This window comes from Lissotriton vulgaris, chromosome 3_1, assembly GCF_964263255.1.
Source record: "Lissotriton vulgaris chromosome 3_1, aLisVul1.2, whole genome shotgun sequence".
Lineage (NCBI taxonomy): Eukaryota > Metazoa > Chordata > Amphibia > Caudata > Salamandridae > Lissotriton > Lissotriton vulgaris.
In genome coordinates this window covers 1070021810-1070310167 of record NC_141689.1, presented here as the reverse complement: position 1 = coordinate 1070310167, position 288358 = coordinate 1070021810, and the positions used below count along the sequence as shown (strand labels likewise).

Sequence of the window (288358 nt, the reverse complement as noted above, 5' to 3'; positions counted from 1 at the left end):
ATTTGTTTGCATTGCTAGTGGGGTCCAGGCAATAACAGGCGGAAGACAAGATTCTGGAATTGACCAATAATGGTCTTCATCATATATAGTGTCAGGTGCCAAACCTTTTAGGGGTTCGAATTGGGTATTAAAATCGGCACCAATGATCATCCTGGTGTTAGGGGGAATAGTTTCTAAAAAGGCAGACAATGCGTCCAAAGTTAAGGAGGTTGCACCTCTTGCAACAGGTCGGGAATAGATATTAATCAGGGCAACAGGTAGTTCGTTCGGCAAAGTGAGAACCACATACAAAATGTCCATGGACTGGGTATCTAATTCTTTAGCCTCTCACCCTACATGCGTGCCAATCCAGGTAGACAAACCTCCTGACGGTCGCCCCTTGCCCAAGTGGATAGCTGATTTGTCAAATATGGCGAAGCCCATACTGGCAGGCTTGGATCTAGCCCAAGTCTCTTGGAACATGCATACATCATACTGTTCAATAAATAAACACCACTCTGGATTATTCAATTTAGATGGGAGGCCCGCCACATTCCATGACAACACGCTAATGGCAGGGTTAGCTATGAGTCCCCCTCAATCCACAAGCTTGAAGGTTGAGTCACTAGGGCAACTGGTGGACAAATCCCATGGCTGGCAACAGGGGAATTTTCCTTTACTGGTGACTGTAAGCCAGTCAGTCAGTCATTTTGGTCTAGGGAACATAGTAACTCATACCTGTTACTTAAAGAAATGTGGCCAATGGGCTCGCTCGGGGGAGGGCGTTCAAGGTTTAAAGTAGTGCTAATATTAGGAGGGAGATAGAAGAACCTCAGTGGAAGGACATTGACGTTATCGTGATTAATTAGAACTGAACCAGTTTGCCTTAATATATGATTCACTAGTTTGGGGGAGCCAAAGTTAACCACCACACAATCACCAAACAATGTTTTCTTGGTTTTCCCTACCCAGGGAACCCTTCTCACTATTTTAAAATTATCAAACAGACGCTCACCCAGAACGGTTTTGTTGCTTAGAAAATGGAGCACCTTATTTTTCAGGGCGGACCAATGTTCAGCTTTTCCATCTTCTAATTTTGGAACATTTGCCAAGATGACGGTGTAGGGGCATGACTCTGGAGGAAGATGTAATGAAGAATCTGAGGGAGATGCCTGATCCGGGGGATATAATCTACCCACTGGGCCAACAGGGCCCGAGTTGGCTACTCGCTTAGATCTCATTGTGTTTTGAGCTATGGACGGGGCATTAATAGCTTTAGCCTGGGTGACGGTGGTTAAGGTGGTGGTTACCCGATCAGTTAAATTTGGCGGGATATTATTCGGACAAGGTACTTCGGGTGGTTTGGGGGTGGCTAATGATACTACCTGCTGCTGTAACTTGGTTTCGATAGTAGTAAGTCTATTACCTATTTCTTCAAGTTTAGTTAAAACAGGGGAAATAAGTGCCTTAAGTCTACCCTCAATGTAATCCATAAGGTCAGGCTTATTTCCCCCTGGGTTAGATGTGTTGAGCACTATCCCTCTTGCATTACTTGAAGTTTTACTAACCTCGAGATCCAGATTTACAACATTGTCTGAATTACCCAGATGGTGCTCCAGCCCAGGTGCAGATTTTTTATTCCTAGGCTGTTTGGCTTGATGTCTACTGCCCTTCGGTATGCCAGTAGCTTTTCTTTTCCCCCCTAGGATGTGGTTAGTGGCAGACGCTAATGCCCGCGAATGCCTAGTGCGGGCTGCTAAGGGAGAAGGGGATAAGGTAGGACCAGCGCATATGACCCCACCGGATGGAGGGCTTATAGGCAGGATTCCCCCCTGAATGGGATCAGTGGGATTGATGGATATGGGACAACCATTGGTCAAATCAGATGGGGTAGCAGTGGGGCTTAACTGCTCTGTGTTAGGTAATTGTGGAGATAGGTGGATTAGGGTGTCTAGTGATAATCTCCTTTGGACACTTGCAATCTCTTTTGCCACCTCATGCTCAGCCCTTCTGAGGTAGGCGTCCAGAGTCCCTACACCCCCAACCCCTGGGCAAACTTTAGATTTGAATTTGGCCATGTGTGGATCTAAAGTGGCCACAGTAACAGTACCAATAGGAAGCTAGTAAGGGGGAGTAACACTCAACAGTCACGAAAGAAAGGAAGGAATGGGCCAAAACAATAGCAGACACGGGGCAATGTCTTAGTTTCACCAGCAGCTAATACCAGTACCGTCCATCGGATCCTGTCCGACGTCAAAGAAGGTATGGCCCAGCCCGGCTTCTGCCGGCTCCGGACGGCCACAGACGGCCCGCCCTCTGCCCGGGCTCAGCCCGGCGTCGCCCGCGCACGTCCCGCGATGCGGGGGTTCAGCAGTGTTTTTATCTCCCCTCCTGGCGCAAGATTGGCGGCTGGTGACAATGCTGCTGAGGAGTCTGGGGAATGTAGTTCGCCCCCTCCGCTCGGCGGCCGCTCTGGTAGTGTGGCGGCAGCGGGAGGGAGAGCCAGTCAACCCAGCACAGGAACACAGGCAGGTAAGGGCAACAGCAACCCCCAAGCAGTGCAGGAGAGCCCCCGCTCCACCGGATCTCAACAGTGTTTTTATCTCGCCTCCTGGCGCGAGATTGGCGGCTGGTGACGATGCCGCTGAGGAGTCTGGGGAATGCAGTTCGCCCCCTCCGCTCGGCGGCCGCTCTGGTAGTGTGGCGGCAGCGGGAGGGAGAGCCAGTCAACCCAGCACAGGAACACAGGCAGGTAAGGGCAACAGCAACCCCCAAGCAGCGCAGGAGAGATAGTAATAATAAATACATATATACATCCCAACAGGAAATCTAACGACGCAAAGCAATTAGTCAACTTCGTAGAGTCTTGTATGAGTGAAGTTAATACTCCAGATATAATATTGACAGTAGACTTCAATTTACATCTACTGGGACCATCTAAAGCGGAGGAAGTCTCTTTTAATAACCAGCTATGGAACATCCCGCAACAGAGAACCACCTCAACAACAGTTCCATCAAAAGTTGGTCAACTTCTTATAGAGGATCTGGAACATCTTATGCTGTGTTCAGCAAATGGTAGAACCACAGGTGACACACCTCCTGCATTTACACATCAATCTCTAAAAAAAAAGCTCAACGCTGGACTACACTTTTGTATCCCTAACTCTTTTTAAAGAAATCTTCTCATTCAGTATGGGAGACAAAGTAGATAGCGATCATTGCCCCCAGGAATTTATATTGCGCACTAACATCTCAAGATCTAGAAAATGGAAAGGCCTACCAGGCACCACTGCTACTATCAACTTTAGGAAAATAAAATTCATGCTAGCAACACAAGACAACTTTCAGGAAGCTTCTAAACTTTTATTCGAATCACGGGAAGGGGACAACGAAATAGAGAAATGGACAAATTATACGTATGCCTTAGTAACATCGTTCTCTGCCCCAATTAATTCTAAACCAAAGAAGGGTCCTACCAACTTCACCATGCCGCAAAAGAGCAAGATAAAATCCATTAAAAAGAATATTAATTACTCTTTACGGCAAGTGCACCAGTACCCAACCGACATCATAAAACTAGCTGAACTGCGACGGCAGAAACTATATCTAAAGCAAGCAATCTGGGAAGTCAGGCATGACAACGAGGATACCTTATGGGCGAAATTGCATGCGGACTCTAAGCTAAAAAACAATGCAAGATTCTGGGAAACGATAAAAAGATTTACCCATCCGATGCATGAGGATTTGTCTTCAAATATATCTGAGGACGACTGGGCCACTTTCCTTGGAAATCATTTTCACCAAGGGAACAATGTATCGCAAGTTGAAACTAGTATGGATTACGTACTGCAGTCTAGGATTCAGAACCATCAACCGAATGAGGAAAATGTAATGCCGGAGGAACTGCATGAAGGAGATTCACCGGGACTTACTTCCTTAAACGATCATATAAAATCAATCAATAAATACATTAAGAAGGGAAGGCAAAAAGGGCCACCGGGGCCAAATGGAATCCCACCCGTGCATTATAAACAAGATGCACCAATTTTTTAATCAGGGACAAGACTCAACCTAAGAACTACCGATTAGTTGCCCTTCTGGACAACGAGTCAAAATATTTTGCCGGGACGCTGCTGGATGAACTACAACTCTGAGCGGAAGATAATTCAATCATCCCCCTAAACCAAACCGGCTTTTCCAAATCTGCTGGGACCATAACAAATATACCAACAATGGCTCTGCTAATCGATAAAGCTGAGACCACAAGAACACCATTACATTTGTGCTTCATTGATTATCGGGCAGCTTTTGACCATGTGAACCGACATAAACTTTGGTTGAAACTGGCAGGCTGGGGCATTCCCCAGGCTTTATTGAACCTGCTAATTAATTTGCACACTGAAACCTGGGTGCAAATAAAGCTCGGTGACAGGTCAAATCTATTGAGGAAAATTCCAACAACAAAAGGCCTCAAGCAAGGCTGCGTATTGGCCTCAACACTATTTAATTTGTTTTTAGCAGACTTGATCCCGTTATTAAATGCAAGCAACTCGCATTCTCCAAAAATTGGGAATCTAACGTTACCTTGCCTACTCTACGCTGACGATCTAGTATTGATCAGCCAAACAAAGGTGGGTCTACTGCGTCTTCTTGACATCAAGTTTCAATACTCTGAGGCTAATGACCTAAATATCAACTTGGAAAAAACAAAAACCATGACAATTAAAAAGAATTTTAAGAAAACACCTGTCTGGTTTTGGGATAAGATTCAAATAGATTCAGCCAATGAGTATAAATACTTGGGGGTGATCATTGACTAAGGCGGGCACTTTGTAACCCAGAGAGAAACAATTAAAAGGAAATGCATAATCTTGGCAACCTCAATGAGAAACCTTAATTCCAAACTGACGGGCCCCTCGCTCGCTCCTTTGGTCGAAGTTATACGGGCTCAACTTCTACCTACAATAACCTATGGGAGCGAGGCACAGAGGGGGAGGGACTCGAAACTTTTGGATGTTGTGGTTGCAAAAGTATACAGAATAATCTTCGGTTTACCAACACCAGTCTCTCTAGCGCAAGTCAGGCTTGAGTTTGGTGTGCAAAAACAGACCATTGCAAGGAAAGTTGCGACAGTCATCTTCTGGGACAAAGTAAGGAAATCTGAACCTGGTACCCTAAATTGGCACTTATGGACTGAGCTACAACAGAAAGGGTCGTCACCAGCAGCAAAATATTTAGCAACATGTGTGGCAACGCTGGCTCTTACTGAACTTTGGGCAACACCCACAAGTCATAACCTCCTTAAAAAACTAACAAAGAAAACAGTGCAAAATGAATCTTGGATTGAAGATAAGGCAGCCTTAACAAGGAGGTCGCATGGTTGGATGATTCTGAGCACCTATTCCTCTCTGGGGGCTCAGAAGTATCTAGCTTTGGGTTTTGCCAAACATACAAAAATGTTATTTTTGAAATACAGACTTGGCTTGTTGCCATGCACAAAGCACTTTGGGACAATGCAAGAAGATATGCTGCATCTCCTCTGCACATGTAAAGAACTAACTGAGGAAAGGAGTCTGTTTCTAAAACCACTTTTTAACCAGAGAGGCATTCGCACACGGAGACAAGCTGTGTTGGCATGTTTTGCGCCCGAGGACACGCAGCTTAATTGTCGCTTTGTAAAATTTTTAAGACAAGTGGAGAAGAAAATGACAAAGTCCGAACTATCACACAGCAGATAGGGAATAGGAAAAATGCTGCTATAATAATTGCTTGGTTTTTTAATGTACTGTAAATATAATTTGCTTATAATGTCTTTTAACTGGTTTTAATCTGCAATGAGATATTTTGTAGCAATGGTTTTAAGTAACTATGCTAAATAAAATAAACTGAAACTGAAACTGTGTGTGAAAGTTCTATGTGGATCCACAAATTTCCCAGCACCCAGCGTTCCCCCAGGTCTCCCAATAAAATTGGTACCTCACTTGTGTGGGTAGGCATAGTGGCTGCAACAGGAAATGGCCCAAATTGTACTGTGGAGACTTCAAAATTACCTATAACTAAACTATCTGGTTTTTGGGGGGGCACCTGGTGTTTTGGCCTCAGGCTCAGCGCCATCTAAGGAAATATACCAAACCCACACATTTCTGAAAACTAGACACCCTGAGGTATTGCTTGCGTGGATCTCCCAACGATTCCCTACCAAGAATCCCCTGCAAACCTCAAATTAAGCTAAAAAACTACCCTTTTCACATATTTTTGTGTGTAATCACCGTGCCGGCACAAATAACCTACCCCACAGCATTCTCCATAGTGTCTCGAGTCAAATAATACCTCACTTGCGTTGTGACTAATGCAGAATTGGCTAAAAACGTATTTTAAAAAAACATGTAGCGCTTAGAATTCTCAGTGTTAGACCCTTAATCCGTATGTTTTGGGCTCTTTCCAGTCACAGGCCCTTGCCCCACCCACAAAAGTGAGGTATCATTGTACTCAGGAGACTGAATGGAACACTGTGGGGTAGGTCATTTGAGCCGGCACAGTGTTTCCACCCAAAAATATGTGGAAAATGTGGGGAATTTCTGCTAAATTTTAGGTTTGCAGGGGATTCTGGGTAAAAAAACGTTGGGGGACCCATGCAAGCCATACCTCACTGGACTCCCCGGTGTCTAGTTTTCAGAAATGTGTGAGTTTTGGTAGGTTTCCCAAGATGGCCGCCGAGCCCGGGGCCAAGAACCCAGATGTCCCCGCCTTGCAAAACTAGGTAGTTTTGTAATAGGTAATTTTGATGTCCCCTCAATATGTTTTGGGCCCATGCCCGTAGCAGGTACTTGACCCATGTGAGAAGTTGGCCTGGCCCAAATATGGGGGCCTATGTTACATCACATGGATAAATCACTGTGAATAATATTTAACCTCTGGGATATCATGCAGTTCTTTCTTTTTTGTGATTATATGAAATATGTCTGCATAATGATTTATTGTATGCACAAACATGTTTTTTTAACTGAACAATAAAGATTTAAAAACAAAAAAAAGAGAAGTTTGCCTTGCATATGCTTTCCACTATTCTAGTGGGCACCTTGTCCCAGTCCAAACAACCCTTATTGATGGTAGGTTAAAAACAACCTTTAGAAAGCTATCCTAGTGGTAGCTGTAGAGAGCAGCCCTCAGGCTAAGTCTTGTCGAAATGTAAAACAGCTTGTTTTACCAGTCCATAATCTTGTGAATGACCAAATGAAAGGAGAACCACACCAGGTGTATATATAAAATATATGTATTTATTCTAAACACATCCCACTAGTCTCTTTATGAGGCTAAAGGCAAAAGTACATACTGTAAACTTAATAGCACACAGTAAATTAGCACAATATACGTTGAGCCCTAGGGGCGTACCAAACCATATATTAAGAAAGTGTTTTAAGAACCACCACTTGACTAGACACATGGCCTAGAGCCTGTAGAATTGCTAGGACCACAAGGAACCACCCAAGGTAGTGACACAGGGGACCCACGGAGGACCCGTGCAGTGCAAGAACACACCCGCGGGACACCGTTAGCTTCTATGGGGAAAGTCGCAGTTAGAAATTTAAAGATAAAGGACACTTAGGAGAGGACTTTGAGTAAACCCCTTTAGACTTAAGGGGTTCTAGGGCCAACACTCATGGGAGCACTGGAGTACTCAAGTTACCTCACCCAGGGAAGCCGGTGCATAGGTGCCTATTGGTTTTGGGATTCATTGTCGTTTTTAATGGCGATTTGCTGCTAAGTGCTGCTGCCATCCAAGTGGAAAGTGTCCAGTGTGATCCAAGCCTGGATCAAAGAGGAGAAGAACCTGAAAGCAGAGGGGACAGAGTCTGGGTCTCTTGCCAGTGACCAGGGGCACTATAGTCAAATGCCCACCGATGTCGGGTGATTTTAGGTGAAGAAGGTGAAGATAGACTCTTCAGCCACGAGGACCAGGGGGTGTCAATGACAACCAGGATCTGGAAACAAGCTCTCCCATGAAGGATGTCGAGTGCTGCAGTGTCGGTGCCCAGATTGGACCCAACAAGCCTTGGCAACAGCACCCCACGTAGGAGTCAAAGAAATGCTTTGGTGCAGACACGCAAGGTCTGAGAGACTCACAATGTGGTGGGGTGTCAGGGCACATCTGGAGCAACGAGAGAAGCCCAAGGAAAGTCAGAGTTGCCTTCAAAGGGACCCACCAGTCGAAGGACCAGGGATCCTAAAGGAGCCTTGAGCGGAAATACAAGGAGCGGGCTTACTCGTGGAGTGCAGGCCAAAACATTTTGGTGAAGATGGTGCTCGGGGATTGGGCTTCAAGTAACCCAAAGCACAACTTCAGGAGATGTTGAGAAGTTAATGCACTAGCAAATGTGCATGGTGTCCAGGAGTTTCAGTTCCACATCACTCACTAGGGCTGCGGGTCTCAGCTTTGCTCGGGACTCGGGTCAGCCTTGGAGAAGTCTGGAAATCCTCTTCCTGGGCTGCAAGTACTTCAGAGACTGTCAGGAGCTTCAGAGATACAGACTGGCAAATGCTTTGTTGGTGCCTGCCAAGCAGGGGAGTCACTCCATGACCCCAAGGAAGAGTCACCTCTAGTCTTTAGTAGAACGGAAAAGTTCCAGGATTCAGTTTCAAAGTTTCATCGAGGTGTAATCTAAAGTCCTGTTGCCAGGGGTTCCTTACTTGTACCTAAGAAAGGGGTTGGACATACTCTGGGGATCCACCTTTGGGAGGGTCTGGAGAGAGGGGTGGCTACACCCATTTCTTTGTCCAGTTTCACACCAGAGCAGGGGCTGGTAGCCCCTGCAACTGGTTTGAATTGGGCTATGCACAGGGACACCAAATGTGCCCCCATTGCAGACTTCAAAGTACTCTCAGAGTGCACACACCCAGCCCCAATACACTAAAGCCTGTCTGGGAGGTGGTTACCCCTCCCTGTGACAGGAAACCTATTGTCCAGGCCTCCTCTGCCGGAGTTTCGGTCAGCAGCAGGAGGCCAGACTCGTGACTGTGGCTGCACCATCCATTTTGTAATTCCAGGGCTCTTTTAAACTATTACCGGGAAGACCAGTGTGTACATGTCTCTCCCCTAGAAGGGTGGAATTCTACCCCGTGTGCCAGGACTGGTGGGGGGTAGGATTCCAAAGTGTTTGATACCAAACACAACATGTTTCCATGCAGCCATTCCAAAGTTAGCATTTACCACAAGGTTAAAATGCACTTAAGAGTATATGATCTGGCTGAATCACAGAACAGCCTCAGAGAATAGATTCCGAAAGCTGCAGAGGGGTCCAGCTCATGCATGGGCTCCCTCTCACATGAAACCAAGCACCCTACCTTCAGGATTGGTAAGGTATGCCATAGGGGTGACTGACAGGTTTCTATGTGCAGAGATTTAAGGTCGATCTGGGTAACCTTTATCTTAGTAAGGGGTGCATGCACCACCGTACACAGGCAGCAGTAGCAGTCCTGTGGTGTCATTTTGGAAGGCTTCCCAGGGGCAGCATAATACATGCTGCAGCCCCGGTAGGGATCTGGGGTACATATGCCCTTAGTACCTAGTGTACCATATACTAAGGACTCATAAGAGTACCCCAGTAACAACCTGGAGTGTACCTATAGTACAAGCAATCATTTTAGAGAGTAAGCACCTAGGCTGGGGTCCTGGTTAGCAGGGCCCCAGCCAGAATAAAGTCGAAAAACAGTGAAGCACCAGAAAAACATGGGGGTAACCATAGTAAGCAGATCCTACTCTCCTGCAACCCACCCACGTGAGTGAGGTATCATTTTAATCGAGAGATCTTGGGGAACGCTGGGTGGTAGGAAATTTGTGGATCCACGTAGATTCCAGAACTTTCCCACACGGAAATTTGAGAAAAATGGTAGGAAAACATTGGGGGACTCATGCAAGCCATACCTCGATGGACTCCCCGGGCGGTCTAGTTTTCAGAAATGTGTGGGTTTGGTAGGTTTCCCTAGATGGCCGCCAAGCCCGGGGCCAAAAACTCAGGTGACCCCCCCTTTTCAAAACTAGGTTGTTATGTGTTAGTCATTTTGATGTCAGTACGTTTTGGGCCCTTGCCTTTAGCGGGTACTTTACCCAACCACATGAGTGAGGTATCATTTTTATCGGGAGACCTGGGGGAACGCTGGTTGGTAGGGAATTTGTCGATCCACGTATATTACAGGACTTTCCCAAACACAAATTTGAGAAAAAGTGGGCTGGAACAAACAGTTTCAGGGTGGGGTCGGACTGTCTTTAACCTCCATCAGAACTGAACAGAAACTCAGGTGAGCTGAGCTTTGACAGAAGCACAAGCCTTTAAAATATTCAGTTCGGTTGGACGATGAAAGCCGGAGAAAAAACAGAGGGCATGGACGCCACGGATATGGCACAGGCCCTAAACGAGGGCTTGGCCCAAAATGAATCAGTGTCTGGCATCTTGCAACATATGCAACAGGAAATAGAGAAATTAGAGTTGGAAAACACCTTTTTAAAACAGGATTTAAGCAGGTATAAACCTAGGGAATCTCAGTGGAACACAGCTTTTACGCCTTTGTTTAAAACCTCCTCAGAGACAGGGGCGCAAGCAAAACATGCAACTTCCCCCCCCCCAGTTGAGGTTACTGTTTATGTACCTAATGCTGTGCCTTTAGCAGCACCTGAACGTTTTCATGGAGATAGTAACAAATTCCATGTTTTTATCAATCGATGTCAATTACACTTCGTTTGTAAACCACAACAGTTCCCTACTGATGCTACGAAAGTGGCATTCGTCTTGTCTTATTTGGGCAGTGCAGCAGCCAATTGGTCAATTCCTTTTGTGGATAGAGATGATCCCATCCTCCATAATTGGAATCAATTTAAACGTACTATGACCAGCCTTTTTGCAAAACACACTTTTATGCAGGCAAGCGATAATGAGCTTTTAAATCTTAAACAAGGTAACAAGGATTTATTGACCTATCTCACTAGTTTTAATTGTTTACTCACGAGACACGTTGGCCAGAAGAAAAGCGTGTCTCCCTTTTTTATAAAGGTTTGAGAGATGAGTTAAAAGGCGCGCTGGCTCATATCGTTGATTTGCCAGAAGACTATTCTGACTTTGTAGATTTAGTCGTGAAATTGGAACACAGACTAGGAGAAAGAAAGGGAGATAAATCCAAACTGGAATCGCGGTTAACTTTTATTAGACATGAGAAGAAAGACTCAGATAATAAACTCCCTGAACTTGAGCCTATGCAAATAGGGACACTCAGAGGTCCACTTATGTCAGAGGAAAAAGTAAGAAGGAGAAAACTTCAATTATGATTATATATTGTGGCAAGGCAGGACATTTTGCCAGAGAATGTCCAGTAAAACCAAAAACTTCACGAAAGGGTACTGTTTCCTCTATCTCCTCAACTGAGTCGGGAAACGATTAAGCTCGACAAGGGGAGAGGTTACTTGTTCGAGAAAACATCTTATCAAACCTCTAATTCTTCAGCCTTCATGGTACCGCACATACCTAGACATTTCATAATTCAGATCTTTTTAATTGTTACTACCCAGGTTAGACATTCTCTCCCTGTCCTACTGGACTCAGGAGCAACAGGAAATTTTGTGGATAATAAGTTAGCTAACACATTAGGTCTTCCTATTTGCCTAAAGCCTTGTACAGAAGCAGTATGTGCAGTGGATGGGTCAGAATTGACCTCTGGATTAATCACAAAACAAACAAGTCCCCTTGTCATGGTCTGTCAAAAAGGGCACACAGAGATGATTAGCTTTGATCTGATAGATACCCCTAATTTTGGCTTGATTCTCGGGGTACCCTGGTTAACAACTCATAACCCAAAAATTGATCGGGTGAACAGAACAGTTACTTTGGATTCCTCATTCTGTAGAACCAAATGCTATCAAGAAGCAGGTACAGAACAGAGCTCAGTAATACACTGTGCTAGTGTTATATAAGACGAACCAAGTCTCCCTCCTGAATATTCTGACTTTAAAGACGTTTTTGATCCAGTGAAGGCTAGTGTATTACCCCCACATCGGTCATATGCCTGCCATATAGATCTCATCCCAGGGGCCCCTTTACCTAATAACAAAGTATATGCTTTGACTGACGAAGAGACCAAATATTTAAGAACCTACCTAGACGACCTACTACAGTCTGGGTTTATCCGACATTCCACATCTCCGGTGTCATCTCCACTTTTTTTAATCCCGAAGCCGGATAAATCTCTGCGCCGTGTATCGACTATAGAGGACTAAATAAGCCTACAATAAAAAATAAATATCCTCTTCCTCTAATACCTGTGTTGTTGGATCAATTAAGACATTCTACTGTATGCACTAAACTAGATCCGCGGGGAGCTTACCACCTGGTCCGAATAAAAGAGGGGGATGAGTGGAAGACAGCTTTCAAGACAAAGTTTGGTCTATTTGTATTTGAGTACACAGTAATGCCCTTTGGGTTGTGTAATGCCCCTGCGGCCTTTCAATTCTTTATAAATGAGGTCCTACACGAATTCCTGGACGTTTGTGTCATAGTATACATAGACGACATCCTCATTTACTCTAAGAACCCGGAAGAACATACCCAACATTTTCGTGCAGTATTATCAAAGTTAAAAGAAAATCATCTCTTCGCTAAATTAGAAAAATGGACTTTTAATGTCAGCAAAGTGAACTTTTTAGGATACTGCCTGTCACCTCAAAGAATAATTATGGATGAAAAGAAAATTAGTGCTATTACTGATTGGCCAGAACCATCATCTGTGAAGGATGTTCAGAAATTTCTGGGTTTCGCCAATTTTTATAGGAGGTTTGTTTCTCATTTTGCAGACATTGCGGCCCCAATAACCACCTTGTTGCGGAAAGAGCATTGATTTATTTGGTCTGATGAGGCGGCTCACGCCTTTCAACTCCTGAAACAAAAGTTCACTTCAGCCCCAATTCTGAAACATCCTGATCCTGACTTGCCATTTTTTGTCGAAGCGGATGCTTCACAAGTAGCTTTAGGAGTTCTCTCTCAACGAGATGCAGTAGATGGCCAATTACATCCTTTGGCCTTCTATTCCAAAAAGTTATTACCAGCTGAACAAAATTACACTGTGGCTGAAAGAGAACTATTAGCTATCAAAGTAGCCTTTTCTGAATGGAAGCACCATTTAATGGGAGCCAAGTACCCCGTTACCATCTTTTCTGACCATAAGAACCTACAGTTCTTTGGATCACTAAAAGCATTGACTCCACGTCAGATGCACTGGGTAAATTTTTTTAGTACATTTGACTTCGTTATAACCTATAGACCAGGTGCACAACAAATTCAATCTGATGTGTTATCTAGATACGGACATACCTCAGACATGAAACAAGGCAAAATAGGAGAACCCATTATTCCTCCCCAAAAACATTTGGCACCAGTACAACAGGAGGATTTCATCACAGATCTATATAATGCACACATGCAAATGGCACCTCAAGATTGGTTAAAGGATTCCCATAACTCAATACAACGAGGTTTATTGTATCACAACAACATGCTGTTAGTGCCAACCACAGAATTACAAACACAGGTGATAATTTGGCATCACGCCTCACCGTTGGCAGGTCATCCTGGCTGGGTAAAAACCCTGGAAAATGTGCGAAAACACTTTTGGAGGGACAATATGAGTAAGGACATTAAGCAATTTGTCACTACCTGTCCAGTTTGTGCAAGACATAAATCTTCTCATAAGGCCCCTGACGGTTTGTTAATACCAATGCCATCACCCAAACAACCTTGGCACACTGTGAGTATAGACTTTATTGTAGGTTTACCACCAGTAAAATCCTTCACAACAGTATTAGTGATAGTGGATTTTTTGTCTAAAATGGCACATTGTGTACCATTACGGAAATTGCCAACTGCGGCAGAATTTGCCGATATTTTTATAAGAGAAATTGTGCGTTTACATGGTTTGCCAAGTAAAGTAGTGTCTGACCGAGGTAGCCAGTTCAACTCTAGATTTTGGAAAAAATTATGCGAAAAACTGAAAATAGATGTGGCATTATCCACTGCTTTCCATCCAGAAACAGATGGACAACCTGAACGACTGAACCAAACCTTACTTCAAACGCTACGTTGTTTATTGGCTGATTATTCTAGTGAATGGTTGGAAGCTCTCCCTGTAGCGGAGTTTGTTTATAATAATACTGAGCATGCAGCTCTACTTTGCTCACCATTCTATTTCATGCAGGGGTATCATCCGAGAGCTATACCCATTTTATTCGAAGATTCCCTGTTGCCTACAGTAACAGATAGACTAACAAGATTAGGTGGCATACAAGACAAGGCCAGGAAACATTTATTAAAGTACAAAGAAAGCATAAAAAGACAAGCAGACAAACACAGATCTGAGGCCCCAATGTATAAAATCGGTGACAAAGTATGGCTCTCCACAAAGAACCTAAATATAGAGGGATCCCGAAAGCTGCAACCACGTTTCATTGGACCCTTTAGTATAACTGCCATAGTAAACACAGTAACAGTAAAATTGGACTTACCAAAAGAATACCCAGTACATGCTACATTCCATGTGTCCTTGCTTAAGCCGTACAACCCAAATACCCGACCCGAACCACCGCCTCCACCCATACCAATTAAGGGAAATCTAGAATATGAAGTGAAAAGCATAAAAGACGCAAAAAGAATTCATGGACGTCTGTTTTATTTAGTAGAATGGAAAGGATATGACGAAACTGAGAATTCATGGGAACCAGCATCCTATGTACATGCCCCATGGTTGATTAGACAGTTTTATCTAAAAAATCGAGGGAAACCCGTCAAGTAGGAGGGCCTTTGAGGTGGGCGACTGTTAGGGTTTGTGCACAGCAAAGAGCATGTCCCCTCTCATTGCACTAGTGGTCTCTGTAATAGCTCTCTTTAAACATACTACTGAAAGCCTTTCTTGTTATCTCAGCCCCTCCCTAAGACTTCTGTGTATGTTGCTCAATGTATTCACAAGTTTGGACATTGCTGTCTTGTTTGCACATTGGACCTTGCTTTTACCAACGCTTATTTAGAAAACATTGGACCTTGCTTTTACCAAGGCTTATTTAGAACACTCCTCCCTAGGCCATGTGTTACTTCAACTCATTAGCATAATAACTGAAGCTCTGCACACCTGCTTGTGAGAACCACACCCAGTTCTTCGAACCACACCCAGCTCTTCGAACCACACCCATCCCTGTCTATAAAAGGCAGCCCCTGAGCCTCACCCACTGCTTGTGCTCGTCTACCTCCCACTTACCTGAGAACAGATCCTCCAGCGCTGGCACTCCTGCTCTCTTCAGACCTTCATTGACTTCAACGGGCGCGGCTTCTGGCTCTTCCTTCTTCTGGTTTCCGGCTACTTCTTGCCTCAGCCCCTCTTCTGTCCACTGCAATCGACCTGCAAAAGAGAAAGAGGTCAAGGTTAGACTGATTAGTATCCCTTTTCAGCAACAAGTAAGTGCAAAACCTTTTATTACCTGAAAGAACTTTATCGGCGATTTCTGGATTCATGTAAAGACAATTTGGAACAAGATATCTCCCACGAACTTTGTGGTTCAAACCCTTTGTTACAAGAATACTTTGTGGAACTTTGTGAAATAAACATTGTTTTACATGGAACTTTTTTAAGAATCGAACAGAGGAAATCATTGACAGCAAGGCAAACAGTAAATCAAGGACTTGCACAAATTACCTGCTGTATTTTGATGTAAAAGTACAGTATTTGTTTTATAAAAAGTCTGGAAATGTGTGAAAAGTGAGTTTGCTATTAAGAATTTAGGCTTTAGTTATATTAAGGTGAATCTTAGACGTTGGTAATTCTGATAATGATATTCGTTTGATTTTACAGAGGTTTTACAGTAATAGAAAGCACATCCCAGAACTGTACCACATTCCAAACCTGGAAGCTTGAGACCAGGATCCAAGAGGTACTTTTAGAGGAGAATTTCTAATAAGATTAAGGTTTAGTCAGGAACACATTTAGGGATAGGTTGCACTTATCTGTTCTTTGTTTATGTTTCATTAGGCACCAGTTTCTACAGAAGTCAGAGAGGGCCGCAGATTTTAGCAGCTCTTCTACAGTGAAAACGCAAGAACGGTGTTGTCTCTCTTTTTTAATTTTATCCACTTCCCCCCTTCATTTGAGCTTCTGGTTCTTAATGCACTGTTTTAAAACTAGTGTGCTGGAACAAGCAGTTTAAGGGTGGGGTCGGACTGTCTTCAACCTCCATCAGAACTGAACAGAAACTCAGGTGAACTGGGCTTTGACATACCCATGCAAGCCATACCTCGCTGGACTCACCCTGTTGTCTAGTTTTCAGAAATGTGTAGGTTTGGTAGGTTTCCCGAGTAAAATGATACCTCACTTGCGTGGGTGGGTGTTATGGCTGTCTTTTTGCCAGCTCTCTGGAGAAGGAGAATGATGGAGAGTGACTCCAGCCTATCACCCCCATAGCATAGGGATTAGGCCGATAGACAGGGACCCTGTCTTACAGATATAAGGGCATTTTCGTGCCATTTCCCTTAGAGTAAGGCTTATGAATTTAAGTGAGGGGTTAGATATATAAGTATTAGTCATGATTTACTCATTTGCTAACATGCCGATCTGTTTCTCATGGAGCTATGCATATTATGGGCTCCGTAGGCCTTAAGCGAGACAGACTCCATTTTGCTTTCTGCCTGGTAGCTCGAGAAGGCTTTCTAGGTTAAGAGTGATGTTTTAGTTTCAAGCTGTTGTTCGCTTGGAGAGAACCGGTTCAGGCTGACCCTTATCGAAGGAATGTATTTTTCTCCACTCCGAAGACACAACTTCAGGCCGGCCGGCTGGGAAAGTGTCCTTGGTACGGGGAGGTACAAGAATTTGGTGGGCGGCAGGTTACTGGCCGTGAATTTCCATGAAGGAACGGGCTTTGATATTAGCGAAGGTGTTAGTCTTTCAGTCAGTTAGTCCGTAGGCGGCATCTAGCCGTTAGCATCTCTGCTATTATTCACTTTCATGGTGGACAAGTCGCCATCTTTGAAGTCGGAGAAAGATTTAAGACCGAAACTCTCTGAGATAGACTGAACGAGAAGTGGCGCGGAGCGCACTGACACAGAGAGAGAGAGACGGTAGTTAATAAACAGCAAGGTTCCGAGGTCCTGAGGGGAGCAGACGAGGTTGAGCCTAGCGGTGCAGACGTGTACTTGTGACGGCTGAGGGTGACTGCAAGGCGAGCCAGGACCCAGAGACGAGACAGGAGCCTAGATGACTGCCGAGTCCCGATTTCCCATTAACCAGGTGAAGTCCGACCGATTCTTATAGTATGTGCACTCTAACCTTTATCTTTTATTCCCTTTGCAAATGTAATGCTGCATAGTAATGTGACTTATGTTTATTGTTAATAAATATCCTAATTCATATAGAATTAACGTGTACCTGGTGCTTGTGTTCGATCTTGGTAAATGGCACTTCTAGTTGGGCACTGTTTAGGCGAACGGATGAGAAATCCCGATCAGACGAATAGTAACCAAATAAAGAGGGAGTGAGTGGACCTTTGATGTCATGAGCACGGAGTACACTATACAATCTGAATCCATATCCAAAGTTATTATTTTAGTTTTATCCTAAGTAGATTGCTGAGATATCATCCCAATAATGTTTCATAGGAATGTGGTCGTCGTTGATATGCGGCGTTAATGAGAGCGACGGGAGGGACACCGTCGTGTAAATCCACCAGATTGTGGCTTAAAATAAGTGAGAGCGACGGGAGGGACACCGTCGTGTAGGTTTCGCAGGATCGCGAACGATTTGGAAAAGGGAGCATTGGGTTCTGCAGGCCCGTGTGTAGACACGCCGGATTGTGTGTCAGATCTGCCCTGGGGTAGAACGGTCTGGGTCAGAGTGACCGCGAGGCCAACCGATGTGAATAAGATATTGTAGAAAATCCATATATGTATATTGTCATTCCCCATTCTTAGGTGCAATCTGTATATTTATCTGTATAGCTACTCATTGTGAATACGATCTAAGAAGGGAAGGTGAGTACGTTTTGGCTGGGTCACAGGGGCCCCTGGGGGCTGATCCCATCTAAACAGAAAATCCAGCCATTACATCTGGCGTCACGAACTGTTTACGAAGCCTGTGTGCATTGTGTTGTTTTAATCTAGTTGGTTTGCGCTCGGCTTGTACGTATAAAATTTTGTTTATAATTTTGTATATAATTTTTTGCGTGTTATTATGTTTCCGAAAAAATCATCGTCGGTTTTTAAATTACCGATTCAGATTCCCGGCTGGGAGTCTACGCCTTACGAGGCTTTAGCCCGTGAGTGGGCTGATTCTACTGGTTTGAGTGAAAATTGGTCTTCATGCTTGGAGCAGGCGGAGCCTGCCGATGTGATTTCATGCTTACAGAAAGCGCCAATAGTGAAGGGTGATGAGCTTCCTATTTTAGGACGCAGAGGGTGGATTATTCTTAATGCATACAGAATATTGCATGAGAAGTTTGTTCAACTACAGAAACAATTTAAAGATCCGGAAGACAGTGTGTTGAGTTGCAAAATGCACATACTCTTTTGCGTTGTCAAAATAAACTGCTTGCCGACAAACTTGAAACATATCAGACCATTGCCGAAAGAGCTGCGGTCCGTATTGCACGATATAAGTATAAACATCGTCGTGGACGTGTGTCTTCACGCAAAGTGCGTATGATTGTAGCAAAAGCTGGAATGGATTGGAACCCTGATGAGTGGGACGGTAATATCTGGGATTCTCATACTTCTGACTCCTCGGCAGAGGAGGGTGACAAGCGCGAGTCTTCTCGCTCCGGACGTGATTGTAAATCTGCTTCATGCATTGATTTGACTCCTGATTCTGACCGTGCTCGTTCTTCCCGTGCGGATGACGTAGCTTGCCCTGATTGTTCTGTTAAATCTAAGATGCGGGCTTCTTCGGAAGCTCTTCCCGCAGTTTCTGCTCATCCGATCTTTCGACGGAAATTACAACAAGCCCCTGGTAATCCGGGTGGTATCCCTCTTGACTGTATTGAAGATTTTACTCAGCAGGAGATTAGTGACATCCTACAACGATTTAAACAACGGCCTGGTGAGGCCTTGCTTACCTGGATGGTGCGTCTTTATGAGCTTGGCGCTTCCGGTATTATGCTCGATGCTGTTGATTGCTTACGATTTTGCTCTTTGAGTTCTGATTCTACTATTCAGGACCATTTTCGGAATTTTAATGGTAATGTCCAAACTTCTTTGCTCCAGCTTGCGTCTGATGGCTGTAATCATAAATATCCAACAGAGTCTGATTGGCCCTCTGATGAAAAGCCGTGGTACACTCTGCGCGATGCGTCGCAACGTTTAAAGGAAGAAGTTATGAAAACGTGTATCTTCCTTAGTACTGCTGACAGGTTATTGGATGGTTTGTTAACATCTTCCGTGCGTAACCGCATTATACGTACTTCTCCTGTTGCTTACAAGCAGGTCATGATGACATTATTGATTAACCAAACTGGCAATCCTTTGTCTGCTGTGCTTGAGTCTGTTCGTCAGCTTGGTGAGCTGGGTGAATGGTTTAAACCTGAAAGACAATCCCGACCTGAGGGTCGTACTGGTGGGGACTATAAGTTCTCTAGACGTGACATGTTTCTTGCTCTCATTGCTGATGGTGTCAAAAGGGAAGAGATCGATGGTGAACCTAATAATATCCTATGGGATATGTTTCGTAAGCGTGGTTTGGATCGAAAGGAAGGTGCCCGTCGTGTGCGAAAGAATGATTATGATCGTGGTTCGGATGACAGTGGTGATGAGAGACGACGTGTGAATTCTGATCGCCGTGATGATCGGCGCCAAGAACGTGGTGGTTCCCCCCGTCGTAATGATGGGAGGGGGAGAGAGGATGATCGTGAAAGGGGAAGAGATGATCGTGGTTCTAGCAGACGTAGAGATGCAAGGAGTTTTTCCCCTGATATGAGACTGAGGGAGGATCGTAACAGATTATCTGACCGTAATTCACAACTTTTTGAACCTGACACTAATCCGTTTCGTACTGGAGACGGATATGAACAAGAAATTCTAATACCCAAGAAAACTGAGAGCATTTACCCTGATCTGTCTTGGTTGACGGAACGCAGGAAAAATGACTAGGAAATAGGTCAAGCTCCGGTACGCAGGTGGGCCCACAGAGATTACAGACCCTATGTAGATATTGAGATTTTTTGGAAACATCGTAATATCCAAAGGGCCCGAGCGTTAGTTGATACTGGGGCGGAGGCCACTTTAATTCATGGTAAGTCAAGAAAATTTCATGGACAGTCTTTCACAATTACCGGGCTGGGTGGTAAGGAAACACCCGCAGTTCAAACTGCACTTGAAATTAAAATTGGTAGGATTCCTCGTAGAGAATACTCTGTGTTGGTTGTGCCACTTTTGGAATACATTATTGGAATTGACATTTTGAAAGGTATGACTTTGCATTTGGATGATGGTTACTATCAGTTTGGTACTAGACAGTACATTTCGACCAGACCCGTACGGGTTGGCCGTTTACGCATGCCACCTATTAAGATCCCTTTAGCGACAAAAGTGATTTCTCAGAAACAATATCGCATCCCAGGTGGTCATGAGGAAATTACAGCTACGATTCAGGATTTGGTTGACGCAGGAGTCATTACTCCGGTCACATCCGCTTGGAATAATCCTGTTTGGCCCGTGCGCAAAAGTGACAACTCTTGGCGCATGACTGTTGATTATCGAGAATTGAACAAACATACACCTAAATTGACTGTGGCAGTGCCTGACATTGTTACACTGATTGAGAGAATTCAAAAGCATCCGGGTACATGGTATGCTTCTATCGATATTGCTAATGCATTCTTTTCGATTCCAATTGCCCCCGAATGCCAGGAACAATTCAGTTTTACATGGAATGGACGTCAAATGACGTTCCGGAGTCTTCCTCAAGGTTATGTACATAGTCCTACGACCTGTCACCGGCTGGTGGCGGAACATTTATCTGAAGTGCCTACGATTCCACAAGTTCAGATTTGTCATTATATTGACGACATTTTGATTCAAGGTGAAACGCAAGACCAAGTACAGTCTCATTTAGATCAGATCATTGACTGTTTGCGAGCAAAAGGTTGGGAAATCAATCCTGACAAATTACAAACTCCATCCCAAGCTGTGAAATTTCTAGGAATTAATTGGTATGAAGGTCACAGAGAGGTGATCCCACAAGTTAAACGTAAAATACTTGATTTTGCTGTTCCCAGAAATAGGAAAGAGGCGCAATCCTTCATTGGGTTGTTTGGATTTTGGCGTCAACATATTCCCCATTTGAGTCAAATCTTGGCTCCACTGTATCGAGTCACTCGTAAAAAGAATGCGTTTGAGTGGGGTGAACCTCAACAGACTGCTTTTGATTTGGCTAAAGAAGCTATTCAGTATGCTTTGGATTTGTGGCCCGTGAGTGACGGTGATGTGGATTTGAATGTGTCCGTGGAAGGTCTGTATGCCAATTGGAGTTTGTGGCAAAAGCAAGGCAGACAAAAAGTGCCATTAGGTTTTTGGACCAAAAAGTTGCCAGAGGCTGGTGAGCGTTACTCACCTTTTGAAAAACAGTTGCTTGCTTGTTACTGGGCTCTGGTGGATACCGAGCAATTGACTTTAGGCCATGCTGTGATTTTGAGGCCTGAAATTCCCATCATGCAGTGGGTTTTGAGTTCACCGAAGTCCCATCGAATTGGACATGCTCAGGAGGCTAGTGTGATTAAATGGAAATGGTACATTCAGGACAGGGCACGTGTGGGTCCGAAAGGTGTGGCGGTTTTACATGAGCGAGTGGCGCAGGCGCCCTCCAATGAGGCTGAAAGTGAGTGTTCGGTTCCCGTAGTGCAGGAGTCTCCCGTGAAGTGGGGTAAATCATTTGATGATCTGTCCGCGGAGGATAGAAAACATGTGTGGTTTACGGATGGTTCTGCGAAGTTCATTGGTGACAAGAGACATTGGAAAGCTGTCTCCTATAACCCGATTACAAAGAAATTATTGAGCACAACTGGAGACGGTAAGAGTAGTCAATATGCTGAACTCTATGCAGTTTACCAAGTTTTGAAACAGGAGTTACCAGGTACATGTCATATTTTTACTGATTCTTGGTCCACTGCAAATGGACTAGCGGTGTGGCTGCCTACATGGCACTCGCATAATTGGGAATTGCACTCCAAAGAGTTGTGGGGTAAAGAATTGTGGCAAGAAATTTGGGAACTGCTTCCGCAGAGTACTGTAACAATCTTTCACGTGGATGCTCATACTCCAATCGATTCCCTTGACAAATTTTTCCATAACATTGCAGATGAACAGTCTAAAATTTCTGAGGCAGTGGTTGACATGCAAGATTCTGATTTGGCGGGATTGGCGAAATGGGCCCATCAGAAAGCAGGACATTTTGGAGAGAAAGCCACTAACAGGTGGGCTGCTGATAGAGGAATTCATATTCCCTTTTCGTTAATTAAAGATGCCATTTTACATTGTCCCATTTGCCAGCATTCTAGAAAGAAAGAGGTGCCTCAAATTGTTCGAGGTCACTTACATCGAGGTAAATTGCCCGCCCAAATTTGGCAGATTGATTATATTGGTCCGCTCCCCATGAGCAGAAATTGTCAATACATTTGTACAGTGGTTGATACTTATAGTGGCCTTTTGGTCGCTTTCCCTTGCAAAAATGCTACCCAAGTGAATACAATTAAAACCCTGGAGTTAATTATTCTGTATTATGGTGTCCCATTCCAAATTCAATCCGACAATGCATCCCACTTTCGTGGAAGATTGGTGCAGGAATTCTGTATGGAAAATAATATCGACTGGGTGTTTCACATTCCATATTATCCACAAGCTTCAGGACTGATTGAGAGAATGAATGGCTTGTTGAAAGAACAGTTGCGCAAGTTGACTGATGACCGTTACAGCCAGTGGAGAGATGTCCTACTTCAAGCTTTATTGATTTTAAATAACCGTCCTTTGTTACATGCTGAATCTCCTTTGATGCGTTTGTTTCCTCCACATGTTGATGCGAAACCCAATTCTATTGCAACTACGGTCACATATTGGGAAATTACCCCCGGTGCTTTGGCTCCGTGTAGAGCAACCCCAGGTTCCGCAGGCCTCGACCTGCATGCTTTAAATGATGCACACTTCCCAGGAAAAGATCGAATAATTGTTGAAACTGGCATCGGTGTCTCTATACCTGCCGGTAGTTTTGGATTAATTGCCCCTAGATCTGGCCTGGCCCTGAAAGGTGTTCAAGTACTCGGAGGAGTGATCGACAGTGATTATCAGGGAGAGATTAAGGTTCTCTTGCTTAATAGCAGTGAGACGGATTTGTTTATCAAAAAGTCTGACCGTGTTGCTCAGTTATTGATTATGCCTGTCTTCAGTGGTGAGATCAAAAAAGGCTCTGCCCCAACGTTGCTAACTGTGCGAGGACAAAAAGGCTTCGGATCGTCTGATCTTCCTGGAGCTAAAATATGGGTGCAATCGCCTAAAAATCCTCCTGAACAGGCTGATATTATTGCGACCGGTCATGACAACACCGTTTTGGTGATGAAGCCAGGGAAAGATGGCTGGGAAGCTGTCCCAGCTGATAAATGTTACTTACGAGAATGATTAAGGCCTGTGTTTGTATTCTTTCAGATCATTCTCTGGACTGCTGCTGCAGGATGTGTCGGCGTTGGACTCCTTTTGGCCTGCTACGCCGGGAGAGGAGAGGATCTACCGACGCCGAGTGATGGGATAACAAGAGCTGCGCGATCTGCGTGGCAGACATCATCTAACTTTTGGATCACACTCGCTACACGAGTGACGAACTCTCCGCATTTTTGCCTTACCCCCATGAAGTCTGTCACTGATATTTTATCGACCTGTTTGGTTGCTGTCCCTGCATCTACTGAAACTCTGCACCATATATTCAATGTATCCAATGCCCGACCTAATGTTATTCTGGGCGACTTCTTGGCCCATGAATTTTGTCCTTCATGTACTCTTCTTCCAGACCAGGATGTCCTTATTAATTCCAGAATTACTACTTTTAATATTACCCCTGGTGACCTTTGTTTCATGATGACCTGTAATCCTAAGGCCATCTCTGAATGTTTGCGGTTGAAACTTCAAGCCGCTACTACTTTTTCATTTCATCAACGTTTGCTATGCTCAAAAAGACTTCCTAACTCATGCCTTTCAGTGAAGAACAATATGACTTGTAAAAGTTTAGTTGTAGCCACTAGCCATTATCGTTCAATGTTGTTACCAGCTGGATGGCTCTTTTCTTGCGGGAATTCATCTTGGCACTATATTCCTGCGAATATTTCTGGTGGCCCATGTGCCATCACTAGATTAAGTTTGCTAATGTTTTCTTCACATCCTCCTTCCCATTCCCGTATTGTTCGAGACTCAATGTCATTACATGAAGACTGTGATTCCTCTGTTCATCTTTATTCCAGATCAGAATATCTTGGTTTAGCTTTTTCTATTATTGGTGTTCCTGCATTGGCCGTTTATAATGCCAAAACAATCGGCAAGATGGCCTGCTGGATGGTCAAATCGATCAACCAAACTTCTACTGTTTTGTCAGATTTATTATTAGATTCCCAAGGTGAACGTAGAGCTATTTTGCAAAATCGTGCTGCAATTGATTATTTGTTGTTAAAACACGGGCATGAATGCTCTGAATTTGAAGGTCTGTGCTGTTTTAATTTGTCTGACCATTCTTAAGATATCCAGTCCCATATTAATAAACTCCACGACTTGACTGCAGAAATTAGAGAACATATAGATCAGGGTTTCTTTGACTGGCTTTTTAACTGGCTCCCTGACATGCATTTTTTACGACAAATTTGGGAGGGGTTATTGTTGCTGTTTGTATCCTTATAGCAATTTGTTGTTTTATTCAGTGTATTCCTTCCTTGCTACAATATTTTAGACTTACTAAGGGTCGTAGATCAGTTAGTTTTGTTTCATATTATTCGTCTACTGACGTTAGCTCCATTTAGTTACTGGTTAATAGACTGGAGTCAAGGGGTGTAATGTTATGGCTGTCTTTTTGCCAGCTCTCTGGAGAAGGAGAATGATGGAGAGTGACTCCAGCCTATCACCCCCATAGCATAGGGATTAGGCCGATAGACAGGGACCCTGTCTTACAGATATAAGGGCATTTTCGTGCCATTTCCCTTAGAGTAAGGCTTATGAATTTAAGTGAGGGGTTAGATATATAAGTATTAGTCATGATTTACTCATTTGCTAACATGCCGATCTGTTTCTCATGGAGCTATGCATATTATGGGCTCCGTAGGCCTTAAGCGAGACAGACTCCATTTTGCTTTCTGCCTGGTAGCTCGAGAAGGCTTTCTAGGTTAAGAGTGATGTTTTAGTTTCAAGCTGTTGTTCGCTTGGAGAGAACCGGTTCAGGCTGACCCTTATCGAAGGAATGTATTTTTCTCCACTCCGAAGACACAACTTCAGGCCGGCCGGCTGGGAAAGTGTCCTTGGTACGGGGAGGTACAAGAATTTGGTGGGCGGCAGGTTACTGGCCGTGAATTTCCATGAAGGAACGGGCTTTGATATTAGCGAAGGTGTTAGTCTTTCAGTCAGTTAGTCCGTAGGCGGCATCTAGCCGTTAGCATCTCTGCTATTATTCACTTTCATGGTGGACAAGTCGCCATCTTTGAAGTCGGAGAAAGATTTAAGACCGAAACTCTCTGAGATAGACTGAACGAGAAGTGGCGCGGAGCGCACTGACAGAGAGAGAGAGAGACGGTAGTTAATAAACAGCAAGGTTCCGAGGTCCTGAGGGGAGCAGACGAGGTTGAGCCTAGCGGTGCAGACGTGTACTTGTGACGGCTGAGGGTGACTGCAAGGCGAGCCAGGACCCAGAGACGAGACAGGAGCCTAGATGACTGCCGAGTCCCGATTTCCCATTAACCAGGTGAAGTCCGACCGATTCTTATAGTATGTGCACTCTAACCTTTATCTTTTATTCCCTTTGCAAATGTAATGCTGCATAGTAATGTGACTTATGTTTATTGTTAATAAATATCCTAATTCATATAGAATTAACGTGTACCTGGTGCTTGTGTTCGATCTTGGTAAATGGCACTTCTAGTTGGGCACTGTTTAGGCGAACGGATGAGAAATCCCGATCAGACGAATAGTAACCAAATAAAGAGGGAGTGAGTGGACCTTTGATGTCATGAGCACGGAGTACACTATACAATCTGAATCCATATCCAAAGTTATTATTTTAGTTTTATCCTAAGTAGATTGCTGAGATATCATCCCAATAATGTTTCATAGGAATGTGGTCGTCGTTGATATGCGGCGTTAATGAGAGCGACGGGAGGGACACCGTCGTGTAAATCCACCAGATTGTGGCTTAAAATAAGTGAGAGCGACGGGAGGGACACCGTCGTGTAGGTTTCGCAGGATCGCGAACGATTTGGAAAAGGGAGCATTGGGTTCTGCAGGCCCGTGTGTAGACACGCCGGATTGTGTGTCAGATCTGCCCTGGGGTAGAACGGTCTGGGTCAGAGTGACCGCGAGGCCAACCGATGTGAATAAGATATTGTAGAAAATCCATATATGTATATTGTCATTCCCCATTCTTAGGTGCAATCTGTATATTTATCTGTATAGCTACTCATTGTGAATACGATCTAAGAAGGGAAGGTGAGTACGTTTTGGCTGGGTCACAGGGGCCCCTGGGGGCTGATCCCATCTAAACAGAAAATCCAGCCATTACAGTGGGGCAAGGGCCTGTGACTGGGAAGAGCCCAAAACATAGGGAATTAGGGTACAGCACCGAGAATTCTAAGCGCTACATTGTTTTAAAAATAAGTTTTTAGCCAGTTCTGCATTGGACACCCACACAAGTGAGGTATCATTTTACTCGAGAAACTAATGAGAACGCTTTGGAATAGGACATTTGTTCCTCCACAGTGATTCCACACAAAAATATTGGGAACATTTTATTTTTGTCAGCTAAATGTGAGGTTTGAAAGGGATTGTGCGAAGGGAAACGTTGAGGGATCCACGCAATTCATACCTCATTGGACTCCCCAGGGTGTATAGTTTTCAGAAATGTGTGGGTTTGGTAGCTTTCCCTAGATGGCGTGGAGCCCGGGGCCAAAACCCCAGGTGTCCCCCCCAAAACCAAGTAGCTTTGTTAAAGACAATTTTGAAGTCCCAACAGTACAGTTTGGGCCATTTCCTGTTGCAGCCACTATGCCTACCTACACAAGTGAGGTACCTTTTTTATCAGGACACCTGGGGGAACGCTGGGTGGTAGGAAATTTGTGGATCCACGAAGATTCCATAACTTTCCCACATAGAAATTTTATTTAAAAAATTCAGCACACTTTGAGGTTTGCAGGGGATTCTGGGTAGGAGAATGTTGGGGGACCCACACAAGCCATACTTCGCTGGACTCCGCTGGGTGTCTAGGTTCCAGAAATGTGTGGGTTTAGTAGGTTTCTCTAGATGGCCACCTATCCCTGAGCCAAAAACCCATGGGACCCTCTTGCAAAACCAGGTTGTTTTGTGATAGGTAATTTTGATGTTGCCTCAATAGGTTTTGGGCCCTTGCCTGTTGCGAGTCCGTGACCCACCCACATGAGTGAGGTGCCATTTTTATCAGGAGACCTGGGGGAATGCTGGGTGGGAGGAAATTTGTGGATCTACGCAGATTCCAGAATTTTCCCACACAAATATTTGAGAAAAAAGTCATTTTTTTCAGTGAAATTTGAGGTTTGCAGGGGGTTCTGGGTAGGATAATGTTGGGGGATCCATGCAAGGCATATCTCTCTGGACTCCCCCGGGTGTCTAATTTCTATAAATGTGTGATTTTGGTAGGTTTCCCTAGATGGCCGCCGAGCCTCGGGCCAAAAACTCATGTGACCCCCCTTGAAAATCCAGGTTGGTTTCTGATAGGTAATTCTGATGTTGCTTCAATAGGTTTTGGGCCCTTGCCGGTAGCGGGTACTTGACCCACCCATGCAAGTGAGGTATCATTCTTCTCGGGAGACTTTGGGGAACGCGGGGTGGGTGGACATTAGTGGATCCATGCAGATTCCAGAACTTTCTACTACAGAAATATGGGGAATTTTTTTTCGACAATTTGTTAGGTTTGCAAGGGATTCTGGGTAACACAACCTGGTAAGAGCCAGTCAAGTCACACCATCCTGGATTTCTATGGGGGTCTATTTTTAAAAAATTTATAGGTTTCCCTAGGTGCCGGCAGAGCTAGGGTTAAAAAATTACAGCTAGGCACTTTGCAAACAAAAAGGGTCATTTTTCACTGTGAAATTGTGGTGTGTCCACGTTGCGTTTTGTGCCGTTTTCATGTTGTGCTCTCCTCCCCCTCTAAAGTTGCACTGCAAAACATGTCTCTGGCCTACCACTAAAATCTATAGTAACATGTTAAACTGCCATTTCAATCAGTCATTACAAACCTTTTTCTAGGCATCTTCCTGTTTATAACTTATAATTCACCCCTAATATATAGAAAAGAGAGCATTGTATTTAAAATGTAGGACATGTTTATTTTTAGTTTTACATACCCTGACAGTGAAAAACTCCTAAAGGAAGTTTTCAGTGTTGTAAAACTAACTTTCCCATAGACTAACACTGGGCTATCTTGTTATGCTTAAGAAGTCATAACTTCAATTTGGGACCATATCAAGAGACACTATTTCCTTTCACATAAATTGCAATTTGAAATCCTTTTGAATTGTGAGGACGGATTTTAAGTTGCTATTCTGAAAAAGCCAATTTTAGATAGTGTGCATTTTTCTGCATAAAGCAAGTGTGCATTTCTGCCAAGGTCGAGGATCACATGACTGTGAATGTGTGTGCTGTTGTGTTTTGTGTATCACTTCCAGATATGGGGACTAATAGGCCTGGGGTGTGGGGTGGGGTGTTCACCTCCTAACAAGGATGTCCTGGAAGGTTGTGCTTAGCCTTCCTAAACTTCAAAGCATAGCCTCAGGGCTTGCCCCCCCCCCCGACGTCTAAGGGTTGCCTGTTGTGTCACTGACAAATGCAGCTCATAAATAGGCCTATCTACACTTTGCTACCCTACACATTTTGGAGCCAAACAAAAATAAGAGGCAAGTTTATACAGAGGGGACATCCCTTACCTGCAGGCTGGCACTGAGGATAAAAGTGGCACCTTCAAAACCTCTGATCAGAACACGGCTGGTCCAGTGGAAGATTCAGGCAAAGGACTGCCCTGCTATCTGAAAAAGGAAGATTGGTCCTGCTTGCCTTGAGCTCAGGCTCCACATAAGTTATTCAAAGTGTCAGTTGACTCTCCTGTTAGAGCTACAGGGGAAAAAACAAGCTTCCAGATGTCTTCTTGCAACTGTCAAGCCGACGAGCATGCTTAGTCATGCATGGACCGGCCTGAGCCCTGATGATGGCCTCTGCTGGAGTAAGCGCTGATGCCTAAGAGTTGCATATCCAGGTCATGCCCCGAGTCTGGCATCAGAGTGTTCTCTTCTTGGCTGAAAACCACAAGTCCGGAGTCCCTGGTGAAAATTCTAAGGTTTTTGTCCCTGTGCAACTACAAATGTACTCCTCATAACGCCTGGCAACCATCTGCGATGTCCACTGACGTGAATCTCCTTCGACAACCTGTTCTTTGTGTCCTTTCCAAGAACCAGCAGCAGTAGCCTGTGATGACAGGGATCGTGCCTTAGTCCTACTTTGTTTAATGTTTATCTGTCCCCCCTGGCTAAACTCATCCAATCCTTTGGCTTTGAAACAATCTCTTACGCCGACGACACGCAACTGTTGTTTCCAATTGGTAACAACCCTCCGTATGAGAAACAACGTTTTACGGATGGGATGCTAGCGGTCGCAGATTGGATGAGGGAACAGTGCCTACAACTCAATCCGGAAAAAACAGAGCTAATGCTCTTGGGGAAATCCGCACACCTCTGGACTACCGATTGGTGGCCCTCCAAATTGGGTGAAGCACCAACACCATCTTCCTCCGTAAAAAGCCTGGGAATTCAATTAGACGCCAAACTAAATATGAAGGAAAATATAAAGAACATTACAAGCTCATGTTATTACAATCTACGGCTACTGCGGAGAATTATTCCATACTTACCCCTGGAACACCGGAGAACTGTAGTGCAGGCTATGATAGGAAGCAGGTTAGACTATGGCAATGCCTTGTTGGCAGAGATTGGAAACACAGCCCTTGCCAAATTACAAGTAATACAAAACACGGCCGCCAGAATGGTCTTAGCTAGCCCTCCCGGTACTCCATCTCTTCCTCTTCTCAAACAGCTACATTGGCTTCCAATCCAAAGGCGCTCTGTATTCAAAATCTGCTGTCTGACTTTCAAAGCGCTCAGAGGTGAGGGCCCAGCCTATCTTAGAAATAAACTTACCAAGCACTTAAACAAGCGTAACCTGAGATCCAACTCCCTAGCCCTTCTGATTGTCCCCAGGATCCGACTCACCCGCACAGGAGGCAGAGCATTCTCATTTGTAGCCCCAAAGTACTGGAACTCGCTTCCACTGACACTGCGGGAATCCACAACCTACGGGGCATATTATCAAGCCTGTGCGCTACAATTATCGCCGCTTTATCGGCCGAAAACGGCCGATAAAGCGGCGATAATGGGCTTGATAATATGCTCTATGGAATTCCAATCGAAGCACATGTTAGATGTCTTCACATCTAACATGTGCTTCGATTGGAATTCCATAGAGCATATTATCAAGCCCATTATCGCCGCTTTATCGGCCGTTTTCGGCCGATAAAGCGGCGATAATTTTAGCGCACAGGCTTGATAATATGCCCCCAGATGTCCTTTAGAAAACAACTAAAGACCTGGCTGTTTTAACACCCTGTACAACGCCAGTCCTTTCTTCCCCTTTGAGTCTCCTCTTTCAGGTACAGCGCTGAGATGCCCCTGGGTGATTCACGCGCGATACAAGAATCACTAACATAACATAACATAACATGACTGCCAACATGAAGCTCCAGCGATATAGAATGATTGGGGATCTTTCTTGTGTAGTGTTTTCACTCTATCACTTTATTTGTTGAGTGCCGCATAAGTACTATGCACATTACCACTAAGTTAAGCATGAGTCCTTTTGTGCTATGGTAAAAGAGGATAAGCACAGGCTTACTTAGTGACTTTTGTGGTTCACCCAGACAAGGAATGTGACCCAGACACATCATCTCTGAAAAAACAACATGACTCATAATGCAGGATAATAACAGAGAAATATATAAATATTCAAAACTAAACATTCAAATCAAATGTTATGAAGTCATACAAGCAATTGATAATACTCTGAGCAACGCTTGCCTAGTTCTCTGAATGATCAGCGCACAGCCAACTTTTGAACTACAATTATGAATGAGTGTTCCATCACCTCTTTCTGTGCGCTGTGATCATCTGAGAAATCAGTGCTTGCTCGCAGTGTGCCATTAGCCAGGCTGACTGTGCTGCAAGAGCCTTTGTGACTTGTGACACTTTGACAAATCGATACTTGATATTTAATCTCACTATGCGGATAAATGCTGCTTTAGCACCTCAGCAAATCCACTCCCTCCAAATAAACAGTGCTTAGGTATATCTCAAAATCCAAAGATTTGAGCCTATGACCTATATATTCTTATCACAGCTCATGGCATTTACACCAACTCAAAGTATTTGCTTCCTGCCAGTCCTGACCACACCACGTACATACCCTCACTAAATCACAACCCCTGTCTCTGCCAACCTACCCACACCGACTTTGCAATAAACCTCTGCCATGGACTTTCATCTCTCCTAGCAGTTAAACATCCAACAAACATTGACATACAAAGAAAACCAACTGATCTTCCTCCTCACTGTATTGTGCCACTGTAATAAGAGCTGCCCATTGTTAGACCTGGCAGAATTGGCGTGAGTCTCCCTTCCATTTTGACGGATTGCCTCCTCTGCTTTGATATGTTTTTGCTGATTTTATGCTTTGGGCACTGTGCCACTGCTAATCAGTGCCACAGTGCAAGTGCTCCCTATGTTAAATTAATGTACTAATTGGTGATTCCATGATTGGGTTATTTGATTTATCTGTCAGCCCCTAGTACAGTCACCATGTGTGCCCAAGGCTTGTAAATCAAATGCTGCTGGTGGACTTGCAGCACTGGTTGTACCACCCACAGAAGCAGCTTGTAAAGTGTGTCTCAGGCCTGCCATTGCAAGGCCTGTGTGCAGTCTAGCACTGCCATGTCGACGTGGCCGAGTGCACCCACTTGACAGTCTCTAAAGCTTCCCTTTACTTCATATTAGACACCCCTATGGTAGGCCCAAGGGCAGGGTGCATTGTAAGTATAAGGTAGGACACGCCCTGGTGTGTGTAGCATGTCCTAATAGTGAATTATAGCCATATTGTTTTTTCACTATTGAAGGTTTTCTGTTCTCCATAGGCCAGAATGTGCATTTGGATTATTACATTCTTATAATCCTAACTGACTCAGGGAACATGGTAAAATTCAAGTTTAGTATGCCTGAACTCAGAATAATAAAATACAACTTTTAGTAAAGTTAGTTTTAATATTCTGTGTTTGAAAATACCAATTTTAGAAAGTAGGTATTTTCTTGCCTAACTGTCCAGGCTTGCCTCTGCTAGGTTGTGTATTCCTTGTCTGGGTTCATGAGTGACAGGGCTGGGGGATTCCAGGACACAGGCTGTGGCAGTCTGGTGGTGAATAGAGAGATCTGCATCTAGATGGGAGGGAGGAGTTGCACCTGGGACCTGAATAGAGCTGGGCCTTCCCTCTACAATGCTTGCTCCACCTCCTGTGGCTTGTCTGATGTCTCTGCCCTGCACAGTGAAAGGAAGAAGAGAGTCATGTAAACAAAGTGCTCAGAAATTGGTTTGGACTAGGCAGTGGCCTCTCTGACTTCAGAGAAAAAGGGAGTTTGGAGTATAAATATTGGGACCCGGATTCCAAGAAATTAGATCACTTCTGGAACAAGAAACCTTTTGCTAAGGAGAAGAACCAAGGAAGCTGCACGAGATTTACTGCCCCTCTGCCGATGTGCTGTTTGCTGGGTTGGCCTGCAGTTGTGGCTTTATTGCTAAGGAAAGGGGAAGGAATTTTTCAAGGACTTTCATCATTTACAGAATATTCTCCAAGGGCTTGAACTGTGCTTGCCTCCTACTGAAGTCTCAGGGACAAAAGACTTCACCTCCAACTCCCCTCTGAAGTTCCTTGCTGGGAATTCTCAACTCCAGACATTTGCGTGTCGCTGGGAGCTGGAAGCGTGGCGCATCGAGAAGAAGCGTGTCGCCGCCGCATCTGAAATCATCACATCGCTGGAGAAGCGAGCCTTCGTTGCATCTCCCTGGAAGCATGTGTTCATCGAAGCTGCCTGCTGTCGCATCATGGGAGAAGCATGAAGCCATCGAGAGAGTCGCCATCGCATCACCGGAGAAGCGTGTCGCAGGGTCTGTCGCGGCTCCGAAGTACATAGTCATCGCAAGGCTGCCAGGGTGCCTACGCATCGTCATCGCATTGCCGCATCAAAGGCGCCATCTTCTCTCATCGCAACCGGATCCTCGCATCGCATCAAGGTGCCATCTCGCGCACCGCAACGGGCCCGCAGGCCAAGAATATACGCATCACCTCCACACCGGTAAGGATCACGACGCATCCCCTACTCTGTGCAAGCATTGAGGCACGACGCATCACCTCCCCCAGATCACGGAACTGAAGCATCTGCCCTTCTGCGAGCCTTTTGTTTACTTTGCGTTACGCATCCAGGTACTTTGTTGGGAACTTTGTCGCATTTATCATCAACTTGAACTAAGCAACTTTAATCATCTTTTAAGCAATCTTAAGTGTAGTATTGTGGATTTTTGTCGTTTGTGGTCTTGTATTAAGTCTATATAAAGAATACTTATTTTTATCAAACCGAAGTTGTGTCCCTCTGTAGTGTTTTCACTGTATTACTGTGTATATTCACAAATGCTTAACACACTGCCTCTGAGATAAGCCTGTCTAATCGTGACAAGCTACAAAGGAGGTGAGCGGGGGTTATTAAGGAGTGTAATCCCCTTATCCTGACTTAGAAGTAAGGGTCCCTATTAGGACAAAGGTGAATACCATTGCCAGCTAGAGACCCCCAGATCTAACACCCATCTAAATTGTATTAAAAGTATTTATTCAAGCACTCTTTTTGCATTATATATATATATATATATATATATATATATATATATATATATATATATATATATATATATATATATATATATATACACACACACACACACACACACACACAAACACACAAACACACAAAAAGTTACAGGGACATCATAAGAAGAGGCAGGTCTTCAGGTTCTTTAGGAACTTAGGGAGAATTGTGGTCTGCTGGAGGTGGAGAGAAAGGGAGTTCCATGCCTTGGCCACGAGGAGGGAGAAGGAGCTTGCTCTTGATCTGGTATTCTTGATCTGAGGTACTGTCGCGAGGGAGAGCTGGGCCGAGAGAAGAAAGCACTGGGGAGCATGGAACTAGAGGGGGTGGTTTAGGTAGGAGGGTCTGGTGTTGCGGAGGGCCTTGTGTGCATGGGTGAGAAAGAAGCCAGTGTAGAGTCCATAGGTGTTGGTTGATTTGGTGCAGTAGGTTGAGGACTAGTCTGACGCCAAATTCTGGATTTTATGGAGTTTGCGGGTGAGGTTCTTGTTGATACACACGTAGATTGTGTTGCTGTAGTCCAATCTGCTGCTGATGAGGGTGTATGTGATGGTTTTCCTGTGTTCGTTGGGGATCGAGTTGAATGTCTTTCATAGTAGGCGGAGGGTGCTATAGCAGAAGGAGGTGATGGTGTTGACCTGGCGGTCCATTTTGAGTTCAGAGTCCAGGATGATTCTGAGGTTGTGTGCATGGTCTGTGGGAGCAGGGTGTCCAGAGGGCGGGGGCCACCAGGTGTTGTTCTAGGCATCGGGGTGTGGGCCCATGAAGAGCACTTTGGTTTTGTCTGTGTTGCGTTGTAGGCAGCTGTTCTTCATCCATCTGGCGACTGCTTCCATTCCATCTTGAAAGTTGAGTCTGATGATGTTGGGTTGGTTGGAGAGGGAGAGGATGAGTTGGGTGTCGTCTGCGTTTGATATGATATTTAATCTGTGTCCTCTGATGATGGATGTTAGTGGGGCCATTTAGATGCTGAACAGGGTCAGGCTGATGGAGGATCCTTGTGGGACTCTGCAGGTGGTTGGAGTGGGTTCTGAGAGAAATGGAGGGAGCCTGACTCTTGGTTTCTGCTGGAGAGGAAGTAGACAATCAAGTGGAGGGCCTTATTCCGGATACCCGCTTCGTGGAGTCTGCGGGCTAGAGTGCAGTGAGAGACAGTGTTGAAGGTCACGGAGAGGTCCAGGAGGATGAGGGCCACTGTCTCTCCCCTGTCGAGAAGGGAGAGGATGTTGTCTATTGCCGCGAGGAGTGTGGTTCTGATGCTGTGGTTCTTCCTAAAGCCTAATTGGGAGGAGTTGAGGATGTTTTTTCCTTCTATGAAGGCGGCGAGTTGGCTATTTACAGCTTTTTTAGTGACTTTTGCCGGATACTTGAGCAGGGAGATCGGTCTGAAGTTGGTTTAAACAAAACCCTCATCCGCAAGCTACAGAACATCCAGAACGCCGCCGCAAGACTGGTCCTCAACCTGCCAAAACACTGCCACATCTCCCAGCACCTGCGCACACTCCACTGGCTCCCCGTCGAGGCGAGAATCACCTTTAAGATGCTCACCCACGCACACAAGGCCCTCCACGGCACCGGACCAGCATACCTGAACAGCCGGCTCAAATTCCACGCACCCCAAAGCACCCTACGATCAGCCCAGCTCTCCTACGCCGAGGTCCCCCGCACCAGAAAGACGAGATCGGGAGGCCGCTCCTTCTCCTTCCTCGCGGCCAAAGCATGGAACGCCCTTCCGCTCCACCTCAGACAGACAACATCGCTCCCCATCTTCGCAAGAAACCTCAAAACCTGGCTCTTCAACAGACCCCCTCCTTGATGGAATGGAACCTGTACCCCCCCCCGCCCCTAGCGCCTTGAGACCCTTACGGGTGAGTAGTTGCGCTTTAACAAACTCCTGATTGATTGATTGATGGTTTACAAAGTTTGAGGTTTGCAAGGGATTCTGGGTAACAGAACATGGTGAGGGCCACACAAGTCACCCCATCCTATATTTCCCTTAGTGTCTAGTTTTTAAAAATATATAGGTTTGCTGGGTTTCCTTAGTTGCCAGCTGAGCTAAGGTTCAAAATCTACAGCTAGGCACATTGCAAAAAAGGATCCATTTTCACTGGCAAAATGTGATGCGTCCATGTTGCGTTTTGGGCAGTTTTCGGTAGCAGGCACTAGGCCTACGTACACAAGTGAGTTACCAATTTTATTGGGAGACTTTGTTAAGTAGGGAATGGGTGGAACCCTCTGGATCCAGACAGATTCCAGAACTTTCCGTCACAGAAATGTGAGAAAAATGTGTTATTTTTTAGAAAGTTTGAGGTTTGCAAGGGATTCTGGGTAACAGAAACTGCTGAGAGCCACACAAATCACCCCATCCTGTATTCCACTGAGTGTCCAGTATTCATAAATGTGTAAGATTCTAGGCTTCCCTAGGTATTGGCTGAGCTAGGGTTCACAATCCACAGCAAGGCACATTGCAAAAAAAGTTTCAGTTTTCACTTAAAAAAGGTGATGAGTCCATGTTGCGTTTTGGGCCGTTTCCTGTCCTCGGCATTAGGCCTATGCACACAAGTGAGGTACCATTTTTATCAGGTGACTTTGTTGAGCGCTTGGTGAGTGGAAGTTTGTGGGTTCTTGCAGATTCCAGAACTTTCCATCACAGAAATGTGAGGAAAATGTAGTTTTTTTTGGCAAAGTTTGAGGTTTGCAAAGGATTCTGGGTAACATAACCTGGTGAGAGCCACACAGTCAGCCCAGCCTGGATTTCCCAGGGTGTCTAGTTTTTAAAAAATGTATTGGTTTGCTAGGTTTTCCTAGGTATCGGCTGAGCTAGGGTTCAAAATCCACAGCTAGGCACATTGCAAAAAATAGTTCCGTTTTCACTTGAAAAATGTGATGTGTCCATGTTCGGTGTTGAGCCATTTCATGTTGCAGGCACTAGGCCTAACCGCACAAGTGAGGTACCATTTCTATTGGTAGTGTTTTGGTATTTCTAGGTGTGTGGACATTTGTGGTTCTAGACAGATTCCATAACTTTCCATCACAGAAATGTGAGGAAAATATGTTTAAAAGTTTGAGGTTTGCAAGGGATTCTGAGTAACAGAACCTGGTGAGAGCCACACAAGTCCCCCATCCTCTATTTTCCTGGGTCTTTAATTTTCAAAAATGTATAGGTTTGCTAGGTTTTCCCTAAGTGCCAGCTGAGCTAGGGATCAAAATCTACAGATAGGCACATTGCAAAAGAAGGTTCAGTTTTCGCTGGAAAAAAGTGATGTCCACATTGTGAATTGGGCCTTTTCCTGTCCCGCACACTGGGCCTACCCACACAACTGAGGTACCATTTCTATTGGGAGACTTTAGGGAATGCTTATTGAGTGGAAGTTTGTGGATCCACACAGATTCTAGAACTTACCATCACAGAAATTTGAGGAAAATGTGTTACTTTTTTTTACAAAGTTTGAGGTTTGCAAGGGATTCTGGGTAACAGAACCTGGTGGGAGCCACACAGGTCACCTCATTCTGGATTTCCCTCAATGTGTAGTTTAAAATAATGTTATTATTTGGAAAGGTTTCCCTAGGTGCCGGCAGAGCTAGGGTTCAAAATCCACAGCTAGGCACATTGCATAAAAAGAGTAAATTTTTACTGGAAAAATGTGATGTGTCAACTTTGCGTCCACGTTGCCTGTTGGGCCGTTTCCTGTCGTAGGCACTAGGCCTACCCACAGAAGTGAGGTAGCATGTTTTATCAAGAGACTTAGGAAAACACAGAATAGTAGAACAAGTATTTTTACCAATTGATCTTCAATGGAATTTCTGCCTTCCAAATGTGAGACAATTTGTAGAAAAAAAGAAAACGGTATTTTGAAAAATGACCTCTAATTCACATGCTGATATGGGTGCCCACAATTTTGGAGATGTGCAAATAACCACTGCTTGTACATTCTTTATTTTGTTGCCATTTCAGAAATATATCGGTTTCTTTGGTACCTGTTTTTCCCTCTTTATATTTTACCAAATTAATTGCTATATACCAGGTACAGAAAGAAAAATCATTGCAAGATGCAGCTCAGTTATTGGCTCTGGATTCCTCGGATTCTTGGTGAACCTACAAGTCCTATATATCCCCACAACCAGAAGGGTTCAGCAGATGTAACAATGTTTTGCTTTAAAAAATATGTCCAACTTAGAAGAAGTTACAGGTGAAAACGTTGGCACCAATGGCTGTTTTTTTAACACAATTTCAATCTATTTTCAACTGTTAGTTTCTATAAAACAACACTGAAGAATATACACAAATTACCCCTTGCTGAATTCAGAATTTTGTCTACTTTTCAGAAATGTATAGTTTTCTGGGATCCATTATTGCTTTCACACCCATTTCTACCACTAACTGGAAGGAGGTTGAGGAGGGCGCTAGAGGGTGCACAGCAAAATGAGGGCACTCTAGTGAGGCTCTGTCCAGTTGAGCGCCAATCCGACTAATTTCTGCCTGTTAACTGCTGCATCCACACCACTAACGTGGCAGACCTGATTTGCAAGCCCCTCTGGGATATCCTGTGCCAATTTGGGGTGCAATAGAGCATGACAACACACTATACGCTGAGCGGATTAGTCCTGGCGGGGCTTCCACAACATGGCGGTCGTCGCTGGGCCCAGAGTGCGGAACTTGCCTGCTGCTGTTTCTGCGCTTGTGCCTGGAGGCCTATGGTTGCGGAGCTTGGGAGAAATGTAGAGCTGCCTAAATGTTGCCGGTGATGGCTGCAGAGTGGACTACTGCGCAGAGGTGTGCAATTTCCCGGAGGCCAGGGGAGCACCAACAAGGCCGTGGGATTCGGGCGTCTGCGAAGCTGGATGAACGGAGGTGGGTCACGAGTCGGCCTGGGAGAGTGGAGTGCCGCCTGTGCTGGCTGCAGTGAGTGGTGTGCGGCTCATACGTGGCTGGTGACTGTGGAGGCTGGTGCGGGCTAGGGAGCAAGCCGTGGCCTGCGAGCTGTGGCCGGGGCGGGTGGGCGCTCGTTGCTGCAGCCGTCTGGATTGTGCCGCCTTGTGAACACCTGCGGAACTGCTGAGTCTAGGCCGTCAGGGCTGAGGGGATCTGCGCAGCAGGCCCTAGAGTGCGCCTGCACCACCCGCCCTTCTACTGCCTGTCTTGTTGCTGGGGACCCGATCCTGCCGAAGCGCTTTCAGTATTCTGGGGGGCTCTGCTGCGGTGCCTGGCAGGCATATGCATTGTGGAGCTGCCCCCTGACTGAGATGGGTCTACACTGCCAGGTAATTAGGCCTTCTTTCCTTTTTTGAGCTGCACCTGTCTCGTTGAGATTTGACTGCTGGCCGCTGGCCTGTCTCCAGGAATTGCTGCACTTGCCCTGCATCTGCGTCTGTTGGGAGGTCCGGCAGATGTGCCTGGCCGATCAGAAGTACGTCTATCCTGTTCCTGAGGGGGTCGTGTGTCTGCCGTTTTATGTGGTGCTTCTCTCCATCGCATGTTGAGCTGTGGGCACTTGTTGCCTAACCTTGCTGTTTAACCCAGGAAGTGTACCTTGTGGGACATGTCACGCGGTGTGGGGCAGGCTCTAGCCTAAGTGTCCTAAGTGACCAGCTGTGTGGGGCGCTTGAGTGGCCCCTGGGGTTGCTGTCTCCCCTGCCAGGATCCTACCACATTGCATATCAGGAGCGCCCAATCTAACATCTCCACGGTGGTGAGACTCACTATGCTGACAGGATGGGGAGGACTGATAAATCTGAACCCCGCCTCACGTTTGAGGCGCTTGAGACATCTAAGACCCCACAAAAAGCTGCCTCTTACTCAGAGGCGGATGCCCAAGACGTGGGTCCCTCCATGCTAGAGACAACGCTACTAGCCATGCAACGCAGCCTCCAATCCATAGAAGGCAACATGGCTGCAGTTCATCAACGCCTCGACCACATGTTGTCACAACTGGAAAAACAGGGCACACGTGTGGGAGAAGCGGAACAATGTTTATCTGCGGCAGTGGATGGACTGAGTGAGGTGGTGGGAAAAACACTCAACATGGAGAAAGTTCTCTCCATCATTCAGGCCAGGAATGAGGATTTGGAGGCCTGCTCACGCAGGAATGACATTCTAATAACAGGGTTGCCTAGAATCAACGAACATGGGCAAAATAAAGACCTTTATTGAGAACTCTATTAAGGAAATTTTTGGCACTGAACTGCTCTCTGCCCTGTACATTGTTGAGCAGGCTCACTACTCCCTTGCGGCTCCGCCTGTCCAAGGGGCTCCGCCACGCCCTGTTATTTGCACGGGCTTTGATTTACAGGGACCGAGACACCATTCTGCGCATGGTCAGGGACAAGGGAACGATTGTACATCAAGGCAATACTCTCTCTTTCTTCCCTGATTTTACTGTGAATATACAAGCTGCCCATAGAGAGTTTGGAGTGGTGAGAAAGTTTTTACAATCTGAAGGTGTCCCTTATGCAATGTCATACCAGGCCCGTTTGAAGATTGGTCCAGATAGGGACTCCAAGATCTTCACCAACCCCAATGCGGCGATGGAGCATGCTAAACAACTTAAGAGATGGCGGCGTGAATCCCAGACTCTATCCAAAACTGATGAATAGCAGAGTTATTGTGAGCACATTGATAATTGGTTAGGACGTGTAGCTCTTCGGGCATCTTTATCTTTAACCTGTTATATGCTCTGCCCCTTACACATGTCAGGTTCCCCACCCCGGTGCAGATGGACACTCTAGAGTCCTTTTGGTTTCACTCAACGGTGCCACCTTATCACGGGGCTCTATACTGTGTTCTGATCGGAAAACAGCGTTTACAACAAATCTTTTACCCCGCAGGGAATTACAACCCGGTCGATAGAACGACCGTGTTGTGATTCCGCATACCATTACTCCGCAAGTCCGGACAACGACTTGCGGAGGGGGGAGGTGTTGGATGTAAAATCCAACACCTTCCCTAGTGTCCGCACAGACTGGAGTTGGAATAGTAAATTATACTATTCCAACTTCCAGCGCCCCCTCCGCAAGTCGTTGTTCCGACTTGCAGAGTATTGGTATGTGGAATCACAACACGGTCGTTATAACAACCGTGTTGTGATTCCCTGCGGGGTAAAAGAATGCTGGATTTAATGGTATATTCGTTCTGATCAGGCATATTTGGTGTTTATGCTCAGCCAACTCCTACTAGTTAGGAGGCTAGTGGCACTTTGTCACCCCTCATGGGAATACCCCTTTTACAAATTCTATTGGTTTTCTCTGGGTTGGGTTGGGACAGAGATGGTTGGGATGGCTTTAGTGAGTTGAGAACGCTGAAGTGGGTGGGGCGCCTGGGGTGGGGGAATGGGATGGGGGTTTGGCAAGCGGGAAATGTGGGTGAAGGGTTGGTCCGGCACCTTTAGTTTTTGGTGTACTACCCTTTTTTTTTGCAGGAGCATGCACAACTCTTTTTATTGTTCTCATTGATAGGTCGCACGAGATCCCTACAATATAATTAGTGGTAAAGTGCGACTGTTACCTTGGAATATCCGTGGTCTCAACACCACTAGAAAGATCAGCTCAATATTTGCTACCTTAGACAGGATGGATGTGCAGATAGCCTTTGTGCAGGAGACCCACCTCACAAAACTGTCTGAAAGAAATATTGGGAATCGGTGGGCGGGGGTGCGGGTGATATCCTCATATTCTAGTTGTGCAAGAGGGGTGATGATATTGATAAAACAAGGCATCCTATTTACCGTTCTCCGCACAGACACGGATGAATCTGGTCGGCTTGTGATATTACATAGCCAACTTGGTGGGGTGAGTGCATTGTTGTTGAATGTGTATGGCCCGAATACAGATGATCCAACCTTCTTTTCTGATGTGTGGCGCCGCATTACCAGCTTCCCGGAGGTTGAGATACTTTGGGGCGGCGACTTTAATGCGTGCATGTATATGACTGTAGACCGCATGGGTAGTGAGACTTCGCGACCCAAGCAGGCATCTGAGGTGTTGCGGGGACTGATGGCTGCTGGCCAGCTGTGGGATGTGTGGCACTTGCGACATCCTGGGGCGCATGTTTTCTCTGTTCATGGGACTTGGTCCCTCCTGAATTTCTTGCTGGTCACTGAGGCTGTGTGTACCTGGGCAGTGGATGCCCATCTATGGTTCGGTCATTCTCAGCCCATTCTCATGTGCTGTTGGAGCTGCAGGTTCCTGCTTGTCAGCGACCAACTTTCACTTGGCGTCTGCAGCCTTCCTTGCTATCAGACCCTGTCTTTAAACATGACATTGGGGAGGCTATACATAACTTTTTCAAGGAGAACGAGGGTTCTGTTGATAGCGCGGGCGTACTCTGGGAGACATTTAAGATGACTGTTAGGGGTGTGTGTATGGGGGCGCAGGTGGACGTTTTGCGAAATTTGAAGCACAAGATTCAAAAATTGGCTGCAGATACCTCCGCTCTGGAAAGATCTTATGACTCGGACCCTTCCCCTTCGACACTCTCGGCAATCCGGGAATTGGTTACCGAACACAACGAGACAGTAGATCAGGAGATGGCCCATAGGTCTAGACGTAGTAAAGCTTGTTATTATGGGGAAGGGCCAGACCTAGCCACTCCCTGGCTCAGAAGCTATCTGATCCTCGTAGCCAGGACCATATTAGGGAGATTCTTGATGAGGTGGGGGAGGCGCATTATACCACGGCGGACATTAGTGAGATCATCCTGGACTTTTATGCCAAGTTATATGCAAGCAGAGTAGACACACTGCAGGAAGAGATCCATGAATACCTCAACGATATTGCTCTGGGGTGGCTGTCTTTGGGTCACTGAGATTATCTTACGCAGCCTTTCGACGAGGAGGATGTCAAATTAGCTATCATGTCACTTCCTACCTGCAAGGCTGTGGGCTTATATGGGCTCCCTAGTGAATTTTATAAATCCTATGTGGATGCACTAGGCCCTAGACTGCTAGCGGTCTTTGTGGAGGCATATGACATGGGTCGTCTCCCAGCCTCCTTATGGGAAGCCCTTTTGGTGATGCTACTGAAACCTGACAAGGCTTCCAATTGCTGCAACCCTTATAGGCCTCTCTCCATTATTAATATTGACGCTAAGATTCTGGCCAAGATGATTGCTATGCGTTTACAGCCCTTGATCCCTCTGTTGGTTCTTCCCGACTAATCTGGGTTCATGCCAACATGGTCAACCATGCACAATTTACAAACTTTATTTGCCACCTTACACTACTTTGATTCCGACTTTCAGGCTGTTGCTGTGCTGCTCGATGCAGCAAAAGTGTTTGATTCGCTCTAAAGGGGCTTCATGTTCACGATCCTCTTGAAAATGTGATTTCCTACTTTTTTCTTCAGTGGAATAGAGTACTGTATACCGAACCGGCAGCCAGGGTTCATATTAGTGACTGGGTGTCATCCGATTTTTCCATCAGAAGGGGCACGCTGCAGGGTTGCCCCTTGTTGCCGCTGCTATTTGCTCTGGCTTTCGAGCCTCTCACCTGCAAGCTCCGCCAGTTGCATGCATCAGCAGCATTGAGCTTTGGCAGCACCCTCTTATAGTGGCGCTATATGCCGATGACATGCTCTTGTACGTCCGTGAACCTGCAGTCTATCTTTCAGAACTGCTCAGAGAATATGTGAAATTCGAGCGCTTCTCCGATGTAGGGATTAATTGGGCTAAATCAACTGTTTTCCCTCAGATGGCTGGCACCCAGGAAGTCGCACTGGACCCAGGACCCGATGAAATATCTGAGTATCTGGCTTCATAGGGACCCTCAGCAGGTGATATCTATGAATTATGGCCGCACCATCCTTACGGAAGGTCCTTGTTCTCCTTCCGATGTCCGCCCGGAGAACGCTGGTACATGCCCTCGTAACCTCACGCATGGACTACGGCAACTTACTGTACCTGGGAGCCACCTGCAAGGCAATAAACAGCCTCCAGGTACTACAAAATGCGGCAGCCCGCCTCATCCTAAAAACCCCAAAAAGATCGGATTCCAAAGCTGCCCTCCAGACCCTCCATTGGTTGCCAGTGAGAAGCAGAGTGGAATTTAAAGCCCTCTGTACCTGTCATCGCATTCTTGCAAAAAAAGCGCCAACACCACTTCAGAACTTAATCACCAAGTATGTTCCTTCACGCGCTCTACGCTCCTCTCACGGAGGCCTACTTAAGATCCCTAGGGTCAAAAGGGCCCGCATGGGTGGACGCTCTTTTCGCCATTTGGTGGCGAAGAGTTGGAACGCCCTGCCTCTTAATCTCCGACTAGACCCATCTGAATCCAGCTTCCGGAAGAACTTAAAAACACACCTATTTTCCAAATAGTTGGGCTCACTCTTTGTTACTGCTCTTAGTTTTTCAGTTGTAGCGCGGGGACATGCTTCCTAGCGTAACCAAGCGCTCTATAAACTTCCCTTAATATTAAAATAATAATAATCTCCCACGTTGTAGATAAAGCTGCGCGCTAGGCTCGGCTACCTCTTTCACATGCAGACCGCATAGCTGTGATCAAAATTACCATTTTACCTAAATTATTGTACTTATTTGTCAACATTCCTATCCGCTTGAATCTTACCCTTTTTAAAACGTGGCAGACTGCCCTGTTGTCGTTCGTCTGGGGGGGAGCCTAGATGTAGTTGGAATACTCTTGTGTTACCATTTGACTTCGGCGGCTTCGAGGCCCCAGATATGCATCTCTACTATCTATGCACCCAAGCTTAATTCACACACTATTGGTTCAATCCGCAGTGGTCCCTGCCCCACACAGCGATAGAGGTGGATGCTATCCTCCCACTTCTGCTTGCCGCGGCTACCCTTTCAGGTGGTGACGGAGGTCCTCAGGTAGAGATTATTCCAGTGCTATGTACCGCCAGGGCCTAGCGGGCCCTTGCCTGCAGAGCACAGCTAGATTACCTTTATGCCCCAAAGCTGCCTGTTGCGGCTCATGCGGATATCTCTGCAGCACAGGAGCGTTCTGCCCTACGTGTGCTACATGCGGTTGGGTTTGTGAAGATGAGTGACCTATACAAACATGGCCAGTTCCGCTCACTACAAGATATTCAGGCGGGCCAGGCTTCCACCCGATGCTGTGCTTCACATGTGTCAGTGTGCGACAGGCATTAGGGAAATCTACCCTGATTATCCAATAGAACCACAGCCGTAGTGCATGATGCAGACAGTGCTCTATGGGGACGAAAGTAAGCGTTTGATCACTAATCTATACACTGCATCTCAACGTGAGAAGGACCCGGAAAAACACACTTCATTTATTAAATTATTTATTAAATGGAACACTACCTTGGGGCAAACGTTCCCACTTGAACATTGGCAGTTCTGCTGTACATTGACGGGGCGTCTGTCCGCCAATTGTAATTTATGAATAATCCATTTCAAGTTCTTCCATCAGTGGTATTATACACCTCTGCAATTAAAGAAATATGACTTGCGTGACTCTGCCTGCTGTGTGAGGTTCATGCAAGCTGATGCCAATTTTCATTTAGCATGGCAGTGTGCAGGGGTGGCTGCCTTCTGGGTTAAAGTAGCGACTGTGTTGACCAAGGTGGTGATGGAGCGAGTGCGGTGTGTGGCAGAGGTGTGTCTGCTGGGAGATGTAACAGGCGTTTGGTTGCAGTAGCAATCTTAATAGCCAAGCGGGCTGTGGCACAATGCTGGGATGGAAAGAGTCTCCCTATAGTTCAAAAATGGGTTCGGGATCTAACTTATTGCAGGGAACAACTGGAGACCTATGCAGAGGATCTGGCTGAATCCTCTTGTCCCAAAGATTTCTGGGCCCCACTGACAATGTATCTTTTGAGTCATCCAGATTTGTGAAGCTTCCTCCTCCTAGCATTTTCTTTTCTTTTACTATGTTTAGGGTCTGTGTCTCGATGGGTTCTATTGTTGTTCACATTCAAGTGCTTGCTTCTTTGATACTGTTTTTCTTTAAGTGCTGGGGGAACAGGGTTGGGGGTGGGGATTGTTGGCTCTCTGAGCTGCTGTTATAGTTGCATCCTTCTCCACTATGAAGACACTTTATTTTAAAATGCTTGTGCTATTTCATGTTATGAAGTCGCTGATGGCTCCCTATTGAGCATTTGGATTGTAACTGCAAGCTTTCAATAAAAAAATGTAAAAAGAACACTGGAAGGAGGTTAAAAGCACAAAAAATTGCAAAAATAGGCTATGTCCCAATAAAATGCCACAACTGTGCAGAAAATGTTGTTTATCTAATAAAAGTCTGCCTGTCCCTGAATGATGGGAAAATGGTGATATCAGCACAACAAACCCTTTGTTGATACCACTTTCAGCGGAATACAAGCACTTTTTTCTACAGAAATGTTTCTAATTTGTTCCTCACAAAACCCAAAGTTTAGCAGTATTTTGGCTAATATCTGTATCGCCTTCATAGGAACACACAACCCATGAGTACCTTTCAAATCCACCTGATGTTGGAAGAAAAGGATGCAAATTTGGAATGGATACCTTGTGTGGGCAAAGTGTTAAAGATGTTGAAGCGCAACCTACCCCAAATAGCTCAAAATAAAGGCTTAGCATGGGGGGGGGGGGAGGGGGTGAAGCCTAGCAGTGAAAAGGTTAAAGTGTACAGAAAATTGATGGATGTAATGCTTGAATTAATCTCATCCTGATCCATCATTATTTTCCCTACCATGCCACCTCAGTTTGGGCCCAGTTAAAATCAAATCAGTCTTGACCCGAGACTGGTTTCACACTAGTAGGGCTCATCAGACAGGTATAGCTTGGTTCTTGTGACACACTGTATGTCCAGACGTAAGTACTGTGACACTGTGCCACAGAAACAAAGCTAAAGTGGATTGGAAAGCTTGCGGGCATTCCCTTCTTAAAGAACTGTGACATTTTCAGCATTTTCTTTAGGGGAAATCCTGCTTCAGTTGTTTGTTGGAATTTCCCTCACACCAGGATTCTCAACTCATCTTCCACCCTCTGCAGATTCTGTTTCTGTGACATCATCAGCATTGACAGGTAGCAAAAATAGAAACATAACAAGCAGATGCTTGTTGATAGTGTCATAATGGATCCATTAGTGCTGCCTAGGACACCGAGGCTGAGAGTTCTAGATCTCAGGCGCAGTGGTCACTTTCCTTGGAGACTTGGAAGGAGGAGGTTGAAGCTGTGTTAGCTCAGGAGAAGTGCAATTTCTTTAAACATTGACATTTATTAGTGAGCTTGACTACTGGTAAGTTAACGTATGTATTAGATTGCTTGTCTGAGGGTCTTTTTTCAGTATTATGGATGGGATACTCAATCAAAATGTGACATATACTTCTTCTGCCATATTACAAGTGCCTTAGACTACAAATACACTTGGAATAAGATGGATGGGATATCTCTTTTGTTTTGAATGTAAACCATTATGTTAATATTTAACTTAAATAGAATTTAGACATTGTTCTACCTCTAAAGGCCTATGTATTTTCGAAATACATGCACACTTATGTGGTAAGGAGACAGACTAGTGCTGTCTCATCGCAAAACAAAAGTTGTTTAAAAAACGATTTTCCCTTTCTGTGATTACTGTCTTTGCATGTGGTTGTTACAGTTTAAAATTGCAGTTTTAACCTGCCTGTGATTGCATATTTTATCACCTGTTTTGTGTTTTAAACTTGTGGCTTTCCCTGCCCATGATTGGTTGCATTTAACGTGTTGAATTGTGGGATTTGCAGTCCAACCTCTGTAGTTTGTCCCTCTTATTCCTTGGTGATGAATCTGTTTTCCCTCCAAATTTCTCCTTTGTTCTGTGCTAAGACCTGTGTGTTAAAACAGTGCACCCCCAGCCACCATTTTGTGTTCACAAGCCAGTGAGGCCAGCCCCCCTGCTCCCCCCCCCCCCAGCAACAGGGATATTCTACATCAGAGGGTGCTTCTGTGAGCTGTTTAAACTGTATTTACTGGGGCCTGTGCACTTAGTTTTTTGGCCAGCAGGGGGAGTAAAGTTGTATTCAAATAGTATTGTTAGATTTCGAGTTAGTGAAAACTTTTCCTGAAGAAGTCCAAAGTGTGGCTTGAGCCTGTCTGTCTCCTAGGAGATTCTGAACAGGAAAAGCAACTTCCAACTCCCTGGCCAGCAAACCTTGTCTGAGGTCGCTGGGACCAAATATGGGTGCTAGTGGTTGTCATATGTTTACACTGATTGGTGGTTGTATCTGGTGTTTCTATTGGGTTTGGGTTAATGTCCTCATTGGTTGGGTATTAGAGGGTTCTGATTGGTTTCTGGGTCTGTGATTCAATCATTGTAGGGTTGGGACTAGGGCTAGGATTTCTATTTGAAGTAGGAACTAGGACGACCTGTACCATTGGCTGCTTGGACTTGGGTTGGGACTACTGGTAGGGCTAAGGCCTTTATTGGACGTAGAGATCAGGGTGTTTGAACTGATTGGGTGCTTGGTCTAGGGCTAAGTTTGGCAGTAAGGTCCTGGTCTCCCATTGGTTCTAGATTTTAGGGCTAGTGTTGTGATTGGATAGTGTTAGGGCTAGGGTTCCCATTGGCTGAAGGGATCACCTGATTACTAGGGCTACACAAGGCCAGGGTTAGTGCGTCTCAGCCCGGGCATCGAGGCTAAGGGCGGAGAGGGCAAGGGTAGTTGCCTGTTTTAGCCTGTTCGAGACTGGTCGGGACTAGGGCCAGAAATGCTGCCCTTTTTCTCATTTCTCTTCCTACTGCTAAGACCTAAAAATAAAAAAATATATATTTCACTCTTTAATCCCTCCACTATCCTTTTCAATCAAAATTAACAGACTAACATGTTCACTTCTGAAATTCCAAATTAAAATATACTAATATACTGCCCAAATAACTGAATAACATATCTACTACTCAAATTACTTCATATTTATACTATACTAATTTTAAACACAAATCCTTTATGGGTTCAGGAGTGGCGTGCTACTCACCAGAAAAGCGCTTCAACACCCATCAGGGGTAACAAGTGCTATATGAATGCTAATATTTCTTCACCTTTTATCCCTCCGCTATCCTTCTCACTCCAAGTAAAAGACTAATATCCAACACTGAAATTACCTCATATTTCACCATATTAATTCACCACTAATCCTTTATAGGCTTCCAGAATAGCATGCATCAACAAGCGATAAATAAATACAAACCTTTGTCCTCCTCTATCCTTCTGCTATCATTCCATATCCAAATAACTGACTAACTTATCCACCACTTAAAATGTACTTGCATGTTTCACTATACTAATTCAACACTAATCCTCTATGGGTCCCAGAGTAGCGTGCTACCCGCCGAAAAAGCTCTTTGACGCCTCGTATGGGGTAGTAAGCGCTATATAAATGCAATTACAATACAATACAATACATACTGAGGACGAAGGATGAGACTTTACTGCTATGCTATGCTAATGAGTATCTTGGGAATTTTGAGCACATCTGTATGAAAAATATGCAGCTTCACTTTTCACTGTAAGATTGCACTCAATTTATTTCAATGGAACACACATGAATTTCCTGGAAATTCAGTTGGAAGTGTAGCAAAATAACTGGATCTATTTCTTAGTAAACAGTGTGAATTATCAAGGTAAGAAAATAAATAATCACACACACACACATTGGAGTATTTTATTTTATTGATATCTATAATGTTTTCTATGGCAAACATGTTCTTGGCTTTCAATTAAGTACCCAAAGATATTTGTGCACCATGTACCTGCTTAGATGATTTCTTGCGTATTAAAAAGTTTATTTTTATGTTAAGATTTTTAACTTTCTTTGGTGATTGATTTATGTTTAAAACATCTAGAAATGTAGTAATTGTGTGTGAAGTGTTTTAAGTGTTAGGAGCTCTAGTCTGTAAATGTTACGCCTTACCTAATTTGTGATTTTCTAAAATATTCTTTTTTGCGGTATTTTATTGTCCTCAAAATTCTATAGGCATCTCTATTTTTGTTTGCTATTGTGCACATTTAGGTTTTCTAGTACCTTTTTTTTTTTGCTGCTCATTTGGGCTAGAGATGTTGCTATTAAACACTGCTGTTCCTTCCATATTTTAATGTGGGTCTTGTGTTTGAGGGCTGTCAGGTTGCACATCTGTGTTATGAACCTGGGTAGTGGTACAAAACAAGAGGAAAACATACAGGCTGTGGTGAAAAGGAAGAAGGATTACCTGTCTTCTGTTCAAACACTATTCACCACCTAAAGATATCTGCCATATGTTTACATTTGGGCTAGGCTTGGCGACCTATCAAATAGTATTAAAGAATAAATGCTTATGAAATATATTTGCATTTAATCAATGTCAGTGGTGATGGTTTTAAATCTGTTGATCAGCCTTACAACCTAACAAAATATTACTAGTCAGTGAGCTGGTAATATGAGTCCTAGATGTTTGAAACAGGAACGGTATGAGGTGGTGTTCAACCTGGCCCTTTATGCAAGGTCCTCCACCATTTTTTTCTTCATTCGCTGAACTCGTTTTTTATGGCTTTTAGGGCTACTAAATAGTGGTAAACAAATTATGGTCTCCCGTGCAAACAGGATAAACATGGCGTTTGTCTGATTGGTTATATTTACTTTACTTGTAAGACCCTATTATGTGGTACTAAATATACCCACGGACTGGAAATTAAATGCTACTAGTGCTTTGCAGCACTCATTGTGCCCTCCTCCCCCACTAAAGTAGCACTGCAAAACATGTCTCAGGCCTACCACTAAAATCTGTAGTTATGTGTTAAACTGCCATTTCAACCAGTCATTACAAACCTTTTGCTAGACCTAAACCGTCCTGTTTAATACTAATAATTCACCCATAATATATAGGGCAGAGTGCATTGTATTTAAAATTCAGGACAAGTTTATTTCAGTTTTACATGTCCTGACAGTGAAAAACTCCTACAACAAGTTTTCAGGGTTGTTAAACGAACTCCCATAGATAAACAATGGGCTACCTTGTTACGCTTAAGAAGTCATGACTTCAATTTGAGACCATATCAAGAGACATTGTTTTCATTGAAATACATTTTAATTTGAAATCCTCTTTAATGATGAACCCGGATTTTAAGTTGTTATTCTGGAAAAGCCAATTTTAGAGAGTGTGCATTTTTCTGCATAAAGAAAGTTTGCATTTCTGCCAAGGTCCAGGATCACATGACTGTGAACGTGTGTGCTGTTGTGTTTTGTATATTACTTCCAGATATGGGGACGAACAGGCCTTGGGGTGGAGTGGGGTGTTCACCTCCTAACATGGATGTCCTTGAAAGTTGTACTTAGCCTTCCTGAACATCAAAGCATAGCCTCAGGTCTTGCCCCCCCCCCCAACGTCTAAGGGTTGCCTGTTGTGTCACTGACAAATGCAGCTCACAAATAGGCCTGTCTACCCTTTGTTACCCTACACATTTTGGAGCCAAATAAAAATAAGAGGCAAGTGTATACAGATGGGACACATCTCACCTGCAGGCTGGCACTGAGGATAAAAGTAGCACCTTCAAAACCTCTCATCAGAACACAGCTGGTCCTGTGGAAGATTCAGGAAAAGGACTGTCCTACTATCTGAAGAAAGAAGATTGGACCTGCTTGACTTGAGCTCAGGCTCCACATAAGTTATTCAAAGTGTCAGTTGACTCTCCAGTTAGAGCTACAGGGAAAAAATAAGCTTCCAGAGGTCTTCCTGCAACTGTCAAGCCGACCAGCACTGACTGGTCCTGCATGGACCGGCCTGAGCCCTGGTGCTGGCCTCTGCTGGATTGAGAGCTGATTCCTAAGAGGTGCATATCCAGGGTATGACCCTCAACTGCCATCAGAGTGTTCTCTTCTTGCCTGAAAACCACAAGTCCCGAGTTCCTGGTGAAGATAAGGTTTTTGTCCCTGTGCAACTATGAATGTACTCCTCATGTCGCCTGGCAACCATCTGCGATGCCCGCTGAAGTGAATCTCCTGTGACAACCTGCTCTTTGCGTCCCCTTCAGGAACCAGCATCAGCAGCAGTAGCCTATGATGACTGCCAACATGAAGCTCCAGTGACGTAGAAAGATTTGGGATCTTTCTTGTGTAGTGTTTTCACTTTATCACTTTATTTATTTGAGTGCAGCATAAGTGCTATCCACATTACCGCTAAGTTATGCATGAGTCCTTTTGTGTTAGGGTACTAGAGGACAAGCACAGGCTTACTTAGTGACTTTTTTGTGGTTCACCCAGACAAGGAATGTGTTTATTATTAGAGTGGTGCTTCCACTCCTCTCAACTAAGAACCCAGGGTCAGATGCATCAACAATCCATTTTTGCGATTTCTTAATTGCGAATTCTTATGATTCGCAGTAAGAAAATCAGAAAATAGAATGCATGAAATTGTGTTTAACACCTTCTGCGTTTCCTAGGGGATCGCAAATGACCTACCTCATGAATATTAATGGGGTAGATTGCAATATACAACCCCCTCGGAAGTGCAAAAATCACTTGAATGGTGGTCTGCTGGGCCCCTCTTTTTTTTGTAAATACAGGGAGGGGGCACCCCGGTCCCTGCCTGCTCCCCGCATCCTGCAGAAGCCTGCATTGATTTTGGACAGAGGTAGCTGCTAAACATGCAGCTCACTCTGTCCCAAAGAAATTCTGCTCTGCTTTCTGCAAGTGAGAGTATTTTTAATGTTCTTGCTTAATGAAAGCGGAGCAGCGTTTGCTAGAAGCCATGGCAAACATCAATGTCCCAGGAGGGGGCCTTCCTGTGACATTGCAAGAGCACCCAGGTCATCTTCGAATCCACAAGTAGGGCCACTTGGCCCCCTCTTTCAAGTATTTAGCCCAGGGAAGATGGTGGTCCCCGGGGCCAGGGGTCCACAATGGACACTTGGACACCCTCCCATTATTCTGTTCGTGCCCCAGGGAGGTAGCTGTACCCGGGGAAGCCACATGTCTCTACCACAAATATACTATTTCTGGCCTGGGGAAGTGGTTGTCACCGGGGCAGCAGTGGAGGCAGTAGGGCCACTCCAACATTCCTTCTTAAATAATGTAGGTGCTCCAGGGAGGTGGCGGACCCTGGGGCTGCCAGGGGGCTGGACGGGCTCCCCATGTTTATATTGTTCAGTACCCCTGGGAGAGGGTGGTCGCGGGGGTTGCGCAAGCCCCCTGCATTTGTGTGCTTAAGTGCCCCGGGTAGGCGGCAGTCCCCATGGCTTTTCAAAAGCCTAGGAGGGAGCCCCATGAACCTGCTACTTGATTGTAATATGCCCCTGGGATTTGGCCCACCTGGGGCCTTCATAAAAAAAAACAGTGGGAGCCCATGCATCTTTTTTATAAAAGATTTCTTGCGTCCCTAGATATCTAGATTTTTTAACTTTAATATCGCTGAAGCTACTTAACAGATTTACACCAGGTCATAAAAAGCTTGGTTTCTGAACCTACATCGAACTTTGTGCCAAATTTGCTGTAATTCCATTCAGCGGTTCAAGCGGAATCCCTTGCAAATCTCAAACTTTGTAAAACAAATAACACATTTTCCTTACATTTCTGTGATGGAAAGTTCTGGAATCTGTTTGGATCCACAAACTTCCACCCACCCAGCATTACCCAAAGACTCCCAATAGAAATGCTACCTCACTTTTGTGGGTAGGCCTGGTGCCCGTGACAGGAAAGGGCACAAACCGCAACATGCACATCAGAGCTTTCCAGTGAAAACTGACCCGTCTTTTGCTATGTGTCTAGCTGTGGAATTTGGACTCAAGCTCAGCCAGCACGTATGGAAACCTAGAAAACCTATACATTTTTAAATACTAGACATCCAGTGAAATGCAGGATGGGGTGACTTGTGTGGCTATCAGCAGGTTCTGTTACCCAGAATCCCTTGTAAACTTCAAACATTGTCAATTTTGGCTAATATCGGTGTCCCCTTCAGGGGAATTCACAAACCCTGGGTACCTCTAAAATAAACATAATGTTGGAAGAAAAAGACGCAAATTTGGCATGGATACCTTTTGTGTACATACAGTAACAGGGGCCTAAGCGCGAACTACCCCAAATAGCCAAAAATGGCTTAGCAGCGAGGGTGAAAGGTCTAGCTGCGAAAGGGTTAAAGTGTACAAAAAACTGATGGATGTCATGCTTGAATTAATCTCATCCTTTGGTAATTTCTCGAAGGCTCATCCAACCCATCATTATTTTCTATACTTTATCACCTCAGTTTGGGCCCAGTCAAATTCAAAATAGGTCTTAACTCTGCTCTAATGGGAAAAGGCCAGGTTCTTCCTGAACCGGAACACCAGCAACCTAGGACTGGTTTCACCCTAGTAGGGCTCATCAGATGGGTATAGCTTGGTTCCTGTGGCACACTGTATGTACAGACGTGGGTTCTGTGACACTGTGACACTGGAACACTGGAACAAAGCTAAAGTGGATTGGAAAGCTTGTGGGCATTCCCTTATTAAAGAACTGTGACATTTTCTGCTTTTTCTTTAAGGGAAATACTGCTTCAGTTGTTTGTTGTAATTTCCCACACACCAGGATTCTCAACTCATCCTCCACCCTCTGCAGATTCTATGTGTCTGTGACATCATCAGCATTGCCAGGTAGCAAAAATGGAAACATAACAAGCAGATGGTTGCTGATAGTGTCATAATGGCTCCATTAGTGCTGCCTAGGACACAGAGGCTGAGAGTTCTAGATCTCAGGCATAGTGGTCACTTTCCTTGGAGACTTGGAAGGAGGAGGTTGAAGCTGGGTTAGCTCAGGAGAAGTGCAATTTCTTTAAACATTGACATTTATTAGAGAGCTTGACTACTGGTAAGGTAATTTATGTATTAGATTTCTTGTCTGAGAGTCTTTTTTCAGTATGGTGGATGGGATACTCAATCAAAATGTGCCATATACTTCTTCTGCCATATTACAAGTGCCTTAGACTATAAATACACTTGGAATAAGATGGATGGGATATCTATTATGTTTTGAATCTAAACCATTATGTTAATATTTAACTTAAATTGAATTTAGACATTGTTCTACATCTAAAGGCCTATGTATTTTCCAAATCCATGCACACTTATGTGGCAAGGAGACAGGCTAGTACTGTCTCTTCGCAAAACAAAAGTTGTTTAAAAAACGATTTTCCCTTTCTGTGATCACTGTCTTTGCATTTGGTTGTAACAGTTTAAAATTGCAGTTTTAACCTGCCTGTGATTGCATATTTTATCACCTGTTTTGTGTTTTAAACTTGTGGTTTTCCCTGCCCATGATTGCTTGCATTTAACGTGTTGAATTGAGGGATTTGCAGTCCAACCTCTGTAGTTTGTCCCTCTCATTCCTTGGTGACGAATCTGTTTTCCCTCCAAATTTCTCCTTTGTTCTGTGCTAAGACATGTGTGTTAAAACAGTGCACCCCCAGCCACCATTTTGTGTTCACAAGCCAGTGAGGCCAGCCCCACTGCTCCCCTCCCCCCCCCCCCAGCAACAGGGATATTCTACATCAGAGGGTACTTCTGTGAGCTGTTTAAACTGTATTTACTGGGGCCTGTGCACTTAGTTTTTTGGCCAGCAGGGGGAGTAAAGTTGTATTCAAATAGTATTGTTAGATTTCGAGTTAGTGAAGCCTTTTCCTAAAGAAGTGCAAAGTGTGGATTGAGCATGTCTGTCTCCTAGGAGATTCTGAACAGGAAAAGCAACTTCCAACTCCCTGGCCAGCAAACCTTGTCTGAGGTCGCTGGGACCTTATATGGTCTGCTAGTGCTTGGCACATGTTTACACTGATTGGTGGTTGTATCTGGTGTTTCTATTGGGTTAGGGTTAATGTCCTCATTGGTTGGGTATTTGAGGGTTCTGATTGGTTTCTGGGTCTGTGATTCAATCATTGCAGGGTTTGGACTAGGGCTAGGGTTAGGATTTCTATTTGAAGTAGGAACTAGGGCGACCTGTACCATTGGCTGCTTGGACTTGGGTTGGGACTACTGGTAGGGCTAAGGCCTTTATTGGACTTAGAGATCAGGATTTTTTTAACTGATTGGTCACTTGCACTAGGGCTAAGATTGGCAGTAAGGTCCTGGTCTCTCATTGGTTCTAGATTTTAGGGCTAGTGTTGTGATTGGATCGTGTTAGGGCTAGGGGTCCCATTAGCTGAAGGGATCACCTGATTACTAGGGCTACACAAGGCCAGGGTTAGTGCGTCTCAGCCCGGGCATCGAGGATAAGGGCAGAGAGGAGATGGGTAGTTGCCTGTTTGAGCCTGTTCGAGACTGGTCGGGACTAGGGCCAGAAATGCTGCCCTTTTTCTAATTTCTCTTCCTACTGCTAAGACCTAAAAATAAAAAAATATATATTTCACTCTTTAATCCCTCCACTATCCTTTTCAATCAAAATTAACAGACTAACATGTTCACTTCTGAAATTCCAAATTCAACTATACTAATATACTGCCCAAATAACTGAATAACATATCTACTACTCAAATTACTTCATATTTATACTGTACTAATTTTAAACACAAATCCTTTATGGGTTCAGGAGTGGCGTGCTACTCACCAGAAAAGCACTTCAACACCCATCAGGGGTAACAAGTGCTATATGAATGCTAATATTTCTTCCCCTTTTATCCCTCCGCTATCCTTCTCACTCCAAGTAACAGACTAATATCCACCACTGAAATTACCTCATATTTCACCATATTAATTCACCACTAATCCTTTATAGGCTTCCGGAATAGCGTGCATCAACAAGCGATAAATAAATACAAACCTTTGTCCTCCTCTATCCTTCTGATTTTATTCCATATCCAAATAACCGACTAACCTATCCACCCCTTAAAACGTACTTGCATGTTTCACTATACTAATTCAACACTAATCCTCTATGGGTCCCAGAGTAGCGTGCTACCCGCCGAAAAAGCTCTTCGATGCCTCGTCAGGGGTAGTAAGAGCTATATAAATGCAATCACAATACAATACAATACATACTGAGGACAAAGGATGAGACTTTACTGCTATGCTATGCTAATGAGTGTCTTGGGAATTTTGAGCCCATCTGTATGAAAAATATGAAGCTTCACTTTTCACTGTAACATTGCACTCAATTTATTTCAATGGCACACACATGAATTTCCCGGAAATTCAGTTGGAAGTGTAGCAAAATAACTGGATCTATTTCTTAGTAAACAGTGTGAATTATCAAGGTAAGAAAATAAATAATCACACACACACACATTTGAGTATTTTATTTTATTGATATCTATAATGTTTTCTATGGCAAACATGTTCTTGGCTTTCAATTAAGTACCCAGAGATATTTGTGCACCATGTACCTGCTTAGATGATTTCTTGCTTAGTAAAAAAGTTATGTTTTATGTTTAGATTTTTAACTTTCTTTGGTGATTGATTTATTTTAAAACATCTAGAAATGTGGTAATTGAGTGTGAAGTGTTTTAAGTGTTAGGAGCTCTAGTCTGTAAATGTTACGCCTTACTAATTTGTGATTTTCTAATATATTTTTTTGCGGTATTTTATTGTCCTCAAAATTCTATAGGCATCTCTATTTTTGTTTGCCATTGTGTACATTTAGTTTTTCTAGTAACTTATGTTTTTTGCTGCTCATTTGGGCTAGAGATGTTGCTATTAAACACTGCTGTTCCTTCCATATTTTAATGTGGGTCTTGTGTTTGAGGGCCGTCAGGTTGCACACCCGTGTTATGAACCTGGGTAGTGGTACAGTACAAGAGGAAAACATACAGGCTGTGGTGAAAAGGAAGAAGGATTACTTGTCTTCTGTTCAAACACTATTCACCACCTAGAGATATCTACCATATGTTTACATTCAGGCTAGGCTTGTCGACCTATCAAATAGTATTAAAGAATAAATGCTTATGAAATATATTTGCATCTAATCAATGCCAGTGGTGATGGTTTTAAATCTGTTGATCAGCCTAACCACCTAACAAAATATTACTAGTCAGTGAGCTGGTAATATGAGTCCTAGATGTTTTAAACAGGAACGGACTGAGGTGTTGTTCAACCTGGCCCTTTATGCAAGGTCATCCACCATTTTTTTCTTCATTCGCTGAACTTGTTTTTATGGCTTTTAGGGCTGCTAAATAGTGGTAAACAAATTATGGTCTCCCTTGCAAACAGGGTAAAGATGGCTTTTGTCTGATTGGTGATATTTACTTTACTTGTAAGACCCTATTATGTGGTACTAAATATACCCACGGACTGGAAATTAAATGCTACTAGTGCTTTGCAGCATTCATTGTGCCCTCCTCCCCCACTAAAGTAGCACTGCAAAACATGTCTCAGGCCTACCACTAAAATCTGTATTTATGTGTTAAACTGCCATTTCAACAAGTCATTACAAACCTTCTGCTAGGCCTAAACCGTCCTATTTAATACTTATAATTCACCCATAATATATAGGGCAGAGTGCATTGTATTTAAAATTCAGGACAAGTTTATTTCAGTTTTACATGTCCTGACAGTGAAAAACTCCTAGAAGAAGTTTTCAGGGTTGTAAAACGAACTCCCATAGATAAACAAGTGCTACCTTGTTACGCTTAAGAAGTCATGACTTCAATTTTGGACCATATCAAGAGACACTGTTTCCATTGAAAAAAATTGTAATTTGAAATCCTCTTTAATGATAAACCCGGATTTTAAGTTGTTATTCTGGAAAAGCCAATTTTAGAAAGTGTGCATTTTTCTGCATAAAGAAAGTTTGCATTTCTGCCCAGGTTCAGGATCACATGACTGTGAACGTGTGTGCTGTTGTGTTTTGTATATTACTTCCCGATATGGGGACGAACAGGCCTTTGGGTGGAGTGGGGTGTTCACCTCCTAACAAGGATGTCCTTGAAGGTTGTACTTAGCCTTCCTGAACATCAAAGCATAGCCTCAGGGCTTACTCCCCCCCCCCCCAACGTCTAAGGGTTGCCTGTTGTGTCACTGACAAATGCAGCTCACAAATAGGCCTGTCTACCCTTTGTTACCCTACACATTTTGGAGACAAATAAAAAAAAGAGGCAATTGTATACAGAGGGGACATCCCTCACATGCAGGCTGGCACTGAGGATAAAAGTAACACCTTCAAAACCTCTCATCAGAACACTGCTGGTCCTGTGGAAGAATCAGGAAAGGAACTGTCCCACTATCTGAAGAAAGAAGATTGGACCTGCTTGACTTGAGCTCAGGCTCCACATAAGATATTCAAAGTGTCAGTTGACTCACCTGTTAGAGCTACAGGGAAAAACCAAGCTTCCAGAGGTCTTCCAGCAACTGTCAAGCCGACCAGCACTGACTGGTCCTGCATGGACCGGCCTGAGCCCTGGTGCTGGTCTCTGCTGGATTGAGTGCTGATCTCTAAGAGGTGCATATCCAGGTTGTGACCCTCAACTACCATGAGAGTGTTCTCTTCTTGCCTGAAAACCACACGTCCCGAGTTCCTGGTGAAGATAAGGTTTTTGTCCCTGTGCAACTACGAATGTACTCCTCATGTCGCCTGGCAACCATCGGCGATGCCCGCTGACGTGAATCTCCTGTGACAACCTGCTCTTTGCGTCCCCTTCAGGAACCAGCATCAGCAGCAGTAGCCTCAGATGACTGCCAACATGAAGCTCCAGTGACGTAGAAAGATTTGGGATCTTTCTTGTGTAGTGTTTTCACTTTATCACTTTATTTGTTTGAGTGCAGCATAAGTGCTATCCACATTACCACTAAGTTAAGCATGAGTCCTTTTGTGCTAGGGTACTAGAGGATAAGCACAGACTTACTTAGTGACTTTTGTGGTTCACCCAGACAAGGAATGTGTTTATTATTAGAGTGGTGCTTCCACTCCTCTCAACTAAGAACCCAGGTTCAGATGCATCAACAATCCAATTTTGCAATTTCTTAATTGCAAATTCTTATGATTCGCAATAAGAAAATCGGAAAATAGAATGCATGAAATTGTGTTTAACACCTTCTGCGATTCCTAGGGGATCGCAAATGACCTACCTCATGAATATTAATGGGGTACATCGCAATATACAACCCCTTTGGAAGTGCAAAAATCACTTGAATGGTGGTCTGCTGGGCCCCTCTTTTTTTTTGTAAATACAGGGAGGGGGCACCCCGGTCCCTGACTGCTCACTGCATCCTGCAGAAGCCTGCATTGATTTTGGACAGAGGTAGCTGCTAAACCTGCTGCTGCCTCTGTCCCAAAGCAATTCTGCTCTGCTTTCAGCAAGTGAGAGTATTTTTTATGTTCCCGCTTGATGAAAGCGGAGCAGCATTTGCTAGAAGCCATGGCAAACATCAATGTCCCAGGAGGGGACCTTCCTGTGACATTGCAAGAGCACCCAGGCCATCTAGTACGGATCCACAAGTAGGGCCACTTGGCCCCCCTCTTTCAAGTATTTAGCCCAGGGGAGATGGTGGTCCCTGGGGGAAGGGGTCCACAATGAACACCCTCCCATTATTCTGTTTGTGCCCCAGGGAGGTAGCTGTACCCGGGGAAGCCACATGGCTCCACCACAAATATACTATATCTGCCCTGGGGAAGTGGTTGTCACCGGGGCAGCAGGGGAGGCAGTAGGGCCACTCCAACATTCCTTCTTAAATAATGTATGTGCTCCAGGGAGGTGGCGGACCCTGTGGCTGCCAGGGGGCTGGACGGGCTCCCCATGTTTATATTGTTCAGTACCCCTGGGAGAGGGTGGTCCCTGGGGCTGCGGAGGCTGCGCAAGCCCCCTGCATTTGTGTGCTTAAGTGCCCCGGGTAGGCGGCAGTCCCCATGGCTTTTCAAAAGCCTAGGAGGGAGCCCCATGAACCTTCTCCTTGATTGTAATATGCCCCTGGGATTTGGCCCACCTGGGGCCTTCATAAAAAAAAAACAGTGGGAGCCCATGCATCTTTTTTATAAAAGATTTCTTGCGCCCCTAGATATCTAGATTTTTTAACTTTAATATCTCTGACGCTACTCAACAGATTTACACCAAGTCATAAAAAGCTTGGTTTCTGAACCTACATCGAACTTTGTGCCAAATTTGCTGTAATTCCATTCAGCGGTTCAAGCGGAATCCCTTGCAAATCTCAAACTTTGTAAAGCAAATAACACATTTTCCTCACATTTCTGTGATGGAAAGTTCTGGAATCTGGCATGCTAAACAACTTAAGAGATGGCGGCGTGAATCCCAGACTCTATCCAAAACGGATGAATAGCAGGGTTATTGTGAGCACATTGACAATTGGTTAGGACGTGTAGCTCTTCGGGCAGCTTTATCTTTAACCTGTTATATGCTCTGCCCCCTACGCATGTCAGGTTCCCCACCCCGGTGCAGATGGACACTCTAGAGTCCTTGTGGTTTCACTCAATGGTGCCACCTTATCACGGGGCTCTGTTCTGATCTGTAAACAGCGATTACAACAAATCTTTTACCCCGCAGGGAAACACAACCCGGTCGTTAGAATGACCGTGTTGTGATTCCGCATACCATTACTCCGCAAGTCGGAACAACGACTTGCAGAGGGGGGAGGTGTTGGATTTAAAATCCAACACCTTCCCTAGTGTCCGCACAGACTGGAGTTGGAATAGTAAATTATACTATTCCAACTTCCAGCGCCCCCCTCCGCAAGTCGTTGTTCCGAATTGCGGAATATTGATATGCCGAATCACAACACGGTCGTTGTACAACTGTGTTGTGATTCCCTGCGTGGTAAAAGAATGCTAGATTTAAAGGTATATTCATTCTGATCCGGCATATTTGGTGTTTATGCTCAACCAACTCCTACTAGTTAGGAGGCTAGTGGCACTTTGTCACCCCTCATGGGAGTACCCCTTTTACAAATTCGATTGGTTTTCTCTGGGTTGGGTTGGGACAGAGATGGTTGGGATGGCTTTAGTGAGTTGGGAACGCTGAAGTGGGTGGGGGGCCTGGGGTGGGGGGAGTGGGATGGGGGTTTGGCAAGCGGGAGATGTGGGTGAAGGTTTGCTCCGGCACCTTTAGTTTTTGGTGTACTACCCTTCTTTTTATTTATCTCATTGACAGGTCGCACAAGATCCCTACGATATAATTAGTGGTAAAGTGCGACTGTTACCTTGGAATATCCGTGGTCTCAACACCCCTAGAAAGATCCGCTCTATATTTGCTACTTTAGACAGGATGGATGTGCAGATAGCCTTTTTGCAGGAGACCCACCTCACAAAACTGTCTGAAAGAAATATAGGGAATCGGTGGGCGGGGGTGCGGGTGATGCACTGATATTGTAGTTGTGCAAGAGGGGTGATGATATTGATAAAACAAAGCGTCCCATTTACCGTTCTCCGCACAGACACGGATGAATCTGGCCGGCTTGTGATATTACAAGGGCAACTGGGTGGGGTGAGTGCATTGTTGTTGAATGTGTATGGCCAAAATATAGATGATCCAACCTTCTTTTCTGATGTGTGGCGCCGCATTACCAGCTTCCCGGAGGATGAGATACTTTGGGGCGGCAACTTTAATGCGTGCCTGTATATGACTGTAGACCACATGGGTAGTGAGACCTCGCGACCCAAGCAGGCATATGAGGTGTTGCGGGGACTGATGGATGCTGGCCAGCAATGGGATGTGTGGCGCTTGCGACATCCTGGGGCGCATGAGAGTACATTTGTTTTCTCGGTTCATGGGACTTTGTCCCTCCTGAATTTCTTGCTGGTCACTGAGGCTGTGTGTACCTGGGGAGTGGATGCCCATCATATGGTTCGGACATTCTCAGCCCATTCTCCTGTGCTGTTGGAGCTGCAGGTTCCTGCTTGTCAGCGACCAACTTTCACTTTGCGTCTGCAGCCTTCCTACTATCAGACCCTGTCTTTAAACATGACATTGGGGAGGCTATACATAACTTTTTCAAGGAGAACGAGGGTTTGGTTGATAGCGTGGGCGTACTCTCAGAGACATTTAAGGTGACTTATAGGGGAGTGTGTATGGGGGCGCAGGTGGACGTTTTGCAACATTTGAGGCACAGGATTCAAAAATTGGCTGCAGATATCTCCGCTCTGGAAAGATCTTATGACTCGGACCCTTCCCCCTTTGACACTCTCGGCAATCCGGGAATTGGTTACCGAACACAACGAGACAGTAGATCAGGAGATGGCCCATAGGTCTAGACGTAGTAAAGCTTGTTATTATGGGTAGGGGCAGACCTAGCCACTCCCTGGCTCAGAAGCTATCTGATCCTCGTAGCCAGGACCATATTAAGGAGATTCTCAATGAGGTGGGGGGGGCGCATTATACCACGGCGGACATTAGTGATATCATCCTGGACTTTTATGCCAAGTTATATGCAAGCAGAGCAGACACACTGCAGGAAGAGATCCATGAATACCTCAACAATATTGCTCTGGGGTGGCTGTCTTTGGGTCACTGAGAATATCTTACGCAGCCTTTCGACGAGGAGGATGTCAAATTAGCTATCATGTCACTTCCTACCTGCAAGGCTGCGGGCTTAGATGGGCTCCCTAGTGAATTTTATAAATCCTATGTGGATGCACTAGGCCCTAGACTGCTAGCGGTCTTTGTGGAGGCATATGACATGGGTCGTCTCCCAGCCTCCTTATGGGAAGCCCTTTTGGTGATGCTACTGAAACCTGACAAGGCTTCCAATTGCTGCGACCCTTATAGGCCTCTCTCCATGATTAATATTTACGCTAAGATTCTGGCCAAGATGATTGCTATGCGTTTACAGCCCTTGATCCCTCTGTTGGTTCTTCCCGACCAATCTGGGTTCATGCCAACATGGTCAACCATGCACAATTTACGAACTTTATTTGCCGCCTTACACTACTTTGATTCCGACTTTCAGGCTGTTGCTGTGCTGCTCGATGCAGCAAAAGCGTTTGATTCGCACTAATGAGGCTTCATGTTCACGGTCCTCTTGAGAATCAGATTTCCTACTTTTTTCTTCAGTGGAATAGAGTACTGTATACCGAACCGGCAGCCAGGGTTCATATTAGTGGCCTCTGGCTTTCGAGCCTCTCGCCTGCAAGCTCCGCCAGTTGCATGCATCAGCAGCATTGAGCTTCGGCAGCGCCCACTTATAGTGGGGCTATATGCCGATGACATGCTCTTGTACGTCCGTGAACCTGCAGTCTATCTTTCAGAACTGCTCAGAGACTATGTGAAATTCAAGCGTTTCTCCGGTGTAGGGATTAATTGGGCTAAATCAACTGTTTTCCCTCAGATGGCTGGCACCCAGGAAGTCGCACTGGACCCAGGACCCGATGAAATATCTGAGTATCTGGCTTCATAGGGACCCTGAGCAGGTGATATCTATGAATTATGGCCGCACCATCTACCACGTTGCAGATAAAGCTGCGCGCTAGGCTCGGCTACCTTTTTCACTAGCAGACCGCATAGCTGTGATCAAAATTACCATTTTACCTAAATTATTGTACTTATTTGTAAACATTCCTATCCGCTTGAATCTTACCCTTTTTAAAACGTTGCAGACTGCCCTGTTGTCGTTCGTCTGGGGGGGAGCCTAGATGTAGTTGGAATAGTCTTGTGTTACCATTTGACCGCGGCGGCTTCGAGGCCCCAGATATGCATCTCTACTATTTATGCACCCAAGCTCAATTCGCACACTATTGGTTCTATCCGCAGTGGTCCCTGCCCCACACAGCGATAGAGGTGGATGCTATCCTCCCACTTCTGCTTACCGCGGCTACCCTTTCAGGCGGTGACGGATGTCCTCAGGCAGAGATTATTCCAGTGCTATGTACCGCCAGGGCCTGGCGGGCCCTTGCCCGCAGAGCACAGCTAGATTACCTTTATGCCCCAAAGCTGCCTGTTGCAGCTCATCCGGATATCTCTGCGGCGCAGGAGCGTTCTGCCCTTCGTGTGCTACATGCGGTTGGGGTTGTGAAGATGGGTGACCTATACAAACATGGCCAGTTCCGCTCACTACAAGATATTCAGGCGGGTCAGGCTTCCACCCAATGCTGTGCTTCACATGTGTCAGTGTGCGACAGGCGTTAGGGCAATCTACCCTGATTATCCAATAGAACCTCAGCCATAGTGCATGATGCAGACAGTGCTCTCTGGGGACGAAATTAAGCGTTTGATCACTAATCTATACACTGCATCTCAACGTGAGAAGGACCCGGAAAAACACACTTCATTTCTTAAATGGAACACAACCTTGGGGCACACTTTCCCACTTGAACATTGGCAGGTCTGCTGCACATTGACGGGGCGTCTTACCGCCAATTGTAATTTATTAATTATCCATTTCAAGTTCTTACAACAGTGGTATTATACACCTCTGCAATTAAAGAAATATGACTTGCGTGACTCTGCCTGCTGTGTGAGGTGCGTGCAGGCTGATGCCAATTTTCTGCATTTAGCATGGCAGTGTGCAGGGGTGGCTGCCTTCTGGGTTAAAGTAGTGACTGTGTTCACAAAGGTGGTGATGGAGCGAGTGCGGTGTGTGGCAGAGGTGTGTCTGCTGGGAGATGTAACAGGCGTTTGGTTGCAGTAGCAACCTTAATGGCCAAGCGGGCTGTGGCACAATGCTGGGATGGAAAGAGTCTCCCTATAGTTCAAAAATGGGTTTGGGTTCTAACTTATTGCAGGGAACAACTGGAGACCTATGCAGAGGATCTGGCTGAATCCTCTTGTCCCAAAGATTTCTGGGCCTCACTGACAATGTATCTTTTGAGTCATCCAGATTTGTGAAGCTTCCTGCTCCTAGCATTTTATTTTCTTTTACTACGTTTAGGGTCTGTGTCTTGATGGGGGCTCTTGTTGTTCAATTCACATGCTGTGTCCCTAGATTTCCTTGACAATGACATTCAAGTGCCTTGCTTCTTTGATACTGTTTTTCTTTAAGTGCTGGGGGGACAGGGTTGGGGGGGGTGGGGATTGTTGGCTCTCTGAGCTGCTGTTATAGTTGCATCCTTCTCCACTATGAAGACACTTTATCTTTAAAATGCTTGTGCTATTTCATGGTATGAAGTCGCTGATGGCTCCCTATTGGAGCATTTGGATTGTAACTGCAAGCTTTCAATAAAAAAATAAAAAGAACACTGGAAGGAGGTTAAAAGCACAAAAAATTGCAAAAATAGGCTATGTCCCAATAAAATGCCACAACTGTGCAGAAAATGTTGTTTGTCTAATAAAAGTCTGCCTGTCCCTGAATGCTGGGAAGATGGTGATGTCAGCACAACAAACCCTTTGTTGATACCACTTTCAGGGGAATACAAGCACTTTTTTCCGCAGAAATTTTTCTCATTTGTTCCTCACAAAACCCAAAGTTTAGCTGTATTTTGGCTAATATCTGTGTCACCTTCATAGGAACACACAACCCATGGGTACCTTTCAAATCCACCTGATTTTGGAAGAAAAGGATGCAAATTTGGAATGGATACCTTGTGTGGACAAAGTGTTGAAGAGGTCGAAGCGCAACCTACCCCAAATAGCTCAAAATAAAGGCTTAGCATGGGGGGGGGAGGGGGTGAAGCCTAGCAGTGAAAAGGTTAAAGTGTACAGAGAATTGATGGATGTAATGCTTGAATTAATCTCATCCTGATCCATCATTATTTTCCCTACCATGCCACCTCAGTTTGGGCCCAGTCAAAATCAAATCAGTCTTGACCCAGGACTGGTTTCACACTAGTAGGGCTCATCAGACAGGTATAGCTTGGTTCTTGTGACACACTGTATGTCCAGACGTGAGTTCTGTGACACTGTACCACAGAAACAAAGCTAAAGTGGATTGGAAAGCTTGTGGGCATTCCCTTCTTAAAGAACTGTGACATTTTCTACATTTTCTTTAAGGGAAATCCTGCTTCAGTTGTTTGTTGGAATTTCCCTCACACCAGGATTCTCAACTCATCTTCCACCGTCTGCAGAATCTGTTTCTGTGACATCATCAGCATTGCCAGGTAGCAAAAATAGAAACATAACAAGCAGATGGTTGCTGATAGTGTCATAATGGCTCCATTAGTGCTGCCTAGGACACCGAGGCTGAGAGTTCTAGATCTCAGGCGCAGTGGTCACTTTCCTTGGAGACTTGGAAGGAGGAGGTTGAAGCTGTGTTAGCTCAGGAGAAGTGCAATTTCTTTAAACATTACATTTATTAGTGAGCTTGACTACTGGTAAGTTAATTTATGTATTAGATTGATTGTCTGAGGGTCTTTTTCAGTATGGTGGATGGGATACTCAATCAAAATGTGACATATACTTCTTCTTGCATATTACAAGTGCCTTAGACTATAAATACACTTGGAATAAGATGGATGGGATATCTCTTATGTTTTGAATCTACACCATTTTGTTAATATTTAACTTAAATGGAATTTAGACATTGTTCTACCTCTAAAGGTCTATGTATTTTCCAAATCCATGCACACTTATGTGGTAAGGAGACAGACTAGTGCTGTCTCTTCGCAAAACAAAAGTTGTTTAAAAAGCGATTTTCCCTTTCTGTGATTACTGTCTTTGCATGTGGTTGTTACAGTTTAAAATTGCAGTTTTCACCTGCCTGTGTTTGCATATTTTATCACCTGTTTTGTGTTTTAAACTTGCGGTTTTCCCTGCCCATGATTGCTTGCATTTAACGTGTTGAATTGTGGGATTTGCAGTCCAACCTCTGTAGTTTGTCCCTCTCATTCCTTGGAGACGAATCTGTTTTCCCTCCAAATTTCTCCTTTGTTCTGTGCTAAGACCTGTGTGTTAAAACAGTGCACCCCCAGCCACCATGTTGTGTTCACAAGCCAGTGAGGCCAGCCCCCTTCTCCCCCCCCCCCCCCAGCACCAGGGATATTCTACATCAGAGGGTGCTTCTGTGAGCTGTTTAAACTGTATTTACTGGGGCCTATGCACTTAGTTTTTTGGCCAGTAGGGGGAGTAAAGTTTTATTCAAATAGTATTGTTAGATTTCAAGTTAATGAAGTCTTTTCCTGAAGAAGTCCAAAGTGTGGATTGAGCCTGTCTGTCTCCTAGGAGATTCTGAACAGGAAAAGCAACTTCCAACTCCCTGGCCAGAAAACCTTGTCTGAGGTCGCTGGGACTTTATATGGTCTGCTAGTGGTTGGCACATGTTTACACTGAATGGTGGTTGTATCTGGTGTTTCTATTGCATTAGGGTTAATGTCCTCATTGGTTGGGTATTTGAGGGTTCTGATTGGTTTCTGGGTCTGTGATTCAATCATTGTAGGGTTGGGAGTAGGGCTAGGGTTAGGATTTCTATTTGAAGTAGGAACTAGGGCGACCTGTACCATTGGCTGCTTGGACTACGGTTGGGACTACTGGTAGGGCTAAGGCCTTTATTGGACGTAGAGATCAGGGTTTTTGAACTGATTGGGTGCTTGGACTAGGGCTAAGATTGGCAGTAAGGTCCTGGTCTCCCATTGGTTCTAGATTTTAGGGCTAGTGTTGTGATTGGATAGTGTTAGGGCTAGGGTTCCCATTGGCTGAAGGGATCACCTGATTACTAGGGCTGCACAAGGCCAGGGTTAGTGCGTCTGAGCCCTGGCATCGAGGCTAAGGGCGGAGAGGAGATGGGTAGTTGCCTGTTTGAGCCTGTTCGAGACTAGTCGGGACTAGGGCCAGAAATGCTGCCCTTTTTCTCATTTCTCTTCCTACTGCTAAGACCTAAAAATAAAAAATATATATATTTCACTCTTTAATCCCTCCACTATCCTTTTCAATCAAAATTAACAGACTAACATGTTCACTTCTCAAATTCCATATTCAACTATACTAATATACTGCCCAAATAACTGAATAACATATCTACTACTCAAATTACTTCATATTTATACTATACTAATTTTAAAAACAAATCCTTTATGGGTTCAGGAGTGTCGTGCTACTCGCCAGAAAAGCGCTTCAACACCCATCAGGGCTAACAAGTGCTATATGAATGCTAATCTTTCTTCCCCTTGTATCCCTCCGCTATCCTTCTCACTCCAAGTAACAGACTAATATCCACCACTGAAATTACCTCATATTTCACCATATTAATTCACCACTAATCCTTTATAGGCTTCCAGAGTCGCGTGCATAAACAAGCGATAAATTAATACAAACCTTTGTCCTCCTCTATCCTTCTGCTATCATTCCATATCCAAATAACTAACCTATGCACCATTTAAAATGTACTTGCATGTTTCACTATACTAATTCAACACTAATCATCTATGGGTCCCGGAGTAGCGTGCTTCCCGCCGAAAAAGCTCTTCGATGCCTCGTCAGGGGTAGTAAGAGCTATATAAATGCAATCACAATACAATACAATACATACTGAGGACAAAGGATGAGACTTTACTGCTATGCTATGCTAATCAGTCTCTTGGGAATGTTGAGCCCATCTGTATGAAAAATATGCAGCTTCACTTTGCACTGTAACATTGCACTCAAATTTATTTTAATGGAACACACATGACTTTCCTGGAAATTCAGTTGGAAGTGTAGCAAAATAACTGGATCTATTTCTTAGTAAACAGTGTGAATAATGAAGGTAAGAAAATAAATAATCACACACACACACATTTGAGTATGTTATTTTATTGATATCTATAATGTTTTCTATGGCAAACATGTTCTTGGCTTTCAATTAAGTACCCAAAGATATTTGTGCACCATGTACCTGCTTAGATGATTTCTTGCTTAGTAAAAAGGTTATGTTTTATGTTTACATTTTTAATTTTCTTTGGTGATTGATTTATGTTTAAAACATCTAGAAATGTGGTAATTGAGTGTGAAGTGTTTTAAGTGTTAGGAGCTCTAGTCTGTAAATGTTACGCCTTACCTAATTTGTGATTTTCTAAAATATTTTTTTTGCTGTATTTTATTGTCCTCAAAATTCTATAGGCATCTCTATTTTTGTTTGCTATTGTGCACATTTAGGTTTTCTAGTAACTTTTGTTTTTTGCTGCTCATTTGGGCTAGAGATGTTGTTATTCAACACAGCTGTTCCTTCCATATTTTAATGTGGGTCTTGTGTTTGAGGGCTGTCAGGTTGCACATCCATGTTATGAACCTGGGTAGTGGTACAGTACAAGAGGAAAACATACAGGCTGTGGTGAAAAGGAAGAAGGATTACTTGTCTTCTGTTCAAACACTATTCACCACCTAGAGATATCTACCATATGTTTACATTCGGGCTAGGCTTGTCGATCTATCAAATAGTATTAAAGAATAAATGCTTCTAAATATATTTGCATCTAATCAATGTCAGTGGTGATGGTTTTAAATCTGTTGATCAGCCTTACAACCTAACAACATATTACTAGTCAGTGAGCTGGTAATATGAGCCCTAAATGTTTTAAACAGGAACGGAATTAGGTGTTGTTCAACCTGGCCAATTATCCAAGGTCATCCACCATTTTTTTCTTCATTCGCTGAACTCGTTTTTGATGGCTTTTAGGACTGCTAAATAGTGGTAAACAAATTATGGTCTCCCTTGCAAACAGGGTAAAGATGGCTTTTGTCTGATTGGTGATATTTACTTTACTTGTAAGACCCTATTATATGGTACTAAATATACCCAGGGCCTGGAAATTAAATGCCACTAGTGCTTTGCAGCATTCATTGTGCCCTCCTCCCCCACTAAAGTAGCACTGCAAAACATGTCTCAGGTCTAACACTAAAATCTGTAGTTATGTGTTAAACCTCCATTTCAACAAGTCATTACAAACCTTCTGCTAGGTCTAAACCGTCCTGTTTAATACTTATAATTCACCCATAATATATAGGGCAGAGTGCATTGTATTTAAAATTCAGGACAAGTTTATTTCAGTTTTACATGTCCTGACAGTGAAAAACTCCTAGAAGACGTTTTCAGGGTTGTAAAACGAACTCCCATAAATAAACAATGGGCTACCTTGTTACGCTTAAGAAGGCATGACTTCAATTTGGGACCATATCAAGAGACACTGTTTCCATTGAAATAAATTGTAATTTAAAATCCTCTTTAATGATAAACCCGGATTTTAAGTTGTTATTCTGGAAAAGCCAATTTTAGAAAGTGTGCATTTTTCTGCATAAAGAAAGTTTGCATTTCTGCCAAGGTTCAGGATCACATGACTGTGAACGTGTGTGCTGTTGTGTTTTGTATATTACTTCCAGATATGGAGACGAACAGGCCTTGGGGTGTAGGGGGGTGTGCACCTCCTAACAAGGATGTCCTGAAGGTTGTATTTAGCCTTCCTGAACATCAAAGCATAGCCTCAGGGCTTGCCCCCCCCCCCCAACGTCTAAGGGTTGCCTGTTGTGTCACTGACAAATTCATCTCACAAATAGGCCTGTCTACCCTTTGTTACCCTACACATTTTGGAGCCAAATAAAAATAAGAGGCAAGTGTATACAGAGGGGACATCCCTCACCTGCAGGCTGGCACTGAGGATAAAAGTAACACCTTCAAAACCTCTCATCAGAACACTGCTGGTCCTGTGGAAGATTCAGGAAAAGGACTGTCCTACTATCTGAAGAAAGAAGATTGGACCTGCTTGACTTGAGCTCAGGCTCCACATAAGTTATTCAAATTGTCAGTTGACTCTCCTGTTAGAGCTACAGGGAAAAAACAAGCTTCCAGAGGTCTTCCTACAACTGTCAAGCCGACCAGCACTGACTGGTCCTGCATGGACCGGCCTGAGCCCTGGTGCTGGCCTCTGCTGGATTGAGTGATGATCCCTAAGAGGTGCATATCCAGGTTGTGACCCTCAACTGCCATCAGAGTGTTCTCTTCTTGCCTGAAAACCACAAGTCCCGAGTTCCTGGTGAAGATAAGGTTTTTGTCCCTGTGCAACTACGAATATACTCCTCATGTCGCCTGGCAACCATCTGCGATGCCCGCTGACGTGAATCTCCTGTGACAACCTGCTCTTTGCGTCCCCTTCAAGAACCAGCATCAGCAGCAGTAGCCTGTGATGACTTCCAACATGAAGCACCAGTGACGTAGAAAGATTTGGGATCTTTCTTGTGTAGTGTTTTCACGTTATCACTTTATTTGTTTCAGTGCAGCATAATGCTATCCACATTACCACTAAGTTAAGCATGAGTCCTTTTGTGCTAGAGTATTAGAGGACAAGCACAGGCTTACTTAGTGACTTTTGTGGTTCACCCAGACAAGGAATGTGTTTATTATTAGAGTGGTAGTTCCACTCCTCTCAACTAAGAACCCAGGGTCAGATGCATCAACAATCCATTTTTGCGATTTCTTAATTGCAAATTCTTATGATTCGCAATAAGAAAATCGGAAAATAGAATGCATGAAATTGTGTTTAACACCTTCTGCGATTCCTAGGGTATCGCAAATGACCTACCTCATGAATAATAATGGGGTAGATCGCAATATACAACCTCCTCGGAAGTGCAAAAATCAGTTGAATGGTGGTCTGCTGGGCCCCTCTTTTTTTTTTTTGTAAATACAGGGAGGGGGCACCCCGGTCCCTGCCTGCTCCCCGCATCCTGCAGAAGCCTGCATTGATTTTGGACAGAGGTAGCTGCTAAACATGCAGATCCCTCTGTCCCAAAGCAATTCTGCTCTTCTTTCAGCAAGTGAGAGTATTTTTTATGCTCTCGCTTGATGAAAGTGGAGCAGCATTTGCTAGAAGCCATGGCAAACATCAATGTCCCAGGAGGGGACCTTCCTGTGACATTACAAGAGCACCCAGGCCATCTACGGATCCACATGAAGGGTCACTTGGCCCCCTCTTTCAAGTATTTAGCCCAGGGGAGATGGTGGTCCCCGGGGCCAGGGGTCCACAATGGACACCCTCCCATTATTCTGTTTGTGCCCCAGGGAGGTAGCTGTACCCGGGGAAGCCACATGGCTCCACCACAAATATACTATATCTGCCCTGGGGAAGTGGTTGTCACCGGGGCAGCAGGGGAGGCAGTAGGGCCACTCCAACATTCCTTCTTAAATAATGTATGTGCTCCAGGGAGGTGGCGGACCCTGGGGCTGCCAGGGGGCTGGACGGGCTCCCCATGTTTATATTGTTCAGTACCCCTGGGAGAGGGTGGTCCCTGGGGCTGCGGAGGCTGCGCAAGCCCCCTGCATTTGTGTGCTTAAGTGCCCCGGATAGGTAGCAGTCCCCATGGCTTTTCAAAAGCCTAGGAGGGAGCCCAATGAACCTTCTCCTTGATTGTAATATGCCCCTGGCATTTGGCCCACCTGGGGCCTTCATAAAAAAAAAAACAGTGGAAGCCCATGCATCTTTTTTATAAAAGATTTCTTGCGTCCCTAGATATCTAGATTTTGTAACTTTAACATCTCTGAAGCTACTCAACAGATTTACACCAAGTCATAAAAAGCTTGGTTTCTGAACCTACATCGAACTTTGTGCCAAATTTGCTGTAATTCCATTCAGCGGTTCAAGCGGAATCCCTTGCAAATCTCAAACTTTGTAAAGCAAATAACACATTTTCCTCACATTTCTGTGATGGAAAGTTCTGGAATCTGTTTGGATCCACAACCTTCCACCCACCCAGCATTACCCAAAGACTCCCAATAGAAATGCTACCTCACTTGTGTGGGTAGGCCTGGTGCAAGTGACAGGAAATGGCACAAAGCGCAACGTGCACATCAGAGCTTTCCAGTGAAAACTGACCTGTCTTTTGCTATGTGTCTAGCTGTGGAATTTGGACTCTAGCTCAGCCAGCACGTATGGAAACCTAGAAAACCTATACATGTTTAAATACTAGACACCCAGTGGAATGCAGGATGGGGTGACTTGTGTGGCTATCAGCAGGTTCTGTTACCCATATTCCCTTGTAAACTTCAAACATTGTCAATGTTGGCTAATATCGGTGTCCCCTCAGGGGAATCCACAAACCCTGGGTACCTCTAAAATCCACATGATGTTGGAAGACAAAGACGCAAATTTGGCATGGATACCTTTTGTGTACATACAGTTACAGGGGCCTAAGCGCAAATTACCCCAAATAGCCAAAAATGGCTTAGCAGCGGGGGAGAAAGGTCTAGCTGCGAAAGGGTTAAAGTGTACAGAAAACTGATGGATGTCATGCTTGAATTAATCTCATCCTTTGGTAATTTCTCGAAGGCTCATCCAGACCCATCATTATTTTCCATACTTTATCACCTCAGTTTGGGCCCAGTCAAATTCAAAATAGGTCTTAACTCTGCTCTAATAGGAAAAGGCCAGGTTCTACCTGAACCAGAACACCAGCAACCTAGGACTGGTTTCACCCTAGTAGAGTTCATCAGACAGATATAGCTTGGTTCCTGTGGCACACTGTATGTACAGACGTGGGTTCTGTGACACTGTGACACTGGAACAAAGCTAAAGTGAATTGGAAAGCTAGTGGGCATTCCGTTATTAAAGAAATGTGACATTTTCTGCATTTTCTTTAAAGGAAATACTGCTTCAGTTGTTTGTTGTAATTTCTCACACACCAGGATTCTCAACTCATCCTCCACCCTCTGCAAATTCTGCGTCTGTGACATCATCAGCATTGCCAGGTAGCAAAAATGGAAACATAACAAGCAGATGGTTGCTGATAGTGTCATAATGGATCCATTAGTGTTGCCTAGGACACCGAGGCTGAGAGTTCTAGATCTCAGGCGCAGTGGTCACTTTCCTTGGAGACTTGGAAGGAGGAGGTTGAAGCTGTGCTAGCTCAGGAGAAGTGCAATTTCTTTAAACATTGACATTTATTAGTGAGCTTGACTACTTCTATCACTGGTAGGTTAATTTATGTATTAGATTGCTTGACTGAGGGTCTTTTTTCAGTATGGTTGATGGGATACTCAGTCAAAATGTGACATATACTTCTTCCTCCATATTACAAGTGCCTTAGACGATAATACACTTGGAATACGATGGATGGAATATCTGTTATGTTTTGAATCGAAATCATTATGTTAATATTTAACTTAAATGTAATTCAGACATTGTTCTACCTCTAAAGGCCCATGCATTTTCAGAATCCATACACACTTGCACAAACACACACACATGCAGGGGACAAAAGACGAGACCTTACGTTAAAGTTAAGGGACTGGGGATTATGCATTAGGGGAATAGATGTGAGGCTATGGGGATTATATATTTGTGGTTTTAGAATAAGGGTATAATATTTATGGTTTTGGGGTATAGTGTCAAGGAGTTAAAGGGTTAGGGGTTAGGGTTATTATCGGTTTTAATATTGTTTCATATTCGGTATAGGTATGACACTTTTGGGTGTATGGTTAATGGGTTAAGGGAATAGAGTTTATTTTTTGACAATCAATTTTATTGAGTTTTGAATGTAACAACAAACAGCACCATACAGAGTCACATTATACACTGTCAGAATAGGGAAAAACACATCACAGTGACATCAAGGCTACACAAGTAAAACCAATAATGACATATCCATGTGTACCTGAAGAGCAGACCACTCCTTATCAGTCTTATATTACTCCAACCCATTTGCCCCACAATGCAGAGAAATTCCTGAGGGCATCTCCTGGCGACATAAAGAGGCAGCTCCTGCGCAGCACACCAGTCCACCCCTCTGCGCCAGCACCCTAGAGTGAGTGCAGTAGTGTCCAGCCAATGAGCAGCAATGTCCCTTTTGGCGACCACCAACGCTGTTTAAGGAAGAGCATCTCAGCCCATGGGCCATCCAATCCGTCTGTGATGTCCAGCAGAACACGTATAGGATCAAGAGGGGGGAATAGAGTTTACCAAATTGGATTATAACTTACAGGGACAAGGGTATGGCTTAAGTATTTAGGGGAATCTTTTTAAGGTTTTGAGGAAGAGAGTTAAGGGTGTGGGTTACAGAATAAAATTAACTCTTCTATTACATTTCTTTAATAATACAGATGGATGGGCCATATTATCAAGGAACGGCGTTAAAATTATCATCGCTTTAGTGGCAGGAAACTGCCGCTAAAGTGGCGATAATGGGCTTGATAATATGCTCTTGAGAATTCCAATAGAAACCCATGTTCTGGTGTTAACATGGGCTTCTATTGGAATTCTCTAGGGCATATTGGCAAGCCCATTATCGCCGTTTTAGAGGCAGTTTCCTGCCGCTAAAGCAGCGATAATTTTAACGCCATTCCTTGATAATATGCCCCGAAATGTTTTACATATGAGGTATACTAATGAGTGTCTTGTGAATTTAAAACTCATCTGTATGAAAAATATGCAGTTTCACTTTTCACAATAACATTGCCCTCAATCCATTTCAATGGAACACACATAACTTTCCTATAATTCAGTTACAAGTGTTGCAAAATATCTGGAAATATTTCTCAGTAAATGGTGTGAATTATCAAGGTACATAAGAACAACACACACCTCTTGATTATGTTTTTTTTTTGTTATATTTAATAGGTTATACAACAAACATTTACATCTCTCTGATCCTCTCCTTTTTTAGGTTTCAAATAAGTACCTACTTATATTGGTGCACCATGTACCATTTTAGATGATTTCTTGCTTCGTAAAAGGTTATGATTTATGTTTTCCTTTTTAATATTCTTTTATGATTGATTTAGGTTTAAAACTTCTAGAAATATGGTAATTGAGTGTGAAGTGTTTTAAGTGTTAGGGGCTGAAGTCTGTAAATGTTACACCTTACCTAATTTGTGAAATTCTTTCATCGTCAACATTTCCTTATTGGTTCAGAGTTGATTTTGTGAATGAATGTTATTTGGGTGATTTATTGTCCTTATAATTCTACAGACATCTCTATTTTTGCTTTGCTATTGCTCACATTTAGACTTTCTAGCAAGTTTTGTTTTTTACTGCTCTTCTGGGTTAGAGTTGATGCTATTAAACTCTGCTGGTCATTCCGTCTTTTCATGTGACTCTTGTGTTTGAGGGCGGTCAGGTTGCCCATCCGTGTTATGAACCTGGGTAGTGGTACAGTGCAAGAGGAAAACATACAGGGTTTGGTAAAAGGAAGAAGGATTACTTGTCTTCTATTCAATCACTATTCACCATCTACAGATATCTAATATATATTTCCACATTAGGGCTGGGCTTGTAGACCTATCTAATACTAAAAAGAATAAATGCTTATGAGTTATATTTGCATCTAATCAATGTCAGTGGTAATGGTTTAATATCAGTTGGTCAGCCTTACAACCTACCAAAATATTACTAGTCAGTGAGCTGGTAATATGTACTTTAGATGTTTGAGGCAAAAACAGAATGAGGTGGTGTTCAACCTGGCACCTTATGCAAGGTCACCCTAGATTTGTTCCTTCATTCGCTGAACCCGTTTTTGTTGGCTTTTATGCCTCTGCGCACTTTGCACCTGCTAATAAGGGGTAAAGATATTGTGGTCTCCCTCACAAACAGGGGAAAGTTGGCCTACGTCTGAGTTGTTACATTTACTTTGCTTGTAAGTCCCTAGTATACAGTATTAAATATACCTAGGAAATTAAATGTTACTTGTGGTTTGCAGCATGCATTGTGCCCTCCTCACCCACTAAAGTAGCACTGCAAAATGTGTTTCAGGCCTGCCACTGAAATCTGTAGTAACCTGTTAAACTGCCATTTCAACCAGTCACTACAAACCTTTTGCTAGGCCTAAACCTTCCAGTTTAATACTTATAATTCACCCCTAATATATAGGGCAGGGTGCATTGTATTTAAAACGTAGGACATGTTTATTTCAGTTTTACATGCCCTGACAATGAAAAACTCCTAAAGTCAGTTTTCAATGTTTTAAAGCTAAGTCCCACATAGACTAACACCGGGTTACCTTGCTACGCTTTATAAGTCATAACTTCAATTTGGAACCAGATCAAGGGACACTGCTTCCATTCAAATAAATTGTAATTTGTAATCCTCTTTAATCATAAAGCCGGATTTTAAGTTGCAATTCTGAAAAACCCACTTTTAGAAAGTGTGTATTTTTCTGCATAAACTAAATGTGCATTTCTGCCAAGATACAGGATCACATGATTCTGGATGTATCTCCCATTGTGTTTTGTATATTAGTTCCAGATGTGAGGACTAATGGGCCTTGGGTGTGGGGCTGGGTGTTCACCTCCTGGCTGGGATGTCCTGGAAGGTTGTGCTTAGCCTTCCTGAACTTCAAAGCATAGCCTTAGGGCTTGCCCAGCCCTTTCCGACTTCTAAGGGGTGCCTGCTGTGCCACTGACAAATGCATCTCACAAATATGCCTGTCTACCCTTTGTTACCCTACACATTTTGGAGCCAAACATAGGTAAGCGGCCAGTTTAGACAGACAGGCCATCCCTCCCGCATAGGCTGGCACTGAGGATAAAAGTGGCACCTTTAAAACCTCTCATCAAAACACTGCTGGTCCTGTGATAGATTCAGGAAATGGATTGCCCTGTTATCTGAAGAATGACGATTGGACCTGCTTGACTTGAGCTCAGGCTCCCCATAAGTGCTTCAAAGTGTCAGTTGACTAACCTCCTGTCAGAGCTACAGGGAAGAAACAAGTTTCCAGAGGTCTCCCTGCAACTGTCAATCCGACCAGCACCAACTGGACCTGCATGAACCAGCATGAGCCCTGTTGCTGGCCTTTGCTGAAGTGAACGCTGATCCCCCAGTCAAGGTCGTGACCCTTGACTGGCATCAGAGTGTTCTCTTCCTGCCTGACAACCACAATTCCTGAGTCCCTGATGAAGATTCTAAGGTTTTTGGTCCCTGTGCGACTACAAATGGACTCCTCATGTCGCCTGGCAACCATCTGCGATGCCAGCTGATGTGAATATCCTGTGACAACCTGCTCTTTGCCTCCTCTACAAGAACCAGCATCAGCAGCAGTAGACTGTGACCACTGCTAACATGAAGTTCTAGCAATGTAAAAAGATTTGAGATTTTTCTGGTGCAGTGTTTTCACTTTAGTACTTTATTTGTTTAAGTACTATACACATTACCACTAAGTAAAGCGTGAGTGCTTTTGTGCTAGGGTACTAGAGGATAAGCACAGGCTTACTTAGTGACTTTTGTAGTTCACCCAGACAAGGAATGAGTTTATTATTTGATTGGTGCTTCTACTCCTCTCAACTAAGAACCCAGTTTCTTATACTTAGTCTGCTTAAATAGAAAGTTTATAATTGAAGCCAAAAGAGAGTAATCTGTGTATGCATGGATAGTCTCTCAGGTGCAAGGTATTCTTTTAAATGAGCCCGGTCAGAATGGCCTGGAATGGATTTATCAATTTACAACAGTGTTCACTTTCCTTGGATACTTGGAGAGAGAATGTTAAAGCTGTGTTAGCTCGAGAAAAACTGTGATTTATTTCAATATGGATACTGTGAGTCTGAACTGAAAGTGAGTAAGATAAGCCCTTTGACTTATTACTTCACATGCAGTGTAATTTAATTAGAAGAGAAATGGAAAAATAACCCCTCCAACTGTATATGGCTTTTGGCATTTAGATTCTTATGAGGGTTTTTACTATAAGCAGCATGACTAAAACATGTAAAATCCACATCAGACATCAAAATTGGTTGGACAAACCACATCATCTTTGAAAAAATGACATTACTCATAATGCAGGATGAATACAGATAAATATATAAATATTCAAATTAAATGTTATGAAGTCATAGGAGTAATTTATAATACTTTGAACAACGTATCCCTCGTCCTTTGAATGATCAGCGCACAGTAAATGTGTGAACTACATATATGAATGATGAGTGTACCACCACCTCTTTCTGTGAGCTGTGATCATCTGAGAAATCAGTGCTTGCTCGCAGTGTGCCATTCACCATGCTTACTGTACTACAAGAGCCTTTGTGAATTGTGACGCTTTGACAAATCGTGCTTAAGTTCTACTCTCACTATGTGGATAAAGGCTGCCTTAGCACCTCACCAAATCATGGTCTTTACAACCCACTCAAGATACTTGCTTCCTGCCAGTCCTCACTACACTACGAATATATCCTCCCTAAATCACAAACCCTATCTCTCACAACCTACTCATACCGACTTTGCAATAGACGTTTGCCATGGACTTTCATCTCTCCTAGCAGTTAAACTTCCAACAAACATTGAACTACAAAGAAAACCAACCTATCTCCCTCTTCAGTTTATTGTGCCCATGTAATAAAAGGTGCCCATGTAAAATTACTCTAAATTGTATTAATAGTATTCAACACTCTTTTTGCATTATAGATGTGTATATAGCTAGCATACCCTACGGGGAATTGTTACGTCTTAAACGCATTTGCAGCACATCGGAGCAATTCGATGTCTGTAGTCAATCATGTTTAGAACGTATGCGACAGAGAGGGTACAGTGAAGAAATTCTTAACAAAGCCATGGCTAAAACGAACGAAAGACCTAGAACTGCCTTGTTACCGAGCACCAATGAGTCAGACACCTGTACAGCAGATGAGAACAGTTCACCTAGACTCATCACCACTTATTGTAGACAGGAACGCAAAATACGTAACATCATGAATAAAAATTGGCCCATAGTTTTAACTGACCCTATTCTGAAAACCACGTTACCAGAACACCCTAGCGTGTCATTCAGAAAATCCAAAAATATGGCTAATCTCTTATCTAAGGAGATTCCTACTGGGTCTATCAGTATTCAAACGTGGATGCCCACAAGCAACGGTTTTCGCAAATGTGCAACTTGTAGGGCATGTAACTTTGGAGCCAACACTGCCACATATAGGACCCCATTTAAAACTAAAGAATTATCTATTAGGGGTAAATATGACTGCCGCACTGAGTACGCCATATACGTTCTCACTTGCACATGCGGCTTACGCTATGTAGGCAGTACGAAAAATCCTGTATATATGCGCATCCTGCAGCACATTCGTGCCATCATCAACAGTGACCCGGCTTACCCGGTAGCCAGACATTTTAAAATAAGTCACAATAAAGACGTGAATTGTCTTACTTATTTTGTAATTGATCAGGCACCGTTACTAAAGCGAGGTGGGGACAGGGACAAGGCTTTAAGGCAGTTAGAGACAAGATACATTCTTAATCTCAACAGCAAGCATCCCAACGGCCTTAATGATAGGGAGGATATGCATACCTTTCTATAATTTGACCTATTGTATTCTGTCCAGTACCCCATCTCTGTATTCTGTTGGTTGGGTTGTTTGTGGCCATCCTTTACCAGTAACCATTAACAGCTAAAATAGGTGATTTGATGACAATTTGATGAGTGTCCACGAGCTTCTTATGTTGAACCTGTAATTTAATCTCTCTCCATTATCACTATTTTTAAACCTCCTACATTTTTTTGGTTGCACTTATATCACTTAGCACTTTATAATTGGGATTGCGTTTTTGCAACACCAGGTTGTCTAATCTTCCTAGGATGCATTAGGGGCTAAAGGATAGTGTCACTATCCATCCTTAATTAGTTCAGCACTAGCACTTTAAATAAAGTATGTTCATATATAATGCAACGTAACATTAGGGCATTACATTTCAGTGAGACAGCTTGAGTACAAATTCACAGCTAGTTACACTAATACTATAGCTATTTCCGTGGAGAATTGCCATTTGCACAATTATTTTAAGCATAATATTTATTTATTGATGCAATATAATTATTATTAATTGACTTTTTTTATATATGGTCTTTTATACAATTTTAACATATTTATATGTTATTTATTTGGTGCAGTGGTGTCATGTATTGAATTGCTGTATGTGTGTATATATATTTTCTCTAGTTGTACTGTTTTTATAATATCATGCTGCTAGCTCAATTTGCACATACCAAAACGCATTCATGCGGTCATAAATGTTCGTTGTTACTTGAACAAAATTGAAAATTTCTTTTTATGTGCTCTGTAAAATATGCTGCTAAGGGTTTAAAGCCGTCCTCGCAAAGCTACCAATTTTTGTGCACATGTAAAACACCCCACATTAGAAGTTTATTTTCTATGTTTACTACTAGAACACGTGGTGTCATCATGAAAGAAAAAAATGAGTGTGTGCTCTATTTAAAGTGAACACTACTGCATGTCCGTCATGTGATCAAGGGCAGTTCCTGCCCGAAACGCGTCATGCCTACCTGAACTGCAAAATGGATAATAAAAGTTTGCTGTAACACTCCGCAAGCCGTGTGGTGGTCCGTATTTTCTGTGGTTTCAACCTGGGAAACAGAAATTGATCCATATATATATATATATATATATATATATATATATATATATATATATATATGAGAGCACAGGATTCCCTCTCTCCAGCTCTGCGTACGCGGTCACAGCCTCCACGCCAACCACAGGAAGGAAAAGACGAACCACCAATCTGGCAGGCAAATAGTGTTTATTTATTGCAGTTCACACAGCCATTTGTCAGCGACGCGTTTCGAGCACGGATGCCCTTGCTCACGCTGCGATGCGATATATATATATATTTTTTAAATACAAACCCGACTATATAGAAAACCCACGGCTGGGAAATGCTGTTTTACATGCAGCAAGCCAGGACCCCAAATGCCTGATCGGGAGCATCCCATATGGCGAATTCCTACGCCTGAAAAGAAACTGCTCGGATGAGGAGGAGTACGTTCAGGCAAAGGAAGAAGCTAAAAGAAGATTCCAGGTCAGAGGATATTCTCACAATGCATTGAACATTGCTGAAGAAAAATCCAATAAAATCCAGAGAGAACAACTTCTGGTAGTGAAACAGGTGTCAAAGCAAGAGGAAATTCCCAGAATGATCACAACCTTTAATGTGAAGTCAGGAAGGATTATGCACATATTTCAAAAAAACTGGCATATCCTTAACACTGACCACATAATCAAAAAAGTCCTCCCAGAGAGACCTGTAATCACATACAAGCGCAGTCAATCTCTGGCGGACCATCTTGTCCATAGCCCCTTGGCGTCCAAGAAAAAATCTGTACAAATCTCAAAATCAAAATAATTTTTTCCTTGTCGAGCCTGTAAGGCCTGCAAAACCAGCAAAATAACAAAAACATACCCAGGAAGAACCGATGAGAATGAGCCTGAAAAAAACATCAAAAAATTACTCAACTGTAATTCTGAGTACACGATCTACTGCCTCCTCTGTCCGTGTGGGAAACGCTATATAGGCAGTACAATCAAGCCTACTAAGATGCGAATCCTTGAACACATGCAGGCAATTGCGAACAAAGACAAGTCGTACCCGTGGCACGACACTTCGCAGAATTCCACAAAAGCGACAGGGACCTGCTTAGCTTTTATTGTATTGATCAAGTGGAACGTACCGAAAGGGGAGGTGATAGAGAAAGATTACTTCGTACTCTTGAGTCAAAATATATCATCGGTCTAAAGACAATGGTCCCCTGGGGACTTAATAATAATGAAGAAATGTGGGTACATTTGTAGACGCAATTGGGTCCTAAACAACATCTGGTAGTACCCCAATCCCACGTGCAGGCGCCTGCTTCCAAAATATACATTGGAGCCATGCCCGACTATTCTCTATGACTTTGATTGCCCATTCAGGGCTCAATTAAGCTGTTCAAATTAATAGCTTGGCTAGGCCTATCCAGGGCAGAATTTTTATCAGAAAGTCAAGGTTACGTTATATAAATGGACATATGTGTATAAAATATACTGCTGTGAATACCGTAGCCTGCAAATGAGAAAAATGCTCGAAAAATATCTCTCAGTATGCACGCACTTTGTTATAAAAGAGTAACTTGTTGCTTAAATGGTTTTTAATATGCACTAGAGCACTTTATTATACACAACGCCTTGCTGAGAAAATGAATTGGTCTGCGTATTTGCACACTAAAAGATGGCAGCTGTTATAGTTTTCTTATTACAATGAGAACCGTCATTTATGTTGATGATGTGAATAAGGAATGTGGCTTTAAATGGCGCATGTAGTCTTGCACAGGTGCACACTGACGAAGCCTTCTGGCGAAACGCGTCTGTTGTGGGGGTAGGGGCTTGAATTAAAGAAATTCATAATCTATGGTATCGTGTGCTGATCATCTTTCTAGCCGAATTGGAGTGGATCGTTTTGGAATATATATATATATATATATATATATATATATATATATATATATATATATATATATATATATATATATATATATATTACCTACTGGCGATAGCCACTAGGTATATATAGTTAGGATTATTTGTCTATGGAACTTTTGAAAATTCTATGTCTAATAACTTTGGCGTTTGTGGATGGAATCGGCTGAAATTTTCAGGAAAATGGCACATTTTGTTTCTGAGCAGCCCCTTAAAATTTGGGGGGGTTTCGTCAAGGGGGGGCCGAGAAAAAAGGGGGGTTCCAAAACACGTTTTTCCCATGTTAATTTCCATAGGGCGGTTGGCCTCACTTTTAGCTCGAACGGCTGAATGGATTTGCACGAAACTTGGCAAAATTATAGGGACTGTTAGCCCGATGTGCCTTTGCTAGGTCTCAATATATGTGCTCCAGTGGATTTTGAGAAATTAACGTTCAAAACAAGATATATATCTGTAACAACGCTCCGGGCTGCGCTCCGGTCCGCTTACTTTTCGCGAAACGGAACTTTGCGATGCGAAGCTGATTGGCTCCCCGGTGTCTGTCAACATTCTAAACAGTCCGGAGCGGCCGCCATCTTATCTCTCGGTAGGATCGAGAGAGAAGAAGAGGTGAAAAACGAAGGGGGAATTTAATGAAAGGGGGCAAGGTATACCCCTCTTGACCCCCTAGGAATGTTGTTAGGGTTATTAAAGGGTCCCGTGGGGAAAATAAAAAAAAAATTATTTTTCACGGTAGAAGCGCTTCACGGGCCGCGAACTGGGCCGCAAACTGGTAGCGAAACGGGAATTCGCCATTTTGTGCTTCGTTTTAATTAAATTACTAGGTATAAGGGGGTGCGGGAGACGTATCCTAATCCCCTATGTTTTCTGAGGGTGGCTGAGGAGGCTCATATATGTTGATACATCTCTTCCAGCGGCTGTGCGTGAGCTTTTTTTTTTTTGCTGCGTGACGTCTGTTAACGTTCGATTCGATGGAAATCAGGAAGTGTTGACCGCCAATTTGTCAGTGCGATAAAATATTTTGTTATAAATGAATCCTTATTGATAAACATTGTTTGCGCCATCTTGCCTTTTTTCCAATGCCACAATTTTGTCGTGCACGGCAGCCATTTTAGATGCCAGGCTGGTCCCAGGCTATCACCTAGCCCTGCGGATGTAGTTTATGGCCCCAGCTGTAGAGAATCCAGACATGCCAACCCTCCCGATTCAGGCGTGAGAATACTGATTTCAGTGCTATTCTCCCGCCTCCCGATTTCTGCAAGCAAAAACCCGGGGGCATATTACCAACAACTAGCGATAATTTTTGTCTCTAACTTTTTTAGAGACAAAAATTATCGCCGCACATCGGCGATTTTTATCGCAGATAAACCTTGCTATTAGCAAGGTTTATCGCGAATGCGAAAAAAAACGGCCGCAATGCATGAATATCGCTGAAAAGTCAGCGATATTCATGCATTATCGAGCAAATGCTCTTAGCCATGTTATCCACCTCCCATTGGATAACATGGCTAAGAACTGCTCAGGTCAGGTGTTATTTACAACAAGGGGTGGTGAGGGACAGAGTCTCTGAATTAAGCAGAAAGCTCTCACCCAGTCAAGAGATCAGGGCTAGATCCAACACCGTTTTTTAGCTCACTGCACCATCCCAGTTTCAGAACCTGGCTGTATGCAAATTAGTCTGTTCCTGTCCCAGTGCATGATGGGAACATGGCAAACCAAACTACAGAAGCCAATTCTTACCCTGGGAAGGAAACAAGCTCCCGGGGACCGGTTTCTGGCATTACAGCCGTCTTCGGCCCGGTTTGCTTGAATCCTGATGGTGCAATGAGCAAGGGTCTCACATCTGAGAATACCCTTCCACGCTTAGGGTGGACAAAAATATTTACAACAAGGGGTGGTGAGGGACAGAGTCTCTGAATTAAGCAGAAAGCTCTCACCCAGTCAAGAGATCAGGGCTAGATCCAACACCGTTTTTTAGCTCACTGCACCATCCCAGTTTCAGAACCTGGCTGTATGCAAATTAGTCTGTTCCTGTCCCAGTGCATGATGGAAACAGGGCAAACCAAACTACAGAAGCCAATTCTTACACTGGGAAGGAAACAAGCTCCCGGGGACCGGTTTCTGGCATTACAGCCGTCTTCGGCCCGGTTTGCTTGAATCCTGATGGTGCAATGAGCAAGGGTCTCACATCTGAGAATACCCTTCCACGCTTAGGGTGGACAAAAATATTTACAACAAGGGGTGGTGAGGGACAGAGTCTCTGAATTAAGCAGAAAGCTCTCACCCAGTCAAGAGATCAGGGCTAGATTCAACACCGTTTTTTAGCTCACTGCACCATCCCAGTTTCAGAACCTGGCTGTATGCAAATTAGTCTGTTCCTGTCCCAGTGCATGATGGGAACAGGGCAAACCAAACTACAGAAGCCAATTCTTACACTGGGAAGGAAACAAGCTCCCGGGGACCGGTTTCTGGCATTACAACCGTCTTCGGCCCGGTTTGCTTGAATCCTGATGGTGCAATGAGCAAGGGTCTCACATCTGAGAATACCCTTCCACGCTTAGGGTGGACAAAAATATTTACAACAAGGGGTGGTGAGGGACAGAGTCTCTGAATTAAGCAGAAAGCTCTCACCCAGTCAAGAGATCAGGGCTAGATCCAACACCGTTTTTTAGCTCACTGCACCATCCCAGTTTCAGAACCTGGCTGTATGCAAATTAGTCTGTTCCTGTCCCAGTGCATGATGGGAACAGGGCAAACCAAACTACAGAAGCCAATTCTTACACTGGGAAGGAAACAAGCTCCCGGGGACCGGTTTCTGGCATTACAGCCGTCTTCGGCCCAGTTTGCTTGAATCCTGATGGTGCAATGAGCAAGGGTCTCACATCTGAGAATACCCTTCCACGCTTAGGGTGGACAAAAATATTTACAACAAGGGGTGGTGAGGGACAGAGTCTCTGAATTAAGCAGAAAGCTCTCACCCAGTCAAGAGATCAGGGCTAGATCCAACACCGTTTTTTAGCTCACTGCACCATCCCAGTTTCAGAACCTGGCTGTATGCAAATTAGTCTGTTCCTGTCCCAGTGCATGATGGGAACAGGGCAAACCAAACTACAGAAGCCAATTCTTACACTGGGAAGGAAACAAGCTCCCGGGGACCGGTTTCTGGCATTACAGCCGTCTTCAGCCCGGTTTGCTTGAATCCTGATGGTGCAATGAGCAAGGGTCTCACATCTGAGAATACCCTTCCACGCTTAGGGTGGACAAAAATATTTACAACAAGGGGTGGTGAGGGACAGAGTCTCTGAATTAAGCAGAAAGCTCTCACCCAGTCAAGAGATCAGGGCTAGATCCAACACCGTTTTTTAGCTCACTGCACCATCCCAGTTTCAGAACCTGGCTGTATGCAAATTAGTCTGTTCCCGTCCCAGTGCATGATGGGAACAGGGCAAACCAAACTACAGAAGCCAATTCTTACACTGGGAAGGAAACAAGCTCCCGGGGACCGGTTTCTGGCATTACAGCCGTCTTCGGCCCGGTTTGCTTGAATCCTGATGGTGCAATGAGCAAGGGTCTCACATCTGAGAATACCCTTCCACGCTTAGGGTGGACAAAAATATTTACAACAAGGGGTGGTGAGGGACAGAGTCTCTGAATTAAGCAGAAAGCTCTCACCCAGTCAAGAGATCAGGGCTAGATCCAACACCGTTTTTTAGCTCACTGCACCATCCCAGTTTCAGAACCTGGCTGTATGCAAATTAGTCTGTTCCTGTCCCAGTGCATGATGGGAACAGGGCAAACCAAACTACAGAAGCCAATTCTTACACTGGGAAGGAAACAAGCTCCCGGGGACCGGTTTCTGGCATTACAGCCGTCTTCGGCCCGGTTTGCTTGAATCCTGATGGTGCAATGAGCAAGGGTCTCACATCTGAGAATACCCTTCCACGCTTAGGGTGGACAAAAATATTTACAACAAGGGGTGGTGAGGGACAGAGTCTCTGAATTAAGCAGAAAGCTCTCACCCAGTCAAGAGATCAGGGCTAGATCCAACACCGTTTTTTAGCTCACTGCACCATCCCAGTTTCAGAACCTGGCTGTATGCAAATTAGTCTGTTCCTGTCCCAGTGCATGATGGGAACAGGGCAAACCAAACTACAGAAGCCAATTCTTACACTGGGAAGGAAACAAGCTCCCGGGGACCGGTTTCTGGCATTACAGCCGTCTTCGGCCCGGTTTGTTTGAATCCTGATGGTGCAATGAGCAAGGGTCTCACATCTGAGAATACCCTTCCACGCTTAGGGTGGACAAAAATATTTACAACAAGGGGTGGTGAGGGACAGAGTCTCTGAATTAAGCAGAAAGCTCTCACCCAGTCAAGAGATCAGGGCTAGATCCAACACCGTTTTTTAGCTCACTGCACCATCCAGTTTCAGAACCTGGCTGTATGCAAATTAGTCTGTTCCTGTCCCAGTGCATGATGAGAACAGGGCAAACCAAACTACAGAAGCCAATTCTTACACTGGGAAGGAAACAAGCTCCCGGGGACCGGTTTCTGGCATTACAGCCGTCTTCGGCCCGGTTTGCTTGAATCCTGATGGTGCAATGAGCAAGGGTCTCACATCTGAGAATACCCTTCCACGCTTAGGGTGGACAAAAATATTTACAACAAGGGGTGGTGAGGGACAGAGTCTCTGAATTAAGCAGAAAGCTCTCACCCAGTCAAGAGATCAGGGCTAGATCCAACACCGTTTTTTAGCTCACTGCACCATCCCAGTTTCAGAACCTGGCTGTATGCAAATTAGTCTGTTCCTGTCCCAGTGCATGATGGGAACAGGGCAAACCAAACTACAGAAGCCAATTCTTACACTGGGAAGGAAACAAGCTCCCGGGGACCGGTTTCTGGCATTACAGCCGTCTTCGGCCCGGTTTGCTTGAATCCTGATGGTGCAATGAGCAAGGGTCTCACATCTGAGAATACCCTTCCACGCTTAGGGTGGACAAAAATATTTACAACAAGGGGTGGTGAGGGACAGAGTCTCTGAATTAAGCAGAAAGCTCTCACCCAGTCAAGAGATCAGGGCTAGATCCAACACCGTTTTTTAGCTCACTGCACCATCCCAGTTTCAGAACCTGGCTGTATGCAAATTAGTCTGTTCCTGTCCCAGTGCATGATGGGAACAGGGCAAACCAAACTACAGAAGCCAATTCTTACACTGGGAAGGAAACAAGCTCCCGGGGACCGGTTTCTGGCATTACAGCCGTCTTCGGCCCGGTTTGCTTGAATCCTGATGGTGCAATGAGCAAGGGTCTCACATCTGAGAATACCCTTCCACGCTTAGGGTGGACAAAAATATTTACAACAAGGGGTGGTGAGGGACAGAGTCTCTGAATTAAGCAGAAAGCTCTCACCCAGTCAAGAGATCAGGGCTAGATCCAACACCGTTTTTTAGCTCACTGCACCATCCCAGTTTCAGAACCTGGCTGTATGCAAATTAGTCTGTTCCTGTCCCAGTGCATGATGGGAACAGGGCAAACCAAACTACAGAAGCCAATTCTTACACTGGGAAGGAAACAAGCTCCCGGGGACCGGTTTCTGGCATTACAGCCGTCTTCGGCCCGGTTTGCTTGAATCCTGATGGTGCAATGAGCAAGGGTCTCACATCTGAGAATACCCTTCCACGCTTAGGGTGGACAAAAATATTTACAACAAGGGGTGGTGAGGGACAGAGTCTCTGAATTAAGCAGAAAGCTCTCACCCAGTCAAGAGATCAGGGCTAGATCCAACACCGTTTTTTAGCTCACTGCACCATCCCAGTTTCAGAACCTGGCTGTATGCAAATTAGTCTGTTCCTGTCCCAGTGCATGATGGGAACAGGGCAAACCAAACTACAGAAGCCAATTCTTACACTGGGAAGGAAACAAGCTCCCGGGGACCGGTTTCTGGCATTACAGCCGTCTTCGGCCCGGTTTGCTTGAATCCTGATGGTGCAATGAGCAAGGGTCTCACATCTGAGAATACCCTTCCACGCTTAGGGTGGACAAAAATATTTACAACAAGGGGTGGTGAGGGACAGAGTCTCTGAATTAAGCAGAAAGCTCTCACCCAGTCAAGAGATCAGGGCTAGATCCAACACCGTTTTTTAGCTCACTGCACCATCCCAGTTTCAGAACCTGGCTGTATGCAAATTAGTCTGTTCCTGTCCCAGTGCATGATGGGAACAGGGCAAACCAAACTACAGAAGCCAATTCTTACACTGGGAAGGAAACAAGCTCCCGGGGACCGGTTTCTGGCATTACAGCCGTCTTCGGCCCGGTTTGCTTGAATCCTGATGGTGCAATGAGCAAGGGTCTCACATCTGAGAATACCCTTCCACGCTTAGGGTGGACAAAAATATTTACAACAAGGGGTGGTGAGGGACAGAGTCTCTGAATTAAGCAGAAAGCTCTCACCCAGTCAAGAGATCAGGGCTAGATCCAACACCGTTTTTTAGCTCACTGCACCATCCCAGTTTCAGAACCTGGCTGTATGCAAATTAGTCTGTTCCTGTCCCAGTGCATGATGGGAACAGGGCAAACCAAACTACAGAAGCCAATTCTTACACTGGGAAGGAAACAAGCTCCCGGGGACCGGTTTCTGGCATTACAGCCGTCTTCGGCCCGGTTTGCTTGAATCCTGATGGTGCAATGAGCAAGGGTCTCACATCTGAGAATACCCTTTCACGCTTAGGGTGGACAAAAATATTTACAACAAGGGGTGGTGAGGGACAGAGTCTCTGAATTAAGCAGAAAGCTCTCACCCAGTCAAGAGATCAGGGCTAGATCCAACACCGTTTTTTAGCTCACTGCACCATCCCAGTTTCAGAACCTGGCTGTATGCAAATTAGTCTGTTCCTGTCCCAGTGCATGATGGGAACAGGGCAAACCAAACTACAGAAGCCAATTCTTACACTGGGAAGGAAACAAGCTCCCGGGGACCGGTTTCTGGCATTACAGCCGTCTTCGGCCCGGTTTGCTTGAATCCTGATGGTGCAATGAGCAAGGGTCTCACATCTGAGAATACCCTTCCACGCTTAGGGTGGACAAAAATATTTACAACAAGGGGTGGTGAGGGACAGAGTCTCTGAATTAAGCAGAAAGCTCTCACCCAGTCAAGAGATCAGGGCTAGATCCAACACCGTTTTTTAGCTCACTGCACCATCCCAGTTTCAGAACCTGGCTGTATGCAAATTAGTCTGTTCCTGTCCAAGTGCATGATGGGATCAGGGCAGACCAAACTACAGAAGCCAATTCTTACACTGGGAAGGAAACAAGCTCCCGGGGACCGGTTTCTGGCATTACAGCCGTCTTCGGCCCGGTTTGCTTGAATCCTGATGGTGCAATGAGCAAGGGTCTCACATCTGAGAATACCCTTCCACGCTTAGGGTGGACAAAAATATTTACAACAAGGGGTGGTGAGGGACAGAGTCTCTGAATTAAGCAGAAAGCTCTCACCCAGTCAAGAGATCAGGGCTAGATCCAACACCGTTTTTTAGCTCACTGCACCATCCCAGTTTCAGAACCTGGCTGTATGCAAATTAGTCTGTTCCTGTCCCAGTGCATGATGGGAACAGGGCAAACCAAACTACAGAAGCCAATTCTTACACTGGGAAGGAAACAAGCTCCCGGGGACCGGTTTCTGGCATTACAGCCGTCTTCGGCCCGGTTTGCTTGAATCCTGATGGTGCAATGAGCAAGGGTCTCACATCTGAGAATACCCTTCCACGCTTAGGGTGGACAAAAATATTTACAACAAGGGGTGGTGAGGGACAGAGTCTCTGAATTAAGCAGAAAGCTCTCACCCAGTCAAGAGATCAGGGCTAGATCCAACACCGTTTTTTAGCTCACTGCACCATCCCAGTTTCAGAACCTGGCTGTATGCAAATTAGTCTGTTCCTGTCCCAGTGCATGATGGGAACAGGGCAAACCAAACTACAGAAGCCAATTCTTACACTGGGAAGGAAACAAGCTCCCGGGGACCGGTTTCTGGCATTACAGCCGTCTTCGGCCCGGTTTGCTTGAATCCTGATGGTGCAATGAGCAAGGGTCTCACATCTGAGAATACCCTTCCACGCTTAGGGTGGACAAAAATATTTACAACAAGGGGTGGTGAGGGACAGAGTCTCTGAAATAAGCAGAAAGCTCTCACCCAGTCAAGAGATCAGGGCTAGATCCAACACCGTTTTTTAGCTCACTGCACCATCCCAGTTTCAGAACCTGGCTGTATGCAAATTAGTCTGTTCCTGTCCCAGTGCATGATGGGAACAGGGCAAACCAAACTACAGAAGCCAATTCTTACACTGGGAAGGAAACAAGCTCCCGGGGACCGGTTTCTGGCATTACAGCCGTCTTCGGCCCGGTTTGCTTGAATCCTGATGGTGCAATGAGCAAGGGTCTCACATCTGAGAATACCCTTCCACGCTTAGGGTGGACAAAAATATTTACAACAAGGGGTGGTGAGGGACAGAGTCTCTGAATTAAGCAGAAAGCTCTCACCCAGTCAAGAGATCAGGGCTAGATCCAACACCGTTTTTTAGCTCACTGCACCATCCCAGTTTCAGAACCTGGCTGTATGCAAATTAGTCTGTTCCTGTCCCAGTGCATGATGGGAACAGGGTGAACCAAACTACAGAAGCCAATTCTTACACTGGGAAGGAAACAAGCTCCCGGGGACCGGTTTCTGGCATTACAGCCGTCTTCGGCCCGGTTTGCTTGAATCCTGATGGTGCAATGAGCAAGGGTCTCACATCTGAGAATACCCTTCCACGCTTAGGGTGGACAAAAATATTTACAACAAGGGGTGGTGAGGGACAGAGTCTCTGAATTAAGCAGAAAGCTCTCACCCAGTCAAGAGATCAGGGCTAGATCCAACACCGTTTTTTAGCTCACTGCACCATCCCAGTTTCAGAACCTGGCTGTATGCAAATTAGTCTGTTCCTGTCCCAGTGCATGATGGGAACAGGGCAAACCAAACTACAGAAGCCAATTCTTACACTGGGAAGGAAACAAGCTCCCGGGGACCGGTTTCTGGCATTACAGCCGTCTTCGGCCCGGTTTGCTTGAATCCTGATGGTGCAATGAGCAAGGGTCTCACATCTGAGAATACCCTTCCACGCTTAGGGTGGACAAAAATATTTACAACAAGGGGTGGTGAGGGACAGAGTCTCTGAAATAAGCAGAAAGCTCTCACCCAGTCAAGAGATCAGGGCTAGATCCAACACCGTTTTTTAGCTCACTGCACCATCCCAGTTTCAGAACCTGGCTGTATGCAAATTAGTCTGTTCCTGTCCCAGTGCATGATGGGAACAGGGCAAACCAAACTACAGAAGCCAATTCTTACACTGGGAAGGAAACAAGCTCCCGGGGACCGGTTTCTGGCATTACAGCCGTCTTCGGCCCGGTTTGCTTGAATCCTGATGGTGCAATGAGCAAGGGTCTCACATCTGAGAATACCCTTCCACGCTTAGGGTGGACAAAAATATTTACAACAAGGGGTGGTGAGGGACAGAGTCTCTGAATTAAGCAGAAAGCTCTCACCCAGTCAAGAGATCAGGGCTAGATCCAACACCGTTTTTTAGCTCACTGCACCATCCCAGTTTCAGAACCTGGCTGTATGCAAATTAGTCTGTTCCTGTCCCAGTGCATGATGGGAACAGGGCAAACCAAACTACAGAAGCCAATTCTTACACTGGGAAGGAAACAAGCTCCCGGGGACCGGTTTCTGGCATTACAGCCTTCTTCGGCCCGGTTTGCTTGAATCCTGATGGTGCAATGAGCAAGGGTCTCACATCTGAGAATACCCTTCCACGCTTAGGGTGGACAAAAATATTTACAACAAGGGGTGGTGAGGGACAGAGTCTCTGAATTAAGCAGAAAGCTCTCACCCAGTCAAGAGATCAGGGCTAGATCAAACACCGTTTTTTAGCTCACTGCACCATCCCAGTTTCAGAACCTGGCTGTATGCAAATTAGTCTGTTCCTGTCCCAGTGCATGATGGGAACAGGGCAAACCAAACTACAGAAGCCAATTCTTACACTGGGTAGGAAACAAGCTCCCGGGGACCGGTTTCTGGCATTACAGCCGTCTTCGGCCCGGTTTGCTTGAATCCTGATGGTGCAATGAGCAAGGGTCTCACATCTGAGAATACCCTTCCACGCTTAGGGTGGACAAAAATATTTACAACAAGGGGTGGTGAGGGACAGAGTCTCTGAATTAAGCAGAAAGCTCTCACCCAGTCAAGAGATCAGGGCTAGATCCAACACCGTTTTTTAGCTCACTGCACCATCCCAGTTTCAGAACCTGGCTGTATGCAAATTAGTCTGTTCCTGTCCCAGTGCATGATGGGAACAGGGCAAACCAAACTACAGAAGCCAATTCTTACACTGGGAAGGAAACAAGCTCCCGGGGACCGGTTTCTGGCATTACAGCCGTCTTCGGCCCGGTTTGCTTGAATCCTGATGGTGCAATGAGCAAGGGTCTCACATCTGAGAATACCCTTCCACGCTTAGGGTGGACAAAAATATTTACAACAAGGGGTGGTGAGGGACAGAGTCTCTGAATTAAGCAGAAAGCTCTCACCCAGTCAAGAGATCAGGGCTAGATCCAACACCGTTTTTTAGCTCACTGCACCATCCCAGTTTCAGAACCTGGCTGTATGCAAATTAGTCTGTTCCTGTCCCAGTGCATGATGGGAACAGGGCAAACCAAACTACAGAAGCCAATTCTTACACTGGGAAGGAAACAAGCTCCCGGGGACCGGTTTCTGGCATTACAGCCGTCTTCGGCCCGGTTTGCTTGAATCCTGATGGTGCAATGAGCAAGGGTCTCACATCTGAGAATACCCTTCCACGCTTAGGGTGGACAAAAATATTTACAACAAGGGGTGGTGAGGGACAGAGTCTCTGAATTAAGCAGAAAGCTCTCACCCAGTCAAGAGATCAGGGCTAGATCCAACACCGTTTTTTAGCTCACTGCACCATCCCAGTTTCAGAACCTGGCTGTATGCAAATTAGTCTGTTCCTGTCCCAGTGCATGATGGGAACAGGGCAAACCAAACTACAGAAGCCAATTCTTACACTGGGAAGGAAACAAGCTCCCGGGGACCGGTTTCTGGCATTACAGCCGTCTTCGGCCCGGTTTGCTTGAATCCTGATGGTGCAATGAGCAAGGGTCTCACATCTGAGAATACCCTTCCACGCTTAGGGTGGACAAAAATATTTACAACAAGGGGTGGTGAGGGACAGAGTCTCTGAATTAAGCAGAAAGCTCTCACCCAGTCAAGAGATCAGGGCTAGATCCAACACCGTTTTTTAGCTCACTGCACCATCCCAGTTTCAGAACCTGGCTGTATGCAAATTAGTCTGTTCCTGTCCCAGTGCATGATGGGAACAGGGCAAACCAAACTACAGAAGCCAATTCTTACACTGGGAAGGAAACAAGCTCCCGGGGACCGGTTTCTGGCATTACAGCCGTCTTCGGCCCGGTTTGCTTGAATCCTGATGGTGCAATGAGCAAGGGTCTCACATCTGAGAATACCCTTCCACACTTAGGGTGGACAAAAATATTTACAACAAGGGGTGGTGAGGGACAGAGTCTCTGAATTAAGCAGAAAGCTCTCACCCAGTCAAGAGATCAGGGCTAGATCCAACACCGTTTTTTAGCTCACTGCACCATCCCAGTTTCAGAACCTGGCTGTATGCAAATTAGTCTGTTCCTGTCCCAGTGCATGATGGGAACAGGGCAAACCAAACTACAGAAGCCAATTCTTACACTGGGAAGGAAACAAGCTCCCGGGGACCGGTTTCTGGCATTACAGCCGTCTTCGGCCCGGTTTGCTTGAATCCTGATGGTGCAATGAGCAAGGGTCTCACATCTGAGAATACCCTTCCACGCTTAGGGTGGACAAAAATATTTACAACAAGGGGTGGTGAGGGACAGAGTCTCTGAATTAAGCAGAAAGCTCTCACCCAGTCAAGAGATCAGGGCTAGATCCAACACCGTTTTTTAGCTCACTGCACCATCCCAGTTTCAGAACCTGGCTGTATGCAAATTAGTCTGTTCCTGTCCCAGTGCATGATGGGAACAGGGCAAACCAAACTACAGAAGCCAATTCTTACACTGGGAAGGAAACAAGCTCCCGGGGACCGGTTTCTGGCATTACAGCCGTCTTCGGCCCGGTTTGCTTGAATCCTGATGGTGCAATGAGCAAGGGTCTCACATCTGAGAATACCCTCCCACGCTTAGGGTGGACAAAAATATTTACAACAAGGGGTGGTGAGGGACAGAGTCTCTGAATTAAGCAGAAAGCTCTCACCCAGTCAAGAGATCAGGGCTAGATCCAACACCGTTTTTTAGCTCACTGCACCATCCCAGTTTCAGAACCTGGCTGTATGCAAATTAGTCTGTTCCTGTCCCAGTGCATGATGGGAACAGGGCAAACCAAACTACAGAAGCCAATTCTTACACTGGGAAGGAAACAAGCTCCCGGGGACCGGTTTCTGGCATTACAGCCGTCTTCGGCCCGGTTTGCTTGAATCCTGATGGTGCAATGAGCAAGGGTCTCACATCTGAGAATACCCTTCCACGCTTAGGGTGGACAAAAATATTTACAACAAGGGGTGGTGAGGGACAGAGTCTCTGAATTAAGCAGAAATCTCTCACCCAGTCAAGAGATCAGGGCTAGATCCAACACCGTTTTTTAGCTCACTGCACCATCCCAGTTTCAGAACCTGGCTGTATGCAAATTAGTCTGTTCCTGTCCCAGTGCATGATGGGAACAGGGCAAACCAAACTACAGAAGCCAATTCTTACACTGGGAAGGAAACAAGCTCCCGGGGACCGGTTTCTGGCATTACAGCCGTCTTCGGCCCGGTTTGCTTGAATCCTGATGGTGCAATGAGCAAGGGTCTCACATCTGAGAATACCCTTCCACGCTTAGGGTGGACAAAAATATTTACAACAAGGGGTGGTGAGGGACAGAGTCTCTGAATTAAGCAGAAAGCTCTCACCCAGTCAAGAGATCAGGGCTAGATCCAACACCGTTTTTTAGCTCACTGCACCATCCCAGTTTCAGAACCTGGCTGTATGCAAATTAGTCTGTTCCTGTCCCAGTGCATGATGGGAACAGGGCAAACCAAACTACAGAAGCCAATTCTTACACTGGGAAGGAAACAAGCTCCCGGGGACCGGTTTCTGGCATTACAGCCGTCTTCGGCCCGGTTTGCTTGAATCCTGATGGTGCAATGAGCAAGGGTCTCACATCTGAGAATACCCTTCCACGCTTAGGGTGGACAAAAATATTTACAACAAGGGGTGGTGAGGGACAGAGTCTCTGAATTAAGCAGAAAGCTCTCACCCAGTCAAGAGATCAGGGCTAGATCCAACACCGTTTTTTAGCTCACTGCACCATCCCAGTTTCAGAACCTGGCTGTATGCAAATTAGTCTGTTCCTGTCCCAGTGCATGATGGGAACAGGGCAAACCAAACTACAGAAGCCAATTCTTACACTGGGAAGGAAACAAGCTCCCGGGGACCGGTTTCTGGCATTACAGCCTTCTTCGGCCCGGTTTGCTTGAATCCTGATGGTGCAATGAGCAAGGGTCTCACATCTGAGAATACCCTTCCACGCTTAGGGTGGACAAAAATATTTACAACAAGGGGTGGTGAGGGACAGAGTCTCTGAATTAAGCAGAAAGCTCTCACCCAGTCAAGAGATCAGGGCTAGATCCAACACCGTTTTTTAGCTCACTGCACCATCCCAGTTTCAGAACCTGGCTGTATGCAAATTAGTCTGTTCCTGTCCCAGTGCATGATGGGAACAGGGCAAACCAAACTACAGAAGCCAATTCTTACACTGGGAAGGAAACAAGCTCCCGGGGACCGGTTTCTGGCATTACAGCCGTCTTCGGCCCGGTTTGCTTGAATCCTGATGGTGCAATGAGCAAGGGTCTCACATCTGAGAATACCCTTCCACGCTTAGGGTGGACAAAAATATTTACAACAAGGGGTGGTGAGGGACAGAGTCTCTGAATTAAGCAGAAAGCTCTCACCCAGTCAAGAGATCAGGGCTAGATCCAACACCGTTTTTTAGCTCACTGCACCATCCCAGTTTCAGAACCTGGCTGTATGCAAATTAGTCTGTTCCTGTCCCAGTGCATGATGGGAACAGGGCAAACCAAACTACAGAAGCCAATTCTTACACTGGGAAGGAAACAAGCTCCCGGGGACCGGTTTCTGGCATTACAGCCGTCTTCGGCCTGGTTTGCTTGAATCCTGATGGTGCAATGAGCAAGGGTCTCACATCTGAGAATACCCTTCCACGCTTAGGGTGGACAAAAATATTTACAACAAGGGGTGGTGAGGGACAGAGTCTCTGAATTAAGCAGAAAGCTCTCACCCAGTCAAGAGATCAGGGCTAGATCCAACACCGTTTTTTAGCTCACTGCACCATCCCAGTTTCAGAACCTGGCTGTATGCAAATTAGTCTGTTCCTGTCCCAGTGCATGATGGGAACAGGGCAAACCAAACTACAGAAGCCAATTCTTACACTGGGAAGGAAACAAGCTCCCGGGGACCGGTTTCTGGCATTACAGCCGTCTTCGGCCCGGTTTGCTTGAATCCTGATGGTGCAATGAGCAAGGGTCTCACATCTGAGAATACCCTTCCACGCTTAGGGTGGACAAAAATATTTACAACAAGGGGTGGTGAGGGACAGAGTCTCTGAATTAAGCAGAAAGCTCTCACCCAGTCAAGAGATCAGGGCTAGATCCAACACCGTTTTTTAGCTCACTGCACCATCCCAGTTTCAGAACCTGGCTGTATGCAAATTAGTCTGTTCCTGTCCCAGTGCATGATGGGAACAGGGCAAACCAAACTACAGAAGCCAATTCTTACACTGGGAAGGAAACAAGCTCCCGGGGACCGGTTTCTGGCATTACAGCCGTCTTCGGCCCGGTTTGCTTGAATCCTGATGGTGCAATGAGCAAGGGTCTCACATCTGAGAATACCCTTCCACGCTTAGGGTGGACAAAAATATTTACAACAAGGGGTGGTGAGGGACAGAGTCTCTGAATTAAGCAGAAAGCTCTCACCCAGTCAAGAGATCAGGGCTAGATCCAACACCGTTTTTTAGCTCACTGCACCATCCCAGTTTCAGAACCTGGCTGTATGCAAATTAGTCTGTTCCTGTCCCAGTGCATGATGGGAACAGGGCAAACCAAACTACAGAAGCCAATTCTTACACTGGGAAGGAAACAAGCTCCCGGGGACCGGTTTCTGGCATTACAGCCGTCTTCGGCCCGGTTTGCTTGAATCCTGATGGTGCAATGAGCAAGGGTCTCACATCTGAGAATACCCTTCCACACTTAGGGTGGACAAAAATATTTACAACAAGGGGTGGTGAGGGACAGAGTCTCTGAATTAAGCAGAAAGCTCTCACCCAGTCAAGAGATCAGGGCTAGATCCAACACCGTTTTTTAGCTCACTGCACCATCCCAGTTTCAGAACCTGGCTGTATGCAAATTAGTCTGTTCCTGTCCCAGTGCATGATGGGAACAGGGCAAACCAAACTACAGAAGCCAATTCTTACACTGGGAAGGAAACAAGCTCCCGGGGACCGGTTTCTGGCATTACAGCCGTCTTCGGCCCGGTTTGCTTGAATCCTGATGGTGCAATGAGCAAGGGTCTCACATCTGAGAATACCCTTCCACGCTTAGGGTGGACAAAAATATTTACAACAAGGGGTGGTGAGGGACAGAGTCTCTGAATTAAGCAGAAAGCTCTCACCCAGTCAAGAGATCAGGGCTAGATCCAACACCGTTTTTTAGCTCACTGCACCATCCCAGTTTCAGAACCTGGCTGTATGCAAATTAGTCTGTTCCTGTCCCAGTGCATGATGGGAACAGGGCAAACCAAACTACAGAAGCCAATTCTTACACTGGGAAGGAAACAAGCTCCCGGGGACCGGTTTCTGGCATTACAGCCGTCTTCGGCCCGGTTTGCTTGAATCCTGATGGTGCAATGAGCAAGGGTCTCACATCTGAGAATACCCTTCCACGCTTAGGGTGGACAAAAATATTTACAACAAGGGGTGGTGAGGGACAGAGTCTCTGAATTAAGCAGAAAGCTCTCACCCAGTCAAGAGATCAGGGCTAGATCCAACACCGTTTTTTAGCTCACTGCACCATCCCAGTTTCAGAACCTGGCTGTATGCAAATTAGTCTGTTCCTGTCCCAGTGCATGATGGGAACAGGGCAAACCAAACTACAGAAGCCAATTCTTACACTGGGAAGGAAACAAGCTCCCGGGGACCGGTTTCTGGCATTACAGCCGTCTTCGGCCCGGTTTGCTTGAATCCTGATGGTGCAATGAGCAAGGGTCTCACATCTGAGAATACCCTTCCACGCTTAGGGTGGACAAAAATATTTACAACAAGGGGTGGTGAGGGACAGAGTCTCTGAATTAAGCAGAAAGCTCTCACCCAGTCAAGAGATCAGGGCTAGATCCAACACCGTTTTTTAGCTCACTGCACCATCCCAGTTTCAGAACCTGGCTGTATGCAAATTAGTCTGTTCCTGTCCCAGTGCATGATGGGAACAGGGCAAACCAAACTACAGAAGCCAATTCTTACACTGGGAAGGAAACAAGCTCCCGGGGACCGGTTTCTGGCATTACAGCCGTCTTCGGCCCGGTTTGCTTGAATCCTGATGGTGCAATGAGCAAGGGTCTCACATCTGAGAATACCCTTCCACGCTTAGGGTGGACAAAAATATTTACAACAAGGGGTGGTGAGGGACAGAGTCTCTGAATTAAGCAGAAAGCTCTCACCCAGTCAAGAGATCAGGGCTAGATCCAACACCGTTTTTTAGCTCACTGCACCATCCCAGTTTCAGAACCTGGCTGTATGCAAATTAGTCTGTTCCTGTCCCAGTGCATGATGGGAACAGGGCAAACCAAACTACAGAAGCCAATTCTTACACTGGGAAGGAAACAAGCTCCCGGGGACCGGTTTCTGGCATTACAGGGCTAGGGGGTTGGGGGGTCTCTACCCTGCTCCCTTTTTGTGTTTTCCACTCTTGTTTTGGGCTCTCTTGTGCCTCAGTTCTCCTGAGAAACAAGATGGTGGCCAACTCTTCCTGGTTTGGACAGTTTGGAATGTTGACAGTCGACTGCCAGCCAATCAGGATCGCGCTCGCGCACGTTAGGGTACGCGCACGTATGCGTACGGTACGCGTACGGTGCGCGGACCCGTAAGCTCATATAGATATATATGTGTTTTTGAAACTAATTTTCATAAAAACCACTGGAGCAATTTTCACCAAACATAGCAAAGGCACATCTGCGTACCAGTCCCTACAATTTTGCCAAGTTTGGCGTAATTCCGTTCAGCGGTTCGGGCTGTAGACTTGTCAGACCGTCCTATGGAAATTAACATGGAGAAAACACGTTTTGGGACCCCCCTTTTTTCGCAGCCCCCACTTCACGAATCCCCCCGAAACTTTCAGGGAAGGAGCGGAGCGCAACGAGACCATTTTAAGGAAAATTACACGCAAATTCCTCAACCGGTGCCAAAGTTATTCCCAATAGAATGTACGGAATTTCCTATGGTAGCCAATCCTAACTATATATACCTACTGGCTATCGCCAGAAGGTAATATATATATATATTTACAAAAAAACACAAACTTACAGGGACATTATAGTTAGGCTCAGGTGTCACTCATACAAAACCACTGACATGTAACTGTTATAGTTAGTGAGCTTACTATACAACTATAACTCACACCCCACAATGCCCTGCTTATGACCTCACATATTACATCACTCATGACATGGTCTGGGACTTCACTGATGACATTTCAAATGACATCACTGATGACATCATCCAGTGACTGTGAGCGTTTTTTAAAGGGTTTTGATGGTTTAAATATATATATCAGGTGTATTGGTGCATCAGTGGGTGTGTGAGTACCTGTTTGAATGATTCAGTAGGTGTGTGACTGACTGTATAAGAGAGTGATTAGGTGTCTCAGTGAATGTTTGGGTGAGTGAATGGTTGTGTGAATGTCTGTATCAGTCAGCCAGTTGGTGTCTAAGAGGCTGTATGGTTGTGTGATTTTCTCTCACTTAGAGGCAATGTCCAAAGTATTTGCACAAAACTTCAAACAGTAAATCAGTGAAAATGCCACACAAAAAGAGTCCACACCAGGTAAGAAAATAGAGCTTCATTAAATAAATATACAATACCAAAACAACCAACATCCAATAAGTAGAACTTGAGACATTGAATTTTAAAGTTTTTTGTTAAACTAGTGCCTAAAAGCACTATTTGGGATATCTGGTGGCGCTGGAAGGGACAAAGTCAAAAGTACAGGCCAACAGCGATAGAACGTGCGCCGCTACAGGGACCCAGTTAGGCCGCTGAGCCAAAGAACTATAAGCCTGGTTGGCCCATCAAGTCACACTTAATTTCCCATTGTTGGTGGCTGTCTAGGGGGGATACACAGCTCCAAATGTCACCTACCCCAGACGTGTGATCAGAGACAAACAGCAAGTAGCAAATGGCTAAAGTAAGAAAAAGCTATCTTTCTAAAAGTTGCATTTTCGGAATTGCAACTTAAAACCTGACTTCACCATAAGTTTGTATTTTAAATTGTGATTCCAGAGACACCAAACACTAAAATGTCCACCTCTTCAAAATTTGAAATTGCACTTATAAAATGTAATTAGATAATCTCAATGTTCCTATCGGAGACATAGGCTCTGCTGCAGTAAAAAAAGGATTTAAGGGGTTTTCACTAAAAGGATACGCAAAACTTAAAACGACATGTCCTGCCATTTAAGTAAATTCCACCCTGCCCTCTGTATTGTCCAGGGCCTACCATAGGGTTGATTTATATGTATAAAAATTGAAGATTTGTTACTAACTAAAGGTTTTATTTGCCAAGTCGACATGGCAGTGTGAACAGCACACACAGGCCCTGCAATTGAAGAACTGAGACATGATTAAAGGACTACTTCAGTGGGTGGCACAACCAGTGCTGGAGGCCCACTGAAAGTCTTTAATTACAGGTTCTGGGTACAGGTACTAACATGTTTCTAGGGACTTATAAGTAAAATAAATATGCAAGTTGGGAATGAACCAATGTTACCATGTTTATGGGAGAGAAAACAAGCACTTCGACACTGATTAGCAGTGGTAAGGTGCACAGAGTCCTAATACCAGCAAAAACAAGGTCAGTAAAAGTGGACGAAGAAGGAAAAAAGTTGGGGGAAGACCACCACAAGGCTGCCAGATCTAACAATATATATGTATACACACACACACATACACAGGGGCAAGGGCTGTCCTCTAATCACACAATACCAATTTCACCCACACATTCTGCTGACCGGAGGAGTGCCTTGCTCCCCTATGCCCCTTATGCCCACTATAACCCCACCAGTAGACCTTCCCCTTCCTCATTTTGATTTGTCTGCATAACTACTCCGGTCACTTATAAATTCATTGATTTGGTGATTTAAAATGCTTTTTGAATGGTCTACGTGCCATCTGAAACTGTGCTTACCCTCTATGGCCTTCGATACTTATACTTTTAACTTACAGCTTGAAATGCAACCAACAACATGTTTTAACAGTGATGCTGCAGTACAGCACTAATAGATGTACATCTTTGAATTTATCTTCATCTTTAATATACACATCAATGACATGTCAAAAGCACATAGAATAGTTGTGTCACAAGGCAGGTGCTGCTTTAGGGCATTGTTTTCATTAGCACAATTGAGCTGATTCCATGTAACATAACGCACAATGAATAAATAAAAAAAAGTTGTAAAGGTTCCACAGTGTCAACCTGTTTCATCCCAAATCAAGGCAATTTTTTAGTAGTCACTTATAGAAAGTGGGAGTTACTTGGTGAAAATGTGCATTCCCACAGATTCTGATAGAGGCAAATTCTGGTATGTGTTTTAGGGATGAGAATTGATATTGAAATATTGGGGTATTTGGGTTTTCATGATAACAACAGCTTATACAAGAATCACGTTTTGTTTTCCTCTCTTCTCTCCCTTCTCCTCACCTGACTCTGGTTATAAAAGTGATTTTCTTTCTCTAATAATTCCTTTTCATCAGAAATTATTAATGTTAAAAAATAAAGTTGTATGTTCACAGACCTGTCTGGAATAACCAGTGTTTTAAAAACATATAAGGGCTCTTTATACAAGCCCTTAGCGCCACTGGTGTGTCACTTTTTTTGACGCTCTGGTGGCGTTGCAGCATTTCACATATTTACAAGGTGGTGCTGAACCACTTAACGTGGCTTAACGGCATCTTGTAAATATGCCCTTTGCCTCCACAGTCCATTGTGGCAAGGGGCATACAATGGGGGTTGCTGTGGGCGTTCCACCGCAACAATCATTGCTTTATGAGGCTGTCCCAGATTTACAAGGCTGGGGCAGCACCAAAAACTAAGACCAGGTAATACCTGGTCTTAGAATGGCGATACGAGGAGAAATTATTAATTTTTCTCCACATATTTCTCTATCTACTCAGCAAATCATTATTGATTGTTTATGTGCAGGAAGTTGTACCTCCTGCATGTGCACAATCACCTCTGCAGCGCAGGCACCTTTGTTAGACCAGAGCTACAGGAAATTCTGGGCTGCACTGTATTTTTGTAAATATAGCACATCCCTGACTTTGAGAAATGTCGAAGCATGACATTGCCAAATTTGGCATAACACCACGCTCCAGCATTTTTGGGTAAATATGACTCTTATTGTTTAGTGTTTCCTAATGTCGCAGGCTCTGTCATTGATCTCAGACTCTCACAACTCATGGAATTCTTTACTCTAAAACTATTGTGACATCTGAAGTTCTTGACTTCACACATTAACTTTTTTTTTTGTAATTCCTAGCCGTTTGCCTACCATCCAGTTGGGTGTGCACCATCAACCACAGCTGACATTTGAATTTTACTCTGGTCAAGATGTCCATAAATGTGAGTTCTTATTTCCTGCCTGTAAATTTAAATGAGGTATTTTGCTTCATTGTCGTTACCAGGGATTGAGTTTCAGAAATACAAATGTTTACTCCTAATTAGGGTGAAAGTTTAGAGGTTAAGGCCTGAGACAATAGCAGCAAATATAGTAGAAAGATCCTAAAGGAAGATGCAAGAGAGCAAGGGAAAAACATGAGACATGAATGTGTTTTAAAATAGGAGTAGAAAACAATTTAGGACCTCATTACGATGTCAGCCGAAAAGGCTCCGAGTGGCATTCGGTTTGTCCGAATCTGATTCCGAACCCGCCTTTCCAACCGACTTTGAAACCCTTCCGACCGACCGATTACAATGATTGTGCACCGTTTGGACTGTCCTACTCGATTGCTACTCTGTTCCCATGGTCTTCCGAGGAACCGAGTTGGTCGGAGCCGACTCGTTCAGGTCTATGGACCTCGTTTGCGACCAATGGATTACGATGTCAGATTCGGACAGCCTGTCCAAATCGTTTGTTCTGCCACAGATCGGCTGTTAGAATCCACCTTTGGGGGCCCATAGCAGACCCCCTTCACCCAGGGCACTCCGAGTGGGGCCTGTGGGGGTAACCCTGGGACCCATCTTTACAACCATGCACAGTGTGACAGGCTTCCCAGGGCGCATGATTTTCCGCACCCACCCCATTTTCCAATGGGAGCCTGAGTTGTCGGTCGAAACACAGACTCCCATTGAAGTCAATGGGAGTCCATCTGGGCAAAGTTCGGAAACATTGTAATCTGTCAGTCAAACTCCCAAAATCTGATTTGGTCGGAAATGTTTCCGACACCGAGTTGGTCGCAGTGCTTTCCGACCGACATCATAATGAAGCACATAGTATTATTATAAATGCAGGGAAAGGGGACAGTTTTTGTAGTGAGCTTTGAACTTTGTTTTAGTTTGGTGACTGAGACATGATAGAAGCTGGATATAGGGTTTCTTCCCCACTCACTATGGGAGAATAAAAGTTAGGGAGAATAAGTAGTGAGTAAATTATAGTGCTTACTATAAAGTGTCCCCATTGATTAAAAGAGTGTGTGATATTAAAATGTTCTCTGATTTGTTCACAATCGAATTAGTCTCTACAAAAAAAGTGTAGGAGATTGATCTTTTTCCCAAAATTGCACAAACATCATGTTTAATGCTCACCCCACTACAGGCCTTCAATGTGAAGTGAAAGAGTTACACTGGACTAAACAATGTATTACCCCTTCAAGGCAGGAGTGAGATATAGGGCAGCACACCAAGAAAGCTCATAGAATGTGGTGAGACCAGTGGCATGGAGACCATTACAGTTTAGTATGTAGGTGTTCCCTTCAGTAGTTAGCTACTACATTTCAACAAGAAGGTGGTTGAGCGGCACAGGGTGTAACACTGTATAACAAAATGACTCAATGATTAAATCTGGTTTTAGAGAGAATGACCTAATGATTCTTTCTGCTTTTCGTTTAGTTGCAAATGCGTCCCCGTCTGAGGGCAGTAATCTGCTGCTGCAAACCATGTGCAGTGCCTGAGGGAGGTAAGTTGTCAAAAAAAAACCCCTCATTATCTTATGGTACTAGACATAACTGTACTCTGGGTGTTCTCCTTTTTGTGTGCCTTCTCGCATTATTTATAGTTTTTAGTGAAGCAAATGAGTGTAGTTATGGAACAAGTACATTTTCAGCACAGAACAAGCTGTCCTTGTAGCTATTATGTAATTTTATAGTACATGAATTGCAGGGTAATCAATCACTTAATATTAAAGTTCATGCAGATATGGAGGCAGCAGTCACTCAGTATTAGAATGTATAGTGTATGTGGTGGCATCACTGATCATTCGGTATTTCAGTTCTGGGCGTATTGGGCCTTCAGTCATTGTGGTAGGAGGTACTTAATCCTGGCACCACCCAACATAATGCTCAAATGATAAGCAAATGCAGCACTGAAAATCTAATAGAGCGTTATGGCATGTGAGTGGTCGGCTTTTGTGACCACAGGATGATCAGGCAAGATGGGCAAATTGGGCAATTGCCCAGTGTCCCCTTCCTTCAAAGAGACTCTATTGGAAAGTGAACTTTCTCTCCAGTTGATCTCTGACTATTCTATTGCTCTATCTACACTCTTCGCTTACTGCTACAACTGACTCTTTTTACCCCTGTGTCATTTTAAGGACTTTTGTCACCCTGGTCAAGACATATTTCAACTAATTATGTGACCCCGTTAATATATAATTTAGTGCTGTTTGGAATCATGCATATTTACAACAAGGGGTGGTGAGGGACATCACCACCCCCTTTTTGTAAATCGTTTGGAATCATGCAGGCTTGAATTTCCAGGAAATGGGTGATAACATTCGAATGTGGACTGTACAGGAGACCTTAAATCATGTTTTGCCCAGGACCCAAAAAATCCTTAAGACAACACTTAAAAATGATCACCGGTAGTGTGGCCTGTGAATGCATGCTGCTAAATGTCGGTGACAAATACTAATGGTGTGCAATACAAAGAACTCCAATCAAGGCCTTATTGGATAGGTTAGACAGGTCATGGGGTCTGGTGTCTTGTATGCCGGGGACTTTAACATGAGATAATATTTGAGGAGTTTGATTATAGAAATTAGGAGTAACAGTGGCAGGACTTCTTTCAGAGGGCCACAGGGTATGCAGAGGCTCATGGGCTCAATCGTAGTGGTTGAGGTAATTTACTCCTGATCTCCTACATTCCGACCTACTGTGGACCCTGAGAAACTGGGCCTAGTACCCCTTCTGCACTTGACTCTCTGTGATAGCTGTAGATAATGAGTCATAGGGGAAGTGTAGATACAGGTTGTTTAGCACGACTCATAACTAATATTGTCATTAAATCAATGTTTTGTTTTTATATTAAAAAGTATTATTTTCTTTTTAACTCTATGCATTCAAAAATGTATTTCAGTATTCACAAGCAATAATAATTCCCCTTGAGGTTAGGGCTCCAGTTTTTAACTGGTAAATCCCCGTAGCACCCTCTTTCGTCTAATGTGGTTGGAGTTATCCCCCATTCGCCAGTTCACAGTGACTGGGGGGGGGGCTCTCTCTGCCTTCTCCAATGTGTTTCCTCCTGCTCACAGGAACGCAGCATTAAGCTAAGCAAAGCTGTCTGGGGGATTCCTATAATTGTAATGTCTTCATTAGGTAGGCGGAGGCTTCCCAAATTGGAACCCAGGGTCCTCCTTGTAATGTACCTTTGCAGGCCCACTACACACTCAGTGTATGAACACAGTGCACACTCTATGCAGTACTGCTACATTCATGCATAGTGTCCTCACAGGCACACATACATTCAGCAAACACATTCATCTGGGCACTGTTCATTACAGTAGCCTTTCTTTGTTGTGAAATGATGTTCTACTTAAAAACACACACTGCCAGTGCACTTATTCATCATATGCATACTGCACAACACTCAACCTTTCATGTGTTATGCTTTTCGCAAGCACCCAAATACCCAGCACATGCTTTCACTGTGCACGCACTGCACAGCACTACATCGCTCATATTATGTATTTCACACTGCCTACATACAGCAGTACATGCGCTCCCCATGCATGTATTGCACAGCAGTGCTCTATCCCCGTGTGTACCATTCCCAAGCACAAATACAACCAGTGCAGAGTCACCACTCTTACGCAGCACTTTAGGCATGTAGGCCAAGGGCGAGTTAGGCACACAGGAGTGGAACTTTTAAAACGGGGAGTGAGCCTGCAGGCCTAACTCCAGTGACACAGGGTAAAAAGGACCTGTTCACTCCTAACATCATCTACCCAGTAGGCTGCCACCACAGAGCTCGTGCTGCTTAACTCTGGGTCAAGGCAGTGGCCTTCCAGCACTATGAGGGTAGTGCTTTGGTCACCCCTCCTGGTCCATCAAGATCGCAATTTGTGAGACAGGCCTATGTCATGGAGCACACACATGATATGTGATTGCTGATAAAAACGAAAATCAACAAAGACAAAATGAGCACTATTCAAATGCTTTAAATATATTTTAACATGCAGATAAACTCTGCTGTAGCTGAGGCATTTAAATAAATATAAGACAACCTAAACTTGCAATGCAAAATACCAAACATTTAGCTTTCTACCCCTTTATTTAGGTTTTGAGTTTAGAAAAAGGTGATATATGAAATTTATGATAGGATGCTTTTAAGTCATTCATTTGAGTGTTCACAAGTTTTTCATCAAAATATATTTGAAGGGAACAAATCATTCCACCGTTACTTCGCTATATAATTCTCTCCCTTTCCCACACTTATGTTTCTAATTTTAGCCCTTTCCTCATTATTTCATTGCTTACTGGTCCTCTGTCATGAGGTGTGGCTACATTTTGTCCAATGGTCTAGTGTTCAGTACTCAGAGAGGTCCTACTGCCCCCCCCCCATCTGACCTACGTGTTGCTTCCTTCTAAATGAAATACTGGTCATTTGTCCTCATGAGTATACAGGATCCTCAGGGAGCCACACCTACCTGCATATTGTCTAATTCTATTTTATATCACTGTTCCTATTTCCAGAATCTTTTAAATCTTTTAATGCTTATCTTACTTAAGTTCTGACAAATTTTAACTTAACTTTTCTTATCAGGATGAATAATCAGCCCACGTTCATCATGTAACCGTACCCCCAAATTACCCTTTACACATCATGTTGACTTGCCAAATAAATTGAGCACTGGTCAAACCCTTCCCAACAGATTTAAGAGAGGGCCAATTGCCAGCCACCATATGCAAGACTAAGGGCTCCATGGCATCATTATGATAACATGCCATATGCCACCACTGACTAGTTCATCACTCAAAAACTTCAATGAGTTGTTCCCTCTGCCCGAATAACCTAGAAAAGGGAGTTTGGCTGACTCCCTAGTTTTGGGGCTTTTTTGGGCCTCTTTCGTGTTAGCTGTCTATTAATGGAGCCCAATTGACCAATACAAAACATAGAGTAGTCCTTCTGTCAGTTCCTTGCTCCTGATTGGATGGTTTTCTTGTCACTCTCTACTGCTTAGATTGCTTTCCTCCCTCTTATTGTATTTGTCTCTCATTCATGCCTTTTCTTCTCACTCTGTTTTGATTGTATGGCAGGATTCCTTTCACTACATGCATCAGATCTTGCACTGTAGTGAATATGAAGTATTATTTTCTCTCATTTACTCCTGCTGCCACATCTTCTGCTGTCACCTTCTCTTTTTTAAAACAACCCTCTCAACATGTCCTTCATCTTCCGGAGACTTCGGGCTCTTAGCTCAGCTCAATGTTGTATTGGCAGGTGATAATCATAAACATTTTTTTAACCATTACAATATGTCTAACAGAACTTCCATGTGCACACGTATACATGACAGACATTTCCTAATGTATTTTAATCAGCTTTAAGAAAATCCATTCTTAGATGGCTGACATAGATGTGTGTTCATTTGCCAATATCATCTTTGAATGGATTTTCTTAACCCTTTCAGTGTGCACGACGGCCGGGAGCCGTCATGCTCAATGGTGCTCGTGTGCGCAGGTTAGCTCCTGGCTGCCCTGGCACAAAGCACCGGAAATCCCGCAGGTGCAGGCACCAGAGGGATTTCTTTTTCTTCCCCAAAGCCTCGGGAGCTAGGGAAGAGCTTCCTCAGCTCCAGAGGCCCCCGTGGTTTCTATGAAATGATGATCAGCGCACGTTGCGCTGACGTTATTTCACAGAAACCGAAAATGAAATGAGCCTTTAGGCTCATTTCAGTTTTACTTTCTATGTGCTCAGGGGTCTATCTCAGCCCCCTGAGCACGTAGAAAGACGGAAGAGGTATCATTGGAAAAGGGAGAATCTCCCAGTGGATCCCTGCTTGGGGATTGCCCCAGGAGGGCAAGGGTCTTTGTCCCCCCCAAAAAAATATTGGCCAAATTCAGCCCACTGGACACCAGGGATCTTTATTGCGGCAATTTCAATGAGTGTGGGGGTTGCCCAAAACATGCATGCCAATGCCCCTATACCGGCCATAACTACAGCCTTTCTGCCCCTCCTGGGGGGCAGATGGGGCAGTAGTCCTCAATCTGCCCCTCGGGGGTAGAAAGCCCACTAGACACCAGGGATTTTTTTTGGGTCATTTTAATTAGGGTGGGGCTGCCCAAAATGGGCAAGCCAATGCCCCCATTTCCTGCCACAATTACAGCCTTTTTGGCCCCCTGGGGGCGAATGGGGGCAATAGCCACCAATCTGCCCCCCTGGGGGCAGAAAGCCCCCTAGACACCAGCGATTTTTTTGGGACAATTTTAATTAGGGTGGAGACTGCCCAAAACAGCATGCCAATGCCCCCCGCCACACTTACAGCCTTTCTGCCCCCCTGGGGGGCAGATGGGGCAATAGCCCCCAATCGGCCCCCAGGGGGGGCAAAAAGCCCACTAGAAACCAGGGATTTTTTAGGGAAATTTGTAATTAGGGTGGGGGATGCCCAAAATGGGGATGGCAACGCCCCACCCCCACCCCCACCATAATTACAGCCTTTTTGCCCCCCTGGTGGGTAGATGGGGCAGTAGCCCCCAATCTGCCCCTCCAGAAGGGAAAAAAGCCCACTAGACACCAGGGATTTTTTTGCCAATTTGAATCAGGGGTGGGGGCTGCCCAAAACAGGCATGCCAATGCCCCCACCTTGCCCACAAACAATCCAGTCTTTCTGCCCCCCTGGGGAGCATATGGGGCAGTAGCCCCAAATCTGCCCCCCCCCCATGGGGCAGAAAACCCACTTGAAATCAGGGATGTTTTTGTATACAAGTAGGGGTGGGGGCTGCTGAAAATGGGCATGACAATACCGCCACCACCCCAGAGAAATTCCAGTCTTTCTGCGACCCCGGGGGTAGATGGGGCAGTGGCCCCTTATCTGCCCCAGGCAGGGCAGAAAGCCCACTAGGCACCAGCGACTACTCTGGCTTTTTTATGCATGGGTGGAGGATGCCCAGAATGCGCATACCAATGACCCCACCCCTCCACAATTAGCCTGAGTCTTTCTGCTCCCATTGGGGACATATCAGGGCAAATTCCCTCCCCACTGATTCCCCAGGGCGGCAGAAAGCCCACTAGACTTTTTTTTTTAGCAATGTGCCTACCTTTGGATTTTGGGCCCTAGCGCAGCTGGCACATAGGGGAAACTATCAAACCTGTAAATTTTTTAAAACTAGACACCAAGGGGAATCCAGGATAGGATGACCTGTCTGGCTCTCACCAGTTTATGTTACCCAGAATCCCTTGCAAACCTCAAACTTTGTGAAAAGAAACACATTTTCTTCACATTTCTGTGGTGGAAAGTTCTGGAATCTGTTTGGATCCACAAAATTCCACCCACCCTGCGTTCCTTAAAGTCTTTTGAGAAAAATGGTACCTCACTTGTGTGGGTAGGCCTAGTGCCCACAACAGGAAATGGCCCAAAACGCAGCGTGGATACTCCACATTTTACAGTGCAAACTGACACTTTTTGCAAAGTGCCTAGCTGTAGATTTTGAACCCTAGCTCTGCCGGCACCTAGGGAAACCTAGTAAACCTATACATTTTATAAAACTGGACACCCAGGGGATTCCAGGATGGGGTGGCGTGCCTGGCTCTCACCAGGTTCTGCTACCCAGAATCCCTTGCAAAACTCAAAATTTGTCAAAAAAAACATCTTTTCCTCACATTTCTGTGATGGAAAGTTCTGGAATCTGCGTGGATCAACAAAATTCCACCCACCCTACATTCCCCAAAGTCTTCTGAGGAAAATGGTACCTCACTTGTGTGGGTAGGCTTAGTTCTAAAAAAACATATTTTCCTCACATTTCTGTGGTGGAAAGTTCTCGAATCTGCGTGGATCCACAAAATTCCACCCACCCTGCATTCCCCAAAGTCTTCTAAGGAAAATTGTACCTCACTAGTGTGGGTAGGCCTATTCCCCGCGACAGGAAACGTCGGAAAACGCAACATGGACACAACACATTTTCTCAGTGAAAAGGGAACCTTTGTATGCAAAGTGCCTTGCTGTAGATTTTGGACCCTAGCTCTGTCGGCACCTAGAGAAACCTAGCCAAACTATAGATTTTTGAAAACTAGACATCGAAGCAAAATCCTGTATGGGTTGACGTGTCTGGCTCTCACCAGGTTCTGCTACCCAGAATCCCTTGCAAACCTCAAAATTTGTCCAAAAAACATATTTTCATCACATTTCTGTGGTGGCAAGTTCTGGAATCTGCGTGGATCCACAAAATTCCACCCACCCTGCATTCCTCAAAGTCTTCTGAGGAAAATGGTACCTCACTTGTGTGGGTAGGCCTAATTCCAAAAAACATATTTTCCTCACATTTCTGTGGTGGAAAGTTCTCGAATCTGCGTGGATCCACAAAATTCCACCCACTCTGCATTCCCAAAAGTCTTCTGAGGAAAATTGTACCTCACTTGTGTGGGTAGGCCTAGTCCCCGTGACAGGAAACGGTGGAAAACGCAACGTATTTTCACAGTGAAAACGGAACCTTTTTTTGCAATGTGCCTAACTCTAGATTTTGAACCCTAGCTCTGCCGGTACCTAGGTTCTGTTGCCAAGAATCCCATGCAAACCTCAAAATGTGTGGGTTTGGTAGGTTTCCTTAGGTGCCCGTTGGGGCAAAAAACTCATGGGATGCCCCTTGCATAAACATGGTTGTTTTGTGATAGTTAATTTTGAAGTCGCCTCAATAGGTTTTGAGTCCTTGCCTGTTGAGGGTATTTGACCAACCCACACAAGTGAGGTACCATTTTTCTCTGAAGATTTTGGGGAATGCAGGCTGGGTGGAAGTTTGTGGATCCACACAGATGACAGAACTTTCAACCACAGATATGTGAGGAAATTGTGTTATTTTATTTTCTTATTTTGAGGTTTGCATGGGATTCTGGGTAGCAGAACCTGGTGAAAGCTAGACAAGTCACCCCATCCTGGATTCCCCTGGGTGTCTAGTTTTGAAAAATGTATAGGTTTGCTAGGTTTCCCGAGGGGCCGGCAGAGCTAGTGTTCAAACTCTGCAGCTAGGCACTTTGCATAAAAAGGGTCAGTTTTCACTGTGAAAATGTGTTGTGGCCACGTTGCATTTTGGGCTGTTTCCTGTTGCGGGGACTAGGCCTACCCACACAAGCGAGGTACCATTTTTCTCGGAAGGCTTTGGGGAACTTGGGGTTGGTGGAATTATTTGGATCCACACAGATTTAAAAACTTTTCACCACATAAATGTGAGGAAAGTGTGTTTTTGACACATTTTGAGGTTGCAAGCAATTCTGGTTAACAGAACCTGGTGAGAGCCATTCTACATAGGAAAACGTTGAGGGATCCATGCAAGCCATACCTCAATGGACTCCTCCAGCTGTCTATTTTTTAGGAATGTGTGGGTTTGGTAGGTTTGCCAAGATGGCCACCAAGCCCGGGACCAAAAACTCATGTGACAACCCCTTGCTAAACAAGGTCATTTTCGGATACATAGGGGCAGCTGAGATTTTGGTCCCGAGTTGGCAGCCATCTAGAGAAACATACCGAACCCCACATTTCTGAAAAAAACTAGAAACCCAGGGGAGTCCAGGGTGGTCTGGCTTGCATTGGTCTCCCAACATTTTCCTACCCAGAGTCCCTCTGCAATCCTTACATTTTGATGAAAAAATCATTTTTTTCTCAAAATTCTGTGCGTGTAAGTACTGGAATCTATGTGGATCCACATATTTCCTACCACCCAGTGTTCTCCCAGGTCTCCCAATAAAAATGGTAGTTCACTTGCTAGGGTTGGTCAAGTACCGGCGACAGGCAAGGGCCCAAAATGTATTAAGGTGACATCAAAATGTCCTTTCACAAAACAACCTGGTTTTGCAAGAGGAGTCACCTGGGTTTTTGGCCCCGGGCTCGATGGCCATCTTGGAAAACTACCAAACCCACACATTTCTGAAAACTAGACACCCGGAGGAGTCCAGCAAGTTATGGCTTGCGTGGGTCCCCTAACGATTTCCTATCCAGAATGCCCTGCAAACTTAAAATTTAGCTGAAAAAAGCACTTTAAAAAAAAATGTGGATCAACAAATTTCCTACCACCCAGCACTCCCCCAGGTCTCCCGATAGAAATTATGTCTCACTTGCATAGGTGGTGCAAGTACCCGTGACAGGCAAGGGCCCAAAGCGTATAGAGGAGACATCAAAATGACCTATCACAAAAAAAACTGGTTTTGCAAGGGGGGGTCATCTTGGTTTTTGGCCCTGGGCTCAGCGGCCATCTTGGAAAACTACCAAACCCACACATTTCTGAAAACTAGAAACCCTGGGAAGTCCAGCGAGTTATGGCTTGCATGGGTCCCCCAACCTTTTCCTACCTAGAATTCCATGCAAACCTCAAACTTAGCTGAAAAAAACTAATTTCCACATATTTTTGGGTGGAATCACTGTGCCGGCACATATGTCCTAGCCCACAGTCTCCCGAGTAAAATGATACCTCACTTGTTTGGGTGGGGCAAGGGCCTGTGACTGGGGAGAGCCAAGACATAGGAAAAAAGGGTATAGCACCTAGAATTCCAAGTACTACATTTTTTTAAAAATACGTTTTTAGCCAGTTCTGCTTTGGACACCCACACAAGTGAGGTATCATTTTACTTGAGACACTAATGAAAACGCTGTGGGGTAGGCCATTTGTGCTGCCACTATGTTTACACACAAAAATATGTAGAAAATGTGGTTTTTTTCAGCTAAATTTGAGGTTTGCAGGGATTTCTGCGTAGAGAAACTTTGGGGGATCCATGCAAGCCATAGCTCATTAGACTCCCCAAGGTGTCTAGTTTTCATAAATGTGTGGGTTTGGTAGGTTTCCCTAGATAGCCGCAAGCCCGGGGCAAAAATTCCAGGTGCCCCCCTCCAAAACCAGGTAGTTTTTTTGTTATAGGTAACTTTGAAGTTTCCACAGTACGATTTGGGCCATTTCCTGTTGCAGCCACTATGCCTACCCACAAAAGTAAGGTGCCATTCTTATTGGGAGACCTGTGGGAATGCTGGGTGATAGGAAATTTGTGTCAACCCTGTGATCCTACAACTTTCCCACACAGAAATGTGAGGAAAAATAGATATTTGAAACAAAATTTGAGGTTTGCAGGGAATTCTGTGTAGGGAAATTTTGGGGAACCTATGCAAGCCATACCTTGGAGGACTCCCCCGGGAGTCTAGTTTTCAGAAATGTGTGAGTTTGGTAGGTTTCCCTAGGTGGCCACCGAGCCCGGGGCCAAAAACTGATGGGACCCACCAAACAAAACCAGGTTGTTTTGTGATAGATAATTGTGATGTCACCTCAATAGGTTTTGGGCCATTTCCTGTTGTGGGTACTTGACCCACCCATGTGAGTAAGGGTACCATTTTTATCGAGAGACCTGGGGGAATGCTGTACAGAAGGAAATTTGTGTATCCATGCAGATTCCAGAACTTTCCCACACTGAAATTTGAGAAAAAAGTGATTTTTTCATCTAAATTTGAGGTTTTAGGGGATTCTCTGTAGAGAAATCCGGGGGCACACACACAAGAAATATCTTGCTGGACTCCGCAGGGTCTCTAATTTTCAGAATTGTGTGGGATTGGTATTTTCCTTGGATGGCCGCCGAGCCCGGGGTCAAAAACTCATGGGACCCCCTTTGCCAAACTAGGTGGTTTTGTGATAGTTTTGAAGTCGCCTCAATAGGTTTTGAGCCCTTGCCTGTTGCGGGTACTTGACCCACCCACACAAGTGAGGTACCATTTTTCTCAGAAGACTTTGGGGAATGCGGGCTGGGTGGAATTTTGTGAATCCACACAGATTCCAGAACTTTCCACCACAGAAATGTGAGGAAATTGAGTTTTCTTTATTTTTTTTATTTTGAGGTTTGCATGGAATTCTGTGTAACAGAACCTGGTGAGAGCCAACCAAAGGTCCCTATCCTGGATTCCTCTGAGTGTCTAGTTTTAAAAAATGTATAGGTTTGCGAGGATTCGCTAGGTGCAGGCAAAGCTAGGGTTCAAACTCTACAGCTAAGCACTCTGCAAAAAAAGGGTCAGTTTTCATCGTGATAATGTGTTGTGTCCACGTTGCATTTTGGGCCATTTCCTGTTGCGGGAACAAGGCCTACCCACACAAACGAGGTACCATTTTTCTCAGAAAACTTTGGGGAAGGCAGGGTGAGTGGAATATTGTGGATCCACACAGATTTCAAAACTTTCAACCACCGAATTGTAAGGAAAATGTGTTTTTTTGACAAATGTTGAGGTTTGCAAGGGATTCTGGGTAACGGAACCTAGTGAGAGCCAGACAAGTCACCCCATCCCGGATTCCCTTGGGTCCCTAGTTTTTAAAAATGTATTGGTTTGCTAGGTTTCCCTAGGTGCCGGCTGAGCTAGGGTTCAAAATCTACAGCTAGGCACTTTGTAAAATAGTTTGTTTCCACTGTAAAATGTGGTGTATCCACGTTGCGTTGTGGGCCGTTTCCTGTTGCGCGCACTATGCCTAACCACACAAGTGAGGTGCCATTTTTCTCTGAAGAATTTGGGAATGCAGAGAGGGTGGAATTTTGTGGATCCACACAGATGTAAGAACTTTCCACCACAGAAATGTGAGGAAAATACGTTTTTTTACACATTTTGAGGTTTGCAAGGGATTCTGGTTAACAGAACCTGGTGAGAGCCAGTCAAGTCACCTCATCCTGGATTCACTTGGGTGTCTAATTTTCAAAAAATATATAGGTTTTCTAGATTTTCTTAGCAGCAGGAAGAGTTAGGATTCAAAACCTACAACTAGGCACGCTGCAAAAAAAGGGTCCCTTTTCACTATGAAAATGTGGTGTGTCCTCATTGCGTTTTTGTCTGTTTCCTGTTGCGGGCTCTAGGCCAACCCACACAAGTGAGGTACCATTTTTCTCGGAAGGCTTTGGAGAAGATGGGGTGAGCAGACTTTTGTGGATCCACGCAGATTCCAGAACTTTCCACCACAGAAATAAGAGAAACATGTGTTTTTTTTACACATGTTAGGTTTGCAAGGGATTCTGGGTAACAGAACCTGGTAAGAGCAAGTCACCCCATCCTAGATTTCCCTGTGTGCCTTGTTATAAAAAATGTATAGGTTTGCTAGGTTTCCCTAGATGCCGTCAGAGCTGGGTTCAAAATCTTACAGCTAGGCACTTTGCAAAAAAGGTGGTGTGTCCGCGTTGCGTTTTGGGCCATTTCCTGTTGTGGGCACTAGGCCTACCCACACAAGTGAGGTACCTTTTTTCTTGGAAGACTTTGGGGAATGCTGGGTGGAGGGGATATCATGGACCTTCGCAGATTCCAAAACTTTCCATCACAGAAATGTGAGGAAAATGTGTTCTTTTTACAAATTTTTAGGTTTGCAGGGGATTCTGGGTAATAGAACCTGGTGAGAGCCAGTCACCCCATCCTGGATTCCCCTAGGTGTCTTGTTTTAAAACATTTATAGATTTGCTCAGTTTCCCTAGGTACCGGCAAAGCTAGGATTCAAAGTCTACAGCTAGGCACTTTGCAAAAAAAGGGTCAGTTTTTACTGTAAAAATGTGGTGTGTCCACGTTGCGTTTTGGGCCATTTCCTGTCACGGGCGCTAGGCCTACCTACACATTTTCCTCGGAAGACTTTGGGGAACTCGAAGTGGGGGGAATTTTGTGGATTTACGCACATTCCTGAACTTTCCACCACAGAAATGTGAGGAAAATTTGGGGTTGTTTACAAATATTTAGGTTTGCAAGGGGGTCTGGGTATTAGAACCTGGTGGGAGCCAGTCAAGTCCTGGATTCCCCTTAGTGTCTAATTTAAAAAAATGTGTAGGTTTGCTAGGTTTCCCTATGTGCCTGCAGCTCTAGGGTTCAAAATCTACAGCGATGGCAATTTACAAAAAAGGGGCAGTTTTCACTGTTAAAAGAAAGTGTCCATGTTGCATTTTAAGCCATTTCCTGTCACGGGCACTAGGCCTACATACACAAGTGAAGTTCCATTTTTATCGGGAGACTTACAGTAACAGAATTGTAGAGGAACTGTTATTACCTATTGATTTTTGATGCATTTCTGCCTTCCAAATGAAAGACAATGTGGAAAAAGAAGTCATTTTGAAAAATGGCCCATAATTCTCATGCCAGTATGGATACTAACAATTTCGTAAATGCGCAAATATCTACTGTTTCTAAACTCTGGGGCAGATTTGCAACTTCTGGCACATCTCTACTAATCAGTAGGGATGGGCCAGAACAATTGCAACAAGCCAAACCAACCATTGCGCCACCAATGATGCGCCGCAAAATGCAGCGCACCCTGGCGCCCCAGATGGTCAGATGCGTGTGCATCCCCCGGCGGAAAGGCAGCATATTGCTGGAGTCGAGTCTTAAGAGCGACGCAGCTCCAGCAAGGCTCGGGGTACCCCTATGCCCAACATGCTGCGTCAATCCTTACGCCTGCTTCAAGCAGGTGCAGGGTTTGGACGCAGCGTGGCCGTAAATGTTACTGAGGCGTTCCTGCACCGGAACGCCCCCCATGCCAGAACGCCCTCATGTAGTGCCGGGCTTTACAATGTGACGCATTTCCCTAGATGCGTCATGTTGTATATACCCATCAGCATGGCGCTGGCTTTGCTCCTCTGCTGCGCAACAATGGCGCAAATGTGGCGTACGGGGCTTGTAAATCTGCCCCTGTATATTTTGTTCCAATTTCAGAAATACATAGGTGTCTTTCGTACCGATTTTTCCATGTATGTATTTTCCCAAATGAATTGCTATATACCAGGTACATAAAAAAAAAACATTGCAAGACCCTGCTCAGTTATTGGCTCTGGGTTCGTCGGGTTCTTGGTGAACCTACAAGTCCTATGTATCCCCACAACCAGAAAGGTCCAGCGGATGTAACAGTATATTGTTTTCAAACAGCTGTTATAATTAGTTACAGGTTAAAACGTTGACACAAATGGCTGTTTTTTTCCACTAGTTTTCAATCTTTCCTATATTCAACGGTTAGTCTCTACAAGGAAACCTTGAAGGATCTACACAAATGACACCTTGCTGAATTCAGAATTTTGTCCACTTATCTAAAATGTATAGCTTTCCAGGAACCATAATTGCTTTCATACCCATTTCTACCATTAACAGGAAAGAGGTTGAAAGCACAAAAAATACCAAAATTAGGCTATGTCCCAGAAAAATGCCAAAACTGTGTAAAACATTTTAGTTTTCTGACAAAAGTCCGCTTGTCTCTGAAAGCTGGGAAGATGGTGATTTCAGCATCACAACCCCTTTTTTGGTACCATTTGCAGGGAAAAAATCAGACGCTTTCATCTGTAGCCCATTTTTCCCCCAAAAAACTAAATTTTGCTGTATTTTGGCTAACTTCTGGGTCCCCTCAAAGGGAATCCAAAAACCCGGGGCACCTTTCGAACTCCCATGATGTTGGAAAAAAAGGAGGCAGATTTGGCATTCATAACGTATGTGGTCAAAATATTACAGGGGCCAAAGCGCGAACTACCCCAATTAGCCAAATAAAAAGGCTTAGCATAGGGGGGGCCTAGCAGCGAGGGGTTAAAGCATAAAATATCCTTTCAAAGCTGACAACCAGGAATGCATGTGCATCCACAGAAGTCATCTAAAAATAATTAGAAAATCCAATATGGTTCAGGTTTAGGGTTGCCACCTAATTTGCTCCCTAGCAGTGCCACCATCATTTTAATGTCTCGGTTGAAATAAAAATAAGCAAAATCACCTAATGCAGGAGTTTTAAGCCCTTATCTGTGTTCTAGACTTGAGAAAATCATCCATGACAAATAATTCATGTAAACTAAGACAGAAGAGCCATTTTACAAATGAATACATATGATTTTGTTTAAAGTCCTATTTTGGGCCTTTACAGGCTCTTAAACCAACAACAAATGGCGAAATTTTTCTTTTGAAAAGGTGGCAAACCTATTTAGGGGTTAAGATCTATTAGCTTTGCCGATGTTATTTTTACCAGTAGTTCATAAGCACATATATCAAGAGCATAACACTTGAATTCCATATGTAATCAATCCATAAGAAATTAACATACAACACAATTTCCGCAAGAACAAATGCATCATGGACATCTGTCCTTTCTTGAAAAATGTATGCAGATTGTGCTGCGAGTTAAGAATGTCTTATGATACTCTTTTCTAAATGACTAAAGAATGTTGAACAACATCTGTCTGGACAATATTCATACATGTGTCTATTTCTTGGGGTTGTCATTACAGTTCGACTGATGGAATCGATCCGGCGCTTGGACATAGAAACCCTTATGGGTTTTTTGGATACGTCTGCTTCTGTCGAACCAGATGAGACCATTTTATCTTGCTGTAAAATCCTGGAACATCGAAAAAAGGTATCTGTCAGTCTCCATTACTTTAGATGGCATTCAAGGCAATGAGAGGCAGTGAGGTTTAGCTACATATGTGGTTGTCTAACATTGTGGTATATTGTAGTGTTGTATTGTGACGTGTGCTTTACTGTACTGTAAAGGACTGTGTAGTGTGAAGTATTGCTCTAATATGTTAGGTTGTATTGGGTTGCAGTGCAGAGCAGTGCTGTAGTGTACAGTATAAATAAGTTATAGTGCGATAATGCAGTGTTATATCATATGTTTGCAGTGTATTGTAGTCTTGTACAGTTTAGCAGTGACCTGCTTTACAGTAGTGCAGCTTTGTGTGTGTTATGGTGTAGTGTTGTAGCATGGTGCAATGATGTATTGTAGTGTATTACCATGCTGTGTTGTGTTGCAAGTACCTGGAATGACATATTTTCATCTAAAGCATCCATTAAATATGTATATTGATATTGCACTTCTTGGAGGAATCATTGGGGAATACAGAATTTGCTTCAGCGATTGTGGGAGACAATGGTGGACACTATTCCCTTACTGTTACATGTCATGGCAAAGTCACTGGAGTGAAGAAAGTACAGTTACACTGATAGTTTACTGTCAAAATACTTCAGTTCTTAGGTGTGCAACCTAGAACCATTAAGACTGGATCCTGCCAGGTATTCAAGATCTTCCTATAAAACAAATATACATAACACAATCGAAATGAAGATCATTCCAACACTCTGTGGTCAATCCAGAAATCTATCCTGAAACTTGCCTTGCGAGGCCTTTGTGAAACCCCCTGATCATGATTAAAACTAATATGTGAATAGAAATGTCTCATCTTTAGCTATTTTAGACCCAACAATGTTATGTTGAGTGTCATATAAAGGAGAAAATTATGAAAGAGCAAGCATTCATGGCTCGTTCCCACTCTGGGTATGGACAGTTGAAAAAAATAAAGAAATAGGGCACCAGGAAAAGGTTAATAATTACCAATGCAAAAACAATGAGGGACCTATTCACAAAAGTACATTTACACACATGTGTACATTTACTCTTAGACTTTGCAGTAACTTTACTGCTTTTGCCACAGCACAATTTCCCTAAGCGTATATACATATACAACCATTCTCCTTAGTAGCAAAGATTGGCCAGAGACACTATCATTGCTTGAAATCTGCAGAGGTGGTTTACTACAAGTGATGACTCCACACACTAAATTTATTTATTTAATATAACATACGTGCTTTAGAAATTGGGTAAATTAATACATAGATTAGGAGACAATTATTTATTTAAATCATGATAGTTGATTCTGTAAACTGTACGTGCAATCATGTTTTTATTGTGAAGTTTATGGTAAATGGCAAATCTATTCCGATTTATTAAGAAACATTAACATTAACATTAAATATTAATCATATGCAACACAAAAGATTATGTATTCTATGTCTGCATGTGAGTACAAAATGGCCGCCACGTTTTTAATCTTTTGAGAATGATTTGAATGGCAGTTCTCTGTTTATGTATATGCTTTAAGATTCTGCCAATCATAATGCGTTGTTTTTAGATTTAACACATTTTGTCACTATGGGTAGCTGACATTGACAAAGGCCAGGGAGCCGAAAAGTGTTGCCAGCTGTAGTTTGCACGTAAAATTGAAAATGAAATATCAAAAAACAAGAAGCCTTGAGTGACCAGCGTCTTTCTGAGGGAAAACAACATATATATATATATCACACGTCATCAAGGCAAGTCGCCGAAATGCGTTGTGTGAATTAACCGAAGATTTAATGCTATTGGATTGTTCTTGTGGTTCCTGAGAGCGTACAAGTTATCGTTATCTCTTTTGGACATATATATATATATATATATATATGAATAAATCCTGCGCGGCCGCAGCGTCTTGAATCACGCAGTAGTCATCAGAACAGGACACGGACCCAATTCTCGTGCTCAATTATATTTTATTCGCCCAAGTTGTCAGAGACGCGTTTCGCAGCGCGAACGCTGCTTGATCACTCCCTTGTGGGTTGGAGTGAAATTCACCTGTTTTCATTCACCCTGCTTTGCTGCTGCAATACCGTGGGACACGCACGCATGCCTGGATAGCGTCACTCCCCTTCTGCCTTTGATGCCGCGACACCTGCCAGGTGCCCGAAAGGTCGTGGTACACGTAGGGCCAATTCCGCGACCGGGACGGCCGCTAAAAATCCATCAAATCCAGGAACCCAACTTGGAATGGCCACTCAGAAGCTTCGTGAAAAGACGTTTCTTTATTGCAGCATGCCAGTGAGAAAATTCAGGGAAAACACTTCAAAGTAAAGTTCACCAATCGCGTTTCGAGAGTCACAGGCTCTTTTCGTCAGTGGCTGAGTGTAATGAAACGAAGTTCACATTGTCAATTCTTTAAAACACCCTCAATGGGCGTGGCCGCGCACGGCCTCCTGGGTGTTGTAGTGTTCATGATAATATCCAAGTGGATGCGCCCTTCGTACCTTTTGCACACAATGAATCCCTTGTGGGTTGGAGTAAAATTCACCTGTTTTCGCAGAGTGGGCGGGTCCAACATACGCAACATCCGCGTAAGAATATAAAAAATTAGCCCACGCCTTAGGCGTGGTTCTCTTCTGCAAAGACAACAGACTCTGCCACAGCGCAGGGCCGCACCCTGCCACGTTGCTGCTGCCATGACCACATGCCTCCTCGATACAGGCCCATTGCGAGCTCAGCCCCAAAACACCGCAGATTTATGTCTGTATCGACTACTGCCTTTGATCTACACTGTGGATAGCAGGGTTCACAACTTGAATTCAGATTTGGATCTACACTACGCACAGCATTGAAGTTCTCCTTCATTTATGTAAGGCAGAGACAATTCTAGTCTATGTCCTCAGACTTTGTTAAAATAAGTGATACAAATTTGTCGACGGTATCTGTGCTGAGTACTGCCTTCGATCTACAGTTTGGTCAGTAGAGTTGACAACTTGATACCAGTTGCTCATCAGCACTACAGAGAACATTGAATTCAGTCTTGATTTATTTAAAGCAGAGACAACTGTACTATGTCCTCAGATTTTGTCAAAGTATGAACAGTAGGAAATTCAGCCTTCATTTATTTAATGCAGAGACAATTCTACTATATGTCTTCAGATTTTGTTTAAATAAGTGACAAAAAGCATTCCTCCATGTCTGTGTCAACAGCTGCCTTTGATCTACACTACGGACAGCAGGGTTCACAACTTGAATTCAGCTTTCCATCTAAATTACCGACAACATTCAAGTTAGCCTTGATTTTAAGGCAGAGACAATTTTGTTAATGGATGCCACAAAAACATTCCTCAATGTCTGTACTAAGTGCTGCCTTCAAATATGCACTACGATCAACAGAGTTTACTACTTGATACTAGAAGCGCATCAGCACTACAGACAACATTAAATTCATCGTCAATTTATTTAAGGCAGAGACAATTGTACTGTGTCCTCAGATTTTGTTAATGTATCGTACAAATCATTTGTCGATATCTGTGCTGAGTACTGCCTTCGATCTCCAGTGCGGTCAGCAGGGTTCACAACTTCAATTCAGCTTTGAATCTATACTACGGACAGCATGACATTTAGCCTTGATTTATTTAAGGTAGAGATAATTGTACTTTTTGTCCTCACATTGTGTTAAAGGATATGACAAAAAGAATTTCTTGATGTTTGTGATGACTACTGCCTTCGATCTACATTGTGAGTTTTCACGATTCAGGTGGAATGGCGATTACAAAAGACGCATTCTAGTAGGCAAGAGACATTGTACCAGTGCGACCCGCCTGAACCACGAATCATCGCAGCTTGCGCACACGCTGAGTTCTTCAGGTACGGCTAACTCACTGCACCACAAGTCATCTCCCCGTGGCCTTATTAAGGCAGAATTCACTAGGCAAAAAACATTGCTCCCACTGCGGCCTGCCCGAACCATGCATCATCGCAGGTTATGTACACACTCAGTGCCAAAGCTACTTCATACTCAGAGCACCAAAATTCATCGCCACGTGACCGTATTGTGTCAGATGTCTTATTTGCGAGAAAACATATAGTTTTGGGAGATCTACTGCAACTTACTCCTGTAAAAGGACAACCAGTATGTATGAGAAAACTTGATTGTAAAGACTTCGCTACCAGTGCATCCTGCTCGGAGCACGCATCATCGTAGGCTCCACAGAACTTTGTTGCTTCAGGTGCCACTAACTCTGTGCACCACTTATCATCGCTGGCTGCACACACTAAATTACCAATACTGTGCAGCTCTAATCAACTCCTCGCAGTCATCGGCTCTTGCTAACCGCTGCCTTCTGAATAGACTGCGGTCATCAGAGCTCATAATTAATTACACTGTTGATTTATTATTTGCAGAGTACAATACCAAACTAAGCATAACATTTATCAAAACCTATACAATATCCCTTTATTATGCTTCCTTTAAGAACTACTTTTATATCTCTTATAGATTTAGGTGAATAATAAAATTCACGCTGCAAGTGCAAAGGCAGACTTAATGATACTCTACACTGTGGACAGCATAGGTCACAATTTGAACCTCACTTTTTCTTCATTGAAAACCCAAATTTCGTTTTTGGAGACAAAAATGTCTACTCCACTGGAAGAATCATCTAATTCTGAACATTTTGTTGCCAAAGAATTGATTACCATCCATGGTACTTTTTTCCCCTCAAAGTACATGCAGTCCAGTATGCAACAGTCAATGCTTTGAGTGCAGCCCGTTCAGACCACGCATAATCGCAGGATGAGCACATGCTAAACACCAGACGTACCACTAACTCACTACACCATAAATAATCACCACAAGGCTATTTTAAGGCAAAATTCAGGAGTCAAAAAAACCTTGGGGCATATTACCAAGCAATAGCGATAATTATCGCTATTGCTTGGTTAGAGACAAAAATTTGCCGCAGCGCTGCGGCGATTTTTACCGCAAATAAACCTTGGTATTACCAAGGTTTAACGCAAATGCGGTAAAAATCGCCGCAAAGCATGAATATCGCTGAAAAGTCAGCGATATTCATGCATTAGCGAGCTAATGCTCTTAGCCATGTTATCCACCTCCCATTGGATAACATGGCTAAGAACTGCTCAGGGCAGGTGTTAGCTTTTGGAGATATTCCCGCTTAGCGCGAATATCTCCAAAAGTTGGTAATAGGAGATAGCGATGTTAGCAACTGTTTCCAGTCGCTAACATCTTGGCACGCCCACTTTGCATCTCATTAGTGATAAATATCACTGACATGCAAAGTGGGGCCCAAGATGGTCGCTATCTCCTACTAGCTGTCGATAACTGGTGTTAGCGGCAGCTAGGTAATAGGGAGATAATTTTATCTCCCCTTTCTTGGCTTTTAAAGCCAAAAAAGGGAAGATAAACCCCCTTGATAATATGCCCCCTTATCCCCAGTGCGGTCTGCCCGGACCACGTATGATCACAGGTTATGTACACACTCAGTCCCAAAGGTACTACTAACTCAGTGCACCATAATTCATTGCCACATACCCGTATTCTGTCAGAATTCAAATGATTATTTATTAATTATTTATAAAGTGCAGTACCAAACAAAGTAATGTCCTTCAAACCTACACAAAATTGCATTGTGGCCTTACTAAGGCAGAATTCACAAGACCAAAAAAACATTACTATCAGTACGACCTACCCAGACCACACATCATCGCAGCTCCACAGAACCTTGTTGCTTCAGGTGGTACCACTAACTCAGTGCAAACCAAACTAAGTATAACACCTATCAAACCCTACACAATAGCCCTTTAGTATGCTTCCTTCAAAAATGTATTTCATATCACTTATAGATTTAGTTGAATAATAACATTTACGCTGCATACATGTTCTATTTTTCATTTCAATCATGATTGCAGATAATGCAGTCCACCCTAAGATCTACTCTGCGGACAGCAAGGTTTACAATCTGAATTCAGCTTTGCATCTACACTATAGACAGTAGGGAATTTAACCTTGTTTTATTTAATGCAGAGACAATTATATTGTATGCATTCAGATTTTGTTAAAATAAGTGAAAAGAATCATTGTTCTATAACTGTACTGACTACTGGCTTCTATGTAGACTGCGGACAGTAGGGTTCACAGCTTAAATTTTACTTTTGATCTACAGACAGCATTAAATTCAGCTCGATTAATTTAGAGCAGAGACAAAAAATAGTGCTTTTGCACTGCTAGTATGCGCAAGCACCTTCAATCCCTGCATCCTGTGAACTATGGTCACAAAAAATGTAGAAGATTTTGCCAAAATGAATCTCCACCACAGGCAATACCAAATACCTCTGGGGTATCACCTCAACATCGCCACCAGACATACGTCCCCAATTTGGGAAAGTTAGAATGCACTGCGTGTAGTGGAATCGTTTAATTTGTTATGGGGAGCAATCAGTACACCTAGTTTGCACAGCAATTGATAACCATCGATGCTAGTTCCCCCCCCAAAGTTCATATAGTCCAGTATGCAACAGTGAATGGTTTGAGTGCAGCCCACTCAGACAACACATCATCGCAGGGTGAGCACTCGGTAAACACCAGACATACCGCTAACTCAGTACACCGTAAATAATCACCATGTGCCCTTGTGAAGGCAAAATTCAATACTCAAAACACATATTGACCAGTGCATTCTGCCTGAACCACGCATCATCGCTGACTCCACACAAACGGCGCCTAGCTCAGAGCACCACAACTCATGAACCCTTTACGATAGAATCTTCTCTGTATTATTTCACATATAGTGATCCTACCTTTGTACAGCAGAATTCATAAACCGTTTATGATTGAATAACTGTGTATAATATCATGATTAGTATTCTACTTGTTACCAACAGCAACGTAATAAAATGGAGTTGAGCGCATGTACCTGTACCCACTTCAACTATCTGTCTGTGTCTGTGTATTTATTATGTGTTTTAAATGCAGCACCTGCGCCCTACCACATTATATTGTGCAAAAAAACAACGTATGCAATCATCTTACCTCTGCAAAAATAAAAACTTCAATTATATAACTTTCTCTCGCTCATTCTTCAAATACGAACGTACAAAGTGGATCATTACAATACTGCAAAGAAAATGTATAATCAATTTATAAGTGTGTGCTATTTATTGTTTGGTGTTTTTTTTAGTATATTTATATAGCGCGAAGTAGACCCAAAAATATATCAGCAATTTACATGAGCACCATATTTACAGTACATTTTCAGGCAGGCGTAGCTTACATCATTACTCTACAATAACAGGATGTGGAGGCAGCTCCCAGCCTCGAACGCTGATTTTCAGCACCAAGTTCGACAGTATATCCGAATGACCACATACGTATATATATATATATAATTTATTTTTTTTCATCTCAAATGCCCTTGAGCTTTGCAGAAGTCACACAATGCAGCTCCTACCATCCGGTCTGGAAACCTCGAGGCTGCTTGCAGCTTTTTGCATACATTTCTTTTTTCGATTCCCTTCTTGATTCCCGACGCGTTTCGAGGCTTGGAAAGAAACCTTTTCTCTCCGTGTAAGCATGCAGCCCCATGGCTAAAAGAAGCCTGCGGTCTTGCAATCCAACCTACTTAAGGATTCAAATAAACTTATGTTGGACCTAGAATTGCTAAGCCACCTAGGGTAGCCTGGCCTAGGGTAAGACAGTCACTAAATAGAGGCACATGTGTAAAGGTTGCTCACTGCCCAGCAGTAAATAAATGCACATCCACACAAAAACGACGCTACACCAATCTTTTGTGGAAAAATGCGAATTGCTTTATAAAAGTTCTTTACTCTTCTTGGTTTCCAATTCCTACTATCATATGTATCAAGTCCACAATATCTCCTTTCTTTTCTATATGTTACATGTAAACTTTTACATTCTCCAACAGATCATGTGAAATAGTACAGTACACCAATTAACACTGTTTAATCCTCCCTTTGAATTTAGGCTCTTGTCAGATATTTAAATCCTCCTCACAGACATTTCATTTCAGGGAAACAGACTGGCATAACCATTCCCCACTTCAGATTATCGACTTTTTAGGCAACCCCCTTTACAGTACTAGCTGAGGATGGTTCCCTACACCAGTGGCTGAAAGAGAAGGTACAATTTAACTTACATAGGCTTCTGACACCTCCAACCCCCCCCCCCTTCGCAGAAGCAGAATATAGGTTATCTCAACTGGCTTATCAAGAGCCTACTACCCAGCAGGCCCCCTATTCCCCTTTTGAACACGGAAACCAGCCAGTGCTGCACTATTTCTTGGCTAATAGGCCAGGCAGGATGAAATGCTGCCCCAGTCCTCCTTTACCGGCAGGCGTTGGGTTTGTCCTGATTCTCCCTCCCCTCACCCTTCCCAGCTTGCTTGGCGGTGAAGTACTTAGTTCTTGGTTACCGGCCGCCCCCTTCCACTTCGGGTGAGTTCTCCATTGAAGCAGGGGCTTCCCTGCTCCCTCTCCTGTCAGGAGAGCAGGCGCCCTCCTGGGTGTGACACACGGCGCTCTCGCAGACTGGCAGACGCTCTACAGAGCTGCTCCTCCCGGATCTCTCCTCAGGTTGCCTTCGACGATTTTCCCCGCGATGGCGCTACCGCGCATGTGCGGGAGAGAAGCGGCCCAGGAGCGGAGTCTGCCCCGTACGCCTGAAGCTGGCAGTGGCTCTCCACCGGGCCTGCTCGATCCTAGGCCCCTCCTGTCAGGGAGAACAGGACTGGCTTGGCATATGCGCAGTAGCGCACGGCTTCAGGCTCGACCAGCCCCTTCCTTCTCAGACCAATTGCGCTGCCACAACAGCGCTATCGATTCCCCAGGTGTCCCGCCCACGGCGGACTCAGAACGAACAACACAGCCACCAGAGCCCCGACTCTCCTCTCCTTGTCCTCACGAGTGGGGGGGTGTATTCACTGGCTGCACTTCCAGTCACAGGTGAGAGGCCACAGTTTCACGAGGGCAGTAGTCTGCTTCGCCGCCCTAGAGTAGGGGGTTAGAGGTGAAGTCTCTCACTTTTGAGCCCCAATCCTCTATTCTCGGCAAGAACACGCTAACCCTCCATACTGGACAAGAGAAGGTGAAGGGGGGATTCTCACTTCCGTTCCCCACAGCAGGGATCTCCGCAGCTCCACCGTTAACTGGGATTAACCCCTTCACCTGACTTGCGGTAACTCTCTGTCCAGGGTCAGCAGGACGGGACTAACTTGGTTAGGTCAACAGGAATGGGGGGGGTGATTCCAATCAGGAGGCAACCCTTGAAAAGTAGTCCACCCTGTGAGGACCCTACCCCTTCCAGACCTCAGCCTTCACTCTAGCTGTTCCTCTCTGACAAGACAAAATGGCTTCCTGACCTCTGCCCTTATATAGCCTGTCCACACAGGGTCCAGTAGGGTCCAGAAGGTTCCAGAAGGTTCTAATGTTAATCTATGGGGCATTCTAAGGAATGGCAGTTGCGACAGTTGAAAGCCACCATTTTGTATATCTGGGTGAATTCCTGTCAGGAAAAGGCACCTAGGCCTGAGGTGAAAAACTATGAGGGCAAAAGAGCATCTATCCCCCAAGCCAACACAATAAAAATCTAGTGGACACAAAATGATAAAAAGGATATGAGGGGCAAAAAGGGGACAAAATAAATAATTAATAGGAGGGGCTATGCAAAAGGCCAGACAGGTCTAACACGCGTCCCCCCCAGCTGAAAGTGGGGAGAGATACCCAACCCCTTGGGAGTCCTCATCACTAAGGCGGAAATACCTAGAGAGACCGTCTGCATTGGCGTTGTCCACTCCAGGTCGATGTTCCACCCGGAAGTCCATTCCCTGTAGGGAGATGGACCATCTCAACAACTTGGGATTTTCCCCCTTCATCTGCATCAGCCAACGAAGGGGTCGGTGGTCTGTCTGAACCAGGAAATGCGAGTCAAACAGGTATGGCCGCAACTTCTTCAGAGCCCACACCACCGCAAAAGCTTCCCGCTCAATTGCACTCCACTTCTGTTCCCGGGGAAGCAGTCTCCTGGATAGGAAAACTACAGGCTGATCCAGGCCCTCTTCATTCAGTTGCGATAACACTGTCCCAATGCCATGTTCTGATGCATCTGTCTGGACAATGAACTCCTTGGAGAAGTCTGGGGCCCTCAGGACCGGTGCTGCACACATTGCCTGCTTCAGTTTTTCAAAAGCTTGCTGACAAGCCTCTATCCAAACTACCCGTTGAGGTTGTTTCTTTGAGGTAAGCTCTGTGAGGGGCGCTACAATAGTGCCATACCCCTTCACAAAGCGACGGTAGTAACCTGTGATACCTAGGAAAGCTCGGACCTCAGTCTGGGTCTTGGAGGGTTCCCAGGCCATGATTGCCTCAATCTTTGCCTGGAGGGACTGCACTGTTCCCCAACCCACCAAGTGTCCAAGGTACAAAACCGACCCCAGCCCAATCTGACATTTGCTGGCCTTGATTGTCAATCCAGCTTGTTTCAGGGCCTGGAGAACTGCTTGCAAATGTTGCAAATGGTCCTCCCAACTGCTGCTGACGACAGCAATGCCATCCAGGTAAGCAGCGGAGAAACCCTCCATTCCGGAGAGGACCTGATTCACCAGCCGCTGAAAAGTGGCAGGGGCATTCTTGAGCCCAAAGGGCATCACACAAAATTGGAAGTGTCCCTCAGGCGTGGAGAAGGCTGACCTTTCCTTTGCTCCATCTGTCAGGGAGATCTGCCAGTACCCCGAAGTGAGGTCAAAGGTACTTAGATATTGGGCAGCTCCCAGCCGGTCAATTAATTCATCCGCCCTAGGGATCGGATGAGCATCAGTTTTTGTAACTGAGTTCAGTCCCCGGTAATCCACACAGAACCTCAGTTCTGGAGTGGTGCCTGGTGGAGCGGCTTTTGGCACTAGAACCACCGGACTGGACCAGGGGCTGCTGGAAGGTTCTATAACTCCTAGCTCTAGCATCTTGGTAACCTCACCATGGATGCTAGCCTTCACCTTGTTGGACAGCCGGTAGGTCTTTGACTTCACTGGTGGGCTGTCCCCTGTGTCCACATCATGGGTACACAGGTGAGTCCTTCCCGGGACAAGGGATAACAACGTAGAGTACTGCTCCAGTATCTGGCGGCAGTCCTCCCGCTGTTCAGGAGTTAGGGATGGGGAGAGAATCACTCCCTCCACCGACCCATCCTTTTCTTGAGACGAGAACAAGTCTGGGAGAGGTTCGCTTTCCGCTTCCTCTCCCCCATCGGTCACCATCATTAAGATGACCACGGGCCTCTCATGGTGGGGTTTGAGTCGGTTAGCATGTAGCACCCGTAGGGGCTGTCGAGGGGTCTTAAGGTCCACCAGGTATGTGGCCTTACCCTTCTTTTCTAACACCTCAAAGGGGCCTGTCCAGCGATCCTGGAGGGCACTTAGCTCTCCAGGCACCATCACCCACACTTTCTGGCCAGGCTCCAACTCCACCGGGTGAGCGTTGTGGTCATACCACTCCTTCATTACTGCCTGGCTGGCCTCCAAGTTGTCAGAAGCTTGCTTCCACAACTTCGCCATTTGGCTCCTGAAGGCCAGCATGTAGCTCACCACATCCTGGGGAGGTTTCCTGGGAGACTTTTCCCATCCATCCTTCACCAGGCTGAGAGGACCGCGTACAGGGTGCCCATACAGAAGCTCAAAGGGGCTGAAGCCCACTCCCTTCTGCGGCACTTCCCTGTAGGAAAATAGCAAACAGGGTAGGAGGACGTCCCATTTCCTCCGCAGGCTTTCAGGCAGACTCCTGATCATGCCCTTTAAGGTCTTATTGAACCTTTCTACCAGTCCATTTGACTGGGGGTGATAAGGAGTGGTGAACCGGTAGGTCACTCCACACTCCTTCCACATAGCCCACATGTAGGCTGACATAAAGTTGGTCCCCCTGTCGGACACAACTTCTTTGGGGAAACCCACTCGGGTGAAGATCCCCATCAGGGCCCTAGCCACCACAGGTGCAGTGACAGTCCTCAGAGGAATTGCCTCTGGGTACCGTGTGGCATGATCCACCAGAACCAGGATAAACCTGTGACCAGCTGTTGTTGGTGGATCCAATGGCCCTACAATGTCGATGCCCACCCTTTCAAAGGGGGTGCTAACGACAGGAAGTGGTTCCAGGGGAGCTTTCAGCTTCACTTCTGTTTTCCCACTGGCTTGGCAGGATACACATGTCCGACAGTAGGTGTTAGACGCCACTTTCATCTGAGGCCAGTAAAAGTGGGGGACAAGCCGAGCAAAGGTCTTGTCCTGACCTAAGTGTACTGCCAAGGGTATTGCATGAGCCAATTCTAGCAGAAAGGCTCGGTACCGTTGCGGGACTACCAAGGCCCTTGATGAACCAGGTAAGGGTACCTTGGGTTCACTGTAGAGAAGTCCATCCTCCCAGTAAATGTGGTAGTGTCCCGCAACGTCCCCTGCTGCCTCGGCTTCAGCCTGTCGCCTCAGTCCCTCAAGGGTAGGGCACTCCTTCTGACCCTTACAGAACTCTTCTCTGGTAGGCCCTCCCTCCACATGCCACTCAGCAGGGATGGGCAGGTCCTCCAGAGAAACTACTTCCCCCTCCACAGACTCCTGGTCCACCACCGCAGGTGGCCGATCTGTCACATGGGGTGTGGAAGCCGAAGCAGGCTTCTCCTGTCTTCGAGTCTGTCCCTTTTTGGCAGGGTTGGGCCATTGTTCCAGGCTCCAACCCAGGCGAACTCCCTCTCCGGGCAGTCGCAGACCTGGTGCTTACACAGGCCCAGTCAGGTGTACCCAGCATCTTTGAATGCGTCCGGTATTCCACCTCTCTCCAAGCATTGTGCTCCATGTCATTCCCCAGCAGACGATCAACTGGCACGGCAGGGCTTATGGCAACTCGAAGTGAACCTGCAACCCCTTCCCACTCAAAGGGAACCTCGGCCACGGGGTAGTGGCCCATTCTGCCGTCAGCCATCGCGGCGGGGTGGAGTACATTGGGAATCACCTGCTCTGGAGACACCAATTGACTTCTTACCATAGTCATACTGGCTCCTGTATCTCTCAGAGCCTCCCCTCTCTGGCCATTGATGGTGATCCATTGCCCATTCTTAGTGATATTTGGGGGCACCTGGATCTTAGGAACCATCTCCCGTTCTCCCAGGGACACTAGGGTGACACCCGCCCACTCACCCCCCTTATCTAAGGGCAACTCCTCCCCGAGCGCTACACTAGCTACTCCCGGGGCTTTTCCTCCGGTGGGAGGGGGTGGTCTCTTTGGGCATCTGACATCTCCCTTATAATGTCCAACACCACCACACTCGAAGCAGTGGACAACCCTTGGCTGCTGGCTTTGGCAAGGATGAGGGTTTCTGGGCGGGTTAGCCTTAGGAGTGAAACCTGTTCCCTTTCCCTGGAAACTGTTTTGGGGACCTTTAGAGAACTCCCGCTTTTTATCTCCCCCCTCCTTCTTCTGGGGGGCGCCCTGTCCGGCCTTTTGGGAATCCCCTCCAGTCCCCTTTGAGGACACCCGGGTACTTGCCCAGATGTCCGCCTCCTCTGCAAGCTTCCGGGGGTTGGTCAGCTTGCTATCCACCAGGTGTTGGCGCAGCTCGGGAAAACATTTCTCGAGTAGATGCTCTTTAAGAAAAAGATCATACTACCCCTCAAAATCCTTCACCTCACTGCCCTGTACCCAGCCCTCCAATGCCTTCCATGCATAATCCAGGAAATCCACCCAGTTCTGGGTGCTTAACTTGTGGCTCCCCCTAAACTTTTGGCGATACTTCTCCGGGGTTAGCCCAAACTTCCTGATCAATGCTAACTTCATGGTGGGGTAGTTGGTCTGCTCCTCCGGTTTTAAGGCTAACAAGGTGTCTCGACCAGTAGGAGGCATATACTTGTACAACCCACCTTCCCAGTGCTTTTCCTGGATCCCATGGGCTCTTAAGGAGACCTCATAGGCAGCCAGCCATTTGGCTATATCATCCCCCTGACTATAGCTGGCAACTATGTCCTTAGGCAAGTAGGGTCTGGACTCCCTGGTTGATTCTCTGGTTTCGCTGCCACCATTTGGAGTAGAAGTGGGTCCTAATTGCAGGGCCTGGAGTTCTAACTCTTTTAGTTTGAATTCATGAGCCATCCTCCGTTCCTCCCTCTCCTGTTCTAACCTGGCCAACTCCCATTTCAGTTGCCTCTTTTCCCTCCTGTCTGTGAGTTCTGCTTCGGTCAAGCTTCCCCCGGAGACACTACTGCCCCTCCTAGAGTAGGTCATTGGTCCTGGGAGTAGGTTTCCCACCTCTGGATGGAACAATCCCTCTACCCCTATGACCGTGTCCTGGTCCGTCCCCTCATCCTCCTCCTTCCCTTCTCTATGTGCTTCCACCCAAGCCCTCAAACTGGTCTGGAGTTCCCCCTTCTTGGCACCACGCTTAAAGAACACTCCCATTTGTTGACAGAAGTCCTTTAACTGGGCCACAGAATAAGTGTCCAGTTCTTCCAGTGCAAATTCCATTTTGCTAAAGGCAATTCAAGGTCAAGCACACAAAAAGAATAGAGTTACAAGGGCAACCTGAAGCTACCTCCACCCCACCACCAGGAATAAATATGGAAAAAGCAAAAGTAAAAATTAGGAAGTCCGCCAGGAGAAAACTCCAGGTGTAGGCTAGTGGATTACACTTAGTTACTGCAGAGTAGTCGCAACCACAGTTTTCATCCCACCGCTAGACACCAATATGTTGGACCTAGAATTGCTAAGCCACCTAGGGTAGCCTGGCCTAGGGTAAGACAGTCACTAAATAGAGGCACATGTGTAAAGGTTGCTCACCGCCCAGCAGTAAATAAATGCACATCCACACAAAAACGACGCTGCACCAACCTTTTGTGGAAAAATACGAATTGCTTTATAAAAGTTCTTTACTCTTCTTGGTTTCCAATTCCCACTATCATATGTATCAAGTCCATAATATCTCCTTTCTTCTCTATATGTTACATGTAAACTTTTACATTCTCCAACAGATCATGTGAAATAGAACAGTAGTACACCAATTAACACTGTTTAATCCTCCCTTTGAATTTAGGCTCTTGTCAGATATTTAAATCCTCCTCACAGACATTTCATTTCAGGGAAACAGACTGGCATAACCATTCCCCAGTTCAGATTATCGACTTTTTAGGCAACCCCCTTTACAGTACTAGCTGAGGATGGCTCCCTACACCAGTGGCTGAAAGAGAAGGTACAATTTAACTTACATAGGCTTCTGACACCTCCAACCCCCCCTTCGCAGAAGGAAAATATAGGTTATCTCAACTGGCTTATCAAGAGCCTAATACCCAGCAGGCCCCCTATTCCTCTTTTGAACACGGGAACCAGCCAGTGCTGCACTATTTCTTGGCTAATAGGCCAGGCAGGATGAAATGCTGCCCCAGTCCTCCTTTACCGGCAGGCGTTGGGTTTGTCCTGATTCTCCCTCCCCTCACCCTTCCCAGCTTACTTGGCGGTGAAGTACTTAGTTCTTGGTTACCATCCACCCCTTCCACTTCGGGTGAGTTCTCAGTTGAAGCAGGGGCTTCCCTGCTCCCTCTCCTGTCAGGAGAGGTTGCCTTCGACGATTTTCCCAGCGATGGCGCTACCGCGCATGTGCGGGAGAGAAGCAGCCCAGGAGCGGAGTCTGACCCGTACGTCTGACACTGGCAGTGGCTCTCCACCGGGCCTGCTCGATCCTCGGCCCCTCCTGTCAGGGAGAACAGGACTGGCTTGGCATATGCGCAGTAGCGCACGGCTTCAGGCTCGACCAGCCCCTTCCTTCTCAGACCAATTGCGCTGCCACGACAGCGCTATCGATTCCCCAGGTGTCCCGCCCACGGCGGACTCAGAACGAACAACACAGCCACCAGAGCCCCGACTCTCCTCTCCTTGTCCTCACGAGTGGAGGGGTGTATTCACTGGCTGCACTTCCAGTCACAGGTGAGAGGCCACAGTTTCACGAGAGCAGTAGTCTGCTTCGCTGCCCTAGAGTAGGGGGTTAGAGGTGAAGTCTCTCACTTTTGAGCCCCAATCCTCTATTCTCTGCAAGAACACGCTAACCCTCCATACTGGACAAGAGAAGGTGAAGGGGGGATTCTCACTTCCGTTCCCCACAGCAGAGATCTCCGCAGCTCCACCGTTAACTGGGATTAACCCCTTCACCTGACTTGAGGTAACTCTCTGTCCAGGGTCAGCAGGACAGGACTAACTTGGTTAGGTCAACAGGAATGGGGGGTGGTGATTCCAATCAGGAGGCAACCCTTGAAAAGTAGTCCACCCTGTGAGGACCCTACCCCTTCCAGACCTCAGCCTTCACTCTAGCTGTTCCTCTCTGACAAGACAAAATGGCTTCCTGACCTCTGCCCTTATATAGCCTGTCCACACAGGGTCTAGTAGGGTCCAGAAGGTTCCAGAAGGTTCTAATGTTAATCTATGGGGCATTCTAAGGAATGTTAGTTGCAACAGTTGAAAGCCACCATTTTGTATATCTGGGTGAATTGCTGTCAGGAAAAGGCACCTAGGCCTGAGGTGAAAAACTATGAGGGCAAAAGAGCATCTATCCCCCAAGCCAACACAATAAAAATCTAGTGGACACAAAAAGATAAAAAGGGTATGATGGGTAAAAAGGGGACAAAATAAATAATTAATAGGAGGGGCTACGCAAAAGGCCAGACAGGTCTAACAGCTTCTAATAAATACACAGAGACAATGAACTTTTCAAAAAATGTTTAATACAGTACTCACCTCAGAGACTACATGAACCAGCATGCCATCGTGCAACTCTTGTGTGTAACGCCCATTGTGGGTGGTGTTCTCAATAAAGTAACCACAGAGACAACACTGGTGAGTTATTCATTTCCCCTGTGTAGCAGCCCATGAGGAAGAGGCGTTCTGCCTCAAAACACGTTGGGAATCAAGAAGGGAATCGAAAAAAGAAATGGATGCAAAAAGCTGCAAGCAGCCTCGAGGTTTCTAGACCGGATGGCAGGAGCTGCATTGTGTGACTTCTCCAAAGCTCAAGGGCATTTGAGAGGAAATGTTAAATACACGGCAGCCCTGGCCGTGGCAGAGGAGCACCATTTCCTACAACTGAATGGAAAGGCTTGGAAAGAAACCTTTTCTCTCCGTGTAATCATGCAGCCCCATGGCAAAACGAAGCCTGCAGTCTTGCAATCCAACCTACTTAAGGATTAAAATAAGCTTCTAATAAATACACAGAGACAATGAACTTTTCAAAAAATGTTTAATACAGTACTCACCTCAGAGACTACATGAACCAGCATGCCATCGTGCAACTCTTGTGTCTAACACCCATTGTGGGTGGTATTCTCAATAAAGTAACCACAGAGACAACACTGGTGAGTTATTCATTTCCCCTGTGTAGCAGCCCATGAGGAAGAGGCGTTCTGCCTCGAAACGCGTCGGGAATCAAGAAGGGAATCGAAAAAAGAAATGGATGCAAAAAGCTGAAAGCAGCCTTGAGGTTTCCAGACCGGATGGTAGGAGCTGCATTGTGTGACATCTGCAAAGCTCAAGGGCATTTGAGAGGATATATATATATATACGTTCACATATAACAAACTGTTGTACCAACAGATCCAAGGGACTGCCATGGGTACTTGCTTCGCCCCCAGTTATGCGAACCTGCATATGGGGTGGTGGGAGGAGCAAGTACTCATGGCCCAACACACTGAAACATACCTTGAACATGTTGTTCTTTACAAAAGATACATAGATGACATCTTTATGTTATGGAAGGGAACAGAAGAAAGTGCGGGTGCCTTTGTGAAAACCATTAATGAAAACAGTTTGAATCTAAGTTTTACAAGCACCATAGATACTACCAAAGTCACATTTTTAGATCTAGAGGTTTTCTTGAATGAAAACAAAATTGAGACCAGAACATACAGAAAAGAGACAGCTGGTAATACTATACTACACGCGTCCAGTTTCCATCCGGCAAAACTAAAAGAGAGTATATCTTACGCGGAGTGTCTCCGCATGAAAAGAAACTGTAGCTTAGAGGGTGACTTCAGTGACAACACTGAAAGGCTCTTTTCCAGATTGAGAGAAAGAGGGTATAAAAAACACACATTAGACCAAGCAAAAAGCAAAAGCAAAAAATTCGCTAGAAATGATTTGCTCAAAGAGAAAGCTCCCTCAGTGTCCAGCCAGGGAGATAGCAAATCCCTCACTCCTAGAATGATAACAGGCTATAACAAACACCATAAGGACCTACGCAGAATCATGTATAGACACTGGCCACTCATAAAAATGGACCCAACCATTGGTCAAAATTGTGCCAAACTACCCCAGTTAACCTTCCGGAGAGCAATATCAATGCGACAGGAATTGGTCAACTATGCGCCCATTGTCAGTAAAAACATGAACAAAAACCTGCCCTGGTTACAACCCCTTAAAGGTTTTTACAAATGTTCTAAAAGCAAAGCGTGTTCTCATGGTATCAATACCAAAATTGTCGAATTTCCTTTCAGGAAATTCCCCTACACTATTAAAGGTCACTTCAACTGTAAAACGGACCATGCAGTCTATGTTCTCAGTTGCAGCTGCAAAAAACTATATGTAGGGAGTACGATTCATCCGGTCCATGTAAGAATATTGCAGCACTTGCGTGCCATCAGTAATGATGACCCTACTTACCCCTTTGCAAGACACATTAAAACACATATCAAAAGGGGAAGACAGACAAATTAACATACTTCGTAATTGGCCATGTCGCGCAAAATCCAAGGGGTGGAAATAGACTGCAAGCGCTCAGACATTTAGTCGAAATATATCATTCAGCTGAACTCTAAGATTCCGAATGGCCACAATGCTGATGAAGCACTTAGTGTCCATCTGTAATTACAACTAATAATTTCACTGTGTCCCAGCGAACTCCTCACGCTCCTCAAAGTGTACCCGTCAGCTGTGAACATCTAGCTTCACCATCTTTTGTATTTTAACCCTCACATTTTCACGTTATTCCTTAAGCACTCCATTCACAAAAAACGACAATAGGACTTGAATTATGACACCAAGGATGCCTCCTTGTTTTAAACTCACTGCGATGGATACACTTACATAAACCTATAAAAACCAAAATGCCATTGTTCTAGGTTATATTGATTAAGGGGTGCAAGTAGCTAACCATCCACACACCGAGACGCTGTAATAGTCTAGTCTTTGACGGGTTAAGTAAGGATGTTGCGGTTAACATTGCTACTTTGCCCACTTGGGCAGCACTCCTGTTTAGAAATGTTTAGAAATATTTCCGCATTTGAATGTAATAGGCGAATTTATGATTGTATTAGTACATGTTAAAATTGTATGTCAAGTGCCTTTCATCATGCAACCCATGACATCCAGCACTCGAGAATTGTATGCACCATGTGGTTTATAGAAACTACGAGTGAGACTGATTAAGTTGCTGTATCACACAGATGGTTTCTGTGTGTGTGGGATGCTGCGTTTTCTGCTAATACACCACCCATGAGTAACTCGACAGCCTCAGGGGCGCATTACCCACTCAGTGTATACCGATGCACATAAACGGCACTTTACACTTTCTAACAAATCTATACTAAACGCTTTTACTTTTACCCCCTTCTTCTGTAAAAACAGCCCCGTTCACTTTTTATGCACTTTATCAGATACCCTTGCACCCATCTGAGTATTCTGCACGTTTAGGCGTCCCTCGCTGTTTACTTGAGTATGGAACCGCTATTTATAGACTCAGCGCTAACCCAGATAACTAATCTACCCCCGCATATTTCTGAACTGACATTCTCAGTTCTTAGTCCTTGGGGATATGGTTTCCAAAAACGCACTCAGAATCCAATTATCGCAGCTCAACTAAACGCCACACAAGCATCCATACCTGCTTTCACGAACACGAGGCCCAAACATCAACATGGGTGGAAAGTTACAGAGCAGTCATGCGCTGTCAGTTCTTATAGCGAGCGCAACCCTTCTTTCTTTTATGTCAACTGACACACATACCGAAGTTTCTTTCTTTGCGATATGCTTTCTTTTCCTAGGACAATAATGAGAATTGTTTTTAAACTGCAAAATTATGTTTTTGACAATTATGGTGTAGTCCTAAAAACCGCAAATGAATTGTACCAAACAATTAATTTAGAAAGAAACAGAAGTTTTATTTTCAATTTTGGGAACATGACTGCATTTAAATGTAATTTTTTCATTTCCATTAAGGTGTCACATGTCAGTTTTGTCGTTTCACATTGAACCAATGGGTTTTCAGTATACACTATATATGTTTTGTATGCACTTGGTGAAATCAGATGTACTGAGCAAGGCGGACTTGTCCGCCGAAACGCGTCTGATCATTTTTCTTGTTAATAAAGACCCTTGATTAGAATCCCACGGAGCCGGTGCCTGTTTTTCGAAGAAGTGTGAACACAGGATTGAGCTCATATATATATATATATATATATATATATATATATATATATATATATACATATATATATATATATATATACATATATATATATATATATATATATATATATATATATATATATATATATATATATATATATATATACATATTTGCTACCCATCTACCCATAAAGTGCTAAAAACTACATCCTAAAGCTTTTATAGCCCTGTATTACTACAGCTACAACACACCACTGAATGTACAACAAACATTCATATTCGCAGAAATGCGTCACGTCCATCATATTTTATGTTTGCAACTTTGGAAGAATGTAGGATCAGTGATTACCCGAACCTTCCATGTTGGCCATGTTGTGGGACTTCACAGACATAATGACACATATACGTGTAAGACCCGGGTGACAGCAGCACTACAACACGGACACCCGAATCACTTGAGACACCCCTGGGGGGTAGTTTTCCCCAAGGCCTTCGACTGCTCCAGAATGGAGACGACGCGACCCCCTCTCAAAATATAAAAAGCTCTTGAGGGTGGTAATCTACGGGACTTAGACAGACCTTAGAGCTCCCTCACCCATTTATTTTGTAGCACCGAGGAATGGCGGTCCCTAGGCTACAGGGCTCCTCTAAACCCCCATCAAATGTAATATTTTAGACCCCAGGATTTGACCATTCCAGGTAGCTAATTTTTGAAGGAGCACTGAAGCCCGTGCTTCCTTTTTATTTATTTTTTAACAGCAGATCCATGCACCCAACGCATATTTCTCAGTTTAAAAAAAAAATGGGGGCCCCTAGGGGTCCTTGTGGGACCCCCTGAGCATGTATAGAGGGTCAAAATATTTTTACCTGCCTCCTTTATACATTTTGAACACTTCTGCCACTAATTTCTACATCCTCGCTTCCACCGAGGCACAAAATGGCTGCCAACACTTCCTGGTTTAGAATGTTGACAACCACTTGACAGCCAATTGTCATTCAGCGCTTGATTGGGATGATGTGCTTAGTGTGCGCGCAAGATACGCGCATCCACCGAGGCTACAGATATAAATGTACTTGTACTTGTAATTTACTCAGAAATTACTGAACGTATTTACACCATTTAAGCAAAAGGCACGAGTCTGAACTGAGGACTACCTCTTTGCCAAATTTGGTATACTTCCGTTCAACTGTTTGGACTATAGCCGCAATCAATGGCTCCTATGGAAAATTGCATGGGGAAAACACGTTTTGGGACCCCCCTTTTTTCTCTGCCCCCGCTTCAAATGCAATATTTTAGACCACAGGATTTGTCCTACCCAGATAGCTAACTTTTAAACAAGCACAGGAGCCCGCGCTTCGTTTTTTTTTTTACGGAGGATCAATGCACCCAGCGCACATTTATCTTTTTTTAAAAAAAAAAATAATAATTTTTGGGGTCCTAGGGGTCCTTGTGGGACCCCCTTAGTATGTCTAGAGGGACAACATATTTTTTACCTGCCCATGTTATACATTTTGAACACTTGTTCCACTAATTTCTAGATCCTTGCTTCTACTGAGGCACAAAATGGCTGCCAACACTTCCTGGTTTGGAATGTTGACAACCACCTGACAGCCGATCAGCATTCAGTGCGTGATCAGGACGGTGCGCTTGTAGTCCGTGCAAGATGCGTGGATCCACCGAGGCCATATATATATGTACTTTTAATTGTCATTTTCTCAGGAACTACTGCACAAATTTATACCATATAAGCAAAAGGCACGAGTCTTAACCGAGGACTACAACGTTGCCAAATTTGGTGTAATTCTGTTCTGTTGTTTGGGCTGTAGCCGCGATGAATAGTACCTATGGAAAATTGCATGGAGAAAACACGTTTTGGGTACCCCCTTTTTTCTCAGCCACCCCTTCACGAATCACCCCAACACTTCCAGGATTGGACCGGACCGGAGCACCCCACCAAGTTTGAAAATTTTGCGAAGATTTGTCAAACGTTGCCAACGTTATTCATCATCATCAAAAACGTTATTGCGGCTATTACAGCCATAAAAGCACATTTAGATTTACAACACAATAAAATATAATCCATAACAGAAGGAGAAAGTGCCATGTCATTGGGAACACTGGTATATACATGTGTAGGGATGTACAAGCCACAATATTTTGGGGGGAGCAAAATAATCATTGGTGGGAAAATAGTAAGATTAAAACTTGCATTAAAAATATAATTTACAATAAAAGCATACAAGAACATTATTAAACTCGTCCAATATCTTTTAAAACGTCCATTGTCAGTGGACCAGCTGGGAGGAGGGAACTCTATCTCTCACGTAGAGTTAACTCCTGATGCCTTGCTGCAGGGTTAATTATAACAGAGTGGAGAATCACAGGTAATAAAAAAGCAAAACTAAGTGCCAGTCTTTAACAAATACCTTCGTTTAGACCACATAGCAAGGAGGAATTTCGAAATTAAAGCAACATAAACTGGGCCAGTGTCAGATTTTAGGATCCTAAATAATTCACAGTGGTTCCTAATGCCCAGGTTTCTGCACAATTGTATAACCCATTTAGACCTGGCTTGTTTGTATGCCGAGCATAAGAACAATACATGAATTACTGTTTCCTCCTCCACTAGGCATCCAGGACAGAGACAATGGGTTGAGCCCGCCCACTTATTAGTTATTGCATAGAGCGGGAGCGGCCCATATCTAAATTACAGAAACAACTTCCTTGCTAATGGGGGCTGTATTAAATCTAGCACCTGCTCAAATTGATAATGTGACTTAAAATCCAAGAACCCATGTGTTAAACTCATAGTTTTGACTGCCTGTATTAGGCTAGTCAATTTAAACTCTTTCACTACTTTAGCTAAAGTTTTTTTAGGGATGGCTAGACAAGATTCTTCGGTAGTGATCTATAAGTCCTTTCATGCCCATAGCTCGAAAAGAATCCCTAACAAAGGACAACCAAGGTATACTACCTACAGCCCCCAGTGATGACATTACCGCTTTTAGTTCCTCCCTATAGTGTCTCAACTCTGGTGTACTCCACAGCCGTCGCCAATAAAGCAACGGTCGGGACGATATTAAATCCACCATTGGGTGGATACCCAAATCCATCCTTAGCGGTACTAGGGGTGTGTTTGTTAGCAAAGCCAGGATTTGTCTAATGAACATATTTTCAGTGAGTTCAGTGAGGGTCAGGGCATTAGATGAACTGTGCCCCCACAATTCTGCCCCATATAAAGAAGCCGACCGAGCTTGTACTCTGTATATTTCTAGCGATGGGCTTATGACCTTTAAGACACAGCGCTTCTGGACTTCTAGGATTCCCCCAATTGCCTGGGTTAGCTTCAGATTGGCCTTGTTGATTTGGGGACCCCATCCCGTTTTATCATTTGGGGAAAGGCCCAAATAATCAAAGATATGGACCCGCTCGAGCGGCCTGTCATCCATCATTGGGTGTGGGCAGTTAGTGGAATTGACATTGAAGACCATATATTTTGTTTTATTGATATTTACTACAAGGTTCCTCTTTTTGCAAAACTGGCTAAATTCCTTTAACACTCGCTACATCCCCATCGGTGATTTCGAGAGGAGCAGGGTGTCATCCGCAAACATTAGTGCGGCAAATTTGCGAAATGATATTTTAGGGGAATCCAAATCCTTGGCGGCAAGTAGATCTTCATTTAAACCGTTTAGGAAGAGGGTCAGCGCAAGCAGGCATCCCTGCCTCACCCATTACCGACAGGGAAGGGGGCTGTTAGTTGGCCATTCTTGTCTTATCTTACTCTAGCATATGTGCCCTCGTGGAGGCGTTTAATTTGGAAACAAAGATATGATGGAACTCCCATGTCCAGCAGGATGCTCCACAGCTGGTCACGGTCCAACATGTCAAACGCTGATTTCAAATCCACGAAGGTAAGATACAGGCTCCCATCTTCCAGAACCACATGCTTCCAATAGATCAACTGAAGCCTAAACAGCTGATCTACAGTTGAAGTTTTAGCTCTAAAGCCTGCTTGCAACAGAGTTAGAACATCACAGTCTTCCATCCAATCCTGTAGTCTTTCTAATAACACCCTTGCAAAGATTTTTTGGGTAACATCAATGAGGCTAATCGGCCTATAATTTCAATGGGGGACCCTTTTTTATAGATCGGAATGATCTCTGCTCCAGCCCACGTGGACGGTGCTGAAAGGCCATGAAGAATTGCATTAAAAAGTACTAATAGATATGGAGCCCACACAATAGATAGGGAGCCCACTCATAGATATGGAGCCCACAAATAGAATGTTGTGGATTTCCTATGGAAAATAGGTCCTAACTATAACTACCTACTGGCGACCGACCACCAGTAGGTAATATATATATATACACACACACACAATTATATGTGTATATACATAGGTTTTAAAAGTCAAAATAAGTTCATGTATTTTAACATTCATTTATATCTCCATTATTTGCAATGGAATGGTGTTGCAATTTCAGTGGTTTACCTTGTGTGACTCTGCACTTACTCCAGATATGGCCCGAAAAAAACATTTGTAACTCCTTTATGACCTGTATGGCTGAAGTAATAACATTTGTACAGCTTGTTAATATCAACAAGCTTAAACCTTTGGAGGTGGATGTTGGTCTCTACCTAAACACATCAATAATTCTTCCTTTTCCCCTCCTTACCTTTTCCTAAACCTCTATCATTTTGTAATAAGAGTTCCCAATTTTCCAGCCAGGCACCCCTGTTCTTCCCACAGGTAGAACAAAATGGTAGGTGTACATGTGGGGCAGATATTTACTTGTAAAAAAGATAAGAGAGGTCTTCAGATATAGGTTTTGGGGAAACATTTTGTAGTATGTTGCACTTTGTGAATAAGTTCCTGATTCATCGTGTTGTTCACATGTATGAAATGTGCTTTTCTCCCAGTTAACACCCCTGCAGGAACTAGTCATTGTACGTTGTATGTATACTACCATCACTCAAAGGGAGGTGACAAAGAGGAACATGTTTGTGACAGCTGACACTCTGGATCGCATCCTGACAGGCTCGGTAAGCAACAGGGTCTCACTGACAGATGGTGCTCATTCACTCAGTCATGGAAAACCTCAGGACCTTCAGGGTAGGGGCTGCAAAGCACTGCATCTTTCCTGGCACGGCAAAGCAGAATTACTGCTGATCATTCAGTCAGACCTTTGGTATCCCAGATAGTTCGGTCATGGTTTGCAGCCAGTATGGAAACCAGCAGAAGTGCGATTGGATGGTTAACAGGGTTATACAGATGGCTCTCTTCGAGTATCTGAAATAATTAGCACAGGAAGATTAACTTGTCGCTGCAACATATATGAGTTGAGAGTCCAGCAAAAGTAGTACATGGGAGATACAATGAGGCATACAAAACAGCAAGATCTTCGTGACATGAAAAAGTCACATTTTTTACCCGATGGGAATAGGAGGGGTTTTGTAGGATAAACCACAGGATGTTAGATTGGAAATCTCATGGAGCTGCAAGAAATATGGCAGCTCTTCAAAAGACAGCACAGACTTAGTTTTACAGTGGGTGGGAATGTAATAATCAATAGGACTATATATCAGAATATTATATATAGAATATCATTTGACATCACCATCATACCCTAAATGTTGCAAAAACTTTTATGTACAATGTTTGGTAAAAAATGTATTTCGGACAATATACTGACAAAGATATTCTGGTACCACACCTTCAATAGAATGTGGCATAGGATGGTAGATTAAATATTATAAGGGGTGATAGCGGGTAAATCCGTAGCACTCAGACAGGCAGGTACACCATATGAAAATCCAGTTTGTATGGCCATATTTTGATCTTGTGCATGGGCATGAGCATTGAAGGCACAGCAGAATAACTATGCATTGACACCAGAGGCTTCTGCATCATCAGATTATGTCAGGTGGACCTATACGATATATTAGGTGCTAGTCCAGCAGTACTTGCAGTAAAAAGGTATATTTGGTTTCACATAGTGTAAAATGCAGTCATAGTATTTCTATTTCAATTAAAATACAAACACTTAACGTAGCACTGGGTGCACACAAATTATTTTTAACAATGACCTTTTCAACTGAGTAAGTGTAAGTATGTAAGTTTTATTTGTAAAGTGCATGGTTATTCAAAACCATTACATGGATAATAAAATCAGAAAAGTTATTAACTATAAAATATAGCATTTTCCAAACAGTTTTGTCATTTGCACACCGGTTTCTCATTTATTTCCATTAAGAAGCCTTTAAGGAGGAGTAAAATTCAAAGTGCTGCCTTGTTTACTGCCATTGCTGATACTATTTTGGGTGCAATATTCTATTATTCCCATTTAAGAGTTTTAGTAGAGAATATCTCTGCAGAAAGCACTCACAAGACAACAGTTAATCATTTTGTTACCTAGTATTTGCATGTTATTTTCTGTGATCCTTCTAGGTCCTTTATTCTGGTGTAGTGGTAATTTAGAGTTGATAGGGGTGGATTATTATATTGATAATGAGGCGTGTCCTGAGGAAGGAAGTAATAGTGTGCCTCAAATGGTCTGCCTCTATAAAATGAGTGCACTGAACATCAGGTTGCAATACAAACTAGTGTAAACATGCCACTCTGATACATTTTTATGGACATCTGACATCACCAGCTAAACTCTAACCTGCACCTACACTGCACTTACACACCACACCTTCACTACCTACATCATACATGAAACCTACATCCGAATGTTTGCTGTTCTACACACTTGCTACATAAACTACATCAGGTACGACTAGCTAGCATGTACATCCTTCACCACCACATGCAGCCTACACTGCCATCAGCACTCTTTAAAAAGGTGTCTTCAACCTTTCTTGAGCTACTATCTAATATAGGGAGTTATACATGTACATAAATACTAAATAACTTAAATACTTCCCCTAGAGTACCTCATTCCAGATACAGGGTACATAAAGTATTAATAGAACAGGAGATGCATTGCAAAGGTTTACATTTGGGATCCTTGAGGATCAGCTGTGTCCCTTTGCCCTTGAAAGACCAAAAGAGAGTGAAATAGAGAGAGTGAGAGAAAGAGAGACAGACAATGATGTGAGAGAAAAAAGAGAGGAAGTGAGAAGAGAAAGAAAATAAAAGGAAAGAATGAAAGAATTAGGGGGAAAAGGCAAGAAACAAAGAAAACAAATTAAATAGGAAAGAGAAACGATATTCAGAAAGACAGCAAAATAAAGGTGAACATCAACATAACCAGAGAAAAGAGCACAATACAGGAAATGAAGAAAGAAAGAAATTAAGAAGAAATGAAAAACGGAGAATCAAACTGTGAAGGTATGAATGAAAAGAGGGTAAGAATAAAGAAGGCATGTCAAAGGAAGAGGTAGAAGGAGAAAGAATAAAGAGCACAACAGAGAAAGAGTAGCGAAAGAAGGTAAGAGAAAGAAAAAGACAACGAGAAAACATTAGAAAGGAAAGAAAGGAAAAAATGAGAGAACGAAAGTAGAAGAAAAAAGAATGAAGGAGATCAGGTCACTAGTGGATGAAGAATGGAGGAAAAAAAGAAAAAAGAACAACAGGTAAATACAACAAAAGGAGAAAGACAGAAAAAGTATAACAGAGGAGGAAAAGTGAAGGCAGAGAAAACAGATTGAACAAAAGGAGGGATAGAAGGAAACAACAAGAGAAAAATACAGAGAAAGAAAGACATTAAGAAAGACAGAGATAGGACAAAAGAAAAGAAGGAGAGGAGGAGAGGAGAGAAATCAAGTAAAGGTGAAAGAAATGAAAATAAAAATGGAAAAAGAAACAGAAACAGAAATGGGAGAAAAAGAAAGAGTGAAAGAACAAAGGAAAGAATCACTGAGAGAAACGGGGAGAGAAAGAAAGGTGGAGAAGAAAGAATTAGTTGGAAAAAAGAAATTCGCCAAGAAAAAGAGAAAGAATAAAGCGATTTAAAGAGGAAAAAAAGAAAAAGTAAGAAAGAGACAAAGAATGGGAAAATGGAGGAAAAGGATCAAATAGAGATGGAAATGAGAAAAAAGGGAAAATAGCAAGAATAAAAATTAAGCTTCAAAGATAAAAGAGGTAGAACTGAAAAAGGTTGCACAACAAGTGTTAAAGAAAGAAATAGTGCAAACAAATAGGAAGAAAGTGAGAACAATAGAGAACGAGAAAGAAAACAAGAGAAAGCAAGAAAGAGGGAATAAAATCCATTGAGAATGGACATGGAAAGAGAGACAGCAAAGCAAGAAAAAAGAAAGACAAGGAAAGAGGGTAGAAATAAAGGAGAAAAAAAGAAATTATTTTTCAGAAAAGGATAGTCTGCATCATCTAGTACTGTCAGCTTTTCACTAAATCATAGAAACAGGCACAGTGTTTTTAATAGCTGTATTATCAGGGGGGCACCTGTCTATTCACAAGCCTGTTGACAGGCAAGTATCATTTGCGAGCTCCAGATTCCACATGTAGGCAAGGGCTGAGAACACAAAATAGATTCAATCTGTATGTAACAGACTTATAGATTCAAAAGCAAAGCACTCTTGTAGATTTTGATTTGTGTTTTGTAGAATTACTTGCCTATTTTAGTGCCTGACGTGCACACAGAAATGTGTGTTCATGTCCGTATGTGTTTGTGTAGTTGTGTATGTGTGTGAGAAACAGAGAAAAGAGAGAGAAAGAAAGGGAGAGAGAGATGGAACCGCATTCATTTTCACAAGACACACAATTATTGATGGACGTAATGCAGAAAAAAATCAAAACATTCACCCCCAGTCAAGGGATCTGGGTTAAATCCATCAAGCTTTTGCTCACCATGCCACCCCAGTTTAGACCTGACTAGTCATTTTCACCTCATGGACTTGATCAGCAAAGTGCACAGGAAATAGGTGGTGCAAGCTCCTTTTTTTTGCACCCCGTTGGCCCTTCTGTTTTGCAGCAGATGCTGCCAAGGCATGTGCGGGCCCTTTTGTAACAAGATTTGTACTTACACCCATTTCACCCCCTCAGTGTGTCAAGATGCATTAAACCACTTGTTAGGTTTGGCCCCATACAAATGAGGGACCACTTTTGTCCAGGTTTTTCTGTCAAATTACTAAGCACTGACAAAGGCAAGCTGCATCCCAGAAGATGTCTATGGGAAGCGGTGCAAAGCTAGCACACCTACCCAGGCACACTTTGGGAGGAGCCATGTGGAGTCTCAGGGACCCAGTCATCCACATAAAGAAAGATGAAGTTAAGTAATGTATCCACTTCAACATGCAGTCCGATATGCTGGCAGTACAAAACAGAACAGCATGGAAGTGCCACACATGCTCAACTGTGGCACTCTCTTTGGCCTCTGAGAGTTCAGAGCTTCACTGGAGAGGTCAACTTTTTAGGAAAATATACAAAGAGACAAAGCCATTGTAGACCTATTTTGTAATACACCACATTGTCATTAAGATTCAGTTTATGTATGTTATTATTATAGCACTTTTGATTTATTGGCATGATGCTTTATCATGTGTTTCCCGTTATTGCTACCTAAAACAGTCCATCATTTTTAGAGTGTTAGTCCTAAAATAAGACAAATGTTTGTAAAAATAATTATTCTGTGTTTTAAAAGCCTGTTTACTATTTGTTCTGATAAAAACAGATATTGCATTCTCTATGTCATGTATTGTGTTTGAAAAGAAGTTAAATATTTCACAAAATCACACATTAAAGTATAGCTATTTTATAGGTATAAAACACTAAGGGCCAGATGTATCAAGCCTTTTGCGACTCGCAAAGGCTGAAATTCGCAGAATTTCGGCCTTTGCGAATCGCAAACGGCCTTTTTGCATGTTTTGGAATGCATGAAAAAATCGCAATTTAGGGAATCGCAAACAAATGTGATTCCTTATTTTGCCATAGCATTTAAGGAATCGCAATTTTTACGATTCCTTAAATGCTATATATGTAGCAATTTCAATTTGCAAATTTTGGTTAAGAAATCGCAAATTACCACCAACTTGTTGTTGATGGTAATTTGCGAATTCTTTAAAAAAAGCACAAATTGTCATTTGTTAAGGTGGCATGTGATGCACACACATGCCCATAGGGCATGTATGTGCGCCATATGCACACACATGTACATTTCAGGGGTGCAGCAGGGTGTCTTTGAGACACCCCTGCACCCTTGAAATAATTCTCAAATTGCGATTAGCAAATTGCGAATTCGCAATTTGAGAACTACTTCACAATCATACCTATGGGCCTCCTGGTCAATAGGAATGCATTGGAAATTATTCCTTATTTGCGAATTCGCAAAATGCGAATTCGCAAATAAAGAATATCAAGGAATCGCTAAAAAATAGCGATTTTGTACATACATTCCATTTTGCGAATTCTAAATAGCGATTCGCAAAAAATCGCTATTTAGAATTCGCAAATTGGAATCTTGATACATCTGCCCCTAAGTTAATCCAAGTCTAGAGAATAGCAAAATGCAATTAATTACTTTTGATTGTAATGCCCATTTCAAGTACAGAAAGTGGCTAAGAAAATAGTTCAAACCTCCCAGCCAGGCCCTAGAAATACATTTGGTGCACACTCTAAATGGTATCAGTCGCTTTTGGATATCTCTGCAGTGCAGAAAGACATACATTTATAAAAAATAAAACTATCTTGGATATGAAATAGAGACAGGAATTTCTGATATTGTTAACAGGTGCACCACTATATTTATAATTCTATATATGACCCATCTTTATCCTATACACTTTCTTGCTGCTAGTGCTCAAGAAATCTTAGTCTACAGCCTTATTTTCAATCTGTTTTGGCAACTCATGGTTCTACTTGGTGTATTTCAATGAGTGAATATATTTCTCTTATCTGCTCCGGTTCTGTCTTATTGTTGATTGAGTCGTAGGGCCTGATTCCGAGTTTGGCGGGAAGGGTTAGTGTGCCGCAAACTTGAGGGATAGCCTGTCTGCAATATTACAACTTCATTATATCCCATGGAACTAATTAGGTGAACGGGATATCCATCATGTTTGTGACTGAGTATACCAGCCACTGAACTCATAATCAGGCCCCTAATGATGGGTTTAAAACTCTCCTGTGTCACAATAACTGCTCAATGCCTGATACGTTGTACCTAATTCTTGTTTTGGGTTTGTTTGTCTCTTCTTGTTTGTCATAAATCATTCAAATTACCAATATTTCCTTTTTCTGCATATTTAGGAGAATGCTGCTGAACTTGAAAGGATGGCATTAATGTGTCAAATTGCTCTTACCAAGTGGATACCACATTCAATTTCTTCTAGGATTGTAAATCTATTTACAGTGCCTTCTGTTCCAGAGGAGATTGTGTTTTGGGCCATCCATCAAATGACAACTCTATACGGTAATTTAAAATAATGCTATTTAGTTGTGGAACACTGTGATCTGTGGCAATCTACTGGAATCACTTAACAAAAGAAAAAGAGTAAGGAGGGAACATAGGCGCTCGTTCATCTCCACTAACCTTGAATTCAACTAACAAAGAGAACAAACTCAAAGCTAAGCTTCAATTATACCAGTCATTAGGGTCACCAGAAAAAAGTCTCCATTGCAGGGAACCCATTTGGTTTATGGAAGAACCCTCACCCACCAACCTAGTTGGTAACATGTTCCATCATAGGGTTCCACCCAAGGGGCCGAGTATCTCCTAGGTGTGCTTCGACGCCTGATTACAGCGGATATTTTTTTTTTGTTGTGTTTCTTTTTGGTGAGGAGTGAATACCGTGAGAGTGAAAAATTAAGGTTAAAACTACCTCCGGGGTACCAAATTATTTATTATGTGGTCTAAGGGGTAGTGTTAAATGCAAGTTCTTTGGACGTGAGTGAGAGGTTGTGATCTCACACGTCTCTTAAAGGGTGTTCAATAGTCTACATGTTTCAGCCAATGAATTTTGCAATTGATTGACTTTCTTCAGGATCTGTGTTTCAGAGTAAATATAGCCCTGAACCTACGTGAACTATGCATACACGCTAAGGTGTGCATAGGTGTTTAGGGTGCATAACTTACCCTGAGTTCTATGGCCCAAAGGATGACAACATTGCTTTCAGATGGCTTGTGATTTTCCACTGTCCTTGAGAGGTAAAGGTTAATTCACCAGAGGGGCTCACCCCAACTGATCAGAAAGCCTCATCCCCGCGTCAATGTGCACCACTCATTACCGTAGGAAGGATGATGTAGTCTTTCAAACCTCCAGGGAACACTGCTTCACTGAGATCCCAAAAGAGAGAAATGAGTAGCTAAGTATGCAAGCGGCTGACCTTGTTGCAGTAAGTAACTAAAGCAGAATACCACTCACTTGAGATGCCACATGACAGGTAAAACCTGTGTTAAAACCATTTTTTCCCTGTTTTTTTAACCCTTACTACCATGTACAGAGTGTGACAATAGGCATCGCCTCCCACCGGGAACTATGTTTTGAAAAAGTTTAGTGCATTAAGTAGGTTGTACTTAAAAAACATTTGCTGACACTTGGATTGTATTCTGACAGTCTGTTATAATATCCTTATGCACCTTCCTTGACTCACCCTGCCTTATTAATTGACGTGCTGGGGCATTTTGAAGTTTTACTTTTAAATGGTAATAAATGGTAATAACAGGCTAATTTATAATCCGATGGCACATGAGGTATGATTCGGATTTTCTCAAAAATCTGAATTACCATCTGATAACCCCTATTTACTAGGCCATAGGCCTAGTAGAGCCCTCCTGCATTCAGTGCTGCATGCCAGACGATGCAACCAATACACTCACAGGCACACTTATAGGTAGAGGATAAGAAACTGCCCGGGACACATGCATGGATGACAGGTCCCTACCATGGGAACCTTTTAATTGTTTGTAATTATGCTGTGTCTCCTTTTCTCTTGCAGAAATGATCAAATCTGACAGTGAACCGTAACCGTAAGTTATGTACCTTACACACCTATGAACACCTTAGCATGTATACTTAGTTCATGTAGGCTCAGGGCTATTTTTACTCTGAACCACAGGTCCTGAAGAAAGATAATGAATTGGAAACGCATTGGCTGAAACATGTAGACCATTTCACACCCTTTAAGAGACGTGCCAGATCACACTCTCTCACTCACATCCAAATAACTTGCTTTGAACCCTACCCCAGGGACCACATAATAAAGAATTTGGTACCCCGGAGGTAGTTTTAAACTTAATTTTTCACTCTCACGGTATTCACTCCTCACCAAAAAGAAACACAACAAAAAAAACGCTCCGCTGTAATGAGGCGTCAAAGCACACCTAGGAGGCACTCGCCCCCTGGGTGGGAACCGTATGATGAAGCATGCCACCAACTAGTTTGGTGGGTGAGGTTTCTTCGATAAACCAAATGGGTTCCCTGCAAGGCAGACTTTTTCTGATGACCCTGATGACTGGGTTGATTGAAACTTAGCTTTGACCTTGTTCTCTTTGTTTGTTGAATCTACTGGATTCTACATTACTTTTAGGTCTGGCTGCAAATAGTGTTATCTTACTATGGCTCATGCCATCACCACACTCAAATACACAGAGAGTGGGCTTTGAAACATGTTCCAACAGATGTTGATTTGTTCATTTACGTCCCTTAATACAGTGCTTGTGAAAGGTTTTTCACATTTTGAATAAACCCATGACAGTATTGTGGATTTATACATTTTATAGTGGTGATTGAAAATCGGTCAATCACTAGCATTGCATATACAATACAAATTGAAAGCAGAAAAAAGCCATACACAGTAATTTTAAGTTCTCTCCTACAAATATTTCAAACAATGGCGGCATTGAGAATAGAGGCCAATGCATTTGTCATTTTAACACTTCATTTGTGAGGATTGTGTCAACTGAAATGAAGGAAATAAAACATCACTACTATGCTTTTCTACCCAGTGTCATAATGGGTATACACATAAACTCTAAAATGATTCCTTTGTAGACAGTGCTCATGAAAGAAACAAGCTTCAAAATATGCAACTCCCGCAAGATGCCTTAGAAGTCTATGGTTGCATCTTAACCTAAATACAGGTCCACTGACTGCCACTTTTGAAGGACAAAATGTATTGCTGCTATTTTGGTTATTATGTTAAAATGATGAAAATTGTTTTAGATTTGTTGACGTTTGTAGTCATTTCACATTGCGGATACACATTTCAGCATCACATACCAGCATAAGATGTTCCTTACAGGTGTTGTTTCATTATTTCGCTTGCTAAAAAACAGTTAAAAAGTAAAACAGCTCTACACCAAACAGCTACTTAACTATTAAGCATTTATTTGTACAAGGAAGTGCAGCAACTCTGCCATAATTCTGAACTCCTTAATCACGTCATAAAAAGGTGCAAGTGAATCCAGGGAAAAAACAATGTGAAACTTTCTTTTCTGCCTACTGATAAAGGTTGATTGCGTAACGTGCGTTGGGAAAAGATGCATTGGGGGGACATTTTTTTGGCTTGGCTTAGGCAACAGAGGCTCCCTTGGCTAGACTCCCTTCTTGCTTTCACCAGAACTGTTAGTATAAACTTTGCTGTACATGCAGAAAAGTGTCGTCTACACCAAGATGCAAGAATTGTAGTAAAGTCTTACTTGTGTGAGTCATGTTAAGGAAGAGTTGCAGTCATTTTGTCAGAAAAGAAAGGTCCTCATTTCTCTGTATCAAAGCTGGTGAAATCCAGTTCCCATATACCTGGGAGGTTTGAAGTTTTATGTTCTGCTGAGTAGAAAATTTAGAAAGCAATACATCAAGTTATTTTACAATATGTATCATAAAAAACAAGCTTTACAGCACACTCTTCATTTCAAGTTTGTATTCATCTTTCTTTTGATTAATTATGTTTTTTCTATTTTCTCTTTTAGAACCAGAAATGGAATCATGCCTAGGTCTGATTCTCAGAACGTTCTGTCCTGTAATGAAGACTGCTTCTACAGTCAACCAGAAATTTTGGTTTAGCCTTGGTGTGTACTTGCAATGGTGTGATGGTGGGGCTCTGTTTGATGCTTGGGGAGTGTGGGGAGAGTACACCTTTATTAAGTTCTCTTTTGTAACATTACCTGAGAACACTCTTCATGCAAAGAGATGCAATTACTGTTTGGTGCAGCGAATACCAGTCCATATTCATCCTTTTGTTATCTGCATTGAACTCTCATTTGTTGCCCAAATCAGAATTCAACTGTAACATTGGTCTGTATAAAGTGTAACTCCCCTACTTTCTAATACATCTGCCAATTGAACTGGCATGCTGAGCTGCTGTGTCAAGTTTGCTATGTCATGACTGGAATACATCTCTTGTCTGAAGAGTACACCTCTGAGAGACACCCTATTAATTTCCGTACCAAAAATCTAAGGGTCTGATTTAGAGTTTTGGGGGACATGTTACTCCATCACAAACGTGACGTCTGTTCCATCATCTGATTTATTATAAGTTCTTTATAACATATTGTATGTGTAATAAGACGGAAGGGGCTATCCCGTCATGCTTTGAAGGGATACCCATCTGTAGAGGATGTAGCCTTATGGCTAGAGCAGATGATCTCGAAGCTGGGGAACAGGGTTTAAGTCTCGGCAACGACGCTGAACATCCTGTGATTCTGGGCAAATCACTTAATTTCCCCGTGCCTAACAAAATGAATATGTCCTTGTGTAATGAAACTGGTGCTCATGTACAGCGCTCTGATACCCGATATCTTCGGGTCTAGTTTGCACTATATAACACTAAAAAAACAGGCCTTATGTTGTGAAATCACATCCATGGAAAGAGGAGCATTAAAATCTGTGGAAATTGAACATAAATTTCAAGAGGTAATTGTTCATTTCAATGGCACAGACATCTAGTTGCAACCTACAGCTCCAACAATTGCAAACTCTGCACCATATTAAGTAAAGGTTTGGACTGGTGCAAATCAGGGAGTACACATATTTTATCCTTTTTCCCACTTGAAAAATAAAGAATGCAGGAAGCAAGATCTGCATCCATCTAAGCATGTGCAATACTAGGACACTTTTTGCTATCTTTAAAATAGGAAATTGAGTGAATTCGTGTTTTTTCAGATGTGTGATATTAAATCAGTCCAGTTTCTTCCTGCCTGAGCAGTAAAATAGGCATAATCATTATACCACATTTTTGCTCTGGTGATATCCGAACCAGCACTTCTTTGTTAACCACATAAAATGATTCACAAAATTACTAATAAGGAATGTTTTGATGCATCATCTTTTATATTTTTACATGCACTTTTTTATTTTGCCCAGAGGGCCAATATCTTCATACACTATGAACTTGTGCAAATCTGATTTACCCACTCTTATTTCAAAAACAACAAAACTGTGCAAAATGGAATTGCTTTGTTATAAATTTTAAGTGGAAAGCAATCTAGTGACACAAATTCGATCTTTCATTTTCTATGAGTTCAAAACAATGAGTTGCAATTATGTAGAATTATTACCATGTATTGTCTAGAATGCTACAAAAGTGCAATAGGATGCAGAAGCGAAATGGAAACTATTACATGACCCATGAGAGTCAGAGAAAAGCTATGTGTATTGAGACTATTACCTGTGAATAATCGTTTGTTATCAGCAGACACATTGCACTGTTTTTGCTCAGTATGTCCTATGCACTACCAGGCAAGGTGGGAAATGTGTAGATAAATGCAACACTTAAGCTTTGAGCTTTACTTGTGATTTTCTGTTTTTCTGCAAGTCATTGAGATGTTATCAGGCCAGTTTGCTGCCAGTGTAGACACTCCTGTAGTCACACTTTTCTTTGAAGCCTACTCAACCTGTAAGGTATTTCTTCTAGAGACCATCCCCAATCTCCAGGAGGTAAGTTGGGAAAGTGGGAAAAGAACAGAGCGCAGTGGATGAAGGTTGAGAGCTGTTACGTTTTGTGAGAAGACTGATGCATACACATTGACTGCCCCTCCCTCTACCTTTGCATACGTACTTCATTTGATGAAATACAAAAAAAGGAAATTCATTCTCTTGACCCACATTTGTGATCTCCATTATTGTAGATGACTAAAATGTGTAAAACCTTTATTGTACCAGACCAAGTATCAAAAGAATATCAGGTCAGCTATATCAAACAAAATCAAAGCTAAACCGTGTTATAATGGTGACCCCTTCAGGTCGCTCCAACTACCGCACGGCCCCCGTGTGCCAGGTCACCGCTGCTGCTACAGCCACTGCTTCCTGCCCGTGTGCTGCCGCTGCCTTCTAGGGCCTCTGCCCTCAGGCTTCGTGCTCGTGTGCTGCCGCTGCCTTCTAGGGACTCTGCCCTCAGGCTTCCCCCCTGCCGCTACCATATATGGCAGGGACCACGCGTATGCGCAGCGGTCACGCGCAGCGGTCACGCGCAGCGGGCGTGCCGATTGTGCGCCGAAGGCACGCCAAAGGCAAACCCGTCCAAGCCCATCCACGCCTGGACCGCGCCCAGCACCAGGACCCCTGGCCCTCAACGATGCCAACGCACCCGAAGAACTTATGATGCCGCCAGCCTCCACCCACTCAACGCCGGGCGGAATCCCGCCTGCCACCTAGCCGCCCCGAAACACACCCATGGACCCTTCACCTGCCAAGCCTGCAAATTTACCTGCCTCCGAACCTGCACCGCACCCGCCAAGCCGAGCTCCAGCAACAACCACCTCAAGTGCATCCTGCTCAACACCCGCTCCGTCCACAGGCACGACGTCGAACTCTGGAACCTCCTCGACACAACGTCACCAGACGTCGCCTTCCTCACAAAAACATGGATGAACGCCTCCTCAGCCCCCGACATCGCCATAGCCATCCCGGAAGGCTACAAGATTACCCGGAGGAACCGCATCAACCAAACCGGAGGAGGCATCGCCATCGTCCACAGAAACACCATCCGCATCACGACCAACTCCGACGATACCCTCACCGCCGCCGAGCACCTCCACTTCCAGATACACCGACCCCAAGACAACCCTCTGAGGCACCCTCATCTACAGACCCCCGGGACCACGCACACAATTCAGCAAAGCCATCGCAGACTTCGTCAGTCCGCACGCCCACACCTCCACAGACTACATCCTCCTAGGGGACCTCAACTTCCACCTGGAGAACAACAAGGACTGCAACACCGCCACCCTGCTGGAAAACCTCACCAACCTCGGACTCAAGCAACTGGTGAACACCCCCACCCACTACGCCGGCCACACGCTCGACCCCATCTTCTCCTCCAGCAAGCACATCTCCTTCAGCCACTCAACCGGACTACACTGGACAGACCACAGCTCTGTCCACTTCAACTACAGGAGAGCCACGACCCACCACCACCCGCAGCAGGTTCCCCGCAGAAGATGGAGCAAGATCACCGCCGACCAGCTCACCACCGCCCTCAACCAGAACCCCCCCGCCAACACATCGGACCCCAACGAAGCAGCCCGCAACCTCACACAGTGGCTCACCAACTGCGCCAACGAACTCGCACCACTGACGAACCCACCCAGCAGATCCAGCAGCAGGAAAGCCTTGTGGTTTACCAAAGACCTCAAAAACTCCAAGAAAACCTGCTGCACCCTCGAGAAAACCTGGCGCCATGACCAGACAGCAGAACACATGACCGCCCTCAAGAACGCCACCCGCAAACACCACCAGCTAATCCGAACTACCAAGAAGACAACATTCAAAGAACGACTGGACAACAACACCCACAACAGCAAGGAACTCTTCAGCATCGTTAAAGAGCTCTCCAACCTCAGTGCTTGCAACAACGACATCACACCCTCGCAAGACCTCTGCGACTCACTCGCCTCATTCTTCCACCGCAAGATCTCCGACATACACAACAGCTTCGGCGCGCTGACCACGGACCCAACCACCGCACCAGCACCCCCCACCACCACCCTCCGCACCTGGACCACGATCAGCATCGAAGACACCACCCGCCTGATGAACACCATCCAGTCCGGCTCCCCTACCGACCCCTGCCCACACCACATCTTCAACAAAGCCGACTCCATCTTCGCACCCCAACTCCGGAACATCATCAACAGCTCCTTCGCATCCGCCACCTTTCCGGAGAGCTGGAAACACACCGAGTTGAGCGCCCTCCTGAAGAAACTCACCGCGGACCCCACGGACCTGAAGAACTTCCACCCCGTCTCGCTCCTCCCCTTCCCAGCCAAAGTCATCGAGAAGACCGTCAACAGACAACTCTCCGCCTTCCTCGAGACCAACGGATCCCTCGATCCATCACAGTCCGGGTTCCGAGCAAACCACAGCACTGAGACCGCCCTCATAGCAGCCACCGACGACATCAGGTCCCTGCTCGACAACGGGGAAACTGCGGCCCTCATCCTCCTGGACCTCTCAGCAGCCTTCGACACCGTATGCCACCGCACCCTGATACAGCGCCTCTGCAACACCGGAGTCCAAGGAGCAGCCCTGGAATGGATCATCTCGTTCCTCAACGGAAGAACCCAGAGTGTCCGCCTCCCCCCGTTCTGATCCGCGTCCACTGAAATCATCTGCTGCGTTCAACAAGGATTCTCACTCAGCCCCACCCTCTTCAACATCTACATGAGCCCTCTCGCAGCCATCGCACGCCAACACAACCTCAACATCATCTCATACGCCGACGACAACCAGCTGATCCTCTCCCTCACCAACGACCACGCCACTGCCAAAACCAACCTCCAGGAAGGAATGAAAGACGTCGCGGAATGGATGAAGATCAGCTGTCTGAAACTGAACTCAGACAAGACGGAAGTCCTCATCCTCAGACCATCTCCCTCCGCCTGGGACGACTCCTGGTGGCCCCCTGCCCTGGGCACCGCACCCAAGCCAATGGACCACGCACGCAACCTTGGTTTCATCCTGGACTCCTCCCTCACGATGACCAAGCAAGTCAACGCCGTCTCATCATCCTGCTTCAAGACCCTGCGCATGCTCCGAAAGATCTTCCGATGGATCCCCACTGAAACCAGGAAGACGGTCACCCAGGCCCTCGTCACCAGCCGTCTGGACTTCAGGAACACCCTCTACTCTGGAATCACAGCCAAACTCCAGAAAATACTCCAGTGCATTCAGAACGCCTCAGCACGACTCATCCTGGACATCCCTTGCCACAGCCACATCTCTGCTCACCTGAAAGACATGCACTGGCTCCCCGTCAACAAAAGGATCACGTTCAGACTCCTCACCCAAGCACACAAGGCTCTCCACGACACGGGCCCAAAGTACCTCAACAACACCTCACATTCTACACCCCGACCCGCCAGCTCCGATCCGCCAGCCTCGCCCTCGCCTCCGTCCCACGAATCCGCAAATCTACCGTCGGAGGAAGATCCTTCTCCTACCTGGCAGCCAAGACATGGAACTCCCTCCCCACTCACATATGGCTGACCCTGGACCATCTCTCCATCAGGAAACAACTCAAGACCTGGCTGTTCGAGTAGTAGCGACCCTCCCGCCTCAGCGCCTTGAGACCCTAACGGGTGAGTAGCGTGCTTTACAAATGCTGTTGATTGATATAATACTAAAGTATTAAGCAACACATTTATGTCTAGTTAGCATTTTTGAAAAACGAAAGTGACATAGAGATATTCTCTGGCAATTTAATAAAATCACTGTTACAGTAGTCTCTTTTTTATGTCTACCACAGCCTGTACATGAAGAGGAGTCAGAGAGGACATTGGGATAAAATGATGGCACAGCTGAAAAGTGGTAGTGAGGGTTAATGGCAGGAGTTGTAATGAGGAGCTTCGGGGAAGAGATGACTTAAGTAGGGGAGTGGACATTGTTAAAAACAGCTGGGAGACGTGGTGGAGTGGCAGGGGAAATACATACATTTAAAGAATGGATGAGGGGGAGAAAACAGAGAGGGTGGGTGGGGACCCTCATCCAAGTAAAACAAGAGAGGGTTGTGAGGGGTGCAACATAGGAAGGTATGGCGGCGAACAAAAGGAGCTATGCAATTTTAACAAAGGAATAAGAGGCAATTACTCTGATATTACATTCATTAATAATGATAGATATAACAACTTGGGACTATAATTTATTTGAAATATTTGTGGAAACAAATTCTCGGATAACATTTCAGTTTTGTCTTGTAGATTATGCCGCCAGTAAAAACAAACCACTGCCTTTGCATGGCAGAATCACCTCCTATGTAACAGATGTCTCGTGCAGCTGCCTCTCCAGGGAACCCCCACCTTCCACATGTGGCTCATGTTTTCTTAGTAGTTAATGTCTAGAGTGTGGAACTGAAACCTGCTGTGATTTATCTTAACAGGTCTGGGGACAGGTCATCACCACTCTGGGACATTTGGCCTCTGTCCTGCCAGAGGAGCAACTAGATAAGGAGCTTCCATGGTTGGTCAATGAGGTTAAAAGGCTCCAGCCCCAACTGCCTGCTGATATGGCATTTCGTTTGCTCACGGTGAGTGTGACCTCTATTTGATGTCCATGCTTGCCACTTCTACCAATCCCAAGTGATCCATTCATAATGAACACCGTATCCCATAGTGAGTGATTAGCTGCAATGAAACAATACATTATTGAGAAATGAGGGCTGAATACAGAACTAAAGGGTTCCATTGGTGAATCAGTTACACCACAGTTAGATCTGAGATGGTTCAGGCCTCCATAATGTGACCATTAGGCCATCACATTGGTATTCCACACGTGACAGTACCAATGTTGCGGGTATCATTAATTTTGAGATGTAGATGAAATGCATGATTCCAAGCTTGCCCCTTAGGTACCCGTGAGAAATAGAAATATTATACAATTCAGACTGTATTACCCCACTATTTGACACATTCAAGCATGGTAGTTTCTTATGCATTGAGTATTGTTTGGGGAGATTAAGGGATTAGAGGGAACATAGTTGTCCAGCATTGAGTCTAAATACTGAACTAAATACATTTTGATTTGTACACAATTCGTGAAGGCAGCCTGATAAGCAAAACTTACATTTGTATTTGTTACATATGAAATTGGGATAAATAACAAATAAATATGAACCAAACAGTCGTGTTGAAATTTAAATAAACATCAGCATTGCAGTATTTTTCCCCACCTGTTGTTGTGATACTGAGTAAGTAAAATGTGGTTATGGAAGTGAAATCAAGCATACTGATGCTCCATATTGGTGTGTTAATCACAACAAAACAGCAAATCTTCAGACACTAGAGCGCTGAGATAGGTCCTGAGCAGTTGGGAGGCTTACTGAAGCCTCAGTGAGCTCTTGAAATTATGCTGTTTTAATTGTGAATACAGCAAGATCATTACAGCAGCATTTAACCCTTGTTGTTGATTTTATGAATAGCTTGGATCTGCGACCAATTTTATTAAATCACATGTTATGAACCTGACACTAAAGTACATAAAAAGTGTCACTTTTTGCCACAGGGCCATACTTAAGTAAGGTGGATAACTTTCTGTATTTAAGTATCATATAAGCTGGCAACCATTAGTTAAAAAGAACATATGTTCCTTTATGAGAGCCTGTGCAGGTGTTAATGAATTCTCCTCCTGTTTGTGCCACAAACCTCTGAAAATTATGCTGGATATATACAAAGGCAAATGCCTACCAATTGCAACCTTTGGCAGTGAAATTTGGGGTAATCGAATATAAAACAACTAATGATAGCAAAGAATAACAATCTCAGAGGACTTTTGGCATTGGGACAATATATCTCCACTGAAATTATACATGAGGAATTAAGTATCAGTTGCATTATGGATTATATTAGGTCACATCTCTAACAGCTCTGGTGTAGCGTTTGGTAAAAGAAGTTCTAAGCCTGAACAGATTAATCATACTTGATTGCATGAAATTAGGCAATATATGCAATATACCATGGCTGGTTTACATCAGAGATAATTTTATAAACTTTGAAAGACCAGGGTTATTTTCTAATCCATCCAACATTACCAAACAAGACATGACCTGGTTAAAGGAAGCTTTTAATGTAAGAAGGGCTACTGAGCGAGAAGCATGTAATCTCTTTATTGTTTAGTTAATTAAAACCATACCAATTTTTTCTGCATGTATCAACTTTCATTAAAAACATACATTGAAATTATTTCATCAATCCAATATGTCACAATTTATTATCACACAGTCATAAAACAAAAATCCTCAATTATCAGTGTTCCCTGAAACCCTCTAAAATGGTATCAAAATTATGTAAGACCATTGATTTGTTTGGGACTGACATGGAAAACCATCAAATAATGGGTAACAAAAGTATTAGTTTCATTTATGATAGGAGTAATTCATAAATTAAATGTTGGGGCTCTAGGTCTATTATATTAGTCATTAGGCCTTTGCGGGTCAATCCGGTGGACCGGTTGCTGTAGGCACTGTTTCTTCAGTGCATGAACCCTCACATGGTGGCTTAGACTTCAGAGCCTGATCATGTATATGAAGAAACTTAACCAGTTTTCAGTTCATCTGAGGGTCAGATGGATCAAGCCCTGTAATAGCAGCGGACCTGCAGGATCATATTCCTCTAATCCAGAAGGCTTCCTTTAGTAAAGTGACACATGCTGGATGAAGTTTCTGACAAGTACATATCAGGTGTGTAAGATCTTCCTGATGACTACCACACAAGCAACATATTTTTAAGCCAATGTTTTTCCACCTGGGAGCGCCTGATAGTGAGGGATAATTTCCAAACAGTAGTGCCTTCAGCCTTTTTTTGTGGACTGAAAAAGTTAGGTCTAAATAAGCCGCTGTTTGAGGACTTTATAGTTGTTGACTACTGTCCAGGAATGAGATCTTTGACTAAAAGTACTTTTGTTCAATCACAGAGAATGGAGTTTTGCAGCTTTGTTTGGTGCTAACTTAATTGTTAAAAAGGAAAGATTTTTATTCCAAAAGTCCAAAGTGCAAGAGGATTTATGTGTGTTGTGCAAAAAAACAGTGTATGGAGATTTATTCCCATTCTCGAGTTCTTGCCACAATGGCTCATTAAGGCTAGCGTTCTCCACATATTGTTTTATCCGATACCAAACTTTTATTGATGAGTAGGGTCGGCCCAGTGTTTCATTAATTAGGCCAAATTGTAGGCGCATTTGAGCTGGCGAAGCGGTTTAAGGGAGTTGGAAGACCTTTTTAAAAATAATAGTTATTAAGTTATTCAGAAAAGTTGTGTCTTTTCCGTAAAGGGCGGCACTGGCATACATTAAAGTTGGGAGTGTTTTGGCTGTCATTACTGAAATCAGTGGTCTGAATGATTGGCCCTCCAGTTTTTTTGCCAGTTAATTATAAGCAAAAGTTAGTGCACTTTCCCGTTGAGCCATATAATTCTTCTGTTCTCAATGAGTCCGTTTATTGCCAATGAAATATCCTAGATATTTGTAGCTAGACACATTTTCTAAGGATTTTTCTTCCAGACAGATGTTATACGGGCGGGCTGCCCGATGACTAATAAGCATGGTTTTTGTTTTTGTTGTGTTGGGTTCTAACTTGTTTGCTGTTAGAAATTGTGCAAGTTCAGTTAATATTTGGGTTAGGCCAATCTTGGCTAAGCTGCTTAACACAATATCATCAGCGTGAGCAAGGTGTGAAAGGGCTAAGGTGCCAAGATATGGGGAAGGAGAGTTAATTGCATTAAGGTTTACTGACAGATCAGATATAAAAAGATTAAATAGATGTGGGGCCAGCACATATCCCTGCTTCAGGTCTTTGTTCATATATATTTTGTCCCCGAGTTATACTCTTACCCATGTATCAGTATAAAATTACATTTAGTCCATTAGGAATTCTTTCTGGAATGTTCCAAGCTCGCAGTTTAGTGCACAGAAGATTCCGGTCCACGCTATCAAATGCTGCTTTTAGATCAATAAAAACGAGATGCAGATTCTGTTTGTTTTGTCTTGCATTTCCCTGCAATTAGGGAGATGGATAACATGTTAGATATAGTTCCTATCCCTGCTCTAAAGCCTGGTTGATTTACAGGGATCCGATTGAGTTTGTTAAACCAATTAACCAGATCTCCCAGGATCAGGGAGGAAAGGTAATTTGATTCGACATCCAACAGTACTATTAGCCTATAGTTGGATGGGTTTGTTCTTTCTCCTTCTTTGAATATTGGTGTAAAAATAGATCCTTGCCAGCTCTCTGGAATTTGGTTTAGGAGCTCAGCTTAAAAAAAGGTCCTCTAGTGTAGAGCTCCAGAAAGCTGGGTCATGTTTAACAAAGGCTTGCGGGACACCATTGTGCCCCGTTGCTTTAACTCTTTTGCTTTGTTTTTTTATACTTTTTATTGCATCTGCTGTGTAAGGGGAGTTGTTTGTATTAGAATCCGTTATTTGGCCAAAGATCTTGTTTGTCGCATTTGCAAAGGTGGGTTGGTCGTCAGCACCTGGTTGCTGTGGATGACTTAGGTGAACCTGCACTGTCTGTGTCTGTTGGGAAATATGGTGCTGTATTCCAAATTTCTGATTTATATAGTTTGTCCATTCCTGTTCCTGCATATTTAATGTTAGAGTGTTCCTTGGCCGATTCAATTCATTTATTGTTTGCCATTGTTTGTTTGAGTTATGATTTCTTGTGGTGTGTAATAGTTTTACCCAGAAGTTATCCGCTTTTGATCTTTTATTCCCCCATAGCTTTTTCAATAATGTTTTCTCTGCTCTCATAATGCCTCCCTTGCAGGGCATTACTGTTTTTTGTTTGTAGCTTCCTTAGTGTTTTATTTAAGTCTCTTCTTAATTGTTGTACCTCACTTGTTAATCCTTTATGTGGGTTGAAGCATGATATCTTGTGACGAGGTTTAATCCTTACAGTTGCTTGAGTAGACTAACCGAATTGCAGTTTTGTTGTTGTAAATTGCAGCTGATTGCTTCCACTTGACGAGGTGAGGCGTTTTAGTTTTATTGTGTTCAAGTTGCCTTACTGAGATGTAGAGGCTTGAAATCGTGTCAAGTTCAAGTCAAAAACAATGTGCTGAATTGAATGGTCGCTCAGTGTGGTGTATTCAATATAATAATGAGTAAGGAATGGCGTTAATTGTAGCATTATGATCGTGTAATCAAGCGTCGGCTGTGACATTGGGCCGTGGAATGTGTATTTGGGTGGGGTGTCTTCTTCCGATCTTCCATTAATCACACACATTCCCTGGTATTTTAGAGCTTTTACCAGCTGTTGGCTGATTTTGTCCTGTTGAGTCAGCCTATTTGAGAGCTGTTGCAGTACGCTCCAGAAAATATTGTCAGATCCCAGAATTTCATCTTGTTCAGGTGAGTGGAACAAGTTTAGTTGAAATCCCCAGTTAGAACTATATCCCATGCTGGTTCAGCCCAATGTTATTCCGAGATGGTTTTAAGTAAAAGTGCGTTGTTGTTCTTTTGGGGGGGGGCATTCGGCTGCGTGTAGTAGTTGATCAATATTACTGATGTCTTTTTCCCAAGCAATGGTATGTAAGTTTAATATGTTGAATACTCTAATCTGGAAAATTCAACTATTCAGAGGTAAAGTTTAGAGCTAATGCAAACTGTCAGGACCCCATTGTCCAGCCATGTTGTTTGAATTTTTCTGCCACCACTGTGTAACGAGTACATCCAACTATAGGAAGGTCTTCCAAGGCCCATGTCTCCTAAGGTAAGGTTAATTATGTCACAGAAGACCCACTCTTGTAGTGGAAGACCTTCTTCAAGAAATGTATTTGCTCCAGCTACATTCCAGGATAGAATGTGAATCTCGTCCTCGTAAGGATTTCTAGTTTTGTTTTTTCGTTGTCATTCTCTGTTACTGGGGGGCTAGTGTACCCGGAAGCCAGTGCCATTCATTTAATATTCAGTTGTTTACTGGGTGACAATCTATGGCTATTCTGTCCAATGTCGCATGTGAACTGCTGCTTCCCTTAGCGCTCAGCAGTATGGAATAAACTTGTTTAGTAACCAGAAGATTGTTGAGATCTTGTTTAAGTTGATGTAAGTGATTATCAATCAGTGGAGAGGGGTAGCAAGGGCTTGTTGGTATTGATAGTTTTATACCGCAGTCCGTAAATTGTTGGGAGCTGTTTATTATTAGCTGAGCAATTTCTGCTGATTGCCATGTAGTTAATGTTTGTTCCCTAGAGTCTTTTCGGTCTGCTGTAAGGAACTGGACTGCCAGCATTTTGGTTGTATGTATCAGTTTTAGGTCCGGGATTACAGCCATGAGTCTTAGAATATTACTTCTGTTCAAGATATCATGGCTGCCTTGTGAATTATATTCTGGAGTCCATATTATCTGCTGAGTTGTGCTGTTGAGCTTAGTTATGTCCCTTAAGCTTTCCTTAAGTGTACTCTCCTTTGATACAGTGTTTATCTGGCTTGCAATATGATATCGTAGTGGTACTTGTGATAGCTGGGTGCCCTTTATCGTTTCTTGGCTTACAGCAATGATTCTGGAAATCTCTGGTGGGTCTGTCCTATTGTTTATTTCCTGCTGCTGGGAGCCCAGTGTATCGTCAGAGTTGAGTGAGTATTCTATTATGTCTAAAGACTTGTTTGAATAGTTGACAGGTTTAGGACCTACTGTTATTCTGGGTAAAATATTTCCGAACTGGAGGCAGTGAGTGTGCGGTTGAGCAGAGATGCGAGTTTAAAGGAGCTTGGTTCCCCTTTTTTTGGATCCTTCTCTGTCTGTTCGCCTCTTGAGTTCTTGTGCACACAAACCAACTCTGTCAACTGACTTCTGTATTTCCATTTCCTCCTGGGGGTTATAGCATAAACCGAGACAGTAGTATCAGTGGTTTTGTTTTTAAGAGACCCAGAGCCTTCTGTGTTCATTCCTGCGGTCTCTTTAATTGAGTTGGTTTGGATTAGCGGGGGATTTGCAAGTGTTGATGACAATAGACTTTATTCTAAGTTTTTAGTTTGACATGATGTGGTAAAGATTGGGTATAGTTTGGTGAAGCTTTCAGTAGGATGTTCCTTTATTCTATTTCTTGCTTTCCTTACTCTCTTTTTCTGCCTTCTGGATTGCAACAGAGTGTTTGGTTGACCTGGATATAGCAATGGTTTCGTTAATTGCTCAGCATTTGCATATTCACCCGTTTCTGCGGTAGAAGACTGGGTTGTGCTATTAATTCCAAGTGCGGAGACTGGCACTACTTACTGAGGCTGCTTTTTTGAAGTTGAATCGGTATGATCTGTAATGATACTCTCTGGATGGGGGTTAAAGTGAACCATGTGTTTGTTAAGACAACGAATCTGTTCCATTAAAGTTGGTAGAAAGCTTAGCTTATCTAGTATTGGGCCGCATGTACATGAAGTGGGCTGGGTGGAGTCAATGGATTGTACTCTTATTATTAGATTAGTTAAGTTATCCAGTTTTGACTTTATACCTGCAATGTAAGATGCAATAAAGTTCATTAGGTCTATTTGAATGTCAAGCTTGTCTTACTGCATAATCAGAGTTTCTGTTGATGCTTGCAATGCTTGCAGCAGCGGGGGTATGAGTTCCATCGGAATCTGTGTTGTGGTCCTTGCCCCCCTGTCTGGTATTTTCTGGCATTTTCCTTAGATCAGAGTGGAAAATGTGTACCTAAACTGGCAATTACAGTGAGCTCTGGGGACGGGCAAAACTTAATAGGGCATTTTTGAGGCAACATTGTTTGTTGAACTGGCACATTGTTATTGCTATGTAGGAGTTCTTCCATGTCCTCTCTTCGCCACACCTCAGGCAAACCATCTTGCGAGTTTTGTTTGAACTTATTAGTGTGCGAGTAAACCTTGTCAATTTCTGGGATATGTAGGTTTAGCCATTAAAGATCTAGGTCCTTGTTACTCAATTGAGACGTTTAGGAGATAAATATGTGACCTTTGTCTTGAGTCCTAGAGAGAGCCCCAGATGGCATGTCTTGTGCTTGTTTCTCTTGTTTAGTGACTAGACTTACTGGGATATTGTCTCCTTCAGTTTTTATTAGCCTAAGTGGTTGCACATGGGTTCCCCCTATATTGTTTTCTTTGCAGTCTGTGTGTACAAGAGCTGTTGTTGTTGAGATGTTATCCCTTGTTATAATTGGACTGAGTGACAGCAAATGGCTCCCCATGTTGTTATTTTCTGTTGAATCTATATGTACAATTGCTGTTGTTGTAGATACATGTTGCAAGACAGTACCACTATCAGGGAGTGTCCTGCTCTGACTGTCCGATTGGAGACTTATCTCAAGGGAGTCCTGCGCTGAGCTAGCAGTTTGTAGTGACATTGTTGATCCAATTGGAGTATTGGAAAGATTCTGGGCTGCTTGGGTAAGCAGCCGTTGTAAAATCTTTGTGCGATCCAGGGGAGTCACCAAACCAGGAGTTTCTCCTGTTGCTGCAAAGATTACTGAACCCGGGTCCTTGAGCAATCGAAATATGAGGTGTTTCGAATTGCCTGAGTGCTCTTAGTTGATCTCCCAAACATAGTGGCTATTGGTGAGATCCATGGACTCCTTCATGTAGTACTAGCGCCGGTTGTTTTGGACGCTTCCCTAGTGTTTTGTTTTGCTTTAGTTCCTTTTTTGTGGGCTCCTGGTTTGTCACCTGGTCCTTCCTAACCTTGCCAGATCACATATTTATATAAGGTTGTTACCTTCCTTGAGTTCCTGTTGAGTTTTCGTATTTGCCTTAATCAGATTATGTTTACTCGTTTCTGTAGGAGAGTAGGATCTGCTTACTATGGCACTTTTTGCTGGTGTTTCACTGTTTTTCAACTTAAGTCTAGCTGGGGCCCTGCTATTCAGGACCCCAGCCCAGCTGCTTCTTCTCTAACTTAATTGCATGTACTTTAGGTACACTCCAGATTGGTTACTTGGTTACCCTTGTGAGTTCCTAGTATGTGGTACTTTTATACCAAGGGCATAGGTACCCCAGAGGCCTACCAGGGGCTGAAGCATGTTCTATCCCACCCCTGGGAAGACTTCCAAAATGGCACCACAGGTCTGCTACTGCAGCTTGGGTAAGGTGGTGCTTGCACCCCTTACTAGGATATAGGTTACCTATATCTACCTTCAATCACTGACACATATAAACCTATGAGTCACTCCTATGGCAGGGCTTATCAATCCTGAAGGCAGAGTGCTTGGTTTTGTGTGAAAGGGTGCCCAATCATGAGCTGAGCCACTCTGCAGCTTTCTGAATCTATTCTCTGAGGCTGTTCTGTGATGCATCATGACCATATACTCTTAAGTGCATTATAACCTTGCAGGAAATGCTAACTTTGGAATGGCTGCATGGGAACATGTGTCAAACACTTTGGAATCCTATCCCCCCCCCACAGGTCCTGGCGGCGGGGGTAGAATTCCACCCTTCTAGAAGGAGAAGACATGTACACACTTACCTAACCGGTAATAGTTTAAAAGAGCCCCAGGATCACAAAACGGATGCTGCAGACACAGGTCTGACCTCCTGCTGCTGGATGAAACGCCGGCAGGGGAGGCCTGGACAATAGGTTTCCTGTCACAGGGAGGTGTAACCACCTTCCAGACAGGCTTTAGTGTATTGGGGCTGGATGGGTGCATTCATAGAATGCTTTTCAGACAGTGCTGGGGGCACACTTGGTGTCCCTGTGCATACCCCAGTTCAAACCGGTTGCAGGGGCACTCAGCCCCTGCTCTGGCACGCAACTGGACAAAGGGAAACGGGTGTTACCACCCCCTCCCTGGGTCTTCCCATAGGTGGGACCCTGGAGTAAGTCCAACCCCTAAACATAGTATGAGATTAGGAAACCAGTCCTTAAGACTTTAGATTATATCTGGACGAAATTCTGCAACATATATCCTTCAAACTTCGACATTCTATTTTGACTAGAAGACAGAAGGATCTCCCTTGGGGTCAAGGAGTGACTCCCCTGTTCAAACCGGCACCAAAGAAGCAGCTTGCCGGTCTGCATTTCCAAGGCTCCCGCCGGATCCCGACAGATTTGCAACACAGGACACAGACTTCCAGACTTCTCCGAGGCCAACATGAGATCCCAGCAAAGCTGAGACCTGTAGCCCTCACAAGTGACATGGAACCCGAACTCCTGGACACCGTGCACATTTGCTAGTGCATCAACTTACCAAGCTTTTCCGAAGTTGTGCATTGGGCTAATTATAGTCCAAGCCCCGAGCACCATTTGCACTGAAGATTGTGGGCCTACACTCCACTAGTGTTCCGTGAGCCCGCTTCAAACATTTCTGCTCGATGCCCCTTTCGATCCCGGGGCCATCAACTGGTGGGTCCCCACGAAGGTAACTCTTTTGTTTCTTGGGCTTCCCTGATTGCTCCAGATGTGCCCTGACTCCCCTCCAAAGGGTGAGTCCCTCAGACCTTTCTGGTCTGCACCGAACCCAATTTATTTGCTTTCTGTGTGGGTTGCTGTTGCCAAGGCTTGTTGGGTCCAATCCAGATACCGACACCACAGCACTTGACATCTCTCATGGCACAGCTCAAATCCAGGTCTTGATTGTTGTTGAGGCCTCCTGGTCCTCTTGGCTGAAGAGTCAAGCTTCACCTTCTGCACCTGAAATCACCCAACATTGGTGGGCATCTGCTCATCGCCTTCCTGGTCCCTGGCTAGTAACCCAGACTCTGTCCCCTCTGCTTTCAGGTTCTTCAACTCTCCGATACACCTTTGTATCCGTCCGGACACTTTCTACTTGGTCGCTGCAGCTCTTTTAGGCAGCTCACCATAGAAAACGACAACGAAACCCGACACGAAAAGACACCTATGCGCCCGGCTTCCACGGGTGAGGTAACTCGAGTACTCCGGTGCTCCCGTGGGTATTGACTCTTGAACTGCCTAGTTCTAAATTGGTTTGCTCCAAGTCCACTTCTAAGTGTCCCTAATCTTTAAAATTCTAACATCAACTTTCTCCATAGAAGTCAATGGTGATTCTCGGCTGTGTTTAGACACTGCACGTGTCCCCCGTGGGTCATCTCTGTCACTACCTTGGGTGGTTCCTGGTTGCCCTAGCGGTTTTACAGGCCCTAGGCCTTGTCTCTACGTCTATTGTAGTTCTTATACTACTTTCTTAGTATATGGTTTGTTACGCCCCTAGGGCTAATCATATATTGTGCTAATTTACTGTGTGCTAAATAAGTTTACCAAATGTACTTTCACCTCTAGCCTCATAAAGAGACTAGAGGGATGTGCTTAGAATAAATGCATATATGTTATATATATACCTAGCGTGGTTTTCCTTTCAATTGGTCATTCATGGCATTATAGACTGGCAAAACAAGTTGCTTTACATTCCTTCAAGACTTAGCCTGAAGGTTGCTCTCCACAGCTACCACTAGGATAGCTTTCTATATAGGTTATCTTGTAACCTACCATCAATAAGGGTCATTTGGACTGTGCAAGGTGCCCACTAGAATAGTGGACAGCATATGCCAGGCCAATTTCTCACAGTTTCACTTCCCGTGGATCTGCTTGCTGGCTCTAGTTGTATCTTTGTGTACCAGACAGTTTCACCAGCAAGGAGGAATAGACGCTGGGAGCAGAGGACAGCTGGTCAGCCGCCACTAAGTGCACTGAGAAACACCCACTGGAACCCCTCTTGGACTAGGTGCAGTAAGAAGCCGGGGGCTCGAGTCTCTCAACTCCCAGCGGCAGGACAAGAAAGAACTCTTAACCCCACAGAGCTGCTACCGTCTCTGGTTGTCTTTGTACACCGCTTTGCCCTCGTTTTATTCTCTGCTCTTAATCTGCTCTCCTTTCTATATCTGTGATGCTGCTCCTGAATGCAGGAGGAGAAGTGGGAGGCAATCAGGGACAACAAGTGGGGACAATGTAGCTCGCTTGCAAGCTGCACCCGGTCCTGTTCGGCCCGCTTCTGCTGGCTATCGGGTCACTCACTTAGCAGCCACCTACTAATGGTGGATGCGCTTGTGCTTAGCTTCCCAAGTTGCTGGTCCCGCGACCTGTCTAATTAGCCTGACAGCCGCTGGACTGCGGCTGATGCTGCTGCTGAATCTCTGGATTTTTTAAAATTAAATAGTCTACAGTTACTGGGGTGCGAATTGTATTTGCTGGAAAAGCAAGAGAGACAGACCAGTCCAGGGAGGATAGGCTTTGCAGTTCGGGCTGGATGGTTCCCATAAGGAACAGGGTGAAGACTGATTTGCATATGGCTGTGTCGCAACTGGGGTGGTGTGATGAGCAAAAGAATGATAGATTTAACCAACATCCTTGTGACTGGGGATGAATGTTTGCATTGTCCAGCATTTCGTCCATCAATTATTCCTTTACATATGTCGCCCTAAATGGGTGGGTCCCATGCTCACTACACCACTGGATTCAAGCTAGCCTGGCTGGTGCAGGGTGATGGCCTAAAACCAGTTTCAGGGCATCACCCTTCATCAGCCAAGCTAGCTTGAATCCAGTGGTGTAGTGAGTATGGGACCAACGTCTGGGCATACCCTTCCAACTTGGGGTGACATATGCAAAGGAAACCCAGATCTCTTGACTGGGGGAGAATATTTGAATCATTCAGCATTCCGTCCATCATTTGTTGCAGTTACACTTATCGCCCTAAGTGGGATGGGTATGCACCAGACGTGGGTCCCTTGCTCACTTTGCCACTGGATTCAAGCTAGCCTGGCTGATGAAGGGTGAAATAAAACCAGACCCATGATGCTTGTTTCCTGTCCAGGGAGACCTGGCTTGGCAGTTCATTCTGGACTGTTCCCATGAGGCACAGGGTCAAGGCTGATTGCATATGGGTGGGTCCAAACTGGGGGTGGAGCAGAGGGCAAAAGAACAATGGATTTGACCCAGATCTCTTGACTTGGGGAGTATGTTTGAATCATTCAGCATTCCGTCCATCATTTGTTGCAGTTACACTTTTCGCCCTAAGTGGGAAGGACATTCACAGACATGGGTCCCTTGTTCACTGTGCCACTGTATTGAAGCTAGCCTGGCTGATAAAGGGTGACATAACCTGAAACCGGTCCCAGGATGCTTGTTTCTGGTCCAAGGAGGAACTGGCTTGGTGAGTTGCTCTGGACTGTTCCTATGAGGCACACTGTCAAGACTGATTTGCATAAGGCTGGGTCCAAACTCATAGTGGCATACTGGGCAAAAGAATGATGGATTTAAACCATATCTCTTGACTGGGGGAGAATGTTTGAATCATTCAGCATTCCATCCATCATTTGTTACAGTTACACCAGTTAAATGCTGCATATGTCCTCTTGTGGTTCCTTGAAGGACTATAATCCAAAATCTGACTCCATTCGGTAACCTCTACAGAAATCCCTATGGACTTTAGAGATCTTGATTGCTGACAGGCATTAATTATAAAAGGGTACTCCTGTGTGAGGCACTGTGAGTCAAAAAAACAGAGCTATCAATGAAGAAACAATTAGACATATTAATGGTCACCTTTCAAAAAATACGTGTGGTCATGTGTATTTAGAATTAGTACATAAGAGAGCCTGTTCACACACAAACTCACTCTAGCATTCATACAGAATTTATACCTTGACGTTTGTCATTTACCACTGACTCTCACCATGTCCTCAATTTTGCCCTTTGGCCTCATCTCAATTGTCTTATCTCCTTGCAGACCCTTGAGTTATGCATGAAGGCAGCTGTTAACAAGAGTTGCAGAGCACTGAATGAAACTGTGCCAACCGTGCTTACGGCTCTGCATCACCTGGTAAGTATATACATGAGGACATACAAAGTATTTCAGCTGACATTTCCTAACAAAGAGGGTCCTGCATTAATCCAATTTATAGTAAGAGTATTTTTAGAGGGGAACATTTGGGAACTCGCTTGTATAAAATATTCAATAATCATCCATAAAGAGCCTACATGAACCAATTTGCTTCAAGGATGCAAAGAAAGAAGACAATGCAAATACCTCTGTCAGATCTTTCAGCATTGAGAGGTCATCAGCAGGAACCACCCATAAGTCTACCTCTCAGCAACTCTGGCTCTGATAAGAGGTAGCAGAGGAACAGAGTGGCCTGACAAGGGAAGGGACATAGGCAGGTACACCAAGGATGGAGACATGAAAAAGAAAAGATTTGCCCAATAACAATAGTTTACAAACAAAGATATAATCACTAACAATGATTATCTCTGAGGGTCAATTGTCCATCTAGACTTTACTATATAACATATACTTATATATATATATATAATGATAAATAGTATAGATCATATACATCTGATTAATGTCATCGATCAAAGTAAACTCATTATTTATCCAGCTGGGGTTCCTAAAGTCAATATGTACAGAAACTACCCTACAAATAAGTTCAAACAATCCAAATGCATAATTTTTCTGGAATATCCTTACAAACCAAACTTGGAGCATTCAAGATCTTGGTCTACACAGAAGAAAGACCTAAGAACAAACATTGAAAATGCAATTGGTCTCGCCTTTTATCAAGTTAAAGCCATTCGCTTTGCTATACAATAGCATTAGCAAAGCAAATGGCTTTAACTTAATCAAAAGCAAGACATATTGCATTTTCAATGCTTGTTTTTTTAAATTGCTGCTATAAGTACTTTCCAAGAGACTGGGAGCATACTACATTTACTCAGATCCTGCTTAATATCTTTTACTAATGCTGACCGATTATCAGGGACCATCTTTGGCAGTGATGGGGTGATGCAAAGTCCTTAATATTTAGTTTAATAGAAGTTATTTTTTAAATCCCTTCACTTCTGTTTGTGCAGGCATCAGTGCAAGTGTTTCAGATTTATTTATATTTAGACAAAACCATGCTATCCCATAAACAGTCTACTTGTTCCGAGAGTCGTGTATCAAGTCTTAGAAAACCATCCCTTTACAGGTTCCTCTTTGAATGGTCTTCTGTTTGCTCCTCTCTGCAAGAATTAATGTATTCAGATGGTATGTGGATATCTTGGCAAGCACAAGGAGATCTTTGCCACAATGTCCTGAGGTCTAGCTTTGTCATAGAGCTCTCTCTCTCCCCATTTATGGACTCTTTCAATCCCTATAGGGAAGTCTAAAGAGCTGTTCAAGCACTCCACCACATATTCTCCTTCTCCTCCCTTTCCTTTTCCATATTACAGCCTCTTAGATTGCCTGTCTGGAACTATTTTCTAGGTCTTCACATCTATGAATTAGTTATATAATCTCGGTCTCCAGAGTAACTATCGACGTGGTGGCAACCTGGCTCATGTTACATGGGAATTGCTCTTCAAAGCCATGCCTCCAGCCTGGTATTATAGATTCTACCATCTAGTGCAGTGGTTCTTAACCTGGGTTCCGCAACACCTACTCAGGCTTCCCACAATAGAAAATCAAATATTAGCAAATTAATCAAGCAAACCTAGCTAAACATTGAAAATGAATTAATGTTCTATAAATTAGTAGGAATTTGCAACTGGGAGTCTAAAAATTAAGTTGGTACTGTTAGCACGATGCGTGGGAGCAGCACAAGAACATCAATTAGAATCCAGTTGGACAAATGGTGGCCTCAACTGGAGCACTGCTAGACACAAAAAAAGCAAGCAGTAGCAACAAAAAAGAAAGTGATTTGCAACAGTCTAGTATATTGTTTTGAATCTGAGAAATAAAAACACATTTTGAAAAGTTCCAACCTTCCAATTAAAATGTCAACTTTTCCATAGTTTTTTATTTGTATGTGAAAGAATTGCATATGTTGTGTAATTTGTTTGATGTACACTTGTTTCTTTATTTTCCTGTATTGTTTAGATGTTTGAATCGCAGCAATTGTGCTCAGGCAGGGGCTCCAGCTTCTAGTAGTGATTCAGTCGGTGTCTGTTTACAGATGTCAAAAGTTTAAACACCACTTAATTGTAGTGTCAATTCCGCCTCACTTCAACGCGGCAATGTTCCTAACCCCTTCCTACTAGTGTCATGCTTACCACCCACTTAAAGTTGTTCAGTATTTTCATGTGTCACGCTGTGTCTTCCCGGTAGCAAGCCTCAATGTGCAGGTGTTCCGCTACTAGCAGTTGTCATCATGCATCAAGCGTCTCCCTTACGCCATGTCAAAGTCCTCATGCCCTAGTCACTCTTCCTCCACCCATAACAATACATATAACCCTCATACACTGCCCTGTCATTCTTCATAACCCACCTTGTCGCACATAATACCCGCAAGGTGTCAGGCTTCTATCGGGGTAGAACGCATCTGAGCTGGGTTTTGCTTCTAACATCTGAAGTCACAGGTCTCGCCTTTTCAGACGAACAGCCAAGGCTATTGTGAAATATCCTTCAGGCTTAAAGAGCATCTTCATGCGTCCCAGACATACCAACTTTCCATGCATGTACCTGTCTTGTCATTCTCTATATCTCCTATTGTGTCACAATCCTTGTCCCCGTCTCGGACTTTAACCTGCAAGCAGGATACCTACAAGCCAAGTTGTCAAAATCCCATGATGTCAAACTACTAGAATCAAGTTCCCTGCATGGAACCTCGAATCAAGTGTATCATAGGGTTTTACCAATTGTCTCTAGAAGGAAATGTCACTGTTCAGTGGAGTCGCTCTACCCATTACTGTTTCGGTTACATCCAATCACCTAAGAAATGCTGCTTTAGGTTTCACACGTGTTCAAAGATGACTTACAAAGATGTTGTGCTCATGTCAAAACATACCTGCTGTTATCATGGAATGTATGACCTTACAACGTCGTCTTTACACCGCGATACGTTTACAACGCTATCATTACAATGCAAGTCGTTAAAACGACTTGCGCTAGAGGCGCTGGACTTAGGAATAGTATGATTTATTATTCCAACTCCAGCTACGTAACAGTAGGGAAGGTGTTGGAATAGTAAATCATACTATTCCTTACTATATAGCGCCATCCAGCGCAAGTCGTTGTTACTACTAGCGTTGTAATGACCGCGTTGTAAACATATTGCGGTGTAAAGACCGCGTTGTAATGGTTTTTCTCCCATTATCATGCTCTTCCCTACTAACAGACCTACATAGTCATCTTCCATGCAGCTGCTCACCCGCAATTATGACACCAACCAGTCATCAGAGTGGCTGGAGTCGAAGATCAGTGTCACAACTCCTTAAATGACCGGTTCAGGTGTGGCACGTTCAGACAGAAGTGGCTTTTTAAATAAGAGCATTTAACATATTATTTCGACACTCAAGATTTAAACATTTATGGGGTGAAAGAGCTACTTAGCAGCTTGGTTAAAGTATCGTAGTGCAATGAAAACACCACAACTACACAAACTACTCAGTCATAGACATAAGAAACGTGAAAGTGATTGACAGGTATGCACCCACTCATACTCGCGCTGTCGCACAGGGACCCTTGGGTCCCAAGTCTCACCCCAGGTCTAGGCTCAGCAGATAGACCGCCAGATGCGTGTCGTTCCAGCCGCTGAGACATTGCAGACCTTGCGGGCTCTGCCATCCTCCTCCTCTCCACCGAGGCCTCGCTACCAGCCTCAGCCATGGCCCAGTAAGCTTCCGTTCCCGGAGGCAAGATGGGCCATGGACTGGGAACCAAAGACTAGAATGGTAATGTTCAAGCTTGTATTGTCGATCAAGTAAGGCAAGCGTGGACGCCATGTTGCTTGAATAGAAGCAGTGTAATGCCCGGGATTTGCTAGAGAGCAGCCTGCAGGAAATGAGTAAATAAAGGTTTGGTGTGAAATGTCAGGATCCCTATTTCAAACAGTTTGTTAAAACAGGAGAGGAAAACGTGTTTTATTAATTTTTAAATGGCCAAACATAATTGATGACAAATCACCCTTAAAGTAATATTCAGTATTCCCTTCTACAAAAGTATGTGTCCCCAACACTCTGTCACTTAATAGCTCCTACATCAAACAAGCTTACAAAAAAAAGTGCGGCAAGCTGATAATATACCTACTGTGTCATGCCAAGGGTGAGAGATCCAATCCCGCTGGGCATGGCTAAAAGGAGACAGGATGGCAACAAGCAGCAATTTACATACCTTGCATGCGATCATTGCACTGCTATCGGCATAATTTGTGACGCCAAACGTCGCGCACGAATCAAAGCTGAAGGTGGAACTAGGACGAGGCTTTTGGAATTGTATCAATTCCAAGAAGATTCATACGACGAGAGCAGCGCATGCGCTGCTTACATCACAAGACCTAAAAAAGGAAGTACACAACTTGACGGCCAAGGAATGAAATTTTAAATAGCAATGCTGGTGTGCGGAATTTGAAATGAACAGGAACTAAAAAGACATGCAGCTCTGATGGGGACCAATATGCGAGAACTGAATGCTAGCAAAGAACAATAAAAAGAAATAACTGCTAGCGGTACGGCAGAAGCAGCGAGTGGCGGTGAGAACAGAAAAAAGACCCTAATGCAAGCACCAACAGAAACACTGGCTCCCTACTCTGCTGACCAGAAACTGGGGACGCAAAAGGGGGGAAAAGTGCACAAAAGCATGTAAAGCATGCAACCCACCTTGCAAGCCAGACACTGTGGGATGCATTGCAAAGGGGGAAAGCACTTACAGTCCATGGAGATAAACAAAGTTGAAGTGCAACAACAGCCTCTGTCTTGATTTCCTTGAACAGCAGACGCTGTCACTAGTGCCAGCTGTGTTAAATAGCATTCAGTACGACTGCCTGCTGCAATAACATGAGACTTCAGTCTCCAAACCATGCAGTAACCATAGGAAACTAAGGCGTTAATCTTAGAGTGGCAACTGAGAATTTGCAATTCCATCAATATCGGGCTCCCTGAATATGCTGTTTTCCACATAATTGATTTTGCTGTAGCATTGTATGGATCATGGCCCCACAAATCCTGACAAACTCTTATGCCGTCATTTCCCCACTGAATGGAATTTGCTTTCCAGATGTATAGGATTAGCTTTTAAATAGCCTAGCTTCCATTATTGTTTAATATGGCTTTGTTATTGACAGATCTGCGCACCCTACTGTGGAGTTTCAGATGAAAGGGAAGAGTCAGTCAAGGTGTCCACGGCCATTATCCTGTCACTGGGTGAGTTGGTCATAAATGTATATATGTATATATTTGTGATACTGCAAGTATATTATGGTCTTTACCAGTGATCGGGTCCTCTGAAACATTAATTTCTGTCAACTGCTCTGCACATCACTTGAACTTCTTAAAAGCTACTGTTGCTTCAGTAATTATCTCCCTTCCCAGTGCATTTGTTAGCTTTCTATTGGAACACGTTGTCCAATTTACTATATACAGCTATAGTAGTCACATGAGTACCATGTGCTCCACCGATCATCATTAAATGTTGTAAACCATTGATATTGTACCTCCTGTATATGCGTTGAACAATTTCCTTACATTTGGCCTTGATGACCTGCTCCCCTGCGTTTAGTTCCTCTGTGCATGATTTTATTGTATGTAATTTTTCATGTATGTCTATTTTTCTCTTCACTTTACTCTTGCAGCCCATTCTAGCTCTAGTGAGGTTCTTAAATATTTTGAAAGTAGCTTGATCCATATGGGTGCAGAGTCCCGTGCCACAACAATAAAGCTGCTCTGCAAGCTTCTTGCTGAAACTGGTAAGCCTGTCAGTCGGTGGGTGGCAGCATGTGATTTCGATAGACATGGAAGATAGTTGAAGGACTTAAATGCTTTTCATGGAATGTGGAGCCCTAAGTTATAATTCCAACTTACCCTCTTACTTAACCAACATGGTGCAGCTATGAGCAAATTACCTTAACTTCATATTCCTCAGCTACACTGACTGCCAACAGTTCCTGGTAGAGCACTGTAATTTAAGAATCAATCCTCCCATCGTTAACATGAGTCGTGGTGAAGAAATAAAGAAGTGGTCAAACATTGCCACATCTGTCTTTTTGATAAATTGTTCCCACTGTGAGCCAATAATGGGACAGGGACACTGTGGAAAGAGATCCTGACATAGACTTCGGTCAGGAACAAAAAGGGACATAAAATATGGGGCAGGAAGACACAGACCCACTCAGTGGTACATGATGACACAGACATGCACAGTTGAACAGGAAGACATTGATAGGCCCATGAGGCTCACAGTCACAGACTCACACACCAACACTTGACAGGACTCTCAGGTTGGTAGGCACAGTTATTAGTGGAAGCTTCATCTACTTATCTATTATTCCTGATCTTACTAGACAAAGACAATATCTATGTGTTATGAACATTTGATGTATGGCTTCATTTCATAGATTCAGAAAGTGCCTCTTATCTGGATGCTGTCCGTCACGTGCTTGAGGATGACAATTACAAGGTACCATCAAGTTATTATGTGTGCAGCATTCTGTGCTCAAGCAGTTTCATAATTAGCAACGCAATCTAATTTAAGTTATGCACTTTTTGAATAGTGCATTATTCTCTACTTACGTGGACCCATTGCAGTGGTGCGTATACCACAGTCTGTTGTCTTTTTCTAAGGCCGGTCTTCCGTGGAGGTGTTGCGTCATGCAACCTCCATCCATGTGTGTCTCCTCAGTGTCTTGTGTTCCACTGTTTCCCTGTTCAAGTGGACATATCCAAGTTTTCCTGTCCTTCTCTGTGTCAACTCATTTTCAGACCCAATCCCATAAAAGTCCCTGTTCCCTAATTGTTGAATAAGTGTGTGTTAAGAAACAATTCTTGTGTGCTGACTACATGGTTGGTCTGTATTTCACATAGAGTTGATCTGTAATTCCCCTCACTGAAGAGAGTGTTGATGATAATGCCAGGGGGTTTTAAGCTTCCTATATTAATATCTCCCCAATCTTCAACAACCGGGTTGTAAGATATTTTATTGATGAGACAAATGTCTCTTCCAAGAATGATATCTGGGCTATGTTTCAGCTAATTCTCACCAAACATGGTTCAATAATACAGGATAATATTCAATGTGCACATTTGAAAAGTCTGATTGTGATATAAAAGATGTATTGTGTGTAGAAATTGGAATATATGTAACTCTGTTGACTCTATGTATGTCCACAATGTGCCCAATGTCAGTGCAATTGAGAAAGCAGGCAACTTCAGCATCAGCATTGCTGTGTTCAGCATGTAAGTAAGCACAGGATATAGGCATGAAGGAAAATCAACAAAGTAATTTTCTTTGGATAACCAACAAAAACTTGTATTTCCATGACTGGGTCTCTAGTGTATTCTCTTTGAGAAGTTTATTGGGTTGACCATTTTTGAACCTCAGGGCATGATATAAACCTTAGATTCTTGGTAGACTAAACCAGAAACATCAGACCCAGAACTCTACCAGGAATATAAGAATCAAAGAAATAAAACATGGGCGTATTCTTTGGAGGTTGAAGCCATTGGGTCCAGCCTGTGCAAATATGCAGCGTACAGAGCCATGTTAGGGATGTGAATTTTAACCCGGCTACTAGAGGACACTGTGACTATTTACGGTCTTGAGCCAAAATGATTTCTTGAAAGTGACATAGATCAACCAAACAACAAGGTGTGGGACAATGGACTCTGAGTACTTTAACCCATTTGTTATCTGCTGGCCGTGTTGGGATGGTGTAGGTCTGCTAAATCCTGCAGGTTGAGTTAGACAGTGGCCATCATTCTACCCACAGACTACTCTAGGTTTTTTTCATTTCCACATTATTGGAATCCACAGCCTACTGATTTCTCATTTGCATTTTTGTAATCAGTACAAGGTCCTGAGAGCTTATTTGCTAGTTGTAACCTACCTAGACATCTTTTGCAATGTATCTTTCAATCTTTTACCAAGTTCCAATCACCTATAGAAGGTGTACACCACCTGGAATGTTTGAATATTCCTCTCAATCATGCTTCGGTCTGACATTCTGTAAAAACAGTTTAATTAAATTGATTCAAGTTTTATTCTCAGAGTGTCTTAATAACCCTTTTCCAATATTTTTAAAAGGCTGTATCCAGGTACTAGCTTTCCACACATACAAGTGTATTTCTATTTCCTCTATGAACAAAAGGGAAGGAGAGATTGTATGGTTTTCTCACACTCCCGTGCTGTTCCCTCACCAGAATGTGGGATTTGGTTTTATTTATACATCAAAAGGGTTTCTCACTAATGATGCTTACCATTTTTTGCTTCATCACAGGTTATTCTTGCCACTTTAAGTTTAGTATCCAATTTAACAACCAAAGGTTATTATGATATCAACGGAAGAGCTTTGATGGAATATGTGCTTAGGAAAAACAGTCTCATTATTGAAGAACAGGTAAGTGGCAGATGTACATATTTGGGTGGGTGAATGTGTTAGGGGAACAGCGACCGTAGTCAGCCCAAAAGAAATAAGTGGACCTTTTAGCCCCCTTGTGCCCCAATGTAGCTTGATTGCCATGTAATACAGATCTGCAGTGTCGCATATTTGCCCCTGGTGGTGGAATATAGACCTTATGTACCTCTATTTAGTTTGCATAGGCCCACTTTAACATTCCATGTTCTCCATTTGAGCCTGATGTTCCCCACTTGCATTCCAGTGCGTCTTTCACCCTCCCTCAACCCTATGGGTCCCCCTTGCTCCATCTGGCTGCTTACATTTGCTCCTGAAATTCAGCTGCTGACTGCCAGTGTCAACACTGTACATGCCTTTTCTTTATGCCTTGTTCTTTCAGGGTGCCCATGACGTGAACCAAGCCACTCAAGTGCTCTCCAGTCTATTTACTTGTAGCTTCACTTGGACAGTCATCCTTTCAGTATACCTAGGCTTTCCTGTTTTCAGTTTCTATTTGTGGTCCATTCTGGTGTTTTTTTTTCAATGTTTCCAAGTGATTTCAATACCCTTAAAAAACAAGCATTGGCATAGCCAATAGATCTCGTCTTTGGGACCTTATACGTGTTTTGTTATCCAGCACAATATCCTGGTGCAACAGCAAGTGTTGCATGGCTAAACGCTTATAAGGTCCCAAAGGAAACACCTATTGGCTATGCCAATGCTTGTTACAAAATCCCTTCTTAACGGTTTATACAATGATCAAAACTACAGCTTTCCTAGAAAATCTCATATCTCCACAATTTTCCCCAGCAAAACACCCGGTAAGTAGTAATAAATGTAAATTCTGCTGTGCAAAACACCAATATCCCTGTTATGCCCTCTTTTAAAGGGCACCGCTTGTAACAGGCCAAAAGGATGGCACCTTTTAATTTCCGATCCCCGTGGTGTCAGATGTAAAAGGATGCCATAATTATCACATCCCCAGCAGGCCAATCTCAATGAGCTCCTAAACCATCCTTTCCGACTGGGATGTTTAAGAACTACTGATAAAAGTGTTTCCAAAGTGAGTAAATGTGTTAATTTATTGAGCTGAATAGAGCATAATGGTGGAAAGAATCATTCGAATTGGCAGAGGTGGGCTGCAGAGTTCCTCACAGAACGCTAGGTAAGGGGGCAGGCCAACTTATGCCAGGCAGACCAAAGCTTGTTAACCTAAGTAATACTGAAAGATTAAGGATAGACCCTGTATGTCATATAACAAACTGCACCGAGCACTAACAAGCTCACACACAAACACAGACACAAGGAAGACAATCTATCCAGTTAATATCCCAAAGAACCAATCTATGACACAGACAGAGGATGAGTGCTCCTTAATTAATAAATGCACTCACTGGATATGGAGAGTGAGAGGGTGCTGGTTTATTATAAGGGAAGGCATAACTGGGGCCAAAAGGTTACCTGACCTGGCAGGATCTAATGACGTACATGACATGATAGCGCTTACACTACTCACCGTGATCTGGTGGAAAACTTGGTGACATTTGATTTGCACACTGAACATTTGGTTAATACTAAACTACGATTCAAGTATAATTACTCAGAGTCGCCAGCTGAAACAAATCGATCATGCTATGCAGCCCTCCAAAATAATGGGTCCCCATTGAACGAGATCAATTGAAGGCCACCCCGCTTCCAGTAGCCCCCAAGTCCCAGGCCAGTGTCTTAGTACGGGACATAATACACCACTAGTTGCACCACGATGAAAGCCACTTTGTAGAGGAAAGCACCATTGTAAATCTGGTGCATGTGTCAGATCATTCTATGGCCGAGCCTATATTGTCCATCAACCAGTCACAACGAAGTCTATCAATAGTATCATGGAACATTGCTAGGCTGCGGTCTAATGGGGTGTCCCCCGACTGGACTTCCTTTATTGAGGCAAACAACATATGTATCTTTCAAGAAACATGGTCAGTTGAGCCTTACTATCATCTGGGTTATATAAATTTTTACAAACCAGCTACCTAAGGCAACAAGGATGCCCTTCTGGGAGCATCACAATCTGGGTCCAGCAGGACATTGGCCTTACTATAAAACCATTACAGATGGCTAGCAATGATATCCTTGCTATCCGTCTGCCTCAAACATGGTCTAAGGGCAGTTAACGGAAGGACAAGATCGGATAAGCATGGGGCATATACGTTTAACAATGGCAGTAGTTCAAGCAGGATAGATTATATTCTAATTAGCCTAAAAATCTGGCATACCCTGCATGATAGGGTCGTAATGGATAGACTCAAGAGCGACCATAACCCACTCTGTACAACACTTGTAATTAAGGGCCAAAAAGAGCTTTCGCAATCTTCAAATTTTTCGCAGACAGGTGAACTGGCATTGACCAATGACATGCAACATCTTCAATGGCCAATGGTAATTGAACGCCCCGATATTCTATCAACTATTGACTCAGACCTGGAACATACTTTACACAGATGTTGTCTCTTCATTGTGACTCTAGCACACTGAAAGATACAATGCTTTTACATAATACCCTTTTTGATATAATACTCACATATTTTGAAACCCCTTCCCGATCAAAGGCCAAGGGAAGTCAGCAACATCCTCACTGGTATATTAGTGATTGCAAAAAAGCGCATAGAGCCGGGGGGGGGGGGCAATAAGATTAGGAGACTAGCTTAGAGTCCAACACTCAAGGAAGTTATACAAGAAGGTGATTTTGTCTGCCAAAAAGGCCTGGGATGAGAAAAGATGGCGGGACCTTATTGAAGCTTGTAAGGAGAGGAACATGCACCACTTTTGGAGTGTGGTAAAATGGGGTGCAGGAGGCACAGGTAATCACCGCAAAATCATGTGGAGCCTGCTCTGTGGGTTGGGTTTTTTCAGATCAATATGCATCTAATGATAAAATGGATTATGACCCTTCTTGGGTTTATTTTAAATCATCGGATACTGTCTTCAACTTAGCTGATGTGACAATGGCGCTGAGCACTATCACCTTTGGGAGAGCGCCAGACATAGACAAGGTCCTCGCAGATATTTTTCTCCAGGACAAAGCCAATGGAGTCAATACATAATATTTTTAGCAAATTCAATTGCTCATGGAGGTCCGATCCCGGATACCTGGAGAGGGGCGGAGATCATCCCGTTTATAAAAAAAGGAGATACATCTTTACCCGGGAACTACAGGCAAATAAGCCCGATAAACTCAATCCAGAAAGTCGTAGCTCAACTTGTCTTGGCAAAAATTAAAACCTGGATTGATGATAATGGCATTTTGAGTCCTCTTCTGGGTTAATATGAGCACTATTGATCAAGTATTCCGATTTATTTAAATTTATTGGCGGACAGTAACACTTGGAAAAGGAAGCCTTTATGCAGCCTTTGTTGATCTTAAGTCTGCTTTTGATTTGGTTTCACGGCCCAAACTGTGGAGGGTACTGCAGGAACTCGGCTTGCCCCGACCTACTTTTCCTAATTGTTCGCCTCTACGAATACAACTATGCCCAAATTTGTTGGGGGGCGCAAGGAAACAAGACTGACCAGTTCCCAGTAAAGATGGAAGTACGTTAGGGTTGCGTTTTAGCACCTACATTATTCTCACGCTTTATTAATGGTATTGTTAGCTTTTTAGCTTCCTTTTCCACAGATGCTCCAGTTTTAGCAGGCACAAAAATTCCCATATTAATGTTTGTGGACAATACGCTTATACTGTCTAAAACACCGAGTGGGCTACAGCATACTCTGTAGCGGATGTACCATGTTACAACGCATACTATTACAACTACCTACCGTTACAACGCGACCATTACAACGCATACCATTACAACGCATAGCGCTTTGGGGTGCTGGATAGTGGTAAGTATAATTTACTATTCTAACTCCAGTCCCCGTGGACCCTAGGGAAGGTGTTGGATAGTAAATTATACTTATTCCCTATCCTAGAGCGCCCCCCAGCGCAATGCCTTGTAATGGTATGCGTTGTAAAAGTCGCGTTGTAACAGTAGTGCGTTGTAACAAATGCGTTGTAACAGGTGTATACCCTCTGTAGCATTTTGAAGAATTTTGCTTATTACGTGGCCTAAAAGTCAATAGCTCATGACCTTTAACCCACATAGGTCATTTAATGGGGGGTAATGGATGGTCAACCCGTGGAGCAGGTTGATGCATTTAGTTATCTAGGCATCACCCTGCATAAACGACTTAGCTGGACGCCGCATATTGACACCATGGCCTTAAAGCACATGCAGTTGGCCGGAGCCATGATAAAGGAACATAAAACATCACTGACTAAGCCCCTTTACCCAAGCGCTGCACATCTATAGTTCAAAGGTACTGAGCTCAGCTCTGTAAGGTGCAAAGCTATGGGGCTTCAAGAAAATGCATCTTCTAGCTGTCTCAGAGAATAAGTTCCTGAGTGGGATAACAAGCCTACCTCAAAGTACCCCCTTGCTCCCCCTGCGCTATGATTTAGGCAGAAAAGCCACAGTAGACCTTGCAAGGCTATGCCCAATTCTCTTCTGGCGTAGAATCTGGCGTACCCCAGAATTGGCCATCTTTGAAGACGGTCTTAAAGATATAATTGAGGCAGATCACTTCTTGGGTGTGCCTGTTAGTCGATGTAGCATTAGTTAAAGTTAAATGTCCCGTTTTTTAAGTATCGCGGTTTCTGAGTATCGCGGTTTTTGAGTGAAACGTGCTTTCCGCAAAGAGCGAAAAAAACAACAACGGACTGTTCAAAAAGTAAACATTGTGTCGGCCATATTGGAATAGTGTATATACAGAGTGAATACACACAATATGTGAAACGTTATGAGATGGTTGAAATGTTTGGATATTCAGGAGAAAGTTTACTGAAAAAATAAAAAGAAAGTAAAAACGTAAGCGTCCGGCTGATAAGCGCGTGAGTAACGATGCTAAGATACTAGCCAAATGTGGATGAACCTCCATGTAACACTATTCTGGGACGAATGGGATAAAACGAAAGTATGCGTGCATGGTTGTATGTGATGGAAGAGTGAACAATTTTCATAATCATAATTGCTCAGCAGTTGAATGTGTACAGTAATAACAATACAGCTATGCTGAAATTCATTATGTAACCATAGATCAACAACAAAAGTGTGTACAAAAGCTTCAATTCATTCCCAAAGTTACAAGACAGTTATATACACGTCAATCAAATCCTAACCATATGCAGTTTGAGTTGATCCTGATTTGCTTACACAATCATAGGAAACATACTAAATCCAATTCATCATTCAAACCCATTGGTTCCATTGTTTGGATTTTTTTGATTAGCATGACTCCCCTTTGAGATAAAAGTTTCTGGCTATCTGTTCCTTCTCTTTGTTCAATTTTTTCTATGGCCATAAACCGTACTTGGGAAACATTGTGGTTATGAGTTATCCAATGAGCTGCCAAATTGGACTTCATGTTTTTGTTGCGTATCATGCTTTTATGTTCTCCTATCCTTATTTTTAGCTTCCTTTCTGTTTTGCCTATGTACATTAGGCCACATGGGCATTTTATACAGTACAGTACAAAGTTTGAATTACAATCGGCTGTGAATTTGAGTTTAAATTTTTCTCCTGTTCTAGGATGGGTTACAAAATCCTGTTGCATAACATTGTTGCAGTGGACACAGTTGTTGCATTTACGCATCCCCTTGTGATTGATGTTATTTGGTTTAGTCGTCATTATTAAATGTTCTTGTAAGTTGCGACTTCTGGTATATGCAAATAAAGGTTTGGATTCGAAGATGTTGTGGAAGTCCTCATCGTTTTCTAATAGTTCCCACCTCTTGCTGATGATTTTCCTTATGTTGACTGCTCTTGTCGAAAATTTCGATACAAAAACGCTATGATTGGTGTTGGTGGATTTATTTTTGCTTATCAATAAGTTTTCACGGTTGATCGCCTTGATGCGTGTTTCAGCTTTCCTATACATGTAGTAGGGTAACCTCGTTCCATGAATCTCTTTTTTAGTCTTTGCATATCCTCATCCTGTGCTTCTGGAGTAGAACATATTCTTTTGCTCCGTATCATCTGTGAAAACGGCAGATTTTCGATGAGTTTGGGAGAATGAAAGCTCTGGTATAATAGAGTATTGTTTCTGTCAGTAGGTTTAACGTAGGTTTTGGTGGAAAATGTTTCTGCTTTTTTTGTTATTTTCACATCTAGGAACGTTATTTCTGTGGTGCTGACAGAGTACCTAGAGACAGGAATCAATTGACATAGAGGAGTGTGGAACTCAACACCGAGTAGTGGCTAATTTAGTAAGACAAATATCATTTAGTAGAATTAATGCGCACATATCATTTCTTTCACAGAGGCCCCCGAAGAAGGGACGTGGGTCCCGAAATGCATCGGGCCAACAAACTCAGCAATCGCCGAATATTTTTCATGAATGTATGATGATGATGTAGGAGCTTTTTGATTATGAGTTTTGTATATTGAAATATACTGCGAGAATTTAGCATAAAGAATGTATTGATATATATCTTTGAATGATTCATATGAAAAAGGTCTCAGAATAAATATGAGAATCAAGTAAAAAGATTGAATCAGAAGAATCATTGTATAGGGGGAAATAACGCAAATATTGGCTGTGCGCTTGGTAAGGTTGTGATATTGTTACCACAAACCAATCTCCAATAGCTAAATGACCTCGTGCCACAGCAAACGGAACACTCCACGAAGTTGGAAGGAGTGGAAAAACAGCTTAAACAACTGTGGGAGAGGGTGGACGATGCCGAAGGACGGGCCCGCCGCAATAACGTCCGCATTGTGGGCATTCCGGAAAGAAGCGAGGGGAGGAACCCCACCCAGTTCGTGGAGGACTGGCTACGAAACCTAGTGGGCCAGGAAGACCTCACTGCCCTGTACAGTGTAGAACGGGCGCATAGGATGCCACCGCGGCCCCCGAAACCTGGGGCGCCTCCTCGCCCCCTGATCGCACGCCTCCTCCACTACAGGGACCGAGACACTGTCCTACGTGCGGCCAGAGAGAAAGCACCGATCCGCTTTGAGGATAAGAACATTTCGATCTACCCTGATTTTACGCCCACTGTGCAGCGCACCAGGTCCACCTTCATGGGGGTGAAACGCAAGTTAAGAGACAGGAATATGAAATATGCACTTCTGTTCCCCGCTCAGCTCAAAATACTTCACAACAATAAATCTCTCTTCTTTGATTCGCCGGAAGAGGTGGAGGAATGGATGGAAGTCACTCTGACACCACCGACCTCACAGGACCCGTTAGAGGATCGTCGCCACGGTGTCGACCACAGGGACCCTCAAAACCGCAGGAACAATGCTTCCAGTCCCGGGCGTCACTCTTCTCACGGAACACCGACAGCGGAGACGCATCCCCATGGTAATCGGATGGAGGGCCACACGTCATCATTACCGCGGCTGCGGCTAACGGAGGAGGCACTGGTGGCTCACGACGCGAAAGCACCTGAGGACAGACTTACCGCCACCACCGACACCCACACGGAGGTGTCCGGATCGGTGGACAGCTTGCAGCTCTTTCCGAAAATCACAGCCCAGATGGTGGAGGAGTTCTGATCTACTGCACGTCTGATCCCATCCGGGTGGTAACGTATACCTGGTTCCCTCCCTTTTCCTTCATGTATGGTGGGTTACATAGGGGGCACACTTTGTTGAGGGCTATCTTGCCCATGCAGGCCATCCAGTGACAGTTGCCAGAGGCCTACCACCCCCCGTATGCACACGAAATTAACTGACTTGTGCCCACGTTGGGCACCATGGTTTGGCTCCCGGGCACGTTGGCTTGGGGACCTTTTTGTTCAGGGGTTTCATGTTTATAGGACACTCTCACCTACCAGCAAAGCAGAACTTACATGGTCACCCTGGTGTCCCACTTGGCCACACCACACGGATAGTTATGGGGCCACTTAATAATTACCAATTGTGCACCTGGAACGTACGAGGCATGGGGTCAGTACACAAACGTCATAGAATTTTGGCACAGCTCAACCGCAGGGGGACACAGATTGCTTGCCTACAAGAGACACATTTGAACGCTGCTGAAAGCGTGAAACTACGCAAGAAATGGAGAGGCCAGCTCTTTGCTACCTCCTATTCTGCGTTCTCCAGAGGAGCGGCGATCTGGATCCGCGGCTCTGTTCCCTTCCAGATGTTGGAGCAAAGAATTGATCAAGAGGGACGTTATGTATTTGTGCGGGGGCTGTTAGACGGGGATGCTATAGTCTTTGGGTGTGTGTACTCGCCGAACTCGAGTCAATCGGAGTTTCTGTTAACTGTGAATGGGGTACTTGCGGATTGGGCTGATCATCACTGGTTAATTGGGGGTGATTTCAATGCTGTGCTTGATGTTACACTGGATAGGTCGCATCCCCCTTTGCAGGCAACTGAGAGTAGAAAACAGGCAGATGCTCTTGCAAGGTGGGCGGAAGGTTGGACTCTGGCTGATGCGTGGCGCAGCTCACACCCACAAGAGAGGGAATATACTTTTTTCTCCCCACCTCACCAGCTTCACACCAGAATCGACCATATATTCTGCTCCCGTTCCCTCGCAGATTCAATTGTCCAGACACAACACATGGGGAAAACACTGTCCGACCACAGCTCCGTAGAACTCACCTGGCAGTGGGGCAGGCGGCTGGCCCCCATCCCAACTTGGAGGCTGTCTCCAGATCTCCTTGAAGACTTGGTATTCCGGACCTCCATATCTGACACTATAGAATCCTACTTCTCCACAAACACGAACACTGCTAGCACCCGGCAAGTGGAATGGGACGCTTTCAAAGTTTGTCTGAGGGGGGCAGCTATGGCCGCTGGAGTGGGCAGGAAACGGGAGGTAATCAGACAACTGAAAGAGGTGGAGGGCTCGCTGGCGTCCTTGGAGAACGAAGCAGCCGGCACAAATGTTCCCTTCACACCTCTGCAGGAGGCTCGCATTAGACACGCAGAGCTGCTGGAAGACCTGAGGCTTCTGGACTATAGAGAATACACGAACAGGCAGCACACACAGGCAGATGCCGGTCCCCTTCTAGCTCGCCTCCTGCGAGACTCCCCAGTTCACCACCCTATCCTGAAAATCCTAGACCAGACGGGCAACCCGACCACCACCCAAATTGGGATTAACACGGCGTTCAAGGACTATTACACCACGCTGTACAGCCCCCCACAGCCCCTGTCCGAGACTGCATTCGAGGACTTCACGAGGGGCCTGGACCTGCCTAAACTCACAGACAGGCACACCAAAGACCTGAGGCGCACTATTACGATAGCGGAGATTAGACAGGCGATACGAGCTCTCCCGAAGGGTAAAGCCCCCGGAACGGATGGCCTACCGGCCGATTTTTATGCTACATACATAGATCTGCTGGCCCCACGGTTACACGGTTACACACTGTTTATTTGGAAGCCCTACGAACAACCTCCCTGCCGCAAACGTCCATGCAGGTATTGATCACGTCCCTCTTGAAGCCTGCCAAAGACGGCCTACAGATGGCGGATTACAGACCCCTGTCCCTTCTTAATACTGACTCCAAGATATTGAGCAAAGTGCTGGCGTCGAGGCTAGTGCAATACGTGCCACAGTTGATCCATCCGGATCAATGCGGTTTTGTGCCGGGCCGCAATACGGCCATGAACCTCAGGCGCTTTGCCCAGCTTATGCTTAGTGACCGGGCGGACACGAGCTCTGAAGGCTGCATATCTCTGGATTTGAAGCAAGCGTTTGATTCCCTTAGGTGGGACTATATGTTTGCCACATTGTCAAAATTTGGGATACCACCCGAATTCCTCGCCTGGGTCCGATTACTGTACACCATCCCCACAGCTAGAGTGCGCACCTCCAACCACATATCAGCTCCTATAGCTATAGCACGGGGCACCAGGCAGGGCTGCCCGCTCTCCCCTCTCCTCTTCGTCCTGGCCCTCGAACCTCTGCTCTGTAGACTTAGGTTGATGGCCCCCCGGCATGGCATACAGAGGCGTGGGACGGCGCGCATTGTGTCCGCTTACACGGACGATATAATATTATATCTCAGAGACTTAAGAGGCGACCTGAGCCCTGTTTCTCAGGTCTTTGAAGACTTTAGGGCGATCTCTGGCCTCACCATAAGCGAATCTAAGTCCTATGGGTTCACCTTCGCAGCCGCGGGCCTGACTACCCCCCTACCCTTCGCCCCCCACGAATTCCAGATGGCGGAAACCACTTTCCGGTACCTAGGGATGCATATTTACAGGGAGGCCGACGTGATGATCGACGGCAACCTTGGGAGGGCCATCAGGGCACTGAAATCGCAGATCCAATTCTGGCTCACACTACCACTCTCCATAACCGGCAGGGTGGCGATATCTAAGATGGTAATGCTCCCCCGCCTCCTCTACCACTTCACCAACCTACCGTTCCTGATCTCAGCAGCGAAGTTTAAAACCCTTGACACGCTCCTCACCAAACTGGTATGGGGACACGGCCGCAGACGTATAGGTCTATCCAAACTACAGCTTCCCTCTGACGCCGGTGGAATGGGTCTGCCGGACTTTAGAGCCTATAATTATGCATGCCAATTACAATGGCTGGCATTCTGGGTGGTGGGTCGCAATCTTCAGGAGGTCAATATGTCGGAAGAAGAACATGAAAAGGGGAGAATACACACATTACTTTTACCCACTTCGGATATACCGAGAGATGCCCCGCCACTCCTCAAGCTAGCGATAACTTACTGGCGGAAGGCATTGAAGTACACGTCCCCTAAGTCATCTTATGCCTCCACGATCCCGCTCTTGGGCATCCCGCTGGGTGCTGGGGACGCTCACAACGGCCTCACTAGTGCCCTGGCACGACGCAGGAGTGTCACATGTGGGGGACCTGTTTGCGGAGGGACGCTTGTTGTCCTTTGAAGACTTTCGGGCCACACAGGGTGTTCCCGGGGGCTCATTCCTTTTGCACGCTGGCCTCCGCCATTATGTAATAAACAGATAGTCACCTGAGGGCCAGGAGCCTGATATCAACCCTCTCATCTCGATGCACTACCTCATGGGCACGGGTGGCCACCTGACGAAATGGCTCACTGATAGCATCAAGATGGGGAGGGCGCTCACACTGTCGCCACTGCGGGTACAATGGGAGGAAGATATTGGTAGGCCCCTGAGAGACAAAGAGTGGGAGCGTATACTTCAGTTTCCCAAAAAGGTAGCTATGAACCCCAAGTTCAAGTTCATTCAATTGATGTTGCTACACAGAGCCTACCTGACCCCGCACCGCATACATGTGATGTTCCCTGATGCGAAAAGCAACTGCCCCCGATGTGACACTGACGACGCATCACTGATACATATGCTGTGGCGATGCCCCAAGTTGGAATATTACTGGACCACGATACATGAATCACTTGAGAGGTCCGGTGCTCTGACCCGACCGCCTACACTAGAACACACACTGCTGGGACTGGGACCCTCGACACGCACCAGAACCGTGGCGGCACGTTTTACGGACCTGGCCTTGTTGCTGGCGAAACGTGCCATCACAATGAGATGGAATTCACCCAGGCCACCAAACCCTGATCTGTGGAAGGAGGAGGTAGTACGGTGGGGTAAGGCAGAGGGCGAGGCACTACAGCGTGAGGAACACAGAGGTCTGCGGGAAACGCCGATCTCGCTGGACCGGTTTGCCACGTTGGGAACGTTTGAAACAGGGGATGACGGGGATGACGGGGATACTCGTAGCTCACCACCTGTAGAATAAAGGTGGCCTGAACCAGTCTTTCATGCACCGTCACTGACTATGGTGCACCACGATGAGACCCGGGGGAACCCGGGACTTTGGCCATTCTACCTCATCCTACCTGTGTGTATAGATAGATGAAACTACATGAGACTACATGTTACGGCACGATGGGTGACCTAATCTGATAATATTTCAGTTGAAATGCATGTTGAGAGAGTGTTGGGAGGGTTACTTGAGGGTGGAGGGAGGGTTAAATGGACCGGGGTTTGTTTCCTTGAAATGTTCGCAGCCATCAACAAAATGAAAAAATCAAGATACCTATGTAATCATATGCCTTAAGCAGGCACATGCATGTAACACCCTGATTACTACTGAACTCGGTAATTTCTGTAACTGCTTTACTTACTATGCTAATAAACAGATTTTCAAAAAAAAATAATGTGTATGATTCTCTTTTTATTAAAATTTTTTATATATTGTATTTTTTTTATAACTTGGAAAATCGTTTTTTTTATGTGAATTGCTTTTATGACATCTGTCAAATAAAGCTCATGTTGACTGACAGTTAAGCAAGGTCCAACCGTAAAAAAAAAACGTATGAAAAGCCGTTTTTCGGAAAGACAAGGGTCAGTTTCGGTCATGATTCAAAATGGTGGCCAAAGATAAAATGGTGCAGCGAATGCAAATTTTTACATGAATAAGTGCATAATCAAAACAGCAAAAACAATTTTATTCTAACAAGGTCTGATGCTGGGGACAATTCAGATGCCTGTCCTTGTGTTGCATCGCACTGTAAGAATGATGCTTGAACACCTAGATCCCATCTTAGTTCACCTGATGCACTTGTTGACTGGCTTAAGTGCAAAGAAATAAAATGCTCAGACACTTAGGCAATGGGACTGGCTCAACAGCAGTGCTCACAGGCAGTACAGAGGCCAACCACACAATCCAGCCTATGAGAGCCAATAATGCCCCTTAGACTTTACCGGGGCTAACTGGGCTATTTCTGGGGGGATCGGGTAGGCTCATGAGCATTCAGCTACTGCCCTGATAAGCTGGGCTTTTCACTGACAGTGTATTATCTAGTGGGTTATTTTCTGTTGCATACCCCACTTTACAGTTTAAATGCCTAACAGGGCAAACCACCAAATCCAGCGCAAAGTAGCACGAACATACTTCAAATCAGTATTTCATATCAAAACTGCCTCCCATAAACGTAGTTCCTGGTATTCTTTAGTCTTTATTGAGTGTATTAAGTCCCATAAGGTATCACATACTTCCTCATCAAGTCATAGGGGAAGGGCAAATCTGTGTGGTGAGCACGAGATACTACCTTGTGGTGCCAGAAGCGCAATTTCTCAGCGGTAGTGTCCCATGTATCAGAACCTTATATATTATAAGTGAGTCCACCGGTATTTTGACAGTATATGAATGCTATACCCTACCACACCTAATGACTGGGTACTTTTATACTCAACAGAGCGGCGGAGCATGAGAGCATAACCGCATTTGTACATTTCTATTCACATGTTTGAGGCTAGTAGTTTTGCTTTCACATTTGGATTTTTCAAGAGGTTCTCTTTGTGCTTGACAACCTTGATTAGAAAGTTGTGATGTTTTAACTCTCAATTCTCTTGTCCCTCCATAAGGAGAGAAAACACAATTGAAATGATGTGAAAATCCATCGTATTTTACTTTGCTTACTTTTCCACATTTCCACAGTTTGCTAGTCACATGGATGATGAATCTGATGTTGAGGAAGAGACCATCCTCATCCAAATCTCTCAGCTCCTCAATACAATTGCATTACGCCATAGAAATACTGATGAGGTAAGCGAGGAGGATGTGAAACAAGGTGGGTCATTTAACTAGGTGTATAGAAAATATAAATTGCAGAATGTCGAAAGACTCCTAAATTCCCAGGTGATCTTCATTATTCTGCGGCTCACGTACAAGCACATTTTTGTAAAGCTCCCTCTGCTGCAGGGTTGTATGTTGGAACCATGCAGCCATTTATCACACCTTCCTTAACAACGTGTTCTGAACCACGATTGCATGTTTGAACCGCATTCCTTTTCCACAGAAGTTGTTACAATGAATTGCCTTAGGGAAAGGGCTGGACTTTGGAATAGTAACATTTACTATTCCAACTCCATTATATACAACAGTAGGGAAAGTGTTGGCCTTAAAGTCCAAAATTAGTCCAACAAAGCTTTCCTTTAGGCAAGTCATCGCAACTACCTGTGTGGTAAAGGAATACATTGCAAAGACGCATTAGTGAGTTGGATCACATTGTTAACGCACACAGTGGTTTGAGACACGATGTAAAGGTTGTGTCCTCTGATGGAGGAATGGAGGTCTGCTGTCCCATGCAGTACTTTCCATGGTTTGGAGCATTTGTACAAGAGCACCAATTGAATCCTATCTCATTCATTTGAGTGAGGCAAAAGGGTTTGCAACTTCTTCTAAATAGACTGAAATGAGACTTAATGGTACATCAGTCATATTGCATAACATTGCTACTCAATTTGCATCTCCTATTTGCTACCTGCCCCATGATACATCAGGCACCAACATTTCATATCAATAGGGTTGTTCATTCCCAGCCATTGCTTTGCGTATTCTGGCACATTCCTAAAGATGATTCTATGAAGATTCCAACAGATAATGAGCTAATTTGCAAACTTCAGCTCACTTGTAGGGTTTTTGGAAAGTAACATGTTTCACACATTCTCTGCACATAATGGCTTCATTCTGATTGGATGCAGAATCCCAGATTGTAGCATTAAACAGGGTTAGTGCTACATCAGTGTAATACTAGGTATCTGCCTTGGACCCCATCAGCGAGGAATTGTATCAGCAAGGGGATGAATCAAATATAGCCCCATCTCTTGGAGAGGGGAGCTTACAAAATGCCCCATGAACTAAATAAAATGCCAAAAACCCTCCCACCAGCCATGATTGTTTATCTGTGGGAATAAAGCCTTAATAAAAGCTAATGATACAAATAACACGTTCACCACTCTTTCTTGCAGGAATTTTGGAAAGAGATTTTGCTCTACATGCTGGAAGAGGGCTATACTTCATCTGTGCCAGCACTTTGCCAGATGGTACTTGTTGTAGATAAGAAAGCAAGCATCAACTTTGAGGAATGTGGTGAGTCTTAACCATCCTACTCATTGATACCGTGGGATCTACCATTGAAGGTGGTTAATGCTTCCTCCTCCTCTCTCAAGATTCCCTCATATTTAGTAATGATCTGGCATGAGGTGAAGAACCAGTCCATCAGCTCAGGAGTTTGGTTAATTTACTATAGTATGTGGGTGTCATTCTTTCAATAACAGTTTTTGCTCTCCTTTTAGTGATATATATATCTGTGTTGAAGTTGCTGCTTTCTATATAATAATAAATCTTCATTCGGAAGTAGTCACATCCATACAAGATTCAAAAAAATATAAAATATAATCATAAGAAGAACTTCATTACATTAAAAGAGATATTGTACAAATTTGCATGGTCCAAGCTGACGTCAGTCACATCTTAAGCTTCTTGATCTAAAAGAAACCCCCAGGAAATCTGTGGCAACAAAAAGGCAACAAAAAGGGTATGGTTGTTAGGCAAAAGCTGCAAATACGTTACTACAACCCAGGCTTGTCTAAATTTCATGGCTTTTAAAAGGGGCCTAAGAATCAATCTCCTGGGGTGGGGAAAATATTTACATAAGAAGACAAAGTGTAAGGTGTCCTGTGGAGACCTGTCATTGCAGCCACAGGACCCTCTCACATTAGCAGCTAAATAACCAGACAGGGACACCAGTAGATGGTGGAGCAGATTGAATCTAAAATGGGTTACTAAAAATCTATCTAAGGGGTTTATGAGGGTAAATAGATAATTCTCCCTTCCCTGCACTGAAAACATGTCCTCTCACGGTTGGTTGCATAAGCTCAGTATTTTCGTGATGGGCAGCGGTGTGTTTAAAAAAAGCTCCTTGACTATTCTCAGGTCCTGTGGCCACACTGCATCACATTTCAGAAACATATCCGCCCTGCCAAGAGCCAGAAAGGACTTTTTTACATACTGTAGCAAGGGGATTTCAAGTGTATGATCTAGTGACAAAGAGTATAAAATAATCAAGGGGTTAAACTCGGTCTCAACCCTAGATGTTGCTTGAAAAATATATTTCACTAGTTATGAAGACCCTATTTATGAAAAGTGAGTTTTTAAACATGAACTGGGAATTATTACTGCTCCTGCCCTATTGACAATGCTTTTAGTGAACTAAGAGGCAAGCCAGGCATCATGTGCACCCTAATAATGGCCTTGCTTCTTGTTATACATGGAGAAAACATTTTGTCTAGTAAATAAAACGTTTTTTAGTACATCAGAAAAAGGGAACTTGCACATTTGAAGGTGCTTTCTTATTTGATAATAACGGAAAAGGCGGCTCCTTAAGACAAAATATTTGCCCAGGATCACACAATTTGAGACCAGTTCCCGGGTCAAGTACATTACAGTTAGGTCGAGTAGATTATTACTTGACCTGTCGTTCTAGTAACATTTTTATGATTTTGTGAGCCCTGCTAGACCATATCTTCACCCAACATAACAAAGGTTTCACTGTCACCAAATCCGTGATGTAATTAACTTCTAGTTTTTCATGCATGGTAAACGAGTGGGTGCCCTGTGGGACCTTCAAAATTTGTCTCAAACTTATTTTGAGCGACCTCTAACTTGCTGGCCACAGTACACCACCAAACCTCGCTACAGTAAAAGACCTTGAAGACACATATAGACTGCTATACCTTTAAAATTACATCAGGGGACCAAGAACCCAATCTTTGGACATAGTTGGCAATAGCTCCCAAAGCTTTGTGCATATCCACAACTTTCCCTCCATCAGTTGTCTCCAGTTGTGTTTTTGCGTCCAATAAAATTCCCAGGTAATGAAAAGCCGGGACCTTCGTTGAGGTGTGAACACCTGCCTTAAAAGTTTTAGATCGAGTTGCCAGAGAGCCAACTTCCAAAATGTACGATTTTGTGAAGTTGGCATACAGGTCCAGCCCGTCCATAAAAGAAACAAACCCATTGATAAAGACTTGGAGGCCCATTGGTGTGTGGTCCTCCAGCACCGCATTGCCAGCGCATAAAAGAACTGACTGCTTTCCGCCCACTGGCGGGCAATTAGGCTGTAATGAGGACAGGGAGGCTTATAAACGATTAATATAGATAGTAAAAAAAAAGGGGGCAAGAATTCAACCTTGGTGGACCTCCCTACTGCAGTTACCAAACCCTGAGAGGGCCGCTCCCTGTGAATATCTGACTGCTGCTGTAGTGTGGGCATGAAGGTTCATTAGTAAAGTTCCGATAGTGGGCTTGACTCCCAAGGAACTAAGTAGATTACACAATTTCTTGTGGTTGATCCGGTCAAAGGTGGACGTAAGGTCCATGAAGCCTAAAAAACTGCGCCAGGTTGAGCTACCATGTATTTGGACACTATTAAATAGAGGTTAAGACATTGAGCAGTGGTTGAGTTTCCCGAACTTAAACTAAACTGCACCTCAGAGATTATTCTGTTTGTGTAGGCCCAAGTAGAAAGCCTAGTCAGTAAAACCCGACCAAGGCCCCTAACTGTGGAGTCAATGAGGAAAATGGGGTGATAGCAGTAGGGGTTATCCTTATCTCCCTTCTTGAAAATCGGTATAATGGTGGCTGTTGGCTAAGAAGGCGGCATCCCTTTACTTGCTGCTGCGTTTAACACCCTGGTCAAAACTGAGGCACACACGTCTATGTTCTCCCGGAAAAGATCTGGAGGGATCAAATCACGTCCAGGCACCTTTATCCAGGACAATCCCTCGATGCCCAGGCATACTTTCTCCAAAGAAAAAGCACTTGATGTATCACCCAGGCCGGATTCTATCTCATTAAGAGGCTATTCAATATATCCAAAGAAGTACACCCTTTCAAAGTGATCAACCCATTATTCCGGGGTAATGTGATGACATAGCACAGGCCTTGATGGCTCCGCAAAACAGGTCCTATTTATGATCGGCCAAAAGAGTTTACTATCACCCAGCTCAGTCAATTGGGCTAATTTGTCCCATGCCTGTCTTTGTATTAGACGCCTCCGCTCTTTCAATGCCTCCTTGCAATTATTACAGCAATTTGCCACCCATACTCTATTTCGTGGAGGATTGCTTAAGAGCTTTCTTCAGGAGGCCAAGGGCCCATGAACACTCAGCATCAAACCATTTTGGGTGTTCTTGGGCAGTGCCGGATATGGGTGCCATAAACAAGTCAGCGACCGACTGGGCGATGTTAATAAATGAGCTTGGAGTCTCTTCACCAGAGGCTAAGGAGTCTAAGCAAGTTAATATCTCCTGGCGTCGTGCTCATAAGAGGATTGTTGGATGGTTCCCCCGTTGTGCTTGGAAGCGTGTATGCACCAAATACGGGTCAGGCGTTTTTTTTGACCACGCTTAACAGAGTGATAACTGACTGGTCGGAAAATGTGTGGATTATTAGAGGGGACTTTAATGCAGTCCTAGACATTTCACTGGATAGATCGCACCCACCACTGCAGGCTACTGACAGCAGGAGACAGGCAGAAGCACTTTCCCAATGGGCAACGGGTTGGGGGCTGGCGGATATTTGGAGATGCACGCACTTGTCGGATAGGGAGTATACTTTTTTCTCCCATCACATGTTCTGTAGCACAACCTTGCTGGGGGAGGTGGTGGCCTCGGAACACATGGGCAAGACCTTTTCGGACCACAATCCGGTGGAAGTCACGCTGAGATGGAGCAAGATACCCACACCGATACCGACATGGCGTATGTCCCCGGAACTGCTTGAGGACACTGTTTTCAAGGCAACCATTGCAGAGGCAATCACGCAACATTTCCATATTAATGATGGCACGGCTAGCACGCGTCAAATTGAAATGGATGCCTTTAAGGTGTCCATAAGGGGGGAGGCAATGAACGCACGCTCGGGCATGAGACGTATGGTCATGGAGAAGCTTAGCGAGGTGGAGGGCCGCCTTGCCATGTTGGAGAGGGAGGCTGCGGGTACGAATTTGCCTTTTACACCTTTGCAGGAGGCACACATTCAACACGCTGAGCTGTTGGAAGAACTGCGTGTCCTGGATTACAAGGAATATACATGTAAACAACATACCCACGCTGATAAATCAGGGCCCTTGCTGGCCCGATTGTTGCGAGATGCCCCTGCCCCTACTCCAATATTGGAGGTTCTGGACCAAACTGGGAGGCTGGCTGTGACACAGTTCGATATAAACGCCGCCTTTCGTGACTATTATGAGTCACTGTATGGCCCACATCGACATATGTCAGATGAGGCATTTGAAGGGTTCATGACGGGACTTGAGCTACCGCGCCTAGAAAAGACCCAGAGTGAGGACTTGGCGCGGCCCATAACGGTTGCGGAGATAAGACAGGCAATACGAGCACTCCCGGTACCAATGGCCTACTGGCGGAGTTTTATGGGGCATACATAGATTTGTTGGCCCCGCGGCTACACGAGGTATTCAACGAAGCAAAGAAAACCAAAGGGTTACCGCAGTCCTCACTGCAGGCCCTGATTGTTTCATTGCCTAAGCAAGGCAGGGATTGGTTACAACTAGCTAATTACAGACCGTTGTCCTTGTTAAACACCGACCACAAGGTGCTGAGCAAGGTGTTAGCGATGAGACTGGCACAACATATTCCGGGCCTAATCCACCCGGACCAATGTGGTTTCGTGCCTGGTCGAAGCACGGCGATGAATCTGAGGAGGCTTAGTCAGCTCATGTTACACGAGCGTTCACCTATGGCAGCTGAGGGCTGTATTTCATTGGATCTGCGGCAGGCATTCGACTCGCTCCGGTGGGATTATATGTTTGCAGCACTGGAGCGGTTCGGGATCCCGGCTGACTTTATTGGTTGGATCCGATTACTGTACACTCGCCCCACTGCTAGGGTCCGCACGTACAGATGCATATCGCCACAATTGGACATAGCGAGGAGTACGAAGCAAGGTTGCCCGCTATCCCCCCTGCTGTTTATACTAGTGCTAGAGCCACTGCTATGCAAACTTCGGCTTCAAGCGCAGCACAGAGGCATCAAGAGGGGAGGCGTAACTCATGTGGTATCGGCCTACGCTGACGATATCATCCTCTATCTAAGGGACCTGCACGGTGATCTGGATCACATCCCTGGGCTCTTTGAGGACTTCAGTGCGCTCTCAGGTCTCACGATCAGCGAATCTAAGTCGTATGGGTACTGCTTTTATGCCCTCGAGACGCGTGCCCCGTTACCATTCCCGCCCCATAGTTTTGAAATGGTGGAAACAACCTTCCGCTACCTGGGGATACAGATTTATAGGACAGCAGCAGATATGCTTGATGGTAATCTGGGCCGAGCTGTGGCAGCACTGAGGTCACAGGTAGAATTCTGGACCACACTGCCATTATCGGTGGCGGGCAGGGTGGCCATCTCTAAGATGGTAGTACTCCCAAGACTTCTTTACTACTGTACGAACTTGCCCTTTATGGCGACAGCTGCTGTATTTCAAACTTTGAACACCATGCTAACGGAGCTGGTCTGGGGACGGGGTAGACGCCGCATAAGTCTGGCAAAACTACAGCTACCTACAGCGGCTGGCGGGATTAGAGTCCCGGACTTATTGGCATACTTCTATGCATGTCAATTACAGTGGCTGGCCTATTGGCTAGCGGGACGCAACCTGCATGAAATAGGCATGTCCGAAGCGGATAGGGAAAGGGGTGCCGTACATACCCTGTTGCTGCCAAACGCTGCGATCCCCAGGCAATCTCCTCCCTTGCTCAAGTTGGCCATTACCTGCTGGAGGAGGGCCGTACGATACTCGTCCCCCGCCTCCTCCTATGCTCCCACGATACCACTGCTGTGGATCCCGCTGGGGACGAGAATATTGTCTACCAGGGGCTCACCACGTGGACCGATGCCGGGGTAACACAGGTGGGTGATCTATTCAGCGATGGGCATATGATGTGCTGTGAAGACTTTTGCACAACCCACCACACGCCTGGGGGGATGTTCTTACTACATGCAGGGGTGCGCGACTACATCACACGGCATTGGGCACCGGACGACAACGAACCAAATATAAATCCACTACACACGATGCAATACCTGATGGGTTCAGGGAGTAACTTAACAAAATGGATTACGAGTGGTATACGTGCCGGGAGGGCGATATCGTTGCAGCCACTGTGAGAAGCGTGGGAGAGAGATGCAGGCCGAGTGTTTCACGATAAAGAGTGGGAACGTGCCTTACATTCCCCAAGAAAGTTTCGCGGAACCCAAAATTTAAATTCATCCAACTCATGATTCTACACTGCGCATACCTCACGCCTCACCGACTACACGTAATGTTCCCCGACACGCCAGATTCATGCCCCCGGTCTGGCATGGAAGATGCGAGGATAATACACATGCTATGGGGATGCCCGAAATTAGGATATTTCTGGGCAACGATACACACCGCCTTACACAGAGTGTCCCCCAACAGACAATACGACACTATATCCTCTAGCTTACTGGGACCCACAGAACGTAAGAAAAGTGTGGCCACGCGGTTTGTTGACCTCGCATTGCTAATGGCCAAGCGCACTATTACCATGAGATGGAAATCGAGCAGGCCACCTGACCCGGAAGTGTGGAGGGCGGAAGTGGTGAGGTGGGGTAAGGCGGAAGGAATGGCACTACAGACCGAAGAGCGTAAAGGCTTGAGAAAGATTCCTATATCCCTCGAATGGAACACTATTCTGCTGTCTTTTGAAATGTCGATGGGGGATGCTTCCTCTGTGAGGTCGTCTATGGGTGACTGAGATGGGATGATTGCATTGGGGACACCGCTTACTTAGACTCCCCTATACGCCCGAATGGCAAGGGACAGTAGCTCATGCACAGACACAGGTGCACTGTATAGGGAGACATTCAGATGGAACTGTGATGTATTTTATAGGGACCTGGAGGGCTCTGCGACAAAGGATTGGATTAACAAAGAATAGGATGCAGGTTGTACCGCCATGTCTAAACCCATGCTATGCCTAAATAGGAGTGCCTGGGGAGGGATGTTGGGTGGGGGGAGTTGGGTAGAAAGAGTTGAGAATAGTGAAATAGTATGAAAATAAGAAAAGGTAATATGGGCGAGTACAGTATTGCAGACGTGTAACGCTGGAACGCATGCCAAATAACTAAATGTACTGTAATGCTTGTGCAATTTTATCCTGCAAATAAACAGTTTTAAAAAAAATATATCTCCTGGCGTCAAGTTTTAAATAGAGTACAATTAAAAGCCATGGCTTCTATCTGTGACTAGCAGAGATGCCTACCCTGGTCGCTTAAAGATAATTTGCCTGGTGATATGGGAGGGTCCGCCGCCTTGTTCTCTATGGGCCCGATTCACAGAATGAACTTAAGACTCAATCCTAAACTTACTACTGTTTTGGTATTCACAGATTGCACTTACTACTTTTGGTATTCACAGAATGAACTTACTACTTTTGGCATTCACAGAATGCACTTTTACTACTTTTGGTATTCACAGAATGAACTTACTCATTTCAGCATTCACAGAAGTTAGGACTCCTAACTTTAGGACTCCTAAATGTCTTCTGTGAATACCGAAAGTCCTAAAATTACGATTTTTCTCAATTTAGTAGTAGTAAAGTTAGGACTACTAACTTTAGGACGCCTAAATGCCTTCTGTGAATACCAAAAGTCTTAAAATTAGGATTTTTCTCAATTTAGTAGTAGTAAAGTTAGGAGTCCTAACTTTACTACTACTAAATTGAGAAAAATCCTAATTTAAAGACTTTCGGTATTCACAGAAGGCATTTACGAGTCCTAAAGTTAGGAGTCCTACCTTTACTACTACTAAATTGAGAAAAATCCTAATTTTAAGACTTTTGGTATTCACAGAAGGCATTTAGGAGACCTAAAGTTAGTAGTCCTAACTTTACTACTACTAAATTGAGAAAAATCGTAATTTTAGGACTTTCGGTATTCACAGAAGGCATTTAGGAGTCCTAAAGTTAGGAGTCCTAACTTTACTACTACTAAATTGAGAAAAATCCTAATTTTAAGACTTTCGGTATTCACAGAAGGCATTTAGGAGTCCTAAAGTTAGTAGTCCTAACTTTACTACTACTAAATTGAGAAAAATCGTAATTTTAGGAGTTTCGGTATTCAAAGAAGGCATTTAGGAGTCCTAAAGTTAGGAGTCCTAACTTCACTACTACTAAATTGAGAAAAATCCAAATTTTAAGACTTTCGGTATTCACAGAAGGCATTTAGGAGTCCTAAAGTTAGGAGTCCTAACTTCTGTGAATACCGAAATGAGTAAGTTCATTCTGTGAATACCAAAAGTAGTAAGTGCATTCTGTGGATGCCAAAAGTAGTAAGTTCATTCCGTGAATACCAGAAGTAGTAAGTGCAATTTGTGAATACCAAAACAGTAGTAAGTTTAGGATTGAGTCTTAAGTTCATACTGTGAATCGGGCCCTCAATACTTATTGTAGTTTGCCAGCCATAAAGTTACTTTCTGTTGGTTTCCGCTCTTCATCTGGTTATTACCCTCACTACGTAAATGCAATGTGCTAACTGTCTCAGGTTTCCACACTCTGTGAGGCTACTCAGGCCTTTAATGGTCCTCTTCAAACCTTGGAGTATTCTTGCTCTCCATGGAGATACCTATCTCTGGTATGGTTGTCAGACCTTTCTGGGCATGGTACCTATTTATACGCTTTTACTTTAGTCAGCCGCAACATGGATGTATTTTATTTCTCTATGGAGTTACTTTTAGTTATGATATTTGTCTCTTCAATGTTTCTGGTTCATTATTTTGGACTTCAGATCCAGACTAAATTGTTAGTTATTGGCTCTCACTTGACATATGGACCTGATACACAGGGAGGACTACTCAATGAGGGTAAGTGAAAATAATTATTTGGACTGACTCCAAGGTCAAGAAGTAGATTTGCATCTGGTGGTGAGAACCTGTAATTGAAGACTACATTTCCAGAGCTCCAATTAGCACTCCCCACTCAACTTTCCAATGAATATGTTGATAAAGTACAAGTAACCTGGGCAGATGGTATCATAGTCTATTTCTTTGTCACTCATGTGAAGAGTCCTGTGCAGAACAGAACAGGCAATTATGTATTCATTATAGCCTACTCCCCAGGTGGTTAACATTATTAGAAAATGGATATGCAAGAACATGTTCTGGTGTCCTCTTTCTTCTGGGATATCCGCTGTCGCAGAATGACTCCCCTATAGATGTAGGGTGTGTCCACGGCTCCTGTTGCATCCTCTCTTGTCCCGGCTCCTGTTGCATCCTCTCTTGTCCCACTGTAGTCTTCTGTCACTCAATGACAGCTGAAGCAGGACCAGTGCATGACAGCTTAGGTAGCACCTTCGGCGGCTGTCATTCCTTGACAGCAATCGCTGGGGTAGGGAGGTGGGGCATTGTAGCACAGACCATTGAGGTACTGTATACCACTAGCAGCACCCTTTGTGGTGGGGGTGCCTTTGTCAGTATCTGCAGGGACATTAAAGCATCCTCATGACCTCCAGTGCCTTATTGAAATATCACCCATCACCCCATCCTCTTCTTTGCAGATACTACTGAGTGTCTTAAGTGTGTGTGTCAGCCATATGTCTTCCTTTGGCAAGTGTTGCTCAGTATTTTATGGACTGAGTTTAACATGTCTTCTTTCTTTTGTATCTAAACAGCTAAAGGAATTCCAATACACAGCCTCTTCATAAGATTGCTTGTGAGTATCACATTCCACCCTCACCATATTCCAACAGATCCCTCTCCTCAAGTTCTTTGCTGGCATTTCTATGCAACCTGCCCATGGAGCGCTTGCATTCAACTCTGCTTTTATCCTTTTGAACTTAATGGTTTTATTTCTAGTCAATTGGTTATCAGCAAGACATACTATTTATATCACACAGAAACAGCCAAAATGCGGTATTAAGTACTGTATAGAAAACAAGGTAGTATTTCCAGATGCTTTTAAGACCAGTGAGTATTCTCTTGCTGAATTCTTTGTTGTGGGTTTTCAGGTCATTTCTTCACATCCTCGCTGGGATGTCGAAAAGGGAACCGCTGTCTTGGCTCTTCTTGAGCGCCTGATTCCTGCAAACTACCCGTTTTTAGCGAGGCTCATCAGAATGAAGATCCCCCCACTGATAACATATTTGGAAGGTGAGTTCCCAAAGCACAAGCCATTGAGCACCCAATTTAAACAAGCATTAATGGCATTTCAAACAAGCATTGACAAAGCTATTCAGCCTGGTGTTGGCTGCTAGTTTTAGGCTTTGTCCATGCTTGTTTTTTTTCACGGTTTTTGTAAGCCTTTACTGTGGGAGGAGATGCCAGGTACTCAAAAAGCCCACATTCCCATAGTAGTCCCTGGAACTAAAGAAAAATACTTTGTGGATGTGCTCCTTGTGACCCTCACGGGTGAGTAGCGCACTCTACAAGTGTATTGATTGATTGATTGAAAAAGCAGAATGCCATCCCTCACAGTGAAGTTAGCTTAAGGCTGATTTGGCCCATGATGAATGCTGTGGAGGGCAGAAGAGAATGTGAATGATATGAAACAATAGATCAACAGATGAGGAGGTCGACTTAAAGCCTGTATAATTAAGCAAGAAAATTAAACAAAATGCACACAGTTTTGTTTGTAGCTGGCCGTACTCCAAAGCGAATGGGGCATCAACAGAAACCTCTTTCAAGTTCTGGGTTTCTTCCTTATATAACAGAAAGGCTGTTAACAACATCGGTTTGCCAAAAATCACTTAATTACAGCGCTTCTGCCATGACGCTCTTCAGTTGTCAGACGCAGCCTTGATCACATGAGGAAGCTGCATCTTGATTCAGTGTATATGTGCAAAAAATTCCATAAACATAGAAAAAATACTTCGTCAATATATCCAAAGTCTTCATGATTATTACACTTACCATTTCTGCAGTCTTTTATTTTAATTGTGTTTTATTTGAACAACACAGCAATACCAATTCTTGTAATTTTTTGAGATTGAAACAAAGAACCCAGGTGGCGTCAATACATAAGAGACTTTGCAAACCACATTTATAAACACCAAACACTCTCTCTGCTTTTGTATTTAAAGCAGGTATTAGTCAGGGTACATGGTGGTTAGATTAGCCTCTTTGGGCATTGCATTGTTTGTATGATGAGTAAGGCTGAACAGGGCATTTCACAGCAATTAATATGAAAGAAAATATTAGGTCTCTGGTCAACCATATGTTGCAGCTAAAATTAATGTTTTAAATATTGCATAATTGAATCCTACTATGTGAGAATTTCACAGTGAGGAACATTTAAAAGAGTTGGCGATATTACGTTGTTAATGTATAAATTGATACGTATTTCTGTTAGGTTAGACATCCTTATTGTCTTAAACAGAAGACTTATATTTCAGCCTGTGTATACCAGAAGTAATGCAGAAGTGTTTTAATGTGCTTTTAAGGAAGATTTCATTACAAATTATAATTTTGCTTAGATGAATTATGAAATGTTATAATCATTTTGGTCTTGGATATAATAAAGGAGTATTTTTCTATATGTATGTAATTTTAGAGCAGGTATGCACTTTTTATCTCTGAACCACGACGGCCATCCCCAATGTGATCAAGGCTGCAGCTGACAGCCAAATGCTTACAGGCTAAAGCTCTGTAAAAATAGATCTACTGCAAACAAGTGGTGTGGCAGCCTTTTGGTTATATAAGAAAGGAAACCAAAATATATAAACCTAAAATTACAACCAGATATAAGGATGTAAGAGTGACATCAAGGGCACACGAACAACTGATGACATTGAATTTAATTCCCAGGGCAGGCTGAGCCAACAGCCAGATTTTGCACACTTTGAATTGTGTGACTCTACATCTGCTAGTGCTTGGTATGTAAGCCCATGGCATTTGAAATGTTGCCTGCTGTTCACTTTTACTTACATATATTTCTTTTTTCCCAACTGCTATTTCAGCTGCAACTGAAAGAAACTTTGACTTGGAACAGTGGAAATGCGCGCTTGTTTCAGTAAGGATTAATTGCTAATGAATGTCACACATGGCTCTTAACTCATTGTCTTCCATATCCACTCATTTAGAGTGAATTAATGCAGATGTTAAATTCACCCCATCATAGTGCTGTTCTGCTATGTGGTTGCAATATTTTCACCATATGCCTATTGTTTCTCTGGATTATAAACCCTTTTTTTTACCTTGATTGTGAATGGGCACAGAGAGGGAGAAGCCGTACTCGGTACACAACATTTTCCTAGAATGCAATATTTACCAGAAGCATTTAAAACTTAATTGGCCATATTTAAACTCAGAACCTTGAAATTACGTGCTTACTGCAGATAGTCCTGCATGTATCAGATTTTATCTCCATGTTTTACCCACATAAATTACAGGCACTGCAGTGATCATTGCATTAAATCAATCTGACTGCTTTTACACAGGGTTAGAAATGTAGCCCCATGTTGGAAATCAGGTCCTCTGACTCTTTTTGTCCCCAGGATAGTCACACTAGCACAACGTTCTTCCTTCCCTGGATTGTCACAATGTCACTCTTCCGGGTCTGCCAACTGCTTTTCACATCATCAGAATGTTTATATTCTGCAATCAGTTTGGCATGCGATCAGTGCTCCCCATATTCATCTGAATTGTTACTCTGTCACTGTTCTAGTTTAACCTTATAATGGTCATGTTATAACTATCTCTATTCAACCCTTGGTTATCGCACTCCTACTTGGTTTCTTTGAAACAGTGTATTCTTTGCCAGGTCATCACACTTCACTTTGCTTTTATTGTGCTCCTGTGAGGTAATTTTCTTTTCCTTGTGTTCAGTCTTCACCCTTATTGACAGAAAATTTTCATTCAGCCCTAACTCTGGTGATCTAAGAGTATATGGAGCAGATTTACAACCCCGTCTCCCACTTTTGCGTCACTTTTCCCACTTTTCCCATGTTAAAAGTGGCTCAGGGGGCTTGTAAATCAGCCCCTAGAGGTTTGCATTCTGCTCCTAAGTATATGATATAGCTGCAAAATCCCCATGTGTTTTCTGTCTGGATGGCTGCACTGTAACTCTTTTCACAATAATTTGCAGGCAGCATGCTTTTGGTGCGTATGTTTCTGTGTAAATCACGGCCACTGTAAAGGCCTCCTGTTTCTTCTGACCACTGATTTCACACCACACTATTTACGTGCTGCTCTATGTGTTCTCTGGTTCTTCTGTCCACATATTATTTAATCATTACTGAGGTTGTTGTCAGCTGAAGTTTGTTTACCCATATCTTCTCAAAGTCACTGCAAACATCAGCTGTGGATACTGCATTTATGTTTATATTACTGCATTAAAGTCTCTCACTGTTTTCTTTTTAGTTCCTGGGGACTATCCTGAAGCAAGCACCATACAGAAAATGGCATGCCTTTTTTATGGAAGAACTCACCGCACAGATTGACAGTTTTTCTCATCATGAGAATGAGGAGGTTAGTGCTCTCAAGCATCATTTGGAAAGGCAGTTTAAACGAAGTCAGAGAATGATAGAACTTTGTATTCCAATCGCACTGTGATTGGTAAACTACATTTGTATACTATGGGTGCACAGCACTGGAATTAGACAGTCGGGAAAATCAGGTATGGTTCTCCAACTCCCTGGAAAAGCCAACCTTCTTAGAGTCAGATGGAGATAAACACGATGAGGTATTTCCTCTCCACCTGACTCGTTAGGAGACACCACGTGTCAGGGCTATACTCATTGCCCTAATGGATCTTCTTTAGCCAATAGGTATTCTTCATGTTAGAGCCACTCCCCATTCAGTGGATGTAAGGTCATATTCATGCAAAAATCAGTAGAGGTATTGTTCCTATTGAAAAGCAAGGATGAAAGAAAGGCAGACAAGAAGGGGGAACCCTAAGGATTATTTCTAGGTGCCCTCACACATCAATGAGGATGTCATGCTTCATAGTGGGCGTGCTCCTTGTAAGACCAGCACTGCAATGCTCTATGTGCCCCACGAAGAGTCGCTTAAGCGGAGATCTTTTTATTTTTGCTGTCTGATTAAAAGTGTCTGTGTGAGGGCATTTTAAATGTGAGGGGTGGAGTGAAAGTATATAGTTAAGGGAAGGGAGACTAAAACTATCTAAGAGATACCAAACTGGAATTTAATGTGATGGGTCCCTTGCAAGGGTTAAAAAACATAATTTAGTAAGGCGATGTACCCAATTAGCCTAAAGTGTGGGCAGGTCGGTATGTTTCATGCCCGATGGCCTAAAAAGGATCCACAATGCTTCTTCAGTACCTAAAACCTTGTGGATAACCCCTTCCCACACCTAAGACGTGACATCCAGTATAGGTATTCCCTCAGAAGAAAATACCTGGTTCAACAAGTTAAAAATTGATCATCCAATCTAGAAAATAAATGAGAATATAAAAAAACACACAGTAAGCAAATGTTTTGTATATATGGTCCAATGATTCCCTGAAATCGCTTTTCCAGCTCACTGTATCACCTTGTCTCCAAAGGTACAAATGTGCATGCTATTATTGGTGCTGATCAGCCATCACAATGTGAAAAATTTGAAAAACACACTTGTACTTACAATATAACAGATAAAGCAAGTGGACATACGTGGAACAGACAACATAAAACCAATCTCTGTTGGTGTTACACATTGCTTCATGAGTGATTGGTTGTCCTCAGGTGTGAGTGAAGGGTCTTACACTTTGATTCAATGTATTATGCCCCATAGTTCAAAAGCAGAGAGTAGCACTCAGGTGCTAACTGTGGAAAGAGAAATGATAGGGAGTATTTTAGAGAAGCAACCATACTCACATGGTTTCTGCACGGAGAACACAAGAGTCTATTCTTCTTTGCTATAAGGTGCAGGTAATTGGAGTGATTGTTTTCAGGTGTGGTGTGTGCATTTGCGGGAAGAAGTGATGACCAAATTGCCAATGAAGAGAGGAGGGGTAACCTTGAGCCAATATGAGCAAGTCCTCACGTGCTGGTGTAACAGAGGTATCATCCATCTCAGAGTGTGTAGTGCTGAAATGCTGGCTGACCCAAAGTCAACCATGGTTTTTGAAAGGTGGCATCTAAGCAGTAAACTAAGACAGTTGAAGGTTTTCTTAATGGAAGGTGATGGTAAGAGAAATGTATGGGGCACCTAAGTGCTTACGCATATATAGTGTCGGGAAGCAAGTCAGGTGCACATAAGTGCTAGCCATCTCTCATGGACTAATCTAGGCATATTGGCGTCTATGTTCATGTTGTAAATATGGGCGGTCACATTAAATAAGTAACACGGGCGGCTAAGTGGTCTACTGCCAATGGATTTGCATGCTTGGAGAGCACTGTTGGGCAAATGGCTAATGAGGATAAGAGAGAAGAGAAGGGGTATGCTGGAAGTCATAGGAGGGAGGCCCTCATGTGCTGGTGTAGCAGAAGTATCATCCTTCAGAGGTGGCCATCCTGGACTGTGTGGTGCGGTTAAATGTCGGCTGGCCCAAAGTCATCCATTATATTAGTAAAGCGGCATCTAAAACAGTAGACTAACACAGTTAAATGTTTTCTTAAGGAGGGTGTTGGACCCGGGGTCACCGGTCCACCTAGGGTAGCCTGGCACAAAGTGGGAAGGCCTAACTCCAAGGGCAAACTTGTCGTACTTACGCCACACTCACCACAGCACCCCAGTGCACCTCCACCAAAAATGACACCACACCGTGTTAAGAAAAGAATGGAAATGCTTTAGTGTATTCTTTGGATTGGCTTTAGTTTCTTGCAGTGAACAAATTACATATCAAGCACTTCTACATTTGATTATTGATTCTAATGGAAGCATTACATATCATTTATCTGAAGATCACAATACTTTTGTTTAACAGAGATCATGAAATTAGCACCTTCTCCTAGCTGTTCAAATCAAGTAATTATTTTGCTGGTTAGATAAGCCAAGCAGCAAGTTACATTAGATGAGCACAAGCATGTAATCACATCATCTCACCAAATATAGTTAAATGCACCAGCAGTAAGGTAAGCGGATGGATGGATAAGATTAAGCAGTTATCTGGAAGCATAAAATTCAGGCAGCAGACCTGGTACACCAAATGGCAGTTAACTCTGGGACTTTACAAAGTCAATTGCTTCCACCTTCTTCCAGTATAACTCACCCTAAGTTCCAATCTCACAGGTCTCGCCGGGGGAGATAATCACTTAAGAAGAGCTTCACTCAGTCGCTCTTAGGTTCCCCCCGTTCCTGCCCTCACTTCTCTACCTTCTGGCAGGACCTCAACCGCCTCACGAGGTCATCCATATTTTGTTCCATGCAGTAGTTGTAAGAATAATAGAGCACTTCGGCCCCAGGAACCCACCAGACACAAACGAGTTCACTCTGGCGAAAAGGGGAAACTGTAAACGGCGCTCCTTTTACCTGAATGGCTTTCTCACACTCCGGGGCTCTTACTGGCAAGGACGGCGATCTTCTTATTGCCTGCCCCACCAGCTCGAGATAGAAACAGAGCGTGGGAAGCCAATGCGGTGCCGGACACTCTCTGGCCTACTTGGGAGAGAGGGGTGGGGGGAGAGTGAGCAGACTCAAAAACCCTCAGAGTGTGAAAAAGGCCGCTTTATTGGAACAGGTGCACATTTACAAAATACACAAACTCGGCAACCGCCTCACAATCTAAACCACAACCCAAGTTTTTGTTCGTTTTATTTCAAACCCCAAACCCCGCCCCCACCCCACACCCTCCATCACACCCACCCCCACCCGTACATACCCAACACAAAACCATACAAACCCCGATAACATTATAACATTATAACATCACCTAATAAATATAAAATCTTACATCTCTGAATATAAACCAACTGAACATTTCCCCCGAGCCATATTCTCCGAACCCCACCTCAATCAGTCTGAACAATCCCCAAACAAGAACCGATACAACTAACGGGTCCAACTTGGCCCAAAACTGACGATCACATAGCAAAACCGCCACGCACCTGTCCCAAGCGACAAAAGAACAACGTAAAAAACCCCATGAACACATGTTTCAAACAGCAGCCAAACAAATAAATAAATAATAGACAAAAGATCCCCGAAAAGAGGGAGGGAGGGAGGGACAAAAAATTCTAAGCTCAACCGGCCACCAGGTCACCAAGCCTAAAATGGTGCCCGGAGCGAGGAGCCCCGCCCATTTATAGGGGAGCGCACAATACAACTAAAACCAGCCCAAAAACGCCCAAAAAGAAACTGCTAGAAGAAATACCCCCACCCAGATCTCCCAAACCGCCCGGGGGAGGAGACCTCCCGGGGGTCGGCTGCCCTCCCCCAAGCCCCCCTTGGGAGAGAGGGGTGGGGGGAGAGTGAGCAGACTCAAAAACCCTCAGAGTGTGAAAAAGGCCGCTTTATTGGAACAGGTGCACATTTACAAAATACACAAACTCGGCAACCGCCTCACAATCTAAACCACAACCCAAGTTTTTGTTCGTTTTATTTCAAACCCCAAACCCCGCCCCCACCCCACACCCTCCATCACACCCACCCCCACCCGTACATACCCAACACAAAACCATACAAACCCCGATAACATTATAACATTATAACATCACCTAATAAATATAAAATCTTACATCTCTGAATATAAACCAACTGAACATTTCCCCCGAGCCATATTCTCCGAACCCCACCTCAATCAGTCTGAACAATCCCCAAACAAGAACCGATACAACTAACGGGTCCAACTTGGCACAAAACTGACGATCACATAGCAAAACCGCCATCCAGAAAGCCGTGGGGCGAAGGACTGATCCGGAGAGAGCCCCACCTTTCTGCCCCCCCACACCGACCTAAAACAGGGGGGGGGGGTGGGAGGGGGTCGAGGGAGAGTACATAAGAAAAAAGAGGGGGAACCAAAAACAACAGCACCAACTACCACTCATTCACCAACAAACTGTTGCACAGCCAAACAGCGAGATTGAACCTCCCGCAACTCCAGCAGATATAGGTCCATACCCATACGAGACAAATGGACACCGTCCCCCCTAAAAAACTCCACCGCATCATATTTAATGTCACTATGAACGATGCGACCGAAACCCAAGTCCCTACAAAAACGGGAAACCTCCAGGTTCACCTTCCTCCTAGATTTATCCACCGCCTTCGGTTTCACCGCATACCTCCAAACCCTCCGCGGCACCATCTCCGTCCAAATGACATGACAACCCGACCACTGGCTGTGCAATAAGGCCAAATCCTTCTTGATTGCCCGAAGCAGGACAACCCCTTTAACAGAACCCATGTCATTTTCACCCAAATGAAGCACCAAAACATCCGGGCAAACCCCCCCTACCAACCAAGAATTCAAGGCAGGGATAAGTTCCTTCCATAACATACCCCCCCTACCCTTCCACACCACATTAAACAAACGATCATTGAAACCCAATGATGAACCAAAATAACTGTGACGAGCTTGAACTTGAGCTCTCTTAATGAAGGAATGGCCCACGATCCAAACTGTAATGTAAGCAGCCCGAGGACCAGCCACAGAACCTGTAAAAGAAAACAGAATCAGACAGGCAAAACAGATGAGGACGCCAGCGCTCCAGCAGCCTCATTACGCACATAGCGCCGAAAACAATTAGAAGACCAGCGCCCCAGACCCATGATGTCCTCCCTCGACCAGCCCCTGTTGAAAGCCTCCGTGGCCGCTCCAATCCGAAAGGAGTGAGTACCGTATAAAGACCCATCCAAACCAATATGTCGCAGCGCTTTACGCAGCACCATGCGCAGTTGATAATTTGTCACACAAGAACCATTAGCATGGCGAAAAACTTGAAGATCCAAAGGCCCACCCGACAGTTTCTTCCAACGAATGGCCCATTTTAAAGGGCACGTTTCCGGAGGTGAAACCGACTCCAACCAGACACCCTTACCCATACTCCTCTGATCCGTTTTGGAGTGTGAGAGCCAGATGTGGACCCCCCGCTCCGATATTTGAACATCCCCCCACAGAAGGCCAGGGGAGGACCTGTTGCCAAGCAATTCAGACACACGAAAGGCTCCAAAAAACATCCACACCATCAACGTGGCAAACAAACACGCTTCCACTCGGTCAGTACACACAACCGGGAGAACAGAAATAACTTGAAACAGCCTTTGCCATGACAAAGGGGATCGCAAAGTGCGAATAGCACCAATCTCTCTAGACCACCCCTCCAACATTCTCCTACCCAACTCCCCAGCTGACGGAGAGTAACCCCACAAAAGCTTACCCATGAAAGAAACACCAGCCAGTTTACCGGAAATAGTAATTCTAGACAACTTCTTATCCATCAAAACCAAAATGAACTGTACCACATCCTCCGACCGTTGCCAATCCAGTTCCCGCCAACAAGCACCCGACTCCAAAAATTCCTTCCAGGCTAACTCATACGCTGTCCTCGTGGAAGGAGCTAAGGAACCTAAAACCAGGTGTAGGACCCGGTGTTGCCTACCGTCCACAGGTGGTCTGGCATGAGAGTCGGCTCCTCGTCTGCCTCCAAAGCAAGCCCACGGAATCTCTCCCACTGTGAACGAGACAAAGCATCCGCAATGTCATTGTCCACGCCAGGAACGTGCAGGGCCCGAAAACAAATATCATGTTTCAGACAACCTAACACAAACACTCTCAGAAGCTTCAAAATCTGGGGATCTCTGGCCGACTGTTTGTTAATCACCTGAACCACAGCCATATTATCGATCCGAAAGAGGACCTTTTTGTGGGCCAACTCCGCCCCCCACAGTGTGACCGCAACAACCACAGGAAAAAGTTCCAGAAAAGCAATACTCCTACCACCATTCTTCCATTGCATGGGCCACTGTTGAGCACACCACTTTCCTTGCCAGTAGAGACCAAAACCCTCACTACCAGCGGCATCAGAGAAGATCTGTACCTCCCAACACCAATCCACCTCCCAACACAAAGGCACACCATTGAAGGAACGTAAGAAGAAGACCCACATACGTAAGTCCTCTTTCACCCCCGCAGACAGTCTCACCCTATGATGTGGAAGGGAATGACCAGACAAAGCTCTGCCCAACCGCCTACAGAAAGTCCTACCCGCCCGAACCACTCTGCAGGCAAAATTCAGGTGTCCCAGCAAAACCTGTATCTCTCTCACAAACACCTTCTCTTTCCCCAACATAGTTCCAACCAGCTCAAGCATTTTCTGTTTCTTGTCCAACGGAAGACGAGCCTGCATCAAATGAGAGTCAAGCTCGATCCCCAAAAAAGACATGGTCGCGCAAGGACCCATGGTCTTCTCCGGGGCCAATGGCACACCCAAGTAACTCATCAATGATTGAAACGATGTGAGAGCCGCTTGGCAAACCAGCGAATTGGCAGCACCCACAAAAAAGAAGTCGTCCAAATAGTGAGTGACAAGGTCATGGCCACTCTGTGTAGTAAACCACCATTGAAGAAATGTGCTGAAAGATTCGAACAAAGCACAAGACATGGAACAGCCCATTGGCAACGCCTTGTCCACGTACCATTTTCCAAGGAAATGGATGCCCAGAAGACACCAGTCTTCAGGATGGACTGGAAGGAGCCGAAATGCGGATTTGATGTCGCATTTTGCCATCAGAGCATCAGGGCCCGCAGAGACAACTAGCTGCATGGCTACATCCACCGATGAATAAGATACCGATGCAGCTTCAGTGTCAATGAAATCATTCACCGACCCACCTTCAGGCCACGATAGGTGTTGAATGAGCCGGAACTGACCAGGCTCCTTCTTGGGGACTACACCAATAGGGGACACAATTAGGTTCACCAGAGGCCAATCATCGAAAGGGCCCGCCATACGACCCTCACTTACCTCCTTGTCCAATTTCGACTGTACAATGTCAGGGTGTTCACTCGCTGACTTCAAATTCTTGGACCAACGACTTAAACGCGGTCCTTAATACCCCAAACGAAACCCCACCTGAAAACCCAGCAACAAGACCGACCGCAGCTCGGCAGGCTCGTAGTCCCGTAAAGCAGCGGCTAGTCGAGTAACATTAACCGGCGTACGAGCCTTTGGGCCCAGCACCGGATGAAGGCTTCCCTCCCCTGGGAGCTGAGGGTTGCTGTGGTGGCACGAAATGTCCTGGACTCTGTTGAGAACCCTGGGGTCCCGGAGTCCTAGGGCCCCAGCAACGGGATAACGGATGACTCTTCCTCCCACATTGTGAGCATTCGTGACGGAATTTACAGAACTGTCTAGTACAGGTCCCGGTATTAAAATCCCAACACGTGCCGGTAGGCGACTGGGAAGTAGAGATGGCCCCCACCCCTCCCCGGGTGGGACGGGACTGAAAGGGACGATATAATATAGGAAGACCGCTGGCTGTAAAAATGGTTTTACCAGAGGCAGACGACCCCATCGTTTGCTGCCAAAGGTCAGAGTCCAACTCACCCCATTTCGCCTCCGGATCCCAAGCCATACGTGCTCTAAACTCCTCATCATATTGAGCCCAAGCATAATCATTCCTAGTTAGCTGAGCCTTACGGATAACATCCATGTACTTAAATAAGGACACACAGCGCTCAGGAAACTTCTCACAGTAGACGCTGGCAAAGATTAAAAAGGCCGCCGTCCAATTTTCTATAGTCAAAGGGACCTTAGGGCGTTTCGCCAATTCAAACTCCTCCTCCTTGGAACCCTCTTTAGCACGAACCTCCCTGTGGAGCAATTTCAACAGTTCCACATACTCACCATTCCATATCCTTTCCTTCGTACTGAGCATCAAATGAGCCCCAAAGGCTTCGCAACACCCATGTACGGCAACTTTTTGATTTTAAGCTCTTTACTGTGGAGTACATTTTTCGTAGTGCCCAAACCAACAGTGGATGTGCCACTATCCACCTTTTCACTTATATTGACATCATCCCCGTTTGTACCTACACCTTGATCTCGTACAACACGACCTTTATGTAATTTACCATCCTTTTCGGTAGACATTAAATCTACACCAACACCAATAGACACCATATTGGGCCGCACGGCCTGAACCACATTCTCACCTGGACGTAAAAGAGGCGGTTGACTGGTTTCCGTCCTCCACGCCGTTTGTGCACCGTCGTCCACCCTCCGAGGAGCCCTCACCGCGGGGCCGAGCACTCGTGGCCTTGACGATTCCACACGACTCCGAACCACTTGGTCCTGTAACATATCACGAGAAACATTAACATGCCCCCCCCCCGACACCAATTCACGAACTTCGCCCTCTTCAGGGCTATCCTCATCATAATCTAAAATGAGTGATTCTTCCAACTGGGGGGGGGCAGGGACAACCACTGAAGTCTGCCTTGACTCCACCGTATTTGAACGACCATGGGCCTTACCAGCCCTCACTCTGGACCTAGGCGGGGAGGACGACTGAACTCGTCTACACATCCCCCCGCCAGCACCACTGACAACCTGTTGACTTCCAGAAAAAGATAAACCAGTAGTATAACCACCACGTGGCACGAGAGAGGTCGTACGTAACCCGCTCCCATGTACAACGTTGGATTCCACCGCTGAGGACGGGAAGGTCGTGCCGGACCCGGAGGCACCGCCCATGTTGAAATCCCTCGTTGGGACCATCGAGGTCGTAGTAAACCTGCGTGTGATGGCCGCGGCGGGATCCCTCGAGGGTATGGGACGTGCCGCGCTAGGCTCCACCCGCACTTCTCCTCGGCGTACCCGGGCTGCCTGCTGCCCTGCCAAGTCTGCTGCCGAAGGACGATCTTCTTCCTGTAAAGAAAAAGGCCGGACTGGTGTGCCGGGTCCCTCACAAAAACCAACTCTATGTGAAGAAGACAAACCGCCAACAGTAAAACCGCCACCCCTGCCAGACACCATAAAACTTCCAGAACTAACAGCACTCTTCCTTTTTAAAGCATCGCAAAGCCGAGGCGACGGCGGACAAACCTCCTCATCCGAGCTACCATCCAACACCGCCTGAATAATCCGTGAAGCAGTTCCCTGAGGATCCCAATCCTGAAACCCCCCAACAGAAACCGCACCCCGAGTTGCAGGTCCCGAAACCACCTTCTTACCAGGACACTGAAACTCCCCCGCCAGCCTATAAAAAGACCCTTCTCTCTCCTCACATTGCCGAGCAACATCCTCTCCACTCACAACCCCCCCGACAGGAAGGTCTCCCACCACCTCCAACTGACGAAAACCCCCCACTGAGCCGCCCGCGGCACCCAAATCCCCACCCGACAAAAGAATGTCAGCCCGCCCAACACCCTCCCCTAAACCCATCTGGGCCCATTCCCCCTCCCCCAGCGAACTGCCACCCCCGGACACAGCTTCCCCCCCAACGGATCCCGAGGGAGAAAACAATAACGGACTCTGCATATCCCTCCCCACCGAACGAACAAGCACACCACGGCCCTCGGGCCCTCCAACTCCAGGATTCGAAACCAAAGGACGCGCGATGGGCACACCTACTGCACCACTGTCAACCGTTAACGGCACCTGAACCACATGGCGGCGTATAACGCTCAAAGGAGCGACCACCTCCTGCATGCCCGGACCGGAAGCACCCCGTAACGGTAGCTGCGCCACCGAAACCACATCCAAAATGGCCTCCGCCTGCCCCACCTGAGTGACGTCAGTCCCCACCCCCGCGGAGGCAGAAGCCGACCGCCGCGTGCAACCACGTTGCCTGGAAGTACGACGGCCCCGCAAAACGGGAGCAGAGGCTGCTCTTTCCCGCAAACCCACCTCGGAAACCACCCCCTCCACAGGAGGAAAACCACCTTCCCCAGCCACTTCCAACAACGAGGAATCCAAAGAGACGGCCGGATCAGAAGAACTAGCATCACTCCCCCGCCGGGCCCTAGAACCCGCCCGCCGAGTCCTGGGATGACCCCGCTCACTTACCCCATCCTGCCTCCGACGTTTCGGTGAGTAACATGCTGCCACCACAGCCGACACCCTCGCAGAGGCCTCCCGCTGAGGGCGTGGGGTCTCCGTCTGACCCCGGTCGCCAATGACCAGGTCCAAACGCCCCGCCTCGCTAAGTAGGCGAATAGCCTCCAACACTCGGTAATCCTCACCAGACATGACCACGAATCAGAAAGCACAAGGAAACAAGACAAAAAATTCTAAGCTCAACCGGCCACCAGGTCACCAAGCCTAAAATGGTGCCCGGAGCGAGGAGCCCCGCCCATTTATAGGGGAGCGCACAATACAACTAAAACCAGCCCAAAAACGCCCAAAAAGAAACTGCTAGAAGAAATACCCCCACCCAGATCTCCCAAACCGCCCGGGGGAGGAGACCTCCCGGGGGTCGGCTGCCCTCCCCCAAGCCCCCCATCGCGCTTTGCCTCCCTGACTGAGCGGCCGGCAGCGCTCTTCACACAGCAGACACGGGAGGGCCCGTGACTGCACAGTAATGCCTCCACACGTCCCGCCTCTCCTTCCACGGGCCTATGTAGGAACCAGCTGGTGATACACCCCGGTGACGCACAGCACCGCCCCCTGCCTCCCACACTTGAACACGGAAGGCCAATTCGGCGTCGGAGCTCCACCAGCCCTCAGCTGGATCAATCGGAGGGCAGAGGCACCACAATGGCAGTCTCGGTCGGGGGGAGGGTTAAACAAAAGCAAGTCTTTTCCTCGCGGTGATAAGAGCAGATAAGGTGCACAAAGCGCGCGGGGCTCTCTGCCTCCGGGTGAAATAATTGTAGCGTTTTCCCCTCTCTGACAGCGATGACCCAGAATGGAGCTTCTTTATGGTAATCTCCTAGACGTATGACAGTCACCACCAGCCCTCATAGGGAATGAGGCTTATTACTGAGGAAACCCTGTTCTTTTAGGAAGGAGGGGGCAGCAGCACAGTTTCCCTCAGGGTCTCCACTCACCACCTCTTGGCTAGGCAATATGAGGTCCCTTGGCAGCCTGGTGATCTTAATACTCCCACAGGGAAGGAAGAGGTCAGGTTCTCCTCCTCACACTGGTCCCCAAATCTGTGAGTACTTCCCCCGGCTGGGCCAGTTCAGCAGGTAGTGATGCAGATCTACCACACCAGGTAGCAGCCCCTAAGAGCCATCATACCGGGCAGTTTCACCATCCCCCAGACGCAGCAGTCTGCACTCCAGTCAGTTCCTCAGTGTGGACAAAATGCCGACCAGTGAGCTCCCTTATATAACCTAGGCCCAGGTCACTAGAAGGGACCGGAAGGTTCTAGATCCCCCTAATGCTATCCTATGGGCCAGAGCTCTGAGGTAAATCCTGACAGGGCGACCATTTTAGAAAACTCAAATAGGCCACCATTTTAGAAAAGGTGCACCTGTGCCTCAGCGCTGATTAGCAGTGATGAGGCGCCCGGAGGCTTAAAGTCAACATCCAAAAACATCAGTGAACACAAAAATAGAAGGAAGAAAGGGAACAAAAATAAGGAGAGGCCACCCAAAGGGCTGAAAGGTCTAACACGCGTCCCCCCCAGCTGAAAGTGGGGAGAGCTACCCAACCCCTTGGGAGTTCTCGTCACTAAGGCGGAAGTACCTCGAGAGACCGTCAGCATTGGCGTGGTCCACTCCAGGTCGATGTTCCACCCTGAAGTCCATTCCCTGTAGGGAGATGGACCCCCTCAGCAACTTGGGATTCACGACCCTTATTTGCATCAGCCAACGAAGGAGCCGGTGGTCAGTCTGAACGAGGAAGTGCGAGCCAAACAGATATGGCCGCAACTTCTTCTGGGCCCATTCCACCGCAAAAGCTCCCGCTTGATCGCACTCCACCTCTGTTCCCGGGGTAGCAGTCTCCTAGAAAGGAAAACCACAGGTTGGTCCAGACCCTCTTCGTTGAGTTGCGACAGCACTGCCCCAATGCCATGCTCCGATGCGTCCGTTTCGACGATAAACTCTTTGGGCCCTTAGGATAGGAGCCGCGCACATAGATTGTTTTAAGGTGTCAAAAGCTCGTTGACACGCCTCAGTCCAGACTATCCGTCGAGGTTGTTTCTTGGATGTGAGCTCAGTCAAGGGAGCCACGATAGTACCATATCCCTTGACAAAGCGGCTGTAGTATCCTGTGAGGCCCAGAAAAGTTCGGACCTCAGTTTGGGTCTTGGGGGGTTCCCAGGCCATGATAGTCTCAATCTTAGCCTGGAGGGGCTGCACCTTACCCCGGCCCACCAAGTGGCCTAAGTACACTACTGACCCCTGCCCGATCTGGCACTTGCTGACCTTGATCGTCAGGCCTGCCTGCTGCAGGGCCTGAAGGACTGCCCGGAGGTGACACAAATGGTCCTCCCAGCTGCTGCTGAAGATAGCGATGTCATCAAGATAGGCAGCAGAGAAGGCCTCCATACCGGAGAGGACCTTGTTCACCAGACGCTGAAAAGTAGCAGGGGCGTTCTTGAGCCCGAAGGGCATCACACAGAACTGGTAGTGGCCCTCAGGAGTGGAGAAGGCTAACCTCTCCCTTGCTCCATCTGTAAGGGAGATCTGCCAGTACCCTGATGTAAGGTCAAAGGTACTTAGGTATTGGGCAGCTCCCAGCCGTTCAATGAGCTCACCCGCCCTTGGGATAGGATGGGCATCAGTCTTTGTCACAGAGTTCAGTCCCCTGTAATCCACACAGAACCTGAGTTCTGGGGTAGTGCCCGGAGGGGCAGCTTTTGGTACCAGAACCACTGGACTGAACCAGGGGCTGCTTGAAGGTTCGATCACTCCCAGCTCCAGCATCTTAGTAACTTCACTGTGGATGCTGGCCTTCACCTTATCTGACAGCCGGTAGGACTTGGATTTCACAGGTGGGCTGTCCCCTGTGTCCACATCATGGGTACACAGGTGAGTCCTTCCTCGGATAAGAGAGAACAGCGAGAAATAATGCTCCAGGACTTGACGCCAGTCTCCCCGTTGTTCGGGAGTTAGGGATGGTGAGAGAATTACCCCCTCCACCGACCCATCCTTCTCTTGGGATGCAAGTAGATCAGGGAGAGGCTCACTTTACTCTTCCTCTGTCCCATCAGTCACCATCATCAAGATGACCTTGAATCTCTCATGGTGGGGCTTGAGACGGTTGACATGGAGCACCCGATTGGGCTGCCTGGGGGTCTTAAGGTCCACCATGTAGGTGACCTTGCCCTTCTTCTCAACCACCTCAAAGGGGCCTTTCCAGCGATCCTGGAGGGCACTAAGCTCTCCAGGTTCCATGACCCACACCTTTTGTCCAGGCTCCAACTCCACGGGGTGAGCATTGTGGTTGTGCCACTCTTCCATGACTGCCTGGCTGGCTTCAAGATTGTCAGAAGCTTGCTTCTACAACTTAGCCATTTGGCTACGGAAAGCCAGCATGTAACTCACCACATCCTGGGGTAGCCTCCTGGGAGTCTTTTCCCATCCATCTTTCACCAGGCTGAGAGGTCCTCTAACAGGGTGCCCATACAGAAGCTCAAAGGGGCTAAAGCCCACTCCTTTCTGTGGCACCTCCCTGTATGAGAACAACAAACAGGGTAGGAGGATGTCCCATTTCCTCCGCAGGCTTTCAGGCAGACTCCTGATCATGCCCTTCAGGGTTTTGTTAAACCTTTCCACCAGACCATTGGTCTGGGGGTGGTAAGGGGTGGAGAACCTGCAAGTGACTTCACATTCCTTCCACATAGCCTGCATGTATGCTGACCTGAAGGTGGACCCTCAGTCAGACACAACTTCTTTGGGGAAACCCACTCGGGTAAAAATCCCCATCAGGGCCCGGGCCACCGTAGGTGCAGTAATGGTCCTCAGAGGAATAGCCTCTGGGTACCGAGTGGCGTGATCCACCAGAACCCGGATAAACCTGTGACCAGCAGAAGTTGGTGGATCCAATGGCCCAACAATGTTGATGCCCACCCTTTCAAAGGGGGTGCTAATGACAGGTAGCGGTTCCAGGGGAGCCTTCAGCTTAACCCCTGTATTCCCACTGGCTTGACAGGACACACACGTCCTACAAAAAGTGTCGGACGCAACCCTCATCTGAGGCAAATAGAAATGTCCTGGCCCAGGTGTCCTGCCAAAGGAATCTTGTGAGCCAACTCCAAAAGAAAGGCTTGGTAGTGCTGGGGAACTACTAAGGCCCGGGATGAACCGTGCACCAGAGCCTTGGGTTCACTGTAGAGGAGGCCATCCTCCCAGTATATGTGAAAGTTCCCTGTCATGTTACCTGCTGCCTGGGCTTTGGCCTGTCGCCTCAGACCCTCAAGGGTCGGGCACTCCTTCTGCCCTTGACAAAACTCTTCCCTGGTAGATCCTCCCTCCACTTGCCACTCCGCAGGGATAGGTAAGTCCTCCAGGGAGACAAAATCCCCCTCTGTGGACTCCGGGACCACCACCTCAGGTGCCCCATCTATCTCACGGGGTATGGATGCCGAGGCAGGTTTTCCCCGTCCCCGGATCTTCCCCTTGTTGGCAGCTGGCTGGGCCCTTGTTCCAGGCTCAAGCCCTTGCGAACTCCCCTTCCGGGCAGTCGCGGACCGCGTGCTTGCGCAGGTCCAACCAGGTGATCCCAGCATTTCTGTATGTGTCTGGAACTCCACCTCTTTCCAAGCATTGTGCTCAGGGTCGTTTCCCAACAGACAATCGACTGGCACAGCAGGGCTCACCGCAACTCGTAGAAGGCCCGCGACCCCTCTCCACTCAAAGGGAACTTCGGCCACGGGTTGGTGACCTATTCTGCCATCAGCCATCACAGCTGGGTGGAGAACGTTAGGAATCACCTGCTCTGGGGACACCAGCTGTCTCCTTACCATGGTCATACTGGCACCTGTGTCCCTCAGAGCCTCCTCTCTCTGGCTGTTGATGGTGACCCATTTCCTATACTTTGTGGAATTTGGAGGCACATGGACCTTAGGAACCATCTCGCTGTCTCCCAGGGACACTAGGGTTAGCCCTGCCCACTCACCTCCCTTGTCTAGGGGCAGCTCCCCCCCGAGCACTGCACTCACCACCCCAGGGGTTTTTCCTCGAGTGGGAGGGTGTGGTCTCTTTGGGCACTTGGTATCCCCCTTATAGTGCCCAATCTCACCACACTCATAACAGCGGACAACCCTAGGCTGCTGACTACGGTCAGGATAAGGGGGTTTTAGTTGGCTAACCTTGGGAGTGAAACGTGCCCCCTTCCACCGCAAGCTATTTTGGGGGCCTTTCGAGAACTCCTACTTTTTGTCTCCCCCCTCTTTCTTCTGGGGAGCGCCCTGACCAGTCCTTTGGGAATTCCCTCCAGTTCCCTTTGAGGACACCCGGGTACTAGCCTAGATGTCGCCTCCTCTGCAAGCTTCCTAGGGCTAGTCAGCTTACAGTCCACCAGGTGTTGACGCAGCTCCGGAAAACATTTCTCGAGGAGGTGCTCCTTTAGGAACAGATTATACAAACCCTCGTAACCAGTAACCTCACTGCCTTGCACCCAGCCCTCTAATGCCTTCTTAGCATAGTCCAAAAAATCCACCCAGTTTTGTGTAGTTAGTTTATGGCTGTTCCGAAATTTCTGCCGATATTTTTCAGGGGTCAGCCCAAAATTCCTGATCAAGGCGATCTTCATTGTGGGGTAATTGGTCTGTTCCTCCTGTTCCAGAGCTAAAAGAGGATCCCTCCCCACCGGAGGCATGTACTTATATAGGTCAGCCCCCCAATGACTCTCTGAAATCCCATGGGCTCTTAGCGAGACCTCATAGGCAGCCAACCATTTGGCAATGTCATCTCCTACACTAAAACTGGCAAATACATCTTAGGGCAGGTAGGGTCTGGGCTCCCCGGTAACTTCCTTAGGTACGCTGTCACCAATAGGATTACTGGTGGTCCATATCTGTAGAGCTTTGAGGTCTAACTCCATTAAGTTAAGCTCATGGGCGAGCCTCTTCTCCTTCCTCTCCTTTTCTAACCGGGCTAACTCCAATCTGAGCTGTCTCTTCTCCCTCCTGTCAGCTAACTCTGCTGAAGACAGGCTTCCCCCTGAAACACTACTACTTGCCCTAGAAGGCGTTCTGGGCCCTGCGACCACATTACTGCTTTCAGGGGGGAACAGTGGTTCTGCCTCCTCGGTGGTATCAGGTTCCGATCCCTCCTCATCCCATTTTCCATCAGGGTGGGCCATTACCCATGCTCTTTAGCTGGTTTGGAGCTCTGCCCTTTTTGCACCTCCCTTAAAGAACACCCCCCTTTCTTGGCAAAAGTTCCTCAGCTGTGTTACTGTATAATTCTCCAAGTTAACCAGCTCGAACTCCATCCTGCCAGGTAGGACCTCAACAATACGAAATGGGGTTCTGGTCAAAAGGGACCTTCTTTGCAGGTTACAACAACCACCAGACAGGTATAATTTGGAAAAACCAAAAATATCCAATTAGGGAGACCAACTAGGAGAAAACTCCAATCAGAAAAGAAAACAAAAATTCAGGTTCAGGGTGCGTGGTGCACACAGGGCACTGTCAAGTGAACGCAAGCACAAGTCCTAATCCCACCACTGAACACCAACATGTTGGACCCGGGGTCACCGGTCCACCTAGGGTAGCCTGGCACAAAGTGGGAAGGTCTAACTCCAAGGGCAAACTCGTTGTTCTTGCGCCACACTAACCACAGCACCCCAGTGCACCTCCACCAAAAATGACACCACACCGTGTTAAGAAAAGAATGGAAATCATTTATCGTATTCTTTGGATTGGCTTTAGTTTCTTGCAGTGAACAAATTACATATTAAGCGCTTCTACATTTGATTATTGACTCTAATGGAAGCATTACATAGCATTTATCTGAAGATCACAATACTTTTTTTTAACAGAGATCATGAAATTAGCACTTCCTCCTAGCAATTCAAATCAAGTAATTATTTTGCAGGTTAGATAAGCTAAGCAGCAGGTTACATTAGATGAGCACAAGCATGTAATCACATTATCTCACCAAATACAGTTAAATGCGCCAGCAGTAAGGTAAGCGGATGTATGCATAAGATTAAGCAGTTATCAGGAAGCATGAAATTCAGGAAGCAGACCTGGTACACCAAATGGCAGTTAACTCTGGGACTTTACAAAGTCAATTGCTTCCACCTTCTTCCAGTATATCTCACCCCAAGTTCCAATCTCACAGGTCTCGCCGGGGGGAGATAATCACTTAACAAGAGCTTCACTCGTCGCTCTTAGGTTTCCCCTGTTCCTGCCCTCACTTCTCTACCTTCTGGCAGGACATCAACCGCCTCACGCAGTTATTTAGTTCCATGCAGTAGTTGTAAGAATAATAGAGTACTTCGGCCCCAGGAACCCACCAGACACGAACAAGTTCACTCTGGCAAAAAGGGGAAACTGTAAACAGCGCTCCTTTTACCTGAATGGCTTTCTCACACTCCGGGGCTCTTACTGGCAAGGACAGGGATCTTCTTATTGCCTGCCCCGGCCGTTCGAGATAGAAACAGAGCACGGGAAGCCAACGCGCCGCCGGAGACTCGCTGGCCTACACCGTGCTTCCCTCTGCCTCCCTGACTGAGCGGCCGGCAGCGTTCTTCACACAGCAGACACGGGAGTGCCCGTGACAGCACAGTAACGCCTCCACACGTCCCCGCCTCTCCTTCCACCGGCCTATGCAGGAACCAGCTGGTGATACACCCCGGTGAAACACAGCACCGCCCCCTGCCTCCCACACTTGAACACGGAAGGCCAATCCGGCGTCGGAGCTCCACCAGCCCTCAGCGGGATCAATCGTAGGGCAGAGGTACCACAACTGCAGTCTCGGTGGGGGAGGGGGGGGTTAAACAAAAGCAAGTCTTTTCCTCGCGGTGATAAGAGCAGATAAGGTGCACAAAGCGTGCGGGACTCTCTGCCTCCGGGTGAAATTAATGTAGCGTTTTCCCCTCTCTGACAGCGATGACCCAGAGTGGAGCTTCTTTATGGTAATCTCCCAGTCGTATGACAGTCACCACCAGCCCTCATAGGGAATGAGGCTTATTACTGAGGAAACCCTGTTCTTTTAGGAAGGGAGGGCAGCAGCACAGTTTCCCTCAGGGTCTCCACTCACCACCTCTTGGCTAGGCAATATGAGGTCCCTTGGCAGCCTGGTGATCTCAATACTCCCACAGGGAAGGAAGAGGTCAGGTTCTCCTCCTCACACTGGTCCCCAAATCTGTGAGTACTTCCCCCGGCTGGGCCAGTTCAGCAGGTAGGGAGGCAGATCTACCATACCAGGCAGCAGCCGCTAAGAGCCATCATACTGGGCAGTTTCGCCATCCCCCAGACGCAGCAGTCTGCACTCCAGTCAGTTCCTCAGTGTGGACAAAATGGCCGACCAGGGAGCTCCCTTGAATAACCTAGGCCCAGGTCACTAGAAGGGATCAGAAGGTTCTAGATCCCCCTAATGCTATCCTATGGGCCAGAGCTCTGAGGTAACTCCTGACAGGGAGACCATTTTAGAAAACTTAAATAGGCCACCATTTTAGAAAGGGTGCACCTGCGCCTCAGCGCTGATTAGCAGTGATGAGGCGCCCGGAGGCATAATTTCAACACCCAAAAACATCAGTGGACACAAAAATAGAAGGCAGAAAGGGAAAAAAATAAGGAGGGACCACCCAAAGGGCTGACAGGTCTAACAGAGGGTACCACCTCATTGTTTCAACAGAAACATTTGTAGTAATGAAGAAGATACCCATGGCAAGTCACAAAAGGCTTATCATAAGCACTGCTTTTTGAGGTATATGAGACTCTAAAGCAGGTATGTTACATGGTCTCAATGGTGAAATGGTAGATCAGATCCCCTGTATGACCGAATGTCAATAAATCCATTGTAAGGGAGTATCTGATTCAGCAGGAGACTGACCTGGGAATCACACCTTGCACCAAGGGATTTCATCATTCAGACCTTTGCTGTTCATGGAGAGGCAGAAAATACACCATTGCTCCCTTCTGAAAAGGTTAACAGGACTACATGAGTTACTTGCCATACATGAAACAAATTTGTTACAGTGTGTCTTCTTTATTTTCTCATTTAGTTTCTAGGTTGGATGATCAATTTTTGAACAAGAAGTTTTCTTCTAGGGAAATACCTACACTGCATATTACGTCTTAGGTGTGGGGTAGGGTTTTTTAGTTTCTGAAGAATCACTTTGGATCCTTTTTGGGCCATCAAGCTCGAAACATGTTGACCTGACCACACTTACAGATTTAGGTTACATGGATACATCACGTCCCTGTAGTAGCCCCTACCAAATTACGTTTTTTAATCTTGCAGAGGGAACCATCACATAAAAGTCCTTAGACAGTTTTAGTCTCCCTTCATTTCACTATACCCATTCAGTCCACCCCACACATTCAAAATGCCATCACTCTGGCACCTGTCATCAGATAGCAAAACTAAAAAGGTATTTGCTAAAGTGACCCTTCGGGGGGCACTGCAGCACCAGCCCTATGAGGAGCACGTCCTATGATGATACAGTACATCTTCATGGATGTGTGATGGCACCAAGAAATAATCAAAGGGATTCTCCCTTCTTTGTCAGCCTTTCTTCCTTCTTTGCTTTCTGAAAGGAACAGTACCTCCACTGATTTTTGCATTAGCAGTTTCGGAGCCTAGGTACTGGGGACCCGATTCACAGAATGAACTTACTACTTTTGGCATTCACAGAATGCACTTACTACTTTTGGTATTCACAGAATGAACTTACTCATTTCGGTATTCACAGAAGTTAGGACTACTAACTTTAGGACTCCTAAATGCCTTCTGTGAATACCGAAAGTCCTAAAATTAGGATTTTTCTCAATTTAGTAGTAGTAAAGTTAGGAGTATTAACTTTAGGATGCCTAAATGCCTTCTGTGAATACCGAAAGTCTTAAAATTACGATTTTTCTCAATTTAGTAGTAGTAAAGTTAGGACTACTAACTTTAGGACGCCTAAATGCCTTCTGTGAATACCGAAAGTCTTAAAATTACGATTTTTCTCAATTTAGTAGTAGTAAAGTTAGCACTACTAACTTTAGGACGCCTAAATGCCTTCTGTGAATACCGAAAGTCTTAAAATAAGGATTTTTCTCTATTTAGTAGTAGTAAAGTTAGGACTCCTAACTTTACTACTACTAAATTGAGAAAAATCGTAATTTTAAGACTTTCGGTATTCACAGAAGGCATTTAGGCGTCCTAAAGTTAGTAGTCCTAACTTTACTACTACTAAATTGAGAAAAATCCTAATTTTAAGGCTTTCGGTATTCACAGAAGGCATTTAGGAGTCCTAAAGTTAGTAGTCTTAACTTCTGTGAATACCGAAATGAGTAAGTTCATTTTGTGAATACCAAAAGTAGTAAGTGCATTCTGAGAATGCCAAAAGTAGTAAGTTCATTCTGTGAATCGGGCCCTGGACCTTTACTGGCTCCCAGTCCTCCCTCTTCATTGTTTTGAGTCATATTCATGGCCATATTCAAATCTCTACAATGTCCAGAAGATATAACATGACATAACATAACAAACGTTTCGCTCAACTCATTAAGAGCTGTTTCATAGTGTGAGTTGAAGACATGTGTAGAGTGAATCAAAGATGAATACTCCTCTATAAGTATTACTCTCATAGAGTGGGCAGGAGTTTCTTTTCATTCTTAACTCAGACTGTCTTTAATTTACTCCCATATTAGGGTTTTATTTTCCGGTGCCTTGGGAAGTGCCTCGCCGCGTGCAATGATACTGCGCTGATCTTACGTTACCTTCGAAAGATGTTCAATTCTACTAAATTTATTGCAACTCCTCACCATGCAGTAAGTATCAAGTGTATTTCTAGTCCCCTTAGGTAAAATTTGACCTTGTATGACCAGAACAAACACATGGAGTCTTACGGGACTGAAGAGCATCTGGGTTTCATTGTTCTGGATTGTACCTTCATTAAAGGAGCTTGATGGTAAATTAATGATGACATCAGACACCTTCCTCACTCAGCACATTCTGTCACCCAAAAGTGTGATATGTGCCCCATAGATAGCCAAATCATATCAGAGTGGAAACCCTCTGCAGAGTGGATGAAGACTGAGCTGGCTGAAACTAGAGGTATAGCGCCTTTGTTCAGTTTACTACCTGCTGCATTTCATCAGGGATTATTTTTGCCTCTTTAGGTGATCCGTCTTGATAGACACAAGTGAATTAATGATATAAATCAAGCTTAATCAATGTAGCAGATAAATGGGATGACGATCTAAAGCTTTGTGAAGCTTTTAGAGAGGCCCAAATAGATAACTGAGCTGTCTGTTTCTACCTGTTGTCAGAGGGGGGCGATTTCTCAAGGAATGAAGGACAGAGCAGAATCTGGTTTAATCACTGCACAGTACCCTTGAGGAAGAAAGGATAAGCATTCCTTCTAAAATAATTGCACTCCTTCTTCCCAAATGCTTGTGTACTAGAAAGTCCTTGCAGTTTCTTTAGGTGAAAACCAGAAAGAACCAAGTTACAGAACACAAATAGTGACTGCACTCTCATCTTATTGTCCATAGATGTTTCTTCAGTAGCATGGTAAGGACACTCCAGCATAGTTGTATAGGGGGTATCCTTAAATCATGCTTTCTGGAAACTGAATATATTTGCTTTACTAGTGGAGAACCATTTGTGATTGCCAGTTGTAAACACTGAAGGTCCAATCAAGAACCGTATCATGATCATTTCTTTCTAATATGGAATCTCTATTCCTAAATGCCTGTGTTTGGTTAATGTTTCCCTAAGGCTGTGAGTTGTCTTTCACTCTTTGCAGGATATAATAATTGGATTTCAAACATGTGCCAAGACTCATCCATTCGAAAGCCGTCGGGTGATTGAAGAGTACAAAGGCTATCTTTTTGCTATTGACCTGGTAAGAACCATGCATCTCTTTTTGTCTCATATTTCCAACTTTCCTCAGCAGTGGCGATTCACATTTATAAAAGTGTAATTTGTAATTAGATAACAGTTTACAAGAAAGAAATGCAAAAATATGTCTAAAGGCGTAGGTGGTCTACAATACCGAAACAAAATACATGTAGACATTTATTTTGAAGTGGCATATGATACCAAATGCAACAATGTCTTAAATTCACTATAAACAACAAGAACATTCAACCTTTACTTCCTTCTTTGCATTACTCATGACTTCAGAAGTGATAGAGCACAGAGGGAAAGGCCGCCCTCCAAGGCGACTCGCATTTAGGAATCAATACAAGACCGGGTCTAAGACCGGTCCCTGCACTCTGAGGTGGCGGAGTACTCAGGATCAAACACCAGGCCTGGCTAAAGGCCGGGCTCTGCATCCACAGGATACACAATACAGTTACATTGAGGAAAGGGGAGGGGCTCTGTTCATAACTCCAGTTGAAATAGTGACTGGCCTAAGCCAGGAGGCAACCTTCACTGGTCCTGGTGTGTTGTGCTACATTCAGGACATCCTGGGGTCGAATATCAAAGGCAATCTGAGACAAAAGTCTAACTTTATGACTTTTGGTATTCACAGAAGTCATTTACGACTTTTGGTATCCAAAGAAGTCATTTATGAGTCGTATCTATACGTTTAAAGTCGAGCCGGAATCTCCGCCCCTGTGCCAAACTCTCTACACCCAGGCCTTACTCTCCGGCTGGGGCCATACTCTCCAGCTGGGGCATTACTCTCCATCTTGAGTCATTCTTTCCAGCTCAGGCCAGATGAAGTGTAATTAATGGACTGGAATGCAAAATTTACAAAAGGGAACATTAGGAACATGTGATAAATTGTAGAGGAGGTCATTTAAAACAGTCTAGCAGGGAAAAGGGTATGGCCAGACACTGCATCATGACCCAGATAAGTTTGCTCCTCTGTATCATGGTACAATTTGTGCTTCCCTCAGTGTTGACTGTAGTGTAACCACTACAGTCAACACTTAGGGTGCTCCCCTTAGTGTTGACTGTAGTGTTAATACTAGAGTGTGTGTGTGTGTGAATAAGATTTACAGTAGGAGTAATGGGACACATTAAAGTTAGGTGTAGTGATAGACTCCAGGTTGTGTATATTGTGCCAATTAGGGAACAGTTGTTCTTTAATGTTAGTCTTAGGGATACCTTTATGGCTAGAGATGAAGTATGGGTTTGATACAGGGTTAGGGTAAATGATTTTCTTAAGGTTAAGGATACTTTGCAGGATTGAACTAAGTTTAGGTTTATGGAATGTTGGTGTAAATTATGCTGCTAGTGTTAGGGGTTTTGTGTTTGGGTTACATTGCATAAGAGTAATGGGCGATTGATGAGGATAGCGTTATCGTTAGGCATAGGATTTGCGGTTCGTGTACCTTACAGCAAGAGTCAGATCATCTAACATCAATTTCTTATGTGGCATTTACATTTGAAATATCAGTTTCTCACTTTTCTTTTTGTATTTCTTTTAATTTAATATTTAATTTCAAAAGTTTAACCGAGATACCCGTGGAAGGGGACAAGTATATTTTGAGTAGACATGTGCAGGAGATAGTGCTACTAAAATGGTATTTGACTCCATAATTCAGCCTTTGAGTGAATGGTTTACCTTACCTCTGTCTCCCCAGCTGTCTAGCACAGAAAAAGAGTTGTGTTTAAACTTTATCATAACCAACAGCCATTACACATCCCTCACTTCTTTCACAGTACATTACGTACCTGGACAAGTGGAAGATGCACTCCAACAAATGTGCATGTGCCAATGGCAATGACAAAAAATTGGGGCATATTGGCAATAACCTCGTTATCATTATCGCTGCTTTAGCGGCAGGAAACTGCCGCTAAAATGGCGATAATGGGCTTGCTAATAAGCATTAGAGAATTCCAAACAAAGCCCAGGTTAGATGTCCTGCACATCTAACCTTGGCTTCTATTGGAATTCTATATTGCATATTATCAAGCCCATTATCGCTGTGTTAGCGGCAGTCTGATGCTGAGGGGGAGATTGTTCCAGGTCTTGGCTGCAATGCAGCAGAATGCTCTCCCTCCCGCTCTGGTTCTGTGGATGTGTGGGATTTCTTGGGTGCGTAGAAGGCTCTCCCTCCTGTTCTCTGGATGCGTAGGATTTTGGCCAAGGCAAGGTCGGTGGAGAGGATGTTTCTCTTGGGTGCGTAGAAGGAGATTCTTTTTTTAAGGTATTGGGGTTCGGTGTTATGGAGGGATTTGTAGGCGTGAGTGGGGAGCTTGAAGGTCACTCTCTTTTCGACGGTGAGCCAGTGGAGCTTTTTTGGGTGCTGGGTAATGTGATCTTGACGTGGGATGCCCAGGACAAGTCTGGCTGCAGCGTTCTAGATTGTCTGGAGTTTGAGGAGTAGAAATTTGTTGATTCCATTATAGAGGGCATTCCCGTAGTCCAGTCTGCTGGTTATGAGTGTTTGGGCGATGGTCTTTCTGGATTCAGGGGGTTCCATTTGAAGGTCCTGCGGAGGATGCACGGGATATGGCGTTGGTCTGTCGGTTTAGGGTGAGGGAGGAGTTGAGTGTGATGCTGAGGCTGCTAGCTTGGTCCATGGGTGTCAGAGGGTTGCCGAGGGTGGTGGACCTCCAGGTGTTGTCCTATGGGGAGGGGGTGTATCCAAGGATGAGGACTTCCGTTTTCTCTGAGTTGAGCTTCAGGTAGCTGCTGCTCATCCAGGAGGCGACATCTTTCATTCCTTCCTGTAAGCTGTGTCTGGTGATCTCTGGTTCATCGGTGAATGAGAAGATGAGCTGGGTGTCGGAAGCGTGGAATACTATCCTGAGTCTGTGTTTTCTGACAATGGTGGCAAGAAGGGCCATGCAGGTGTTGAGGAGCATGGGGCTGATAGAGGATCCTTGGGGTACTCCGCAGCTGATCTCTGTTGGTTCAGAGAGGAAGGTCGGGAGTCTGATTATTTGAGTTTGGCCGGTGAGAAAGGAACGGATCCATTCCCCTGAATGCTGGCGTCGCAGAGTCTGGCGGTTAGTGCACGGTGGGAGACGGTGATAAAGGCTGCTGATAGGTCTAATGGGATGAGGGCAGCCATGTGTCCTTGGTCGAGGAGTTTGAGGATGTCGCCCGTGGCGCCTAGTTGGGTAGTCTCGTGCTGAGGTTGCTACGAAATACAGATTGGGAAGTGTAGAGGATCGAGTTGGATTCTATAAAGTTCATGAGCTGGTTGTTGACGATCTTCTCGGTGACTTGGGCTGAGAAGGGGAGGAGAACGATGGGTCTATAGTTCTGGAGGTTGTCGGCTCTGCGGAGGGCTTCTTGAGGAGGGTGTTGACATCTGTGCATTTCCAGTCACCGGGAAACATGCCTGTCTCGAGGGTGCTATAGGGGAGGCGGCTCTGTGGAAGATGTACGTCGGGCAGAGGTCAGTGGGAGCTCCTGATTGTATGCTTCTCATGGTCTTAGTTGTGTCTTCTGTGGTAACAGGGGTCCATGCGGTGATGGTAGGCTGGTTGGCATTGCTGGTGGTAGGTGTAGTAGCGGTGCCTGGATTCCGCTCGTCGAAGTTGTCGGAGAGAGTCCTGATCTTGTGATGGAAGTAGGAGCCTAGTTTGGTGCAGAGGCTTTGGGAGGGGGGATGTAGGAGGATTCGCTAGGGAATTTTTTGAATTCCTGATTGATGCTGAAGAGTTGCTGGAGTTGGAGAGGATTCTGTCCTGAATTAAATTCTTCTGTGTTCTGTCATGGCTGTCTTGTAGGCGGTGCATGCTTCAGGGGTTTTGCTGTTCCTCCAGGCTTTCTCGATTCGTTGGCACGTATGCTTGGATTCTCAAAGGTCGGTGGTGAACCAGGTGCTTTCGTGGTGCTTTGCCGATCAGAGTTCTGGAGGGGGACAAGTGTGTTTGCGCAGTCGGTGATCCATCTGTGGAGTTCATTGCCTGCAGAGTTGGCATCGGTTGTGGTGGGAGAAGGAGTGCGGTTGAGGGCAGAGTTAAAGTACTCTTTGGTGATCTTGCTCCAGTTCCTGCACGGGGCGTGGAGTAGACTTGTGTGCGGTGGGTTTCTAGAAGGAAAAGTGGATACAGTGGTGGTCTGTCCAAGGGGTTGCGTTGTGTGGCTGAAACGAATGTTGCTTCTTTTTGGGAAGATGGGGTTGAGGGTGTGACCTGCCAATAATGTTGGTGAGGTTGTCCAGGAGGACGGTGGAGTTGGGGGTCGCTGAGGCTGGTAAGGTGGAGGTTTAGGTCTCTGAGAAGTATGTAATCGGTGGATGCGAGGGCGAGGGGCACGATGAGTTCACGATGGTAGTGCTGAACGTGGCACTTGGTCCAGGAGGTCTGTAGGCAATGGTGTAGATAGAGTCATTCTGGTGTTGATCTGGAAAAGAAGGTGTTCCATGGGGCATGAGGAGTCAGTCGTGCTGGCTGTAGTTAGTTGGAGGGAGTTTTTGTGTACGACAGTGAGTCCACCTCCAAGTGGTTGGGGCTGTCCTTCTTCCAGGTCTTGTACCCGTTAGGGATGGCGGTTGCGATTTCGGGTGCAGAGCTAGTGTTGGTCCAGGTCTTTGTGAGGAAGGCGACTTCGGGCGAGATGGTGTTGAGGAGGTCCCAGATTTCTACTGCATGTCTGTGCAGGGAGCGTATGTTGAGGAGGATCCAGCTGAGGGGGATGGGTGCGCTGGCGTCCGGTGGATTGGCAGTAGCAGTGGGGGTCTAGTGGTGGGTGAAGGTGCAGCAGCAGTGTCGGCAGGAGAACTGGCCTTGGGTGGTGTTCGTCATTGACAGCTGGCAATTGTTGTTTCTTCCGGGGTCGAGGATTGAGTACGTGGAGGGTTGCTGAGTCGTCGCAGCAGGGGTCAGTGGACCAGGGTCCCTGGTGCTGGTCACGGCCCAGTTGCAGACAGGCTTGCCTTTGGTGTGCCATTGTGCCCCAACAGCTTTCCTGCTGCGTGCCTGCTGTGCGGCTGCACAGCAGCCACCATTAAGTAGGGGTCGGGGAGGGAGAGCAGCAGGGAGGTGAGAGCGGAACGATGCAGGAGGGAGGGGCCGCATGAGCAACAAGGGCGGGAAAGGTAGCGAAGCAGAAAACCGGGCTTTGAAAATAAGGCACAGAAAGGGAATAAAGACACAATAAAGGAACAAGGAGGGAAAAAGAGAAAACAAGGCACAAAGAGAAGAAAGAGAAAAAGCACACAATAAAGGCACAGAGAGAAAAAAGACAAAACAAGGCGCAATAAAGGTACAGAGAGAAAAAAGGCACTGAAAGGCACAGAGGGGAAAAAGGCAACAGACAGAGCTGCGCTAGGGGAGAGCAGTTTCCCTGACCTGGAGGTCAGAGGTCTTTAACAGCTGCCTTTTTAGATACTCATGTCTGGACTAATTTTTTCATTGCATAATACTGTTGTACACAGTGAGTGCAGACGCTTCTATCTCATGGATCTTGAAAATGCTTTTTCTTTATTATTGGCTTGTGCTTTTATCCAGACAAACTACTGACTCAGGTTTTTTCTTTTTTACATATGCGGTGTTTCCATTGTTCAGCATGTGCCCTTTCATAACCGCTGTTTAATTGATCTAAGCGGTTTGACGACAAAATTGGATTTGCAACAGCACACAGCCTGTCGTTTTAAAAGCTAATTTCTGTAGGGATAGCATACTTCTGACAGTACCCAATGCTGTGTTGGCTAAAACACTGCTTCCAAGTTGTTAAAATCAAATAGGAGCGCTCAACCAGATCTCATTTGATGCAAGCCTGCAGTGAGATCATAGATGGGACTAAGAGGGGCTGCAAGTCATATGAGGATCCTTGGGGTAAATGATGCAGAGGGCTGAAGTCTTCACCCTGCAGAAACATTCGATTTACTCGTGTACTTTCTTTCTGGTCTCCTTTTTCTGACTCTGCGCACATGTTCATGTTTAACAGTGTGAACACCATAATATTAATAATTTACTTTTTCATTTATAACTCTTGTGACCATAGTTTCATAGCACTGCCAAGAAACTATTTTAACAACCCAGGCACGAATAAATATCACGTAGTCCCAGGGCTTTAGGTGGGCCGGGTCTTGACGGTGAACCAGCAGTACTAAAAAGCAGGTGCTGAGATGGGTCCCTATTGGGCTTTTTCATTTGTATAACGTGCCCTGGCAGGGAGTGGCGAACAATTGTTTTTGTGGCTATTCCTATTTATTGCTCTCTGATTCTAACTTCTGGGGCTAGGCACCCTCTCACACTGCAGTGGATTTGAAAAGGCAAACGCTTAATTGTCCCTTGCCACTGCCCAACTGGGCTCTCTGCAGGAGGGGCCTTTCACTGAGGTGTGGCCTGCACTGGAGCAACCTCTCAATCCGTGCGCCACCTGTTCAATAAAACAAGAACAACGCCTACTTTTCTCAGAAAGTACCTGTGGGTCAAAAGGTTGGTATGTGATCGAAAAGAGTGGCAGATTGTAAGGTACTACACTATGAACATTTTGGGAACCATCTGAGTCATTTTACACTCAGCTAATTTGAAGAAACCTGTTACATATGTTTCTTTTATTATATTGGAGAAGTGTGGCTCAATTGTTAGAGCAGGCAGACCTCGATGCAGAGCTCTGGCCAGGGACCAGGGTTCGATTCCCACCTCCGCGGGTCTCGAGCTCAATAATTCCCCTGACCGGATATTCTCAACTCAGTGCCTATTCTGATCATGGGTCCCACGCTGCAACTCTGGGCAATAGCTTGCTTAGTCTCCACAACGGCCACCACAATGGTCTGCACCATGGTGGTGCCCAGAAGTGGACACTTCACAGGGAAAGCCAGGAAGGGTACCCTTGCGGTATTTGTACAAGCGCCGGGAAACCCACTGCGGGTAGCTGTGCGCTATACAAGTACAAAAAAAATGTATTGCATTACACAATATTTGCATGTACATGTGATTTTCCTAGGATTACATTTGTACACATGTGTGCTACTTTGTGTGCATACCCCCAAGGGCAGGATGACATATTGCACAGTTATGTCTGCATCTACAAATGTGTCCACTACCCCTATACTGTGGCCAAAACACACACAGCCATTTTTGTTGTCAGGCATACTGCTCCCACTGACTCATAAACCAGTGTCTGCTTGGTCAGTCTATCTTGCTCTATGCCTCACTCTGAGAATGCGAAGAGAACACATATGTGCTGGCACAGGCAAAGCCTTGCACCACTATTCAGGTATCTCTCTGATGGTAAATTACACAGTTAGATTAAGTCATGTTTTTAGGTCTCGGCTCTAGACAGCGCACATGAGCTGTCTCAAACCAATAAATACTGCATCTACTACTTGGGCTTCAGCCTGCCCATGGGCTTCCCATTTGCTGAAACCTCTGTCACTCTTAAATTCTATCCGCATAATTCCACAGCACACCATGCCACATATTTCCACTACACAACTTCACACTACGCCACAAAATTCCACAACAAACCATTCCAATCCAACACTTGCACTACTACCAAACCTGTCATCTCTCTTCCACATACCCACAGCCCCTCTCATCTCTCCCTCACACTCACAGTACCCGCTCTCATCTTGCAATACCACTGCCCTCTCATCCCTCCCTCACATTCCCTGTCTCCTCTCTATACTGCCTGCTCACACACGCTACCTTCCTGTACCTCCTCACGCTCTGCACTGGTCCACCTCTGGCTTCTCCCCCATGGGTGCCCCTTCCACTCATGCCTTTTTCTCTCTCTCTCCCTCACTCGTATTCTCTCTCACCTCTCTCTCTCACTCCCTCACACACTCTTACCGCCTCTCTCATATGGTTCACTTCAGGTCTTGAAGCACAGTTTCTTTCTCGTGCCTTTTCAGAATTTCAATCCCTCAAACCCACGCTCTCCTCCTCTTCTTTGGGTGTCTTCTGCTTACACATGTGCTCCCACTGTATGCATCTGTGGCCTGCTCTCCCCTTCTTTTTGCTCCCCTATCTCAATACCAATCACTACTTCCTGCACAAACTACCTATTCCTCTCGATCTTCTTTTCTATCTATTCTGTGCAGCTCTCATCCCTATCTATTCACCATGCCACAACATTCCCTTTCACAAATACACAACACAATTTCAAAACTAACAATGTCCAATACAACCCACATATTTCTACTCTACACCACATACATCCACTTCACTCCAAACCAAAACATATAGGTAAAAGGCATTGTCATGTACGTCAATTGCTCTAAATATCGAAAATCTGAGACCTAATGTATTGCAAATGCTTGTTAAATTATGCAATCCAATAACTGTGAAGGTCTCTGTGCATTGGCTGAGGGGTATGAAAGGGATAATGTAGATGATCAGTGGCAAATAAAGCAAGACAATGAAAGGCTCAGAAGAGATGAAGAGTTTAGAGAAATGCAACAGCACCTAAAAAGGCCGAAGTGAGGTGCCTACCTTAACCAATAGTTGGCAATCTAGAAACATGTAATATGATTCTCTTAGAATACATCAGTAACAACAGCAGTCCCACATCTTGCTAGGTAACCTAACACTCTACACTGATATTGCATGTATGTATGCATAGATATTTCTATAATCTGAACTTCATAAATATTGTAGTGTTGATGGATGGGCCAAACCATCAAATAGTGTACTCTGTTTGGACAGGGCATGTACTCTACTGACCTGGCAGACATACTGCCCACCATATTGAGGGATTTCTTCACGCCTGAAAATCCCATGACAATTTGTAGGACTTGGGTCAATAATACCAAAAGTTGTGAAGAAATTCAGCTGGCACATCTGCAGGGTCAGCTTTGACTATGATGTGAACAGATTGGTGGAGATTCATTGCTGCATTTCACCCTGATTCGAGAGCAGCTATTGCACAAGAGATCATTCTTGTTGTATTTCCTGTAGCTGGATAGTAATTTATTTCTTTAAAATACTGTGACACTTTTTCGCCATCCACCTGATTCTCCCCTTTCTTAATATCCCATTTAGTTCCAAAATACCATGAAGTAGACCACAGTCAAGTCCACTGCAACCAGTCCGGTGCTCAATAGATGGGTCTGTGCCCTGGTCAACTGTGTGCTTTTCCCCCAACAACTTCCTATGGGTGGGCCGCTCTAGGTATTTTGTGATGCGCTTTTTACTGTCCCCAGATGTTATCATGTTATCATACTTGTGTGGTCCCCCTATGGACCTATTCACTGCTTCCTCAGCTGAAAAGAAGAAATCCATCCCTCTTAGCCACTTTGAGATTGGGAGGGCCCCCCAGATCCTCAATGGCCCGCTATGTGATGTTTAGCCAAAGAACAACTGATCCCAACCATCAGTTTTTGTCCCCTTACCTGTCCCAACCGGGGAATAAGTTCTGTGTAAATGGCATTCAGCTTTGAGATGGTCAGAGAACATCACATGGTGTGTCTGCCAGACGTCTCCCAATTTAGAGATCCCCAACTTATTTCAGGGCACTTGAGCCCTACTGTTTTCCATAGCCATGTACCCTTCCACAATGGCTTCTTCCTAGTGGGCACCCTCCACTTTCATATCCATTGCAATGCCTCTTTCCAGCTAATCACTGAAATGGCTGGAAAGGCCGGGGGAGTGGGTAGGAGGGACTCCCCATACAGCTTACCTGGTAAAGTCCATGTGCGTCTCGTAGTGGGTCCCCGTGCACCAAAGATCCAGTCAATACCCACAACCAGCTGTGCAGCCCAGTAAAATAATACAGTCTGAAGTCTACTGCCCCTAGTCCACCATCAAAAGGGGATTGTATGCAGTTCTTATGGGAGATTCACAGCGACGATCATCGCTACTTGTAGCTATTGAGGTTGGCCTGTAGGGTTGTAAACCAAAGGCTAGAGATTTTGTGGGGGTAGTGTTGCAAAACATACAACAGCTGTGACCAGGCTACAATTTTGAAGAGGGCTATAGACCCCATCATGATCAGGGGGAGAGAGTTCCATCTTGCCATATGTCCCTTAATTGTGCATGTCAAAGAGGTTATATTCCTGCCCCAGCGTTCCTCTGGGTCTCTTGATATGTGTATGCCCCAGTGTTTGAAATTGGCTTTCTGGTTGGCAAAGGTACGCACCCTGTCCAAGCAGAAGCCATAATCCTCGTCAGGATAAGCAAGATACACAGTAAAAGATAACCTGTGCTCAGCCTGGCACAGAACAGTCAGGGGTATCCAAAGAGACAATGTGCAAAGTATGTGTGCAACACACACACATGCACAGTAACACAATGAATACACCACAACAAGACTCTAGACAGGTTTAGAAAAAAATAGACAATTATATTATAACCAAAACAAGCCTATAGTGACAAAAATCCAATGTATAGAAGTTGAGATATATAACATTTTTAAATGAATAAATGCATTAAAGCACCTAGAAGCAAGCAGCTCTAAAAAGGTTACTTTAGATTGTGCTGTATTGGGTCAAAGTTCAGGCCAAATGCGTGGAAGCAGAGGCCAGCTACAGGACCCATGCAGGACGCAGTGAAAAAAGTACCTTTCCTGGTCTCAAACAGTGAGATGTGTTGATCTGCTCCACGTAGTGAAGGCGATATGTCAGTTCTGAAAACGGGTGGTAAATGTGTCGAGTGATGTGCCGCATCGGATTCTGTGACACAGTTGAGGGGATGCATCGATCTTACCAAGCTGCCGCCAAGGCGATACGCAGTCTAATGTATCACTCTCTGAGGGCAAAACCCTAGTTCTGATGCGCTGTGCCCATTTTACTCCTGCAACTGGTTGATGCGCCAGTTCTGTTAAACACAGACATAAAATTCATCAAATTCCATGCTGCAAGTGTCTGGGCCACTTCCAGTGAGTTCAGGCACTGGAGCAGGGATAGAGACTTTGATGTCCCTCAGTCTCAAGCAATAGGGGGCCAGCCAACAAGCCCTTGGAGATCACTTGGAGGAAAGGCAGAGCCAAGCTCTCCTTCAGCACAGTCAGAGAAAAACAGACAGCAGAGAAACACCAGAGAAAAACAGGCCTTCCAAGCCTGCAAGCCAAAAATGAGTCATTTAAGCAGAACAGCAGTCCTTCTGACATAGATTCAGTACAAGATCCAGAAGTGCCTGATTTTGAGTGGGGCGGGTTGGTCAGAGACCTAGTACTTACAGCCAAAAGTGCCTTTGATGCTGGTTGGTGAATTTAAAGCAGCTCTCTGAAGTGCACAACTTCCTCTTTCAGCCCAGTCCTGTCCTCCAGGCTATCTATAGGGGATAATCAGTCCTTTGTGTGGGGACAGGCCACTGCCTATTCAAGTAAAGTGTTAGACCTTCTGTTGCACTCTGCCCAGGTAAGGCCATCAGAATACAAATGTATGTTGATGGCTACTCAGACACGCCTATCCATTCTGGGTTGTGGCTGTCAAGAGGGAATGCAAACATTTTAGCTGTCACTTACTCCAATTATTGGGGATGGGCTGTCAGGCACACAAAGCAGATAAATGTCTACTTTCTTATAGTGAACAAAGCAAACACAAGGAAATGATGTATGGAGCGCTGACACTTTTCAGATACTCACCCCCTGTCACAGATTGGGTTGAATGCATCATCATTCTTTAGCTCACTTCGCCACTTCAGTTCAGACCCAGCTATATGCAAATCAGTCTTGAACCTGGCTTGGCAGTTCAGGCTGGACTGCTCCCATAAGGAACAGGGTCAAGACTGATTTGCATATGGCTGGGTCCAAACTGGGGGTGTGTGGTAAGCAAAAGAATGATGGATTAAACCCAGATCCTTGTGACTGGGGGTGAATGTTTGCATTGCCCAGCATTCTGTCCAGCAATTGTTTCTTTTGCATACTTTCTTATAGTGGCATTTATAAAATAGCAATGTTAAATTCATCTTCACCAGTAAGTAGGATTTATCACTACCATTCCAAACACACGAAACACGAAAAAGCTACTCCTCTCTGATCAGGAAATAAAGCTTAAAAAGTGTATTAAGAAATTCCTGATGCTAACCTATGAGAGGAGTAGGCCTCATTGTAGTGAAAAGTGAAATATGCTGTTTGTCACTACCAAGACACGTAAAACAGAAAAGTACATGTCCTACGTTTTACTCACATACGCTGTGCCCTTAGGGCTACTTAGGGCCTACCTTAGGGGTGACTTATAAGTAATAAAGGGGGGGTTTAAGGCTTAGTAAGTAGTTCTAAATGCCAAGTCAAAGTGGCATTAAACTGCAAACACAGGTACTGCAGTTGCAGGCCTGAGAGAGATTTGAAAGGCTTCTTCTGTTAGTGGCATGATCAGAGCTGCAGCCCACTAGTAGTATTACATTTACAGGCCCTGGTTATATGATATACCATCTTACAAGGGACTTATAAGTTAAATAAATAGGTCAATTAAGTATACACCAATTGTACACATGTTTAAGGAAGAAGCACATGCTCTTTAGCACTGATTCAGAGTGGTAAAGCGCTCAGAGTCTTAGGACCAACAAATGATTCAGCCAAATGTGGAGGCAAAAAGATTGGAGAAGACCACCCTCAGGCTGACAGGTCAAACACCAACTATTTAAATGCTCCAAATCACTTGGAAGTAACTCTGGAGGAATGGCCACCACAGGGATTATGACTGATTTCCCCTAGTTCACCCTCAGGCCTGTTTCTTCTTTGTAGATTTCTAGAATGCAAATCAGCTGTAGTATCAGTTGGTTTAGGTGCTGAATATAAAGGAGGACATCATACCACATACAAAGAGATGCAGTCCCCTAATTCTACACCCCACCTCAAGCCCCACACCTGCGCATCCCCGATCTATTTGGCCAGTGTTTCAATCACAAAAGCGAATAGGAGAGTAGACAGCAGGTGGCCCTGCCAGTGGCCTCTGCCTATCTGGAACTGTTGTGAGTAAATGGTGTTCACTTTGACCCTATCATATGGCACTGTTTATAACATCTTTACAGACTGAAGGACTTTAGGGCCAAAATTAATCTTTTCAAGGATGACGTGGAGGGGGGGCGTGGCTTGGCCGGCTGCAAGATGGCCGCACTGTAAGTGGGCTCTGCCGGCCAAGCACAGATATCCGTCATAATCCTGCAGACATCGCAGCTGCAGCTGCACAAAAAGGCGATTTCTTATCCCTGGAGGTCCCGAGGCTTCTTCTGAATCGTTCCTTGCCTCGCTGCAGGCGCCGCCGGTGGAGCTCACTACCTCGTGACTGGCGCTGCGCTCCCGCGTCGGAGGCCTACCCCTGTGCGGCCCGGAGGCTGTGAGACGACCTGCTGCTGCCCTGTGGTGAGGATGGCCCGCTGAAGTTGCTGAGGTCGGGTGAGTCGCGCTGCCATTGTGGGGGCTGCTGGGGGAGTTGGGGACCGTCTGCTGTGCTGGCCGGCTCACGGACGCTGCGGCCTGGTCTGAGGCCCGGCCCTCCTTCTCCAGGCTCTTGTGGCTGCCGCGGTGCCCGACCGGTGCTGTGGGAGTGGCGGTCTCCCCCATAATCCCCTGCTGGCGCCCCCCCCCCCCCCCCCTCTGAGGTCGCGCTCGCATTTGCTGTTGTTGCCTCCCGGCGCGAGGGGAAACCTGCTGCCCCCTTCTTCCTGGGCCCCGTTGGCACCCGATCCCGGCCTGCTCGGGAGCCGGACTGAGCCCCGGCCTCAATTTCTGGACCCACGACGGGTGAGGCCCTGCCACTGTTCTCGGGCCCCCGCATCATCTTACCTGCACTGGGCGTCCCCCTCGAGGCAGTTCCTGCTTCTTCCCCGCCGATGTGGGACAATTACGACACATTTTTTCCGTAGGTTGCGCTCTCTCATGGTGTCCCTGATTTGGGCGGGGCAACAGCCCAGGATCACCTACGACGTCCTGACCCTGCCGATGGCTGCCGGTGGTCTGGGTTCGCCCGATGTCCGTCTTTACGCCCTCTGTACTCAGGCTAGTTTTCTGCACTTCTGGCTGCATCCCACCCCCTACCAGCCCCGGTGCGCCCAAGATCGGGGGTGAATACGGTGGAGACGTTGCGCTGGGCGTGGTCTTATCTGCGCATACTGGCTGGGCTATCTCTCCTGTCTGCCGGCACTATGCCTATCACTAATCACCCGGACTTTCCCCCACTTCAGTCATCATGTATGTCTCGGCACGCAGCGCTGGGGGCCTCAAGATTGTGGCTGACCTATACCCCGACGACTCCTTTTATTAGCTCCCGGAGTCGCCATCCTTGATGGACGGAACACAGACAAAATATCGATTTTTAAATATCGATATACAAAAATATCGAAGTTTAAATATCGATGGGACAAAATATCGAAGGTAAGTAATATCAACAGTCTTAATATCGATATTGGTATGATATCAGTAATATCGAAGTTGTAAATATCGATGTCAATAATATCGAAATTAATAACTTTGATGTTACTAATCAATTTTTAAATAAATTTAGTGTATATTATATTGTATTTATTATGTTTTATTATTTATTTTTAATGTAATTTAATTAAATATTGTCTTTTACTACTGAAGCGGGTTGTGGGTTTATAGGGGAATAGGGTGGGAAGTAATTTAATTATGTTAAATAAATTATTAATTAGTAGGAATTATTAATTAATTAATTGAGAAATAATTTTTAATTATTTTTAATTAATTGATTAATTGATAAATATGTTCTGTAGCGGGTTATGGGTTTATAGGGGAATAGGGTGGGAAGTAATTTAATAATAATTAATTAATTGATATATGTTTGTACATATTTTAATTAATAATTAATTGGTAATTAATTTCTATTAATTAGTTAATTAATTAATATAATTTGTGACATATTTATAATTATTAATTAGTTGGTAATTAATTAATATTAATTATTTAATTACATTAATTATAGTAATGTTTATTATATATAATTTATTGTTATTCTTAATTAATTAATTGGGAAAAATAATATTAATTATTAAATTAAATTAATTACGGCAAATGTGCTAATATATTTACTTTACTGTTATTGTTAATTAATAATTAATTGGTAATTAAATAATATTAATTAATTTTGGGTAAAGGAGTATTTTTAGGGTTCAGGGTCAGTTTTCAGTTTTTGGGTAAAGGGGTATTTATAGGGTTCAGGGTCAGTTTTCAGTTTTTGGGTAAAGGGGTATTTTTAGGGTTCAGGGTCAGTTTTCAGTTCATGGGTTAAGGGGTATTTTTAGGGTTCAGGGTCAGTTTTCAGTTTTTGGGTAAAGGGGTATTTTTAGGGTTCAGGGTCAGTTTTCAGTTTTTGGGTAAAGGGGTATTTTTAGGGTTCTGGGTCAGTTTTCAGTTTTTGGGTAAAGGGGTATTTTTAGGGTTCTGGGTCAGTTTTCAGTTCATGGGTAAAGGGGTATTTTTAGGGTTCAGGGTCAGTTTTCAGTTTTTGGGTAAAGGGGTATTTTTAGGGTTTAGGGTCAGTTTTCAGTTTTTGGGTAAAGGGGTTTTTTTAGGGTTCAGGGTCAGTTTTCAGTTTTTGGGTAAAGGGGTATTTTAAGGGATAAGGGTCAGTTTTCAGTTTTTGGGTCAAGGGATATTTTAAGGTTTCAGGGTCAGTTTTGGGTTTTTGGGGTACAGGGATATTTTTAGGGTTCAGGGTCAGTTTTGGGTTTTTGGGGTACAGGCGTACAGGGTAAAAACTAAAAAAAATTACATTAAATCAAATAAATTACATGAAAAATATTAAAATTACTTTAAATTATTAAGTGTTTTATTTATTTTAAATGTATATGTATTAGTTTTAATTTTGTTTTAATATTTTTATTTAATAGTTGTAAAATTATATGTATTTTTAATTTATTTTTACATTATTATTAATACATTTTAAAAAACGATATTTTTGATTCCGATATTTTTGTACTTCGATATTATTTTTTCGATATTTTTGTACTTACCTTAATGAAGATAGGATTCCGATATTTTTGCTGTCGATATTTTTGCTCCGATATTTTTGCATATCGATATTCTGTCTGTCGATATTATGTCAGACATTCTTGATGGACACCCTTCTGTACTACCAGCTGCGTTCCACCTGTTGGAAACTACTCCCGACTTTTCCGAAACCTCCGCCCACTCTTCCCGCTCTGGATCTGCTATATACTTCAACGTCCCCATGCAAGCTCGTCACTAGACTGTATGCCTCCGCTTTGTTATCTTCTTCCATTTCTACGACGCGGGCGCGCGAGGCATTGAGTGCCGACCTGGGTTTGGACATCTCGGACACTGATTGGCTTTATTGCTGTAATCAAACTACTAAACTTTCCCCCAATTACCGACTACAATTGATTCATTTCAAGTTTCTGCACAGGTTTTATCGCACTCCGCGGCAGCTTCACCGTCTAGGACTTACTCTCGAGGACTCCTGCGTCCGGTGCTCCGCCCCTTCCGCGGATTTCGCCCATTTGGCGTGGCTTTGACCTCGGGTGCAGGTGTTCTGGCTGGAGGTCTGCTCCGCGATCTCTGAGATTACTGGTACTGCCATCACTCCGGACCCCCTTCTTTGTCTTCTCGGCTTTGTTAAGCCCTGTCCGGATGCGCCGCACCGGCTGATTTCGATGCTCCTGGTGCTGGCCAGGTGCAGGGTGGCCATGTGTTGGGGCCGGCGGCCGGCCCCCGTGATGTCGGCCTGGCTGGAGGATGCTTCTTGCAGCCAAACATTGCTATCGGAATTCTGGGATCTGCTACCGGCTAGGTCGTGCCCGGTTGATATCAAGGGCCCCCTGGTCGCTTACCTCCTGTCCCGCTCCCCCACCAGCGAACCTGCTCCCCCTGCTGCCCCCACGTCCGAGTGCGCCACCGCGTCGATGGGTGACTAGCCCCCCTCTTCGCGTTCCTGTTGCCCCAGCAGCATGTGGGGTTCTCATGCTGGTGTCTCCCCGCCTGCTTGGAGGGCGGGGGGTTTCATTAGCCATGGTGTCACACATGGCCTGCACTCATTCTGTCCCACAGTTAGCCGAGTGGGCTCCTGTCGCTGCCCCATTCCCTCTTCACCCCCGCCTCTGCCTCTCCCGCGCTCCTCGCCGGCCCTTGGTCCGCAGCGGCCGCCGGTGCTGGCTGTTGGTGGTACGCGTTTCGGTGCCGCCTCTGATTGGAGAGGGCATGTCAGAAGCACCATCTCTTGGGTAAAGTTTTGTCGTTCTATGCCAATAACAATGCACTGTGGAGGACCGACGGTTATGTACTAGTCATGTTTGTAATTAATTAGGGGAATCAGGCTGTAAAATGCACAGTCTGTAGGTGGCCTATATGGTTTGGGGAGAACTACAACTGAGGCCCCCTAGATATCATAGGGAAGTATCATAGCTGTCCCTGCAGCTTCGACCATTGTAAAGAATTGAGAAAGTAGTGTTGGTGCAAACTTTCTAAGGATTGCATAGGTAATACACTTGAACCGGGCACCTTCCCAGAATGCATCTCCTGCAAGGCTGCAAATAATTCCTCCTTCGACAGAGGTGCATCCAAGTCCTGCAGCATGATCAGGTCCGCAGCTATGGGGTTGCTCCACTTGCCCGAAGTGTTTGATTGGTAAAGTTTCTCATAGTAATGTGTGCAGTCATTGCCGCTTGCCTCAGCATTGTGGGTCACCTCACCGTCGGGCCCCGTGTATATGGGACAAACCTGTCTGCCAGAGTTGGTTGCATACCTGTGTAGCAATGTTCCCATATTCTCGCTGTTTTTGAGAATCGGACCCTGCTGCCCATACAGGGTCTGCTATTGTGTCCCCCCGAAGAACTGCTTTCCTTCTCTCCCACAATGTGATTGGGGAGACATCTGTTGTGGAGTTTGCTCTGAGGTAGAGTTATATATTTTCCTTCATGTGTTCCAAAAATCTAATATACTTCAGTCACCCAACCTGAAGGCTTCAGTGCGTATTTAACCTAGGCATCCCCAATTAGTTAAATCGGTCAGTGGTCCAATGGTACCCTTCTGTGAATTGGGAGTCCAGCAGTGAAAATAATACATACTGACTAGTTATTTGCTTTCCATGGATTGCAAAACATCAGGGACTCCACCCATGGCACAAGGGTTGAGCCTCTCTTTTCACATCAAGTTGTAGGTGCATGACATTATTGAATTGGCCCGCTACGATAAGGCTCCACTCCGAGACTGTGGTGATAACTGTCATCAGATATTTCATCGTGGTCGCCTGCAGGTTCGGTGAAATATACACAGACACCACTATCCATAGGATGCCATTCAGGAATTGAGTAACCACCACATATCTATCCATGGTGTCAGTTAGCATGCATGACCATCAGGGGAAAGGTAACTCTTGTTGAGCACCTAGTAAACCCTGCATGATATACTCAGTTAAAGCCATGCTGTCCCAAAAAGGAACCCCTACTCCCAAGCAAATATGTCTCTTGTAACAATAGAGCCACCAGGGTCAGCTTGTGGACCTATTGAGAATTGTTGTGCATTTTCTTTTTATCCAGCAACCCACTGACATTGCAAGACAACAGCTTTTAGTGAATGGTTTTGTTGTCAGAGGTCTTGGCGAGTCATTGTGCCCTTTTGACTAGGGTCCGTGGCCGTGTAATGTGTCTTGCGTGAGGCATAGTGTTGCAACCAAAATCAGCCCTATAGTACCTAACTTCAGGCGCGGCTGGCACAGGTAACAATGGTGGGGTGTGAAGGGGTGGGAGGGATGAAGTTGGCAGAAAGTAATTACCATAGTTTTGTGCAGCTTCACTCCATGCAAGCCCCTCTCTCTGGAGGCAATGTGTCTCTTCTCCATAAGTAAATGAGACAACATTTGTAGCTATACATGGAGGAAAGGAAGGAAGGGTACCAACATTCTCCTGTCTAAGAAGGATGCCCTACTTCTGTCCTCTGGTTGTGACCAGAGTTGCCCTCCTATCAGTCTGCTACACTTCTTCTTAGGGTGGGATGGTTGACCCCTACAGTCTCCCGAGATGTCATTGGCTCCTTTGTTTATATGGGTAGTTATTTCCTCTCCACTGCTCAGTCCCAGGCCTCTTCCGGGCTCTCAAAGAAAATGGTTATCCACTGAGATATTAATTTCAATTTGGCAGGTTATATCAGCATATATTGAATGTCCACAGCCCTGACTTTCTACTTAATCTCCAAGAAAGATTTACAAAGGAGCTGCACTTTAGTTGTGTAATCGGGGAAGAGCATAACCCTGGAGTTGGTGCAATGGATGTCTAGATGTTGGCGTACCTGCCACATGATATATTATCAGTTCACAAAGTACAGTACCCTGATGACAATGGCTCTAGTGGGTTCCACCCGGCAGAGGCCTTAGGGCAACCACCCTGTGTGCCCTTTCCAGAACAAAGCAGGGGGAAAACTCACAATCCAGGATCCAGGGTCTGAAGTATTCCATGAGGAATTTTTCTGGGCGCTGGTTTTATATGCCCTCTGGCAGGCCCACCAGCCATAAGGGCAGAGGAGGGTCACCACCTACACCTGATACAGGGAACATCTGCCTACGCTTGGCTCTGTGATGTCATGTCTTGAGGGTCCTGGACAGGGGCCCTGCCCTCTATCCTCTTGAGACTCCACAGTGAGGTGGAGTATTGCTGTACTTGTTTTACCATCCAAGCCCAGTGTTTGCTGTAGTAGTCTCCCAGGATCTCTGGGCTCCTGGGGGGTCACCTCCTGAGGGGGAAGCTGTGTGCCCATCTCCTCCCTTTGGGGCGAGACGTCATGTGTGGGTTTCCACCCACCCAGGCTTCAATTGTAGTCCTGGATTCTCATGCTGCTCAGTCTGTCTCATCTACCCTTGTCCGCCAATTTGGCTGGGCTGTCACAAGCCCATGTGGCTGCCTAAAGGTGAAAGGGGGTCCCTACCTCTCTTCTCCATGTGACTGTCTACTCTGACTCGCTGTGCCCCAAGAGTGAATGCTGAGGTAAACGTGGGTCGCTGCTGTGGGATTGCAGGTCCAGGTTGTGTCCGTTGGCGTCATGCCAGACTCACGGCAGGGCGTTGTTTGCCTAATGCGTTTCGCTTGACCCCGGCTTGGCTGAAGGGGAAAAGCGTAGAGGCCGCCTCTTGGATTTTTGCATCAGATTAAAGGTTGCCCCATAGTCGGCTCATCCAGGATGCAGTTGCAGTCATGGCTACTTGCAGCACCTCATCTCCTCTACTTTAAGGTACCCGTTCCGCTATTACGGGCTACCGCTTGGAAGTGAAAACAGCTTTGTCCCACACCCCGGCTAATCAGCTGTCTTCTCTCCCTCGCTCATCCCAGGAATCGATGCAAAGGGGGTTTGCCACAGTGGGTTCACAGCTCCAGGTGGAGTTTGTCACCGGCAGGCCGTCCTTCGGCAGGTCATACGCACACCCATGTTGTCGATCACCAAAATTATCTCTCTCATCCCGGGCTCCCTGGATGGGCTTGGGTGGGCCAAAGGGGGTGAATATAAGGGCCATTGTTCAGGTGCTTGTGACCGAAAAAAGGTCACCTAAGGGTCGGATTCAGCACGATTCTCAGAGCTGACACCAGCTCGCTTAAAATGTGGCCACCATCCTATGGTGCTTGGCCACGCCCCCCAGTAGTTTATTTCCTGATGCTCTTTACAATGTAGTGGAGGAGAGTGATATTTCAATGGTAGGTGAGCCCTATGGAGCCAGGATGGTATTCATCAATAAGGTAGAAAATGTATTGTTTAGGAGTCATACAAGATTTCTTGAGTAAAGAGCAGAGTGAGCGCTTCTGGTAGCAGTACACTTGTACACTGCCAGCTCACCATTATTCACTGTTTCTGCATCTTTTTTCTATTACTCACAAATAGAAATATTTCACTCATACATATCTTCTACTTTAAAAGGTGATGAACACAAGGTGCTATGGATGTGAAATGCCAAAATAGGAAGCAAGCATAGTATGCAGTTACTTGTACGAATGTTTTTTCCATTTTTAGTTGCTTGAGGTGTGCAGCGTTTCATGATTTCCATCTCTGCAAACTCATGACAGTTCACATTTGTTGACAATGGACTTGGTAATGCTGATCTTTTTTATTATATTTTCAGTATCCATATAAACTACTTGAAGAAGTAACACCACCGGAACACAGGGATGCCTTCAACATCCCCACCTTAGCAGCTGAGAAACATGTGAGTCTTCTTTAAAATACCATAACATCATGTTTATGTGCCTCCTCTCTCGGACTCTGTTTCTTCCATTCCATCTTCACAAATCAAAGTAAATCTGCAAGATATCACAGGAATAACTGCCTGTGGAAAATGCACTCCATTCCCAGAAAAAAAGTGCACAGGTTTTAGTGCACAGAGTAAACAGACAGAGGTGGAATCTATCTCCTGCTGGTAAGAGGGATTAATTAAAACAATTGTCCTTCTTACTACTAGACTAACCTCTTCTGTGAGAGATGAGAACAAAATACACGGGGTTGATCCTACTTGTGGACAAGCAAGAACTTATGGGCTCAAAAATTCCATTTCACTCTAGGATAAGATTTAGCCTCACTTCTAAACTAGGCAAAGGATATGGCTGGCATTGGCTTTGAGCAAAGAATAAAAAAACTCCTTCTCATAAAAAATTGGTCACTCCCAGATTTCGTAGGTGCAAGTGGGGTGGCCGCTCCATCTCTGTGGCAGCCGTAAAACTCTGGAAATCTTTGCCCCTTCTGATATCCAAGGCAGACTCCCTTCCGGTCTTTAGGAAGCTCTTGAAGACCTGGGACCAGATGTATGACCCATTTTTGCATGCGCAAACGGGTTAGCGACCCGTTTGCACATGCAAAAACTAATAGGGCCAAGTACAAACCCTATTTAGCAAGTAGCAATTTATTCGCAATTCGCTAAATAGGATTTGCAACTCACAATTAGGATGGGGCATTCCGAGGGTCTCCCTTCCTAATTGCGACTTGCTACCCTATGTAAGGATGTTTTGCGAGTGCCTCGTGAATACTGATGAGGTATGTATTGTGCAACCCCATTGGGAATCGCAAACAGTGTCTCTGACACTGTTGTACATGGCATTTAGCAACTCACAAATTGCGACTCGCAATTGAGCGTAATTTGCAAGTTGCTAAATGCCCCGGTCGTACATCTGGCCCCTGGTTATTTGCCTCCTAGCTGGTTGTTGGTGCTGTCACTTCTCCCTGTTCACTTAGCGCCTTGACACCAGCTGGTATAAGTGTGCTTTATAAATACTATCCTATCGTATTACCTATGATCAACCGGTTTTGCCATTTTAGAGAAAAATATATCAACAGTTTTACAAGTCTAAATAACCTTCTTGTTTCCATTCTCTCTATCTATCAGCTTGAGAACATGATCAAAATGATGAACAGCACTCTCAGGTTGTGCGAGTTCATACTATCTACAGAGGGCGAGGTAAGATTTTGATGCTTTTTTCTGTCAATGTGAGAGAGAGTGTGAGTACTATCTTATTGAAAGAATCACACAACTAACCGTCACTAATCAATGGGGTCTCTGGAATGTAATGTAAATGTAAGGTGGATTTGTAAAGCAGTGCTTGTCACCCATGAGGGTATCCTATCCAGGGGCTTCTTCCATCCAATTATGGGTTTTCTTTACTTGCCAAATAATCCATCCTATGATACGCACTTTGCAGTTTTCTACAAATAAATGTTTGGCTGGTTTAGAAGGATCAAAAATAACACATGGTGCTGCGCCGTGGCAAACATTAACTACTCACCTGATTGTTTCACCCAAGTGTTATATTGGTACTAGAGAGGCAGAACGTCTTGTGAGAACAGCATTAATGTGTGGTGAAACAGCAAAATAGTATTATGACAGAATGCACTACATTATGTTGCATCATTTTCACTGTGTTCCATAATTTGGCCTTCCAAATGTGTCTCTGAATATGATTATTGTGAGGCACTAATATCATTGACAAAAAACCGAGAGACAAAATGTCAAAAGGTATTTGTATAGATTTTCTGTACCTAATTCCACATCTGTGTACCAAAAAAAACATACACATATATCTTCATTTATGTGGCGTTAAGAATGGCAAATGTATACGTCCCTCTGTGCATTTACCATTTGATATTTTGTCCCTCTATATTTTGTCCAATGTTTTACTGTACCACTATATTCTTGTCCTAGATATTCAAGAATACAATCGGCCCTTCATAGTCTTACAATTCCAGAACCACTTCTGATGGAAGACAATCGATTGATGTTTTAAATTACATTACAGTTGGGTGTGTAGAAAAAGAAGTAAATACATAGGTTTTCAAGAGTCTTGGGAAAAAGTGTAATCAACATACGACATGGAGAGACTGAGGCTCACATCCCATTGGTGCTGTAGAAGGAGCGTTTCCGGGGTAGGGTCATTCAAAGCAGTCCTCATCATCAAAGAAACACGTTTATGTTGATTAAGATTGGGTGCAAAAACTTTTAAAAGAGAAAGACTTTGTTTATATGAATTCATTATGTGCATCATGTGGGAATGGACCCCCAAGAGCCTGGCTGTCATCCCACTATGGATGCTTTGGGATTGCCACAGAAGAGCAAAATAATTCTGCAAATCTAGGTCAGATGCAAGGGGGGCCCGATGGGTAAGTAACATTATCTGCCCCCTAGAGTCCAAGACTGGTGTTTATCAGGTCGCGGTCACATTGTTATAAATAATCTGTATGAGTACAAAACACCTACTGGCTGTTTAGAGACTTCAAAGAGTACTAGAATTCTGTGGAGTAGCTCCTGCATGGGAGAGGTTGTGACACTGGAGAAGAGACGAAGCAGCTACTGGAGTACATTATTGTACAGCAGCACATTTTTATGAACTGTCTTACCTCTTGTTGGGCCCGATTCACAGAATGAACTTAAGACTCAATCCTAAACTTACTACTGTTTTGGTATTCACAGATTGCACTTACTACTTTTGGTATTCACAGAATAAATTTACTACTTTTGGCATTCACAGAATGCACTTACTACTTTTGGTATTCACAGAATGAACTTACTCATTTCTGTATTCACCGAAGTTAGGACTCCTAACTTTAGGACTCCTAAATGCCTTCTGTGAATACCGAAAGTCTTAAAATTACGATTTTTCTCAATTTAGTAGTAGTAAAGTTAGAACTACTAACTTTAGGACGCCTAAATGCCTTCTGTGAATACCGAAAGGCTTAAAATTACGATTTTTCTCAATTTAGTAGTAGTAAAGTTAGGAGTCCTAACTTTACTACTACTAAATTGAGAAAAATCCTACTTTTAAGACTTTCAGTATTCACAGAAGGCATTTAGGAGTCCTAAAGTTAATAGTCCTAACTTTACTACTACTAAATTGAGAAAAATCGTAATTTTAGGCCTTTCGGTATTCACAGAAGGCATTAAGGAGTCCTAAAGTTAGTAGTCCTAACTTTACTACTACTAAATTGAGAAAAATCGTAATTTTAGGCCTTTCGGTATTCACAGAAGGCATTTAGGAGTCCTAAAGTTAGGTGTCCTAACTTTACTACTACTAAATTGAGAAAAATCCTAATTTTAGGACTTTCGGTATTCACAGAAGGCATTTAGGAGTCCTAGTTAGGAGTCCTAACTTCTGTGAATTCCGAAATGAGTAAGTTCATTCTGTGAATACCAAAAGTAGTAAGTGCATTCTGTGAATGCTAAAAGTAGTAAGTTCATTCTGTGAATACCAAAAGTAGTAAGTGCAATCTGTGAATACCAAAACAGTAGTAAGTTTAGGATTGAGTCTTAAGTTCATTCTGTGAATCGGGCCCGTTGTGTTTAAAGAGGCCCAATCTCTTCCCAGCTAACTCCCCCTTTACCTTGGTTAAAGTTATTCAAGTTCTTTGCAAGCCAACGTTTAAAACAAGGCAAAAGATATTTTATGAGCTCATGGTGCCTCCACGTTGCTTGCTAGACTGTAAGGATGGGAAATTGCCTACTTGACCAATCTGACCTTGTACCTTCAACTTTCAGGTTCCAGACTAAATGCCATCTCTTTAGCTTTTGAATCTGACCACTGTGACTGATATCACTGACAACATTTATGGAGGATTCCTCGCCATTTCCTTTCTGAGAAGCATTCAGTGCTGAAATGCCATATCCCACCAGAGGTCTTGCAGAGAACAATTAGAAATCATTGAATAGTAAAGCTTCACCAGCTGTAGAGAAACATGAAGGTTCGACTTTTGTGATTTGGCGAAGAATGACGACAGCATCTCAGCAGCTTAGGATCACCTCCAATGACAATGAAGTACTGCTTCCTCGAGTCTGGGGCTCCTACATCAAATCATTCTCCAATATCAGCCATGACACATTGGTTCATCACAACTTGAGCAATATTAAGCAGTTAATAAATAGTTATTGTACAGCTATGATGAATATGAAATAGCTTACTATTTGTAAAGTAAATCTGACTCTTTAAAATAAATGTAATGTGAATGTTCTTACCCAGACCTTACTGAATGTAAATATTGTAAATTTTTTGTTTGTTCTGCATTTTAAGCGCCTTTGGCACTAAATTAAAAAAATGAAGAAAACCAACTACTCTTGCCTCAAATGAGAGCTATCGTATATTCTTGGCTACATGACTGTCATAATCCTTCAAGATAGAGTTTCAAAACTAAGTAGGTGTGGGGCATATTGCAACACAATGCATCACTCTTGAAAAATCACTTTCAGCAAGGTTTTTTATGCAGGATTAAAGATTTGGATGGAACATGTTCCTTAAATCACATTCACAACTTCGAAACACAGAGACACACTGGTCTTGTCTATGAATTTACTTGGCTCAGACATGTGCAAGAGAAGCAACATGAAGAAAATAATTCTGTTTATTAGCTGGGCACTAAATTTTGCTGCACTTGAGGAGTTTTTTACTGAGTTTTTCCCACTCTGAGCTCCGCACAGAGCACGGAGATCCGAAAAAGTCTGCATAGTGGCATGATATGTGAGTGATACTTCTTTAACACTAACAGAATACTAAGAAAATACTTATTTGCTAACCATATAGCCTTCATTTACAATGCAGAACATTTATTGAATACAAACAATTTGAATATTACTGGACTTTACCCAGACTACTATTAACATTCTAATCAAGCTGCGTGCTGAATCGTAGCAGTTTGTGAACCTTATTAGTTATTAAATAGTAAAAAGATGTCCAAAGCATTTTGTGTCCAAACTGTTAAAGCTAAACCGAACGGTTTGGCTAGGTTAATAATATATCATAATATTAACAAATAAAAAGGTACACTAGCAGATACTTCCTAATTACACATGCATAGATTGGAGGATCTCAGAACTTCCTCAATTGATATATTAATATGAATTAACGGTCAAAGTATTTCAGCACTCATGACCGTTGGTTCATATGACTATTTGGTTTATTTTCAACAGTCCTAAGATTACAATAAAGTAAAAGTATATGAATTTTTATCAGTAATACAATGAACAATCTCCACATACAATGACTGAGATGCATAGAAGCCCACCTTCATTTGTCACCCTTAAGTGCAATAATAGTTATTTGGCTTGACAATTTTAACTAGCTTGTGTTTTCTTTTTTTTTTAAACAAATTTTATTTGTCAAGTTGCATATATATTGCAGGGCTCTGCACCCCAGAGACAACTGCACAATTCAACCATACAGTGATAATGACTTTGACTTTTGCATTTAATAACCAAACACATATTAACAACTACCCCGTCCTCCCCCCAGATCGCGCCAATTTCACATAAACCTGTCCACCACTTAGAGACACAGCAGGAAATGCTAGCCCCTCTGAGCCCTCCCACAACCTGCCCCCTGGTCTAAAAGTATGCATATGTATCATTCTGACAAATGTGCCTCTACCACTGGTGGCGGGTCCAACATCAGACCCCGATAATCTGCCCACCGTTTCCAAATTTTGTAGTGTTTGCGCGGGCACCCCTAGCAATCAAAATGGGTTGTTCTAGCCCAATTCAGAAGACCAGCCCATTCTTTCATGCGGCCACCGATGGGGCCCTAGGTGCCTGCCATGCCCTGGCACTATCCCCTTTTGCCAGAGTAAAGCCCAATTGCATGAGGTGTCGCTTATAGATATTACGCCCTACCTCCTCCATAACATGCAGAAGGGCAAGCTGCAGCGTGCGGGGGAGCTCCCATCCCAGAACCTCCGAGAGGCAGGAATATACCCAACTCCAAAAGTGACTAAGAAACGGACAGTTCCAGACCGTGTGAATAAATGTGCCCTCCTCCCGATTACAGCGAAGGCACATAGAGGAGGCGATCAGCCCTGCCTTCCACAAACGCACTCTGGTGAAGTAGACCCTTTGTAGGTACTTGAACTGCACCAGCTGAAGGTGCATCGCTATTGCCGCCCCCCGTGGTGATGCTAAGGCCTCAGTCCAATCCTCCTCCTCCAATGTGCCACATCCTTCTCCCAAGCCTTCCAAAGCCTCTGTAGCGTGGGGAAGCAGTGAGTGACCAGGGATTGGTAAATTCGAGAGATCTTCAGGTCAGTGAAATCTCCCATTAAGACCTTCGCCTCTAATGGACTGAACTCCGGCAGTGACTCAAGGCCCTCTAAACTAGGGGATAGGGCATGCCTAAATTGCAGGTTGCGGTAAAACTGGAATTGAAGCATCGAATATTCCTTTTGCAGGTCTTTAAAAGATTTGAGCGTCCGGCCCCTTATGACATCGCCAAGGATCGAGATACCTATCGTGTCGCAACCCCGGAAACCCTGTAAGGCCGCTAGATGAGGCAGACGCCCATTGTCCCAGAGGGGGGGGTCTCACGAGTCAAAATGTTCCACCACCCCATGCGGCATAGAGCTTGCCTCCAAATCAGAAATACTGCTCGCGTGACCGATGGCAGCGACGAATATAATATCGTATGTAGGGAATGGCGCCCCAAGAGCTGCCTCTCAACTGCATATGCCGGACCGCCCCGGTCACCGTACCACCACTCATTAAGAACCAGCAAGTGTGAAGCTTGATATTAAGAGAGGACATATGAGGACGCCAGCCCCCCACAGTAGGTGGACAGGAAACATTTACGCAAGGCCACCGCACCTTTCCCCCTCCCACAGGAACTGACCCAGTGCTGCGTTCACTTGCTTAAACCATCGGGGTGGGATCTGGTATGGATGGTTCTGCAATTGGTAGAGGAGCCGGGGAAGCGCCACCATCTTAAAAATGGCCGATCTGCTGTATAGAGACTGAGGCATACGGGACCAGGACTTAAGCTCTTCCCGAGTGCGTTCCCACACTGGGACCAGATTGTGTTCCCAGGAAACTGCTGGTATATCTGATAGAAACATGCCCAGGTATTGCAGCTCCCCCGCCGCCAGCTGGACCGAGGAATACCACGCTCCTACTCCAGTGTGATCCCTTAAAATTCATAGTGTTGACTTATGAGGGTTCATATAGAGTCCGGGGGTTTCCCCAAAGATTTGCAGAATGCCCAATAGCTACGGCCCGTCCTATCTATAGCCGTGAGAAAGAAAAGGACATCGTCCGCATATAATGCAATCCTATCAAATAGGCCCGGCGCCCATTCAAATCTCCAGATCTGAGCGTCAATGCGCACCCAGGCTGCCAGCGGCTCCATAGCGAGCGCAAATAAGTATGGGGACAGGGTGCAGTTCTGCCGTGTACCCCGCTTAATAGAGAAGGACAAAGAAAGTGCTCCCGCCACCCGCACCGACGCCTTCAGGTCTGCGTATAGTAGTGTTAGGTAGGAAAGAAAGCGCGGCCGAAGTTGAGCCTTCGCAGTAAGGCAAAAAGGTACACCCAGCTCAGGAAGTCAAACACCCTGTCCATATCGGGCAATTACAGTGCAGCTGCCTCCTCCAGTTCCCTGCTGGCTGCCACGGCCACATGTGCCTGCCCGCCTGGTCGCCCTCTGGGACATAAACCCAGCCTGGTCGGGGTGCACCAGAGTGGAAATGTGGGGCAGAAGACGGTTGGCCAAAGCCTTGGCCAGAACCTTCGCCTCCACATTCAAGAGGGAGATGGGATGGTAAGAAGCATGCTGCTCTGGGGGCCTACCTGGTTTGTGGAATACCACCACCTCCGCATGCCTCCAGTCCGGGGGAGCGAGCCATCACTGGGGAATCCGTTGGGTCCCAGTCATTCCCGGGGTTGAGTTCTCCCAGCGCAGTACCCAACTCCTCATCTGTCAGCAGCAGCTCCAATTATTCCTGCACCTCATCTGACACATCCTTAGACGGTAAATCATCGATAAATTTACCTATGACGGCAGCTGATTCATAAATCACAGCGTTCTTTCGAAGCGTATAGTTCCGCATAATAAGCAGCAAAGCTTTCGGCAATAGCCGGGGAGTCGATAATTGGTTCTCCCGCCGGGCCGCATTGATACACTCTGCTACGCGTCGCCAGCCAGGCTTGGCGGGCCTCATCCGTTAAGAGGGCCGCATAATTTTGTGTTGCCACCTGACTGGGCCCCCCTCTACCTCCCGGCTCCTGCGTTCAAGCACCTCTATTCCTGCCTCTGCTTGCAGTAGCTCCTTCTTACGCTCCCTACGCACCGCTGCACACCACAAAATATCCACCCCTCTCAGCATGGGTTTCAATGCCTCCCACAGTGTCTCAGTACAGGAAATGGACCCCACATTAACAGTCAGATAGTGATAGATAGCTTAACTCATGTGCTCCTTATAGTCATCTTTCTACAGGTGCCACACAGACATACGCCACCTAAACGGCTGTCGCCCTCGACCCATCTGAAGCGTAAGGGCCACCGGGGAGTTATCCGACAGGCCCCGGGCAGAATGTCCGCTGACACCACTCTACTCACTGTCACCCTGAGGACAAAGAGATAGTCAATTCTGGAGAACGAGTTATGTACTGCGGATAAATAGGTGAATTCCCGACTATCCCCATGGAGGCGCCTCCAGACATCCACCCCAGCTTGTGGTTTCTGAACAAATCAGCTGCAAATCATTAGGCGCAGGTAAAACATTGCAAAAATGTGGGTACGTACCCCTACAATATTTAATTTGCTCTTAACTTGCAGCAGACCCATGCGCACAAAGCAGGTTCATTTATAGCTACATTTAAGGAACATATTTCTTCAAATATTCATAAATCACAGCAGATCAAGCACTTCAAAACATCAATGATTTATTGAAAACTTTGTCACATAAATATAAGTGTTAGGAATACTGGATGAGCATCACCTGGATGAGCAGCAGCTACCTGAAGCTCAACTCTGAGAAAACAGAAGTCATCATCCTCAAAACCACCCCCTCCTTGTGGGACGACACCTGGAGGCCCGCCGCCCTCGGAAACATTCCCATGCCCGTGGACCATGCCTGCAACCTCGCCATCATACTCAACTCCTCCCTCACCATGAACTGACAGATCTACACACATGCTTCAACACCCTCTGCATACTCTGCAAGACCTTCAAATGGATCCATCCTGAATCGAGGAAGACCGTTTTAAGCTATTGGGCGGCATACTTACCACCCGTGAATAACATTATCGTATGGTTAGGTATTTATCATTCAGGGTAAATGCCTCTTATTTCTAGTTTTCAACAAGAAAACAACGCCCAACAGAATTAGCCTCCAACACACCAAACTGCAAACGCTTTGCCTTTTTTCCCCCCCAGACATTTTTCCCTGATACATTTCTGCAGGTTGACTAGTTACTGTTTTTTGGTGTCTTCTGAAGTACAACTCAAATACTGTACTCAAGGTAACCAATATGGTTGGGAGAGCCAAGCACCACTCTCAGAAGCGTTCTGAAAGCTATTTCGGTTGAACCCACAAGATGTTATGACTGCTGCGTTGCCAGGGGAGACCTGAAAAAACTGAACTCTGCTGGTGCCACTCAGTATGCAATAGAAGGGTCTACCAATATGAGACTACTGCAACCCCACACAATTCTGCATAATCGTGGAGCTATATTAAAGCTGCTTGTTTCAAATAGGTGGAGAAGTGTGGCTCAATGGTTAGAGCAGCAGACCCTGATGCAGAGGTCTGGCCCGGGACTAGGGTTCAATTCCCTGTCTCAGCAGGTCTTGGGATCACAATTCCACGGACCTGATAACTCTCGCCTCGGTGCCTATTGCAATCATGGAGTCCCACTCTGCAACTCTGGGCAATAGCTTGCTTAATCTCCACAACGGCCCCCACAACGCTAAAGGATGCCTGGCCTCCACCTTGGGGGTGCCCAGGAGTGGACGCCTCACAGGGAAAGCCAGGATGGGTTCCACAGCGGTATTCGTACTAGCGCCTTGAGACCCTTGCGGGTGAGTAGTGCGCTATACAAGTATCAATTTACATTTTTTTACATTTACAAATAACCTGTTTATATTGGGATATAGGATTTCAATTAAAAGACATCTTTATCACTTCGGAGGGGAATGGAACTTGACAAACGAACAGTGCTGTGCCTTTGTGGTGATGAACATGACCAATTCGATCTACAAGGTCATTTCGAGGCAAGAGCACCAATTGGAAGCTCTGTGACACAAATAATACCAATTACCCTAGGACGTGTCTCACAGTCACTGAAGTATACTCGCCAGGGTAAAAAAAACCTCCAACACAATTGATTTTGAATCTACAACCAAACCTTTAACCAGCAAAAACATGCCACAGAATATAGAACTCTACCACTTCAGCAACCAGGAGAGCATCCCTTAAAAGAAAGGACCCATGAACCAATCTTATTCCTTCAATAGCCCAACTAAATCTGCAGGCCTGTCAAGTATCACGCATTAGGTGTTAGACTAATGCATTTCAGTGTGGTGGTCCGCATCACCACACTGAAATGGAAAGTCATGCATTTATATAGTGTCTCCTGGGGTCTCAAAACAAACAGGAGCACTGTAAATTAACACTACAGACAGAAAGCTGACAGCAGTCGTTGCGCGCAGCTTGCAGGCTTGTTTGGGGGGGCTGGCTCAACTCGCACAAGGCTCAAGCAGGTGGGGTTACAATTTAACTAATTCACCTGTGCGGCGAGCGCGAGGTTCAGCAGACCGTTTCTGCTGAGTGCTCACACTGCGCATAACTATTCAATTTCGTCAGACTATTATGTACCGTAATTTGCCTAAGCCGTCATCACCAACCCGTCTGACACCAAAGTGACGGTGCATCAGCAGACACTGCAACCTGTAGCGTGCCCAGCAGCATTGAGGCCATTATCAATGCTGTGTTAGCACTGTCCTCGACTCGAGGCCTGGTCTACGGTCGGAGCTGTTTCAGGGGAAAGTCATCGCAGCAGGGTGGCCCAGCAGTCCGTGTAGTTGCGGCTACAAGGAGAAGGCTCGTTGGCAGCAACTACTGCAAAAGTAAGTGTCTCATTACAAAATCCTACTTGCTTATGCTGCTGTTCAACTGTTTTCGGCGCAGTTAGCCACAGAGTTGTGGCATGGCTGAAATTCCTCATTTTTGGGCGACTGAGCAATAGCTAATTTTTGCTCGAGTGAGGCTGAGCTGCAGCAAAAGCAGCACAATGGCGTCCGCTGTGTGGATGTCCAGGACAGCCATGCCAGACACTCCCAGGACTGTGTCCGGGGATGTCCATGGCAGACAGTCCCAGGATCAGGGCACAAGTCCTAAAAAAAGAAGTGGGGGGACTCTCCAAGGTAGGCGTGGTCACAGGAAGTAACATCACGACAGGAAGTGACATCACGACAGGAAGTGACATCACATGTAAGGCAGATCTATCATTTGCAAGATATATATATATATATATATATATATATATATATATATATATATATATATATATATATATATATATATATATATATATATATATATATATATATATATATTGCAAGATTTAACAATTGAAGCTGCTTGGTACTTAAGCCTGTGACTTAAGGGGAACAGCAGTTTTTCAGGCAGGGTTGCGAACAGTATTGTGAAAAAGGCTTTGTTAAAGTGGAATACCTCTACATTGGTAATGCATAAAAAAAACCATAACTGCAATGCCCCTGGCATCCAGTTAATAATATCAGTAATATGTTTTCCAAATCCTCCATGATTTAATTACTGAAATTTCAGCTTCAAATATATTTTGGAAATTCAACAATTTTCTCCAAACATCAGCTTATGAGTTCTGAAAATACAATAATTTTAGACCAAATACACACTTTTCAATTTAGGCATGTAGTTATTAATTCAACCAAGCAAAAGTGTTTAATTTAGTAGGCTGGGCTGTACTCAGGCGAGCTACTTATAGGGAGCTGGTGAGCTACCAGTAGCTCCGGATCTACTCACTGGAGAAGTTTAACCTGCCTGCCTGCTAAGACCAGAGTACCTCGTGAGGAGGAGAAGAGTGCCTGGAGAGAGTGAGGCCCAGCTGGGAGCCTGGTGAGTGGCTCCCAGTGAGCTAGGTAGGAGACACCCAATTCGGTGGGGACTGTTGCAGATGTAACAACCATCCTCCCAATCCCGTGGAAGCTAGGTCTGCCATTCTAGTGTGCTTGATGTAGTTGGAGACCCCCCGTCTGCCAGGAGCTGGCCACCGTGAATTGTGGGCCATCAATCATGTGCGCACTGTAGTCAGAGGCCCCGTGTGCAATGAGTGGGTTGCCAATAAGTGCAGGCCTTCGCCTATAGAGGTGCTGTCACCCAATGTGCCAGGATTGGGTCACTGTAAAGTGTGGGCCATCGCCTGTGTGCATGCTGTAGTCAATGACTCTGTATGTTAGGAAGGGGCCACTGTGACGACAAGGCCTTCCCCATAAGAAAGCTGACAACCCCTGTATGCCTAGAGGGGGTCCCCAGTGAGACAGGGCAGTTGCCTTGATTTGTCATGCCGAGGATGCTTTAGAGAACAGTTACTGATTGCTGCTGGAGCTGCAAGAGGGCGTCCAACACCAAAGTGGTCCGTCTTTGGATCACCATGGGAACCGGATGCAGGCCTCGGGATCTAAGGGACCTTCCTCACGTGCAGCAGCCTGGCATCCGCCCTCCAAAACCAATGAAAAGACCCCAACGGGGTGTGATGGGACCTATGCCAGCCACATAAACAAATAAGAGGCTCTTCGCTAGCAAAAAGAAGGGCATAGAAAAAATATTGGCAAAGCCAACAGGACTGCCTTTTGTTAGAGGAAGTGTTTGGTGTGTTGCCTCCAGCTGACCTGTAAAGAAATCCCACAATTTAATATTTTGGACCACACCAGCACAGGGGCTTGGAGTACGGCCAATTTGCTGATTAGACAGTCTGCAGAATTAAGGTGTACGTTGAAATAAGAGTGGAATTAAAAGGAGTAAAAAGATGACGTTTTCACTATAAATGGTGAACGTAAGGTGCACACACAGCAACATCTAAAGGGACAATATTTTCGTTGTGTGCGGGTGTCTTTACTTTGTGAACAAAGAAAGCAGTAAACCCAACATTTTAAGACTGGAAATTTAATAAACGAACATGCTTGGCTGAGTAGTGGATTGCACCGTCACAGGTAAATGCCTCAAAACAGCAAGCACTTCCTAAACAAAACGAAGTATTGCTGTGTTATAAAGTAAAAACATGAAACATGAAGGGGCACACATATTGCTGCAATTTACTAGCTACAAATCGTGTCACTTTTGCAGTATTGACAAAATGACTACTTTATTCTCAATCTTCAAAACCTAGTGAAATGCAAAACGGACAATGTCAGTGTCTACAAAATAGAAATTAATTGTTGGGCAGCTCAACCAAGAAGTGACAAATCAAGACAAATAAATCACAGCTAATGACTGGTGGTAGCTGAACCAAATCCCACTCTTGTTCTCTGTCCCTTTCGTTCAGCTTTTTGACGAATTGATGATGTAAGGTGTTCCAGATTTACACATGAGAAGAGTTACCAGCTGCTTACAATATTGAGTCTTAATTAAAGATACTGTAGCTGTTCTGAGGAAGAACACACAAGGGCACACTATCATACTTGCATTGAAATCCGTGTAAAAAGGTTTGAAAGAGGCCGGGAGAGGGCAGCAGGCGAGGCCGGGAGGGGGCAGCAGGCGAGGCCGGGAGGGGGCAGCAGGCGAGGCCGGGAAGTCTCGTGCAGGAAGCGGAGGCAGGCAAGGAGGACAGTCGCAGCCGAGTCAAGGGGGTCACTCGCTCCGAAAAAGCAAAGGAGCTAATTGCAGGAAAGCCCGAAAAATAAAGGGCATGTTGCAGGTGGGCGGGACTGCCGAGTTGGTTGAGGTCGGATCTTGGCGTCTACTGGGTACTCTCGCAATGGTGCACCTGATAGGTGCAGGGGCGTGGTGACCGGCGTGCTTGGGAAATTCTTTGTTTACTTTGTGAGTGCCGCGCTCCAATTTCGTAATGGTGAACACGGTTTTGATTTAGCAGGGTGGACGGCGTCCACCCTGAAAAACCATCGGAAATAAGTGGGGGGATGCCGTCCACCCGCGTGGTACCCCGACTTGTGCCCTGCCCAGGATTGTGTCCTCTCTGCCGAAGTCTCCCTTGTCTGGACCTCCCCCCCCGCACATTCCTTCTCTTGCATGCTTCTTGAGGTGGCCTTATATACGGCACCAGCAAGGCCACGAGCTGGCAGGCGTGCTTCCCACAATCCTAGAGCGACTTGAAGACCGACGTGGAAGCTGCAGCCAGAGAACGAGGCCTCCAAAACCAGGAAACAAACCCAGGGGCGAGATGCTCCAGAACTCCCAGGCGTGCCACATTGTACTTAAAAGATCAGCAGACAAAGACAGTGATAGGGAGCCCAATATAATATCGGGAAGGGAAGGAGTCGGGGAGCCCTCACAGAGCACCTGTGAAGGCAAGGCCTCCCAAGGACAAATTATCCACATGGGAGGGGCGGTCTGAACTAGGGAAGCATGGATTGTCAACTCTTGAAGATGAGAGGTAAAGAGAGAGAAAGTGCCTAATTAAACAAGCATTGGCAGAGCCAATAGGTCTCGCCTTTAGGACCTTATAAGTGTTTAGCCATGCAACAGCCGCTGTTGTTGCAACAAGGATATTGTGCTGCATACCTAAATACTTATAAGGTCACCAAATTGAGAACTATTGGTTATGCCAATGCTTGTTATTTTTGACCTCACTAAATAATGAAGTAATACTATTACAAAATAAGCAGCACTAAACTGCACAATTTGCCTTTTCTTGCCGCATAATTTAGTCAGTCCTGCCCCATAATTTGGCCTTTCCTGCAGTATAATTCCGGTGGCCCTACCTATAAGGCAATTAGGCAACAGCTCGATGGTATGATGCCTTATGTTCTCTTGCCAGTAAGTGTTTGTGGGTGGCACCATTTACAAAACCTAGAAACATAGATGGTTGAGCACATTATAAACTTGCCCTTAAAATGGCCATAACAGAGCTTAAGCATTAGAATTGGTATTGTGTGTTTTAGGTTTTACAGAGGCGCTGTCCAAATATCTTCTAGTAGACAATCAATTCAATTAGGGTAAGTGATTGCGTTTTAACTATAATAAGTACTCAAACCACAGACCCTCAGTGGGTTTCTCATTTTAAGGTCATTTATAGTTTTGATGCTGCAACTACCCCTTATGTTCAAGGTAAACCTCTTAGTGAAGCTGCTGGTTTTAACTTGAGCTTTAATTATGTCAAAGTGTTCTTAGTGCGTAGTGGCCCCCTCAGCTGGTGCCTAGATTTCACTGATACAAAAACCCTACCACCTCTCTTGCACCCCTACACAAACTCTCCCCATAGTGGGACAACATGCCAACTGTTTTTAGAAATGTTTTGTACAGTGTGATGTCTGCACATGTAATGGTTGAGAAGCTGGCACCAAAGTGGTGGCAATTAGTTACTTGTGCAGTACTGTACATAGCTACTCACACCAGTTTTTATATTTCCAAAAAGTAGAGGAGGTAGAGAAAGGAAGAGTGAAGGGGGAGGGTGGAGAGCCAGTGAAGGGGAGATAGACGGGAAAAAGAGATAAGAAACAATGCCAAAAAAGAAACTGGAAAGAGACATAAGAAACAGTGCTAAGCAAGACTGCAGCAACATTACATTTGCTCCATACATGAAATAAAGCTCTTATGCAAGAGTGTGCTTTGGGGCAGGGCTGATTTCCAGGGACTGTTTAGAAGAGGCACTGAAGCATGTGACATTAGACATAGAGGGAGAAGTTAAAACATTACGGGTTGTTTATAGGCAATGGAATGTGAGAATTAACATCACACAAAGTTATCAGAGGGGGCGTTTATAAGAGGTTCTGAGTGATAAACATTAGATGCAGCTATCAAAGTGGGACATTGTGAGCTGTCACTTAATAGAGCTATTCTGTGAACAATGTCCTTTATCGGTGCTGCAAGTATGTGCTGTCGTAGGTGCCTGTTTACAAGAACTCTGTTAAGTCTGGAGCATCCTGTGCAATTTAAGTATATGTGGCGGAGCCACAGAAAGCACCAGACTGAGCTTTCAAGTGGCTTCTGCCAGCAAACCCGCGCTCTAACCTCAAGCACCAACAATTGAAGAAGACCTCAATCTACTGGTCTGTCGAAACGCCCTCCAACATTGATTGTTAAAACAATTCAGCACACACACAACGATACCGGCCCTACCAAAAAATGAATGTTACCGTGTGTTATGAAACTGATGCTTGTGTAAAGCGCTCCAATATCGACGGGCCGAAATCGCTTTGTATAAAACTGCAAAAGGGGAGGGGGAAATCTATACACAGTGGAGAGGAAAGAGGTCACTGAACGCAGCGACCTCGGAGGGCAAGTGGGGGTGGTGAGATGGTGTTGGCCAAGGCACGGGAGATCGGGAAGATGAGTCATGGGCAAGCAGAATAATAAAGCGGCTGGGAAGGCTTATAGGAAGTAAACAAAACTAAGCATTGAACAGGAGCAGAGACAGGATAACCAAACGAGCATTGGCTACGCGGCAGTAAAAGTAACGCTGCGCGGCCGTGAAAGCGAAAATCATCGTGATCGCGATCACTCTGATAGCAAAGGTGATCTCGATCGCGATGACGCGCTAAAGCACGCTAGGGATTCGCGCGCTTGTGCGCATAACAGTAAGCTGGTGGCCGCTTTGGTAGCACTTTTAAAAGCAGCTACTAAATGTCTCGGCCAGACCAGCGCATGATCAATTCGAGACCTAAAATATAACAAGCACAGGGCCCCAAAGATTTTCTTAGGGGCCCGCTGCAGGAGCAGCAAAATGCTAGAGTGCCTTGTGGATAACTAATGCCTGTTTTTCCACCCCAAACCCCAACCCTCCGTGTCTCTTTATCTCTCTCTTATAGGTTCATTTTTAGGTCTCGCCTACGCAATGCGCATGCGCTGCATAGGAGAGAGACCCAATGCCATCGGCACCGCTTTGGGGGCAAATACGTGCACGTGTTGCATTGCTTGCAATGGCAACGTGTGCACATCTGGTAATTTCCTTACGGGAGCGTGCGGCGCCATATGTGGGCGCCATATGGTCGTACGCTCCCGCAGGCCCCCTCCCCTGCTGCCGTGCGAGGGGCACGTTTGCTTTCATTCTGAGGGTACGCCAGAAAGTATTTCCTTTTATCTCTACTGAAATGCAGACTATAGTGATGGTAGTGTTATTATTGTCGCGCAGAACGTAGTAAAGCCGGACCTATACATAGTGCAAATGTACTTAACATTTTCATTGTTTAGGCGTACATTTTCTTCCATATAGCGCCATCGGAATTTCCAATGGAGCTGCTGTGAGGATCATTCTTTACACCACACAACCTGTTTTAAATCAACAGTAAATTTGTAATTGGACCACGTAAATACCAGGGCTCAAATAGTTATTTATTCTTGCGGGACATGTAACAATTTCTGAACTGTTCTGCAGTAGATTTACCCACCCTTTTGGCACGCAACCCAGTCTGCTTGGCTTCCAGGGTGTACCTCCCCTGGCATCGCTTATTTCCCAAACACGAAAAAGAAACTTGTTCTTTGACCGGTGCTGCAAGATCTGTCTCATTTTAGTTTTCAGGATAAATATTTTGAATTGAGGCAACCAAAAACAGAACAAGCAAAAAACAAATTTGCCCCTTGTTTTAGGCATTCAGGTGCCAAAAGCTGGCAGTTCACGTTCGCTCTCTCACACACTCACACACACATTCTAGGAATCACTGATTGACAGGTTCCTCCGCCGGTGGATGTATAGCGGGAGGCGGAGCCAGCGTGGGGCATATTGAGGATAGGTAAATAGAGTCTGGACCAGGTTGAGTCCTGTCCTGTGAAATGGAAAGTGGGTGGTGCTGTGTAGTCGCAGGTGGAGATTTTACCTCGTGTTTGAAGGGGGTTGTAAATGGTTTGGCCGATGCCCCCTGTGCACACCTCAGCAAAAGGCAGCGGCTGGGGTGTTTCCTCTGCAAAAAGCATCTTTCTGACTGAACCAAAAATCGACAGGGAGGGTGGGGAAGAGAGCGGCTAAAAAAAAATGTTGGGGTGGTTTTGGTGGAAGCAAGACTGGGGGGTTGATCTGATCGCTTTGTTGGGGTAGTCCTCTGGTGTTTCTGGAGGACCCGCACCAGTTACCTTGGCATGGGCTGACACGAGAGCACGTTTACTGTCCCAGAAACAGGAGCCTTCTCATCAGTGAGACATCCTCAAAAGCAGTCCTGTTCAGCTGACTTGAAGCACCCTGCACGTGAAGAATGGGAGGCATGGGGGCCACCAGGCAGACAGCATGCCCCCCTGCCTGCTCAACCACGGCAAAGTGTTTCCCCTTGTCATCATGGTAACCACCGCCTCCGCCACACCATACAGTAAGTTTCAAGCAATGTGTGTGTCTTTTTGGCAAGGGCAACAAGCATTGGCATAGCCAATAGGTCTCGCCTGTGGGACTTTATAAGTTTTAGCCACGCAACAGTTGATGTTGCTGCACCAAGGATATTGTGCTGGATAACTAAACACTTATAAGGTCCCAAAGGCGAGACCTATTGGCTATGCCAATGCTTGTTGTTTATGCGTTCTCCTTTTTTACAGTTTTCCTAATCCCCCCTTTTTCTTCTGCCTTTATCCCGTACCCTGTCTGAATAAGGAAAAATGTGTCCCATTCCTCTAAAAAATCCAAGCCTTTCGTTTTAGGCATCTTTGTTTTCTAGGGTGTTTATACAAAGCGCTCCACTGAGGCTTGTCAAGACTACAGCTCCCAGAATGCACCGAGTGGTTAAATCACCACAGCTGCCAAGGTCTCAGATTGCTATGTGTGACAGTTTAATAATTTCATTGCAATTATGCGTCAGCGGCGCATCGTTTGCACCAGTTTTAAGTAGGGCTGGGCGTAGTTTGCGAAGTAGCGATTCGCTAAGCTACGCAAAGTGCACTTCGCAAGCTACGCATAGCACTACACGAACTGCATAGTAGCCGGTTCGCACTGTGCAAGATGCCGTTTTCAATGATTGCACAGTGCGGACAAGCATCCGGCACTGTGCAATCATTGAAAACGGCATCTTGCACAGTGCGAGCTGTACTTTTCTGCCGCTCAAGTAGATTTTTACTTGAGCGGCAGCTTTCTCAACAAGGACTGGTAGTTTCTCATCGCGAGCGGTCGCGAGCATACGTGACCACTTGCAATGAGAAACCTGACCTCCCCGCGTTGAGAATCTTGCCGGGAGGTTTATTTTCCAAACTCGCAATCAGCAACTTGATGTTGCTGATCGCCAACGAGGAAAAAGTCTCGCTGGCATGTCAAAATGACCGGTGCGCTATGCTACGCGTGTTTGCACTGTGCTACGTGCAGTTTGCATAGTGCAAAGTAGCGCAAACTTTGCAAACAACGCAAGCGTTGCGTAGTGCTTCGCCCAGGCCTAGTTTTAAGAGGTATACAACGTTTACAACGAAGTTTTTACAACGCACTACCATTACAACGCAGGCATTACCACGCATACCATTACAACGCATTGCGCTGGGGGGCGCTCTAGGATAGGGAATAAGTTTAATTTTCTATCCAACACCTTCCCTAGTGTCCACGGGGACTGGAGTTGGAATAGAAAATTATACTTACCACTATCCAGCACCTCTAAGCGCTATGCGTTGTAACGGTATTCATTGTAAATACCGCGTTGTAAAGGTATGCGTGGTAAAAGTATGCGTTGTAACGTCATACATCCGTTTTAAAATCTTCTTAGAGTTTCTCTATGTCTACATGGGTCTAATTTCTGATATTTATATTTACTTCGTCTTCATTGCTTGATTTTTGCTTGTAAGAAAGTGTCACTTGTACACGTTGAAATGTCACTCATAATTACACTGTAATTATGAGAATGTCACAAACAGCAATCTGAAACCTTGGCAGCTAGGCGTAAAGAAACCTCTTCGGATATTGTCCATGTTTGGAAATTAACATTTCTATTATACAAAAAGATTTTAGTCGGCTGCCCAATCCCTAAAGTGCCATATCTCCCAAATGTAATTCACTTACTCACCAGAGCGGGCTGTCACGCTCTGGCAGTTACCTCCAATCCTCTTGAGCTTGCGCAGAATGGCTGTGCATCATGATTGGGCAATGGACTTGCAGCAATTACGTGCACTGCAAGCACACCTGCTGCTTACATGGCTGCAGTGTACTGGCTCACCGGGCCATCAATCGAGTAGCGCTACCAATGACAGCCCTGGCCATTAAATTAGCCAGCCCCTGCAGCTCTATCTTCAAAAGTTGCGATGACGCGGGCGATCTCTTCAGTCAACACCGCAGAGATCGTGACTCTTTTGTTATAGTCCCGGGGAGTCACAGATAAAGTAAGTTTGCACATGTGCCAAGTCATCCTGAACGGTGGGGCTTAAAGCGGGTGGTGCATATGGGTTAATTTATGCCATACATTTTTAAAGCCGCGATTTTGAGGTCGGATGGGATAACCTTCTCCTTCTATCCCACGCTGTAGTGTTAGAATACCCCTGCGATAAATAACGCACTCAGTTTCGGGAGCGCGATCATGCGCCTACAAATTACATGCATCAGGGGAATTTTCTTATTGTTAACGGCTCGCAACCACTCGTGAACATTGTTAAAACGCGGACAAACCGGAGAGTAAAGGCAGGCGCCTTCGAAATGGGACGGTCCTCATACCACGATGCAGGCTTCTAGGCGCTGTTCACTGATGCCAAGGTCCTGAATAACCTCCCCTATGTGGAACAGTGATGTTTATTGTTGTGCTATTTGCATACTGTGTTGCGCCTTGGTATTCAGAGGAAAGTCTGCTTGGTGTAAAAATAAATCCAGATTTTTTTATCGTGCTAGCCTGTATTCCCTAAGATGCTGGTCAGGCAGAACATTTGTCTTGGTGCAGCGTGCGACCATAAATGAGCGTTTTTTCGTTTCGCCCCCCACCCCCACCCCATCGCAGACATAAAATGGATGATTGAGAATTGGCCTGGTTTCGGTTACAGCCTCGGCTTTCTGCCCACTCCCCTACTACCTGCACACATTATGGCCATTGTGGCCCCCGGGGGAAGTGAAGGTCGCAGACCAGTCTTCCCCCGGGGTATTCGCGCAATAGCGGAAGGACAAGGTGGGGGGGGGCGGGACTAGAAGGGATAAAGGAAGGGGTGGGATTGGCAAGTTTATAAGGTGTCAGGAGAGGAAGATCCAGCCTCATCCTGACAGCTGAGCACCACCGGGAGGATGTAGAAGGTTTTTGGTTAAGAAAGTTTATAGGTAGGAGGATGGCTGGGGGACAGGAGGGTGAGTTGTCGATCGGCTGGTGGTCGGGGGGTTAGCAATTTGTCATGGCTGGGCTAGGGAGAGTGTCTCCGTTTGAAGTGCCCCCAGGGAGACTTACGGCGTGGTAGCTAGCTTTGCCACGATGTGCATGCAAGTCCGAGCAGGCCGGGTGGAGAGGTCGCGGCGGGCGTGTCCAGCAGGCACAGACCTAGGCCTGGATGGGGTTTCGCGAGAAAATTTGTACACGTGCGAGGGACGGCCGGGTACTGCTGTGGTGGTGATTTGCGAGGAGGAGCCGCCACCGTATACCGTAGGATGTGGCAGGGAGGGAGGGGGCACCCTGTTATGGGAGCGGGCGGTGGAGTCTCGCTGCGCGCGCGCCTGTGGTTTTGTTATCTGCTGTGGCGTTATCTGTGGTTGCGTTGCATGCTGCCTTCGCCCGCGGGGGTGAGGGGGGGGCCTGGAGCCAGTGTGCGCGGCTGCTGGGGGCCCCGTAGCAAGGGGGGTGTTTTCATCGCATCCTCAGGCTTGGGGAGCGTGGGGGGGCTTGAGTCGGGGTGCCAGGGGGGGCGTGGGCGTGATCGGGCCCCGATTAAGCACAGGGATGAGTTTTTGTGGTAGCTGTTCCCCCTCTTTCGGTGGCATTCCATTCCTTAATTCAGATAGTGGCACCTTAATTTTGTAGCGGGAATTTTTTTAATGTGGTTAGGTAGTGGACTGTGAGCATCTTTTAATGACAATGCTCGGAGCCGACAGTGGTTCCATCAGGCATCTATCTTTTTCTAGCAGCGAGGTGGAGGTATGGCCCCATCCAATCTTGGAACCTGCACCATTTAGTTGGTCATGGTTCACTGGAGACAGCTGGGGGTTTACGGCGTGGGAGAGATGGAGGGGGGTCGGGCGGCGGGTCTCTGTCGGAGTTTGTAGATGGCGCTGTGAAGGGTAAACGGGACAAGGGTGAGGGACTGCCAGCACGGCACGAGGCCCGGTGGTTCTTGGGCCCACCTGGTTGTGGCGATTCGGTGGGCGACCCAAGGCCGGTGGTCGAGCCCAGCAGTAGGTGTGATGCCAGCGGGGTGCACATCGGCCTCCAAGCACTGGCCAGAAGCAGTAGGGGGGTCCGCGGCGGCCTGCCCTCCGTCGGGGGATCACGCTGCGACCACTACAGCTTTCTCAGTCGGACAATGTTACGAATATAATGTGTGAGAGATGGCATGGATGTTGAGGGAAAAGTGGGGGTCGGCTGGCGTGGTTGTGAAGGGTGAAGTGGACTCTGGGATGGTGTGCGATGGGGATGTCGTGTGGAATGGAAGTTGTAGTGAGAAGGGCTGGGGCTGAGTGGGTTGCTGCGGGGAGAGGGGGGTGCATGGTAACCGGACTGTTTCCTTATTGTTGCAGGGGTCAAGTGCGGCCACGGAATGACCTGTGGGTACGGCCACTGTGGGCATGGCAGCTACGAACAACCGGAAGATGTACTGGTTTAACACTCAGGTACGCGATTACGGCTGAAGCCTGGGGAAGCAGAAAGTTTTTTGCAGGGACACCAGCAGTTCAGCTGCGGTGCGCTATGATTGTGGGGGGTTGTTGTGGGGATACAAGTGCTGCTGCGGCAGGAGTTATGATGGAAACCCAATGTTGGGTGGCATGAGTCAGAAAGGATAATATGGCAACGGGGGTAGCAAGGGTGGCCGGTCGGCACACAAGCGGTCATTTGGTGGCGAGGCATTGGCATTCATATGATGGTGGGGCTCAGGAGTTGGACACTTACCCTGGCGGCAGGGGGGTGTTTGGAAAAATGCAGACACTACCCACAGCATGGCGTGCTGGCGAGCTTGGCAGCATTACGTGGACTCAATGCAGTAGCAGAGAAGGGGACAGGGCAGATTGGGGGAGGGGGGTAGGTTTCCGCAGAAGGTAATTTGCCGGACAGGTCCCCCGGGGTCAAAGGGGATGGATTCCATGGACGTGACACAGGCAGGGGGGAGGTTGGGGGCCTGGGGGGTCCTTCCTGGCTAACTGGGGGTCATGGGGTCATGGCGCTAGATGTCTCCTGGGAGGAAGCCAGCGTTTTTTGGTGTACGATGTAGGAGGCGGCATGCTTCACATCATGGCTCATCGGATGCGCGGGGTAGGGGCTTGTCAGATGGGCTATCCACACCAGGGTGGGGGCCGGTTGTGACAGGCTATAACGGATGGTAAAAGGTTTTAGTATTCGGGATTGTTTCCTGGGGGCGGGGGGGGGGGTCACGTGAGCCGAGTGCAGGATGGAAGGCACAGTCTACGATAGCGAACACGGGTATGATGGTGCTACCCAAAGGGTTCGTGGGTGAAAGTAATAAGGTGATGGGCGACTGACACATCGGCATGGGCAGGGTATTTTGGCGGGATTGTAGGGGGAGGTGTGTTTTTTTGGCGGGGGAACGAGGAGATTCTGAAGGCAAGGCATGTGTGCAGGGGTGCAGGTGATGGCTCGGGTGGCCATTGTTTGGGCAAGTGCGCATGATCTGACAAGGGCGCGTAACGTGGGGTTTTGTGCAGGGTTGGCCGAGGTGGGGAAGGAAGAGAACGCTGTGGTAGAGGTATAGAGCCGTTGGGTTATATTGTCTGAGTTTTTTCGTTGAACTGGGTGCTTGGTACTGCACACCCTGGAGGCGGGAGTTTATGGTTCAGAGGGAACTGCGGATAAAAGGGGGCTGTGGACGGGGGGGCAGGTTGGGTTGCGCTGGTCGGTTGGTGGTGCCAAAAATGGGGCACAGGCATTTCGAGCAGAGCAGCGGCGTTGCAGTACAGAAGTGACAGAGGTGTGCCCGGACATTGGGGCAGTGGGGGCCGGGTGTAGCGGCATTATTGGTGTAGGTTTGTTCGGGGGCAAAGGGATGTGTGTCAAAATAACAGGGTATTGAGAGTGGAGGATGTTGGGTGGGGGGGATGTTGTTTTTTCTGAAAGGGAGAGGCATTTCTCCTGGTCTTTATTGGCCTTGTGCGTAGGCAGGCTGTTTTGTGGCTGGGTTATCTTGTGGAGGCGTAGGGTTCTTGGGTGCTCGGGCGGCAACAGCTGTGGTGTCATAGGGTGGGGGAGCTGTGGACTCAGGCGACAGGAGTACAGTATGGTGTCTGTAGCAACGTAGGTACTGGGGGCATGGGTTTTTGCAGAGGTGTTTAGGACGACTGCCGTAAAGGGGCTGGGGACCATGATGTATTTCTTGCAGGACTAATTTTTCTTTCTCTACCATAGGATCTGGAAGAAGAGCAGGAGCCAGGGCAGCCACCTGGATGGGGATGGCCTTTCTCTCGGCATTTGGACAGCACAGGAGGCGCACTAGCGGGTGTGCAGACATCACTTGGGCAGGGACCGCAATCATCAGGCTGTGAGATGATGGGGGAACCAGTCGAATGAAATTTGTGGGGGGATGTTTGTTGCCAGTACGGTTGACATTGGGTCGCAGGAAATATGAGGTTGCCCCGATCTGAGGATACATGCGGAGGAGAAGTTTACTGGGATATTTAAGGTCTGGGGTTATCCTGGGATGCTTAGCCGGGGATGTGTTTCAAGTGAACGGAGCATGGGGCATCCTGGTCACGCGCATGGATTGTGCTTGGTTGGTTGGGGGGTTATGGATTTGGAGGTCCAGGCCATGGCGTACTGGTGATGAGATTGTTTGAGGTGAAATTGAGGGGGGGGGTCTTTTTTCAAGGGGGGCACCTGTCACGGTCCAAGAGTGGTCGGGGACTGTTATTCACTTACATTAGGACACAGGTGCAGGTGGTGGATGGTCGTCCACGGGGGCGCCTCTCATGGACGAAGTTTGGCCCGAGAACGTTCTGTGTACGGGATGCAGGCCCGGGTGGTGAATAGTCGTACACTGCGTGTAGTAGGATCCAAAGGTAAATATCCAAAGCACAAAGATATAAGAGACGAATTAAAGATTAATATGCAGAAGTTTGATTCTTAACAAAGACCAAAGTTTGTTCACTTTGCAATCCTATGATCATCTGAAGATCACAACACGCTCTAGAATACTTCTGTGTCATCAGGAACTTCTAAGGGTATACATTCCTTAATGATGCGATGCAATTAAATATAGAAGGGAAACAAACTTACATGCTACACAGCGTTGGGGGGGCACCTATTTATGGACAAGGAGCGTTCTAAAATCCTATTGTTTATCAATGGACGCAAGGACGGATGTACAAGGGGTGGATGGTCGTTCACCTCGAAGGGGGGGGGGGGCACCTTGGGTGATCAATAGATTGGTCCGGAAAGGTTGCTTGTTTTGCTGGGCACAGGTACGTGTGGTGGACGGTCGTTCGCCGCGAGGGGGGCAATTGTCTCTGGGTCAAGGATTGGGCCCGACAAAGGTTGCATGTACACGGGACACAGATCCAGGTGGTGACTGGTTGTACACGGCGAGGGAGGTGTCTGTTTACGGACAGGGATTGGCCCTGCAAGGTTACCGGTTACATGGGATGCAGGCCAGGTGGTGGATGGTCGTTCACCGTGAGAGGGAGCACCTTTTTTCGGTCAAATGATTGGGCCCGGACATGTTGCTGGTTTATACGGGCATTGGTTCAGGTGGTGGATGGTCGTCCACCGCGTTGAGTGGCGCCGTTTACGGCAGGGAGTGGCCCCATGGGATGTTATTTGCTTACCCGGCATGCAGGTACAGGTGGGGTGATGGACTATCACAGCGTTGAGAGCATCTTTTCTTCTTGGGGTTTGTCCCGGGAATGTTCCTGATTCGCAGGGAAGGCATGTTTAGGTGGATGGTCATTCACCAGGTGCTGCAGAGTGGGGCAGCCTTTAGGCGCACAGGACTGAAGGACACGTGGGCCCGCTTTGGATGGGCACCTTTCGCGATTCACGTTGGTACCAAGAATGGTACTTTGCTGCAGTACACCGGGTGAGGTGGTGGATGGTCGTCCACTAGGAGGCCGCAGGGTCGGCTGGCAGGAGGCGAAAAGGTGTACTGAACAGTGGGGGGAGTGGGGCAGGTAACCACCCTACGGGGGTTCCCTGGTTGGTGGTACTTTGGAGGGGTGGGGAGTCACATACGGGCAGATCCACCCCTCGGATGGGGGGAGAACGGGACACAGGTGACTGACAGCGGGGCAAGGGAGGCAATGAGCAATGAAGGCAAAGTCAAGAGAGGATGCTTGGAGGGCAAGTGAAGGTGAGAATGGGCAAAGGAAGGAGGTTATCGAGTGAATGGGGAAGAGTCAAACAGGTGAGATGGTTTTGGGAAGGCAGAATGGAGAATGCGTGGATATGGGTTGGGAAGGTATATTTCTTGCATTGATGTACTCTTAATAAGTCTAAATGATTGCAACCTTGTCCTTATAAAATGGCCTTTTATGCTTCAAGTAACAGCGTGGAGTGGAGTGGAGTTATTGCGCGACGCACACTCTTTGGGCCTGCACATGAAGGGGAAGAATGGATGCGTGCCGCTCCCCTCCTGCTTCGTGAAATAAAAAATGTTTAACCACATTTAAAATGCAACATACGTATATAAGAACAAACCACACCTCATAGCGAAATTATAAAATGCACAAAGAACCCCAGTTGTTTCCAGTAATGAAGTGGACGTATCCACGTCACTCTAAGAGCCCTGCAGTTTATTGCGCACACATTTGTAAAAGTGAATGCTGCAGACATCTTTTTTTTTTTTATTAAAATACCTTTATTATCAAGAATCCAAGTTTGCCACTTAATCACATACATGCACATATTTATGCTACCTGCGCACCGCTGAGATTGACTAACATGATGAAATACACAGCCTTTCAGCCGGCATCCCGGGGGCCCGGCGGCGAGATGGACTTGCACCAGCCTTGGAATACAGACAGTAATAACAGCCCGAAAACAGTGTGAGGTGCGCCATGACAACCTGTAATCATCTGCAGAACACTTGTGTCTAAGGTCTTAGGAACAAGGAAAAGTCAAGAACTATAGAAACCCAATGCCCCCCACTCACCCACGAGTGTGCTTGCGAAAATACCCATGTGTTCATGTACTGATGGAATGCAGTAGTGTGCCTAAAGAATGCCATACGTAGTCCCCAACCCTGAAAAATCCACCCGCCCCCTGTGACTGTCGAATCCCAACCCCAATGGAACAGTGAGTAACGTGCCGACCCTGTCAAACCTCTCCACCCTCACCCATCCTCCCCCTCAGGAGGTACTCTGCGGCTGCCCCAGCACCTAATCCGACACGTGGTCCGGGAGGTCCACCACTTCCGAGGTATCCGAACCTTCCTCCTCCCCTTTCTGTAGGTATTCCTGGTAAAGACCCCAGAAGTTTTTCGGTCTACTCCTGGGGGGGGAGTAGTTCACTATATAGTTCAGTTTGAGTACTGCAGTGAAGTAAATCCCCCGCCCATCTTTTCTTGGTGGGGAGGGGCCCCCTCATCCAGCATCTCGCCACCACCCTCCTGGCTAAAAGCAGTGCCATGTCGACTAGACGACGCTGAGAGGGAGGGAGCGGCTTAGAGTAACCCAGAAGGGCTAATTCCGGACTGCGAGGTAGTTCCACTCCCAGAATCTGGTCGAGCTCAGTGAAAACTTCCCCCCAGAAAGCCTGTATACCAGGGCAGTGCCATGCCATATGTATAAAGTCCGCCACCAATGTACGGCAGCGCTCGCACTCCGCCGATTGCCGCAGGCCATATCGGTGAAGCCTTTCGGGGGTGTAGTAAACCCGCTGTAGGAACTTAAAATGCACTAACCTGTGCCTGCCATTGAGGGAGATTTTACGCATACAGGAGCAGCAGTATCGCCACATGCTGTCGTCAATGGGCGACTGTATATCTTCCTGCCAGGCTTCCCTGGCTTTAGAATGGAGCAGCTGCTGGTGCGCCACCCCCAACTTGTTGATGTGCTTAATTAGTTTGGCAGGTGGCTTATTTTTAATGACATAAGTTAGTTCAGGGACCTCCACCGGTTCCTCCATGGCCGGGCCCAGCGCCTCCCGAAACGCCGAGCGGAGTCTATGGAACTGAAACCTCTGTAGCAACGAGGGGCCCGATGAAGTGGGGGGGAGCTGATCCCAAGTCTTCAGGGTACCTTCAGCAAACAAGTCCTCCATCCTCATGATCCCCAGAGAACGAATCGCCTCAATGACACCCTTCTCCCCAAGTGGGTCCAGCCAGAGTGCCCAGTCGATTTGCATTAGGGGGGAATATAAGATAGTACAGCCACGTGCTCGAGCCAGCGCGTGCCAGGCGTGGTTAGTCGACTTAAGGGAGTCCAATTGCCGGACAGAGCGATCCACTGGGAGGCAAATCGTGGCCGGCAGGGGGAGCGGGTCCGCAAACAACCGCTCTAGGATCACATGCGGCGTGCGTGCGTCACCGTGAACCCATGAATGTAAGTGAGATGCCTGTGCAATCCGGTAATATCGTTCCATATCGGGAGCTCCCAGGCCCCCCATCTCACAGGGGAGAATCAGCGTCGCCCATTGTATCCTGGGTTGCCTGCCGCCCCACGCCAATCGGACTAGGACTTGTGTGAGCTGTTTAAAGAAGGCCCTCGACAGAACCACAGTGATGTTCGTAAATAGGAACAGAAACCTTGGCAGCACAATCATTTTCATAATGGCTATCCTGCCTAGGAGAGATAGCGGGAGTTTACTCCAAGTTTCAACGTCGTCAACAAGCTTATTGAAAGCCACACCATAGATGTCCCTGACCAGGACCTCCGGATCTGTGTGTAATTGTATACCTAGATACCTGACCGAATCCGTGGACCACTTCAGGGGGTATTCCATATCGAAAGGTTGCGTCACAGGCGTGAGAGGGAAGGCGATAGATTTATCCCAATTCACTCGAAGCCCAGAGAGTGAGCCAAAGCGGACCACCTCTCTGAGGACCGCGGACAAGTTCGACTCCGGGTTACGGACATACAGCAAAGTATTGTCAGCATACGTAGAGATGCCTATTTTATAGGTGGGAAAGCTGATCCCCTCTAGGCTGTGGTACTCCCTTATAGCGCATACCAGAGGCTCCGCTACCAGCGCATACAGTAGAGGTGAGAGGGGGCAACCCTGCCTGGTGCCCCTGCTGATGTGAAACGGTTCCGACACACTGTCCCCCAATTTCAGCCTGGCCGATGTCCGGTGGTACAGGGCGCCAATCATCTGCAGGAACGGTTCACCCAGACCGAGTTTCCGGAGCACCCTGATCATAAAAGGCCACTCCACCGAGTCAAAGGCTTTTTCCATGTCGAGGAAAACCGTTAGCGCAGTATTTTCTTGGCGGACATGTTGCATCGTTCCCAACACAGTGCATATATTGTATGTTAGGTTTCTGTTGGGGACGAAGCCGGACTGTTCAGGCGCGACTAATTCGGGGACCAAGAGGGCCAGCATATTGGCCAACACCTTGGCGTAGATCTTGGCGTCAACGTTCAACAAACTGAGAGGCCTGTATGAGCTGCAGTGTTCCGGGGGCTTCCCCGGTTTCAAAATGTGACTAGCAAAGCCTCCCGCATAGTGAAGGGCATCTCTCCGTCCTCGCAAATAACATCATAGAGGGAGATCAGATGCGGAACCAGTATGTCCTTGAAGGCTTTGTAAAAGCCCACAGTCAGTCCATCGGAGCCCGGTGCACTGCCCGATCTCATGCCGGAGAGGGCTTCCAGAATCTCGTCCTCCTGGATAGGGGACATCAGAAATTCCCTGTCCGAGTTCGGCAGATAGGGCATGGCGATGTGGCCGAGGTAATCGTCCATTTCGTCTTCAACGCCTAGCGACCTGGACTTATAAAGTTCGGCGTAGTAACGCCGGAAAGTGCGGAGGATCTGCTCCTCGTCATTGACCACTTCACCCTCCGGCGTGTGCAACTCGTCGACCACGAGTGGTCTCCTAGAGCCACGTACCATTCGGGCCAGAAGGGCGCCCGGCCTTTCTCCCTCCCCGTAGACCCGAGCCGTCGCATATTTCCCCATGTGGAGGATCTCCCTGTCAGCCAGTTTCTGATACTCAGACAGCAAGGGGTTGAGTCGAGAGGGAGTGTCAGGCCCCGGGTCATGCAGTTGCCGGTCCTCCAGATCTGCTAGTTGTGTCTCCAGCGCCGCTAGCTCTCGCCTGATAGTACGCAGTACACTAGAGTGTTTGGACATAGCCATGCCTCTTATGTAGGCCTTGAACGCCTCCCACAGTGTAAAAAAGTTGTCTACTGTGCCTAAATTGGTAGCGAAGAACGTGTCAATGTCTTCAGCCAATTCGCCCCGAAATGCGTCATCCAGCAGGGAGTAGGGGGGGGAACCTCCAGGTAAAGGGGGGGATACCCTTCCTAGCGGTGGCCACATGCAGCAAAATGGGAGAGTGGTCCAAGAGAGTGCGCGGGAGCACCTCACAGACACGAATACTGCTCAGTACAGATTGTGATGCCAACCAATAGTCGATTCTGGTATGGATATTGTGATATGCCGAATAATGCGTAAATCCACCTTTCGTGGGGTGCTTACTTCTCCACACATCAACCAAATCTAGTTTGATCAGTTCCGCTTTCATGTAGGCGGCAGAGGCCACCGGCCTGCGGGCGGGACCGGCGGAGCGGTCCAGAACAGGGTCAAAAACAAAGGTAAAATCACCTCCCCATAACACCCCGGAGTTGGCGTGTGTCCTACAGTGTGCCGATAGAGTGGCATAGAAGTCTGGGTTATCGTAGTTAGGGCCATAAACGTTGACAATCAGCAAGTCAATCCCCTTACCCACACACCTATCAAGGGCAAACCGGCCTTCTGTGTCTGCTACCACAGGGACCAATCTTAGTTGTGAGGTTGGGCTGACCCAGGTTAGCACCCCCCGGGAGTGTGTCGTAAATCCTGCTGCCACTGTGTTGCCCACAAGCCCACGGGACTGCAGCATCCTACTATTAATGGGCAAGTGTGTTTCCTGCAGGAGGGCCAGAGCAACATGATGTCTATGTAAGTAGCTAAGGACCTTCCGCAGTTTGCGGTAGTCGTTCAGGCCCCGCACATTCCAGGACATCATTTTCAGAGTGTGAGGGGTATGTGTAGTGTTACTCACTGTATTATTAGACATAGCGATAAGGTTATCAAGTGTGCAGTCAGGAAGATCGGCAGCGCCGGTTCCAGAGCAGGGAGCAACTACCGGCAGCACCTTATATCGGATCCACATCTTTAAATTGCGCAGGCAGCCAG

The 288358-nt window shown here is 45.3% G+C and overlaps 1 protein-coding gene across 1 annotated transcript; it reads left to right on the top strand.

Annotated features, from left to right (window-relative positions):
* Positions 1-104862: 104862 nt before the first annotated feature.
* On the top strand, positions 104863-261122 carry LOC147727413 (maestro heat-like repeat-containing protein family member 1). Its single transcript, XM_086963627.1, has 23 exons — positions 104863-104918; positions 105074-105156; positions 121420-121547; positions 146896-147018; positions 153182-153344; positions 156843-156941; positions 158687-158808; positions 163247-163393; positions 176493-176585; positions 181804-181882; positions 182311-182424; positions 183073-183134; positions 184951-185070; positions 199851-199971; positions 209595-209635; positions 209931-210072; positions 211878-211930; positions 213280-213387; positions 234506-234625; positions 235606-235704; positions 256682-256765; positions 257936-258007; positions 260576-261122. The coding sequence occupies exons 1-23, from the start codon at positions 104863-104865 to the stop codon at positions 260585-260587; spliced, it is 2241 nt and encodes a 746-aa protein (XP_086819753.1). The 3' UTR covers positions 260588-261122.
* Positions 261123-288358: the final 27236 nt, after the last annotated feature.

Excerpts from the sequence above, each read along its gene's own strand:
- LOC147727413 (XM_086963627.1), top strand. The coding sequence starts at position 104,863 with ATGTCGAAGCATGACATTGCCAAATTTGGCATAACACCACGCTCCAGC. Across the intron at positions 147,019-153,181 it reads ATCGCATCCTGACAGGCTCG|GAGAATGCTGCTGAACTTGA; the intron begins GTAAGCAACAGG and ends CTGCATATTTAG. Across the intron at positions 181,883-182,310 it reads GGCCATTATCCTGTCACTGG|CCCATTCTAGCTCTAGTGAG; the intron begins GTGAGTTGGTCA and ends TTACTCTTGCAG.